The following is a 222,944-nucleotide window of genomic DNA, read 5'->3' as shown; positions in this document are numbered from 1 at the left end:
CTAAAGGAACCTGTTTAAAAGTGTTTAGTCTAGTTGTGTGAATAAGCATACATTTGGTCCTACGCTATCTTACCTACAGTTTTGTCATATTCTCAGATTTCAGTGAGCATCTTCCCTGTAGCCCATAGATAATCCAGGTTGAATGTTGGGGGGGGGGGGGGGGTCCTTTGTGTTTGCCATAATAAGAATATGCTGAATCTTACTCTCAGGACATAAAATATATATGTATTTTGGACATATATCACATCTTTATACTTTCATGAGTACGTGTATGGCTACTAAATACTTTCATTATAATGAGTTTATGCAAGTTTTATTGCCCTCTTACAAAAACAAATTAACTTTAGCCTCTATCCCTTCATGATTAGTCAAAACAAATGTAGAAATAAAATGCATATAGAGGATTAATCTACTGTATTTATTGATGTTCATAAAGTCTTTTTTACTGGAAGTTATTTGTATAGTAAAGGATATAGGCATATTTTCAAAGTGTTATTAACCAGAACTTTTATTCAGTAAATCTGGCAAATGAATTAGCTTTACATTCACCTCATTCTCTGATGTCTCCTCATTGGCAGCATCTCTTTTTAGTATTTACCTATTGAAACCAGTGCGGATTTTATTTCTGGATAGAATGATTTAGTTAAAAGGGCTAGAGGCATGTGGAATTCATATGATACTTTGTCTCATACTCCATGTAATCCTGGTTTGTCACCATCATTTTTTTCCTGGGTTTTCTAGTGGTAAATAAATATATATGCAACTGCCTACTAGGATGGGCGTGTTGTTATATGATTCTGTTAAAATGGAAAAATTATACTCACTTTGAATAGGGTTTCAGAATTTGCTCAAGTTAGGTTTGTGTTGCAAAAATCATCGACTAAAATTTTATCTCCCTTTCATGCTGCTGTGGTGTGGGACTGTTCATTCAGATGGTAAGAAAAACAGAGCATATTTGTGTGCTTGTTTTTATGACTGCTTTTGGTCTCTGGTATTGATTTAGGATAAATCTCATCCATTGCTCCAATCAGATATCAGATTGTACTTAATATATGGCATCTATTTAACAGTAGCATTTTTATGGTAGTTTTGTTGCTTATTTATTATAGAGCTGTAGATGTTAAATGCATGTTATAAATGTATTTTGCACTGTTCCTTCTAATGATGAAATTAGAGAAAAACTGAAGCAGTTGTGAGCCAATGCTAATTTTTTAACTTAGAAAAATTCTGGCCTTCTCTTTGAGATTTGTACATCTGGTATTTTAGACTTTTGAGAGACTTTCAAAGTAAGAAATGATGACGATAAACAGGGAAAAAATGTAGACTAAATACACTTTTACCATAGGTTTGTGTGTGAAGTTTTTCTAACACTAAAATTGAGTTTTATATTTGCTATACTTTCAAGTTTATGAGAGGTGTATGTAAAAAAGAAAACACTGGGTAGCTGGATCTACTGAAAAAAAGCAACAGCCACATTAAATAATTGTGTAGACTTCTAAACATGACTAGTGTTTTGTCATTTTGTACTGAGACCTTGCCCTAAAATGTGCAGCATGATACTCTCTTGGAAAACTTCCTGTGTGGTGTTGATAAACAGATCATAGTTTCCCAGTTGTCTCATCAGCCTGTAGAACTAGATGTGGGGAGCAGGGTATTTGGTAAAGGGAGGATTCATATTGCAGGCAGTGAAACAGAACTGCTCAGGGCTGGCAGCATTTCATTACTGTTGGCAGTATTTCAGAAATGCGCTCTAAAAACAGGGCCAATCAGAAGGTTTTTTTCTCGACAGTTCATAGATTGTCAGTGACAGGTGTTGACTGTTTGCTTCCTTTTAGAAGGAGATCTATTTCCTATTGCTCATTGTCATATGACTGAAAGGACACCTACTGAGGGAGGAGGATATATTTCAAGATGTTCATAGTAACTATTTGATAGAAAACACTTTAAAAGGTAGATGAGGAGAAGGGAGAAAAAGGGACAAGTTATAACATTACATTTTGTTGTGAAAAATGGGTACATACTTACAAATATTGAAATTGTTTATACTGAAAGTTTTACAGATAGTTAAAAAAAAATTTTTTTTTAATGTTTATCTATTTTTGAGAGAGACAGAACGTGAGCAGGGGAGGGACAGAGAGAGAGGGAGACAGAATCTGAAGCAGGCTCCAGGCTCTGAGCTGTCAGCACAGAGCCCAATGTGGGGCTCGATTTCACAAACTGTGAGATCATGACCTGAGCTGAAGTTGGACACTTAACCGACTGAGCCATCCAGGAGCCCCTTACAGATATGATAACTTTGTGGACCAAAGCAATAAAGTTTTCATAATAGTGTGAATGTACTTAATGCCACTGAACTGCACACTTAAAAATGGTAAATTAGGTGTATTTTACCACAGTAAAAATTAAAAACAATTATTTTGATGCAATGAAGTTTTGACTCTATTGAAGAGGATAGGGTAGTCCTTTCTAGTGTTTGGGGATTTTTTTTTTTTAATTTTTTTTTTAACGTTTATCCATTTTTGAGACAGAGAGAGACAGAGCATGAACGGGGGAGGGTCAGAGAGAGGGAGACACAGAATCCAAAACAGGCTCCAGGCTCCGAGCTGTCAGCACAGAGCCCGACACGGGGCTCGAACTCACGGACTGCGAGATCGTGACCTGAGCCAAAGTCGGCCACTCAACCGACTGAGCCACCCAGGCGCCCCTAGTGTTTGGGGATTTTTAAGGACGTTAAAATTAACTAATAGTTTGAAACATATGATAGAGAATGAATAAGCATTTTCAGATCATGGAAGTAAAATGTTCAAGATCTAATATTTTTGTGTTTTTGGTAAAGGAATTTATTTTCAGTAAAGATATTTCTCTTTTATTTTTATTATTTTTTAAATTTATTTTGAGAGAGACCAGGGGCACATGCACTTGAACAGGGGAGGTGCAGAGAGGGCAAGAGAGAATCCCAAGCAGGCTCCATGCTGTCAGCACAGAGCCCGATGTGGGACTTGAACTTAAGAACCTGAGACTATGACTTGAGCCAAAACCAAGAGTCGGATGCTTAACCAACTAAGCCATCCAGGTGCCCCAAGATATTTCTCTTCTAAAAAAGAGAGTTTAAGATTTCCATTTTAGTAAGAGAGTATATTGAACAAGAAATATCAGTAAGAGAGGTGGAATAATGGAAAGATCTGAAACTCGTTAAACTTTAGAAATAGGAAAGAAGGAAAGCAGGAAATAAGTTGTGATAAAAAGTAAACTATATTGGTTTCCGATGCATTGAACACTACTTTCTGAAATGAGTATTTTTTGTTTGATGAGCTGTTTTTAAAGTAATTATTTTTCTTGCTTATCAGGAATTTTCTACTTCTGGTCATGCTTACACTGATACAGGAAAAGCGTCAGGCAACCTAGAGACCAAATATAAGATCTGTAACTATGGACTTACCTTCACTCAGAAATGGAACACAGATAACACTCTTGGAACAGAAATCTCTTTGGAGAATAAGGTAAAAGAAAGCATTAGAAATTACTTTTAGGTTAAATTTATCTTGCAGATAAAATGATCTATAAACCCCAAATACAACATGAATGAGATCTTATAAGCTATATAGTAGCCATATTTTTTTCTCTGCATGTGGCCTTCTCTGGTATATTTTACATTTCTAGAAAGTGAAGCATTGTTTGTGAGTACATAATTATCACATTACATCTTGGTTCTGACCAGTTCTACTTATAACTGAGCCTCTCCTGGTAAACTAGACTATTTATAGTGATTTTGTTTGATTTTATTTTGTAATCATTGCAAAATTGGCTCCGTAGAAAAATCTTTCTAACTTCTGTAATGTTTCTAAAGAGAAAAATTTATCAGCAGATATTTGTCACGTACAAATATTTGCTTTGTACAGGACGCTATTTTTTGAGGTATGTCTATATGAACATCATCATGTATCAGTAATATATATGTATAGCTGAATAAATTACTTAGGTTGGCTTGTTAAATGTCAGGTTATCTCATTACAGTAATTTTAAGAGTGTATCAAGATTATTTGGTTGTATTGGAATTTTTTTTTTTATTGCAATTAATGTTATTGGCTGTAATAGATTTGACCTACAACTTAAACCTGTATTTTGGTGAGAGAATCATGATGAAGCCTGGGAATAAGGGGACAGGGGAAGGAGACAGGGAAGAATAAAGAGGTAATTTATTAAATAATTGAATATTTGGCTTTCTTTAATGACTTTTTTTGTTTGGAAGTTAGAGAAAACTTTAGACTTGTTTTCTTAGGTCAAAAGAAGAATAGAAAATTACTAATTGTTCGTTTTAAATCTTTATTTTTCAGTTGGCTGAAGGGTTGAAACTGACTCTTGATACCATATTTGTACCGAACACAGGGTAATTATCCAAACCCCATTTTCTGTTTTTGTAGTCTGTAGAGATAGAGAGCTTTAGAACAGGGAATTGCAATGAAAAGTTTAGGTGCAGGGAGAACGTAGGAGGTTGCTTTTAGGAACCCCAGAGACCTTGTGTATGTACTAAAGAGAAAGGAGGACTCCCTTGAAGCAGAGTAAAGTTTTGATATGAAAATTGAACAGATGAACAAAAATATAAAGCTGGTCCAAGGAGGCACATAGTAGGAAAAATTTAGGCTATACACGGGCTTGAGACTAGATCTTTTCTTTCTTTTTTTTCTAAAATATTTTATTAAGTAATCTCTCCACCAAACCTGAGGCTCCGACTCATAACCCCAAGACCAAGAATCACATGCTTTACCAATTGAGCCAACCAGGCACCCTGAGACTAGATATTTCTTAAGCTCTTCTAAAGATTCATGGATGTAGTATTTTGCTGAGAAGTTAATTTCCTAAGAATAACTGTAATCTCCCAGCGTTGGAACACTATAAACAGTAGTTCTGCTACTGATGTGCTTTCTTGGCCTTTAAAAATCCCCCAGCTTCTCTGCCCCAGTTTCTTCATCTGAAAAATGGGCATGGTGTTGTTTCCTATGGGCCGCTGCTAGATAAAGGCAGAATGACATTTTTCCTCAGCTGTGACAGCATGTGTGTCATTCCTGCCACACAGTTCAGTTATCTTCCAGATAAATACTCTCAGAAGAAGCCTGCTTAGAAGACGACAGGATTATTAAGAACCAATTTCTTGGGGCGCCTGGGTGGCTCAGTCGGTTAAGTGTCTGACTTCAGCTCAGGTCATGATCTCGCAGTTTGTGAGTTCGAGCCCCGTGTCAGGCTCTGTGCTGACAGCTCAGAGCCTGGAGCCTGCTTCAGATTCTGTGTCTCTCCTTCTCTCTCTGCCCCTTCCCCACTCACGCTCTGTCTCTCTCTGTCTTTCAATAATAAATAAACGTTAAAAAAAAAATTTTTTTTTTTTTTTTAAAAAAGAACCAATTTCTTGTTTTCGGTACTGTCCTTCAAAAATGTATACTTCTCTTCCATCCATCCATCTGATATTTATTGTCCAGGGAGAAAACACTCACCTTAAGGAAAATAAATATGTTTACTAAAGCACTCTACCCTTAAAAAAAATACACTTCTTTTTGAGAAGTTAAGTGTGTCGGGTGTTACGTTTTATAGCATTTGGGCATTTAAAAACATTTAAAGAGGGGCGCCTGGGTGGCGCAGTCGGTTAAGCGTCCGACTTCAGCCAGGTCACGATCTCGCGGTCCGTGAGTTCGAGCCCCGCGTCAGGCTCTGGGCTGATGGCTCGGAGCCTGTTTCCGATTCTGTGTGTCTCCCTCTCTCTCTGCCCCTCCCCCGTTCATGCTCTGTCTCTCTCTGTCCCAAAAATAAAAATAAACGTTGAAAAAAAAAAATTAAAAAAAAAAAAAAATAAATAAAAACATTTAAAGAGATTTGGCTTCTCATGAATACATATGTATTCAGATTACTAATTCGGTACTGAAATATCTTATTCCTTTTTAGACTTTTGTTAATGCCTTTGTGAAATTAATCATGAAATATCCCATCATTTGTACTTACAGTGAAGAATAGATAAAAATAGTATATGTATTTATAATCCTAACAAAATTATATTTGTAGAGCTAAGTCATTTGAAATTTTACTATATGTATACCATCTACCAAAATAATATTTACATTGGGGGAAGGAGGGGATCTTTCTTACTCTAAAGATTTCTAGACAGTAGTAGGAACTCATGTTGTTTTCATTGTATTGTTTTTATTTGTTTACAGAAAGAAGAGTGGAAAATTAAAGGCCTCCTATAAGCGGGAATGTTTCAGTCTCGGCAGCAATGTTGATATAGATTTTTCTGGACCAACCATCTATGGCTGGGCTGTGTTAGCCTTTGAAGGTTGGCTTGCTGGCTATCAGATGAGTTTCGACACAGCCAAATCCAAACTGTCACAGAATAATTTCGCTCTGGGTTACAAGGCCGCAGACTTCCAGCTGCACACTCATGTGTGAGTGTTTATAATTCACTCCTCCTTTAGTACTAGTGCAGTTGCCCAAAAAGATGGTAGCCATTAACATGCTGAGAAAGTTAGAAATGAGGTACCTGCATTTAATGTGCTTTGGTGGACATCCAGCCTCACTGTACTAATTTTCCTAGTCATTGCCAGAGGTTAGGGCACTTGGTGCATTGTGTTGTGCTGCTGATAGTAACTGGCCTCTCAGCCTGTACCGCAAACTTTAGGAAGGTCTAGAATATATACAAGAACCACTAGGTTGGAGAGAGCCCAGGACGTGGTCACCTCCTGATAAAAGGGATCCTTTGGAGACTCTTCTGCTTCCTCTAGTGCCCTACTTAGCTTGTCAGTATCTGGAAGTAGATCTGTTATTTGGATCATGAAGAGCAACCACTCAGTTGACCTGAGCATTCTGGAACATCCCCAGTAATTCTATGGAGGTTTTAGGTACTCACGGTCAGAACCCAGCCACCCCTGTTGCATTCAGAAGAAGCAGAAGTCCTCAAAGCAATCCTGGATTCAATTCTGTAGGCTGCATCCTGTTGGTTAAATGAATTTGAATTTTTAAATTGTATTTAATGTCTTGGCCTACTGGGCACTGTACTATTCCAGGAAGAAAAAGCAAAGGATAAGCTAGGTGTTTTTCAAGTGGTGTAGATTGCCCTTCACTAGATATTCCAGTTCACTGAAATAAAGTGAAGCAATGGTATAGACAGTGGCATTAAAATTGATGAAGCAGTATTATCAGGAAAACCATTGGTTGGGACCAAGTTCTGGGATGCTTTGAAGCAATAATGTAGGCACTTCTCTAGAGAAATACACCCTAGGTGTTGTGTTTGGGGTGCTTTCTGATGCTAGGATTGTGTCTCAGATGAAGTTAAAAATTGGCTTTCTTCTTGTTATTTATTTTGCAGAATCCTTATTGAACTCTACTTTTAGGTCTCTAAATTCTTTGAACATCTCAAAGACTTATAGATCATATTTACTAGAGGCGTCTGCCTTCATAATTGAATTTTGTCTAAAAAATTCGTATGGAGGAGCTGAATAAATGAATCAGATGTTAACTACATTTTAATCAGATGGTTATAAATTACGTAACTGGATTTAGTTCCTTGTTTTGTTTGGTAGTCATTTATACTAGAAGTTTGCTGAAATAGGTAGTTGCAAAGTGAGATCCTTATCCAGATAGTCTTAGATTTTTTTCCATGTCATAAGAGTGGTACTAGCTAGATATTTATGACTTTTTCTTATATCATGAAAATAGGAATGACGGCACTGAATTTGGAGGGTCTATCTACCAGAAGGTTAATGAGAAGATTGAAACATCAATAAACCTTGCTTGGACGGCTGGCAGTAACAATACCCGTTTTGGCATCGCTGCTAAATACAAGCTGGACTGTAGAACTTCTCTATCTGTAAGAATGTGCTATGAGATTGGATCTACTCTTAGGGTTTCATCTGAGTTGTAAATGAATGTTGTGAGATGGTTGTTGTACACATGTTCTCCATTAACTCTAGTGAGACGTTCATTGTGTAGTGAAAAGAGTATCACACCTCACGTCCTAGAATGTGGGTTCTAGTCCTAGTTCCTCCTGTATTTGGCTGTTGTCTGACCTTCTCAAGTCATTTTTATCTCTTTGGCCTCAAAATTTTCCTATCTGTAAATTCATGGGATTTGATTACTATTTCTGTGGCTCTTAGTAATTTTTATTAATACTGACACTAATTGAGCTCTTCAATTTCAGGTACTATACTAAGGGCTTTCTGTGTAGTATCTCATTTAGTCCTCCCAGCTACTCTTGTGGTGAGTAGTATCTTCATGCCCATTTTATAGATGAGAGAACTGAGACTTGGAGAGGTCAGGTAACTTGCCCAAAGTCACACAGTAAGAGGCATTGTCAAGATTTGAACCCAGATCTTCTCTCACCAGAGTTTATGTTCTAACTACTGTCAGAGTAGTTTATGTCTAACTACTGTAAACTGGCATCTCGAAGAATTCAGTACACCAGGGTGTTTGGCTGCACAGTGTTTTATTTATTTATTTTTTTTAAGTTTATTGGGGTGCCTGGGTAGCTCAGTTGGTTAGATGTCCAACTTTGGCTCAGGTCATGATCTCGTGGTTCATGAGTTTGAGCTCCGCATCCGGCTCTGTGTTGACAGCTCAGAGTCTGGAGCCTGCCTCAGGATTCTGTGTCTCCCTCTCTCTGTCCCTTCCCTGCTCACACTCTGTTTCTCTCTCTCTTTCAAAAATAAGTAAACATTAAAAAAAAATTTTTTTTTGAAGTATGGAGCAGAATTTACTTGGAATTGGTTGTGGTACACTGAAAATTTGTATTTGTGTCCAAACAAGCTCTTCTATTCTAACAATCAAAATGGAAGTCATAGGTGCCTCCATTTATGAATGTTTATTTTGGAGGAGGGGCAGAGAGAGAGAGAGAGAGAGAGAGAATCCCAAGCAGGCTCCGTGTTGCCAGTGCAGACTCGATGTGGGGCTCGAACTCAGGAAACTGTGAGATCATGACCTGAGCCGAACAAGAGTCGGATGCTTTTAACCACCTGAGCTACCCAGGCATACCTGGCTGCACAGTGTTTTAAAAAATTTGTTTGAGGCCTTTAAGCATGCATTCTCAAAGTCCCTACTATCTCTCCCAGTCCTATTAACTGAAGAGACTTACATTTTTATTAATTAAATTTTCAGTTCCAGTAATTCTAGATTGACCCGAAGGTGCTTTAGTTTTGGAAATCTGATGCATGAAATGGTGCTTGTACTGGACTTACATATTATGAAGTTGGTTGTTTTCTAACTGTTTCTTTTTCATCTCCTAATTTTTAGGCTAAAGTAAATAATGCCAGCCTGATTGGACTGGGTTATACTCAGACTCTTCGACCAGGTAAGTAAAGGAATTAATAACATTGGATGTGGGGTAGGAGATGATGGAAAAATAATGAAAATAACCTATAAAACTTACAATCAACTGTAGGTTGATTCAGTCCATTGTGTAACAATTGGTTATTCATACAAAGTAAAGCAGATCAAGTGCTTTTGTTTAAAAAATAATTCTATATTTCTAACCAGGTCACTGTGGCTTGTGAGTTTGGTTGGTCATTCATTATTCTTAACCCTGAATTCCAAATAAAGTTTGCTGTGATTGTGCTTTGCTCATTGCAGATCAAATGATTATAGGTAACCCTATTGACTTAGTGGTACCTGAATGCTTGTAACTCTTACACCCAGCTGCAATCCATGCCCTTGATTCCACCCATGTTCGTTGTTTCTAGAAAATGAAAAGCTGATTGTAATATTTGTTACAAGTGATTGTGGTGTTTTCTTCTTCCTAGGAGTCAAACTGACCCTATCAGCTTTAATCGACGGAAAGAACTTCAATGCAGGAGGTCACAAGGTTGGGTTGGGATTTGAGCTAGAAGCTTAATGTGGTTTTGAGTAAAGCATCCGATTTGTCCCTGGAGGTGAAGAGAACCCACTGTGTTTTGGCCTTAAAATTCTTCTGTGAAATTTCAAAAGTGAACTTTTTATTCTTCCAAAGAATTGTAATCCTCCCCACACTGAAGTCTAGAGATCGCAAGTCCATCCTGAGGGAGGTACTTGAAGGCATGCCTGGAAGTTGTCATGTTTGTGCCACATTTCAGTTGAGTTCCACGGTGTTATTTTAAATGTGTTCCTCAGCGACAATGTAGTGTCATGTTACAAAGGAAATGACCCAATCCTCCAGTTTGTACATCACGTCCTGCATGTCCCACACCACTTTTTCATGACCTTTTAATATATTGGTCTCTGTGCTGTAGTGGAATCCTTGGTTTTGCATCAGAGTAAAATAAAATAAACCCATCACATTTGGAACATAATCGCTCATCTGATTTGCTAGTGATGGTTTTCTTATATTTGGTGTGATAGGTTTTGTTTTGAAAAATACTCTCATAGTTGATGGGATTTAGGTCTAAAGTGATATGTCTGGAATGTCTGTGCTATTGCCTGTCCCTTCCATCTGTCTTTACGGCTCTGACTGTTCCTCTGCACTCAGGCTGAGGAGTGAAACAGTGAGTTTTGTTCTGCTGGACGCCTTTGTTGGGGTGCTTGCTTCCTATTGCACTAAAGCAGGACCATGTTGGTAGTTTAGTAAAGCTGCTGAGAAAGAGTGGGGGCGGGGGTGGTGAGTGGGCAGAAAGACGGGCAAAGGGGAGGGTACAGTTGGGGAAATGCTGTCGGGAGGACACTGGTAGGTGGAGGCACATCTGCAGCTCCTCCCAGGGCTTCTGGAAAGTGCTTTGGATTACTGGATCTAGAGAAATGATAACCCAAAAATGGAGATACCAGTTTGGAAAAGAAATGAGTAGGCTCTAATATCTTCAGGGCTTACTGGTAAATATTGTCCTTTCCAAAAATAGAACTCTTTTTGAAATCTTTTTTTAAAAACAGTATATGCTGGTTGCAACAAATTCAGCTTAGACATTAAAAGTGAAAATTTGCATTCCTCTCTCCAGTCCCTCTTTCTTCTATGACTTCTAACAGTTCGATGTATATCTTTGCAGATACTTTTCAGTGTCTTTAGAGATTACATAAATATATGTATATAATATTAAAATCCACATCTTGTTTTGCAATATACTTTATTTATTGTTTATTTATTTTTAAGTAATCTCTGCATGTGATGTGGGGCTTGAACTTAGAACCCTAAGATCGAGAGTCAATATGTTCCAACCAACTGAGCCAGCCAGGCGCCCCACAATATACTTTTAAATTTAACATATCAGAGTTCTTTTTATGTTTGTTCATATAGATCTGTCTTATGTTTTTTATTATACTTGACTATAAATGTGATATTATTGAACTATTCTCCTTTTTACTGTATTGAGTTTTTTGCTTTATAAATAATGCTGCATTGAATATCTTTGTGTCTACTTCTATAAATATTTCCATAGCAGCACTACCCAATAGATCTTTCTGTGATGATGAAAATGATGTGTCTGCCTTGTCTCATATGGTAGTCATTAGACACATGTAGCTGTTGAGCACTTGAAATGTAACTAGGTCAGTGGAAGAACTGAATTTTTTAATTTATTTTTTTAAGGTTTTTTTTTTTTTTTTTTTTTTTTTTTGAGTGAGTGAGCAGGAGAGGGGCAGAGAGAGAAGGAGAGAGAGAATCCCAAGCAGGCTCTGCACTAACAGCATGGAGCCAGACGTGGGGCTTGAACTCAAGAACTGTTGACACCATGACCTGAGCCAAAACCAAGGGTCAGACACTTAACTGGCCAAGCCACCCAAGCACTTCAGAACTCAGTTAGAAAAAAAATAAAAAAATTGTAGGGGGTACCTGGTGGCTCAGTAGTTAAGCATCTGACTTTGGCTCAAGTCTTATCTCACTGTTTGTGAGTTCGAGTCCCACATCAGGTGAGCTCAAGCCCCTCTTCGGGTAAAACACGAACCTCAGGTGAGCCCGGCTTCTTCTCTCTCTCTCTCTCTCTCTCTCTCTCTCTCTCTCTCTCTCTCGCTCTCCCCCCCTCCCTCCCCCCTCTCTCCCTCTCTCTCTCTCTGCCTCTCACACACTTGTGCCCTTTCTCTCTCTGTCAAAAAAAAAATTGTTTTTAAGATTTTTTTTTTTTTTAATTTTAAGACATCTCTTAAAATAGGGCTTAAACTCAACATAGGGCTTAAACTCACAACCCCAAGATCAAGAGTTGTAGGTCTACCAACTGAGCCAGCCAGTTGCCCCAGAAGAACTCAATTTTTAATTCTGTTTCATTTTTATCAAATTTAAATAGCCACCTGTGACTCATGGCTGTTCTTTAGTGCAGTTCTATAGGATAGGTTTCTAGAAGAGAGATTGCTAAGTCATAGGACATGTACATTTGATAAGTAGTACAAAATTGTCCTTCAAAAATTTTATATCAATTTCTGTTTCTACCCTTGGTGGTTAAGAGTGCCCATTTCTCCACATCCTCAGTAGCATTGAATGTCATCAAACTTTAAAATTTTTACCAGTTTTAGAAGTGAAAAATGGTGTCTTAATTTGTATTTCCCTAATTGCCAGTGAGATGGAGCTGTTTTCACGTATTTACTGATCATTTATAATTCTCTGATTTGCCTGTTAGATTTCTTGCTCAGTTTCCAAATGAGTCATCTTAACAACCACTAGACACTGTTGCTTTTTGAAAAATATTAGTGCTACAAGGTATTTTCCCCACCACCACCAAAGATCATCTTTTCTAGCACCCAGATTCCAACCACCACCTCTTATGTTGGAAAATATCTACCAGCCACATGATATAATTTGATTTTCTCATGATCTTTGTGGCTCAAACGACCATTACAGGAAATAAAGTACCACGGGAAAGGAAGAGGGGTACACAAGTTCGTTCTGTCCTATTGACATCTGTCTGACCCTGGCAGGACCTTCCATGCAGTGTGAGTGCTGGTGGGATGCTGAGGTGGGCTGGCCGCTGTTGCACACGGAAACTCCTTTGTGGTACGGAGTGGAGCGGGAGCTAACTGCCGTGGGTTAACGTAGCTCTGGGGGATTTGTCTTCATTCTAGTGTGGTTACGGGTGGGGGATGGAAGTGGGAGGAAGGGGGCATAAGGAGATTCAGGGAAACACTAATGAGATGTACCCCTAATTAATACCTTAGTTATCTGATTTAGTTATATTTATGGCTAGAGTTAGGTGGGAAGGAGATTGCTGTAGGGTTGTGTTTTTCCAATCTTGTGCTATCTGTCCCTTTTAAATGATCCATTATTGCAGAACTAAGGAGCCAAGTTTTGTGTATTGATACATTAATCCAGATATGAACATAGGTGCTTTAAATTTCAGCCTTTATTCAGTAGTTTTACTGAATCCTGTGGTTTGCTAGGCTGTGTTCTAAGTCCCTTCATTGTTGTAAGGGTCATTAACTTGTAGCAGAAAGAAAAGCACCCTTCTCGAGTGTATGTGCCAGGTACTGTGGTGGTTACCTTATATGACTTAATCTTGTTAATCCTCATAACAGTGACTGCAAACATCTTGGGAGTCCAGTAGTCCAGGAGAGAAAGCCATGAGAGGTGTTTCCAGGATGGTGCAGTTCATTGTGGTTTCTCATGGAATTCTTTTTTTATTATTTTTAAAAAAAATTTTTTTTTTCAACGTTTATTTATTTTTGGGACAGAGAGAGACAGAGCATGAACGGGGGAGGGGCAGAGAGAGAGGGAGACACAGAATCGGAAACAGGCTCCAGGCTCTGAGCCATCAGCCCAGAGCCCGACGCGGGGCTCGAACTCACGGACCGCAAGATCGTGACCTGGCTGAAGTCGGACGCTTAACCGACTGCGCCACCCAGGCGCCCCTCATGGTGGGAATTCTCAGTAGCTCTCTCTGTCCCCCGTAAAATGCACACATGCACCTCTTTCCCCTCCCGCCGCCCACCAGCTTTCTCCTCCTCATCTTCCCAGGTCTTCCTCCCCTTTCTCAATTAGCCTGGTACCCCTAAGGCAATCATTTATTTCATTTTATTGAATTTTTAAATTGATTCATTCAGGACACTATGTTGCCTCAGTGTTTCCTTTTGAGCCTTACTCTCAAGGTAACTTATTTTGGCCTTTTCCACAGCCTGTGAGCTTTGTACCTGGGAATAGAGAAGGGACATTCTGGTTTGTATGTATTTAATGTCAGCAGATTCTTTGCTCCAGTGACTCCACTCAGGAATTTGCCTTAAGGAAATCATTAGAGGTACTCATTATCATAGAACAAATGTTCCACATGGGGAACAGTAGGGGAATGATTAAATGATGGTATGTGTATTCATCAAGTGGCACATTATTCAGCCATTAAAAATCATGTTTTTGAAGAATAAGAACCATTGAGGGTTGTTCACAACATATTAAATAGAAAAAAGCAAAGTAAAAAACTAATCTCAATTTTATTTTTTTAAAAGGTATATGTTAATATAGGAGAAAAATACCCCCAAAATATTCATTATCTCAGGGAGGTGGGATCATGAATTTTTTTTTAAATCATGAATAATTTCTATTGATTTTATGCTTTACTGTATTTCTGTTTTTCTAAAGTGAATTTCTTATTTCTGTAATTAGGGAAATACTTCTCTAATTAATACTGTTTGAAAAGGCAGCCGGACCTCGTGGCAGTGTGGCAGGCTGCAGTGTCTGATAGGTGGTCAGTGTGTGTCCAGTGCAGCAGCTGAGGTGCCCCCTAGTCTGAGGGGACAAGGAGCCCCAAGGCATTGGCCAGGGCAAGAAACACCAGGGGCTTCTACCTGCCTTAGGAGAGTTACCTAAATAGATGGGAATATGGGTGTTTCTTGTGGTAAGAAACTAACAAGCATGAGGTTTTTATTACATTTAAAGAGATTAAAGTTTACATATCACATTTTTTTTTTTAATTTTTAAAGATTTTATTTAAAATTTTGAGAGAGAGGGCGAGGGCAAGTGTTCGAGTGGTTAGAGGCAGAGAGAGAGAGAGAGGGAGAGAATCCCAAGCAGGCTCTGCACTGTCAGCACAGAGCCGGGTGCAGGGCTCAAACCCATGAACTGTGAGATCATGACCTGAGCTGGAATCAAGAGTTGGACGCTTAACTAACTGAGCCACCTAGACACCCCTAAAGATTTTACTTTTAAGTAACCTCTACCCGTGGTGTGGGGCTCAAACTCACAACCTTGAGATCAAGGGTAACATGCTCCACTGACTGAGCCAGCCAGGTGCTCCTACACATCACATTTTAAATATTACTTCTGCAAGAGACCAGGAAGACAACACAATGTATTGCTAATGCGTCATCATACTCAGCATCACTGCTTAAGGAACAGAGGAAGACAACAATGTTGCAAAGTTTCATTTAGTTAATGTCCTTGGAAGCTCACCACCAATGTGGGCAAGCCTCAGGTTCTAGAACCTTGGACAGGAGGAGTTCTAAGCTGAAGTGGTTTCTGGCTGCCCTACAGTGCTACCTACCTACCTACACATGCATGAAGATTGCTGTGTTTTCTGCACATGGAGGACCCCCATCCCCCACCCCCTTTAAGACTGTAGCCTCTGATTGATTGTGCATGCTTTGTGTACTCTTGGGTTCAGTTCTCTCTGCCTGTTTTCCTTTAGACTCAAATCCCTCTTTTCGTTTGCTCTCACTTAAATGTTGACACTCAGTTTCTGTCCTCAGCCTTTTCTAACTCTAGAACCTGGTTACGGGTGAGAAACTGTTCCGGGTCCCATCTGCCTGTCCTCGGAGGTTCTGATACACCTCAGGGTACTTCTCAGAATGAAGGTGGTCTGATGACAGCAGCATACCTCCTCACTCAGGTTTCAAATAAATTGTAAATTAGGACAAGGTGTCAACAGATACAAGCCAAAGGCTGTATCTTTAGATGAAGGCTAGTTGACAGGGCAGTCCTCCCCCTCCCCTGCAGTCCTCCCCAGTTGACGGGGCAGTCCTCCTCCAGGTGGAATGGAGGAGGGGGTTCTTGTGCTTCCAAGAGGAAGATGAGAGGAACTAACTCCAACGTGCCCAGTTCATTCTTCCCAAATACACCATCCATATGCACTCCCTTGCCCCTGGCGGAGGGAACATAAGGGTAAAGAGAGGCCAGAGTGTGATGCTAAAGGTGGGCCAGTCCTGTGAAGGAGACACTGAGAAGGGAGCACAGCATTCATGGTATGTGTGCTTTTAATCATAGCCAATCCCCACCTCCTCCCAGAGATTGGGCTTGTCTGCCAAGGAAACACATCCAAACCTTGAGGGGTTGGGGTGAGTGGGGTATGTGCTTTGACACAGCTCCCAGCGATCCTCACACATCCACTGCATTCAGCCCTTGCACGTCACTGGCCCATTTTCCTGACAGCTGCCCTCTAAAGCTCTTCCCAAAGTTAGCGCCATCTAAGAAGGCCCTCCTGCCCACCTCCAAGCCTTTCCTGCAAGCTGCCTGCCAGACCCTCTTCTCAGATAGTCTGCAGGCATCTAAAACTCACCGATTCTCAAACTGAACAATGCTATCACTGTCCACTTTGTACCTGGACTTTCAGCCAAATCGCTGCCTCTTCCATGAAAGCTTCCCCAAGGTTTATACCACACTGTCATGCAGTTTTGTTTTGCCCACCTCCCCTCCTGCCTGTGAACGCTTAGAAGCCTTTTTGTCTTCTGACCTCCAGTGGCCAGGCCAATACCTGGCACGTGATAAACATCCAATGGATGTTTACTGAATGGATGAAAATGAGCCCTTGGGCAGGTGGGCCTGGTTTTGTCTGCCAAGTCATGGGGATTTCTGCATACTGACTGTACAGACTGAGGTTCCCTTTGGCAAATACTCATATTTTTTCTGTGGCCATCAAAGAAATAGATACTGATATTTCTAGCAACTCTTTGAGTTATGATACAATTATTCTGTGAGGTGACTTCACCTGCAATTTTTAAAAGGTTCTGGCAAGATGGTCACTACTGCAATTACACTGGACCCCACTGGGTGTCGCTGTTGCTGCTTAGAGGCGATAATGGCCCAGCTGTGGAGTCCGGGCCTTCTGTCCTGCAGGTCCTTCCTTTTGACCTCACTCCCTTCCTAGCACCATACGGACTCATACTTTGGAATGTCTACATTCAGGGCTTGCTTTAACCAAATGTCAAGGCTTCGGGTAAGGCAAGGGAATTGGCCATCCTACTGTAACCCAAAGCCCTCTTGCTCTGTTAGGTTCTCAATTTGTTCTGGCCTGTCCAGATGGAGACCAGATGATCAATCACACTTGTCAAGTCTGAAACTCCTTACTTTAAATCAGATTGAATTCCTATTTCCTTTATAAAAACAGTCAGAATAAGCCTCTCGCCTTTTCTTCCTAGGCTTCCTTCAAGTTCTTAGTCACCTGGCTGTGTTCCTTCCGGACACCCTCCTCCCAGCCCTACGGCACTATCCTCCTTTTTCTAGAGGCCACAGTTGTGGACACAGTCTGACAGCTGCTCAGAGGAAGAGGCCAGTGGGGAAGCCTGGTCCTCTTACCATTTGGCTGCCTGGACCTTTTCCTCATTCTGTGCCTTAGTTTCTCCAGTGCCTGGCCAGCTCCAGGTGTTCCAAAGACTGGTGTTTCAGTGTCATGGGGTGATGGAGTGTAGGTGACTTTCTCCTTTTTTTCATAGCATGCTTCAGGGTTGTTTTGTTGTCTTCTTAATAATAAAGGGTGAAGCGCTATGAAAATATTTAAGAAGGTGACGAGCCAAGGACAGGACTCCCTGTCTTCATGAGAATTCAACCGTATCCTACAGGTCCCCCCAATCTTTTTCTTCCCTCACCAAGCACGCAGAGAACCCATCGTCCCGTTTCTTTTGGTCTCTGGCTGTTTTGTTCAACTGTGGCTTCTTTGCTATTCATTTTCTCCATCTAATTTAATGTTTTCCTCCAAGCAGCCCACCTGAGGGGAGCCATCCACAAAAAGTGGTCAGTGAATAACCACAAGGGAAGGCAAACACACACACTTGTTCATGGAGCCCTATTCTGAGCCAGGCCTGGAGTGGCCCCCTTCATCACACTGTCCCCCAGAACTCCTTACAGCCCCACAGGAGGCCTTGGGGTCCCCAGGGAGGAAACTGGAACAGGCAGGGCCCGGTGCTCCCTGATGCCAGGAACCACCTTGGCAGGAGCACTTCGAGGTCAACCACAGGGTGAGGCTGAACCTCATCTGAGGACTCAGAACACACTGCATCATCCTTGGGTGCTCTTTGCACGGTAATTGAATATTTGTAATTGAATAAATTCACAGAGGCCTAATTTTACATTCCATTTTCAGAATGATGGATTTTTTTTTTTTCTGCAGCTTATTCTGAGGGGACAGGACTTTTTAAAAAAAATGTTAAAAACGAATGAATGTGTTTACATATTTGCTCAAAAGCTCAGTCCTTTTGGAAAGGCAGAAAATGGAATAAAAAGGCTGTCTGGGGAACTCAAGCTCCCGTGGACAGCCCGCGCTCCGTGCACGCTGTGAACCTCCCAGAGGAGCGGGGACACAGGGAAGCCAGGGTCTCCAAGGGCGCCCCTCTCCGCCCCAGACAGCAGAGGGTGTGATCTGGTGACAAAATCAGTTGCCAGGGTCGTCGGAGTTCCCCTCCTCAGAGAAGTGTTTGCATTTTTAGAGAGAGGCTGATTACGATGACGTCAGAGGAAGGACTCCAGGTGGCCCGGGGCGGGGAAGCCCCTTACCGGCGTCCCTCCCCCTCCGAGGTGACCCATCCTCGGCCGGACCTCGGGTACCCTCGTGGGGAGGGGAGGGAGTGGCCCCCTCTGTCAGGTAACGTGCTGCGCGGGGGTTCGCCGGTGACAGAGCTGCATGCTTAGTCGTTCGGAGGCTCAGTGTGCATGTGACCTTTGTCCCACTTCGTTTCCTGGGCCTCTGTCCCTGCCGCCCTGGCTGCCGGGGCTGCGCTGGGGCCCAGGGCCCTGGACCGCAGCTTGCCAGCTGGCGCTGTTGTGCTGTGACTGTTTCTTCTTTAAATTTAGGAGGAAATAGAACTTCTTCAATCTGATAAAGCTTTATTAGAAGAGGGTAAAATTGAAAGGCCTAGAATGCCATTTGAAAAATCACGGAAAGCAAATTTCTCTGTGGAGATGAACTTTTTACACCTGGTCAGCTTTCCTCGCCTGTTACCTGCCTGGCTCCAGAAGGCGACGGGGCAGGCGGCCCCTGCGCGGAGGCCGGAGTTTGCTTCAGCTCAAAGGTTTGCTTTTGTTTGGGGCTGCTTGAGCCGAGAAGAGGGTGCGCCTTTTTCTGCTAGGTCCTTAGCGCTGAACATGTGAACCCCCGCCCCGCCTCCCCTCAGGAGGCTGGCTGACTCCAGAGTCGAGGGGGCAAGGCTGAACGCAGAAGTGTGATACACCCTTTAATAAAATCCCATCCCGGGACAAACCCTCCCGTCAAATTGCTGAAGGATCAAGGTGTGTGTGTGGGTGGGGGGGGGGGGGGCGGGGTGCGCATGCACACGTGTGTGGAGTGCGTGTGCATGCGTGCTAACAGTGGGCATTTCAGGATGCTGGGTTGTGTGACTCATTTTTTCCTTTTCTTACACACATATATATATTTTAATTTTTTTAAAATGTTTATTTTTGAGAGAGCGTGAGCAGGGGAGGGGCAGAGAGAGGGAGATACAGATCCCAAGCAGGCTCCAGGCTCCCAGGTGTCCCCCAAAACTGTGAGATCATGACCTGAGCAGAAGTCAGATGCTTAGCCTTAAGCTTAACCGACTGAGCCACCCAGGCGCCCAGCACGTATATTTTTTGCACAAACATGTAACAGTCGTAAAATACAGTTATTTGAAAAGTAGAAGTAAAATTACGTAGCTTTTATTTTTGTGGAAACTGAACAAAAAGACATTGAATAATTAGAAAAAGACTTCAGAGGCAACCTTTTGAAGGGCATTTTTTATTATAAATTTAATATGGTTGATTAATGAAAAATCACAATGAAGTACCAAGAAAACGTTTGTCAATATAAAAATTTTAGCAGCATTTCCACGGTTTCAGGCTCCAGCATCACTCACACTCCCTCCCTCCCGCTTTCAGGACAGAATCCAGTGGGACTACAGTAGAGCCTCAAGATGTTCAGCTTAGTAAAGGCCTCAAGGAAATCCTCAAATCCAGTGTATTGTCTGATATTTCAACTCTACCCCCTCCTGAATGTCAACTCACTCGCCTTAGTGTTTTAAGAATTCGCTTTTTCAGGCTGCAGGGGAGAGTACGGGTGAAAATTTAAACTGGACTTGGTGTGTGGTGCTTGATTGGGCAGCCTCACGTATGTACATTCTCTACACGATGACGACGACGACGACGACGGGCCACTGCAGGGCTCACCAGTAACTAGCGAGTGGTGGCAGTGGGGGCAGGGGACAGGAAGTAGGATGCTCGTAACGAGCACGTGACAGGGGGCTGGTGCTTCGGGCCTCCGCCCTGCTAGGGGGCAGGCCGGGGCGAGGCGGTCTCGCTACAGCCTAGGTTAACAGTAGGATTCATGGGAAGGGGAGAAAGACAGTATGAAAATATAATACTGGCAAACTATTCCCCTGCTTCTTTGGTACTTTCCAAAATTCTCTGATCAAAAAAGTATATGGGAAGCACACCATTAAAAAATTACCGTTTTAAGTATTTACAGAGGCAATTATGATATATTACATAATCAATACACAGTATATGAACAAATTCCTCAGTGAAAGCACTTGTGAACTCCTACCCCAGTATTACTCAAGAGCACACCCCCGGACGTACATCTTCCCAAATGTGCATCCAACCCGATTCACACTTATCTTACAGTATATTCAATGGGAAAAATAGCACTTTCCAATCTACACTTTCCTTTTAAAAGGTTCTTAAAATTTGCCACTGAAATTATTCCATACAAAGATTTGTTGAATATTGAATTCTAGACAATATTTCTCCACTCCCATTTCGAGTATGTTTGAAATAATGCTATCTATTCTATGTATACAATATATATTTAACATGTAAGTAACTGCACCACGTTATGTCACCACGATACCAGTTTAATGCACATGATTATGTACAGTAGTTAAGTTAGCTCTGGAGGATGACTCTCTACAGTGTAGGTGAACAGTGTGGTTTGGAACCATATGAAAGGGCCATGGACAAGCTGGCTGGGAGACAGCCCGTGCGCAGGCAGCGTGCGTGTAACACGCCACCCACACATACCCACACCAGACCCTCCCTTGTGTACTGGGCAGAAGAAGACAAATCACACATATGGAAGAATCCCGTACATGAGAAGAGCCATGATAGCAGCACTGAACAACCCGGCCACGGGGACAGTCACAAACCAGGCCACAAAGATGTTCCGGAAGAGGCGCCAGTCCACGGCTTTCCGGGAGCGGATCCAGCCCACGGCCACCACGGACCCCACCTGCCGGAGCACAAAGATTTAACAGTAAAAACAGAGGTCCACAGATCTGAAGGCGAGACACAAAATCTGCGTTCAACCAATGTAAATTGGCTCATCTCAGAAGGAAACTGAATTCTATATAATATTACCAATTCCTTCCCCTCCATTTGTTAAAGCTTTTAAAATAGTTTAGATTTCAGGTACAGTTACTTTAGGATTATTCTATTTAGCATATAGTTCTGGTATACTTTTCCACCTACGTTCTGCTCTGAGTGGAACTTTAGCCAATGACATGTTTTCTATTCTCTCTGCACCTTACAAACTATGAATGTTCTTGTTTTAAATATTCCACAGGTAGGACACTGCTTACTGCAATTTATGAACCTGTTTTAATCACATAATGAAATGGCAATAACGTATCCTTCTCTTAGAATAACAGCATCATAAATGTTGGAGCTGGAGAAGACCTTTGAGAGTAGCTAATCAGCGTCATTTTTTACAGAGGATAACAGATCCCGAGAGGATTCGGGGGCACAAGGAGCTATCGTAAATCACAGCCGACTGAGGACTAGAACTCAGCCCTCTTGATTTTAAACTGGTTTTCTCCTCCATCTCAAACTGCTTGCAGTTTTTGTACTTTAGCTAGTGTGAGGTGCAGGAAAAAAGTAAAAAGTGAAGTGAAATAAAATAAAATGAACATAAATATTATTGGATCTAAACTGTCACTCATGTCTCCCAAATGACACGTACAGATACTTGAAAATCAGAATGTCAACAATGATTTCAAGTATTTTTGTTTTTTTTTTAATCGAGAAATTTTACTTATGAACAAAAGACAAATAGGAAACATACTTGCAATATGTTGTCAAGAAGGGTATAAGAATAAATGGGTTAAAGACAAAGAAAAATGTGGCTTCTGGTTGGCTCAATCAGTACAACATGCTCAACTATTTTTCTAAACACTCACAGTTCATTTTATGGTTTGTTGAAAGTTTAAAGGAAAAAAGACTCAACTTTATCCTAAAAATGAAAATCATAAGAAAGTACAATGCCTGTAATATCTCCTGCCTCATTCAGGCTCTGGTGGGGCTCAGCACTTGACAGAATGCCCTTGACCATTTGTGAGGTGGATTTTTTTTTTTTTTTTTAAATTTTTTTTCAACGTTTATTTATTTTTGGGACAGAGAGAGACAGAGCATGAACGGGCGAGGGGCAGAGAGAGAGGGAGACACAGAATCGGAAACAGGCTCCAGGCTCTGAGCCATCAGCCCAGAGCCCGACGCGGGGCTCGAACCCACGGACCGCGAGATCGTGACCTGGCTGAAGTCGGACGCTTAACCGACTGCGCCACCCAGGCACCCCTGTGAGGTGGATTTTTAAGATCTCTATAAAATAGGCTTTGTCTCTACCGACCCTCAAATACTCCAGAATCAGCAATGACCAATGAGTCAAGTATCAAGCAGGGTCTAACCACAGAAAAAATAAAATCCAACCCTTTAGATTGTTTATGGATGCAAACTGCAGTGCCAAAAACAGCAGCATATTTAAAGGCAGTTAATCTGACATTTTGTCAAAGCCAGGTGGTGATTAACATCTCCAGGACAGCAACTGACTAACCTGAGTAAGGGGCCATCAAAATGACTGATTTTATTTAAACTCTTTGGCCATAATCAGTACCCTGTATGAACCTGATAATCCTGCTTAGCAGTTCCTAGAACATGACAGACAATCGAGAGTTTTCTACTGCATAAGGATCAGCTAGTTTCTGTTGGTTCTCAAATATGGTCAAATCCACACACAGTAGTTCCTGAGATTAAATTCTTCCTGTTGCTCACAGTCTCTCTGGAGCACTGTCCTCTTTAGCACACCTCCTGTTGTTCTGGATTCCCTTTGGGAGGACACCCTCAAGTTTCCATTTTATCTCCACCCTCTTCCTTTCTTAGAACACTTTTTACCTTTTTTTTTTTTTTTTTAATGAGAGAGATCGAGAGAGAGAGAGCGAGCAAGCATGAGTAGGGGAGAGGGGCTGAGGAAAAGAGAGAGAGAGAGAATCTTAAGCAGGCTCCATGCTCAGCCCCGGAGCCTGAAATGGGGCTCGATTCCATGATCATGACCTGAGCCGAAATCAAGAGTCGGATGTTCAGTCAGCTGACTGAGCCACCCAGGTGCCTCTAGAACATTTTTTTTTAAAGCATAAAGTTAGAATAATATATAACAAGTTTATGTACTTGGAGGGATAGACAATTACTCAGACCCCCACTATTGTCCTATTTATATATTCCTTTCTTGTATTTTTTATCAATATACTTTTGTTTGTAATAGGGCATACTGCTCCTTTCTTAAAAAAAAAATTAACATTACAGGCATCTTCCCATAGTGTTCACAGCCTTTATGATTATCATGAAAAATGACACACCCTTAAGGTGGATGTATCTTAATTTATTTAACCGTTTCCAGTTTGCTTCCAACTTTTCCCTACTGGAAATAGTTTCATGATTAATGTATTCATTCATATCACTTATATTTAGGCTTAATAAATAATATTCCCTGAAACAGATTATTAAAGAGGGCATTTAGTTTTAGTTTTTATTTTATTTTTAATACCAATATAGTTAACAATACAGGGTTATATTAATTTCAAGTATACAATATTCAATAATTTAAAGGGTGCATTTAAAAAAAAATACCTTGAAATAATTTGAAACTTAGGGAAAAGTTGTAAAAACTCCACATACCTTTTACCCAAATTCACCTTTTTCTAACCTTTTGTCACAATCTATGAGGAAACATTTTAATACTATTAAGATACCCTGCTCATCAACCTCCCTCTGTCCTCCCGCTAAAGACTCTGCAATCCAGCCTTTATTACAATGGTTGCAACACAGTAATTTACCAGCTCCCCTCCTCATGTGTCAGAGGAAGTGCTGCTCACAGGAAGAAGTCTCCTCTCCTAACGCATTTAGGATCGTAATACATCCTGCCAAATAGTTTTATAAACAGTTGTAAATACACAAGGTTGTCGATAATCTGTGAATTTAGGCACCTGTAAAAACACTACAAATTGTTCTTTTTTGCTAACCAATCATAAAATGTATTACTGTTGCTTTAATTTGCATATTTTAATTACTCCGAAGGTTGAACTTACTTTTATTTATTTATCCAATTTACTCCTTCTAGTCTTTACATATAAAAATTGCCTCTCCATGTATTTTGCCCATTTAAATACTGGAATCTAAGTGTGTCCCTTATTTATTTATGTGTGGTCTTTACTAAATGATATTAACTGTTAATGCAAGTTATTTTCTCAATTCCGTATTTTGCTTTGTTTCACATTCAAATTTCTAATTCCACACAACAAATTACACTGCACTTTTCTCCTGTAATTTACCCTTGAATATTTGATAAATATTTAATTGTATAAGATTCTATTTTATTCTAAGTTTTAAAATGTTTTAAAAATGCTATTTAAGCCATCAGATATGTATTTTCTGAGAGCTGTGTGTCTTTGTTTTTCTAGATTGACAGCCAGCTAGTCAACATCGTTTACCCAACATCATCAAACTGTATGCTCCTCTATAATAGGTGCCCTCTTGGACCTGTCTACTGGTTTTATACAAACTGTGGCAAAATATGTACACAATGAAACATATCATTTTAGCCATTTTTAAGTGTACAATTGAGTGGCATAAAGTTTATTCGCACTGTCCTGCAACCATCATCTCCATACCTTCGTCATCTTCCCCAGCTGAGACTGCGCGGGGCCACACTGCTGCCCAGCCTCCGTGTATTTTTAACTCGTCTCTTGTACTCTCTCGCTCGTAAGGCTGGTCCTTCCTCATCGTTTTTCATTTTAGATCATTTCAGATTCTTACTAACTTAACCTACCAAATTCACTTTAAGTCAGTTTGTGAAGTCAGAAGAAAACTCCTTATAAAATTGAGCTTTCCTGTCGGGTAACAGTGTCTCGTCTGCGGGTGTTCTTTCACCTCTGTGCAGTCTTGTGCCTTCTTCATGTTCCTCACTCCCATTTATTAGGATTATTCTGAAATACCCTTCTTTTTGCTGCAATCCTGGGGGTGGGTGTTCTGGTTTTTATTACATTTTCATTCTGGCTACTGCTGACAGACAAACTCTATAGAGTTCTGTATTTTTATGTGGGCTTGGTCATTTTCACTGAATTCTAGCAGTATTTTAAGAGATACATGCAGAATTTTATCAAATGTCTTTTTGGCATATATCTCAATAGACGATCATATGTTGTTTTTTAATGGATAAGCCCTATTATATTGAAGATGTCAGAGTACCCTTCTTGGGATTCACTCAACACCTATTTTGTTGAGCACTTATGAGGGGCCAGCCCTGTGCAGGTACTGCCGTGTTCAGAGCCTGCTTTCCTGTAACCTGGAAAATTAATTTGATCCTGCTGAAATGTTTTTTCGTAAACTCATTGATGTTATTAGCACCTTACATTTTATACTAGTATTCATATGTAAATATAGCTTTCATTGTCATGTTTACTAAAAATTTTTTTTTTTTTAATATTTTTGAGAGACAGAGTGCAAGTGGGGAGAGGCAGAGAGGGAGGGAGACACAGAATCTGAGGCAGGCTCCAGGCTCCGAGCTGTCAGCACAGAGCCCGACTGGGGCTTGAACTCACGGACCATGAGATCATGACCTGAGCCAAAGTCAGATGTTTAACCGACTGAGCCACCCGGTGGCCCCTATGTTTATTTTTTTTAATGTTTATTTTTGAGAGAGAGAGGGGCAGAGAGAGAGGAGAGAGGAAGACAGAGTATCCGAAGCAGGCTCCACATGGACAGCAGAGAGCCTGATATGGGGCTCAAACTCATCAGCTTCGAGATCATGACCTGAGCCGAAATTAAGAAGCTTAAGACGCTTAACTGAGTCACCCAGGTGCCCCACATTGTCATGTTTTATTAGGTATTAGTCAACGTCATTAGAGTTTTGGTATTGGGGTTATTCAGTATATGCTTTATAGAACAAAATGAGGAGTTTCCTCTTCTATTTTGTTTTTTTTTCTACCTTGTGGAAAGTTTACATAAAGTGAAAATTATTCTTTTAAAATGGAAGAGGTGATCTAATGAATCCATTGAGAAGTGGAGTCAGTTGTGCCCCCTCCTTTTTGGTTTTTCAGGTGAGAAGAATTGTTTTTGGAGAATGTCCTTAATTTCTTCCTCCGGCTCTAGTCAGATTTTCTAAGTTTTCCTACTTCTTTGTTAGTATTTGTCATGTATATTTTTTGCAGAAAATAATGCATTTTACAAAGGTTTCTAAATTCTTCACATTTTGAATAACCACTTTTCTCTCTCCTTCCCCTTCAGGATTTATTTTTATTTTAGAGCAAGCAAGAGCATGAGTGGGGGGAGAGGGGCAGAGGAAGAGAGAATCCTTTTTTTTTTTTTAATGTTTATTTTTGGGAGAGAGAGAGCACGAGTAGGGGAGGAGCAGAGAGAGAGGGAGACACAGAATCCAAAGCAGGCTCCAGACCCTGAGCTGTCAGCACAGAGCCCAATGTGGGGCTTGAACCCATGAACTGTCACATCATGACCTGAGCTTAACTGACTGAGCCACCCAGGAGCCGCAGAGAGAGAGAGAGAGAGAGAGAGAGAGAAACAATCTTAATCAGGCTCCACGCTCAGTGCAGAGCCTGATGCCGGGCTCAATCCACGACCCTGGGATCATGACCTGAGTCAAAATCAAGAGTCGGACGCTGAACTGACTGAGCCACCCAGGTGCCCCAGTACTTTTGGTTTTAAATTTGTTTTGCTTTTATAATTATTATGCCTTTCTTACTGTTTCCTCAGAATTTTTATTGTACTGTACCTTTTATAAACTCCTAATTTAATGTCTAGTTCTTGGGGTGCCTGGGTGACCCAGTTGGTTAAGTGATCGACTTTGGCTCAGGTCATGATCTCGCAGTTTGTGAGTTTGAGCCACACATCAGGCTCTGTGCTGACAGCTCAGAGCCTGGAGCCTACTTCAGATTCTATGTCTCCCCCTCTCTCTACCCCTCCCCTGCTCATGCTCTGTCTCTCTGTCTCTCAATAATAAATAAATGTTAAAAAAAAAAAAATTAATGTCTAGTTCTTTTATCATTCCTTTGCTCAATTAAATCATTTATTAAAGATAGGACTTTTCAATTGAATATAACTTCGGTTCCCAAAGGTTTTTCCATGTATAACTACACACACACACACACACACACACACAGAGCTTTCTTTTTCTTTTTTTTTTTTAAATGTTTATTTATTTTTGAGACAGAGCATGAACGGGGGAGGGTCAGAGAGAGAGGGAGACACAGAATCCGAAGCAGGCTCCAGGCTCCTAGCTGTCAGCACAGAGCCCGACGTGGGGCTCGAACTCACAGACCGTGAGATCATGACTTGAGCCGAAGTCAGACGCTTAACCGACTGAGCCACCCAGGCGCCTCCACGCCTTTCTTTTTAAGAAAGCTATCATTGTAATTTTTTAACTCCCTGATTCAACTGTTAAAAAGAGCATTTAAAATTGTCCAAGGGATTACTTCCCTTTTTCAACACATAATAAATTTATAGTTTAATTTCATTGTGATTGGTCTGTGTAGTACAACTTCTATTCTTATTTTATAAATGTTATTTTTTAAGAATGTTTATTTTTATTTTTGCTAGAGAGTGTGCATGGGAGAGGGGCAGAGAGAGAGAGGGGAACAGAGGATCCAAAGCAGGCTCCACGCTGATCAAGCAGAGAGCCTGATGTGGGGCTCAAACCTGCACACCGTGAGATCATGACCTGAGCTGAAGCAGGATGCTCAACCAACTAAGCCACCCAGGTACCCCTATTTTATAAATTTTAAAGTGACTTTTATCATGGCCTTCTGAATTTATCATTAATATTTATAAATGCTTGATGATACTTGACGAGAAGGCATGTGATCAGTAGGGTAAAACTTTGGTACATATTTATTAATTATAGTGCTCTAAATCTATTGTCCAAATCTTGTATATTCCTAAATACTTTTTGTCTTCTTCATCTGTCACACACTTAGACACACTAATTTTTGAGTTCTAATGGCTTTTGCCTTTTTAGATGTTACATTCATTATTTGGATCACAAGGGACCTAGAGTCTGTCGTCTTCACTACTGATTAGGTCTTCTGTTGGTATTATTCACTGCTGTATTGTAACCTCCCTCTTAATAAGCTAAATGCGTTTCCAGCTTAAGGCCACTGTCAGGCACCAACAGCAACAAAATTATTGGGAAGTGGGCGGGGGGGGGGGGTGGCGGGGGAGTTAAGTAGGGGAACCAAAGAGCAAGAATTAGAAAATTAAATTAGAGATTAGAATACTAAATTTTTACATTTTTAAAATTAAAAAAAATGTTAAATCAGTAGTGTTTCCTATAAGCGGTTTCAAATCCAAAGGCTGGCTGAGTAATCATTTATGTGACCAATATAGATGAACAATGCGGGTAATTCACAAAAGAGTGATCCCAAACCACCCCACCTGGAATTAAGACATTCTGCATTAACACCACTCTGAATCGCTATTGAAAAGTTCACAAATGTGTTCAACAGTGGCCACTGCCTGTTGTACACCAGGGCTGAAGGTTGAAGCTGATCAAGGCGCACAGAAGGCAAAAACAATTAACAAGTTACTGAAACACACCTCTGTGGATACTTGTATTTTCAAGACTCATTTCTATTTTTTTTTAATTAAGGCTTTCAATTTTAACCAGAGTTATCATCCCAGGAAAATATCTAAGGAACTGAGCCCTATGGTGTGAAATACAAAAATACTTAACACTTAAAGATTTATAGAAAGCAAAACTTGTCATCAAAGATGGTCTTACCTCTGCCTTGTGAAATATATGATTATACTATTATACTATTCTGGATACTATGAATTGTCTAATTATTCGTTTCCAAATTATACATTCAACCAACATCTGTATCACTTAATGAAGGTTTATAAATTTTCTTACATAGGGTATAAAATTTAAACTATGCCCTTAGCTATGTACACTGAGAAAAAAGCATGAATAAATAAAATCTACCCAGATAAATTCAAAAGCTTATTTTCAACAATGGTATCCATCTTTTTTTCCTGCCAAGTTCCTAACTTTTGACCTCCTTCTGAGGAAGGCAGCTGTAAGCAAAAAAACCTAACAAGCAGATAGGAGGGGAAGCAGGGAAGCAGGAAAAAATCGAATAGGTAGTATGATTGTTCCTGAAAACATGATGGCGTCCGGTTATGATTTTATGTGGAGGTCAACACACTTTGAATGTTTCCAGAGTCATGGCGTTGCTCACACAGAGCCTTGGTCTTACATTTCAGCCACACCTGCCACATGGGGCCTGCTGCATGCCAAGCCTGTGCTGCAGGAGGGATAAGTGCTCTGCACCAGGGCGGCTGCGAACTCTTCCCAGTGCCCCAACATCCAGGCTTTGTGCTCCAGGTCTGGAGAGCCAGGACTCCGACTTTAGCTACTGCAGTGACTAGCTCTGGGCTTTGTCCACCAGCCCACGATCAATGATACTGGACAGACCGATTAGAATCCGAGTTGAGCTCTGGCTCCAGTCTATTTGATAGCTGACATCCACTGTGGTCTCATGTTATGGAGACTTTTTTTTTTTTTAAGTTTTAAAAAACTTATTTATTTTTTTTATTTTGAGAGAGAGAGAGATAAGAGTGAGTGTGTGTGTGTGTGTGTGTGTGTGTGTGTGTGTGTGGGCACAAGTGGGCAGAGAGAGACGGAGACACAGAATCAGAAACAGGCTCCAGGCTCTGCCCCAGAGCCCACTGTGGGGCTCGAACCCATGAGCCATGAGATCATGACCTGAGCTGAAGTCAGACACTTAACCGACTGAGCCACCCCAGGCACCCCCTGTGTTGCTTTTTCAAGAGGTCTTTCAACTGGTGTGAAAGTTTGCCTTCACTAGGCTTGCTCACATGCGGGGTTAATCATTGAAAAGACAGTAACATTTATTTAAAAGCAGCCCCAAAGACTCTTCATGCCTACAGAAAAGTTCAAAGCCTATTTTCTTTGGGAGAAAAATATATTTAATAAGAGGCAGTTCCTCTCTGCTCCCACACACCAGCAAGCTGAAATTGATGTGGAGTAAGGTGGAAGATGATCACTCTTCATTCCATATAGTTTTACTGTTTGAAATATTTCACTGAACATGTGCTTCTTTTCTAAGTTTTAAATAACAGAAATTAGAACAGTAATGGTAGGAGCACACAGCACTTCTCCTGCGTTCCTTTTCTCTACTGGACAGGCACACAGGGCTGCACCAAGAGCAGGGCTGGGGCCACACTGGCTGTGCTACACCTCAGCTGGGCCAGTGCCTCGTTGGGTGATCTTGCGAGTTACTTAACCTTTCTATCTTCAGTCTCCTCACTGGTGAGACTGAGGTAATGTTAGCACCCACCTCAGAAGGCTCCTGGGAGGATTAAATGAGTTAATATTCACAGCACACTTAAAACACCGCCGGCAGAGAGCACTTGCCCTGCACATCTTAGTTGTGGCTGGTTACCATTACCGTGATCATCATGGTGAAAATCAGGAGGCACAGAGCATGCAGTGAAGGTCTGATGCTAAAAGTATGATCTTGGGAGAGTGACCTAGCTCGGGAGGCCTCAGTTTTCTCATCTGTAAATTGGGAATAACTACTGATTTCACAGGGTTGCTGTGAGTATTAAGCAATACACTGTGCGTGTATAAAGCCCTAAACACAGAGCTTGACTTTCTCCAAGCGCTAAGTGGCAATGATTTTTATAATGAAAATTTGTGCAAATTGAAGGTTTTCTATATACTGTAGCAAAAAAAGGAAAAGAGGAAAAAACAAGGAAACAAAACACCTCTTTCCAATGAGGCTGATTCTCCATGCCACAAGGCTCCAGATTTGCCAGCTGGCCCACTTAAAATATTCCCATAAATGCCACCTGATTTTTTTTTTTTTAATTTTTTTTTTTTCAACGTTTATTTATTTTTAGGACAGAGAGAGACAGAGCATGAACGGGCGAGGGGCAGAGAGAGAGGGAGACACAGAATCAGAAACAGGCTCCAGGCTCTGAGCCATCAGCCCAGAGCCCGACGCGGGGCTCGAACTCACGGACCGCGAGATCGTGACCTGGCTGAAGTCGGACGCTTAACCGACTGCGCCACCCAGGCGCCCCGCCACCTGATATTTTAATATCTGAAGCACGAAGCCATTCACATTTAGTGGCATTTGTTTACAATAAACACATTGGTTGGAGTTTTTTAACTGTGTGTGAACACAGATGGCCATCTTGTCTTGGTTACTGTGGTGCCTGGGTGCCTACAATGGTGCCTCACACAGAGCAGGTACAGAGGAGTTTTTCTTGAATGACATGAACAAATGAACCGAGGACAAATCTGGAAGTGCTTTTGCTTTGTTGGAGTATTTTTGTGTATAGGAGGCCCACTTGAGTATGTTTTAGCACTCTCTCCAGTTGCTGGGCTGACCTGGCTTCCAGTCCTGACTCCTCCCTAGGTGACCTCAGATAACTCCCTGAAACTCACGGAGACCGATTCCTCTTCCTGAATCTTTCAGGTTCCTTGCAGCTCCAGCATTCCCCATTATAAGGAATTCCCTCGTGCACAGCCCTGAGTTTACAGCACTTGGCAGTGATCAATATTCAGCATCACCCCTCACTTAGAATTTACTCTAAGACAATATAGGCAATTTGAGCAATCATACAAAGAAAGAGAACTGACACAACCGAGCCTTACAATTCCATTGAGATGGTTCCTGCTTATGTCTACTTCCACTGTCAACTCCCAGTCCCCTGCACTGGTTGGAACTGAGGGGCATGCCTCCATTTGAGCCTATGAATATGGTTAGTGTACACATGACTTCAATGCAAAATCCACTGTGGAAACGAGAGAGAAACAGGACAAATGGAAAGTGTGAAGCACACGTGGAAGGAGTGAAAGAAAGCTCTTGCCGTACATGCACTGAAAAAGCAAAGTCTGCACCACCGAAGGGGTCCTGCTGCTGAGCACAGAAGGTAGAGAGGGACAATGTGGGAAAAGCGAATGCCCACATCCAACAATACACCAGCAGACCCAGCAGACCTTGGGATGGTTGTTTTCACAAACAACCACACACAAATCACTGCCAGCTTTTCTCAGATGCACTGGGTGGCTGTGGACTGATCCCAGCAGCCCGGTGGCAGGGACCTACCTTGCAGTGTGTGGTGCTGACAGGAAGTCCGATGTTGGAGGCGATCACCACCGTGAACGCGGAGGCCAGCTCAATGGTGAAGCCGCTGCGGGAGGGGGCACAAGAGACACATCACAGGCACTCTTTGTATCAGCCTCACTGACACCCCAGGGGTGCCAGAGTCTCACCAGAACATTCTTTGGGTCGATTGTTGGCTGCTGACTGGGCCAGATGACATTAACAGAAAAGAAACTGCTGCATAATGACAACAATTCACACTAAGACTGTGCATTATACTGTTTACAGCCCTAAATAGGCTTCTCTTTCTGGTATGTTTTCAAAAAGCACACACTGTAGTAACTGGGTCAGAAATTCCTGCTGTGCAAAAAATGCTAAATTAGTCACTTCTAAAGTGGCAGGAAAAAAATCACACTCTCATTTCTAAAATGTGTACTTATTGCAAAAAAAAGTGAATTTTTTTCTCAGATTGCTCATTTTTCTTCAAATCAACCTTACAAAAGAATCATTCATTAAAATGAATTTCAAGGGGGAAAAACTGCTCACAATAAGTAGTTACAAGTCTTAGTAGTTTTCGCAAAGTTCTCCCATAAGTCTGCACTTCACCCCTACTAGATCCGAAGAGGACACCACAGAAGGACCACACAGAGCCCGGACGGGTACTGAGCTACAGGCAGCCTGCACAGCGGAACCGCGAAGCGTGGTAGCCCAGAGCTGCTTCCATCCAGCAGGTGAAGCCCGGGGCGGCAAATTTTCCGGAAACGCAGACCCAGGGCCCAGGGCCGTTGGCATCCCCTGGGTCCTCACCACTCGCCCTCTGGGCCTCCTGTGGGGTGAGACCAGCCGGGGGCATGGCCGGGGCCTGGCCTGGGGGGCTCCCTTCCCTTCTGTTTCCTTGAGCTTCTCTGGCTCCTGCATCCCCAGCGTCTCAAATCCTCTCCCTCACCGCAGTGCCGCCGTGGCCAGCTGAGGTGTGAGGGAAGGAGGGCGAGGACAGACGGTCGGCCCTCTCCTCACTGTGACCCCAGCTGCCCAGTGGCTGCGCTGAGGGGTTGGAGGCAGACGTTCAGGCATAGAAGAGCCGGGAAGGACAACCCTGCCGATCCCGCCCGCGCTCTGGCTTACCTCGATGGTGTGATGGGGGTGAGGTCCTTCCCCATGGTCTGGATCACTCTTCTCCCCCAGACCCACAGACCCGTACAAATTCCAACTCCTCCATAAAACAGCAGCCAGACGGGGGTAACTGCTTCCTGCAGGACTGCACCTTGCTCGTAAATCAGCCACAAAGCTACCAGGGGACCAATGGCATTACTGGGAGGGAAAAGAAGATGAATGACACAGACATTGTATGTACGTGTACACAACATGCAGTGACTTCCCAGGCTTGAGGAAAGCCCACCTGACTGTATTTCTGGCTCCGCATATAATCTTGTGGTGATTAAAATGATTTATTATTTTTTGTTGTGGTGGTGGAAAAAAACCATAAAAATCTACTATTTTAACCATTTTAAGTGTATATAATTCAGTAGTGTTAAGCGTGTTCACACTGTTGTGAAATACATCTCCAGGACTTTCTCATCTGGCAAAACCCATTAAACAGTAAGTCCCTTTGCCCGCCACCCAGCCCCTGCGAACGGCCATTTTACATTTCTATCCATGTGACTACTCTAGGTGCCTCATAGAAGTAGCGTCATTAAGTGTGTGTCTTTTGTGGCAGGCTTATTCCACTTAGCATTATGTCCTCAAGAGTCCTCCATGTTGTAGCCACAGGTCAGAATTTGCTCCCTTCTCAAGGCTGGACATTCCATGGTATGTATAGACCACATCTGCCTACACATTCATCTGACTGTGTACACTTAGGTTGCTCCCACCTCTTGGCTACTGTGAATGATGCTGCAATGAACATGGGTGTACAAATATCCCTTCAAGACCCCGCTTTCGATTCTTCTGGGTACATACTCAGAGGTAAGATTGCTGGATCAGATGGGAGTTCTATTTTTAATGTTCTGAGGAACCTCCAGACTGTCTTCCATAGCAGCTGCACCAATTTACATTCCCACTAACAGCACACAAAGGTTCCAATTTCTCTACATCCTCACCAACACTTGTTATTTTCTGATTTTTTAAATAATTTATTCATTTTTTAATTTACATCCAAGTTAGCATACAGTGCAACAATGATTTCAGGAGTAGATTCCCTAATGCCCCCTACCCATTTAGCCCAGCCCCCCTCCCACAACCCTTCCAGGAACCCTCTGATTGTTCTCCATATTTAAGGGTCTCTTACATTTTGTCCCCCTCCCTGTTTTTATCTTATTTTTGCTTCTCTTCCCTTATGTTCATCTGTTTTGTATCTTAAAGTCCTCATCTGAGTGAAGTCATTCTGTTTTTTTTTATAGTAGCCACCTTAATGGGTGTGTGATGTATTAATTTTTTAAAGAAGCACTGAAACATCATAAGAAGTGGAAACAAATACCAAGTTCTTTTTTCTCTGTTTTTCTCCATTTTCATTACCAGCATTGCTACTAATAGTAGCTACCAGTCTGGGCAGCCATATCAGGTCCCACACGATGGGACCACAAACATGGTCTCTGTTAGTTCTCAAACCCATCCTGCAGTTAGGTATTGTCGCTCCCATTTTATTGATGAGGAAATGGATGCTAAAGTCGTGGCACTAGCAGGAGGCAGGACTCAGGTGCTCATGCCCTTTCTCCTCAACCTGCTCTTGTCACTCAGGCCCTTGGCAGGCACATATGGATGGTTTTAGGGGATGCACAGTTTTTTGAAAAAATTTTTAATTAAGACTTTATTCCTTTAGAGCAGTTTAAGGCACACAGTGAAACTGAGGGGAAGGTAGAGCTTGCCCATTTACCTGCCCCACACATTCACAGCCTCACCATTATCCACATCGCCACCACAGTGGAACATTTGTTGTAAGTGATGAACCTTGGGGCTCCTGGGTGGCTCAGTCAGTTAAGTGTCCGACTCTCGATTTTGGCTCAGGTCATGGTCTCACAGTTCATGAGATCGAGCTTCACAGTGAGCTCTGCACTGATATCGCAGAGCCTGCTTGGGATTCTCTCTCTCTGTCTCTCTCTGCCCCTCTCCTGCTTGTGCCCTGTCTCTCCTTAAAATAAATAAACAAACTTAAAAAAAAAGTGATGAACCTCCAAGGACACATCATTATCATCCAAAGTCCACAGTTTACATTAGAGTTCACCCTTGGTGTTGTACATTCTGTAGGTTTGGACAAATGTATAATGACCCGTAGCCATCTTTATAGCCTCATACAGAGTGTTTTCAGTGCCCTAAAAATCCCCTGTGTGTATTCATCCCTCTTCCCCACCACAACCCCTAATCTTTTCACTGTCTCCATAGTTCTGCCTTTTCCAGAATGTCATATAGTTAGACATTCATACAGAACGTAACTGTTCAGATTGGCTTCTTTCACTTAGTAATATGGTTTACGTTTCCTACATGGCTTGGTAGCTCATTTCCTTACAAGTACTGAAAAAGATTCCATTGGCTGTATCACATTTATTTATCCCTTCATCTACCAAAGAACATCTTGGTTACTTCCAAGTTTTGGTAATTGGGTATAAAGATACTATAAAATCTGTGTGCAGGTTTTTGAATGGACCTCAGTTCTCGACTCCTTTGAGTAAATACCAAGGAGCATGAATTACTGGATCACATGGTAAGAGTATGTTGGGTTTTGTAAGAAGCCTCCAAACTGTCTTCCCAAGTGGCTGTCCCATTTTGCACTCCCTCCAGCAACGAATGAGTTCCTGTTGCTCCACAGCCTTGTCAGCATTTGGTGCTGTCAGGGTTCCGTACTTTGGCCATCCTAACAGTTCATAGTAGTATCTCATTGTTTTAATTTGCATTTCCTTAATGACACGATGTGGAATATCTTTTCATATGTTTGTTTGCCTTCTGTGTCTCTTCTTTGGCAAGGTGTCTGGTAATGTGTTGGGCTCATTTTTTAATTGGGTTGTTTTCTTATTGTTGAGTTTTAAGAGTTCTTTGTATATTACTATTTTATCAGCTACATCTTTTGCAAATATCTTCTGTTTCTGGCTTGTCTTCTCATTCTCTTGACACTTTCATCATGCAGAAATTTCTAATTTTAATGAAGTCCAGTTTATCTAGTAGGATTGTGCCCTTGGTATTGTATCTAAAGAGTCATTTCCATACCCAAGGTCATCTAGGTTTATTCTTGTGTTATCTACCAGGAGTGCTATAGTTTTTCACTTTACATTTAGGGTTGTGATCCATTTTCAGTCACTTTTTGTAAAGAGTGTAAGGTCTGCATGCAGATTGGTTTTTTTGCACATGGATATCTAGTTGTTCCAGCACCATTTGTTGAAAAGACTCTCTGCTCCCCTGTATTTCCTTTGCTCCTTTGTCAAAGATCAGTTGACTATATTTATGGGAGTCTATTTCTGGGCTCTATTCTGTTTTACTGATTAATCTTTTCTCTCAGCAATACCACACTGTCTTGATTACTGTAGTTATATCGTAAGTCTTGATGTTGGGTAGTGTCAGTCCTTCAACTTTGTCCCACTCTTTCAAGGCAGTGTTGGCTACTCCAGGTCTTTTGCCTTTATCAACTTTACAATCAGTTTGCTGATATCCACAAAATAACTTGCTGGGACTGCACTGTATTTATAAATCAAGATAGGAAGAACTGACATCTTGACAATACTGAGTCTTTCTATCCTTGAACATGGAAAATCGATTTATATCATTCTTTAATTTTATTCATCAGCTTCGCAGAAATATTTCACTATGTGGATGGTTTTCTGTTTTTAATTTCAAATGCCACTTGTTCATTACTGGTATGTAGGAAAGCAATGGACTTTTGTATATTAATCTCGTATTCTGCAACCTTGCTCTAACTGCTTATTCATTTCAGGAGTTTGTTGATTCTTTTCAATTTTTTACATAAATGATCATGTCATCTGTAAACAAAGGCAGTTTTCTTTCTTTCTTCCCATTCTGTATATCTTTTATTTCCTTTTCTTCTCCTATGCATTAGCTAGAATGCTATGCATTCAGTATAAGCTGAAAAGGAGTGGTAAAAGAGGACATCCTTGCCTTGCTCCCGATCTCAGTGGGAAAGCTTTGAGTTTTTCACCATTAAGTATAATGTTAGCTGTAGGTCTTTTGTGAATATTCTTTATCAAGTTGAGGAAGTTCCCCTTTATTCCTAGTTTACTGAGAGGTTTTATCATGAATAGGTGGTGAATTCTGTTAACTCCTTTTTAGCCTATTGATGTGATGGATTACATTAACTGATTTTTGAGTGTTGAAGCAGCCTTCTTTATCTGGGATAAATATCACTTGGTCATGGGGCACCTGGATGGCTCAGTCAGTTGAGTGTACGACTTCAGCTCAGGTCATGATCTAATGGTTCGTGGGTTCAAGCCCCACATCTGGCTCGCTGCTGTCAGCATGAAGTCCACTTTGGATCCTCTGTCCAACACCCCCCCCCCCGAAAATAAATAAACATTAAAAATATATATATCATTTGGTCATGGTGACCAAATGGTCATGGTCATTCTTTTTATATATTGCTGGATTCAATTTGCTACTTATTTTGTTGAGGATTTGTACATCCATGTTCATGAAGGATACTGGTCTATAGTTTTCTTTTATGTTAATGTCTTTCTCTGGTTTGGGTAATAAGGTAATACTGGCCTTAGAGAGTAAGTTAGGAAGTATTCCTTCTACTTCTATCCTTTGAAAGACATTGTAGAGAATTGGTATAATTTCTGCCTTAAATATTTGGTAGAATTCACCAGTGAACCCATCTGGGCCTGGTGCTTTCTATTTTGGAAGTTATTAATTACTGATTTGATCTCTTTAATAGGTACGGGTCTATTCAGAGTGTCTATTTCTTCTTTTGTGAGTTTTGGCAAAGTGTGTCATTCAAGGAATTAGTCCTTTTCATCTAGGTTATCAAATGTAAGGGCACAAAATGGTTTATAGCATTATCTTTTTAATGTCCATAGAATATATAGTGAAGACCTGATTTCTGATATTAGTAATTTGTGTTTTTCTTAGTCTGGCTAGAGGCTTATCAACTGATCTTTCAAAAAATTATCCTTTGGTTTCACAGATTTTCTCTTCTGATTTCCTGATTTCAATTTCACTGATTCATGTTCTAATTCTTATTATTTCTTCTGCTTACTTTGGATTTAATTTTCTCCTCTTTTTCTAGTTTCCTTGGGTGGGAATTGAGAATACTGATTTTATGTATTTGTTTTTCCTAATATATGTGTTCAATGGTATAAATTTCCTTTTTAGCACTGCTGCATCCCATAAATTTTGATGAGTTTTCCTTTTTTCATTTTTTAATGTTTTTTCATTTTTTTTTTAGAGAGAGAGAGAGAGACTGTGAGGGAAGGGCAGAGAGAAAGGAAGACACACAATCTGAAGCAGGCTGTAGGCTCTGAGCTGTCAGCACAGACCCTAATGTGGATTCTTTTTTTTTTTTTATGTTTATTTTTGAGAGAGACAGAGAGTATGCAAGGAAAGGGCAGAGAGAGAGGGAGACACAGAATCCAAAGCAGCGTTCAGGCTCTGACACGGGGCTCTAACCCATGAACTCTGAGACCATGACCTGAGCCAAAGTTGGATGCTTAACCGACTGAGCCACCCAAGTACCCCCCAATGCAGATTCTTTTTTTTTAATTAAATTAAATTAAATTAAATTAAATTAAATTTAATTTAATTTAATTTAATTTTTTAATATGAAATTTATTGTCAAATTGGTTTCCATACAACTCATCCCAACTGGTGCCCTCCTCAATGCTCATCATCCCCAATGCGGATTCTTAAAGCCTCTCATAGGGCTCTGAACTGAGAGTGGCGCCTGCTTAAGATAACTCTTTCTCTCTCTCTCCCTCCCTCTCTCTGTCCCCCTCCCTTCCCCTCTCCCCCCCACATGCTGTCTCTCAAATGAAAAAACAAACAAGCAAAAACAAAAGCATTCCTCATTTCTGTTACAGTGTTATCTCTAGTATTTCCTTCTGGTTCTTTCTTACAGTTTCCAAGTCTCTGTTAACATTGCCCCATCTGTTCTTGCATGCAGTCTACTTTATCCATTAGAACCCTTAGCGTATTAATCACGGTTGTTTTAAATTCCTAATATGATCATTCCAACACCCCTTTCCATTTCTGGTTCTGATGCCCGCTCTGTCTCTTCCAATTGGTTTTTTGTTGTTTTTTTTTTTTTGTCTTTTGGTATAACTCGTAATTTTTTCTTGATAGGCAGATACCATGTACCAGGCAAAAGGAACTGCTGTAAGTAGCCTTTAGTAAGGAACATGGTGGTGAAATGCAGGAGGGCGAGGAAGCACTCTAGAGTTCTATGGTTAGATCTCTGTCTTTTCATGAGCCTATGCCTCTGGACTGTGAACTTCACAAGTATTTCTCAGGTTTTCTTCTCCCCCTTTATGTAGGATAGGGTGGCTCAAGTGGGCTGCAGCTGGGTATTTCCCTTCCTCCAGGTTAGCCTGTGATAATAACCCAGCAGGTTAGGCTCCCATTAACTAGTTTCCCCTCGGGGTTAGGCTTGTTAAGAACACAGTGCTCTGGGTATGTCAAAATGGTTACTTTCCCTCTCCCTGTGATGCAAGGGAGGAGGGGAGTTTCTCTGATTTTCACTGAGGATGAGCTAGGGCTCCTAGATATAAAGCTGACAATCTTGTGCGGGCCCCTCCCACTGGCTCTCCCTGGAGTCTCTACTGACTTTAGGAACTCATCCTTACAGTTCAGGTTTTTCTCCCTGGCACTGGTTCCCAGAGCAGTTTCCATTCGAGAGTCTGTCCTCCCTTATTCCCTGTACATGTCTCTCTCTCGTACCTGTCTTGGGGGCAGCAGTTGCCCTGTGTCCCCCTCTCTCTTATGGCTTCAAGGGGAGCTGTTGATTTTTCAGTGTGCCCACTTTTTTACTTGTTGTTAGGATGGACTAACAACAAGTTAGTTAGCTTGGATAGTCCAAGCTCCTACATGCAGAAGCACACACAGGCTTTCAACACCGGGCATCTGCAGCCCTGGTCTCCCCCCCTCAGCCCACCCTACACCAAGCAGACACAGTGGAGGCTGAGCGTCAGGAAGAACTGGCTCTCAAGTCTGCTTCTCACTAGCTGTGTGATCCTGGGCAAGAAACATCACATCTCAGCTTCAGACTCCCTGTCTTTGAAAGATACCACTTATGACCTCAAAGGACCGACTTAAAGTGGATTAGAAGAGGTTATAAATGGTTCAGCACTGAGGCCTGGACTATACTTAATAATCTTTTGTTAAAGGAATAGAAGCCTTATCTTCACGGTTACATTACTTCCAGAACTTGCTTTTATCAGACCAAATCTGTATTCAGAAGCCTCAAAACCAGTCCCTAAACTGCAAGCTTTAAACTCCAGTCACCTGTAGCAGCCACTGCCTGGATCCTCCTTAGGCCTGGAAATACTGTTTTGGGGTGGTTTGTCCATGTGCATGCTTTTTTTAAATCTCCCCAACTGGAATTTAAATTCCAAAGAACAGGGACCCAATTCATAACACTTTGCCAGTACCAGGATCTCAATTTTTGATCAGGGGGCACCTGGGTGCTTGGTCGGTTAAGCGTCTGAGCTCTTGATTTTAGCTCAGGTCATGGTCTCACAGTTTGTGAGCTCGAACCCTATGTTGAGCTCTGTACAGACAGCACAGACCCTGCTTGAGATTCTCTCTCGCTCTCTCTCTGCCCCTCCCCTGCATTTGTGCACACATTCTCTCTCAAAACAAATAAATAAAAACTTAAAAAAAATTTTTTTTGATCAGGAGGAAGAGGAAGTAGGGTGGTGCTGGGTGTGGGGCAGTCAAAAAATCAAGCTAGGACAGAGAATGATGCCTCAAATACAGTAATATGATAACACCTATATAACATTGAGCAGAACCCAAAATGTCCAGACCTCTTGCCTGGTGGCAAGACTTTTTAAAAAGAACAGAAATTGAATTACATGTGGTTAGGTGGTATATGGAAACCCCCAGCTATAACATGGAGAGTCATATATCTGGGCAATAAGAAATACAACAACAGCATGTTTCCCTGATTTGGACAGAAATATCAGGCCTGCATGACAGTTACAATAATAATAATAATGAAAATACACAAATACTGATTATGTGAGAAACACCATCCTAAGCACATTAAATAAAGTATCTCACTTAATCCCCATAGAAACCCCCGAGGTTGGTACTAGTTTTACTCCCATTTTATAGATTGGGACACTGAGGCTTTAGGGCATCAACTGACTTGTGTAGGGCTTCCCAGCTCATAGGAAGAGAGCAGAGACTCTACATATTCCAGGCTTCTGAGACCTGCTGACCTTACAGTCCACATTCTCTCCCTCCGTGGCCTCCTTGCTCTTCCTAGAATACACCAGGCACACTCCTTTCTCAGGCCTTTGCACCTGCTGTCCTGGGAATGCTCTCCTACCGATGCCCACACAGCTGGCTCCCTCAACCCCTTCAGATCTCACTCAGGGAACCCTCACTTGAGCAGCCTAGCCAACACTGCTGTCCTCCAGATGTTCCCATCCCCCCTTCTACCTGATTTTCCCCTGCACATTTACACCTCCTGGCATACTACACACGCCACCTATTTACTTGTTTACTCCTGGTGACAGGGATTTGTGTCTGTTGTTCCTTGCTGCATCCTGATACCCACAGCAGTGCCTGGTGCACGAGCAGACCCTCCGGACATACTTGCTGGATGAAGGGATGGACTTACCTCACGTCATTGCCACCATGAGCAAAGGATCCAAAACAGGCAGTAAGGACTTGCAGGAAATGGAACAGGAGGTGGACCTCGGCTGTGTCCTTCTCCTCCTTCTCCTCTTCTGCAGGGTCGTCTCGGGGCTGGTCAGGATCCGTCAGCTCAGATGCCAGCTTCATTTCCACACCTCCCTCATCGGCCTCTATCTCAGCTTCTGCTACCGCATTGCAGTAGCTTGAGTAGCTGTCATAGCGAAGCCTCTTTTTAGAATAGGACACGGCGTCCCCCACCAGCTTCTCGCTGTCCTCTGGCGCAGATGACGAGTCAGCAGCTTTGAAGGTCGAGTGGACAGGCATTCCACAGATGGCTGCCGTGTAGCATGTGTAACTGTTATTTCGCCGCAGAAATCGGTAGTTGTTCTCCTGTGCGGGCCTCTCCTCGGGGCCCCTGTCTGAGTGAATCCTGTGCAGCAAGTCTTTGTAGAGCCCCGAGTCTTTGTGCACCGTGTGGTACACGTGCCCGTCACTCCTCGTGTGGCCGTCAAAGCCGAAGGTGCCGTTGGAGACGGGTGATTTTGCAGAGCCGTGAGTCATGGAAAGTGCCCTTCCTGAAACGGGTTAAAAGGAGTCTTATTTGCTAGCTTTTGAATATAAATCGTTTCTGTAAGGCAATATCCCTCATCCTTTATGGTGGTGATCTCTGGAAATTTGGGTTATGGATGATTTTCAATCTTTTTCCACATGCTTTATTTTCCAAATTAACTATAAAGAGCATGCAATACAGTTAAAATGAAAAAGGGAACTTGGAACATACAACACATGGGCAAAACTTTGAAAGTGATGTTATTTAAGTTCTCCTAAAAAGCATCTTCCAGGGGCGCCTGGGTGGCTCAGTTGGTTAAGTGTCCGACTTCGGCTCAGGTCATGATCTCACTGCTTGTGAGTTCGAGCCCCGTGTCAGGCTCTGGGGCTCTGTGCTGACAGCTCAGCGCCTGGAGCCTGCTTCGGATACTGTCTCCCTCTCTCTCTGCTCCTTCCCCACTCACACGCTGTCTCTCTCTCTCAAAAATGAATAAACATTTTTTAAAAAGCATCTTCCAGAAATGACTATGGCACTCTTTCCTGTTTCTAGTAACCAATAAAGGAAGAATCTTTATAAGGAACTTATTTGAGGAAAACTTCATGCGTGAGGGACAAAATCCAGTTCGCTATGAGATAGATTTGTAGGTGCTCCTTAAAGGCCAATCATAAATGTCAAAGGCAGTTATCTGTCAGATCAGCGGAGCAAAATTCATTTGCTTTCTTTGGGTCAAGTCTGAGACCGCACCTATGGGAAGTGAAAGCAGGTGCCAAGGCCCCACCTTGCAGGGAGGCGGGAAGCTGTCCCAACAGGCCTGGCAGAGGCTGGTGCTCACCCATCTTTAACCACAAATGTTACGAGACAAAAGAACCCCCAAGACGGCAGGACAGTCTTGACGTTTTTTGAGGTTTCTGTGATGCTACACTAGGCTTTCTCTTTATGTCCTCCATGCGGAAGGCATGCTTAGCAAGCTGGAAAAGCCAATCTTTGGCAACCAGGAAACTGCAACATGGAAGACGCAGGTGCAGTTGACTGAGCTGCAGAGAGGTGGTGTGTGGGCCCTGGTGCCGTTGATGAGACTATAAACATCTCTTGGAAGAAAACCACAGGACCAGAGTGAGCTTGCTCTGTTGACTGCATGGTCTTCTGAGACCTCTTTAGCCCCTGGACTACCCCAAAACATAAAACTGAGGGACACTTTTGTGCATTAAAACCTAACCACCCATGGGGCGCCTGGGTGGCTCAGTTGGTTAAGCCTCCAACTTCAGCTCAGGTCATGATCTCGTGGTTCACAAGTTCAAGCCCCGAGTCAGACTCTGCGCAGACAGCTCAGAGCCTGGAGTCTGTTTCAGATTCTGTGTCTCCCTCTCTCTCTCTGCCCTCCCCCCACCCATACTCTGCCTCTTTCTCCCTCTTTCTCAAAAACAAATAAACATTAAAAAAATTTTTTTAATATATAAATAAAACCTAATCACCCACAGGCAGCCTGGCTGGTGTCCCCTGCTCACTGGCCCCCTAGGAACTGCTCTCTACCACCATGGAAACCCCACACCCTCTGTGCACACCTTACCATAGGAGGCCCGGGGGTGGTTTCCCACTGATGTGCCTTCAGAGGTTCCAGATGGCTCCCCAGCTGAGCCCGTGAGAGGGACAGTGCTGTCGTCATTAGCCTTGGCACCTGGTAGCTCTTTAAATACTGGGGACTCCACTTCCTGAATTTTACTGAGGCTTTCGTCAGAAACTCGCGATAAAGCAGCTTCTTTTTGTAATTTGCCTAAAGAAAATATAGGTATAACTGAAAATTCTGAAATTAGAGATCTTGTTATTGAAAAGCGAATATAAAAGTGAGCATTTATCTTTATACTTTAGTATTTAACTTTGAAAATGAAAAAATAGTTATAGCTAAATAGAAAAAATGAAGAGGAGACTTCAATCAATTATCTGGGAAACTCAAGCCAGAAAATTCAGCTACTGAGGACAAGAGGGGTAGGCTCAGGCCTCAATTATCTCCTTCAAAACCAACAAACTGAGAGGGCTAGATGCGGTCCCCACAGTCCCTTCCACCACTAGTACTCTGTAATCCTACGACCATCTGGACTGGCCTTCTATTTTCTTAAACTAACCTCAAAATCACTGAAATGTTTATCCTTTTTGTCTTCAGAGATATTAGTTATAGTCTGTTTGGTTTTCTTCTGTTCAATAAATTACTGGTCTCTGATTTCTCCAGGTCACCAAATCTTAGAAAACAAGTAAATCATTTTCCAAAAAGGAACAGAGAGATCCTAATTACTTTTAAAAATCTTTAACTTTCAAAAGATAATTTTTTTAAAAAAAGCTGCTTTAAAGCTCTATAGGATTCTTTTTAATCAGATCTTATATGTGGTGCTGATTTAATGATCTTGCTGCTTGTAGATTCTCCTGGGCAAATTTCTAAGCTCTCACCTACAGAACTAAAATGGAAGTATTCTTCTCTGCTGGATATACTCACATAATCCTGTCACCTCCCTGTATCCACGTACACAGTCAGAAATACAGACAGATTTTTTTTTTTTTTTTTTTTTTTAGATCTTGGACCTTAAGGTGCTTATAATCAAAATGAGAGAAGACAATATTTGTAAAGATTACAACAATTAAGCAAAAATTGTTAATGCTTACATGAGACAGGTTTTATTATTTTCTGCTTTTTATTAATGAGCAAACTGAAGTACACAGAGAGATTAAGTCATTTGCCCAGAACCACACAGGTGGTAAAATGCAGGCATTTTAGCTCTATGGTCCATGACCTTAATCACTAGTGTATACTTAAAATATTAGACCAAGAAATATATATTGAACTAACAAAATATGGCATTGATAAAACAAAATCTCCTCAGAAGCCTATTGGGAGCAATACCAGTTTCCTGCTGTTATAGCATTAAGCTGGAAAGCAAAGATTTTATAGTCTATTCGGCAAGAAAGCTATTAGGAAAAGCCTTTAAAAATCAAAACATTTAGTGGGGCGCCTGGGTGGCTCAGTTGGTTAAGCGTCCGACTTTGGCTCAGGTCATGATCTCACAGTTCGTGGGTTTGAGCTCCCTGTCAGGCTCTGTGCTGACCATTCAGAGCCTGGATGGAGCCTTCAGATTCTGTATCTCCTTCTCTCTCTGCCCCTTCCCTGCTCGTGCTTTGTGTCTTTCTCTCTCTCAAAATAATAAGTAAAAACATTTAAAAAAATGTTTAAAAAATCAAAGCACTGAAGTATAGTTGATCATTCCCATGGGTTAAACCAGACAAGCAGTATGTTTGAGGGGCTCATCTTCAGTTAGTAGTCTGTATGAATGGTGGAGGGATAGTTATTTTCAGCAGAGAGCAGGGAGCAGCTACACAGGAGAAGCAGCAGCAATTCATCCAGCCATTATTAAATTTTTTTTTTTAACGTTTATTTATTTTGAGACAGAGAGAGACAGAGCATGAACAGGGGAGGGGCATAGAGAGAGGGAGACACAGAATCTGAAACAGGCTCCGGGCTCTGAGCTGTCAGCACAGAGCCCGACGCGGGGCTCGAACTCACGGACCGTGAGATCATGACCTGAGCTGAAGTCAGACACATAACCAACTGAGCCACCCAGGCGCCCCCATCCAGCCATTATTGATGTGGCTTTACTATTTAGTCTGAAGTTGTATGTATTAATGTGGATCTTTTTAATTTGTGTTTTAAAATTTACATGCAGTGAACTATGTATTTGTGTGCCCATCCTGATTCTAAGACATGTCTAGACTCATGTAACCCTCACCACAATCAGGATACAGAAAAGTTCTATCACCTCCCAAAGCTCTCCTGGTAGTAAGACCCACTGCCCAGCTCCTTGGCAATCACTGACCTGGTCTCTTCCCGTGTTCTGTCTTTTTCAGAATGTCATATAAATGAAACCATAAACTTTGTATTTTTATAAAATTTTTAAAATGGAAAAAACTTCTATGAGTGGGTGAAACAAAGAATTTTTAGATGTGACACCCAAAACACAATTTATAAAAAAAGAAGTTGTGGGGCCCCTGGGTGGCTCAGTTGGTTGAGGGTCCAACTCTCGATTTCGGCTCAGGTCATGATCCCAGGGTTATGGGATCAAGCCCTGTGTTGGGTTCTGTGCTGTGAAGCCTGCTTGAGATTCTCTCTCCTTCTGCCCCTCTCCCCCATTCGTGCTCATCCTCTCTTTATATAAAAAAAATAAATAAAAATTAAAAAAAGTTGATAAATGGCACTTCATCAAAATTAAAACTACTGTTCTGTGAAAAACACTATTAAGGGAATGAAAAGACAATCTACAGATTAGAAGTGTTTACAAATCCCCTGACAAAGGACTTGTATTCAGAATATATAGAGAAATCTTCAAGAATATTGCAGTGAAAAAATGAGCAAAAAATTTGGACACTTCATCAGTAGAGCTATATAAATGGCAAATAAGTCTATGAAAAGGTACTCCACATCGCTAGTCATCACAGAAGTACAAACTGAAATCATGAGATACCATAGACACCAATTTGAATGTCTCCAAAACAATGGGCAAATTTTATGTATTTTATTTTTTTCCCTAAAAGTCTTCTCATTTTCTATTTTTGTTTAAATCTATGCTATGCTTTGAGTTAGTTTTTTTGTTTGTTTTTTTTACAGGTGTAAGGCTTAAGTCAAGGTTCTTTTTTTGGCATACAGATGTCCGAATATTCCAATACCATTTGTTGAAAGATGATTCTTTCTCCACTGAAGTGCCTCTGTACTTTGTTAAAAATCAACGTGCCAGATTTGTGTGGGTCTATTTCTAGACTCGAGTTCTGTTCTATTAATGTGGATGTCCATCTCTTCACTAATACCACACAGTCTGGTCACTTTATATTAATTCTTTGAGTAAAGTAGTATGAATCTTCCAACTCTGTTCTTTTTCAAAAGTGTTTTGGCTATTCTAGTTCCTTTTCCTTTCAATATAGATTTTACTTTTTTTTTTTTTAATGTTTTATTTATTCTTGAGAGAGAGACAGAACATGAATGAGGGAGGGGCACAATGAAAGAGGGAGACACAGAATCCGAAGCAGACTCCAGGCTCTGAGCTGTCAGCACAGAGCCCGACATGGGGTTTGAACTCACGAGCTGTGAGATCATGACCTGAGCCAAAGTCGGATGCTCAACCGACTGAGCCACCCAGGTGCCCCTCAATATAGATTTTAAAAGCAGCTTGTCTAAATCTACAAAATAACCTGCTTGGATTTTAACTTCAACTGTGTTAAATCTAGAGAACAATTTGACAAGAACTGACATCTTAATGATACTGAATCTTCTAATTCGTGAACATGGTATGTCTCATTTGTTCTGTTCTTCTTTGGAATATGGATTTTCAAACTGAGATATGTCCACACTGAAACAGGATCGTAAGGCACACTCTGAGGCTGAAAGTAAATACTTCTTTTCATCTGAGAGCCCTGTAACAGCATGTGGCCTTAAGGCTTAGAACTATGTTGCTAAGGACAGAATAGTAGCTCTTGTAGCTTTCTGATCCATATTCTTCTTTTTGAAAAATTCTGTTGAAATATGATTTATACACAATAAAATTCATACATTTTAAACGTGCAGACAGATGACCTGTGATGGATGAGTACACCCTATAAACACTACCACAGCTGGGACAGAGAACACTTCCATTTCCATGTCCCGGGAACGTTCCCATGTTCCCCTTTGCCATTAGTCTCCTGGAAACCCCCACCATCTCCAGCACCTAGTGCTTTCTATCGCTATAGATTAATTTTCCCTGGAATCATATAGGATGTACTATTTTGTATCTGGCTTCTTTTACTCAACATAATGTCTGTGAAATTCATTATACTGTGGTTAGTTCATTCTCTTTATAGCTATGGAGGCTTGAATTGCATGAATATATCACAATTTGGTTATCCTTTCACCTATTTAGGAACATTTGGGTTGTTTCTAGTTTCTGGTTGTTATGACAAAATGATTATATACAAGTCTTTCTATGAACATATGTATTTTTTATTTCTTTATGTGTATTTATTTTTGAGAGAGAGAGAGAGAGACAGAGACAGAGACAGAGTGCAAGTCCGGGAGGGGCAGACAGAGAGGGAGACACAGAATCTGAAGCAGGCTCCAGGCTCTGAGCTGTCAGCACAGAGCCCGACGTGGAGCTCAAACCCATGAACCATGAGATCATGACCTAGCTGAAGTCACACACAACCAACTGAGCCACCCAGGTGCCCCTATGAATGTACATTTTCATTTCTCTTGGATAAATATCTAGGAGTAGAATTACTGGGTCATGTGGTAAATGTATGTCTAACTTGACAGGAAACTTCAAATTTCCAAGTGGTTGTACCATTTTATATTTCACCATAAACGTCTGAAAATTCTAGTTATTCTTCATCAATATTTTGAAATGTTAGTCTGTTTACTTTTAACCATTCCTGTGGATGTGAATGGATGGATATCTTACTGTGTTATTAATCTGCATTTCCCTGAAGACTAATGCTTTTCATGGGGCTGGTAGAACCTGACCAGTAGTTAACTTCCAGTCATATGAGGCAACCAGGACCTTACTGCTCATTCCAGTCACAAGTTACCAAGAAAAAGTCTGAGCCAGAAAGCAGTTAGGAGCCAAGAGACAAGGATGGGGCACGTATCTCAGTGCTATGTTCTAGGGTTATTCATGCATCCAGTTCCCTCTGTTAGTAAGGGTAATTGTGGATTACACCTGAAGCCCCAGGAACCAGGATTTTTGTACACCAGAAGAATAAAAAAGCCCTTACCTGCTATTTTCCTCCGCATCCATGGACACACAAAGAGCCATACAAAAAGGGCAAACAGCAGTGCAACACCAAAGGAGATGAGTGCTATTGCCCATATGGGAAGGACCAGACCAAGCACTGGAAAGTAAAGAGGACAGTGGTGTTGTCGGTGGATACTTTCTGAAAGGTCATGCTCATATCAACATACTTTACATTCCCCAAATCCAAAACTAATCACCTGGGTTTTGTATTTAATAAAACTTTCAACCAAAACAATGTGCTATAGTTTTTGGGGTAGAAAGCTGTCTCTGGAACGTTCCCATGTGCCCTGTGTTTAAGACACACTATACCTTGTCAATATGTGGTTAAACTGAGTAGTAAGCTAACTATTACAATTTTATCAATGTGGCACAAACAGCATATTAAATTGGAATAAAACCATTTACATATTATTTCAATATCTAAGTTACAGAGTTCCGGAGTGGACCATATATAGCTAAGAAAGGACGCTGTCGTCTTCTGTCCTGACATCAGCCCACTCCCATGGCAGTGAGCAGCTGAGGTCTGGAACCCTGCACCAGGCTGCTGACTGCTGCCTCTTTGGGTTTCTCAGTAGTCAGCAGCTCTGCTTTAAATGGCCATGACACTCTAACCACATACACAAACCTTTTTAAAGTCAGCTTGGAGATAAAAGTTCTATAAAAGGACATTGACCTCCAAATTTAACTGTTCTTTGAATTGTCAACTCATGTAATTATAGAAAAACTTTTCATTAAAATTCAATAATGCATACTAAGTTGCAATTACATTAGCCAATAAAAGGGCAGAAGGGCACATGGTTTAGGAGCATCATATTTTCCTGGCACTGCATTCCAGAACTCATCACTCCGAATTTTGTCCATTTTCTGGCACTGGTGGCAACAGGCACATTTCACACACATTCACAGGTTTACAGCTTAAACATGCATGCTTGCACAGAAACAAAGATATGTGTACAAGAACACTTACTAATGGCTTTATTTGTAACAGTAAGACTGTGCAAGACAACTAATATGTGCATCATTATGGAAATGTGTAATAATTATAGGACAGAGTCACATAAATGAGATAGATCTATATATACTGATAAGGAAAGAGGCCTATGATCTAGTAAGTAAGAAGGGGTGCCTGGAGTACTATACTCCAATTTATGTTGTTGGTTTTTTTTAAGATTTTATTTTTAAGTAATCTCTACACCCAACATGGGGCTTGAATTTACAATCCCACCCCAGATCAAGAGTTGCATGTTCTATCAACTGAGCCAGCCAGGCACCCCCAATTTATGTTTTTTAAAAAAACCCATATTGGGGACACCTGGGTGGCTCAGTCAGTTAAGCCTCCTACTCTGGACTTTGGCTCAGGTCATGATCTCACGGTTCGCGATATGGAGCCCCACATCGGGTTCTGTGCTACCAGTGTGGAGCCTGCTTGGCTCCACAGTGTGGGCAGTGTGGGCAGATTCTCTCTCTCCCTCTCTCTGCCCCTCCCCTGCTCGTGCTCTGTCTCTCTCTCTCTCTCTCTCTCTCAAAATAAATAAATAAAATATATTTCTACTCCTACCATATGAACAAATGTATAGAAAAAGTTCTGGAATGATACAATGGTTAATCCTATAGGGACATAAGAAATCGGAGAGGGCTTTCACTTCTTACTACATACACTTTTGTACTGTTAACTTTGAAAACATAAGCATGTCACTTCTGTAAACTGTTAAACATGTTTTAAAAGTTTTAAAGGAATGAACTAGTTAAAACTTTGCTCTTTGCTCTTAGATTAAATAAATCTTTAATGATGCAGGCTTTATTACACTGTTAACCATTTTATATATACAAACACACTCAAAGCTATTCGATTAAGGGATTATTAAACATTTTGGTAACTGTAAGAGGTAGAACAGATAGGTAATACTATAAGTGAGAGTCAGGATTAGCATATACACATACGAAAAACAAAAAACCTGAATCACCGACCTTAATTATAGCTAAGGTGTTACTGGTGGGAGTACAGATGCTTTAGGGGCTAGATTATCTGAATCACTCGTAACACGCACTCTGACATCAGAAAGCTATGGACACCCTGGGGCTGCACCACGTTAGCCGGCAGCCTGGCTCCAGCCCTGGCTCTGCCTCTAAGTCTGACCCTTGTAAAATCACTCAGGCTCACCCCACCAGGCTGTGCCTGTGGGCCACCGCTTCCTGGCTTCTGCTTTAGAACTTCACATCAGTGTCTTAACACATGTGAGAAGAGCTCACACCAGAGCTGTTTCTTGCCAAACTGAATAGTAACTGCTAATTAGCAACACCAAACTGATCAACTAACATCAATACCAATCACTCTTACAGCTTAAAAGTATATGGTTTCCAGGGCACCTGGGTGGCTCAGTCAGTTCGGCGTCCGACTTCGGCTCAGGTCATGATCTTGCGGTCCGTGATTTCGAGCCCCGCGTTGGGCTCTGTGCAGACAGCTCAGAGCCTGGAGCCTGTTTCAGATTCTGTGTCTCCCTCTCTCTCTGCCCCTCCCCTGCTCATGCTCTGTCTCTCTCTCTGTCTCAGAAATAAATAAACGCTAAAAAAAAAAAAAAAAAAAAAAAAAAAAAAAGTATTTGGTTTCCGAAGAGGTTTCCTTTGTGCTTCCTGGGTTAGTTGATGATAAAACGGTTTAACTGTGCTACTTTTAGTTTCATTGTATTAATCTAAGAGAGGCAAGCCCTGGATACGGTGGGAAGAGAGAAATAATTTGGGATATATATATATATATATATATATATGGAGATATTTAAAATATCTATATATAGATTTAAGATATTTATACATAGATAATAATCTTTCTTTCTATAATGTACCTATCTATCCATAATCTATTTATTTTATTTTTTATTTTTAAAAATTTACATCCAAATTAGTTAGCATATAGTGTAACAATGATTTCAGGAGTAGATTCCTTAATTCCCCTTACCCATTTAGCCCATCCCCCCTCCCATAACCCCTCCAGTAACCCTCAGTTTGCTCTCCATATTTATGAGTCTCTTCTGTTTTGTCTCTTCCCTTCCTTTATGTTCATCTGGTTTGTCTCTTAAAGTCCTCATATAATTGAAGTCATATGATTTTTGTCTTTCTCTGACTAATTTCACTTAGTGTAATACCCTCCAGTTCTATCCACGTGGTTGCAAACGGCAAGATTTCATTCTTTTTGATTGCCGAGTAATACTCCATTGTATATATACCACATCTTCTTTATCCATTCATCCATCGATGGACATTTGGGCTCTTTCCATACTTTGGCTATTGTGGATAGTGCTGCTATAAACATGGGGGTTGCGGGGCGCCTGGGTGGCGCAGTCGGTTAAGCGTCCGACTTCAGCCAGGTCACGATCTCGCCGTCCATGAGTTCGAGCCCCGCGTCGGGCTCTGGGCTGATGGCTCAGAGCCTGGAGCCTGTTTCCGATTCTGTGTCTCCCTCTCTCTCTGCCCCTCCCCCGTTCATGCTCTGTCTCTCTCTGTCCCAAAAATAAATAAACGTTGAAAAAAAAAAAAAAATTTAAACATGGGGGTTGCATGTGTCCCTTTGAAACAGCACACCTGTACCCTGTGGATAAATGCCTAGTAGTGTAATTGCTGGGTCATAGGGTAGTTCTATTTTTAGTTTTTTGAGGAACCTCCATACTATTTTCCAGAGTGGCTGCACCAGCTTGCATTCCCATAATCTATCTATTTTAGATGAGTGAACACGTTTGCTCTAGGACACTATTTTTTTCCATCCATGCTGAGCAGAGCCCAAAATAAAAGCAGACAAGGGTTGCTCTAGATGTTCCTTCCATGCCTATCTCCATGCTTTCTGTTGGGGTCCCTTGGGATTCTCAAGGTGTCAGGACCAACATCCAAGAAAGAGAAACTGAGGTTGGTTATAAGAGTTTGACCCCTGGTGTAGACAATAAGCCACACTATCACTTGCTCTTTGTAATTCTAGCATCACAACCTCTTTTGCCATCAGTTTGGCCTGGGAAGTGGCCAGAAAGCTCTGAAGTCACCCTCCTAAGTCACAAGAAACTGGAAAGGAGAGTAGGGGATAAACCCATCACTGAGGGTGGAAGCTGGGGAGAAAGAGTAAAACATCCAGGAGGAAAAAGAACAAAGGCGTGCAGAAAAATGGGGACAGTTGTTGATGATGAGAGCAGAGGGGAACAGGATGGGGAAAGAATGTGGATCTGACCAAATTATTCCAGCAATTTAGTAATGTGACAGGGCAGCAAAAGAACACAAGGATTCACTTTTAAAACCAGCATATAAGAAATGTGAACTGACAGTTATGTTACACAGCTGTAATTTGTACAAATATATAAAATCAAGTTTCATGGATAAAAAAACAAACACAAAAATTCAGTGTAGAAAGGCAGTTGAATCAATGTGCATCCAAGGCAAAACTTCTGACAAAAATACTCTGCATTGTCTTCCTGTGAGTACCTAAATTATTTTCCAATAATCACACCTTAAGTTGGCAATAAAATATGGCGCGCCTCTTCACTCTGTGGATAGGCAAAGTAGGACACGGCATGAATTGCTCCATTCCCTCAGCCAAAAGTGGCTGCCAGGAGCCGACACCAGGGGCTACGAGTCCCAGCCCTCTGCTCCACACACACAACAGCCTTTCAGCTCAAGCTCCTTCCATTTTCGCAACAGTTAAGACATGATGAACAGTGATTTAGGTCTAACCTCAAACATCTTTAAAATTCTATTTCAAATCCCCCCAAGATCAGACTACGCAAGAGACTTAGGAAGTAAACAGTCTTCCAATGTCATTACTTTGTTACACCTCTCATTTTTCATACATGACAGCATTATTAGAATCTATAAAATGAATAAAACTTCCAAAGGTCATTGACCTATATTTCTTCCCTTATATTCCTACTCCTTAGCTTCTCTCTACAGCCTTTCTTCTCTATTTTAATTTATAAAATTAAAATGACTAAATTTAAATTAAAACATTAAATCATTAAATTATTATTAAATTTATAAAATTAATTTATAAAATAATATGTGCTTATTATTAAAAAAGCAGTACAAAACTGTATGATGTACAGATATGAAAATAGCTCATTACTCTTCCCTCTTGAACCTACTTTCTAGAGAAATACTGTTAACTCCGTGGCATGTTTCCTTCCAGGTATTTTCTAAATATAAACACACAATGTAGAATGTTTTTGAGAATCTCTTTTTTCCTTTAAAAAAAGTTAATGGATGTACAATCATACTGTATATATTCTGTGATTTCATTTCCCACATACAATATATCAATATATTGTGGGTATCTTTCCACAGTCTCACACACATGCACACACACACACGCACACACATACACACACGTGTGCGCGCGTTTACCGTACTTGCAGATGCTGATGCTGCTGCACTTTGACTTAGAAGTTACATATGATCACCAGAGGCTTAATTAGGCTATCAGCTCTGACCACTCAAAGAAGCATGCAACAAATTTCAGTTCTCATTCTTTAAAAACTGAACAAAGCCAGGTCCCACACAACTGAAGACTTTTTCATTAAAAATAAACCTCAGGCTTGTATCCAACCCAAGTGAGCACTTTATTTCCCAAAGTTATTTTTGCTTCTTGCAAATTATTTTTTTAAGGACAAAAATGCAGAGGCAATGTTTTAAAGTGGTCAGTCTTTGAAGTAGAAGAATGACTTTTGAGAAAACTTGTGTCAAATGCAAATAAATCAAACTAAGCCTAAGATATAAACAACTTCAAAATAATTGAGAAGGAGGAGCGAGGAAATCAAAACAAAGCCCTAGAGCTCAACAGCCAATGAGTCCCACTGAAGTCATGTCCATGCATAAATATGCTATTTATCAAAAGCTCTTACAGCTGAAACAGGGTAAGATTAATGTTGCTACTCCTTTTTGTTAGAGATTTTCATTTTTTCCTTTTACCTCTGAGGCACCTATGTGTTGAATGGAAATATTCTAAGGAAGGAAGGAAACAAGGAAGAATAAATTCCAGACTGGCAGGAAGGCAGACCTATTCTGAAAGGAGAGTGACCGAGTCACTGTTGAAGGGACCGTTCTTATCACCAAATATGACACCACAGCTATCAGGCAGCAAGGCCCCACGTGAGGAAGTAGTAGGTAATTACAGTCTAGTTTGAAAGGCAAAAGTTAACTTTTGTTTAACTAAAAATAAGATCTGGACTCATCTACTGGATATTCTAAAAACATGCCCCTGGAGCAAAAATATTAGCAAAATCCTTTTCTGACTTAGTGGGGAAACAAAATGGCTGGTCCTTCAGAGTCATGACTTACTTTTCTTTCCTTCTCCACTAGGCAAGCCCCCCTGGAAAACTTCAAGTAAGCTTTCCAAACCAACATGTGTGGAAAAAATAAAAGGATGACTCAGGATATGCTGGCAACTTAAGGTGGAAAAGATGAGGCTACTTATGATTGATAGCAATGAAATGGCTGCTATCATGGATTAAGATGGTCTATGGGCCAGGCACTGTGTTCAGCATCTGCCCGCATTATCTCACATAACGTGGTGTTGCTTTCACAGAAGTCCTCCTACTGCCCTTACTTTATAATGATGCACAGAGGCTCAGGGAGGTGAGGAGATGTGACATTCCTGATAGCACAGCTGCCAACCGAAGTCCTTAACATTAGCTCTAGCACTGGGAATACTGTTTGTGCTTTCAAATGAGTAATGATCTTCAAAATTCTTGTACAGGTTTTTTAATATTCCTAATGAATGAGGTAGCCACTCTCTTTACACTACCTGCATTAAATATATACAAAACATATATAGCCAGGTTTCCAAATATATTAGAATCCATTTTTTTAAAGCGTTTGTTTGTTTTGAAAGAGAGAGTGCACGAGCAGGGGAGGGCAGAGAGAGAGAGAGAGAGAGAGAGAGAGAGCGAGAGAGGGAGAGAGAGAATCCCAAGCAGGCTCCTTGCTGTCAGTGCAGAACCTGACAGGGGGCTCCAACTCACGAACCAGGAGATCATGACCTGAGCCAAGATCAAGAGTCAAACGCTTAACCAACTGAGCCACCCAGGTACCTCTAGAAGCCATTTTTAAACAGAGTGAAGAGAAGAGAAAGAACATATTAAGGTTGGTGCATTCTGACTGTTATTAACAGTGACATGAGGGACCAGGTACTATATACTAGGTGTCTAACCTGTGCCATGTCATGTGTTGGTCAGTGTACTGTCATCACGCAGAGCCTGGGGCTCAGAACTAGGATTCTCTACCTGACTAGTTATATGCCCTTGGAAATTCAGCATTGCCACGCTTCACTTTCCTGTCTGCATTACCAGTTTCCCGGAGGACTTCAGAGGACCAAAAGGATTCATGTAAAACTCAACTCACTAAAACTTAGCATTTACATTATTTATTTCTTACAACCTCTCTATGAAGTATTGATATTATCTTTAGTGCCTCATCTGTCATATAGTTTAACTTTCTCTAGAATAATTTACCATCCCAGTCAGAATGGTACCATACCAGAATTACCATACCATTTGCAAATCTGCAGTAAAACTGCAGCAAAAGATGAGGAAATGAAAAAAAAGAGATGGAAAAAATGAGGCCAACTACAGAAAAAGGCAAATTTTAATAAAAATCACAGTTGACTTCTGACATTCAGAAGAACCACCAGGAACAAGAAGAACAGAGGGTAGGGGGCGCCTGGGTGGCTCAGTTGGTTGGGTGTTTGACTTCCGCTCAGGTCACGATCTCACTGCTTGTGAGTTCGAGCCCCATGTCAGGCTCTGGGGCTCTGTGCTAACAGCTCAGAGCCTGGAGCCTGCTTCGGATTCTGTGTCTCTGTCTTTCTCTGCCCCTCCCCTCCTCTCGCTTGCTCTCTCTCTCAAATTAAAAAAAAAAAGAAAAAAAAAAAAGAAGAATGTAGGGTAGAAAAAAATAAAATGCAGAAAGAAAAGTAAATCAATAAATCATCCTTATTTGTACCAGTTCCCATTTTCAGGCCTGAGTACTACAAAGGCACCCCCAGCCTTCATTAGCTCTGCGCATTAAATCACCAAGCTTAGAGACAGCTATTGACACTTGCTTATTAGCTTTTTATTCAGCTAACTTGAGCTCTAGGAGCTTATGTAAAATTAAGAACAAGACTCAGGAGGAGCACGAAGTTGCTACACAAAGAATAGCTCTCCTACAGTTTTCTCCCAACTTCGTGCTCCAAGGCCTGCCCAGCCCTGTGTGAATGCTCTGGGAGATTCAGACTTGGGGGTGGGATTAACTCTGTGGTACGGAGCTGTGTTTTCCCTGCCTCCAATTTTTTTAGATATTGAGAAGACAGTCTATGACAAACACACTTCATAGTCCATGACTTATAAAACCTCCAGGGCCACCAGGCTGCTGGTATCTGAGGCTAGGGTTTTGTATCTCTCCAGCTCTCCTCATCCCCATGACCTTCAGCTTTGTGCTTTTCACAGAACTTGAGGCAGCTGTGATGCTCTACCCCCTGGGCTACCACCCAAAGTCTGGAAGTCCTGATCATGAGTATTGAAACCCTGAAGATCAACACTTTGCTGCAGAGATGCCAAAGCAGAAGGTTCTATAATGTTAATATTCATTCAGAAATTTTTTATTTGCAGTACTGAAGTACACAAACATATTATAAATGTCTAATAAAATAAAATCTGAGAAAAAAATGGCCTTGAGGAACCTAGTTTGAGAAATTAGTAAGGATACTCCCCCATTTTGGAAGAGGGCACCTGTCAGCTGTTGTATGATATGCCATTTAGGGAAAATTTTATCTTTTGAACAGGAAGAGGGAGATTTTTGTCAGATATAGCCAATAACTGAATCTTAATCCATAATGTAATCCATAATGACCATAAAGGTCATTAACAAGAAGAAACACAACACAAACTGACATATCTGCTGACTCCAGATATCCCCACAATAATGGGTATACTGAGGATTTAGCTGTAGGAGGCTACCACAAAGAGAAACAGGAGGAATCCTCTCTATTGAAACATGTACAGAAGTATTTCATTAGAATGCTCACCAACACTGAAATGTTTGCAAATAGAAATACCACATATGACTTTCTTTAGCCATCCAAAATGCAAAAGAAAACTTTTAATCCAGCATCCTCCCCCCCAAAAATAACCCTAAACCCATGTAAAAAGATCAAAAGCCATCAGAATGGGAAGGGGTAATTCTGAAAAATCAACATTGGTTTCAGTACCTTAAAAAAAAAAAAAAAAAAAAAAAAAAAAAAGGGTAGCTTCTACTCACTGGATTCATTGGTCAGACAAATTCCAGGGAGGTGGATATTTATGCTATGGGCCACGGCAGAGCTTTCCCCGTGTGTCATGTGTGTGCCATCCCCCTCCCCAAACTCCCCCGCAGCCTGGGGAGGTGCGTGGCATTAGATCCTGTTCTGAGACTCAGCGCGAGAAGGCTGCTAAGGTAACACAGAGGGGCAAACAGGCAGAATGAGGATTTCACATTTCTTTTTTTCACTTGCAAGTGTGTTTCTTGCCTCTGTACTTCACATACCTCTTGAGTATTTAGAACAAGGATGTGTATTTACTCCTCTTTTTACTACTCCATCATGAGCATGAGTGATGCTTTTTACCATCAACCAACAACAGTGCCAGCACCAAATAAACCAATACCGTTAAGTCTAACGCTAATACACTTTGCCTGCCAGATTTAAACTGCCGAGGAATTCTTACCTGGTGCTCCTGTGTACATGATGGAAAATACGTTTATTGCTATTGTAGCAGCATAGAACACTGGAAGTGCCCGGAGGCCATTGGGAACAGGGTCCTCCTGTATGATAATGAGATAAAGTGGAAGGTCAGGATTCAGGAAGCATCTGGAGCCAACAGAGGCAAAATGATATAAAACACTGTTACGAGAAAGTCTTCCAAACTGTGGTGTGGCCAAAACGGCTGGCCATGTCACTGCCGTGTGATCTATTGCACATCAGCTCGGGCTGTCTCTCCTACACAATTACTATTTCAAAGAGCACTATTGTGGCCAGCAGACACGTTGAAGCACTAAAATCACATGAGCTGATGTCAGATTTAGAAACAGAGAAGAGCTGTGAGGTTAGGCCAGTTCCTGGGGACTGAAGCCCGGAGCTCAGCATCTACTTCAAACCCCGTGGTGCTCACCACGCCAGCTAGTTTCAGGTTTGGCCCTGAAAATTCACTTTCAACAAATATTTGAAGACTCAACCCTCGGATGATGCCCCAAGAAAGCCAAATTACTTAAACACCACTGCATTACTACTAGATTTTACATCGCCCTATTGCACAATACATTTTAGCTCTATTAAAATATATAAAGCAAATATATTACCGTATGCTATGGCTTTTTAAGATCTTTCATAAGTTATAGTATTTAACCTTCAACTATTAAGAATTAAAAAGAACTGTGGGTTCTTTATCTAACAAAAAATGTATTTACAATTTTAGGTTTCTGGTACATTCCCTAAATCTAATACTTCAACAAGAAGGGATACTGCATATGTTTTACACTAAATAACATCTGAGAAAATCTTCAAAATTTAGGGTTTTAAGCAGATCTACAGAAGATTTTGAAGCAAAAATACGGACTGGGAACTCGTCAATACAGCACTGGCACATAGATGTCACTTAATTCAAAAAAGGACTCCTTTCTAATAACCATGTAAGACACTGGTACATTTATATAAATCTGCTACCTACCCATGATAAAAGGAAAATTAGATCTAACAACTGCTCTGAGCCCCAGGAGTAAGGATAAATGGAGATGATGAAAGATTCCTAGTGTCAAATGCAAACATGTATGGAAATCAAGTATGTTTGCAGAACAGTACAACCCATTAAGAACCTATTCTGGAATGTCTCAAGTAGCCATCAGCACTTGTCAAGAGGCTTGAGTTGAATGGTAGTGAGAGTAAGGACCAGTAAGAGCAGGGGTAGTAAGTGATTCAATTACATGAGAGTTACAGCCAGCCCAGCAGGGTTGACAAGCACAGAGAACATGATGCCAGGGGCCAGGGCAGGAGCCAGGGATGAGGGGCAGTAGTCTTCTCACCTGTTGTGTATCATGTGACAAGAACCCAGGCTCAACTACAAACAAAATGTGCGGGTGCTCAAATGCCCACTGCCCCTCATTTCCAAAATGTTTTCTCAGGCCAAGAGTTACTAAAGACTCCTGAAAGTGTCTAAGTCCTGAATTTACATTTTATTTTATTTTATTGAATCACCTTATGTTTTTTCAAATAACCTATTCTTAAAACTCAGATGACAACTATCTTCAGACCTCTCTTCTCTCCTCCCTCCTTCCCTCTCTTTCTTTCCTTCCATGCATCCATCTGTCATCTGCCACCTAAGCATTCATCATTCCCTCTTAAATGTTCCATCAGTGTCCTTGAAGTGCCAAGCCCAGTGCTGGGCACTAGAACATGAAAGCAAGCAAGTAAGTCATGGTTCTACTCTCACAGACCTAACAGTCAGAGACAGCAAATAGGCTGCTAAGCAAGAAGTAAAACACCACACAGCACAACAGTGCAATGATGACAAAGCACGGAGCACTGCAGAAGCATGAGAGAGAGGAAAGCAGCCAGAATTGGGTGGGAGATGAAAAGACTTCCAAGGAAATGGCATCTCAAGGCTGAGGAGCAGTAGGAATTTGCCAGGCAAGGGTTCCAGGCAGAGGAAGTAAAAAAAAACTGAAGTGTAGCAGGTAAGAGAGGGTGGCACCTTCCAAGACGTAAATAAATACTAGTATGGAGAGGGGCCAAGAGAAGGAATGGTAGAGCTGTGTACTGATCCAAGAGAAGGAGCCCTTCAACAGACTACTAGACAAAGCCAAGGAAAACCAGACGCATCTCCAAGCAAGGATACACTTGAAGGAAGGCCTGTCCCTGATGGGCTCAATGCGTACCACAACACAACAATCAGAGGCATGCTTTATGGCTTATAAAATATTGCAACAAGCTCTTGACAGTCAAATAAAAAAATACAATCAAGTTTTGTTTTGTCTTTTTATGGAATACAGATCTCAGTAATTTCTAATTTTAATCTCATTTTAATTTTTGATAAAATGTACCCCCCCAAATAGGTATATTACCTTCTTTTTACCCTTTCCTCAGGGATAGGAAAAAGTCAGTGTCTCAGGCTTGCCATCTCCATTAAAATAGAGAAAACACTCGTATTTGGGTAAAGAAATTCTCCAGATGTTTTTAGTGATAGTCTACTTCAAAATCTTAACACTATCACACTCTGTTCTGTTTAACATTCAGGAAATTACTTTGCCTGTTTGGGTTCTGTGCACAATGCTTGGGGGAGCCAAGTAATACACTAAACCACAGGGCAAGAAACACTATTTACAATGCTGCTTTCTGGGGGAGCCCCTGGGTACTCTCCTCTGCCTACTTTAAGATAAAGTCTAGGGGCGCCTGGGTGGCTCAGTCGGTTGAGTGTCCGACTTCGGCTCAGGTCATGATCTCACAGTCTGTGGGTTCAAGCCCCGCATCGGGCTCCGTGCTGACAGCTCAGAGCCTGGAGCCTGTTTCGGATTCTGTGTCTCCCTCTCTCTCTGACCCTCTCCCGTTCATGCTCTGTCTCTCTCTGTCTCAAAAATAAATAAACGTTAATAACAAAAAAAAAAATTAAAAAAAATAAAAATAAAAAATAAAAAGATAAAGTCTAATTCTAACTGCAGGGTGCTATGCCTTAACAGTGTAAAAATATAATCATTCCTCTGACCCCCTCACTGCTAATTTCTATTGAATACAACCAAAATTAGTTCTAAAACTTAATAAAAAAAAATAACAGCTTCACTTACCTTTTTTAAGATGAAAATTCTGATCAGTATAAACAGCACGCCAGACATGAAACCAGACAACAGTGGGGATATAAACCAGGAAGCAACTGAATAATTAAAAAAAAATCATTTTTAATGAATGTTAAAATTCTATATAACTCAAGTCCTATTTATATGATATAATGATAACTAACACATAGTACATACATTAATAAATATTCCCAGAATTATTCACCTTAACTCAGAACCTAACAAACCTACTTTCCAGGCACGGCTGACCTTCGCACATGTGCAGCTGTCCTCAGACAGAGTCCCACGTAAGTGAGCACATTTTCAGCACAGTCAGGTAAGGGACCCTGAGCTCTGGCCTGAAAAGACAGACTCCTTTGATTCCCACTAAGCCCCTTCTGTCTGCTCATCTTCTCCATCCCTATGGAGACCTGATCCTTGCTCCAACAGTAAAGGTTATTTAAAAGGTGAACCACCTTCCGTTTCCTTTTCCTAGTTCAGCCTGGTACTGACATCCTGACACTATAAACCAGTAGTTCCCAACTCTGGCTACACACTGGAAATATCTGGGGAGTTTTCAAACCCTACTTATGCTCTGGTTCCACTCCCCAAATTCTGACTTAAAAGGTTAGGAAAGGGGGCTTGGCACTGATTAAATTGCTTTCCCAGGTAATTCTAAGGTGCAGCCAGAGTTGAGATACACTGTTGAAGAAGCCTCCTGGGATCTGAGGTGATTCTCCCGGCTGTGTCCCTCCCTGCTTGGCAGGTCAGGGGTCTGTTTGACCTAGAGCTCCAGACGCCACTGTGATTCTTATACAGATGAGTAACCCAGAGGATGGAGATGAAGTAGGAGAGTGTTTTTCACAAAGGGCAGGTTTTTACTTATGGGGCTGAATGGATTTCCCTCTTGCTAAAAGCCAGAGCCAGGAAGCAGACTGTCAGACCTGTTAGACCAGTCCCTCCTGGGAAGCCTACAACCCAGGAGGAGCGCTAGAGTGTTTCCCGTGTTTCCTGAGCAGGGGGCAGACTGGGAGACCTCTCCAATGCAGTGAGGTAACTAACACTGAGCTCACCCCAGGGTTCCCCATGACCATGAACTCTGCCTCTTGGACAATGAAGGTATTTTCTTTACTAGGGCCTAGTATTTTTCTGACTACAGTCTGATTTCAGTCAGAAAAATTTCTTTTCTGTCTGGGAACAACAGATAGATACTGATTTTCAAAGCCAGATGACACTGAAAAGAGTAGAGTTCAAACTCATCTAAGACAGGGGCACCTGGGTGGCTCAGCCAGTGAAACATCTGACTTCAGCTCAGGTCATGATCTCACAGTTCATGGGTTCAAGCCCTGTGTCGGGCTCTGTGCTGACAGCTCAGAGCCTGGATGGAGCCTGCTTCAGATTCTGTCTCCCTCTCTCTCTGTCCCTCCCCCACTCATGCTCGGTCTCTCTCTCTTTCTCAAATAAATATTAAAAAAATTAAAATTAAAATTAAAATAATTCATCTAACACATAAAAGTTCACAATCTCTGTGAGGAGAAATCTTACTGGTAAATGGACTACCCATATAGGTCTTCTAAACCCTAACATCCAAAGGGGAAAATATATTATAATGGTGACTTTTAATAAAACTTACTCTAGAGAATGTAAACTTTCCTTCTGATAGGTAAAAGAAAATGGCAATTACCAATCTTGACAAGCTCCATCCACTGCACACCTTGTGTACCAATTGCAACAAGTGAGAATCCTATAGTAGAACCAACGATGCAATGAGTTCCTGAGATTGGAAGTCTCAGGAAGGATGCAATGAGCTGCCAAACAGCTGAGCCTATAGGTGGAAAGATTAAAAAAAAAAAAAAAAAAGTCAGACATAGAATACGGCATCTCAAATAGCCACAAAAGGAAGAAGTCCAAATTACTGTTCTCCATAACACCTCCCTAGGGTTGATTTTTTTTTTTATGGATTATTTCTTTACAGAGTGCTTAAGTCCTAACAAAAATCACTCATTGAACTTTAGTGAAAGGAATATTCTTCAACACTGAAGGGATAATGATGATTTATTGAAGGAAACATATTTTAAAAGTATTTAAAGTTTTTTGATGTCAGTTATTAACTGCTTTTGTCACATTTAGGTGCTGACGATGAACTTGTTTTGATGTGAAGGGTGGCCAAGACCAAGCAAGAAATTACAGACTCTAGAGAACACAGAGCAACATGAAAGGCTGCATACTGGAAAAGATTTCACTGTAGTTATGCCTATCGTCACATAATGAGGAGGGCTAGATACCAGCGATGTCCTGTTTGTCAGAGAGACTGTAATATACAAACAACAAATCATTACATTGTACACCTCAAATTAATATAGTGTTACATGTCAATTACACCTCAATAAAAAAATAAAAATAAAATAAAAGAGATTGTGTAATTCCACATTGTTTTTTGTAGTTGTGCCTCTCATATGAGAAGTCACCATGAAATCTAACCCACAGGTGGGCATCTGCTCTCAGCCCCTACCCAGAATGCCAGGCATCTTCTATGCAACCTCCCTCAAGTCTTCTAATTCTTTATTAAGTTAAGAGGATCCTTAGTTTTGGCTTTGTGTCCTTTTACCTCAATTTCACCTCCTTTTCCAGGCTTAATGTTTTTCTAGGCTACAGTTCACTCCAGATATTTTCATAAGCAGATCAAATTCTGCAGTGCATATTAAAAGCATCAGCTGGGCGAGATCACTTTCAGAAACAGTTGTCAAAAAGCTCATATAGGACTGTAAGGGAACAAAGGGCTTGGCTGATAAGCAGGGCACGTTATTAATCCCAAATGTTAATTCTGGAAATCTGTTGCTTGGCAGCAGCACTTTTAAGCAAATCCCTGGCATTTTCTTCAAAAATATCTGAGTTACAGAGGATCATTAATGGCTGTGCAGGCCCTAATTTGTGAGGCAATGCTGACATCAGCTCCGTGAGTGCCGGGCAGGCCCACCTGTGAGCCAAATTATTGGCTGTGACCCTGTCTACGTCTATCCCTGTCCCTGGAGTGTGTTGGGAGGAGGAGGGGCCAGCCTCCATGGCAGCACCCAGGCCTCCCCGTGGACAATTCCTTAAGCCTCCACATCTAAGCCCTGAGCTCCTGAATGACTGACTAGTTTGTTTTAAAAATAGAGCCAGAATTTGGAGCATGTTACATGGCACAGAACAGTAACTTGAAAAACATACTTATGATTTCTATTCTTATGAAACTAAAATAATCTCATGATGTTAATAGTATAAACTCACCCAAATGAATTTCAGACCATGAGGTTTTCTTTACTGAAAGCTGCTATCCCTCTCTGGCTGACTTTATAACGTATGTCTTGGAGCAGCAGGGTTTGTAAGGAAAGGTCGGGAGGACAGGGCTGCCTTCAATGGAGGTGGGGGGAAGGTGGGAAGGAGGTGAGAAAGGGGGCCAGTGGGCACAAAGGAAAGGGCTGCAGAAAGGAGGGGAAGGTGAAGGTGGGTATTTGCAGGACGCCTGGCAAAGTGAGAGTGGGGCAGCCCTCCTAACCCTCGGGAATTTCTGAAGGCTGATGGGATTAATCTTCTTAATGTTAAGAAAAACAGTGGGAAAAAAGATATTTTAACTTAAGATAACGATATCTTATAAAGAGGAAAGGATTAAGTATGAAACAAGGGTATAAGACAAAACCTAGGGAGAGTGGGGGAAAGGTGAGCACCTCTGAGGCAACAGATTCCCGGGAAGACGGAAGAGTGGCAGCTCAAAGGCGCAGGGTCACCCAGAAGCAGACCAGCAGTGTGAATGAGCCCGAAGAGGCTCCAGGCTCCTGAGAAGGCTCAGTGGTTAGGGAGCATTAAGGGGACAGGGTACTTCTTAGGGTGGTTCCAGGAGATGGCTTGTTCATGCTTTTGTGGGTATTTCCATGAGAAGATGGGGAGTTGTGAATTCCCAGATTTTTGGAACCATTGGTGGTTTTCAAACTAAGTGGACTATTGCTTTAGGGCTGAGCTCAGCGTCCCAAAAGGGAACTTGTTCAGAAAGTTTGGCTGGCACAAATAATTTCTTCCACCCAATGAACCCAACGCTACCACAACTCTATCAGAAAGCACAGAGACCCAAGGGCTTAGGGAAATGTTTCTTAAGAAAAAAAGGAAAAAATAAAAGAACAGAATAAAAGGATGGGGGAGAGAAAGAGAGAAGAAATGGATATTGAGTTTAGAAGAGAAAGATGGGGACAACAGAATCAGCTTTGGTTCTGGCCAATAATAATTATACCATTGTATTAACAAAGCTCTCATTTGCAAGAAATCCAATTTTAAAAATCTAGGTAACTCACACAAATTCCTAACAAAAACAGGCTTTGAGATTCATCTAACCACACACCAAAAAAAAAAAAAAAAAAGAAAAGAAAGAAACCAAAGCAAACAAAATCAAGTTATTCAAGCAAAACCCCAAATTGCTTTGGTTAACCTAAATTCTAGTTGAGGTAAGTATTCTTCATTCTTTCAGTAAAGAGCCAAAGGCCAGGGGTGAGAGAACTGAGAAACTGGACAAGTTATACTGCTCACATGAAAAGTGAGCAGTGACATGAAGCTCGAGGTTCACAAGGCTTTCTGCCTAACCCAGAGCCTCGCTGTGGCCTCACTAACAATCTCTTTAATACATGACCATTCTTCAGAAGTTCTATCCAACGAAAGGAGAAACTGCTGTTAAGATTTAATTTGATCAGTGCTTTTCTTTATTACTCCCTTACTTTCAACATTTCTTGGGGCGCCTGGGTGGCTCAGTTGGTTAAGCATCCGACTCTTGATTTCAGCTGAGGTCATGATCTCACGGTTGTTAAGACTGATCCCTGTATGGGCTCCTCATATGGGGCTCCTCACTGAGCATGGAGCCTGCTTAAGATTCTCTTTCCCTAGGGGCACCTGGGTGACTCAGTTGGTTGAGCGTCCAACTTCAGCTCAGGTCATGATCTCACAGCTTGTGAGTTCGAGCCCCAAGTCGGGCTCTGTGCTGACAGCTCAAAGCCTGGAGCCTGCTTCGGATTCTGTGTGTGTGTGTCTCTCTCTGCCCCTAACCCACTTGCATTCTGTCTCTGTCTCTCTCAAAAAATAAATAAACATTAAAAAAAAAAAGATTCTCTTTCCCTCACCCTCTGCCCCTCCTCCACTCACGTGGGGGGTGGTGTAGACAGGGAGGCACAGGCACTCTCTAAAAAAAAAATTCTCACCCGTAGCATCCTGACTGGAAAAATTTTAACTTCAGTTCGATATGATTAGGTCTTAGATACCTATCGCGACGACCAAGATGATTTTTATAAATAACTGTTAGTTTTCTAAGGGAAATCCCACTTACATATGACTATGATGAGACATAGATGTTCAGTGAGGGTAAGTAAAATTCAATCATTACAACAGCTGCTGGAAATAAAGCAATTGTGAACCTTACATCTTTAAATGTTGAGAAATAGGAACTCCTTGGCACGTATCACCAGCATACTGTGCTTAACAGTATTCAATACCTTAGTACATCTGTATTGGATATGGATCAAATGCCAACAACTTCTCAAACTAACTTGCTGTAACAAAAAGATGGTGTATAATCTTCTATTTGGCAAATAATGCCCACATTCTGGGCCCTTAAGAAATGCCAGTGACAGTACAGAACTAGGGACCTGTGGAGTGTAGCTGTATTCTTGGTACACCAGCATCTTACCTCCTACTGCAGGACTCTTCCTACAAAAGGATATGTCCTGTTGAAAGCAGAAGGTGGTAGGATTCCTCTCTAACCCTCTTCTCCCTAACCAAATTACCCGTATAGATCAGCTGTCTGCTGGGACGTCATCTCTACCTAGAGGCAAGCAGAGAAAGAGTCCTGTCAGCTGCACTTAAGATATTCCTGCCTGAATCTTGTTCTCAGCTGTAGCAAGTGCAGGAAGGGAAGCACCCCACAGTGCTTCAAGTTGATGGTCACCTTGACCAATGGAGAAATCACACTGTTTGATTGGGTCAATCTGCTTATTAACATGCTTCACTGCCCTTGACACTTTTCTTTCATCTAGACAACCGGAAACCACCAGTATAAGGTCATACTGTAAACAGGTGACACACAAATGGTCTTTTGGCCAGAAAACAAAACAAACATCCCAAATGGAGCTTCCAGAGGTAGAAATCAGAAAATCAAAACAAAAGCCACAAAAAGGATTACAAATAACGTAGAAGACTGGAATTTCTTGAAACACAGGCACTTAAGATTCATCTGGTAACTACTCAAGCACACAAACCGAGAACACAAAAGTTAGTAAAAACTGTTTCTTAGCATCCAAGTATTCAAAACAGTGCATCGTAACTGATGAAATATCTATGGAAATATCAAGGCTATTTCCCAAGTAAACCTTACAAACACATTCACTTAGACAAGTTATTTCTTTAAAATCTTTCAAACCACTTGAAAATGACAGCTATTATACAATCTTTGTCTGGACTTCATAAATAAAGTATTCTTAGCCAAAACTATTTTAACAGCAAAGTTTGCTAAGAATTTGAGAAAATGGTTGCTTGACACTTGAACACTAAAAAAAAAAAAAAAAAAAAAAAAGAAAGAAATTAAAGTGCAGAAAGCAAAAATAAGATGCAGTAAATATGAAACATCACACCAGTTTCTGAAGTTAAAGCAAAGATCACATTTATGGACAGGACAGAAGTACTGTAGGGAAGGAAGTAGGCCAGCGGAAACGTTTCTTATTGTCGTAAAGAATAATGCTACTTACCAACCATTGCACTAACTTCCCCAGCCATTAGTGTTTCTACTGTCTCGTTGTATAGGTTCACATCAATGATACCTTTTCGAATGGTCTCTCCTACTTTGGCTCCCAATAACACTGAGCCGGTGGTTTCAAATATTGAAGCCAAAATGCATGCCTGCCTCAAGGTCACCACGCCAGAGCCCACAGCAGTACCAAATGAATTGGCAACATCATTTGCACCAACGGAAAATGCCAAGATAAAAGCTATGATAAAACCCAAAATGACCATCCACAAATACTCATCCATGGCCATTTTGGAAAGTGGGCGCCAGGTACTTTTCTCGTGCGGGAATATTTTAAATAAACAAAGCTTGAGGTTATAAACGTCGTAAGGCCGAGAGTTCTTGTAAACAGTGAGTTTGCTCTGGAAAGTGCTGGACAATGTTAGAGCCTGAACAAACTGCTAACTGCTGGTTTTCAAACTACTGTCAGTACAGTTCATTTGGTTGTGTTCAGTCAGCGGTAAAACACATTCCATATTTTTCCTCCCAATCTGGGAAAGCTGTGATGTCTCCTCCTGTAACAGAAAACAAAAGAAATCAATTACCCTAAGCAACCTGTAACAGTTTGTTCTTTCAGAAATAAATGTTTTAAGCCTACTAATGGAATCTAACTTTGACATGTGACAGATCTAACCATAAAGCAACTCAAGGAAGATTATAATTAGGTTAACTGCCTACCCACCCCCCTCCACCAAAAAAAAAAAAAAAGAAAAAAAGCTGGTCTCTACAGTATCAGTGGTTGAAGAAGCATGCTTTATAATTATAGGCTGCCAATTAAGCCTTAATAGGATATGACTTTATGCAATCTGCAAAATATATTTCAAATGGGCAAAAAAAATGAGGATGCAGTTGTAGAGTTTTTGAAATATGTGGAATGTGCCTAATATCTTGGAACAGCGATTAACAAATGTGATTCTGTGACACCACAGGGTATGGCTAATTATCTACCTGCTCATTTACACATAAGGAATGAGCACTTTATGAATACACCATGCATGTATCTGAAAGAAAGCTTACAGTTTCTAGTATAAAGTGACTAGCCAGAGGGTAACAAAGGTGGAAACCGAAGGCCCTTGCAGGAGGAACAGAGAAAGGTGCAGAATGAAACAATCCTATTGAAACACGATTCAGATGTCATGATTCCATGACTACCCATATCTCATTCAGAGGAAAAGCCAGGTCTCATCACACCTTAGAAGACCCTCCAAGGTCTCCTCAGGGCCCCACCCCAGCCCACTGACCTCAGCTCCGTTCGCTCCTTCCCTCGTAGGCTCCTTGCTTTTCCTTGAAAACACCAAGCACTCTCATCTCTGGGCCTTTGCACCTGCTGATCCCTCTGCCAGACAGAAATCTCCTGACAGCTGTGTAGCTACTCCTCACGCTATTTAGGTCTTTGCTCAAATGACATTGTGAAAGAGCAGCCCCTCCCCCCATGCCATTATCCCGTCCCGCTCACCTTCCTTTTTATCTTTTCTACTTATCACTGCATTCATTCATCCATTCTTGTCTGTCTCCTTTCACTAGGGTCCAGGACACAGAATAGTGCCTGGCACATGGGAAGCCCTAATAAACTTGCTGATTACATGAAAAAAGAAGCTATTAAACATGGAGAAAAGACTTGCAATATTCCTCCACAATAAACAGGCAATGTCACAAAATTAATATATCTATGAAGTAAATGTGTCACCAAAAGCTTTGGAACTATGGTATTCTATTATTATATAGTCAAAGTACCAAATCTGTGGTATCGTTTTCTTTGAATAGTATTAGGCGTACAGAATGGTGCCTAGCACAGTCCAGTTCTTCACAGATGCTTATTGAGTTGAACTGAATGAATTAGGCTCATACATCATAGACACAGACAATATAATGATCAATCAACATTAAGGTTATTTAGTAAGAAAAAAACCAGGATGCTAAATTTTATGTACTTTGTGCTTATGGCAATGTTAAAATACATATAAAAAGACCAGCAGGTAATATACTACAATCAGAACAGTGGCTAAATTTGAGTTGTAGTATTAAGGATGATTTTTTTTTTCTTTCCATCAAAAACTGTAAACTGGGTTATATGCTTTTCAAACTAAAGTAGTATATAATAAATCAATAAGCATCTACTGAGAGCCATCTATGTGTGCAATATTACAGGCATATCATGAAACAAAATATATACTAATAGATTTTATCATTTGCTAAGATTTGAAGGCTATGCAATTCTGGAGATTTAGATCCCACATGAGACAAATGAAAAGACCACTCTAAAGGCAAAAGACAATATTCTACTAAAAGAGTATTTTATTAATACCATGGGCACATTAAGTCTACAAATGAAAATACAAAATAGAAATATTTTGGACCAATATTATCTAATCTTAAAGTAGAATTCTTGATGCAATCTTCTTTGCCAGGTTAGCTTGTCAAGAGGGCAAATGAGAAAGAATAACATCAACAAATACTGATTGATGAGCTCCCCTGTGCCAGTCACCAGGAATATGATGATGAGTAAAAATGGATGTGGGGCTTACGGCCCAGTGAGGGCAACACACGCTAACCAAATAAACATACAAATGTAGGACTGTTAGCTGTCATGAGTGCTACGAAGGCAGGAGGCACACATCACGCAGTGTCGTGACAGCACAGTTCTGGGTCTGAGAGGGCAGGGAAGGCTCAAGGGCGATCTAAGGATGGTGGAGTTAACTCTGGGGTGGGGGAGGCGTTCCAGGCACTGCCCGGACAGGAAGGAGCAGCGTGAGGGAGGACAGGCAGGCCAGCATGAGGAAGCTGCAAGCAAGCTGACAGGAGCCCTACTCAAGACTGTGGCCATCATGCAGACAGTCGGGTGCCACAGAAGGGTTTTAACCAGAGGGAGGCCGACCTGTCAGACGTTCATTTTGGAAAGGTCATTCTGGCTGCCATGCAGACAATGGGCTAGACAGAAGGGTGAATGTGGAGAGGCTCCTCCTTCTGCATGGTTCCGGTATAAGGGGAGGCCCCTGGCCCAGCGTGGTGGTGGCACCGAAGGGAAGAGAAAGGACGTAAAGAGGTTTCAGTGGCTCAAGTCAAGTCAACTTTGTGGTGGCCTATGTGCAGGGGCTGAAAGAGACAGCTGGTTACTGACTCATGGACCTGGGATGAAAAATAGCCAAATAGAGTTTTTATATTTTCTCTTTTACACTGTTTCTAGTTTTGTTTTTATATGTTAGGGAGTGGTTCGAGCCCTGGTTCACTCTGGGACATGCTGCACACACAGGTAAATCATAGGAGCACCAAAGAAGGTATATCCTCAGCCCAGGCTTTTCATTGTCTTCACGATCCCTCAGGCAACATTTCAGACCAGGGATTCCCTCTCCTACTCAGATAATCTTAGACAACTTATTTCTACAATCATGTCTATGTTCTTTGATTCAGCAAAGAACACATCACATTACATCCTATAAACATCTGGTTAAGGAGAAAGATGTTTTTCAGACCAAATGACTACTATTTTGTTTTATATTTATAGGGCCTGTTTTTTTTATGACAAGTACCAACACCCTGATTTTCTCCCTCTTCCATTAATTTTTATCAAACAGGAGCAAAATAAAACAAAGCAGTTAAACAAGTGTGCAACTTGCTGCACAGAAGGTGGTAATGCTGCTGAGACGGGGCCACTGTCAGGGGTGGCCAGGGAACATCGCACACAAGGCCAAGACTGTCGAGAATACAGAAGCCCAAATTCAGAGTGGCTGAGGTCTGGCTGGGTATGACACCTGAGAGTGCTGGGTGTTTGAAAGCAGGATTTTGGAGGTGAGCAATCAAATCAGTGGGGACAGGTCAGCTTAATCAACAAGTGATGTTGGGCCAATGTGCTAATTGCTAATTAACTGGAAGGAAGAAAAAAAGATCCCTACCTCATACCAAAATAAATGGAAGATTTAAATGTGAAAACTGAAACCTGAAGAGAATAAGAAAAAAAAAATATGTAAATATTTACTTAATATTGGGATAAGGAAGGGACACCTGGGTAGCTTAGTCGGTTAAGCGCCTGACTCTTTTTTTTTTTTTTAATTTTTTTTTTACAACGTTTTTATTTATTTTTGGGACAGAGAGAGACAGAGCATGAACGGGGGAGGGGCAGAGAGAGAGGGAGACACAGAATTGGAAACAGGCTCCAGGCTCTGAGCCATCAGCCCAGAGCCCGACACGGGGCTCGAACTCACGGACCGCGAGATCGTGACCTGGCTGAAGTCGGACGCTTAACCGACTGCGCCACCCAGGCGCCCCAGGTGCCTGACTCTTGATTTCCGCTCAGGTCATGATCCCAGTGTGGTGAGCCCCTGCATCAGGCTCTGCGCTGAGTGTGGAGCCTGCTTGAGAGGCAGCCTAGACCTGATACTGAAGAATCAACTCATTTGAGTTCATAGAAATCATGTGGCTGGGAGACAGAGAGGCTTGATGTGTGGAAGCATCACATGTAAATGCCTCTTCTCCTCAGCAATGATTCTCAACAAGGGCGCAATGTTATAACTTCCAGTGAAAGCCTTGGTTCTTTTCTCTCTCCTACAAGAGCTTTTCTGAAAAGGGTCAGAAGATGAAGGAGGGTCAGAACAAGCCCCCTAACTCTCTCTCTCTCTTTCACCCAGTATGAAGCCCCTATATGGCTAAGATATTCTTATAAGGTTACAAGATATTCTTCAATTTTCAAATGCCGCCAACCTCTTGCATTTGAGGAAGAGGGTACATTTGGGAGAGGTACTAGTGGTCTCGTGAGTTCGGTCTCCCAAACCTGTAATGGTAATAAGATCCTCATTCTCTTTCCTCGGTGCCTTCAATGGCTTCTGAGCATGTTTCTCAACTCTGAGTTCTGCTCACCATCACTTCTGTCCCTTGATCTCTGAACCAGCCCTGCTTCCTTCACCAGGCCCAGTGAGCATGCTGGCAGGACTCCCAAGTAAAGTGTTTACAGGTTCTCTCTCTAGAATTTCCTCCATGAGCATCTGCTTCACCTCTACCTCATACCCTCTTATCTACTACACTAGAAATATGAAGGCTGAAGAAAAAGTGAAAACAAACATTCTCAGAATATTTCTAGATGAATTTGTACACTGTCTAAAAACAGGGATGTTGCTGAGTTGTAGCACTTAATAGACATTAATGCAAAAAAAAGCCTGGGTGGGAGGCTCCCTGCTCTGAAATGCTGCTGAAGAGAACATCCAAGATGACCCCTGGTCTTTCCAAGCAAACATACGGAGGGGGTGCCAGTCTTCCATCCACGTTCCTCCTCTCTCAGCATCGCAGCCCAATCAGCTCCTCAGCCGGCATGACCCAACCCAGACAAGCAGGTCTGTGGTGGACTGTGGCTGAGTTATGACTTGTTCCCAGGGATCCTGTGGTTTTAAAGGCCTGGTCCATGACCGACCTCCCTTCCTTGTTAGCTTCTGGCCTGTGGTGAGCTTTTCTCTGAGGTTTCATGGACTGCACCCAGGCCAAGCTCTCCCTCCACCATGTGAATGGAAGGAGCCAGGTCCCCCATGCAGAGGACCTCAGTGCTCTGAAATAATTTTCCAACACCTCTTCTGAAGCCCAAAGTGCCTCACACTCAACTCTGAAAATGTAAAACCTACTTTCCTAGCAGCTAGGATTGGATCTTGAATTCTGACACTTAGGTAGAAATTTGAAGACGGTAATCTCTTCAATAGTATGATGTAAAATCTACGACTCTCTGCTACCTGTGAGTCTGACTACTTAGCCATAAAAATGACCACATTTTCATCAAGAAAATATTAAGTAAATATTTAAGTAAAATGGGAGATACATTTTGGAAATCTTATTTGCAGAATAGTACAGCAGAATCATTTTTTTCTTTCAACATTCAGGATGTAGATCTTATCATAAGGAGTTTGTATTAACACCATCATTCTTTTTAAAAAATTTTTTTTAATTTTTTAAATTTATTTTTGAGAGACAGAGAGAGACAGAGTGTGAGTAGGGGAGAGGCAGAGAGAGAGAGAGAGAGAGAGAGAGAAACATAGAATCCGAAGCAGGCTCCAGGCTCTGAGCTGTCAGCACAGAGCCCAACGTGGGGCCCGAACCCACGAACTGTGAGATCATGACCTGAACTGAAGTTGGCCAACTGAGCCACCCAGGTGCCCCAACACCATCATTCTTGAATAGCTCGTGACAACATCTACTTTATATTTTTACATTTAAAAAATTAATTTAAGGGGTGCCTGGGTTGCCCGGTCAGTTAAGCGTCCTACTATTGATTTCAGCTCAGGTCATGATCTCACGGTTCGTGCGTTTGAGCCCCACATCAGGCTCTGCACTGAGTGTGGAGCCTGCTTGGGATTCTCTCTCTCTCTGTCTCTCCCTCTACCCCTCTCCTCTGCTCATGCTCTCTCAAAATAAACACAAAATTAATTTAAAAAATAATAGTGTATTTATGATGAAAAATACTGAGTTTCATATTTTCACTCTAATGATAAAAAACTGAAACATTACTAGAACGGCTCTGAAACTTGCTTTAACTACCTTTAAATGGCATATTTACAGATATGCAAAGTCTATGGGAACAAAGGAGCCTAAGGAAAGGCAGATGATATTCTGACTGAAGCAGAAGCAAGAAAGACAGCAAGAAAGGGGTAGAGAGGAGGGGTAGAGAAAAGAGAGAGGGAGGGAAATGGGGAAAAATGTCAGAAGGGGAGGCAAAACAGTCAAGCCAATGTTAGACCCAGCTTGGAACTGTATCTATGACACAGATCATAGAAGCAGGAATAAGCAGGTTTATTCTCTGGGGACAAAGAGCATGAGTGTAAAGCCTGATAATAAAGATGTAAGACATTCAAAGTGAAGAGGCTGCAGATTTAAAACCTAGTATCAACTGAAAAAGAAGTGGCAAGACAGTTTGCTAAGACACTGTGGCTCATTCCCAGCACTGCATGCTCTCTAGCTTCTCCTCTTCTCTCTGCCATTAAAAAAAGGAACATTCGTGTCTCCGGCATGAAGAACAGGAAAGAGCACAGGACCTGCGGTCAGAGGTTCTGGGTCCATTCCAATCCAGCTAGCTACTGGCTACACAATCATGGGCAAGTCATTGAAATGACTCATCTGGAAAATGGGAATAATAGTACATAATGTGGAGGCCATGCAGAAGCCCTAGTTCAGTGCCAGGGATCAATACATGGTGACTATTATCATTACTAGCAGATAAAGTCCTGGGGTAATGGTCAGGAAACTCAAGGCCTAATCCTGGCTCTGTTACTAAGTAGCAGTGTGACCTTGGGTAAGTCACATACACTTTCTGAATCCTGTTTCATCATCTGTAAAATGGGGATAGTAATAATACATGTGCTTTATAGAATTATTGTTAGGATCAAATCTAATGTATGCACAAGTGCTTTGTAAGTTGTGGTTAGCTTCAAGCAACCTGAAGGTATCAGTACCACTGTAGGCATAGGAAGAACAACCTGAGGTTCCACTGTAGGCATAGGAAGAACAACCTGAGGTTCCAATAATCCTTCTGGAAGGATCTTTCTCACTCTTATGTCCCCCACCTCTAGTAGTCATGTGGCTATACCCAGTCCATCTTCCTCTAGTCCTGCTCTTCTTCCTCAATGTACAAACTCTGGCCTTGTCTTTGATTCAAGATTGATATGCACTCTAAGGCCCAGGAACAGTTTTGAGGAGTGAAGGGAGTGAAGAGGTAGACAAAGAAACTCCTAAAAGGTGCCAAGAAAAGAACGTCACGCAAAATGATTAAGCCACTTCGGACAACAGGTTGGCAGTTTCTTATAAAGCGTATGCTTACCACACAAGTCAGCAGTCCCGTTCTGAGGTATTTTCACCCAAGGGAAGTGAAAACATATGTCTACGCAGGAAACTTTTCATTCTATATCTTGAGTATCAAAACGTTTTAAACTGTACACTTGCAACTGGTGAATTTTAGTGCATGTAAACTGTACCTGAATAAAACTAACTATAAATAACACCAGCATATATAAATATGTGAGGTGATAGAGGTATTCATTAACTAGATGGGAGGAATCCTTTTGCAATATATATGCATATAAAATCACCGTGGTGTACATTTCAAATATCTTACAATTTTGTCAATTATACCTCAGTAAACCTGAGGAAAAAAACCCATAAAAACCATTCACTTTTGATATTTCTCCTTTCCTATATTGCCAGCATTGCCTCCCCCTGCCCCCCAAGCTCCCCTTTAAATAGTAGAAAGAAAGAAAGAAAGAAAGAAAGAAAGAAAGAAAGAAAGAAAGAAAGAAAGAGTTCTCTTATTCAATGAAAGAAGCAACATTCCACTTAGATGCAATAAAAGCAGCCAGTTCAATCGAGCAAGGCTCAAAGACAGGGTGTCACATCTTGTTAAAACAATGGCAGCAAGAAGCAAAGAGCAAATATAGATCAAGTAGAGGAGGTGGCTGACTTACAACTGCAAATACAGAGTTCCACAGAAAGGGACTCAGATAGAACTCTTTCGAGGCCAGAGATGTAAGAGAAAGGCCTGCTGTGAGGACAAACTAGTGAACTCTCTTCCAACTAGGCACGTACTACTTGCACAGAAAAAGAAAAGCAGGGCATTCCTGTGGAGACAAGTGTTCGATCTCACTTCTCCAGGATCCAAAAGGTGGAAACCCATTTATATGCATTCAGGTTTAGGGCAAATATAAACAGCTGGGCTGAAAATCACTCCTACAGAGGCCCACAGATTGAAGATAGTTTAAATCTGGACTTGTGGACACTTCATACACCTAAAGCTTCAAGGAGGTCAATTAAAATAAGTTAGAGTAGAAGCAAACTATAAAGAAAAGTGTCACCTTGCTCTGCTACTCCAATACCAATTCTAAAATCAGTTCTGAAATGTTCTCTCTCATAAGTATAGTTGGAAATGATTTAAACGGTTCTAAGTAGGACCATTTATTTTTCTTTTTTTTTTTTTTTAATTTTTTTTTTTTCAACGTTTATTTATTTTTGGGACAGAGAGAGACAGAGCATGAACGGGGGAGGGGCAGAGAGAGAGGGAGACACAGAATCGGAAACAGGCTCCAGGCTCTGAGCCATCAGCCCAGAGCCTGACGCGGGGCTCGAACTCACAGACCGCGAGATCGTGACCTGGCTGAAGTCGGACGCTTAACCGACTGCGCCACCCAGGCGCCCCCCATTTATTTTTCATATGGGAAATGGTCCTTATAAACACACCAGGCTGGGTCAGATCCGTGGTGGTCCCAGTACTCTCTCTTGAACAGAGAGTACTCAGGGAGGGGATGGGTGTCTTTATGACATTAACCTCACAAGCTCAAGAAAATAAGCAAATAATGTGAAATGTGAACAAATACTGATGTACAAAAATGTCATTTATTATGATCATGAAAAAAAGAAAACCATTTAATTGTCCCCAGACAGGAGGAAAGGCTGAGGAAATACTGGTGACTTCTAAAGAGGAAATTTAACATATTCACTAACATAATGTAACTTGAGAATTTTTCATGGCATTGGAACACAGTCTGCTATGGAAAAAACCAGCATACAAATGGTGTGTGCCATATGATCAACTATGCTTAAGCACGCATCAGTAACGAGACTTTAAAGAAATAGGGCCAAGGTTCAGCATTCTCTAGGTGCTCTTGACATTTTTTTTATATTATCCAAAACTTCCTATGATGAGCAACTACTAGTTTTTAGCATCGGAAAAACTGTTTAAAACACTACAAAGGAAAGTACATTTTTTTTTTAAAGTTAGGAATGTACCACCAAAATATGCTTTGTTTTTGCTAATAAACAAAATGAATTTACTATCAATCTGTTTTCAACCCAGGCCTCTCAGACAATTCTTCCATCAAGTTTATGACCTATAATTTAAGATATAAATACATCTATATATTTTTATTTATCTTTTTCACTTTCAAGAACATCTCTTTGTCCTGGCACCTGAGCACTGTGTGAAAAGGTCACTGGTTTGGACCAAACCTTTGGACATGGTTTGGAGTCGTCTATCATATTCCCATCTACGGGATTCTAAAGGGCATCCTCAGTCACACCTGGTCCTTCTTTAGAATTCTTCCTTCATCCTTTGTACGCTTCTCTTGAGGACTGGCCAGAAGAACTGAACTTCACCCAGAAAATACAAAAATGTCCTGAGGGTGCCAAGTGCACTGCAAGCCTTTTTACTGGAACAGTATTTGAGGTTAATCCTCACAAGGAACAACCTAAGATTAGTCTCTTATTCCTATTTTGGTTCACAGCATTAGAGAATCAGAGAACATCAGAGTTTGAAAAGTCTTGAGAAGTCATCTGGTCCAATTTTGGTCGTTTTGAAGATGTGACTGTCATAACAAAGTAGAAGTGAGATGGTGGTTCCTACTTACTATATGGAGGTATTCGAATGAAAGCAGTGTAAAGAGGTGATGCTCCTGGTTGGCATTCATCAGTCCTTCTTAATGACACTAGCTCCTCTTTGGGGAATTGAGATTCCTTGGGGTCTTGGCCTGAGCTGGGGATGGTGAGGCAGGAACAATGGGGAAAGAGGAAAGGGTAAAAAAGAGAACCGGCTACAAGGAGCGCTGCAGAGCCATGATCTTTGTAAATTTTCAAGATCAGATGGTATCTTCAAGTCCCATCCAACCCAATTATTCTGTATCAACCAGAGACCACAGGACTAGGAAGAGGCAGTGCAGTCTGCAACTATGAACCGCAGGATTGTGCTGTGGGGAGAGGGGGTGGAAATTCCTGACCCTTTCTCAAACAATGCCATCAACGGCCCTCATGAATTTCTGGAACATGCACAAACTTATTTTGCTCCTCGATATAAAGTTTCCACTGCAGATCCTGTGGGCTCAGCGTCTCCAGACCCTGTTTCTTCTGCAGGCCTCATTCCTGCTGTATCCACTCTCCCTCCTGCATTTTTGTCATTCTGACATTTAAGTTTCTTTTTGGCTCATAAAGCATGTGTTATTTAGATGTTTTCCAAAAGCCTTTTGCTCTGTATAAAGGCGTTATAAGAAATCTGTTAAGTAAATATATTTTTAAAAGGATAAAGAGAAATAAAGAGCAACAATAATGAAAAGGAGATAAAAGGAGTTACTACAAGGATGGCTGGGTGGCTCAGGTCACAATATCACAGGTTCCTGGGTTTGAGACCTGCATCAGTCTCTGTACAGACAGTGAAGAGCCTGCTTGGGATTCTCTCTCTCCCTCTCTCTGTCCCTCCTCCCCTTAAAATAAATGAATGAATGAATGAATGAATGAATGGTTTACGGTGATTTGGCCTGAAGAAGAGAAGACACAGAAGTTTTTAAAAACTGAAAGACTACCCCAGGAGGTGCAAGCGCCATTTCCTTGGAGACGTTCAAATGGAATTTGAATGACTGTATGAGCAGTTATTTTAAAAAAGCTTTAATGTTTCTATTTTATTTTTTATTTTTTATTTTTTAAAAAGATTTTGGTTTTTTAAATTGTTTTTTTTAATGTTTATTTATTTTTGAGAGAAAGAGACAGAGCATGAGCAGGGGAGGTGCAGAGAGAGAGGGAAACACAGAATCGGAAGCAGGTTCCAGGCTCCAAGCTGTCAGCACAGAGCCCAACTCCAGGCTCAAACCCACCAACCGTGAGATCATGACCTGAGCCAAAGTTAGATGCTCAACTAACTGACTGAGCCAAACAGGCACCCTTGTTTTTAAGTAATACTTACACCCAACGTGGGGCTCGAACCCACAATTCCAAGATCAAGAGTCACATGCTCCATTGACTGAGCCAGCTGAGCACCCCAGTTGTTTCTATTTCAAATTTCATGATTCCACAAAGTTACTATAATGAAATACATATTGGCCACTCTATCAAATTTGGAGATATGGCAAACAGTCTTTCATTGTAGTAAGACTGCCCTTGGAGAGGAAGAAAAAATTTATAACTGAATGGCTTGTTGCACACTGCAGTGTGCTCCCATCAGAAATGTGGAATTAGAGGCTCCTGGGGTGGTTCAGTTGGTTTTCTCACAGTTCATGAGTTCAAGCCCAGCATCAGGTGAGCTCGCGCCCCGCTTCAGGTGAGCATGAGTCCTGCATCAGGTGAGCACGAACCGAACCGGCTCAGGGCTCTGCACTCTCCCTCTCTCTCTCTGCCCCTTGCTCACTAGTGCTTTCTCTTTCTCTCTCAAAAAATAATTAATTTGAAAAAAAAAAAAAAAAAAGAAACGTGAAAGCTGCTAAGAGTTTCTTTGTTTTTGTTTTTTTAAGGATTATGACCCCCTTGCTGGAGTGTTGCAGGTACGACACTGCTTGAAAGCAAGGGACAAGGATAGCTGAGCTTTATACATTTACTCCTGTCCTAAGACGGAAATGGCTTCGAACCATTTTTTTCCCTTTCTGTGTACACTGTAGATGGATTCCCCTCAGTTACTCTACATAATTTTTTCTCCACTCATAACTGAAAGTAGAATCATTCTCATGAATAAATCACTTAACATCACTCCTATCAAATGGCAAACCTAGGCGTACTGTTCCAGTTCTGTGCCCTGAAGTGTTGGGCTGTCTGGCTAAGCTCTAGGAGCTGTATTAAGGTAATACTTTCCCTTCAGCTACAGTTTAAAATGGGACTATGTATGGGTATCCTGGTTCCTACATATTTATTTGCTAATTTTGTTCTGATTATAGAAGCTCAACAGAAATATGAATGGTACTTATAAAAACATTGATTCCTGATACTACTACACATTCTTTCTATTAATAGAACATTAACATAAATAGAAGAGTGGATAGATGGAGATTATTATCTCAACTATTTTCCATGCTCAACTTACAGCTCCATAGCTCTTATTTTCATTCCAGAGGTTCTTAAGCAATAGTTCTTAGGCAGCAGAAAAAGCAAGAGGGAACAAATAATTATTAAATTGATTCAGTCAGACTTTTCCTTTTTGCAATTCAAAAACTGGTTGGTTCAGGTCTGAAAGTTGGTTCAGGCCTCTGAAGTGCTTTATCAGAAGTCTGCAAATTTAATTCAATTCCACCCAAATTCACAGTGTAAACAGCCTAAACAAGGCAGTAAGTCTAAAACATTGTTCGTCTGGGCAGGAAGTCAGGTGAAAATTTAGCAGTTCCTCCTATCTCTCATTGAGACAACTGAAATTGAAATCTTTTTACTAACTTAAGAAACCATAAGCATTTGCTTGCTATCACCCTCAAAGAATGATGGAAATAGTAATTTAAAAATATGAGTGAGGGGGCGCCTGGGTGGCGCAGTCGGTTAAGCGTCCGACTTCAGCCAGGTCACGATCTCACGGTCCGTGAGTTCGAGCCCCGCGTCGGGCTCTGGGCTGATGGCTCAGAGCCTGGAGCCTGTTTCTGATTCTGTGTCTCCCTCTCTCTCTGCCTCTCCCCCGTTCATGCTCTGTCTCTCTCTGTCCCAAAAATAAATAAACGTTGGGAAAAAAAAAATTTAAAAATATGAGATAAGACAGTTTATAAGATTTCTTTGAATATTATTTCCTGATTCTGAGTGTGCTCCTGGCACTCAACTCCTTGGTGGATGCTTGAGATAAACTTTCTTGGGCAAGTCACTGACTCCCTTTGGCTCAGTTTTTACTTTAGAAAACTTGAGGCTAGGGAGGATGCTTTGATGTGAACACAGAGCTTTATTACAGTAACTAGAAAGCAACCAGATATAAGCTGCTCTTTAGTGATGTTTGAAATCAGTTATAAGAAGCAGAAATATATAATTATACAGTCTTTTATCATTACCTACTTAATTACCTTTACTGTGTGTGTGTGTGTGTGTGTGTGTGTGTGTGTGTGTGTGTGTCTTCATATTACTGTCAAGTGTCACTTCCTTTAGTATTTCTTGTTAAGGCAGAACTGCTAGCAATGGATTCTGTTTTCAGTTACTTGGGATAAAAATGTTTTTATTTTGCCTTTACTTCTGAAAGATAGTTTTGCAGGGCAGAGGATTCTTTTAACACTTTAATGTGCCCTCTTAACTGCCTTCTGGCCCCCACTGTTTCTCATAAGAAATCAGGTGTTAATATTAGTGAAGTTCCCTTATAATTGAGTTTTTCCTTTCTTGCTGCTATCCACATCACCTTTTTGTCTTTCAAAATTTTGATTACATATCTGGGTGTGGATCTCTTAATGCTTATCCAAATTAGAGTCTGCTAAGCATCTTGAATGTGTACATTAGTGTATTTCATCCACTTGTAAGGCTGTAAATCATGACTTCTTTGAATATTTTTCTACCCCTTTTTCTCTCTCTCTCTTCTACTTCTGATACTTCAATTGGCATACTTAATAGTGACCTATATTCTTCTGAGATTCTGTTCATTCTTTTTCATTCTTTTGTTCTGTTCTTCAGACTGCATTATCTCCATGGCTCTCTCTTCAATTTGCAGATTCTTTCTTCTGACAACTCAAATCTACTGTTGATCCCTCTGGTAAGTTTTTCCTTTTGTTATACTGTTCAATTCCAGAATTTCCATGTTTAAAACATTTTTTTAATTGTGGTAAAATAAGCATAAAACTTACCATTTAACTACTTTTAAGTGTACTGTGGCATTAAGTACATTTGCGTTGTTATGCAAACATCACCACAAAACTCTTTTCATCTTACAAAACTGAAACTCTGTACCTATTAAAGAATAATTTCCCATTCCCTCTCACCCCAGTCCTTGGCAACCACCATTCTACTTTCTGTCTCTATGAGTCTGACTACTTTAAGTACATCCATATAAGTGAGACCATACAGTGTGTTTTTGTGACTGCCCTATTTTACTTAGCATAGTGTCTTCAAAGTTCATCCACACTGTAGCATGTTCAGAATTTCTTTCCTTTTTAAGGCTGAATAATATTCCATTGTACATATAAACCACATTTTTTTTTACTCATTCACCGATGGACATTTCAGTTACTTCCACTTTTTGGATACTGTGAATAATGCTATCAAAAAAAAGGTGTACAAATTTCTCTCCAAGTCTCTGTTTTCAATTCTTTTGGGTGTATATCCAGAAGCAAAATTGCCAGGTGAGGTGGTAATTCTGTTTTTATCTCTTTGAGAAACTACTGTACTGCTTTGCACAGCAGCCACACCATTTTATATTCCCACCAACAAGGTACAAAGGTTCCAATTTCTCCACATCCTCACTAATGCTTGTTTTTTGTTTTGTTTTGTTTTGTTTTTTTTTTTTTTAATTTTTTTTCAACGTTTTTTATTTATTTTTGGGACAGAGAGAGACAGAGCATGAACGGGGGAGGGGCAGAGAGAGAGGGAGACACAGAATCAGAAACCGGCTCCAGGCTCCGAGCCATCAGCCCAGAGCCTGACTTGTTTTGTTTTTTATATATAGTAGCCATTCTAACTGGTGTGAGGTGATATCTCACGGTGGTTTCGATTTGCATTTCGATAATGATTAGTGATGATGAGCATCTTTTCACTGGCTTTTTGGCCATTTGTAGGTCTTCTTTAGTGAAATATCTACTTCAAGTCCTCTGCACATTTTTTGTTTTTTTGTTTCTTTGGTTGGTTTGTTTTGTTTTGTTTTTTGCTGTTGAATTGTAGGAATTCTTTATATATTCTGGATACTAACCCCTTATTAGATATATGATTTATATATTTTTTTCTCCCATTCCAAAGGTTGCCTTTTCACTCTATTGATTGTGTCCTTTGTTGTGCGGAAGCTTTTAATTTTGATGTAGTCCAATTTATCTATTTTTACCTTTGTTGTTTGTGCTTCTGGTATCATGTCTGCATTTTCTATCGCTTTAAAAAGAGTCACTATTTGGTGATTCACTGCCACCATACCTTCATTTTTTTCTTTAAAAATGGTTTCTTTTAGGGGCGCCTGTGTGGCTCAGTTGGTTAAGGTGATGACTTTGGCTCAAGTCATGATCTCACACTTTACAGAGTTCAAGCCCCACATCGGGCTCTGTGCTGACAGCTTGGACCCTGGAGCCCACTTTGGATTCTGTGTCTCCCTCTCTCTCTGCCCCTCCCCCACTCATGCTCTGTCGTTCTCTCCCCAAAATAAATGAACATTAAAAAAAATGTTTTAAATGGTTTCTTTTAATCTTTGAGTATTTATAATAGCTACTTTGAAGTCTTTGTTTTGTTCAGTGTATGGGCCCCTCAAAAGCAGTGTCAATTGTCTAGTTTATTTCTCCTGTGTATGTCACAATTTCTAATTTCTTTACATGTCTCATAAATTTTTATTTAAAACTAGACATATTATAGATATATCTATAACTGTACATAACATAGCAACTCTGGTTACTGATGTTCCCAGACCTTAGAGGTTTTGTTACTGGTATTTGTTTGCTTGTTTATTTGGCTGATCTAATTCTGTGAAGTCTACTTTCCACAGAGTATAGCTGTTGATTTCCCTGCTCAGATTTTTCCTCCTTGTTTTTATATTTTAGTCTGGCTTCTGAAGAATGGCCCATAAGCCACTTAACTGATCAAAGGTTGTGCTTAAGCCCCCTTAACTATGGCTTTTCACCCTTTACTATGGCTGGTGTGGAACTTAGAGACTACTTTCATAGTTCAGGGAGTTTAAGGGATGGGGGGAAGGTCTAAATACAAAGGGGTGGCACAAAGACAACCTCTGGGGAGTTTTAATTTTTATTTATCCTGTCTGTGCTGATGGTCACAAAATCCTCAGCATGTGTAAACACTCACAGAACTATAGTGTCATCAGATTCATAATTTTATAGTAAAATGAATGTTACTATATATAATTTTTGTTGAAGTGGCCATGATTTGCCTTTAAAAAAATTACTTCTGGGGCGCCTGGGTGGCTCAGTTGGTTAAACGTCTGACTCCGGACTTCAGCTCATGATCTCATGGTTTTTGGGATTAGGCCCCACGTTGGGCTCTGTGCTGACAGCATGGAACCTGCTTGGGATTCTCTCTCCCTCCCTCTGTCCCTCCTGTGTGCATGTGCACTCCCTCTCAAAATGAAAGAAAGAAATAAGAAAGAAAGAAAGAAAGAAAGAAAGAAAGAAAGAAAGAAAGAAAGTTCAATATCTGTGTTGCTCTTACATAGTTGGATCCAATTTGATCATTTGAGTTCTTAGAAGTTTGCTGCTTAATATTTAATGGGGAGACAGAAAAAAAAATCTTTCTCATTATATCATTACCAATTGAAGGTAATTTTCCCTTAAAATGCAATAAAAATTAAACTTTAAAAAACGTATCATTGTAATACGTAATAGTATGACAATGTCAAGTTTTTATACCTGATCAAATGAAGCTTTTCTGGATTAAGCTGTTAAGTCATTTTTCTTCAAATAAAAATTCTGGATTATTTAACTGTTACTGACAAGTCTCACAGAGCCTGAAGACACTCAAGGAAAAACCAAACAAACGTGAACAGAAGTAGAGATCGTGAAAATCAGGACTGACAGCAAAAGGTACTTGGCTGGACACTCCTCCACCCTCTAGGTCCTTAGGGATACCGAACTCTGCACAGTAGGCTGAGGCAGAAAGTGACAGAACCTCCCAACAATTCTCTCTTCCTGCACCAGCCACCACTTTAATTTCAAGTCAAGTCTAAAGCAATCACTTTCTTTCTGAAATCTTTGTAACAATACATGAGCCCCCCACCGCCTCACTATGCTAAGCACATTCATATCCCCTTATTTTCACTTTTAGTCTGTAAAAAAGGCAAAAACAAACAAAACCAAGAAATGAATGAGCAAATAAAAAAATAAAAAGGAAGACAATAAACTCAGTCCAAATCTTTAAGCTGAACTCCATTCTCCTCTTGCTCTTACAAAACCCCCCTTTCTCTTGACAGCAACCACAGTTGTTTTTTTTTTTTTACCTTTTCTAATTTAGTCTATAGTCTCAGAATATAGTCTAGACATATTTTTATCCACTCTATCATTTTAAAAAAATGTTCTCTTTCTTCCTTTGAGCCACTCAACTTGAAAAGCATTCTATTAATCAAACTGTAGCCACCTATTTTACTCCATCTTGATAGGGCACGTGGCATTTCATTTTTTTAATGAAAAAAATTTAAAAGTTTATTTATTTTGAGGGAGAGAGAAAGAGAGAGCATGAGCAAGTGAGAGGAGGGCAGAGAGAGAGGGAGAGAGACAGAGAGAATCCCAAGCAGGCTCCATGCTGTCGGCACAGAGCCCAACACAGGGCTCAAACTCACAAACCATGAGATCATGACCTGAGCTCAAATCAAGAGTCAGACGCTTAACCAACTGAATCATCCAGGTGCCCCGTGGCACATGGCACACCATGTATCTGTGCTGACATTGTGTGCAGGAGGGCTGTGACTCATCAGAGTTGAAATCACTTGGCAGCTAGGGCATGCTGATGTGGCTGGCTATCTCTAATCTCACTGGAACAGTACTCTATCCATTGCATTTCTGACTCTTTGGGTTAAATAGCTCACTGACATCTCTTTCTCCCCTCCCCGATCCAGAAAATATGATGATAAACCCATGTGGGATATGTCTTTACTTCCCCAAAGAGGCAACAGTGCAGAGAGGAATTACATGATTATTCCTATCTTACAATTGCAGGAGAAAGAGGCAAGATGATAAAGAAATATAAGAGAGGATGAACAGAAAAGCACTCCTTATAAGGATCAAAAACGGTAAGAAAGAAACTTGAAAAACCAGCTTTCTTAGTTATAAGTATTCCAGGAAAACACTCTTCTATGAGTAACAAAGGTCCTCAAACAAAGGCTAGGCCAAAACATGGTATACTACATACATGCTACTAAATTCCTTTTGGTTTCTCAAGGCACCGTGGCTTTAAATTAAGTTTAAGGTTCTGTTGACAGTGGATTCAATTTAGTTTCAATCTAAACCTCTGTCCCCAAGTAAACCTGGTGACAGATTCTACTCATTTAGGCCCAAACTTAGGAATATACTTTAAAGAGAGACTCTTTAAGTAACTATCAAAAGTACTTATTCTCACATGTTACCACACAAAAATGGGTTGAAAGGGAGGCCTACTGTTTTTGCTCATGATTTTCTTACATCAACTGCCACCAGGACCAAATAGTTACCCGAAATAACCTTCTGATTAAGGCCACAAGAACATCCTAGCAGCATTTGGCAGAAAGAATTGAGAAGGCCAGTACTCTCCTAAAGTGCTATCACTTTTAATAAACACTGGTGAGATACACTTTGATACTACAAAGATAAGTGCTCTGGAAATACGAGCTAGATGACTTATTATTTCCATCATCCCTTGTAACTGTCACTCAAAATATTATCTTTTATAATGGTTTTATAATTCACTACTTTATATTGAAGACCAAGAATGATGGTCCCTTACAAAATTTAAATGAATAATCCTAACACAAAGTATTATTTCAATGACTTAAAAATGTTGGGTTCCCCAGCTCCCATCCTTTATATAATACTGAACCTGAGATCCTACTCAATTTGAGGTCATATTAGAGCTCACCGAACATCCACAGCCATAAGCAGTGAAAGCAAACCCTTGCTGAATACCTGTTACCCTGAAGAATTAACAAAACTAACCTTTATCAATAACTGCCACGCATCACTTTGTATGGGCCTCTTCCCAAGAGCCAAGATCTCAAGTCTCTGCCTTAAAAATAAGTCAAAATCTCCCATAGTAAAAATAATACACACTCATATAAAAAAAAACCTGGTACGTACACAAGAAAGTAAAGCAAGGAAAAGTGCTCTTTGCTCACCACTGAAAAATAACCACTGTTTTGTGTACATTCTGATGTACTACTAGTTTTATTCATCGAAGTATGCATTACTTACGTAAGCCACTGGGAGGCCACTGCCAAATTAAATAAAAAAGTCAAAATCAAAATGAATTATAACAGCCCTGTTTTGAAAAGAAAGTTTTTCATTATTACATAACGCATGCTCATTAGAAAAAAAAAGAAAACAAAAAACCTATAGGTAGCCAAAGAGAAGAGGGAAGACATCACACATCAGCTAATCTCCTTGAGATAACTATTGCTTACATCTGATGCAAAGCATTCGTTTTTCATGTACATATAAGTACCTTCCTTTTTTTTTTTCTTTAACTTTTGAGAGAGAGAGAGAAAGAGAGACAGGGAGGGAGAAAGAGGATCCCAAGCAGGCTCCATGCTCAGTGAGGAGCCTGATGTGGGACTTGATCCTATGACTTGGGATCATAACCTGAGCTGAAAGCAAGAGCTGGACACTCAACTGACTGAGCCATCCAGAAGCCCCTGTGCCTTCCTTTCAAAAAAGAAAATGAAGCCATTAGCCATTAAAAAAATTGCCTTCCATGTAGAAAACGGTTATACATATGTATTTTGTAACCTGCAAGTTTCACTCGTAATAGATAGAACGCCATCACTTTTAAATGGCTGCAGAGAGTTGCATTACATGGTAACACCATATATGATCTAACTAGTACCTTAACAGGTTGTTTCTGGGGATGTTTCTTTGAAGCATTAGGTCAGTAATTCTTCAGTAGTCTATAATAAGCAAAGGGGTTGTTCCTCCTCCTTTTTCATCAAGTTTAATTTTTTTTCGACTGAACAATAATGAGAAAAGGTTTAGCCCAAACCATTTACCCACTCTCGTTTTTAATCAAACATATGTGGACTAGGTATAAGATTGCTTTTAGAAACAAAACTATTTTTGCCAAAGTGAAATACTAAAGGGAATGACTATTAAGCAAATTCTCTTTGTAGAGAAATGAAAATAGCCTTTTGCCTGCTATCAATAAGAATGGTCCAAATGGACCAATTGTTTGAACTTTCTCTTGGATTTATAGTTATTGAGAGTTCGCTGGTTTTAAAGAAAATATTTTATATTCAGACTAACTCAGAATGTTAAAAATCAGCTGTCTCTGTCCTCTGCATTGGTGAGACATAGCTATCTTATCAGTGTGCAACTAACACATTCGGTGGGCTTCATATACTCCGTAAACAGACACAGGTGTAGAAATAGCAGTGCCTGCAGCTTAATGTCTAAGAGCTCAGTTTTTTCAAACACAACCCAGTCTGAAGGTTGTGCAACACTGGTATATACACTTGCCACCTTTACCCCCTGTCTCCCATTACACAGCAAACTGAAGTTTGAGCCAGACGCCCTCACTTGTCATTTCTCACTTCAAGGATCTTTTAATACTCTGCAAATATGTAATTAACTATAGCCATAAAAGCCAAGGGTTCTACCTATCCCATTTTTAAGGGCTAAAATATTAGAGCCATGGTGCCCTGGCCAAGATAAAGCATGTCTTCTTTGGAGACAGCAGTGTGCCACTTGTGTGACAATTTTTAAACGGCACTGGCAAAACATGTCCTCAGAAAACCCTTTCTTCGTTATGATCACAAAAAGCTTTTATTGTACTAAATGCTATACAAAGTATAACAAATAGACGTACTCTCAGTAGTTTGTGTTTTCAACCCAAGAAAATTCCATCAGGCAAAAGCACAATGAGGTGTGTGGCAGGTGGTGAGTAGAGGGACTCACAGGAGGAGTAACTATTTTGATTGGGAAGGGTAAGAACCACCACCTTCCTAACTCTAGATAATTTATTACACTGAAGAAGGCAGAGCACCTGTGGCCTTGACCATTTCAACTGAGCAATTAACTACTTAATTTCATTAAGTGCCGGCATGTGTACCATTGTTTGCTGCAGATATAAAAACGTCAAGATGAAATAGGTCACTATCCTTCACCTCTAGCAGACAGCCTCCAAAACTGACCACATCTGTGCTTACATTTTCTTTAGGTCCTCGCTCTGCCCCTACATCTAGGGTGTCACATGGAATTCCCCATGGCAGGGACGGGGAAGGACATTCCTGCAGGTGATACAACAGCACACCAACAAAGCTCTCCTGTGGGAGTGACAGAGTTGGGAAAATGGGGTAGTCAAACTTCCCCTACTGCCACCGATCTTCTGACATAGGCTTCATGAAGAAAGCGCCCAATCTAGCCAGCAGTCCGTGACACAAAATGATCAATCACCAGCTAACATCAAGAGGCTCCTTGTTTTGACCTCTGCCCAAATTCCCCTTCTGGTGGCTGTGTAAAAGTCACATGGGGAAGAGGGAGTCCACTGAATAACACTGTGATATAATCTGATAGCACATTACTATCACATTTTCTCATTTGCTTCTCATTTGAAATGGGCACTGTCTTTACTGAGTTCAGAAAAGTAATTGCAAAATTTTCCTGGTTAATTATTAATCTTCTCTAAGTGACAGAGAAATCCAGAGCAAAGTCAGGGCTAGAAGGGACTTTGAGAGGTCACTTATCTCCAGACTTTAGAGAGAATATTGAAAACATCACAAATACAAATCCATTTTTAGATAACTTCCAAAAAAAGGTTTACATTTTCCAGGGTTCAAATTCCCCATTTTATAAAACCCTTCTTTATATCTCATCTAGTAGTCCGCCAACCTTAGTGTGCATCAGAATCACTTACGGGGCTTGTCAAAATGCAGATTGCTGGGTCCCATCTCCCCAGGTTCTGAATCAACAGATCTTGGATGAGACTTGAGAAGGTGCATTTCTCACAAGTTCCCACGTGGTGCTGATGCTCAAGGTGCCAGGACTGCAGTGTGAGGGACCATGGTTCTAACCTAACCTTTGTTGGACTGAACTCTTATATTCTCAATGGAAATAGATACTAGTTGGTCAACAGTCCTTGGTTCTGAGGCATCTACTTACTTGCATAACAATTCAAGAATCCCCTGGGCATTTTTTCCCCTCCAGGCTAAATAAGAGAAGTTCCCTAACATCATATTACAGATATCAGTTTTCAACCCTTTAATCATTTTGTGGCGTTCTTGGTTGAGCCTTCTCCAAGTCTCTTTTAGTTGTGGAGCCATGAACTAGACCCAGAACCTTAGTCAGAGAGACTGGCTGAGGTTGCATATGAGGGGAAAAATGACTCACAGATTCATACAGTATATTCCTATTTATTAATCTCCAATACCCGAAGCTTGCCTTATTAGCTCCCTTCTGATTCATGTTCTCTGACTCCTTTATGAGCTGCAGTAATGCTTAGGTGACCTTCGTAATGCCTTTCTTCTGAGAAGCTCAAAGCATTTCTCTAATTCAACAGTTGACTCAACATCCTAAACCAGTGTAGGGTTTTAAGGAACCAGATCTAGTGCACATCAGTTCAGGAGGAGAGAGAAAATCTGGAATGCCAGGTCAGATTTCTATACAAATCTCATTATACTGGGAAAGATGCTTCTTACTTTTATTGGACTTTATGAGACACCAGAAGTTTACGCCCTCCATATAACAACCATTCCAGGTGCAGGGAAACTAGTGAACCTCCTCCCTTTGTGGAGAATTGTAACAGGGAACTGGTGCTGAGGATCTGGTTGCAGGGCTCAGTCCATCTCCATCACTTCCCTAGCTGCTGGAAGAGAAAGGGAAGGAGCACCCCTGGGCGCACAGCAGTTTGTCCTGTTTGGCAAAAGCCCAGATGAACTGAAAGCTATCCTGTGAGCTGACCCCAACTCTCCCCACTCCATTTTGTTTTCCTTTTCTTCCCTTTCACACTATTTTTTCTGCCAGTTTACTTAGTGCGTTATGTCGGGGGCCCAGTCTCTGTCTATTGCCTAATTTTAGCACGTGAGTTCTTTGCGAGTAGGAACTATGCAGTCTTTGTGCATTGTATGTGTTCTGGGGGTGCTTAATACATGCTAAATAATAACAGCAGTCCCAGTATTTCCAGAAGTCAGAATTCCAGCAGAGGGTCCAATCCTATTACCATCTACTTACATACAAGACAAGCAGAGCTCAAGGCATTCCTGTGCACACTGTTCCTTTCATATGAGACAAAACCGTTGAAATTCAATATAACAAAGCCTATTGCTACATAATTTCCTTTTGAAAGAGCACAAGCTAGAGATGTGATCACTGCGCACTTGCATCCAGCTTCAAGCCAAAAGGCAACCTGTTAGATAATGTAAGTTCCCATATAACCACACAGACAAGTTATCTATTACATAAACCCTCAAGTGGATGAAGAGAACCCCCAAAAAGATTCTTCGTTGCTTCCCTAAAAACTCCCTGAAAGCTTCGGAGCAGAAGGCTAATTCTCTAGGAATAAAGAGTAAAATAAACCTACTGCAGTCAGGAGCTACTCTGTCAGAGCCTCTGGGTCTGTAACTATTTTAAGAGGCAGAGGGCTAGGAGGAAAAGGCAGGCTGCCAGGGAAAGCGGTTTAAACAGGACTGGAGGACAGACACACACAGTCAACCGCAGGGAGGGCAACCATGATGGAAGGTACAGGTGTGCACAGCACAGGCGTGGAACCGTGGGCTGCTGGGCTCTTTCCACAGGCCCCAAATCTGCCCTGCTGCTCAGCATCTGGACCCCCATTTGTGACCATGAGCTGAGCTCACTGTGATCTGTCATGCTCAAGGTCATAACTAGTCAACAGAGACTTTACTAACGAGGGAACAATAACCGGTATCACTTCATCAGGCACACAAGATAAGAAGGAGTGAAAGGAATCACCACCCCAGCAAACAGAACAAATTCCCACACTGACGCTTACATCATTAAAATGATCTTCCCTTTCATTCACCTGTATCACTCTCTCACAGCACATAAATCATTAAAACGGACACTCTCAAAGTGTTTATGAGCATTTTAGCAACTCCTCCTAGAAGAACACAAGCTTCCTCTAGTAAAAATACCTATGGAAACTTCTGTTAAATTTTAAAAATGGATACATTTTGAACAGCTTTTCTTTTTCACAGGACTGAGCTACAACTGAGGGAATGAATAACAGCTTGAAAACGATCTAGGATCCAACTACAATGCACCTTTAAAAACACTCCGCGGACATTCAGATGGCGCCTTATTAACAATTAAAAGTAAGAATAAGAGTGGTGACTTCCTTGCAATGAAAGTATGTATTATGAAGCAAATACTGTAACAAAGACCTTTTTACTATTAAAGACGGTATTAGACTTTTCTATTATAATTACAATGAATCTGGACTGCAAATTTCTCTTCTGCTCAACAAAAAAACTTAAGTTTTAATAGGAGTTTCTTTCTAAAAATAGCTCAAGAACGCAGTTCTGTTTTTCCTTCTTACATTCTTTTCCTACTAAATGTACCACTGAAACACTTCCTTTCATTGTTGACACCTTAGGTCATTTGGATTTAAAATCAGACAATATATAATAACAAAGAAGTCTTTGAATAAAGCTTTCAAAATGGAAAATGGCATTTGAGGGAATGCCTCCCTCCTCGCTCACACAGATGACATGGGCACAGATGCCTGGTGAGGAGCTACCACAGCACCTACTAGAACTGCTTCATTAAAGTCAATATTCCTAGAGGGGATAGAATTTATTTGTTAATTAGTTAAAAAAATGTCCAGCCTGGTTCTCTGTTATAAGCATGTTATTTGGCATGAAGTTAGTGTACTCTGAATTAAAACACACCTCAAACTAAGCAAGGTGATGCAGATTTAATTAAAAATATTTGATATTAAAATCTTTAGTTTTCTTCAGTCTAAATTTAAGTTGGCAATGACTTGTTAAATTAAGAGCAGTTAAGATTAAAGAATTTCATGACTTTGGTTAATTGTGGTAATTAACTCAATCTTCCAGAGGATGCTTTCAATTACTTTGTAAAGCCTTCATCCTAAATTTGTTTAAGTGCTTCTCTTTAGAGGTATATGGGTCTATTTTTAAACACGAAATCTTTCTTAAAAAAAAAAAAAACTGTCCATCTGTACATTTTACACAATTACATATGACACTCCCATTATTTCTGCATATAAATTGTAACTCACAGTAAGTACAACAGGAATCTACTTTTAACTTTTTTTTTTCCTGAGAGTTAGGTTACCATAGAAATAAAGCTCAATGAGACAACCATTCCATTAATCAAATATTTTAACAGATAAAATAAGGAATAATCTACAGACTGCTTCTGCAAAGATAAAAACAGTAAGAATCAAATACTTTCTCTTGGGAAAACCAAATGAGGTAGGTTTCTTGCAGTGGGATACACGGTAAAGAAAAACCTTTGCCACCATTCTTAGAATCCCCTGAAGTAGCCACCCCAAAGTTTCCAGTTTTCCCAAGAGATGAAAAGTTACTATGATAGCAACATTAGGAAGATTTAAGGAGAGAAGAACAAAGAGAAATCTTAAAAACCCAGCCACTACTTACAAGCACTTTCAAAGGAAATCTGAGCCGCAATTCTTCAGAAGACTGTTCTCCCGACCATGAACACAATCTGAAGTCTAAAATAGATATCCTATCACCTTAGGCCGAGAAGTCACATTTCAGCTTACTAACTTCTACTTGGGTAAACAGTTTTACAACTCCTAGAACAAACCCCAGCTAAAATTAACCGCACCGGCGCAGCAGGCAGGAACTCGCTGATTTGCATCATGTGTGCTGGGATTTATTCACTAGGACAACATCGGTGTCCTCTTAATGGGAAATTTGGCCAAGGGGCGTGCTCTGCTGAACAATACATAGCATCATGATTATGCTAATTACTGAATTCAGTCCAATAATACTAACTTCTTTTAAGTTGTTTTCGCAAGTACTGACAAAGAAAGAGTAAGCTCTTTTTCACAACAGGCGCTCACTTGATTTTTTAAGCACATTCAAATCAAACAAAACTTTGGCAACAAGGTGGCAGTGCTGTATGCTCCTCACAAGGAAAAGCAAAGTAAAAGGACGTTTTGTCAGATTCTTTACACAGTGTGATTAGATGTGGTACCATGTGAAATTGAATGGGAATCAAATATACAAACTAGTAAGTTTAACAAGTACTCTTCAATGAAAGCTTTTTTCTTGATATAAAACGAACCAATGTCCTTCACTTGCTTTCTAGCTTTGTCTTCTGCACTTCCAAGGAGTTGCTATTAGGACACAGGTTCACTAATAAATTACAAGTGAGAACAAACATCTCAAACATTTGCAAAAGGCATCGTCCTTGGCAAGAAACATTCTGAAGTGCATTTAACTGCGTGGCTAGCTGGAACTGGTAAACTGTCCTCTATAGATGACAGACCATCTATAAATCATGTTGACACTCATGTTAACAGCTGAAGACCCCAAGCACACATCTGATAGTCAAAAGAGAACGAGAAATAGCACAGAATTTCTTTTAAAATATATATACTTCCAAATATATATATGTACTTCCTTAATAAGTACAACTTATTATCAAAGCCACAGAATTGCATAACATCTACTCAAGATGGTTTCGATTAGTTTTAAACATTTGAGTTCTGGGGGCGCCTGGGTGGCGCAGTCGGTTGGGCGTCCGACTTCAGCCAGGTCACGATCTCGCGGTCCGTGAGTTCGAGCCCCGCGTCAGGCTCTGGGCTGATGGCTCAGAGCCTGGACCCTGTTTCCGATTCTGTCTCCCTCTCTCTCTGCCCCTCCCCCGTTCATGCTCTGTCTCTCACTGTCCCAAAAATAAATAAACGTTGAAAAAAAAAAAAAAAAAAAAAAAACATTTGAGTTCTGGTGACATACTCTGGTCTTACTGGACACTTTATGAAAGATCTCAAAACACATTACAAACCTCAAATCCCCAAACACATCAGGGAGATATTATTCCCACCCACCCCCTTTTTTTTAAACACATGGGTAAAACAGGGAAATTCAATGACTTGTCCAAGGCTTCATTCTGAATCAACACTGGATCATTCCATCGCCCTCCTAACCTCTGTATGACATATATGTCTTCCATATTAACCATTTAGCTATAATCCTATAGATCTTTTCTAAGCTGTTTTCCTGATTTTAAAATGTTAGTTTAAGAATGCAAGAGATTTAAAAAAAAAAAAAAGAAGAAGAAGAATGTAAGAGATTTATTCTACTTAACTCCCAAATCCCAGGTCTGTGCTACTGGGTTTCACTCCTTGACTCTCTGTCACAGGTAGGTATCCTATTACATGGATCTTTAAGACAGGACTATGCTCTTATGAAGCACCGTCCACCTATGGCACAAACACCCAAAGTGGTAAACAGGTTGATTCCCATTGGCATGAGCTGGTAACCACCAGCACAAACCTCCTCCAAGTTGTTTACAAAAACTGCTAGCTGCAGGTCTGGGATGCCACCCCCAATGCCCAATGGTAAGCAGGACTCGCTAAAACCCTTGCAAGATGGTAGCTAGAGGTACACTCACCACTACCCCAACCCAAAGTCACTGGAGGTAAGCATTTCCCACTCTATGCCAAAAGGAAAGAAGTTGGCACTATCAAAGATGACTAGCCCTAATCAATATAATTAACTCTTAGCGATCGACAGCAAACTCACTCTAGAATTCTTAATGCCAAAAGAAGATGCTGTGAGGCTATTTTTGACACAATCATCCTTATCCTGTTATCATAGTTTGGAAAAAGAGTTTCTTTTTTTTTTTTTTAATGTTTATTTATTCTTGAGAGAGAGAAATAGAGTATGAGCAAGGGAAGGGCAGAGAGAGGGAGACACAGAACTTGAAGCAGGCTCCAGGCTCTGAGCTGTCAGTACAGAGCCCGTCACAGGACCTGAACCCATGAACCGTGAGATCATGACCTGAGCTAAAGTCCGACGTTCAACCAACTAAGCCACTCAGGCACCCCTGGAAAGAGTTTCTAAGCTAAAACACATTCCTTCCCTAAACCAGAAAGAAAAAGCAAATACACCAACTTTATTTAGGCACTGGAGTTTGCATTGCAGAAGAACACTATGATAAGTCTTATATCCATTATACGGAGGGCAGGGAACACTGAGTTTTCCAGTTCCTCATGTATCAAATATGCTGAGTATGACTCCACTGTTTCTTTCAACACTGGCCACACCTGTTCCAAAATGGAAGAACCAAAACATTCCAAAGAAAATAGTGTATCCTCCAATTTACATTAGTCACTCTGCTGCTTCCTTTTCATTAGTGAAAATAATTTAAGAGTCAACTGTACTTTTGTTCCAGGCATACTTATGACAGTAGAGAAAAACCTATGTGCATCATTAAAAGCAAGGTAAATTCTCCCCATTTGTTCTCAGGAAGTTTTGGTGGTGGGGAGGAAGGCCAGGCAATGCCATGTGAGTGGAAGGAAGATGGTGATCTATGGCTAATCTAGTGCAACAGATCCATGCAATTGAAACAAAAACAAAAACTAGTTTTATGAACTCATATTAATGAATTAAACTGGATATCGACCCTCTAGAGTAGCCACATACATGATTTTAAATTTTCTCGTAGTAAAGTAAAAAAATAATAAAAATAACAGGTAAAATTAATTTGAATAATATATTTGGTTTAACTCAATATATCCAAGATACTATCATTTCAACATGTAATGAATATAAAGATGACTAATGAGTTGGTGGGAGAAATGGAAAGCTGAAGATCAGAAGATCAGGGGCGGGGGGAGGAAAAATGATCTAGGAAGGAGAAAGACAGGACCAAAGGAGGATGGATAGCCCAAAAGGAGGGAGAAGGAAAGAAGGAAAGAATTTCCCCCCAGGCATGGAATTCAGTCATAAAATCATGTACCAGATACTGGAATGCTCCTGTTCGGGGCTAGGTGCTGCCGATACAGGGAGGGCAGACAAGATTCTGGTGCGAAGGGCAGACCCACCCAAACAACGTTCTGGTAAGCACAAAGACACAGTGATGTGCTCTGTGCTCTGGGAGCACAACTAGGGCAGAGTGGGGAAGAGATGTAGTTTATTTTTTAAATGAAGGGTTTTTTTTTTTAATAATTATTTAGTTTTGAGACACACACACAGAGAGAGAGAGAGAGAGAGCGCTAGCGCAAGCGGGGGAGGGGCAGAGAGAGAGAGGAGACAGAATCCAAAACAGGCTCCAGGCTCTGAGCTGTCAGCACAGAGCCCAACTCAGGGCTTGAACCCATGAACCACGAATTGCCACCCAGGTGCCCCTTCTGAAATATTTAAAAATCACATCTGGACCCAGCAGTAAAATTTCCATTCTGAGCTTTTATCATCTTCAAATTAAATCTGGTTATTTGGTCCAACTAGTGAGGGTGGTGGGGTAGGGAAAGAGTAGAAAGGGGGGAAAAAAAAACCCTCATGTATCTCCATGGTTCTCAGTTTTTCAGAGGATGACATAAAATACTCAAAGCCTCCATGCTGGAAAAAATACATGATCAACCCACTAGGTAAGCAACTCTTCTTTGGATGCAGCTGTGGAGTCAGAAAGAGCTGGGTACAAAATGTAGTCTCCCACCTACCAGCTCTATGACTTCAGGGAACTCAGCTAACCTCTATGACTCTGCTTCCTTACCTGTAAAACAAGGGTAATAATGCCAACATCAAGGGCCAGTGTTAAAACTCCCTGAGATGCCATATAGCACCAGCACACATGAGCTCTCAATAAACAGCTGTAGCCATCATGATCACACCCCTTCTGCCATCAACGTAGTCTTTGCTGAAGATCAATTTGGGACATTTACTGAGTGAGGAAGGATTAAAGGTTCCCGACTTTTATAGCTCAAGGCTTCAAAAAAAAAAAAGTTGAAAGGGGCTTCAAATGATTACTAGGTATTTCAGGGGAGCCTAGGGTCTATAAACTATCCCTCTGAAAACTGTGTAGCTTTGACAGCCTGATTTTCTCTATTTGATCACCTCATGTTGCTGGCCTAAGGATCAATCAGAATTTAGGGACACTAAGCACATTCATGAATTCCCTATCTTGGCAGACTATTGCAGTAATGACCCCCTATTTGTTCCTGCTTCCCTATATCCACACCCTTTGGCCTGCAAGACAAGAGCAAAGTTGAAAAGTGCTGACCCATGGGGGCTCGCCCTCTCTTGCTGCACTTTGGACCCCAAGAACACCTCATGAAGAAGCCCTGGCCAGCCCACTGATGATGACCATCTGGGACAAAGATGTGCCACCTGCTGCCAAGGCTCCTGCACCAGCCAGCAGGGCAACTCCGGACATGTGCAAGAGGCCATCATAGACTGTGTGGCCCCAGCAGGGCTGTCAGCCACCTGCAGAGAACAGCCAGGCTAGCCCAAACCAAAAGAACCACCTCAGTGACCTATGTTATTGTGAGGCATCATATGTGTTTGTTTGTCTAAGTCACTAGTATTAGGTGATTTGTTACACAGCAAAATCTAATATACATATCTTCAAAAAATTTGTAACATTCCATCCCTGGATCTCCAAACTAAACCTTTCAAGACTAACTGATGTCTGTTATTCTTAAAATTCACAATTCTGCTTACTATATTTACTTTATCATATCAATTATTATGTTAATCAAACTAAAATGAAACAGTGATATGGTCTGATTATAAAACTGCTACAGTGGTAAGTTCTCCATTTAGTCCATCCTATAATTTGAAACAAAATACACATGGCCTTTAATGCTACAACTACACATATATGCTAAAGAGATGGTTCTTTCATCCTAGGCTTCAGAGGGATTATACTGGCATAGGTCACAGCTATCCAACCTGTTTTAGTACTTCAGAAATGGATTAGAGTACCAATTTACCCACATATGAGCAGAAACCTCTAACTCCAAAAGTGCAAACCATTTCCTCTTCAGCAGTCATTTTTTTGTAAGCTAAAAAAAGAGAGAGAAACATAGCAAACTCTTAAAAACAGTTCTTTTTAAAACTCTGCTAAGTAATTAATTCAGCATGATTTTATAACACAATTTATATCAGTACTGTGAACATAATGGCAGTACTGTTACTGATAGTGTTTGAATACTTATTTTAACATAGCTGATTTTTTAAAGTATCTTAGAATAATACTGGGAAATTTTTACTGTTTGAATACATTCCTAAAAGGTCATCCATTTCACAAACACTTGCTGGGGTGGCTGGGTGGTTCAGTCAGTTGAGCGTCTGACTTCAGCTCAGGTCATGATCTCACAGTTCGCGAGTTCAAGCCCCATGTTGGGGTCTGTGCTGACAGCTCAAAGCCTGGAGCTTGCTTCAGATTCTGTGACTCCCTCTCTCTCTGCCCCTCCCCTGCTCGTACTCTGCCCCCCTCTCTCTCTCTCTCATAAATAAATACACTTAAAAAAAAATTTGTTAAACACTTGGTTTCTGCCATCATGAAACTCCCAAGCATCTGTAAGATTTGTATGAATGGCAGGATGTTCATGATTATAGCAGAAAATAGTGTGAATGAAAGTTCTGCCTTCAGGAGGCTTATAATCTGGTATGAGACATCTCGGTAAATATAAACTGTCTACCATATAAGAGAGTAATCAGTAAGTATCTCAAAGGGTAAAATTTCATTCCATTAGAAATCTAAGAAAAGAAGAGGCTTCTAGTTGGGTTAATCAGGAAAAGGCATCTTGGAAAAAGTGACATTTGAATAGCACCTTTGCATACTGGTGAGCTTTCAAAAGCAAAAGGAGTGGAAAGAACATTATACAGAAGCAATGACGTAAGCAAAGATAGAGAAAAAGGAAAGCTACAATGTATGCCTGGGGAAAGGAATGGATTCAGAATCCATCTGTATTTGCCTGGGTTCAAATTCTAGCTTCATCATCAGTAGTTGTTGACCTTGGGCAATTACTTTTGCTATGCCTAGTTTCTTTATCTTTAAAACGGGGATAGTAATCTACATACTTCATAGGGCTATTATGAAGATTACATGAGTTTATATTTATAAAGCATGCAGAACAGTGCCTGGTGTTTAATATATAAACATTTCATTAAATAAATAAATTCACACATTTACGCATACACAGCAAGGTATGCAGGCAAATGTGCATGAATATAGATATAGAGATAGCTATATCACTGAGGACAGTACCTGGTAGGTAGCAGGCGCTAAATACACTTGTAATTTTTTCCCCTTTGTCTAGAGTTCATAAAGAGTCACACTAGAGTACAGGGTCAGCCATATTTTAAGATGCCCCAACATTAGCCTCCACTCAGTTAGAAGAGTTTCACTCCTTTCTCTTGGGGCAACACTTCTGCATTTGCTGATATAAGATGCTCTGCTTGGAACTGCCACACAGACACAGCCTGGCTGTCAGATTCAAACAAACAAGAACTAGTATCTTATGTAATAAATACACCTTCAATGAAAAAATAAGCATAGGCTTATTATTAAGTACAAACTGAACCTCTACAGTTAATTAGTCAGGCTAACCTAAAATAACAAACAAATGTATCCTGATATTTTAGGGAAAACAGCATTAGATTTAAAGCCATAGTATTTCAAAATGTAGGTTAACAAAATCTTACTAATTCTACTCTAACTTGGCTTCAAGGTAGTCATATATCTACACTGAAAATACTTTCAAATGCAGTCTTATTACTTGAATCTATTAAGAAAATGTTAAACTGAGTTCTGTCCATTTTTAAGGCAAAAGTACTAAAGATAGTTAAACATACTAAAATAAATACTGCTAAAACTACTTGAAAATATTCTAAGTTGAAATAAGTAAAACTGTCCTGCAATCGCATACTATTTATTTGTTTAGAAACCTCTTTCTCACAGATAATGCAAAGGCAAATTTCACCCATCACGAATCAAACTTGGTGGCCAATCCTGGATTCATGAGCTGTGCTTAACTGCTAATCAGAAACACCCATTTCTCAGTTTATGCAATCCAATTATAAGAAAACTATTAGGAATCAGGGAATAAGCTACAGACTTCCAAAACCTTTTGGTACGTTAGCACTAAACATTAATTTTTGTTATCTCAATCTGCACTGCTCCATAAGCAATCAAGCATACTTCAAAAGTATGTACCATCTTTTTTGGATAAGAGCTACTCTACTTTCTAACTTGAGATTTCAGACTTTCAAAGGAAAAGAGGGCTGTAGGAAAGTACTTAACAGAGCCCTATTGCTGGGATCATTCAAATTGAAGTTTACTAGCTTTGCAACCATTGGCAAGTTACTTAACAGAATTCTCTTTGCCCACCTGCAAAATAAGGATAAGAATCCACTTCCAAGGACTGCTGAGAAAACAAGTTAATGCACATATAGTACTCAGAACAATGATTCACACAGATTTCTATACATAAATTTATATATATTTTTATTTGTGTGTGTGTGTGTGTATATATATATATATATATATATATATATATATATATGGAGAGAGAGAGAGAGAGAGAGAGAGAGAGAGAGAGAGAGGGAGCACGCTAGTTAGCTACATAAAAGAACAATGAGTGGGAATTCCAGATTGAACCACCTGTATGTAGTAATGAATCTTTTTTTGGGCTTTTAGGTTCCTTCTCTATCTTATTTTAGATGCACAGGAAACTTACAGGGTAAGAATGAAAGGATCCTCATAATAACAGCCCAAAGCCACCAGTTTTATTATTAATAATTTCAAATATGTTCTCATGGGTCCTCAAGTATTTGTAAGGTTTGTTTGAAAGACAAATAAATGCTCAAGTATGTGGTAGAACACAGCACTTGGTACTTACTAATTTACCAAGAGACATGGGAAATCAAGCATGTATGCTCTAGGGGCACCTGGGTGGCTCAGTCAGTTAAGTGTCCAACTTCAGCTCAGGTCATGATCTCATGGTTCATGGGTTTGAGCCCTGCATCGGGCTCTGTGCTGACAGCTCAGACAGAGCCTGGAGTGAGCTTCGGATTCTGTCTCCCTCTCTGCTCCTCTCTGGCTCATACTCTGTCTCTCAAAAATAAACGTTAAAAAAAATTAAGAAAAAAACAGAACATATGCTCTAATTTTTTATAGCTTTGCTGTAAATGGATGTGGTCTGTTCCCAACCAGATAAACTAAGTGGTCACTTTTAGAGTAGGCTGTTCAAAATCAACCTCAAACTAAAAGAGATGAAATATTCATAAGAGATTCTAATTTCACTTGGCTACAAGAACCCAGTAGGTGGCTAGTTTCTTCAGGGGGGTACAGCCTAGTCTCTTGATGATAAAAGTACATGACTGTATCTCTTAAGCACTAAACATTTCATTTAAAAAAACGCTGCAATAAGTGCTCACTTTTAAAAGCAGCAAAAAACAAGAGGATTGATTAACAACTCAGCTCGAATATTTATAATAGCCAGTAATTATAATCATCCGAAAGGCCATTCTCAGAAACACCAAAGACCAGTTTCTTTCCATAGGCCCTGGCTCACAAAAAGATGGGTGGACAAACAGTACTGGAATATCTGCGGTTGATTGTAGACGGTGAAATAATAAACAATTACCCATTTTAGACCTTAATGTGGTCATTGTAAGAGTTGGTTTCTCCTTTTTCTTGACATTATATTTTCCTCTCTCCAGTTGCCAGGAAAGGGTGCATTTCCCAATTCTTTGACTCACATCTGTTTCTAAAAATGCTCTTAAAAAATGACTAAAAATTATTCTTTTTAGTTTCACCAATTGATATCCTTTTTTTGTAAACATATTTAAAGGAGGGGCTCTTGATCCAGATTTAAGGCTTTTTTTTTTTTTAATTTTTTTTTCAACATTTATTTATTTTTGGGACAGAGAGAGACAGAGCATGAACGGGGGAGGGGCAGAGAGAGAGGGAGACACAGAATCGGAAACAGGCTCCAGGCTCTGAGCCATCAGCCCAGAGCCTGACGCGGGGCTCGAACTCACGGACCGCGAGATCGTGACCTGGCTGAAGTCGGACGCTCAACCGACTGCGCCACCCAGGCGCCCCCAGATTTAAGGCTTTTTAAAAAACTTTTTAAATAAAAGGAATGGAAGTATAACTGGGTAGCAAATTAATAAATTCCAACTAACATTCTGACTTTGAATAAGAAAAATCTTGTCCTTATTATTCAAGCTTATAAGATTATAAAATAATAAGAAACCAGTTAGACAAAGGGTATTCTGGTTGTTCATACACAGCATATCAGAACGATGTACACCCAAATCATGACATCAGACTAGTACTCACTATTCCTTGTGTAAGTGTTAAATAGGCCATCTCTTTGCAAAAGAGTGTAGTGGTGGGTCAGTGTTCAGGAAAAATAATTAAGATAAAAGGCAAATCAACACAAAACATCCCCCAAACAATATTCAAAAGAATCTCTCTCAGATCATTTACTAAAGTAATCTCTTCCAAAAATCACCATTAAATTAATCCTTGCCACTGAAGAAAGAGGACGAATAAATCATATTTAATTTACAATTCTTTAGAATGTTTCGGACAATTCCAAGACACACGGAGGAAAAAAAAGTATTAAAAATAGCCAAGAGAAGGACTAGGCAGCAGCTAAACATAAAGGCCAGGGGTGAGATCAAAATTAGAAACATATAATGTCTGGAGAACTGTCCATATAAGGGTATCTTTAAATCAGTAACTAAGTTAGGATAATCCACTGGGCAAAATAAACCGTTGCCATCATCACAATGGCTGACCCCTCCATCTCTCATTCAGAAATCTTTGGAGTCTCGGGAAACAAATATGATATGTGCGACTTTATGTTGTTATGTTGGATAATACTCAACAGTATTTGGAGATATTTTCAAAGCTGGTCTTAACTTGCCTAGTTCCAGATGAGAAACTTCATATATTATTGATCTTTCACTCTTATAAAAATATAGAAGAGTAACTAACCATAGAGGATAAAACTTCTGCTGAGCATTTCTGACTACATCTAGTGTACCATATTTACTTACTTTCCCCAACACCATGGATTTCCAGATTCCACAGAGCAGGCTGTTGTTTGTTCACTGTCATTTACTCATTCATTAGACTCTTAGGGAGCTTCTTAACCTGGTGCCAACACTAGAGAAATGAAATAAAGAAGGCTCCTACCGGGGTGCCTGGGTGGCTCAGTCGGTTGAGCAGCCGACTTCAGCTCAGGTCATGATCTCACGGTCCGTGGGTTCGAGCCCCGCGTCGGGCTCTGTGCTGACAGCTCAGAGCCTGGAGCCTGTTTCAGATTCTGTGTTGCCCTCTCTCTGACCCTCCCCTGTTCATGCTCTGTCTCTCCCTGTCTCAGAAATAAATAAAACGTTAAAAAATAAAAAAATTAAAAAAAAAAAAAAGAAGGCTCCTACCTTCTAGGAATTCACTGTGTGTGGAAGACAGATCCACAAGTAATTATGACACAGTGTAAGGCCTATAACAGAAGTCTGCACAAGAGTAGGGTTGCAATTCTCTTCAGGGCTTGGGGAAAGGTTTTATGATTTAAATGACCAGGCAGAGAAAGGGTAAAAGGCATTTCAGGCAGAGCAAGCAGTATAGGCAAAAGCTCAGAGGGAGGAAACAGCACAGCATGTTCCAGGAATAGCAGAAGTAGGTATCCAGAGAGCAAATGATGGGATATAAGTGGGAGAGGAGGCAGAAGATCAGGTTGAAAAAGTAGATAAGCACTGGGTTGTTGAGGTCCGTAAGTGCCACACTAACAATCTCATCCGTTATCCTGTAGCCCTGACACTCTCAAGTCTGCCTACACATTAAAATCTCCTGAGAAGCTTTAAAACAAAATATTGATGCCTGGTATTTGTTAGTATCGATTAATTGGTCTAGGATGGGACCCGGGTATTTTTTTAAAAGCTTCCCATGTGTTTCTAGTATGTGGTCGGGAGGAGAACCGCTGCTGTAGGCAACAAGGAGTCAACACAACCATGTAAGCAGGATGGTGATGTAAAAATATTAAAAAACAAAACAAAAAACGAGTTAACTGGCACCAGTGTGAAGAGATCACAGGCATGGAGACTAGGGAAGGAGTCAGTGTACAGGCTACTGGATACAGGCCAGAGATAAGAGTCTAAGACAGGAGCTATTAACATTTCGTGAGTCACTGACCTGTGTGAAAGTTGATGATAAAAGCTAAAGTCGTCTTCTTGAGAAAAACTCTTAGGTTAAAACGTGTACATATAACTTCAAGGAATTATGAACCTCTTTGATTATGATAAATTCAAATTAAGAAACCCTGACCTAAAGGCAGTGATGAGAAAGAGGAGAGAAAGACTTCTGAGGTAGAATCAATAGCACTGAGGACATTTAAGTGAAGGGAAAGAAGAGGAATTAAGGATGACATCACCACTTCTGGCTTGAGTTGTAAATAATAAATGTGTACTGTGCACTCACTTAAGTATCAGCAACCATACTGAGCAGTTAACATGTATGTATCGCACTGAATTTTTCCGATTCTATAAGACAGATTGCTGCCATACTAATTTTATAATTGAACAAACTGAGATTTAGAGACAGACATTAAGTAACTTGTCCAATGCCACGTGGCAAGAGTAGTAGAGCCAGAATTTAATTGGAGACTACATGACTCCAGAGCTTGTGGTGTTAGCCTCTTCCAGGACAACCTCTGGTGAGTTGTACCCCTGGATGAACAAGAGGAGTCGGGAGGATAGAGTACGGCCAGGCAGAGGAAGAGAAGAGGAAGGGGTGGAGGTGGCAATACAAAAAAGTAGTTTTAGATAAGCTATGTCCGAGATAGTACAAGACATGTGGATGACAGTAGCTGTTGAGTCAGAAAAAACAGAAAGATCACAAGGTGAGAGTAAAAGATACAGAAACAGAACTGGTACTGAGTTCTCCTCATGCACCTAGTACCCTGCTTTCTCACAACACTATAAGCACCATCACTATCTTTCCTTTGCAAGTGAGGAATCAGACACGGGACGTCAGGGCCATGTGAGTGGTGGAGCCATCTTAACCCCTGACCTAAACGTCTAGGGCACTACAAAAAGGAATGGAAACCAGGGTGTCCTAAGTGGCAGCAGCCCCCAACCTCTTTTAAAACTGCTAGTGGGAGAGGCGCCTGGGTGGCTCAGTCGGTTGGGCATCCAACTTCCACTCAGGTCATGAACTCATGGTTTGCGGGTTGGAGCCCTGCATCGGGCTCTGTGCTGACAGCTCAGAGCCTGGAGCCTGCTTTGGATTGTCTCCCTCTTTCTCTGCCCCTCCCCCGGTCGCACTGTTCTGTCTCTGTCTTGCTCTCATAAATAAATAAAAACATTAAAAAAATTAAAAATAACTAAATAAAACTGCTAGTGGAAGACACAGGGTTTGTTTTTAAAAATTTTTTTTTTCAACGTTTATTTATTTTTGGGACAGAGAGAGACAGAGCATGAACGGGGGAGGGGCAGAGAGAGAGGGAGACACAGAATCGGAAACAGGCTCCAGGCTCTGAGCCATCAGCCCAGAGCCCGACGCGGGGCTCGAACTCACGGACCACAAGATCGTGACCTGGCTGAAGTCGGACGCTCAACCGACTGCGCCACCCAGGCGCCCCAGGGTTTGTTTTTTAAAAAGCTTTACAATAAAGGGGCGCCTGGGTGGCTCAGTCGGTTAGACATCAGACTTCAGCTCAGGTCATGATATACAGTCTGTGAGTTCAAGCCCCGTGTCGGGCTGTACGTGGACAGCTCAGAGCCTGGAGCCTGCTTCAGACTCTGTCTCCGGCTCTCTCTGCCCCTCCCCCGCTCTCAGTGTCTCTCTCTCTCTCTCTCAAAAATAAAATAAAGACATAAAAAAATTTTTTTAAAGCTTTACATAAAAAAAGCTTTGACAATATTTATCCATTTCCATAACCTAAAGGTGTTTTGATTGAACCATTTAAGGGGTAGTAAGAGGCATCTCTGTATTAACCAACTTAAACAAATACTAAAGATACATTTCCACAGGGCAGTAGGCAAACTGAGGGGCAAACCTATGTAAAAGACACAACAGGACACAAATTCTATATAGTGTGTTACTATAACCTGGGGCAAAATTCAGACAATTAGTCTAATGGAGATAGTGTGCCTGTTTCCTGAGGCCATGGGAAGTGGTGAAATTTCCTTTTTTACTCTTTTTGTAGCTTGGAAAGAATGTGGTTTTTCTTCTCTCTAAAGTAACAAGAATAAAATCTTAAACCACACTCACGCTACAAGTCTAGACTAGCTACTTCAGATTTTAACAGCGGAATAACTTTTACATCAGTTTCAGAAAAAAAAAAACAAAAAACCTGTTACAGTTCAATGTTTCGGCACCTATACCGACAACGGAGTAGTCTTTGAGTCACAAACACTCCTTCTATAAATGTACTTTTAAAGAGCCTACAATATCATCCTAGAACTGTCCTCTATTTAAAATTTAAAAAAAAAAATTTTTTTTTTAAGGTCTATTTTTGAGAGAGAGAAAGAGAGAAAGAAAGAGAGAGGGAGAGCAGGGAAGGGGCAGAAAGAGAGTGGGGCAGAGGATCTGAAGCAGGCTCTGTGCTGACAGTAGACAGCCCAATGTGGGCTCACGTGATCATGACCTGAGCTGAAGTCAGACACTTAACTGACTGAGCCACCCAGGAACGGGGGATTGTCCTCTATTTTAAAATTAAAGTACCTGAGGGGCACCTGGGTGGCTCAGTCGGTTAAGTGTCTGACTGGCTCAGGTCATGATCTCACCGTTCATGAGTTCAAGCCCCGCGTCAGGCTCTGTGATGACGGCTGAGAGCCTGAAGCCTGTTTCGGATTCTGTGTCTCCCCCTCTCTACCCCTCCCCTGCTCATGCTCTGTCTCTCTCTGTCTCTCAAAAATAAACATTGAAAAAAAATTTTTTTAATTAAAGTGCCTGAAATATAAAATTCCAATTAAAAGAGTTTTGAAGTTCTGCTGTACAGCCTTTCATTGAGAACAGCAATACCTTACACAGTACTATTCCAGTCACCCATCACTATGCTTAAAGGGCTCCATTGGGAAGTCAGTGCTTTCTAGAGCAGCTCACCCCATTACTGGAGAACTCTCACCAGAGCTTAGATCAAGCGGGAATCCTTTGCTTTGTTAATTTTCATTCACTCATTCATTCATTCATTCAAACATTCACTAAGCACACTCTGGTCTTTCTATTCCTTAATCTACAAGGGTTGTTGCCATTGCTATTTTATACCCTCTCCTTCAGATCCAGCAACCACAAGCAGTGGTTCCTCATGTGACGTCACGTCTCAGTCCACTGCTGTCCCTTTGCTCGTGTCTCACCTAAAATGTGGTTTTCAGATACAAACACAATTCACCAAATGTGGTCTAACCCGCTCATATTTTTAGCAGTCACATTACAGAGACTGCCAAGACCAGCCTGTGGGCAAATAAACTCCCAGCTCTTTTTCATCTCAGGTGCATCTGAGATTGTCCTCCATGCCCAGGCATTGTTCAGCTCCTACACGTTTATCCTTAGTATCTTTCATCTTTTGGAACATTATTAAAACCTATTGGGGTTATGCTCAGCCTGGATTCTGCTAGGTTTGGTATTAGCCAACTCTCTTAGGCTTATGTCACCTGGAAATTAGAAAAATTTATTTCAATCCAGAACTTTACAAGAAAGAGGACATTGTGATTAAAAATGTGCTATCAATGGCAATTCAAAGTACTCTGCAGGTTCTCTAGACTGAGTACTACTCTCTGATACCCGTATTACCAATTTTTAACCATTTTGAGGGGCAATAAAAACCCCCTTGAAAATCTGATGAAAGCCATAAAGTGCACATTTATATACAATTTTTCAGTCAGTCTCAGGTGGTTCATAGACACCCATGAAGCCCATCTGTTGGCCTCCCATTAAGGTGTCCCACCTTAGGGATTCTAGGACCTATGAAAAACATTTCTGGCCACTAGGATTTATTAATATCCATTACTAAAATAACTGATTCTCCTATCTAACACCCAATTTAATACCCAGGAGCCAAATAACTGGCAATCAGCAGACATTATTAACTCGCTAATAATTCTCAAGATCAGAAAAAGTACCCAGAAACTAAGAAATCTGACCAAAACCAAACCATGGAGTATAAGAATACTTTACAAACAAAAGCACAGGTACCTAAGCTTATATACACAAAGATATGTGTTACACCACTGTTTGTAGTAAATTTTTTAAAAGGTGTGTGTGTGTGTGGGGAGGGGGGGACATTCTAAATGTCCCTTCATAGAGAAATGGCTCAATAAATCATGGCATGTTGAAAATTTAATTTATTTTATGAAAATAAGAGATCTACATTGACTTGGGACATATCAATGGTATATTGAGGGGAAGCTTCAAAATAATATATAGTGTGATCCTATTTTAAAAACAAAAAACTTACAAATCTTATATTGTTAAACATACTTTTGTAAATATAAAAAAAGGTGTGGAAGAATTCACATCTGGCTGTGAAAACTGGTGGGGGATTAATTCTTTTTGTCTGTACTCATCTTTGCATACTTTCACTTGTTACAGTTAAGTATCACTTTTGCCAAGTAAAAATCAAAAGAAAAAAAGAAAAACTAAGTAAGGTTGACAATAGGATCTATCAATAAAAACGGAGACCTCTCACCCCAACACCCCATACACATTTTCTAATGCCCAATTTCCCAAAAACTGTCCCACCCATAATAAGCCCTGGATGAAATCTAATTTCCTTTTGACTTTTCAACAATTTTGATGTCTTTGATTCCAAAGACAAGCACTCTTCTGTTACACGTATTAAAGCTGTTTTATAGTTTAAATATGACCACAATTCACAAGTGTGGCTTTTGCCCCCTTTAGGGAAACAGACATCTCAGCAGAGCCACGTATATAAGGTGTGTGGAACCCACATTAGTCCAATACATAAAAGATGGATGCATGCAGCACAAACACTATCAAATTCTAAGGTGAAGAAATAGGAGCACAGAGGCCATTCCTGGTGGGCCAGTGGTTCTCAACCTTGGCTAAACATTAAAACTACCTGGAAACATGTTTTAAAATATCAGTGCCTGGGCACCACTTTCAGAGTCTAATTTGACTGGCCTGGGAACAGGTGCTTGTTTCAATCTAAAGTTTCTCTAGATTATTCAAATGAGCAGCCACTGCTTTCTACATTTCGTTTCCTTCCCTTCTATCAATTTTTACAGAGCTTTCCCTTTATCAGTTATTTCAGGGCCGTGACTGTATTTGGGAAAGCCAAAACTGATCAACCAGCCAATGCCTGTCCGCTACACATAATTTATATTGTCCTTCTGTTGATTTTTGATGCCCAACTTCAATAACATTACTGAAATCTATGGGTACCATCATGAGGAGCTCTTCACATGTCAACACTACTTGTAGCTTTGCCTTAATAATGACATCATTTATTATTAATCTTGGGGACAATTAGTCTATAAAACATCTTAGGACTCCAAACATTACATTGGAAAACACAAATCCAACATTACTGATTATCTGAAATATTGCTGGACATTTATTAATGGACTGCCTGATTTTCTGTGCTCATCTTTACAGGTATTTTAAAATTTTAACATCCACCACATTGCAAAATATTGATGGAAAGAAAAACCATTACTTGAAATATCTCCTCCCACTCAAATTTAGTATCTGAAAACAGTAAAATACCCAAGAAAAATTTCAATACAATATGCAAGGGGATTCACTAACAAAATGAAATATTTCTTTAGTACATGTTATATTACAACACAAAAAGTCAGGATTCAATACTTTGGACTGGTGCTGCAAATTATACAAAAAGATATTTTAAAACAAAGGACACTGTATGTTGTTTATAATGGCTGGCATTAAAAAATAACTGCCTTTATGTATCTACAAATGGCATTAGCATGTATTTTCAAAGAAACTTACAATGGTCCATTTAAACATCTGATCTAAGAACTGTACTCCCAAGCATTTATCCCAGTGAAATGAAAACTTAGATCTACAAAAAACACCTGTACACAAATGTTCACAGCAGCCTTATTTGTAATAACCCAGAACTGTAAACAACCCAAATGTCCTTCCACTGGACAAGTGGTTAAACTGTGGTACATCTATGGCATGAACAGAACTCAGCAATGAAAGGAACAAACTATTTGGCACACGCAACAATTTGAATGGATCTCACAAGCATCATGCTGAGTAAAACGAGCCAATCTCTAAAGATCACAGGCTGCATGAACATTAGAAAGCTGAAGAACACAATAGTGATCACCAAGGGTTTGAGGAAATTATAAAGGAGAGCAAGAGAAAGCCTTGGGTTGATGGGTGAGGGATACAAAATCCTGCATCTTGATTGTGATGGTGGTTACACAAATACATGTAATCAAACTGCACAGAACCATACAAACACACACACACACACACACACACACACACACACACACAAATGAGTGCATATAAAACTGGAGAAATCTGAATAAGCTCTGGATGGCACCAATGTCAATTTTCTGGTTTTGATCTTGGACTTTGGCTACCTTTGGGGGAAAATGGGTGAAGGGTACATGGGATTGTTCTGTATTTTTGCTATTTCCCATGAATCTGCGATCATTTCAAGATGAAAAGTTTTTTAAAAGTGAGAGGAAAACAAGAAGGTGGTCACTTATTTAAAATACACACACCATGTTTCCTAATCTATGTGAAGGTATAAACAAGTAAAAGGGAAAGATGTAATAAGGGTGGCTGGAAAGAAGCAGATGGCTTAAATAACATTTATGGAGCATTTATTATGTGCCAGACACTACAGCTTATCCCATTTAACTCAAAAATCCAGTGAGGTGACTGCTGATTAATATCCCCACTTTTCAGATGAGGAAACTGAAAGAAGGTAAGAAATTCAATCAGGATCACATGCTGGCAAGAAGCAAAGATGTCAAAAATAAGAGGAGAATTTCAAAGAAAATAGGATTTGGAGAAAAAGTATCATTACTATATCAAGAAAAGATTTAAAAAGTAGCTTAAAATAGGTAGAATGCTACAGAAGTAAATCACAGCACACACTGATGAATACTCTGTCCTCCAAGAACTTAAAATCTGTAATACACATTAGCTTAGGAAACCTGAATGCACTTGACCAGAGATGTATTTGCAACTGGTTATTTTTTATTAATCTTTCAATTTCTGCTTAGAATAGAGAAGAAAAGTAACAACAATTTCTCCTCTTTAAAAGATGTCCACCAAATGAAAACAAGGAGAAAAAGGTGAACCAAAATTCAGAAATAATACAAATAGGGCACTCAAAATGGTAAGAAAACTAAGCTGATTGACTATAACAAAGCCTATTCACGAAAGAAAACAGAAAAGCTGTAACACTGTCAAATGCAAGGCAGAAGTCTAAATTAGGTTAGAATAAAACATGAATCTACATATAATGAACAATATGGGCTAGCAAGATGAATATTTATTTGCAATAAAATAGTTTTAAATTAAATTATGCAGTTAAGATTGGTTTCAGTCTGGCTTAGAATAAGCGGAAGGAAAATTTCAGCCCTCTTTTTCACTCCATCTTCAATTCAGATCATTGAATATTGAATATTTAAACAGCATGCCAAAAAACAGAAGCAATTCTAAGATAAATTCAATGCAAGTAAATGGGTATTTAAGAGGAAGTTTCTTATGCTGGTTGTAAAGCCTCTGAGACAGGGTTGCTTTTCTAGAGGAAAATAACATCTCAATTTTAATTTTAAAGATCCAGTGAAACCCCAAGAAAATACAATATTTAAAATATTGGAAGTATTAACCACTCTTCTAAATTGCAGACACTAAGCAATCCACGTAGTGTGCCGCTTGAAGTAAATCGAGTAACCGCAGTCAGCTCTGCCCTTAGGATCATCTCTGATAGAAAAGGTATTCTTTCCTCTTAAATTATCTTTTTTAAGTTTACTTATTTATTTTGAGAGAGGTAGAGCACAAATGGGGGAGGAACAGAGAGAGAGGAAGAGAGAGAGAATCCCAAGCAGGCTCGATATTGTCAGTGCAGAGCCCAATGTGGGGCTCGAACCCATGAACCATGAGATCATGACCTGAGCCGAAATCAAGAGTCAAATGCGAAAGACTGAGTCACCCAGGTACCCCTTAAATTATCTTCTAAAAGCAAATGAAAATGCAGTGATGATGTCAGCATGTTGGTTCTTAGAAGCTTTGTAAACTTCTAATTCAGGAAGTAACATGCAGGAATTTTACTTGACGTTCAAAAATCTCTCTACAGAAGATCTGGAATAAAATGGCCACACCACAATATTCTCATCTATGGCTTTAATTAATATGATAAAATCTGAAATAGAATTCTTGTCATACATCCTCGGAATTTCTTCCTCATGCACAAATAGAGTAAAGGAGGGCCAAAAAGCAAATGTATCCAGTTGGACGATATCTGTCATACAGTGTTTATGGATTTCTCTGCTCTAAGGAAATCTCATGAGGTTAACTTATTTTTTACGGGTAAAACCCTAACACATTTTTTATAAAAGCCATAACCTAGGCCATTTTGTATGGTGTACAGATATACATTAAAATCTCCCTGTAATTCTTGGGGGATCATACCAAGGAAATGTATTTTCAGTAATGCCAGATTCTAATCAATGGTGAATACAAATTTTTGAAGTTTTTACAACTAAATATCCTTAAATAGAAGTATTTTTAAGGTCTGGAGTGCCTGGGTGGCTTAGTCAGAGCCAGTCAGTGGGAGACTCTTGATCTCAGCTCAGGTCATGATCACACAGTTTGTGAGTTCGAGCCCTGTATCAGGCTCTCTGCTGTCAGCACAGAGCCTGCTTCAGATCCTCTGTCTCTCTCTCTGCCCTCCCCCGTTGTCTCTCTCAAAAATAAACATTAAAAAAATGTGAAAAATATATTTTTAGCGTGTGATAATGATATTGTGGTTGTGTTCTGACAAGGGATTTCTTGAACATACTGAAAATTCACAGATGAATAATTTAATATCTGAGATATGTTTTAAAGTAGTATGGCATTGGGGGCGGGGGGGGTGGTTTAAACAAGACTTGCCACAAATGGAAAGGTAAAGCTGAAGGATGGGGACATACAGATGAATTATCTTGTCTTCTTTGGTACATGTTTGAAATTTTCCAACATAAACTGTGTATATCCATGCATGGGATATAAAATATACTCATGTAAAAGGAATTCTGAGCAGAAATTCAGGTTCTTGAATGCTTCTTTTATGGCAAAAATACCAGGCAAATCATCTCACCCCATGGTACTATAGTTTCCAATTTCTAAAATGCAGGGATGGAACATGATTTCTATGGTTGCTTCCAGTTCTGAAGTTTTTACTCTCTGAGAATGCTGTTTTGTTCTTCCAAATGGAATTTCAATTCATCTCACTGTCTACAGTAACCGAGTCTATACTGAGAAGGCACAGCTGTCTTAAGACAAAGTATGATCTCAAAGCAGCTCTTTAAGACCATCAGTGCCACCCTGTCATCACCTCTCACTTACCACATGAAAAAAAGAAAAAAGGGAGGCAACCACAATGATTTCCATAGGGTAGGTGAAAATTCCCTCCCTTCAGAGATTTGACTAAGGGTCACAAATCACATGATATGTATAAAAGGCACTCCCTTTAACACTGCAAATCTTCCTGAGTAATTATCAAACAATATTTTTATAAATGTATTTTGAAGACTTCTCATCACAGTACTGTTCATAACGGTGAAAAATCTGGTATGTAGATTACAATATATCATGGTATAGTCTTATAATGCAATACCATGCAACTATGTAAAAAATAAAGATATTAGCCCACAATGATCAGGGTATCATAAAGGGACACAGGAACCAACGGAAAGACTCCCAATGGTCAAAGCTGGAAAAATTAGAGCAATAAAGTTGTATTGGATTATAACTCAAAGTATAAATATCATTAGTCTATACTGATATTAAAAAAAATGATTCAATAAATAAATGGGAGAGAAGAGAGAAGTCTCCTGTGTAGAATTCCAAATAACGTATGTAGATACTCTGCTTCTCCCCTCCAGAAGGTGGAGCATAACTCTTAAGTGTGGACTGCCTTCCTTCCAAGGAGCACAAGATGGAAAGTTGAGAAAAAAGAGTAACTTTACAATAGAGAAGTCTGACAAACACTACCTCAGCCAGGATACCAAGGTCAACATCAACAGTAAGGTCACAAAGCTAGGATGCACCCTTGAAATGATGTGATAAAAACAGCCTTTTGCCTCTGTGGCCTCCCTTAGTCTAACCCCACATAACCCCAGTCTAACCATGAGAAAACAACAGACAAGCCCAACTGAGGGGCATTCTACTATCTGACTGGTACACCTCAAAACTGTCAAGTCATAAAAAACAAGGGAAGTCTGAGAAACAGTCATAGCCACGAAGAACCTAAGGAGACATGATGACTGAATGCAGTGTGGACTCGTGGATGGGGTCCTAGAACAGAAAAAGACAGGAGGTAAAAACTCATGAAAGGGAAATCACAATAAAGTATGGACTTCAACCAATTATAATGTTATCAGTTTGGTTCATTAATTATAACATATGTACCACACTAACGTTAAGAGGTTAATGAGAGGGGAAACTGGGAACTCTGTACTATCTTCGCAATTTCTTTATAAATCTAAAACCTTCTATGAGGCGCCTGGGTGGCTCAGTTAAGTGTCTGACTCTTGGTTTCAGCTCAGGTCATGATCTCACAGTTTGTGGGTTCAAGCCTTGCATCGGGCTCTACATCGACAGCATGGAGCCTGCTTGGGATTCTCTCTCTCCCCCTCTTTCTCTGCCCCTCCCCTGCTTGCGCACACACTCTCTCTCTCAAAATAAATGAAAATAAACTTAGAAAAAAAAATCCAAAACTCTTCTAAAATAAAAAGTTTATTTTTAAAAAATGAAAAAACAAGATATAAACTTACAACGATGTGGAATGATGGCCAATATATAATAAACAAAAGAAATGTTACTAAACAATATGCATATTATGAACCTATTTGTATTTTAAAGATATACATATATGTACTTTTTTACCAAATGTCTGGATAATTTACACCAAATGCTAACCTCTGGGAAGTGAATCACTAGTGATTTTCACTTCACCACCCACTTTATATTTTCTGTACTATCTGATTTTGTTCTTTCCACTAAGCATTGATCACTTTAACACTGAGCCTTCTATAATCTTACAAACTATTAACAAAGCTCTTTTACTCTGGGAAAAAAAAAAATTAGGCATACAGCAGAGGATTAATAGCAGTGCTCCTCAGCTCAAAATAATACACATTTATAAAAGAATAAATTTTACTTTTTCAAGGAAAAAATGTTTAATTTTATTAAGTAGGCTTAATGTGGGGCTCAAACTCACGACCCTCAGATCAAGAGCCTCATGCTCTACTGACTGAGCCAGCTGGGCGCCTCTCAAGTAGAGAAATATTTTAAGTTAGTACAGAAAAGTGAATGAAAGCATGGATTTTAATCAGACTTAGCTTAAATTCCTGGTTTCACCATTTACGACTGGTTATGACCTTGGACAGTTCAACAACCTCCCTCAATTTCTTCATTTTTATAGTAGGAAATATGTACAACAACAAACCTATTGCTCAGCAGAAATATCCTAACATTATTTACTCATCAATATAAACATACATTACATACTACATAAGTGTGTAGTATATAAAATATATTTCATAACAAAATTTTATTGGGTTGCCTGGATGGCTCAGTCAGTTAAGCACCCAACTCTTGATTTCAGCTCAGGTCACGATCTCATGGTTCATGAGTTTGAGCCCCACGTCAGGCTCCACACTGACAGTGAGGAGCCTGCTTGGGATTCTCTCTCTCTGCCCTCCCCACCTCAAAATAAATAAACTTAAAAAAAAAAAAAAAACAAATTAAAAAAATTCAAATTTTATTAGAAGGAATTACATTAGTAGTAGCAAAAACTTCAATGTATGCCTGGAGCCTGGCCCTACTGAGGCTCCATAATGGCAAGTGTTTCTTATTGGTATTAACAAAAATCCAAGAAAAAATAAAACACCATCGGGAAAAAATTTAGTTTCTCTAAGAACAGGGAACAGTAAAAGACAAACCCTACCCTCAGCTCATTCTACATCATCTGCAGCAATTTCCCAAACGTCTCTGCTATTTATTATGGTGATTAAAAATGTTATTGTTAACATGCCCACAGACCTGAGATTCGTCCAGAGAATACACATGAAAGCCACTTTTCTAATCATAACCAGCTTAAACTAAGCTTTGGAATACTAATACATCAAGTTCTCCTTCCTATGGAGATAGTTTCCCTATTTATGAATGTCAATACAAATTTATGAATGTCAATACAAATAAACACCAGCCACAAACTAAACTTATTTAAATCTCTTGATTATACATAACGAACTTTAATAAAGAAGCTTTAAATAAGACATATATTTTGATCTGTAACAAATTTCTGGGCTGGCTGATTTATCTCAAAAATGATATTTTCAAATTACCCAAATTCAAACCTTACATTACAAAAAAATCACAACAGACAAGTCTAATCACGCTATGAATTAGGGGACTTTTTAAACAAGGCCAAACAACGCACATCAGAAGAATCAATTTGTTCCATCAAGTGAAAAGTTTACCCAAACTGATTTATCATATAGTCCAGGACATACACCCTTAAAGACCTGTTAATTTAGGAAGAAATTAACTAACCATAAACATAACAATATTATATTATTGTGGCAATTTTTTCTACATTAGAAAATGCAAACTGTTCAGTTTGGTTGTTAAGAGAAGTTAATGTAAACACCTTTTAAAATAACAAAAACATAGATACAATTCAGAAACTATATTCAGGTTGTTATATGTAACCCAGTGTTGGGATTACAACTATACAAAGACGGATTTTATAACATACTCAAAAGTATGTCACTGAGAACTGCACTGGCAAATAGATCAAAGAAACTTCTTTTGGTTAAAAAAAAAAAAGAGACCGACTATAAGGTTTTGAGTTAGTTTAGTTTTCTTAAACACTATAAAAGCAAATTTAAAATGGGAATTCCAAGCATTCTGCATAGCAATATTATATATACAAGGAGAGTATAATCCTTTATCATGTTCTCTAAATTCTAAACAACTGAAGAAGGGACCATACTGGCACCTCCTATATATTATCTCATTTAATTCATATAACAATCCTAGATAATCATCACAATTTCAAGGGGAAGACACTCAAACTGAGTACTTTGACCTGCCCAGATAATAAGGGATACACCAGCAATTACATTACAGTCAGAATTTATATACGATACATACTACACACACCAGTTATATACATATTATATCTGGTATCTAACTTTTTAGGTTTTTAACCTATACAATTAGTCTGTTCCTACGATAACTACTATGTATGTGTATTTCAGCATTTGCCACATTGTACTGTAATCTTTTACTTATCAATATTCCCTATTCAATTATGAGCTTCCAGAGAGAACGGACTATATGATGTTCATCTCTGTAATTGCAGAACATAGTCCTGTACCGAGCACATCTACATAAATTTCTCCTTAGTAGCTTACCCATGGTTGTGATGTTATTTTCACTAGCTGCTCACAGGTGGTGAATATTACAGAAACATTATCACACTATTAGCCATCCCTTCAGCTTCAAGACACCCAACGGTAACCATCACAATAGGAGAAGGCTTGGGCAGAAAGAATGTTCAGTCTGATCAACCCCAGTGTGTAGCATTACTCTTAAAATCCTATTTAAATACATTACGTGCTATACAGGGTTCTTCTTTTTTAAGTTTCATAAAGCTGCATCTGCGCTTACAGTAGTCTACTCCCAGGAATTCATATACATTATAGGAAACTCAATTACAGGATAGCTCCATGTTCATAGTATATATAAGAATTAAGGAAAGACATAAGACGACATAAATCATCAAAGGCATAAAGTAAACACTTGCCAAAAGGCTACCTTTTCATTACAACAGGACTACAGTGTCCACAGGGACAAAACCATACAATTTATATGCTTTCCCATACAAGAAACAGGACTGGATGTTAATGGCATTTTTGAGAATGTTACAGTGTAATTATAAAATGCTATAGGTTAATATAAGGAGACATCAAGTCTCTCAAAACAAAATGAATATTTACAAGATTAAGTTTCTGTTTTGTTAAACATTAAATAATGGTGTTGGAACTTAAATGGAAATGTAAAAATACCAATGACCTAGTACTAAAACTAGTTAACAGAATTACTGATACTTTTCATTCTTTTAGCAGACCTTTTACCTAATAAATGTTAAAGCATGTGGTTTGTGTTTTCAGTTTTCTTCCCAGTTCTAGATATTGACTATGAATCCTTTTCTAGTATTTACCTTTCTGTTCCCACCTTCCACCCAATTCTACCCCCAAACCTGGTAAGGATGTCTTCTTTAATTTTTCAAAACAAGGGAGTGAATTCAAATGTCTGTCATGAACTCTTGAATAAAGAGTTAAAATGACAGCATAAGACTATCCTGACTCTCTTTAAAGTCATATTAGTCTTCTAGAATAGCAATCTAAATCTTAGAAGCAGAAAACACAGGAAGCTCAATGTTCCAAGAAAAGTTAATAATAATTGATTCATCCTGGCTACCCAGGAAATACACAGCAAGGATCCGTGTTCTATGCAAATACTGACAACAAATCCATCTAGCAATACCTGCCATCCTGGGACAAGGAAAATAGAAGAAGAGAGCTCACAAGGCAAATTCACAATGACTAAAAAGTACACAAAGAAAACATCATCAGTTCAGAGGTGAGAAGGGATCAGAACTAAATGAAACACAACAGAGATCAGTGTACTTATACTGACAGAAGTAGACTGAGGTAGTGGAAGAGACAAGATCACCACTGACGGGAGATGTGAGTGGGATGCAAGTGGACAGGACGCGCAGTGGACAGAGGGGAGGGTAAAACAAGCAGGAGCTGGAGGTGACAGGAGCTGCATTACAAGAGATAACAAAAGACTGGAGGCGGCAGACAAGGCAGGAAGCCCACCCAAGGAAATAGAGGGTAAGGAGAACAGAAATCATTTTCAATGGGAGGATGAATCATGGAAAAGGCAGGAAGCAGGCAAAACACAGACACCAAGCAAGAAATTCTAGACAGATGAGAAAAAAAATGTAAAAGTAGTAAGTACATAGGGAAGAAAAGTGAAAAAAGGATGAAGTAAACAGGCCTACTAGGAAAGGAAATATTTATTAAAAAATGGTTTCTGGAATTTTGTTTTATTAATTTAAATTTTAAAATCGCTTCTGCTTATATTTCTTTCTGTTGGGTAAAACTTGATTCATAAGAACAAAGGCTTCCTCAGTTTACAAAGAAGAAAATTATGGCTCAGGTCAACTGACTTAAGTCACAAAAGTAGGAAGGGTTGAAAACAATAAAATTTGCTGTCAGTTAATAATCTTAGTTCTAAGCCACAAACTAATTTTTATATTGACAATGTATGTATACACATTAATGACTTTAATGACCAATTGCTTCATTTGTTAAGTACAAAAGCCTTCTCTTTTGCTTCATTTGTAAAGTACAAAAGCTTTCTCGTTCTCTCATATTCTCTCTATGCTTATCAGCATTTGGAGAAATCCCTGCTTCTTACTGCCTCCCCCAAAAAGGAAAGGGCACAGTATGAAGATAACATTTACATCAATATTGCTAAAAAGAAATCTGACGGAGGTTTAAAACAAAGTTAAAACAGTAATGGTTAAAAGATGTTGTATAAATGTCTACGACCCATGTTATTCTGGTCTCCTAGTTAACTAAAACCACAACACAGAGATCATCCTTCATTTCCACCTAGGAAGAGTAGAGGAAAACAAAACACTGAACAAGAATACAAAAATAGAAAGACGAGCAAACCCAAAAACGAATGGAAATTATTCTATTCTTGATCTTAGAAAACAAGCAAGGGTAGGAGAGAACCATACCAAAGGTCTATTTATGAAGATACAATTCTTATTTTTAAACTGAAAAAATACGGTCATCAGATCTTCAGGCTAAAAAATTGTGCAAGAAAAAAGCAGGCACATACAGAGACTGAGGAGTAGATAAAAGAAGATGAATCTGAAGCCACAAAAACTGTGAACAAGCAGCAGCACATTATGAAGAAGCAATTTGTCAACATCCTGTCCCTTTAGTGATTAGCAGAAGCTGGTTTCTGGAGCCAACAATCCAATGAACTGTTCCCATTTCTCCTACTGTATCTACTATTTCTCTATCCGAACACAATAAAACTCTGATCATGAGGAAACTACCAGCTATTGCAGTGGAGGAAAATAATGCAAATATTACACACAAAAGCAGCTGGGTTAACAATGGTAATGTAAGAAACATATAAAGACTTGTGCTAGAGTCTTGTCACTCATATTTTCAGAACTATCTTCTTTCAACTCCTTAAAAATCCTAAATGATACTGGGGTAGCTTCTTGAAATTTGCCTTTTCTTCACTTTTTTTTTTTTTTTTTTTACCATTCTTCCATGATTATCTTAATGAGTCACTTGACCATATAGTCCATTCACAGGCATCATCGACACACATTTTTATTGACTTCTGGAAGTGGATGCTGCTCCACAGCCTTTAGGAGACTTCTTGAAGGAACAAACCTGGTTCTTTGGTCTCTGAGGACATGCTGAAATTAGGATTCTCTCTCATACTCAAAGATGACATGGATGCAAGCCAAACTGTGCTGTTTCCAAGGTAAGATGCCTTAAAACACAAAGAAAAAAAAAGTTAAAAATCAAACAGATTTTGAAAACACAAAACTCTAATAAAGCAGTACAAATTCTCACAGTATTTACATCTTAGCTAAGACTGAAAAATAACTGATTCAAATAAAAAATTTTTTAATCTTTCACTTTAGCATTAAATACTGTATTTTTCAAAAAAACTTTAACAGAGCATCACAAAATACACAATAAAAATACTGCAAATAATGGACAATTCCTGAAGTTAATACAAAAACATGTTAAAATTATAAAGAAATTCTGGTGATTTACCGTTTAATCTTTATCCTGGCCAGGATAGAAGATAGGCTATGAAAAAATATTATTTCCCTATATTCATATATTACTTGAAAATTATATGAACAAGCATGGTTTATAGTCAGCTATAAAATGAACTGCTGAATTGACTTGGAAAATTTCTTCCAGCCCCAAAATTCTGAAATTACATATCATCTGGTAACACAATCTTGGTACCACTGAACCAGCTCTAGGTAAGGCAAGTCATTTGACTTTGCCCAATTTTCTTATCTATAAAATACACAGCTGGTACCTAAGGGGGAGGTAGGGACTAGAATCACTTGCAGATGATTTAAAACACAGACGCCCAGGCGCAGCTCTAAAGAATCTGAATCTCTAGGGGTCAGCTAAGGTGTCGCTTACTTTCATCATAAACCCTGGGTCATTCTGACGTACACTTCTACTTAAAGAACAATCGCACTGGATCACATTCAGGATCCAGCTCTACAAACCTAAAATTCATAAAATGGGGCAGTAGACATTTTATTAAATTATCCCATATTGATAGAACTAAAATAAATAAATTAAATAAATTCATATTGATAAAACTAAAATAAATTCAATTTCTCTTTCCCTAAAACTCCCCATTCAGAACCTGAAATTAAGATTAAGGCTAACATGCCCATTGGATAGACATTTCGACATAGATTATTTTAACTCCAATTATTTCTTGGGATATTTAAATAGAACACAACTGTGGGACAATGTTCACAGTTATAAACTGCTTCTATGACAGGTCATCCCAAAATATGTGCTGGTATGAAAATGGAAACAGCAGGTCATTTCTTCACTGACTCCTATTACAAAGTACCCCCAAGACAAACAACATGACCTCCTACCCAGCAGAAACAATCTATAACACAGAATACTATACCTGCAGAGCGTGTGTCGTCCCTGGCCGCTAACCAGGTTTGTAGCCCATGCTTCATTCAAGGGCACTTCCTCCTCTGATTCCTGGACAGTGGGTGTGCTGATGTATGTACTCCCCTATCTGTGGAGTCATTTGGATTCAGTGTCTCTTTTGATGCCCAACACCCCCAAAATAATACTGTCAGCTCCTGACAAAAGGGACACAAAAGTGGGTTTTCAGAGAATACCATTTTTTTTTCCATCTTGCTGGATTTTGTTTGCAGCCCCTCTTCTAATTCCACGCAGCTTCAAAATGACTTCACTCCAGGTATGTCACCAAATCAACAGCACAATTTTACATTTTTTTTTCCATCAAAGAAATATTACTAGAAGAGGCCTCCTGGCCAATAGTGTTCTGTACTGCCCAAGACAAGCTGAACAAGTGGATCAAGATTCCACATGAGGCCACAGCAAATGGATATAAGTGCACAGGAAACCTTCAGGAACACTTACGTTCTGGTAAGTTACTACCACTGGGGTTTAAATCTAGTAAGTGTTTAAAAAAGAAAGGTAGTAAGATATCAAGTGTTATTCAATATTATATTTCACGTTTTCTGACACTAAATTAAAAACTTCAACAGTCATTATCCTACGTCCTGGTGAATCACTGTCCTTGAATTCAACACCTACGGAAGAGTTATAATCCTCATTCAGTGTTGAGATTCAAAATTCAGTTTCTCTCCCCTTGCCTTTAGTCATTTCAAAATGTAGTGTCCCCGGAACCACTGATCAACCACTTCCATTTGAAAAATTCAGCACTGTTTCTGCAGCTCAGTCCTTGCAACCTATGCAACTTTGAAATTTGAAAAAGAGAACCTTTTACAGCCAAGAAACTAGTGTCAAGTTTTAGATCTGTCTTCTTTGATCAAGAAAAACTCCCCAGAGAAAGGACAGACTTGGGGGCCAGACTGCCTGGGCTCATATCCAGTCCCCTTACTATATGCATTGTGATCTTGGGTAAGTGATTTAATTACCTTGCTGGGTCTCAGTTTCCTCATTTTAAGAAATGGGATTATAACTGTACCTACTTCGAAAGATTGTTGACATTCCAACAAATTAACACGCAAAGATTCCTGAAACAGTATCTGGCACATTTTAAGCACTACATAAATGTTAGCTATTATTTTCACTTTATTTTATTTAGCTGCAAATTCTCATACTGTTTCACATGTGCACACAATGTCTGCCCACCTAAAATACTACCTACTTGAAGACTGGAATCACATGCTGAATATCTCTGATGTTTACCCTAGGGTATCTAATATTCACTCAATAAGTAAATACAAACCTACTCTGTATATATTATACTGGATGAATAAGGAAAACATAGTACCTTATATATTCTCAGCCCTCAATAGCCTTTATTTTAGGTGGGGAAACAAAACATGCAGAAAAACTTATTTAACAGTATAAAGCCATAAGGGATTAAATGCCAAAGTATGTGGTATAAACAGCTAACATTTATACCAGTATACATTTATACTGGGCTTATCGTGAGCTGCAGATTCTGTGGAGAAGGTAAAGCTGGTGTGGCCCTGCCCCTAAAGTTAAATGGGATCTTTGGTAGTGGAAAGAAGAGAGGACAGGATTCCAGTGTATTTGGGTTCATTCCACAAACAGTCACTGAGTACCTTCCATGGGTCAGGCTCTGTTCTAGGGTCTGGAGATAAGGCAATGAATGACAGAAAAGACCCCTGCACTCTGGAGCTTTAAACGGCACTCCATGTGAGAGCCAAGTTTTGAAGTAAGGAACGAGAAGAGCTTATCTTCCAAAACGATGAAACAACACTGGTTAAATGCCTTACAAACAGGAGCCAATGCCGTCATTATGGTCATTCTGACTCTCCAACAACAAACATACAGAAATGGCTGTGGTGAAAAATTCAGTAACTTTCATGTACTGTATTCTAAATGTTCCACTGTTTATAAAGCACGTTAAAGGGATACTCTCCAGATTCTTGGATACAAATATCATAGAAGAGATTTTAAATACATACGGTCAATACCATTAGAACGATTTTCATTACAGAGGCCACTGGAGGCCTAAATTTTGCCCAAATGGAAAGCCTATTAATGCTCTGCTGTACACCCTTGTGCTTTGTCTCCACCCTCCATCCCATCCCTTTTCATTTCTTTCCTTGATCTACCAGTGGCTGCCCACAGCTATCAAGTATCTACTAGGAAAGTGCCTAAACATGCGAGTGCTGACAGGAATCAGTTAGTCACAATGGGTGGAAACATTAACTCCAAAAGAAACTGTGCATTTTTTTCTTCTTACATCCTTCCATTGATGACAACTCTCCACTCTGCCCCTCCCCCCAAAGAGAAAGCCCACAGGCCCACAGGGGAAAGGAACCCTCTTATAATAGAGACTGGCAAAGCATTCCCAACCTCTCTCTCTCTCCAAGGATGGACCACTAGAATCAGGAGACAGGTTAAGTCCAATATACTCTCATCACAAATGAGACACATTTCCAAGTACGTCCCTCATCCTCTCCAGTCCTTTTCAACCTCTTCTACTCTCAGAAGATGCAAACTGTTAGACCTTACCATCATACTCTCATTGTTATGCCTATACAAATCATTACATGGTATTTTTGGAAACACAAACTTTCAAAAGGGCCATTAAGGTTTCCCCCAAATTTACCTTTTTCCAATGTCTAAGAATAACCTGTTCATTGGATGACCATGATATGTAATCAGAATTTGGATAAATATGAGACACAGGACTTTAGAAACTATTGAATACCCAAATAAAGAGACTAATTGCAGTTTTATGCAATTTTAAAGCCATCTTCCAACTTGAAAAACACATTTTACTGAGTCATTTTATATTGCCAACACCCTTCTTCACAAAAACAGAAACAAGTAATTAATGTACATACTGCACATTTGGATCTATTCAAATCAAACCCATGTATTCACAATTTCTGAGCAAACTATGCCTATGCAAAAGTTATCCCAGAAGATTAAATGATAAAGCACATACCATTTGGCAGAGGCCTGGCAAACAAGTACTCAACATTACCCATTACTACTGTTCCTAATTTTCCAACTTTAGAGTCAAACTAAATGGTTTATATTTATAAATTACTTACATGAATATATAATGTATATATAATACATAAAAGTTAATATGTATTAATACTCTAAATAAAGCTAGTATATTATTGTACCAAGCAATGTTCTTCATCCAAAGATGAGCTTAACTGTAACAGAATGAGCCACAAAAAAGGCAGAGAAAACTTGCAAAGAGATTTGGGTTAAAGGTTAGCTCTTAACCTCTGCTTATTAAGGATACAACCGCTACAAGATCTGGTATGAATTATAATTAGCAGTCAGCTGATCCTAGAGAACTAGCTCAACATAAATAGTTAAGACCTCAAGCGTGTGGACAAGTGGCCATTTATTCCCAAGGTTGCTACCAACCACTGAAATCTGATTACTTGAACACTGATGCTGAAATCCTGCATAAATTCATTAACTCTTATGGTAGAAAATCCATTTTTCAAATCTATTTCCCAAGGAAATCTATTTTACACACAATTTTTTTAATACACAAAAATCACTTCAACTGACAATACTGCGGCATCCTGGGCACATTCAGTTTTTAAAACATCTCAACAATCTCAGCCACGCATCATTTATTAAAAGGGAAAAATGGAAAGATAATTTGGAAAGCCTATACTTTCTTGACTATTAAATACTAAAAGTAACTCTACGCCTTCATTACGAAAGAAGAAAATCTCCGTGTTTCCCAGCTTAATCACGATTCGTGGGACAATCAATGCACATTCCCCCCTCCCACGCTGACAATCACGCCCGGGGCGCGCCGAAGTGGGGCGGGCAGAGGCATGGAACTCCCGGGTAATGACCCGTCCCCGCTACTTCTCGCTCGGTTTTGGCACACAACCGCAACACCCACGTGGACTTCCAGGCGGGGGCGGCGAGACCCGCCGCCAGCACCAGAGCCCGCCACCCCGGCCCGCCCAGCCCTCCCGCGGGGGCTCCGGGCTCCGGGCCGGGGGCTCGCGGAGGGCGGCGCACGGAGGTGACGCGCCACGGGGGAGGGGAAGGGAGCCCGGCTCCACTCACGCGCCCGGGGGCGGCACCGGGGCCGTCGCTGCGTCGCTCCCGTTCAAAAACTGAAAAGGGGGGCGGGGGGGGGGCGGGGGGAAAGACCTGGCTCCTCGTTTCATCCGGAAACCGGCGGGCCGGCAGGAAATGACGAAGGCAGAGGTCGTCCAGGTCCGGTCGGTAACCGGGTCCCGCGCGTCCGGCCCCGACTCTGGGGAAAAGAGCCCCGAGCGGAGCAGCCTGGCCGCGTGCCGCCTCCGGAGCCAGCAGCGTGAGTGGACCCGCGTCCCGGCACCTCCCGGGCCCCGGGCGGGGCCGCGTCACCCGGCCCCGCCCCCCGCCCGCGCGCCGGCCCGCCCCGCCCGAGACTCGCGGGGGAGGGGAAGGGAGGGGTCCGCTGCCGGCTCCGCGCCCCCAGCCCTGGGCACGGAGGCTCCTACGAGTCCCGCCCGCGCTGCGAGCCTCTCTCCGGGTCGTAAGGAATAGTGAGGCTCCGAGGGCCAGAAACGCAGACAAAAAGCCGAAGCAGCCGCGAGGGCCGCGCGAGCAGGGGGCGGCCGAGACGTCCCCGGCGCGGCTGGAGTTTAGCGCCAGCGTTTTAAGATTGAGCCCCGCGCAGCCTTCGAGCGGCGGAAGCGCAAAGGATGTTCCCGGCCGCTCTGGAAGCTGCCTGTGGCCACTTAGTGGGAGAGGATTATATTTTATACCCTCGCGACTGGATTTCCTTCCAGGAGGAGCCGGTGTCAAGGAACCGGGGTCAAGGCTGGAAGGGCTCAGGTTTAGAAGTCAGTTATATGTGACAGTCAGGTTGCCGCTCCACTCCCTACACCCTACTTGCTCCACTCCCTACTTGCAACTTTGGGCAAGTTACATAACCACCACTACCACCTTCCCGGTTTCTTTCTTCTGTGAAATGGAGCGTTAGTGCCTCACTATTGCAAAAACTCAATATGTGGACTGCCCTACATATAAGCCCTCAAATGTTAATTCCCTTCTTCCTCTTGGTTGAAGGCCTGTTACCTTGTACCCTTCTGCTTTGGGAGCCCAAACCTTTAATGTTTCAGAAGACAGAGAAAATTACATTTATGCAGTGGATTGTGTTGTAAGCAACTCTGTAAGTGATGCCAATCTGAATTTTTATCAAGATAGCAAAGCTGTAAGTGAGAGACAAAAATGTAATATTCAAGGCAGAATGACAAATGATACTCCATTTTAGAACCACCTAGACCATGGTATCAGGAAACTGATTTTAAAACTTATGATACAGTCACTTGATCCCTGGAAATTTTCTCCTAGTTCTCAACCTGAAAGTTTATCAAACGAAAACCAAGCTCTAGTTGTCATATTTTGGGAACTCTGTCTCTGGATACTAACGTTTTACTTGGGATTTAACTAAGCTCATCCTAGAATCCCCTTTCTGAAATTGTTCAAGCATCACTGCACAGGAAAAATATGTAAAAATTCAGTTTTCTCACAAGAACCCTGAACGATGATCCAAGCAAGTGGCTAGCCATAATGGTGATCTTGCTGAAACTGTGCATTTTGCTTTAGAAGGCTGTAGTGGTATGTAGTCACCGCTTAGCAAGTATGTATGGGTACACTTTGTTAGACTGTAGTGTGCTGGGAGGTGACGGTCATAGTTCAGGCCACATGTGGGCTGTGGGTCTGTACTATGACTCTGGACAAGGCCATTCCTTCTTCCTGGTAGTCTTGCAAAACCATGCCATTGGTCATGATGGAGGACTGGGCAGGCAAGGCCTACCCTCTGCAAATCTTTCACAACTACAGTGCTAAAAATAACTCAAGTGCCTGTCCCTGGAACTGTGGAGTGGTAGTGTCATTGCATACCAGCGATGTTGTATAATCCATGTTGTTTAATTCATGTTAAAATTTTACCATTCTGGGTCAGTAGTAATTCAGAATCCTTCTCTACATATAATTAAAGACTGGCATATTTGTAGCAGGATGAAGACAAGCTCTGTAGGAATACACCATTTATCAAGGGGCCCATGAACAGAATTTTGTGAGAAATGGAAGCAAGAAACTAACCTGGCTCAGATCCATTCAGGTGTTAGAAAACAGGTAGGAAACACTTCTATGATTTGTCAGACAATGGGCACCTGCAAAATGTTCCAATGGCCGCTGCTGTATGTTCACTGTTTCTTCCCAAATCTGCTAATAGCTCCCAATCCTGAAACCTACCACCCTTGTGGTGCAATCGTCCATGGCTTTCTGCAGCATCTCAAATCAGATATCCAAAGTCATCTCTTTTTGCCAAAAACATGTTTGTTGTTGTTACTTTATATTTTAGCACCAGCAAAATTCTAGATTCCAGAAATCATAAAGACAATTATAGTCTCGTGTCTTCCCAAAGTTTCCATTTCTAAAATAGGCTGATCGCTTTCAGAGAAAGTCTGGAGTTCAGTTTTAAGAAATAAGAGTTAAAACTGTAAATATGCCAAATCTCCCTATATCTCCTACTGCTTAAAAAAAAAAAATCCATTTCCAGGCTTTAATATCAAGGAATTGGGTATGGTATAATGTTTAAGTAATATCTAGATCTTGCATCTACAAATTTTTATAATTTAACGTAAGTTCTGTTTTTATTACTACTTGGCCAATTTTTACAAGATCAATCTTTATATTCATCAGACACCAACAGATATTTTAAAGAGATCACTCTTAACCTCAGTGTCTAGAGTTTAAGTTAAATGAGCACTCATGACACTCACTTTATTGTAAATGAACATAGGATGTCCCCAAACATCTGACAAAAACTTCAGGTGTCAGCAGAGAAAACATGCCACCTGGTTTAGGAGCAGACCTCTGGGGAAATTTTATTCATTTTATACAGAGGTAAGCTATAAGAAAGAAAGACTGCCTTTAATGCACACTTGTTAACACTGAGCCAGATCTACATTGCAGAACATTTTGGAAGCTTACAGGAGATTGGAGGATAGTTTGTGCAAGAATGTCTGCAATGCCTTCATTGTTGTAGGATGTCTAGAAAAAAATTGCAAAACAGTTTCTTGGACATTTCAGATATTCTTTTTCTTGGAATTAGAAAATGGCTGTCTAATTCTTAGAAACTACTGTACATTTATCGCCTATAACTTGTTCAATTTTTCTCCTTTTCATATAATGTCTAAAACAATGCTTTTTGGTTTTCTTTCACATATTAGGTCATTTTATTTAGATTTACCTGTATGTCCAACACAAGGGAGGCACTTTCAACTAACTCTCCAACACCAAGGGGACACCATTACTCTTTTACTTGCTATTTGAAACACTTGCTATTACCACTCTTATTTTCTGTGAGAATGTAGGAAGAATGCATTTCCTTGAATAGAAGTCACAGCTGTGTAAATAGCAAAAAGTAACTTTTACCCCATAGTTTCTTTCAACCACATTTGGCCAGGAGGCCAAAACTAGATAAAGCTTCAAACTTTCCCACTTGAATGGGAGGCAAGTGAAAGAGCATAGAGATTAACTAGAGTTTTAACCTACATGTGGAAGATACAATGTTTCAAAATCAAAAATAAGGGGAAATACATTTCATGCCTTAGTTATCTAGCCCAGGGGTTGGCAAACTTTTTCTTAAAGGGCAAGATTATAAATATTTTAGGCTTTGAGGGCTGGAAAGCAAAAATCAAGGGTACTATACAGGTGCTTACAACCATTTAAAATATATCCACTTAGAAATGTGAAACCATTCTTGGCTCCTGGGCCATCCAAAAGCAGGCAGCAGGCTGGAGTTGGCCAGAAGGCCATATGTTTGCCAGCCTTTCTCCAGATGGTCATACCACCACTAACTAAAAGAACCCCTGTTCTCTTTTCTTTCTTCTAGCCCCATGCCTGGAGGTTATGGAGTGATGGGTGACGATGGCTCTATGGATTACAGTGTTCATGAGGCCTGGAATGAAGCCACCAATGTTTACTTGGTAGTGATCCTTGTTAGCTTTGTTCTCTTCATGTATGCCAAGAGGTAAAGGTTTTAGTATTTCAGGGTTGATAAGAAACTGGGCATTTAAAAGGTTTACACGTTTGTTTGTTCCAAATTAAATGCACAAAAATACTGCATTTATGCATTATTGCAAAATTGAGCATTTTTGTTCTTGCTATGAAAGCACTATCTATTCAGGTCTGTCCTCGAGCTCTGGACACCAAGACTTGGCTTTGAAGAGCCCACTGCATTAAGAGTTGGAAATTTTGGGGTGCCTGGGTGGCTTAGTTGGTTGAGGGTCCAACTCTTGATTCTAGCTCAGGTCATGATCCCAGGGTTGTGGGAGGAAGCCCCACGTGGGGCTTTGTGGCGCTGAGTGTGGAGCCTGCTTAGGATTTTCTCTCTCTCTCCCTCTGCCCTCTCCCCATCTTGTGCTCATGCATGTGTGCTCTCTTGCTCTCTCTCTCTCTCTCTCTCTTTCTCAAAAAAAAAAAAAAAAAAAAAAGTTGGAAATTTAAGTGTAGCTCAGGTACCCTGACTGGCTTCTATCATTTCTAATGTAGCTCAATTTTATCATCCAGCCTGGGCCCTCTGTCACTCTAGGATGAGCATTTTATTTTTGGCCAACATGCCTGAAATGCAGAAACACTAATTCCTATGTATTAAGCAATTCTCTCTTGGCACATGTTAAGTTTTCCCTTCTGATTCTTGTGCATGACCATATCATAGCACTTACTGAATAATGTTGGTATTATCTGGCTACTTGTCTGTCTGTTCCACAAAAACTTCAGTCCCTTCAGGACAAGGGCTTTCCCTTTTAACCTTGTGTCCCTGGTGTGCCACATGGTGTAAATCCTCAATAAATATTTCCTGGTTTAATTCCAGGTGTTGTAGCATAATTTAACTGTTCTTTTTCACACACCATGGCTCCTTTCCTTTAAGTACAATTAAAAAAGAGAGAGAGAGAGATGGGTGCTTTGAAGAGTAAAAGCACTGGACTGAGTTGCTTCTCCTTAGGGCCCCATGCTCTTCGGTATTCTCTATGCAGGTTAAAAAGGCATTAAATATGTTAGAAGATATTTGATAACTGATTTAATTTCTCTGCTGGTTATGGGCCTGTTCAAATTTTCTATTTCTTCCTGTTTGAGTTTCGGTAGTTTGTGAGTGTCTAGGAATTTGTCCATTTCTTCCAGGTTGTCCAGTTTGTTGGCATATCATCTATCATAGTATTCTCTTATAATTGTTTATATTTCTATGGTGTTGGTTGTGATCTTTCCTCCTTCATTCATGATTTTATCTATTTGTGTCCACTCTCTTTTCTTTTTGAGAAGTTTGGCTACGGGTTTATCAATTTTTTTATTCTTTAAAAAAAAACAGCTCTTGGTTTCATTGATCTGACAACAATTAAGAGTCCTGGGTCAGATGGCTTCCCAGAGAAATTCGACCAGACATTGAAGAAGAGTTAATACCTGTTCTTTTCAAACTGTTCCACAAGACAGACATGGAAGGAAAACTTCCAAATTCATTCTATGAAGCCAGCATTACCTTGGTTCCAAAGACCCCACTAATAAGGAGAATTACAGGCCAATATCCCTGATGAACCTGGATGCAGAAATTCTCAATGAGATACTAGCAAATTGAATTCAACAGTACATTAAAAGAATTATTCACCATGATCAAGTGAGATTCATTCTTCAGCTGCAGAGCTGAGTTAATATTTGCAAATCAATCAACGTGATGTACAACATTAAGAGAAGAAAGACTCAGAATCATATTATCCTGTCAATAGATGCAGAAAAGCATTTGACAAAATACAGCACCCTTTCTTGATAAAAACCCTTAAAAAAGTAGGGATAGAAGAAACATACCTCAACATCATAAAAGCCATATATGAAAGGCCCACAGCTAATAGCGTCCTCAATGGGGAAAAACTGAGAACTTCCCTCTAAGGTCAGGAACACAACAGAGATGTCCACTCTCACCACTGTTGTTCAACAAAGTACTGGAAATCCTAGCCTCAGAAGTCAGACAACAAAAAGAAATAAAAGGCATACAAATTGGCAAAGTAGAAGTCAGGCTTTCACTCTTCACAGACAACATGATACTTTACATGGAAAACCCAAAAGACTATAATATGTGAATTCAGCAAAGTCACAGGATAAAAAATCAACATACAGAAGTCAGTTGCATTACTACACACCAATAATGAAGAAGCAGAAAGAGAAATCAAGGAATCAATCCCATTTACAATTGAACCAAAACCCATAAGATGCCTAGGAATAAACCTAGGCAAACAGATAGAAGATCTATATGCTGAAAACTATAGAAAATTTAGGAAGGAAATTGAAGAAGACACAAAGAAATGGAAAAACATTCCATGCTCATGCATTGGAAGAACTGCTATTGTTAAAATGTCAGTATTACCCAAAGCTGTCTACACATTCAATGCAATCCCAATCAAAATAATTCCAGCATTCTTCACAGAGCTAGAACAAACAATCCTAAAATTTGTATGGAACCACAAAAGATCCTGAATAGTCAAAGTAATGGTGAAAAAGAAAAGCAAAAATGGAGGCATCACAATTCTGGACTTCAAGCTGTATTACAAAGCAGTAGTCATCAAGACAGTATGGTACTAGCACAAAAACACATAGATCAATGGAACAGAATAGAGAACCCAGAAATGGACCCACAAACGTATGGCCAACTAATCTTTGACAAAGTAGAAAAGAGTATCCAGTGGAAAAAAAAGACAGTCTCTTCAGCAAATGGTAATGGGAGAACTGGACAGTGACATGCAGAAGAATGAAACTGGACTGCTTTCTTATACCATGGACAAAAATAAACTCAAAATGGATGAAAGACCGAAATGTAAGACAGGAAGCCATCAAAATCCTAGAGGAGAAAGCAGTCAACAACCTTTTTGACCTTGGCCACAGCAACTCCTTACTAGACATGTCTCAGAAGGCAAGGGAAACCAAAGCAAAAATGAACTATTGGGACCTTATTAAAATAAAAAGCTGCTGCACAGTGGAGGAAACAATCAGGAAAACTAAAAGGCAACTGATGGAATGGGAGAAGATGTTTGCAAATGACCTAATCAGATAAAGAGTTAGTATCCAAAATCTATAAAGAACTTATCAAATTCAACACACAAAAACAAATAATCCAGTGAAGAAATGGGCAGAAGACATGAATAGACACTTTTCCAAAGAAGACATGCAGATGATGCTCCACATCACTCATAATCAGGGAAATACAAATCAAAACCACAACGAGATACCACCTCACTCCCATCAGGATGGCTAAAATTAACAACTCAGGCAATAACAGATGTTGGTGAGGATGCAGAGAAAGGGGAACTCTTTTTCACTGCTGGTAGGAATGCAAACTGGTGCAGCCACTCTGGAAAACAGTATGGAGGCTTCTCAAAAAATTAAAAATAGAACTACCCTACCACCCAGCAATTGCGCTACTAGGTATTTATCCAAAGGATACAAAAATGCTGATTCGAAGGGGTATACGCACCCCAATGTTTATAGCAGCATTATCAACAATAACCAAAGTATGGAAAGAGCCCAAATGTCCATCGGCTGATGAATGGATAAAGAAGTGTGGTATATATATACAATGGAATACTACTCAGCGATCAAAAATAATGAAACCTTGCCATTTGCAACAATGTGGATGGAACTAGAGTGTATTATGCTAAGTAGAATAAGTCAGTCAGAAAAAGATAGATATCATATAATTTCACTCATGTAGAATTTAAGAAACATGACAGATGAACATAGGGCAAGGGAAGGAAAAATAAGATAAAAACAGAGGGAGGCAAACCGTATGAGACTTTTAAATACAGAGAACAAACTGGGGGTTGCTAGAGGGAAGGTGAGTGGAGAGATGGGCTAAATGGGTGATAGGCATTAAGGAGGGCACTTGGGATGAGCACTGGGGGTTATATAAGTAATGAATCACTGGGTTCTATTCCTAAAACCAATACTATACTGTATATTAACTAACTTGAATTTAAATAAATAAATGTAAATTTTTTTAAAAGGCATTAGATAGTTCAAATTAATTAGTAATCAAAAAATAATTGATGTTTGGCCTGGGGAGCAGGTCAGAACTCACACTTGTTCTCAGACAGGCAGGTTTGCCTTTCCAGCCACATGACCCCTGGAGCAGCTGGCCCATTGACAGCCTGGACTCCAGGGTGGCTGAGAGAAGGCTCCACACACCATCGCCAGTTTACTTGCAGGTAACAGCTTTCTTCCAAAAATAGCCACCACGTCCCCCCCGACCCTCCTGTTTTAAAAGCAGAGACATACTGTTGTTAGTTTTAAGTAGATGGACCCGCTAAGGCTATGCAATTGTATTTAAGAAATATGGTGATTCATTATTTTCCAAAATTAAGGTCTACTCCCATTCTGTTTATTCGCTAACCCAGTAATTTAGCTTTATTTGGATGACACCAGAGGGAGGAGAAAAATAAGATGTTTTCTTGTTTATGCATTTTCCCGTACAGTATTTGGCTTTTGGTGAGAGGAAGGAGTGGAAGTGCAATGAAGGTACATCTCTTTGTTGTATTACAGGGATGTTTTCAGCTTTCTTTTCTTTCTTAGAGCCCTGTGGCCATACATGTACAGCTTCGTGGTTTTTAGGGAAAGAAAGAACACTTGAGCCAAGGAAGCATCTCACAGATACAAAAGAAATGAGCGCATTGTTACTTAAGTCCTTTTTTTTAAAGTTTATTTATTTTCAGAGAGAGAGAGAGAGAGAACGCAAGTGGATGAGGGGCAGAGAGAGAGAAAGAGAGAGAATCCCAAGTAGACTCTGCACTGTCAGCACAGAGCCCAACGGGGGCTCGAACTCACAATTCACAAGATCATGACCTGGGCCCAGGTCGGACATTTAGCCATCTGAGCCACCCAGGCACCCCTTAAGTCCTTGTGATGTATCTTCTGATTACTATGGTCCTGAGTTCATTACAGTCCAATAGATATTAATACAAATCTCTCTTCTGTATTGGTTTTGTGTTTTAGGAACAAAAGGAAAATTATGAGGATATTCAGCGTGCCACCTACAGCAGAAACTTTATCAGAGCCCAGCTTTTATGACACAATAAGCAAAATTCGTTTAAGACAGCAACTGGAAATGTATTCCATTTGTAAGTATATTCTGTGCTGAACTGTATATATAGACATGTTTCAAATAGATTTTTTTGGAATTGAGTTCAGTTAGCAAAGGTTATCAGAAATAATTGATAGTGCCTTTTTTAGATGATGAGCATGGTATTGGCAAAGGCAGATCTGCCATGTAGTTGATGCTTCAGAGCCCTCTGCTTGTATGGGATCCTTCAGGACCCTGAGAACAGCCCTAGCAATGTGTTCATATGATGATATTTTTATATGTTTTGCAAAAATTAGTTATTTTACCCATCAGCTAAGACTGCTGTCTCTTCCTGCTCTAATTTGCCCTCCTTTGCACATCCCTCATGTGGAGTAGCATTAAGTGGCCAAGAGCATTTGGGGATGTGGCTGAGGGGAAGTTGAGCTGGAGCTGCATTTAGTTTGGGTTTGAATTTTGTATTTATGGAGTTTGCAGTCATTTCTATTATAATTAAATTACTGCAAGCCAAAGCAATATAAGAATTGCTTCTAGGAATGTGGCATGTGATATCAACGTGCAAGGCTAGAAGTCATGTCTCAGTGTGTCATATAGTACTAAACACTGTCGGTATGTATGTCATGGAGAAGAAATAAAGTTTAAAATGTATAGAGTCATAATGAAATGTACATCTAAGCCACAGTCTTTTATGCCACCATTTAAAAGAATGAGTTGTGGATTCCAAGATATATTATTAACTGAGAAGAGCAAGATAAAATAATATATATACTAGGATGCTACTCTTTTAATAAATCAAAGGACCAAAACATCCCTTGTATTTATGTCTAATATAAATGTTCTATATAATTATGCCAGCATGGAGGAAGGCTTGGAAAGATATGCATCAGATTGTTAACATTCATTACCTTGATGGGGACTGTGTGGAATTTAAGGGGAAAAGACTGGACACTTTTTAAAGCAGTTGTCTACAGTAAAAACTTAAGTGTGTGTGCATGTGTGTGTGTATGCATAGAAAGATGCAAGAAAGAATGATCAGCAAGATATCACTACTATGTGTCTCGGGCAAAATGGAATTTCAGGTGAAAATATACATGTTTACGTGCATATACGTGTATATACACGCATAAACACAAGTAGAACCTCTAAAATCTTAAGCATAAATGTTATCCTGAAAACTAGTAACAGCAATTCCTTTAGGGCGCGGAACGGGGTGGGTAGCCACAGGATTGATCAGGTAGGAGGAAGATACACTTTTTACTGTTTGCTCTGTTCCTTTTGCATTTTGTACCATCTGCATATGTTACCAGTTCAAAATAAGAAGTAAAATTGAACATAGCAGCATTACTCACAATAGCCAAAAGGGAGAAACAACCCAAGTGCCCTTGACAGATACACAAAATGTGATATAGAAATCCAATAGGATGTTATTCAGTCTTTAAGAGGAAGGAAATGCTGACATGTGCTACAGCACAGATGAACCTGAGGACGTTATGCTTCATAGTGATTCTTATTATGAAGGGAAATAAGCCAGTCGCAAAAGAATAGATATTTCACTTAAAGGAGGCAAATTCGTAGAGACAGAAAATAGAACGGTGGATATCAGGGACCTGGGGAGGAGGCAGTGGGAAGTTATTGCTTAATGGGTGTGGAGTTCAGTTGGGGATGATCAGAAGAGCTCTGTAGGCAGATGGTGGTGATGGTTGCAGAGCAATATGAATGTACCTAATGCTACTGAACTGTGCCCTTAGAAATAGTTAAGGGGCTCCTGGGTGGCTGAGTCGGTTAAGCATCCGACTTCAGCTCAGGTCATGATCTCACAGTTCCTGAGTTTGAACCCCACATTGGGCTCTGTGCTGACAGCTCAGAGCCTGGAGCCTGCTTCGAATTCTGTGTCTCCCTCTGTCTCAGCCCCTCCCCCTGCTTGCACTCTGTCTGTCTCTCTTTCTCTCTCTCAAAAATAAATAAACATTAAAAAAAAGAAATAGTTAAAATGGCAAAATTCATGTATATTTTACCACAATAAAAAAGTTCTTTTAAAATAAAATACCAACAAAACAAAACACAAAGTAGAGAGCCAGAAGCTCTGTTTGGAAAATTATAAAGAATTAAGTTTCTGTTGACACCCAGTCAAAACAGAAGCTATCTCCTATTAGTAATACATTCAGTAGCATAACATATACTATTATAAACCAAGTATACAGTTTTTTTTTTTCTTTTTTGATGGGAACGCCATAAAATAAAATTTATGTGAATTCCTGTGTTTGTAGGGTGTGTTAGTTTTCTACTGCTGCTGTAACAAATCACTACAAATCCAGTGGCTAAATACAACACAAATGTATGGTCTTACAATTTTGTGGTGTATATGTCCTACATCAGTCTCACTGGGCTGAAATCAGGTGTCAGCAGGGTACTGTTTCTTTCTGGAGGCTCTAGAAGAGAGTCTTTGATAGAAAGCTTCTGGAGGCCACTCAACGTTCCTTGGTTTATGGCCCTATGCCTCTGCATTGGGAGCCAGCAGCATGTAATCTTTCTGATCATTCTTCCATTTTTATATTAGTCCCTCTCTGAACTCAGGAAAGGTTCTCTGATTTTTAAGGTCCATTTGATTAGGTTGGGCCAGATAATCCAGGGTAATCTCCTCATTATAAGGTCCTTACCTTAATCACATCTTCAAAGTCCCTTTTGTCCTGTAAAATAACATATTCACGGATTTAGGGGATTAGGATGTGAACATCTTTAGAAGCCATTTTTCTTATAAATAGTATATGTGTGGATTTACATGTTTAATGAATCCAATCACATTGGCTCAGTCTTAGTGTTCATGACATATCTATTCCTGACAAAGTCAGGCAGTTCAAAAGGAAATAGTAAACAAAGTTCTTTTTCTTAAAGATGACTCCCAAAATTGTATAAACTGTAGGCCACAAACTTTTGGATGCACCTTGAGTAGCATAAATAAATAGTGTCTCTTTCTTGGCTAGTAAAAACTTAAGGAGGTGAGTGAAAGTTTTACCTGTAGGCAGTGAATGACATTTATAAAGATTTTAACCCTGTACTCTCTCCAGTTCCAGGTTAAGACCATTCTTCTTCAATAAACATTTCTCAGAAGTACAAAAAAACCCACAGAATGCTATCTGTTTTTTCTTCTAGTTTATATTAAAAAAATTTTTTTTATTAGTTTTCTTTATTTTTGAGAGGCAGAGAGAGACAGAGTGTGGGGGGGGGGAGGGGCAGAGAGAGAGGGAGACAGAGAATCAGAAGCAGGCTCCAGGCTCTGAGCTGTCAGCACAGAGCCCAATGCGGGGCCCGAACTCACAAACCGTGAGATCCAGACCTGAGCCAAAGTTGGTTGCTCAACCAACAGCCACCCAGGCGCCCCTCTTCTAGTTTATATTGACAATGTTCAGTAATAAGTTTCTTGGACTTACAAGTTAAAATACAGTCAAATTCATTATGATGTGAACAAAAGCATTACTATCAGCTTAAGGTGGAAGTGGGAGATAAGAAAGAAGGAAATTGGGGCACCTGGGTGGCTCAGTCGGTTAAGCATCCGACTTCTGATTTCAGCTCAGGTCATGATCTCATGGTTTGTGAGATCAAGCCCCACATCGGGCTCTGCACTGGCAGCATGGAGCCTGCTTGGGATTCTCTCTTTCCCTTTCTCTCTGCCTGTCCTCTGCTCTCTCTCTCTCTCTCTCTCAAGGTAAATAAATAAACTTAAAAAAAAAGAAAGGAAATTATAAAATGTTAATTTAACTGTAATAGCTTAATTAATGTTTACACTGTTTTTTAAAACTGAATAATCCTGACATACAAATAATAAAATAAACATATAAAAATGAGTATCAGCAGTGCTGGGAAATTACAGGATCAGAAATTAATTCTTACTTAATTCTACTAATTACTTAATTAGTTAATTCTTTACTGAGAATCATGACTTGACTGATTTAATGATGTTAGCTAATATTTTGCTATTTTTATTAATTTTATCACTTTTTTTTGTTTTGTGTTTGCTTTGTTTTTTAATAGCAAGGAAGTATGACTATCAGCAACCACAAAACCAAGCTGACAGTGTGCAACTCTCATTGGAATGAAATGACAGAAAATGAACAACATAAGTAATTGTTCAACAGTCTGGTAGCAAGCTCCTAAATGTACTAAATCATGAACAGCATTTTTTTTTAACCCTATCTCCATAAAATCATTTTACTTGTGACTTTCTTCCAGTTTTTTGTGTTTTGTTTTGCTTTTTAAAATTGCATCACCAAGTCATTTGTTATACAAATTTAAAAAAAAAAAGTCTCAAAGGCGTGGACACAGAGAATCTGTACATCCTTAGGAAGATAGAATATAACCAGAGATGGTGATTTTTACCTTGTGAAGACTTTTGATTTCTTCAGGATATGATCAGTCAGGAATAAAAATACATCTTTGGAGGTGAGCGTATGGAGCTTATGCCACTTTGATTTGAACAGTTTTGCAAAATTAAAAAGTAAAAATCCATTCATTGGAGTAACATCCTCGATTGTATTCTGTGATGAATAGCAATAATGGACGCATTTGTGTTCTCACCGCTGTTATTACCACACTTGAATTGAATTAACTATCTTTGCTTCTTCAGAACTTACACAGGAGACTGTCTTTTCTACTATCCTCATGAAACAAACCCATCTACTAATTGTGGAAGCTTCCTGTGATTGGAATGTTTTCCCTTCATTGTGTTCCCGGCAGTTTGCCTTTTTTTTTTTAATCCCACAGTTTCATTTCCACCAGAAGAGTTTCTTTAGACCATACTGCAACCATGCTGTGGAATAAATGGGCACCTCTCTACTGGTGTTAGCAACTTGCTTTTTTGGTCATGTAACTCTCAAGTTTAATGTAACTGGATACTTACACTTTTTTAGCATAATAAGCTTCCCTGAAGACTCTCATATCTTGTACCATTTTGTACCATACATGGAAATGTTTTTACCAAATTTTTCCTATTTATTTAAATAAAAGTTGGTGGGAGGTAGTTGCAGGGAAATTTCACTGTCCACATCACTGTCCAAGAATTAGTTTTTGAATCAAAGCTATTCTTAATTTTAAGAGTTAGAGTTAATATTTCAAGCACTGTTTCTTTTTCTCTTTATTGTGAAGTAAAGAACATAAATTTTAAATGAAAAGGTTTAGACCAAATAAAATTATTGAGGGAAATTGCATTTGTTTTTAAATTTTAATTATATTATTCAAAAATGTCTATCTTGTTCAAGGTAAATTGTTGACTAAATGGAATAATTCTTGACTCACAAATGAGTTTGAATGCACTGCTGATACAGAGAATAAAAAACTGACTACAGGATTGTAAACAGTTATAATTATGGGCCGGGAATAGCAGAGCAGCAGGGGGATGATCTCCTTAAACTTTGCTTTGCTCTTAGGAAAACCACCGTATATTTCTGTGAGCAGGAAATGTGATCAGGAGCAGGAGCAGTTTACTTGTGTCATTGACATATTGCACAATCTGGACAAATTACAAAAACTGGCTATTTCAGATGATTTGTAAAAATAGTGTACATAAATAAATGTAAATCACAATGAAATTGACTGGTTGTTTTTTATGTGCATCCACTAGATAGAGGCAGTCATAACTTAAAGCTAGTAGATCGTGTGGTGAGCATCAAACCTTGGCAAGGAAAAGGATGAATTCCTCCTCATTTTTTCTCTAAACCCAGCTGATGGGAATCACACCCCCCACTGGCAGGAACAACAACAAGTCTGCCTTTGAAGTTTCTTCGCTGCTTCAACAGCTGAGCTGCTTAAGGGGTAGAAGCCCTGTAGCCACACTTCAAAGCCATGCCAGTTGATCGTCCTGCTTCTGCACGCGCGCGCGCGCGCACACACACACACACACACACACACACACACACACACACCGCCCCCACTGCATCCAAGGTTCAATAGAACTATTTTCTTTGGAAGAAAAATGGAATGACTAATAGACTGGTAACTAACACTTGTGTTCTTTTCCTGTTGCTTCTCTTTTAACTATATAAGATATTCAGCAGTATGCACAGTTCAGCCTCTATTGGTGCACAGCTTCAGTATGTAAAATAATTGGTTGTTTAGCCAGCCAGCTGCACAAAAGGAAGAAGGTAGCCTCTGGAGGGCACAAGTGTTTGCTATTGACCTCACACTGTTTCAGGTGGAGTTATTTATGATTCATCAGAAATGAAATGCAGACTTTATCATAAAATTGTTGTAATGTCAACTATTTTAAGTATGGCATAGAAATAGATAAATTTATCATAATAAAAATAATTTCAGTTCTTAAGAAAAGAATAAATTAAACTTAGAAAATATAATTAAAGGGAGAAGGGACAAAAGTACATTATATGGAGCCAAGTAATTCATTCAACAAACAGTTGTGGAGTATATACTCCGTGCTAGCTGTATGTAATTTTCTGCAGGCTATTCCAGTCTAATAGTAGAATCAGAACAGAAATAGGGGCTGAATCAACTGATAAATTGTTAAAGAAGATGTGGTACATATATACAATGGAATATTAGCCACCAGAAAGAATGAAATCTTGCCATTTGCAATGATGTGGATGGAGCTAGAGTGTGTTATGCTGTGAAATAAGTCTGAGAAAGACAAATACCATATGATTTCACTCGTGGAATTTAAGAAACAAAACAAATGAGCAAAGGGGAAAAAAGAGAGAGGCAAACCATAAGAGACTCTTAACTATAGAGAATAAACTGAGGGTTGATGGAGGGAGGTGGGTGGGGGATGGGCTAAATGGGTGATGAGTCCTAAGGAGGGCACTTGTTATGATGAACACTGGGTGTTGTATGTGAGTGATGAATCATTCAAAAACAAAAACAAAGGAATAGAGTCTGAAAAACTAAATGAAAATAGAAAAGACACTTGGCTTATCTCCAACCTGTATGCAAAATTGTGAGGATCACAGAGTAGGAACTTCAGCTTAGTCTTAAATCTATTTCCCATTGGACCCGCCAATAAAGCCAGCGCCAAACTTACACAAAACTACAAAGCAAGAAAAATTTCCTACCTCTTTTTTTGTCCCTCTTCAGCCTCCTGTAAGTCTATGCATAGGACAGTCTTGAATGAGGACATAAGAGTATTAAGCTCAAGAACCACGATGGTAAACCCTCCTAACTCCTAACGTACACGTGGAAACTCAGCAGCAGCTCACCTTGACCTTGACCTCTCACCCCAAAATAAAGGAGTGGCATTTAGCATTGGATTCCATTCTGATGTATTCTCCACCTTTATTTTATTCAGATACAGTGAAAAATGAAAGTTGACTATGCAGATTAGTAACATTCCACATTCTATCTAGGTAGGAAGGTGAGATAAATGGAAGGGGAGGATGCTCACTGTCCAGGCTCATTGATAGTTGTTTAGCCTCCAGTTTGATGCTGAGGGCCCATTGTGTTGTTCCCTTGTTTTATTAGTTTTAATGTTTATATATTTATTTTGAAAGAGAGAGGGTAAGAGCAGGGAGAGAAGAGAGAGGGCATTTTGTGCTATCAGTGTGGAGCCCAACGAAGGGCTCATACCCACAAACCTTGAGATCATGACCTGAGCCAAAATCAAGAGTCAGATGCTTAACTGAGCCATCCAGATGCCTCTATTTTTGATGTTCCTAGTTCTGGAATTTCTTCTCTTCCAAATAGAGAAACTACAGAGGTTAGGAAGGAATGGCTCCATAACAGGAATTTTTATGAAAAAAATATTTTGACACATTTCTAACTAGCTGAAGACAGTTCGAGCTTTTTAACTGCAACCAACTGTTGTTAAATGAAACTGCAAATCCTTTTGGTCTCAGAAATCTGAATTTCTTTAAAAAAATACACCATATAAAGTATTTAAGACAGAACAAGTAAATGTATGTTTAACATATTCATTTTTGGAGAAGTGATTGCAAGTGTCTCTGAATAACATTTTATTTTGAGATTTAAAAAACTAGGCCCATTCAAGTACACTACTATCCAATATAATTTTTAGATCTCAAATGCATTCTAGCACCTTCTCTTAGCATAGTAACTAGCCCAAAGTAAATGCCTGGTAAAGATTTGTTGAATTAATTTCCTTGTGACAACTTGTAGAATTGATGTTTTATTTTTTACATTTTTAAAAAGTGTAGGTTGTTTCTGGTAATGGAAGAGTAATTGCATCAGGCTAACTTACAGATAATGATTATGAGTTCACAGCAAAACATTAAAAAAGGACTATTTGAAGGTAACCGTAAGCAGACAAACCAGAAGGAAAATGACCCTTGAAAGAAAAAGACTATATTGTTTGAGATTTGTGTTTATATGGTGTTTGCCTGAAGGTATTTCCCAGTCTGCTAGTTGTAAGTAGCTGGAACTCAAATGGAAAGCTACAGAGAAATGGGTTTGAGGAATAGGGCAGAAGTTCAGGGCTTCTGGAAAGACTGGAAAGTGAGGAGGAACATCACAGAAAGAAGGGAACCACAGAAGGGGGTGCCCCCAAATCTGTATATAAATACTGACAAGTCCCTGGCTGATCCCTAAACTACAAATCTACAAGAGAGATTCTGGCAGAAAGGTGCCTGGCAGAAAACAAACAGCTAAAAAGATGTAAGAAATAAGAAGAGCCTTCAGCTGCTGCCCATCATAAGAGATAGAGTTTGAGTTGTGTCAAGATGAATTGCCTGCTGGAACAAAAATAACACTTTTTAGAGAAGGAAAACAGAATCTAGAATCTCTACACCGTATCACCACCCATTGTCTATTATACAACAACAACAAAAAAAATGACAGGAATGAGAAGAACAGGAAAATGAGATCCACAGTCAAGAGAAGAAATGGGACATGTGGTCCATAGTCAAGACAAAAAATAGTCAATATAAACTGACTCCAAGATAACCCAGATGTTGAATTAACAGCAAGGACTTTAAAGTAGCTATTCAAATATGTTTAGATAAATGAAATATCTACAGATAAATGATAATTGAAAGGCTTTATCATCAGATCTGCTGTACAAGAAATACTAAAGAAAATTCTTTGGGCAAAAGAGAAATGATAGCAGATGGAATCTAATCTAAGTAAACTCTAGACATAATGAATGAACAGTTGGGGAGACACAATGATAGTGTAAGTAGGGGCTTTTACCAAATGAAGATAAATATATAGAACTTGAGGGGCACCTGGGTAGCTCAGTCAGTTAAAAGTCCAACTTCGGCTTAGGCCATGATCTCACAGTTCGTGAGTTCCAGCTCCATGTCAGGCTCTGTGCTGACAGCTCGGAGCCTGAAGCCTGCTTCAGATTCTGTGTCTCCCCCTCTCTCTGCCCCTCTCCCACTTGTGCTCTGTCTCTTTCTCTCCCCCCAAAAATAAACATTAAAAACATTAAAAAAAAAGAATATATAGAAGTTTCTTGTGCTATTGTAACTTTTCTATAAGCTTAAAGGTTTTTTTTTAATTATAGAAAAGTATTTATAAATTTTTTTACTGTTTATTTATTTTTGAGACAGAGAGACAGAGCGTGAGCAGGGGAGGGGCAATGGGAGAGGGATACACAGAATCCGAAGCAGGCTCCAGGCTCTGAGCTGTCAGTGCAGAGCCCAGTGTGGGGCTTGAACTCCCGAACAGCGAGATCATGACCTGAACTGAAGTCAGATGCTTAACTGACTGAGCCACCCAGGTGCCCCAAGAAAAAGTATTTATAAATCAATTTCTTAGTAAATCAGATTCTACTTTTTGTGTCGTACCAGTCATTGGCAAAATGAAAAACAGGCAAGGTGTCTAAAGGTGTCTTGGACAACATTATGCTTTTTTTCTTCTCTATTTCATCCCACAGCATTCAATATCCTGTTCTTAATCAAAATCCACTGCCAAGAAAGAATCTAAAACACACTTCCAAAACAGGAATAAATAATAACAATTAAAATGTTACTTCTCACAAGGCACTTGTTTTGTATTTTAACAGAGGCTTCAACTAGAGAGATACGAAGATTTCAGACATTACAGAGCAGTGGTAATTAAAAAAAAAAAATTTAATGTTTATTTTGAGAAAGAGAGAAAGAGAGAGAACAGGGGAGGGGCAGAGAGAGAGGGAGAGAGAGAATCCCAAGCAGGCTCTGCACTGTCAGCGTAGAGCCCAGCGTAGGGCCTAACCCATGAACCATGAGATCATGGCCTGAGCCGAAATCAAGAGTCGGAGGCTTAACCAACTGAGCCACCAGATGCCCCCATCAACTTAGTTTAAACATTAGCAATCAGAATGTCACCTTCTCCCCATCAATATTATTAAATGCATTGGAATTCCTAAAAAAAATTTATATCTGTCAAAACAGGACACTGTCACCTCTGATTTATTGTCTCATCTCTGTGAGGTAGCAAGATAGATGATAACAGATCATGATCTTTTAAGTGCCATTTTACAAGTGAGTAAAAGTGAACAATGTGAATGACTCTCCTAGTCCTGGACCTTTTCAATATTGAGAAATGCAAAGATTAGATGGGAAGAAATATCTCCAGCGGCAAGTAGGGATATGTCCAAAGCCAGGTATATTAAAAAGGCAATTACTGACAAACATATAGTAACATACTGTACTTATTATTGCTTTGTACATTTAGGACTGTGGTTAAAACACACACACATACACACACACACACAAGTAGTAACTGATTAATTTTTTTCTATGGTGTCAATTTTTAAATCTACTATAGTACCTTGCAAATACTAGGTGTTTAACAAACATTTGCTTAGTTAAATCAGATCAAATCCAGTGTTGTGCTATCCCAGAAAGCAATCAGGCCTGGAATAACACTGTTTTGATAGGTTTTTGTATTTTTCTTTCTAATGCAACAGAGAGTAACAGTGATTCTACCATTCTTACAGCTCTTTCTAGAAGTCCAGTGTACTTTGTGAAAGTGGTTGAATCCCAACAACTTATCATGTTTTATCTTTTTTTCATATTTTACCTTAAAAAAAATTTTTTTTTGGTGGCTTAAAATAACAAACATCTCACAGTTGAAGAGCTCTGTAGCTGAGTGGCTCAGGATCTCTCATGAAGTTGCAATGAGGATGGGGTGCATTCAGCTGAGGCTTCAGAAGCTGCCTCCAAGATGGCTCCCTCACATGGCCATTGGCAGGAGACCTTAGTTCTTTGTCATGTGGGCTGTACACATTAACACCTTCCAAAAAGCAAAAGAAGGAAGATGGACTTTTTTTTCTCCAAAATATTCCGGAATAAAATATACTATATATTTTAAGGCATTACAATTTCTTAAAAATACATGATTATTTTTCAAAAAATATTTAGAAATTTTTGGGGGTGGGGGAGAGAGTGAATATGTGTGGGGGAGGGGCAGAGGAAGAGAGAGAAACTTAAGCAGGCTCCATGCTCAGCACAGAGTCCAATGCGAGGTTTGATCTCACAACCCTGGGATCATGACCTGAGCTGAAATCAAGAGTCATTTGCTCAAATGACTGAGCCACCCAGGTGCCCCAATTTCTTAGAAATTAAATCTCAATTCATTACATAAATGAAAGCAGTTACATGGAAAATCCAAAAAAGGAAACAATCCAAAAATGTTAACTTTCGTTTGTCGTACATTTGCTTTTCCAAATTAGTTTTGCTATACCACTATTTTGATTGTTTTGCAGTTTCTTAAGCTCATTATACCTAATGATAATGGCCTGCAAGTACACAGCTATCTGAATTCCAAAGGGAAGGCAGCTGGCCTGGGACTGGGACAAGGTTACAGCTAATCTACAAATTTGCCAGTTGGTATTCAGACAATCTTGAGGGGACCAATTCTGTTCTTTGAAAGTATAGACATGAGTAGGTGGTTGTTTTTACAAATTAATTTCTCCCTTGTTATATTCAGATCTAGCAAATTACCACAGGAGCACATCTTGAATTTACTTAAGGCATCATCTTCCACAATTTATAGTTCTTAAGCAAAGCTGAACATGTGGTTACTGTCTTGTATATCAGTAAAACATCAACAAAATATTGTTGATTGGAAATCAATTACGACAGAGGAACTGCGTCAACAATCCAGAACACGGGGATGCTGGCCCGGCTAATTGCAGACAAATGTTAAGCACTCTTTTCAGACTGTCAGGGCTTTTACCAGCAAATCTTTTTGGGAAAGGAGTTGCTCCCTTTCTTCCTTGAGACTCTTTTCCCTCCATTTTAGGGAGAGAGATAGAGAGAGTGTGTGAGTGGGGGGAAGGGACAGAGGGAAAGAGAGAGAGAAACTTAAGCAGGCTCTACATTCAGTATGGAGCCCAATATGGGGCTTGATCCCACGACCCTGGTATCATGACCTTAGCTGAAACCATGAGTGAGACGCTCAACCCACCGAGCCACTCAGGTGCCCCTCTTCCTTTAGACTTTGCTCATCAGAGTTCAGCTTCCCTTTTCATCTTCAACACCTGTGATGTTTTCTGCAGAGGCCTGGAGATGGGGTTTTAGAAACACCAGTTCGGAGGACAGGTTTTCATTTATCTACAAATTGTAAATGAAGAGGAATGGTTGGAAACGTACTCAAAATTTGCTTATTTAGTTGCATCCTAACTTTGTTTAGGGTTCTGGATGTTTTTGGCTACTTCTTAGGTGCCTTGCTTAATGACCTGTGGCCCGTTGCCGTGGTGAAATAGAATTAATAACAATCTTACTTATGTTAACTTAATACTTGTAAAACATACTCTTTCTTTGTTTTTTTAAAAAAGGACCTAGGCAAATCTCATCTGCTTTAAAAGGATTAAACTAGAAACACTAGTCCTTAGTGGTAGCTGTGGAGAAATTTCAGCTGAATGTGTGAACCAACACATGACAAAGGTAGACACTGTTCAGCAAGCCTACAGCTCTGACTGAAGTTTGACATTTGCTTTTTCAAGTTTGGAGAGTAAACTTAGCTTGATACAATTCTGAATGGAGTGAAGTCACTTGGTGGTCCAAATAATCTTTTTCCTTCTGAACTCTATTGTAACTAGTCATTTTGGGCTAATCAGAAGGGTCTAGTTCATCTTTCTCCCAAGAAGTTACAATAAAATTTGAATTTTATTTAGTTTGAATAAATTTCCATTTAATACAAAGACAACTCTACATTTCTGTATGTTTCCAGACAACTTTCAAAGCACCAATATAGATAGAAAATGAACTAGTTTGGTTAATAGAACTTAGAATTTGAAACCTGAGTTCCAGCCCATTTTGCTCTAAGCTGTATCTATTTGAATTTGAACATATCATTAGCCTCATTAGGCCTCAATTTGTTCATCTATTAAATGGGAATAAGACTGCCTTTACCCCATGGATAAAGGGATTTTTTTTTTTTTTTTTTTTTAGAGAGAGACAGAGAGTGCAAGGAAGGGGCAGAAGGAGAAAGAGAGAGAGAATCCCAAGCAGGCTCTGACTGTCAGCACAGAGGCCGACTCAGGGTTTGATCTTATAAACTGTAAGATTGTGACCTGAGCCAAAACTAAGTGCTGATGCTTAACTGAGTGAGCCACCCAGGTGCCCAGTCATATATATTTTTTTAATTTTTTTAAGTTCATTTATTTATTTTGAGAGAGAGAGAGAGCATGTGCATGAGCAAGGGAGGGGCAGAGAGAGAGAAAGAGAGAGAGAATCCCAAGCAGGCTCTGCACTGTTGATAGTGCAGAGCCCAACGTAGGGCTCAAACTCATAAACGGTGACATCATGACATGAACTGAAACCAAGAGTTGGTCACTTAACCACCCAGGTGCCCCTGGTAATGTTCTTAATGATATGATATCCGGGCCCCTTGGAAGGAAATGTAATGATCCTTGGCAGTGTTGCTCAATATTCTTGTACCGTGTAACTAAATATATTTAAAAGTTTGGAAGAGCAAAATCAGACAAGAATGGAATCCCTGATGCCTCCAGGCCACTACCATGGGTATTTGTTATCTTTCTGTGCAACGCCAGGAAGGCAGCTAGCCAATGAAAACTTATAAAGTACATGAATCAAGTAATCTAAACAAAATAGTCCTCTCTGAACACACAGCTATCGCTTTGACCACACCAAGAACCTTCAGTCTTCTGTGTCATCCTTCCAGTAATGATAACATCTCCATTTTTCAGAGGGCAATACGGGTAACAGGGAGATTAGGGGAGCAGCCCAATGTCAAAAACCAGGATTTTGTTATTTTTTGAGATTCTTTCCACTCTATGTTTCTATGATCCTCATAACAGAAACACAATGGTTTGGAGGGTCAGCATTGTTTCCAGATATTATTGATGGGGAATACTTAGCATGCCTAAGTTATCAGCCTCATTCAAGTCTGTTTGAGATGTAAGTCGAGCAAATGGCAGCAAGTAACTTTTCCTTGCAATAATTTAAAGTATCACTCCCAAACACTCAAATATAGAGGATTCTTTTTTTCTGTGTATTCATTTGACCACCCCATAGTTTATAAATCTGTCTGTTTTGTACACTTTGTACCAGACAAGTCTGGGCATGCAAAGATTGTAGCAAGTTTACAAAAGCCACTTAACATATTTGGTTGTCATTTAAATTATGACTTTGAAAACAAAGAAGACAAGCCCTTTTACAGTGATAGGCAGGTTTACATAAGTCGCTGCACCAACTAAATTCAAAATAACTTCAGTTCATATTGAAAAAGTTATTCTTCTGTTGCCACTCTGCCACAGCAGTCTGATATTTTAAAATATATCCATGGAAATTAGTAAGTATGAAAGGAAGGGTTTCGGTACTTCTCCTGTGTGTCCTTTTTGTGAGTCATGGAAACTGCAGCCACCAGAGCTTTCTCTTGATGATGGGATGCAGTCTATCCTTTCTTTCCAAGAACTTATCCTACACATTATAAATCAGGGAAAGAAAGTCAAGAGACGTGGTCTTAGGAGTACATATAGGACTTGAGGTTGGTTCATTTGCTTCACCTAGTATCTCTTTTAATTGCTGTAGTTTCAGTTGAGTGACTCAAGAATATTTAAGTCAAAAAAAAAAGACCCCGGTATTTTGGGTGCCAACAGTGACCTAGTGAGCATGGAAGTCAGGTGTGTAGCGTAGAGTGGGCATGCATCAGAAAGGCCAGCACTGTGAGCTGTGGCCAGAGAAAGACGTGGGTTGACATTCCGTTCTTACCAGCAGTGCCCTGTACTCCTCTAAGTGGAGATCATAACTCCACCTCCAAGAATTCTTTTCAGGGTTAAATGAAATTCCCAATGTTAACTGCTCAGCACAGTGTCTGACTGAAGATATATTCCATATATACTTATTGTAGTATACTTGTTTTAACCCAGGCTATATACTTGCTTTAACCCAGGCTATATATAAAAAACCACATGAAATAGAATTGATGCTAAGAAGAAAGAGAAGCCACACTAGAATGAATCAAGAAAAAAGACCATTCTCAGGAGAATTCTCAGGTGAAAGATTTGTGTTACATAATTTTAAAAATAATAAAATTTCTTATTTTCAATAACATGCAGTAATGGAACTACATGCATAAACTAAGAGGCAAACCTGTTTAAATGAACAAATAAGGACCACTTAGAATTATCATAGTGGGATATACAGGAAAGGGGTATTAGATCTACTTGATTTCAATTTTATCTTTGTCCTTTGCCTGAATGTCTTTATCTGTGATCTTTGGCTTCTCTGTCTGTTAAAACAACACATTGCAGAGTGTAGTGAGGATAATATATTAAAAGTATATAAGTGTCTATCTATCTAGGATAATATATTAAAACTATATACATGTCTGTCTACCTACCTAGAAAGAGTATGCAATAAACCATGTAGAGTCATGATTATTCCAATACTATAATAAATTTTTACTACAAGTAGGATTTTAAAATTATTTTAAATATGAAAAATTAGTCTGATGTATGTAAACATCCTCTTTGAAATTATTTGCACTATTGCTTCCCTAATTATTTTGTCATTTGTATAATTAAAGATTAACCTCTAGGGGTTATGATTGATGAGGCACAGGAAGTGGCTTCTGGGGTGGATGGCAAAGTTCTAGTTCTTGGCCCGGGTGGTAATTATAAGGGTGTGCCACTTTGTAATTACCCATTGAGCTATATATTTGTTTTGTGTGGATTTTGGTGTCTGTTTCATTATACAATAAAAAAAATTTTTTTAATAAAAAAGTTTACTCAACGCAGTTACTGTATAAACTACTACAAAGGTAAAATCATAGACGGCTGATTTAGTGAGGTCTTATTATGTTTTAAAAACACACTGAAAAGGGGGTACCTGGGTGGCTCAGTCGGTTGAGTGTCCAACTTCGGCTCAGGTCGTGATCTCGCCCTCTGTGAGTTTGAGCCCCACTTTGGGCTCTGTGCCGACAGCTCAGAGCCTGGAGCCTGCTTCAGATTCTGTGTCCCCCTCTCTCTCTCTGCCCCTCCCCCCACTTGTACTCTGTCTCTCTCTGTCTCTAAAAAATGAATAAATGTTAAAAAATTTTTTTTAAAAACCACATGAAATAGAATTAACATATAAGTAAATGAGTGATCTTGATTCCCACCTTTTATTGGGCCCTTCCACCCATGCACGAAATCGCTATCTGAATTTTCCATTTTCATGTGAAAAATTTTGGATGCCGTTGACTGTAAATATAAAGTGGAATTAATGTCATCTTAGATGGTAACAGAGTTTACATGGCAATACAAACAATCAACACTAATCCAAAAAGATGAATCCAATTGTAATGAGGCCTCATGATTTCACACACAGTAAGCATAGTGGTGCCCACTGAAGAATAGAAAATGTAGACAGTAAAAGAGATCAGTGGATGACAAGTTGAACATGAGTCCTCTTTTGTGTGGTTATGCAAAAAATAATAGCTATAGTATGTATTCAACAAGTTACTATTATCTCTGGTGAAAAATGTGAAAATTGCAATTATTCTATTGCTATGTAGAAAATATAGGAACAGGTACCTTTGGGAAACTTTGCTTTTAAAGAGGAACTTACTCAAAAAAAAAAAAAAAGAGGAACTTACTCAAGATTTCTCTTGGTAAAGGAATGTAGAGGTGTCATATGACACCCAAAGCTTCCTGAGGGATCAGAAGCAGAACATTCGCAAGAACCAAGGAAAGGCTGGTCTCTCTCCCCTTGCCCCATGGACTCTTGCTCTCTTCTTTTCTGCAGACCACCTCCCATCCCTTGTTGATCAGCAAACATGCCCCTGAAAAAGTGCCCTATGTTTCCAGATCTCCTGTGGTCAGCATCTGATGCACTCATTCTGTCTGAGCCCCAATCCAAGTAACTGTGGACAAAAGAGACAACGAGAGTGGAAGGCTCTCTGCTGAGGCATTGTAGAAATGGGAGGAAATGACTTATTTGAACTCAACACCAATGATGACACGGCCACTAAAATAGATCATTCATGCATTCCACCAAGATTAAACTACCATGAGTCAGGCTGCTAGGGATTCAAGGATGAATAATGCCCGGCCCCTGTCCTTGAAGAGGTCAGACTTCAGAACACAGAAATTCTAAAGAAATTCTTTAAAAAGGAGAAGATGAAAGAAGTATGAAAACAGTCTTTAAGGATCCTAGAGGAGGTGATGACTAATTTCACAGAGGAAATTATAGTGGAACAATCTTGAACAATGAGTATTGAAGCTTGAAAAGTACATGCAAGCAAAAATGTATTAATTAACTTACATCAAAATTGAGAATTTCTCTTCAATGGAAGACATTATGGATAAAGTCTTGACAGATCCAAGAGAAGACAAAAGTCTAAATATCTAAAACTGATAAGGATCTAAGGCAAATCCACAGGGAAAACCAGATGGGTACTCCAATAGAAGATGGGCAAACATTGTGAACAAGCAATCACCAGAGGAGAAAACCAAAAGCAACAAGTATCATTCGCCCACAGTCATTTTACACCAGTTAAAGCAGCAAAATCAGTAAGATGGATAGCATGCCAACTGTGGGCAGGGCTCTGGGACTCCAGGCTCCAGGATAGGGGTGTTATCAGTGCATCCGTCCTGGAGAGCGTTCTAGCAGTGCTTATCAAATTCTTAATTAATACTCTGCACGCAGGAGGAGGAAGAGGGGGGTACAATAGAGAGATCAGCTTGGAAGGGTTTTCTGTGTCATGAGTTTGGTTTGTTTCTAAAGATAATGGAGGGTTAAGAGAAGATTCTAAGAAGGACAGTGACATGGCCAGGACAAAACTGATGGCAACATGGAGTTAAAAACAGAATAAGGGGGAAATGGCAGCTTAACAAATAAGCTAAGGGGCATGTATATATATAATGACATACAGTGATTAAAGCAGAATACAAAATAGTATGCAGGGGCGCCTGGGTGGCTCAGTTGGTTAAGCATCTGACTTCGACTCAGGTCATGATCTCACAGTTCATGGGTTCAAGCCCCACATTGGGCTCTGTGCTGACAGCTTAGAGCCTGGAGTTGCTTCGGATTCTGTGTCTCCCTCTCTCTGCCCCTCCCAGCTCACGCTCTGTTTCTCTCTCTCTCAAAAATAAAAAATTCAAAATAGTATGCAGACATAAACGACTACTCTAGAAGAATGACAGAGTACATTCAATAAAGATCAGAAGTGAATCTGGAATTAAACATCATATTTAACACTCGCAATCTTCTTTTTTCCCATGCAGCAGTTTGTATATGATTTTTTTATTGTACAGAATATTGATTAGAACTCAGGAGTCTAAATATTAAAAGCATTAATTAAAAAAATTAAAAATGGGGCACCTGGCTGGCAAGAGCGTGCAACTCTTGATCTCAGGGTTGTGAGTTCAAGCCCCACATTGGATGTAGAGATCAGTTAAAAATAAAATCTTTTTTTAAAAAAAGTACATTGAAATTTAAGACTACAGTCATTATTCTTTGGTCCTGTCTAAAAGGTAAAGTCTTGGCAGTGTTTGGTGGTTCAGACAGTTCTCTTTTATATGACTATTGTGAAAATTTAGAGCCTGTTTATACATAAATTACTCTTCAAAGAATGCCACTACTTTGAGTTTATGGGATTATGGATGATTTTTCAAAATACGTTTTATATTTTTTATGGTTTCTGCAATGAGGTTGTACCCCCATAACTTACCATTTTTCCAATTACATTCTGATTTTTAATTTAGATGAATTTAGGATTTATTTTAGGTATAGGTGCAATGGAACTTTAAACCTTAAAACTGAACCTAGTTTCTCCTATGAAATTAATTGGTTGGTCCAGCTGGTAGATGGTGTCACAGCTGCCTTAGCTGGTGGGCAGAGCAGCCTGGCCCTGAGAAGTGGGACAGTCAGACCAGGGACTGGCCTTCTTTGCAGTAATGGAACCTACAGAAAACTTGTAATCTTTTTTTTTTTTTTTTTTTTTTTTGAGAGAGAGAGAGAGGGAGAGAGCGTGCACACAGGGGAGGGGCAGAGGGAGAGAGAGAATCCCAAGCAGGCTTCACGCTAAGTGTGGTGCTTAGTCTCATGACCGTAATCATTACCTGAGCTGAAATCAAGAATGGAGTGCTTAACTGACTGAGCCGCCCAGGCGCCCTGAAAATTTATCATCTTAAAGGCATGAAGCACACCAGTCCAACAAGGTATAGGGCCAATAAGTGCTTGTTAGCTTCTCTTCCGTATGTGCAGAGATTTAATTACCTCTATTCTTAGAAACTGTTCATTTTGGTTGCTGTAACCTGAATATTAATTAGCATCCTTTTCTCTTTCCTGTATGTCTACCCATCTCGGGGCAATGCCAATGCTGAGAATACACAAAGCCCTTTTTCTTGTTTGCTTCTGGTTTTCTAACTTTGCTTTCTCCCTCTGCCTCTCTCCCTGTTCTTTCTCAGCCCTAGTCTGTTGTGTTTTCTTTTATATCCCACCTCCTAACACTTAATGGCTTTTCTCATTAATCCATGAGGAGATGGCATTGAGGCCCAGACACGAACTAGACAGAGACTCCGGTGGAATGTCCGTGTGGTCTTCTCCAACAAGACTTCACAGAGATTAGGTTGGAGTATTTATGCTCATTTGGCAGGGATGTATTCTAAAGCCAAAGAACCATGTAAACGTTATGTTACTTGCTAGAATTTTTTTTAAGAATGATACTTAAGATACAGACTAGCTCTTTATTTTATTGAAAATATTCAACTATTAGGGCGCCTGGGTGGCACAGTCGGTTAAGCGTCCGACTTCAGCCAGATCACAATCTCGCGGTCCGTGAGTTCGAGCCCCGCGTCGGGCTCTGGGCTGATGGTTCGGAGCCTGTTTCCGATTCTGTGTCTCCCTCTCTCTCTGCCCCTCCCCTATTCATGCTCTGTCTCTCTCTGTCCCCCCCCCAAAAAAAAAAGTTGAAAAAAAAAAAAAGAAAATATTCAACTATTAGAAATAGTTGCACCAGGGGTTATGGTATGTGCCATGTTCCATTAGGCTACTGGTCTAAACCTAAGCCCCTTTAAATAATTGCTTTCTACTTTACAGCCATTATGACAGGATTTAATATATTTAAGTAATAGATGAATTAATTATTAATATAGATGCACTCCACTTAATGCAACAGGTGAGCTCCAGGAAAGTAGTATGTAAATACAATTATGAACAGAAAGAATAGAATTCTAAATTACTAGGCCCTGTGAAGAAATTCTATTGTTAATTGCTTAATAATTAAAGAATCCTCTTGTAAATATGATGGCAGCTTTATGAAGTGGAAAAAATAGTGGAATCTGGAGTAATAAGAACAACGTATCAATTCCTCTTCCACAAAGAGCGAGCTGTATTACATCAAAACACTCAGCTGAAGCTTTCATCAGTAGAACAGGATTTATTTCACAACGTTATTGCACGTTGCAAATTAGAAAGTAGTACCCAGGTGTGGGCTGCTGCTGTGATTACCTGCAGGGCCTTTTAATCAGCACGCTCTTGTGGGAGCCTCCTGCAACCTGTGGTTGAGTCAGAGTGGATTTTATTATACTTTTCTATATAGGTGAGGAAACTAAGGGTCAGAAAGTTCTAGAGACTGAGCCAAGGTAATGTTACCAAAGGTGATAGAGGCAAAACGGAAATCTAAATTCTCTGACTCCTAAATTGGTACATTTTTTACTATACCACACATTTTCTACTCTGCCTCTGACTTTGAGAGTAGGGCAGGGGCGGGGGAGGGAAAGAGGAGATGAAGATTTATACATTAGTATGCTTTCTCCCATTACAGTGGAAAGGGAAAGATGATGGGAAGAGTTTTGGCTGAAATTCTGGCTGTGTCTCTTATAAGCTGCGTGAGCTTGAATATCATACTTCCCCATTTAGTCAACTATAAAATAAAGATAATAACATCTGATTTGTAGGTAGGCTAAGATTAAATAAAATGATGTGTGTCTTATACATGGTATATAATGATCATTTGTTAAAGGAAACATTAGTTCCAAATTCAGGTCTACATATGTGTGGGAGAAAAGAAACCAAATACATCTAAAGCAGTTTGGAAAAAGTCAATAGTTCTGCCTGGCCTGGTCCATTTTGGGGACCAGCAGAAGAGAAACATTCTCATCTTCCACGAATTTCCTCAACTCCTGTCATTCTAGCCATCAAAATTGCCTGCAATTCAGGACATCCTTCCCATTTCTTCTTGAGAAGAAATAATGAAGTTACTTCTTGATTACTAAAGGAAATGGAAGATTTTCAGTCTCAGATGGCAAATTTATACACTCTGCATTAAAATGCTAATAAGTAATATTTAAACACTCCAACAATACAGAAAATAGGAGAATGTGCCATCAACAGACAATGGAGTTCAACAAATTTCTGCAAAATTAAAAGTGCACAGAAGTGGCTGACAATGAAGTAGACCCGAGGAAGCCTAGGTTATTGAGAAGGACGGTGCTGCAGACTTCAAGAGTGAATGGGAGCCAACATGGTGGTGCGTGAAAAGTCTTGGGACTCCCATGGCAGGCACGAAGTGGGGCTGAACACAGGGAGATTTGCTGAAGATTAAAGATTAAAGATACATTAAAATCATCTTTGTCCCCCACTTCCCTATGTGTCTCATAGCCAGCTGCTTAACTTCCTAAGAAAAAACAACCTTTCTAAAGACATCAAAAGAACTCTCCAGGGAGAACTACCGTAGTTAGAGTGGTATTGGTGATCTAGGTAAAACTCGCCTCTTTCAGCATTCTGTGGAATGGTGGCCTCCTCCCAGCCTACTTGTCTAGACGAAAGCAAAGCATGTTCAGATGAAAACCCATCACTGTACCCCATACTCCCAGTCAGACTTTGGATTTCCTCATTGTCAATGAGGGCGCCTGGGTGGCTCAGTTGGTTAATCCTCCAGCTTCTGCTCAGGTCATGATCTCACGGTTCATGAGTTTGAGCCCCGAGTTGGGCTCTCTGCTGTCAGCGCAGTCTGCTTTGGATCTTCTGTCTCTCTTTTTCTCTGTCCTTCTCTCTCTCTCTCTTTCTTTTTTTTTTTAATTTTTTTAATGTTTATTTATTTTTGACAGAGGGAGAGAGACAGAGCATGAGCAGGGGAGGGGCAGAGAGAGAGGGAGACACAGAATCTGAAGCAGGCTCCAGGCTCTGAACTGACAGCACAGAGCCCGATGCGGGGCTTGAACTCACTGACCATGAGATCATGACCTGAGCTGAAGTCGGACGCTCAAGCAACTGAGCCACCCAGGTGCCCCTCTCTCTCTCTTTCAAAAATAAATAAACATTAAAAAAAATAAACAGGTACCCACAGTTTATCAAAATTTGAGTCAAACCAGAAAAACAGAAGGGAAAGAACAAGTGAACAAAGAGAAAAACTGTCCCCAGAAAAGAAAGAACTAATTAATGAAACAGAAGGTAACATTTTAAATAATATAGTTAGTATCACCACAGAGATATAATAATATCCGTGAAACAAGGATAGAATGCTGTGAAAAAGAAACAGTAAGAAAATTAGAAAGAGCTCTTGCAAATGAAATTAAAAGAGGAATATTGCTGAAATTACAAATTGAACAGAAGGGTAGGAAGATAAAATCAAAGAAATCTGTCAGAAAGTAAACCAAAATGACACACATACAGAAAACTGAACCAAAAAACAAGAGACAAGGAGGCTTAATATAGGAGGTCCAATATACAACTAATAATTCCAGAAACAGAGAAAAGAAAATAGGGGATGAGTTTATCCAAAAAATAACTTAAGTTCCAGAAGTTTTAGCAAAAGAGACTACAAAGATGTCCAGAAAAAGAAGTGAAAAAAGAGCCACACCTAAAAATTTCACTGTGAAATTTGAGAATGCCAGAGATTGTCACAAAATATTCTAAAAACCTCCAGAGAGCAAATCTTGAAGAAAAAGTCCATAAGACCCTTATTACACCAGAATAGCGGCAGAGTAAAGGTCCATCATGGATGGTGCCATGATGACAGCTGGGTAGCACTTCCAGAAAATGACCAGGTCCAGATCAGGGCATGCGGGTCCTGGAAGGGAGCTCCCTGGGAGAAAAATAGAATGACCATTTACTGAGATCAAGTAGAATGATTGTGCACTCAGAAAAAAATAATTGAAGATATAATAAAGGTGTTGGATCCAAAAAGGTAACCAGAAACTCCAGGAAAAACAAAAATCAATATAAGAAAATTGCAGTCTATAAATAAGAAAAAAACTGGAATTTCAAAAAGAAAAATGGTATAGTTTCCAAGCAATGGATAACATGAATAAGAACCTTAAAAGAGAGCCAGGAGAAGGTCAAGAGGACATATGTTAACCCATATGTTCCTTCTTACAACAATGAAAGAGTAATTAGAAACTCAAGAGATAAAGTATAAGAAAGACATCTTCCAAATAAAAGGCAAACTAAAATGTGCATGATTGAATTTTATGTTAGGACCATTCTCATTTGAGTGTTCACAAGTGCTGGTGAGAAAGCATTGTGCTCCTAGGCACTATTTGATTGTTGAGTGAACAATTTTTACAGTCATAATAATGTACATGCTGTTAACTGTTTTTCATATTTAGAATCAACTTATAGACAAAGAGCAGAAAAGTTCATTATGGTTGCAAACAAGCTATAAATGTAACCAACTTTGATATTTTAAAACAAAAATCAAATTTCAGCTGACAAAGGTTGAGATAGAGAGGAAGAGCGGGTGGCTAATATTCATAACACGAACTGGGGAGTGGGGGGAACAGTCCATTGTATGGATCAAGAAATGGAAGTTTAAGTGTGCTGTGAGGGTTGCAATGGTGCCAGGGAGCTAGATCTGTGACAGTCATAGCAAGGAGTGAATAGATAGCATTTAAGTTGGTAAATCAATAGTGTTGGTAAAACAACCTACTGAATGGGAGAAGATATTTGCACATGACATATCCAATAAAGGGTTAGTATCCAAAATATATAAAGAACATGTGCCACTCAATACCAAAAAAACAAATAATCCAATTAAAAATGGACAGAAGACATGAACAGACATTTCTTCAAAGAAAACATCCAGATGGCCAACAGACACATGAAAAGATGCTCATGATCACTTATCATCAGGGAAGTAAAAATCAAAACCACAATGAGACATCACCTCACACCTGTCAGAATGGCTAAAATCAGAAACACAAGAAACAAGTGTTGGTGAGGAGGTGGAGAGAAAGGAACCCTTGTACATCATTGGTGGGAATGCAAACTGGTGAGGCCACTGTAGAAAACTGTATGGATGTTTCTCAAAAAATTAAAAATAGAAGTACTATGTGATCTAGTAATTCTGCTACTGTTACCCAAAGAATACTAAAGCACTAATTCGAAAAGATATATGCACCCCTATGTTTATTGCAGCATTATTTACATTAGCCAAATTATGGAAGCAGCCCAAGTGTCCATTAACAGATGAATGAATAAAGAAGATGTGGTATATATACACAATGGAATATTATTCAGCCATAAAAAAGAATGAAATCTTGCCATTTGCAATGACATGGATGGATCTGGAGGGTATAACATTAAGTGAAATAGTCAGAGAAAGACAAATACTACATGATTTCACCCATATGTGGAATTTAAGAAACAAATGAACAAGGAAAAAAAGAGACAAAACAAAAAACAGACTCAGTATAGAAAACAAACTGATGGTTACCAGAGGGGAGGTCAGTTGGTGTGGGGGGATGGGTGAAACAGGTGAGAGGATTAAGAGTAAACTTATGATGAGCACTAAATAATGCATAGAATTGTCAAATCACTATATCATAAACCTGAAACGAATATAGCACTGTATATTAACATTACTGGGGTTTTAAAAGAAAAGAAAAAGAAAAGAAATGAGCTATCAAGTGATGAAAAGACATGGAGAAACTTTACATAAATAAAGAAAATAGTAGTGGAATATTTACAAACATGGTGTTAACTATTAGAATAAATGAAAATAGGACAAGGCTTAAAATAATAACTAGGGTAGGAGGAAAGAAAGCAAAGAGAAAGTGGGCAAGGGACTGTTGGCTTTCATTATAATCCCCTTACAATTAGATTTTTTTATCTGACAAATAAAAATTATAATATTTTTCACCTTAAATTAAAGTCAGGTATGCACTGCATATTATGTTAACATTTTTTATATGCTTCCGTGTTGACATGTTGAGGACTTAGATAAGTGGTAGTATTATTCCCATTCTGCAGATAGTACACTAAGGCTTACAGGTGTCAAATACGTCACTTGCTGCACAGCTCATAGGAGTAGAACCAAAATTACAGCCCAGGTCAAAGGAGCTTTTATTCACATATGATATCACCATTTAAGACATTTTCAGCCTGATTGGCCAGGGCTCAGGTGAACAGTGCAAATTTACCTGAGAGTAGGGAGAGTGCTAGAAACGGTGCAGATAGAAGGGTTTTCTCCATAGGTCTGAGCGTTATGTGTCTACAGATTACACATCACAGACTCAGAAGATGCAAACCAAGCTGACTATTTATGAGATGGTTTTAAAGAAGGTGATATCTGTGACAAGATGAATTTTTTAAGAGTTCTCCCTGTGGACTCACAGAATTTCTAGAAAAATGATTTATATAAACCCCTTTAATTTTGCTCTGAGGTGGTCTCCACTCCAGTCCCCGCACATGCACTCACATGCACCCATGCTCAAGTAGTAGCATTAAAACCATCAGGTTTGGGACCTTGAACTTCCTGTTTGTAACTAAGTCAATATGGCTTCAGCACAGCTCTTCTGCCCCAATCTTTAATTTTCTTTGAAGAAGCACACAACATATTGCCTAATTGTGAAAAGATCTTTTTTTTCCTGCAAAAATTTTTAATGGATAGAAAAAAAAAAAGCAACGCCTAACAAAAACACTGTTAAAAAAAACAAACAAACAGGTACCTCTTGTCTTAATTTCAATTTTTCTACCATCATCCGGCTCTTGACAACTTCCTCCTCCTGTTTCAGCAGATGGTTTCTTTGATGCATCAAAGCATGATGCCCATTTCTAAGGCTATCTGAATGAAAGTGCATATCTTATTATCTCTGATTTATTTTTTTTTTTAACGTTTATTCATTTTTGAGACAGAGAGAGACAGAGCATGAACGGGGGAGGGGCAGAGAGAGAGGGAGACACAGAATCTGAAACAGGCTCCAGGCTCTGAGCGGTCAGCACAGAGCCCGACGCGGGGCTCGAACTCACGGACCGCGAGATCATGACCTGAGCTGAAGTAGGACGCTCAACCGACTGAGCCACCCAGGCGCCTCCTATTATCTCTGATTTAAATAACTTATTTTTCAAGTCATATTCAGGATCCAGGTGGTCCAGGTCCTAACTCCTGATGATGACACTGTAGTCCATTTTTCAACCTGAATTAGCTGCAGTTTGAGTTCTGATGGTTTGAACTGTAGATACACAGGCAATTTGACAAATGCATCTGTATTTGTAATTTTACTGTGTCCTGGATCCTTCAGGATCTTCCTCTTTCAGATTTTCCCATTCTCTCCATCCTAATATCCACCAGCTTCTTGAATGACTAGCCTTTACTTCCTGTCTCTACTTTCTTACTTTCCTACTCCTCCTCAATCTCCTGAAATCCAACTTCTTGCCCCTCCCCGACAAAAATCCTGTTGTGCCTGTAGGGCACACACTGGGTCTCTTCCAGTCATGTACCAGAGCTTAAGACGACGTCTGTTCCATCATATGTTAGGAATTTAATTTTTTTTTCTTTTGAGAGAGAGAGAAAGAGAGAGCATGCACAGGAGTAGGGGAGAGGGGTGGGGGGGGGGGGAGAGAAAATCTCAAGCAAGCTCTATGCCTAGTGCAGAACCAACGTGGAGCTTGATCTCACAACCTGACCTGAGCTGAAATCAAAAGTTAGACACTCAACCAGCTGTGTGCCACCCAGGCACCCCCATATGTCAGGGGAATTTTAAAAATAGGCTTTGTTGGGGAAATTTACATAGGTCACAGGTAATTAAGAGATTAGGCACGGATCTCCTGATCCTTCAATCATCCCACAGACAGGTGCAGTGGAGTCTGCCTCCCAGGTGAGGGATTCTCCTTCCATCGGTCTTCCCTTTGAGGGCAAGCAAGAGAAAACGGTCTTGTTTGAGGGATTTGGGTACCTGCTGTTTAAGGTGTTATCTGGGAACTCCAGATATCCAGCCTGGGGAGACTTGATGGCTCATAAAATGTTGCAATTCCCCATGATAGGGGAAGGAAGCTGCAGATGTGGTGGGAAGCTAAGCAAGAGTGTCAGATGCTAGGTTTCAGACTCCACCTGTGCCTTCCCCTCTCCACATCCCAGCTGGCTTATTGTCTAGACAACCCAGAATTAGTTCCCTTCCCCACTTTCAAACAGTTCTGTACATTTCACAACAGATTCTTAGCTCCCCTGAAGCTGTTACAACTGAAAGTGCAAGTCAACGCTTATGTAGCCAAATACAGTGGAAACTATTCAGTCCTTACTTTCTTATCTGCCTCAGAGCGCTTGACACTGTTGACTACTTCCTTTTCTTGAACCACAAACTTCTCTTGACTTTCCCAATATTACACTTTCTTCTTTCTTCTATAGGTCTGACCTCCAACTCATTCACTAGCTTCTTTTATGTTATCTAAATGTGGAAGTTGTAAAAACTGATCAGATGTTGTTTAAAAAGGAAAAAAAGTCCAAGAATTTTCATAATATAGAAATATGATACATAGAAATATATGAAAACAACTAAAAGAGCTGAATGTAGTTTCTCCTAGGAAAATTAGGAATTAGGAGCAAGAAGAACTATTGTCTTTGTAATAATCCATATACTCTATTTGAATTTTAAAACTAAGTATACCTATTTATTTGATTAAAATAGAAAATGTACTTTAAAAATCTCAAAAGAAAGGCTGGAAGATAAATAAATCTCTATGTGTAGTGACATATGGAAATGCTTCTAAGATTTGTTAAGTAAAAATCACAAAGGAAAACAGTGGTTAGTATGTGGTGATGTGTGTGTATATATGGGTGTACACAATGCTCAGGTATGTACAGGATATCTCTGGGAACATGTAAGATAATTTCACAGGACAGCTGACTCTGGGAAGGGAAACTGAATCATCAGAGGACTGGGCTAGCTCTGAGATTTTTCATGGCATAATCTTTTCAGCTTTTGAATTTTATATACATGCATTTTTTTACTTATGAAAAATAAAATTTTCATACAAATCTTGTTTAAGGTAAGCTTTAGCAAGCAGCTCTTGATTGTGGTCTCTCTGAAGCTTTTATCTTTTATTAAAAAGGTAAGAGTTCACACCATTACCAAAATCTAAGACTGATGGACAACAATAAATAAGATTCTGGAAGGATCCATTCCTAACTCTAAGTCAACTGAAGGCAGGTTGAAAACACGTGCCCCCATTCATTCTAGTGGCATGCTATCTTCACAAAACAGAGACTATCTTCATAATGGTGGAAAATACTTTAAAACCTACTCCCTACTCACAGCTCAGAGGTTTAGAGTTCATTTATTTGTTCATTCTCATGACTAAGTGTGTATTGTGTGAGATACTTTCCTGGTGCCCCGGCTAAAACTGTGCAAGACCAGTGCAAGGCGTGGCTGTGATGCAATTGTAAACCTCACCGAAAAACTGGGAAAGCAGTCTCCTTCAAGCTGGGACTGAGTTTTTGTTTTTGTTTTTGTTTTGAGAATGCCAGAGCACAGTTGCTACCACCACCCACTCTCCAACCTACACACACCCTTTGTTGTCCGTCTACACACATTAAGAGACAGGAACTCCCAGATGGTGACTGGAGGTGGTGAAGAATATTCCTCACAAGTCAAGAATAGCTGGTGGGGGCAGGCAGGAAGAACGCTGGTAGTTCTACATGCCCAAATTGTATTGTCTTTGTTTAGAATATTACAGAATTAGGCAGAGGGAACAGGATATTATGTCATTTCCACAGAGCACAAATGCACTGGTGAGTATAGGCTAGAAACGCTAATGAGGACTTGCGGCTGGATTCACCCACCTCCTCTCCACTGGTGGATCCATGATGAGATTTTTTACTGTCACTCAAATAGACCCAGAGTGAACCCAAAAGCAACCCATATATATCCCATATATCAAAAAAATGTTGCCTTAGTGTTTATTCAAAAGACATCAAATGAGGCGACAAAAATATATCACAATGAAGAAAAGGGAACAGCATAATGAAAACTTTGAGGAGATCCGCAAGAACTTTAAAAAAGTTTTTGAACTTTAAAAAAAAAGACAAAACTTTTAAAAACTGTGCTCTCCCTAATAGAATACAAGAAAATATGGTCAATATGAAATACAACAGAAAAGTCATAAAGAATAAATAGGAAAGGCATTTAAAGGGTCATGAAATTTAAAGGGTCATGGATATGATTTTTAAAAAAAGAAGAAGAATGAGCACTGGGTGTTGTATGGAAACCAATTTGACAATAAATTTCATATATTGAATAAATAAATAAATAAATAAATAAATAAATAAATAAATAAATAAAATAAAAAAAGAAGAAGAGCATGGAAACTAAAAACAAAATAGCAAAATATAATCTATAAATCAGAACTGATTCTACAGGAAATCAAGTAAGTAATATAAAAGAAGAATGTGGTAGACAGATCACATTAATGGCCCTAATGTATAGTTTTCCTCCATCCATACCCTTTGCTCTATACCTTTGAAGTCCCTTTTACTTTGACTTAGGGCTCAGCCATGTGGCTTGTGAAAGAAATGGTGGTACAGAGGCTTGAAAAGAGCTTGACCATTTTAGCTCTCTATCTCCTTGCTCTACCGCCTTTGCCATGAGATTGTGCCTAAGCTAGCTTTTGGGATGAGTGATCTCAAGGAGCAGAACCAAGCCATGCCAGCAAGAGACCCTACACAGCCCATCTTCAGTCATCCAGCTGACCATAGACACATAGGCAAGCCAAGCTATCAGCTGAGTCCAGCTCAGACTGGCAGAAATACCCAGATGAGTTATAAATTTGTGAGAAATAATACATGTTATTATTTAAAGCCATTATGTTTTGAGATTGTTTGTCACACAGCAGTAGCTAACTTATAACACAAGCTTGAGAAAGCATCCCAGAATTTAGGGGAAATCACAAAGAAACAAAGAAAGAATGTGAGTATAAAGGATAGAGAAAGGAAATCTAACATGTAGATAACACGTAGATATCCCTGCAGAAGACATCAGAATAAACCAAACAGAAGTTAATTATCAAAAGCAAAGTAAACAAAAAACAAAAAACAACAAATTCCTGGGCTGAGGAAAACCTGTGTAATCAGATAAAAGTATTGGGGTGCCTGTGTGGCTCACTTGGTTAAGCGTCTGACTTTGGCTTAGGTCATGATCTTGCAGTTCTCAAATTCGAGCTCCGCATTGGGCTCTGTGCTGACAGTTCAGAACCTGGAGCCTACTTCAGATTCTGTGTCTCCCTCTCTCTCTGCACCCTCTCCCACTTGCGTTCTGTCTCTCTCTCTCAAAAACAATTTTAAAAAAAATTTTTTTTTATTTGACGTTTATTTATTTTTGAGACATAGAGAGACAGAGCATGAACGGGGGAGGGTCAGAGAGAGAGGGAGACACAGAATCTGAAACAGGCTCCAGGCTCCGAGCTGTCAGCACAGAGCCCGATGCGGGGCTCGAACTCACGGACTGTGAGATCATGACCTGAGCCAAAGTCGGTCGCCCAACCGACTGAGCCACCCAGGTGCCCCAACAAACACATTTTTTAAAAATTAAAAAAAAAGTGTTCATTAAGAGGGGCACCTGACTGGTTCAGTCCTTAGAGCATGCAACCCTTGATCTTGGGGTTGTGGGTTCAAACCCCATGTTGGGTGTGGAGATTCCATAACATTAAAATCTTAAAAAAAAAAAAAAAAGTGTTCATCAAGTTTAAAGACAAACTTTATTCAAAAAGACTTGTATCAGGGCACATGGGTGGCTCAGTTGGTTGAGCATCCAACTCTTGATTTCAGTTCCGGTCATGATCCCAGGGTCCTGGGATTGAGCCCTGCACTGAAAGTGCAGAGCCTGCTTGGGATTCTCTCTTTCTCTCTCTCTGCCTCTCCCTTGGTCATGCTGTCTCTCTTTCTCAAAATAAGTAAACATTAAAAAAAAAAAAACACTGAAAGGACTTATACCAAGACATAATCTAGCAAATTTTGAACCATACAAATATTTTCTTCGTTAGTCTATTAATTTGGTAAATTACATTGATTCAATTTCAAATGTTGAAACTGCTTTGCATTTTTGGAATAAACCTCACTTGCATGTATTATCATTTTTATATATTTCTGGGCTCAATTTGCTAATTTTTTGTTGGGAATTTTATATGTTCATGAGGCATATTTATCTATAGTTTTCTTGTAATATCTTTGTCTAGTTTTAGCATAAGAGTAATGCTGGTCTTATAAAATGAGTTCGGATGTATCCCTCCCTCTTCTATTTTCCAGAAGAGAATATATAAAATTGGTATTATCTTGTCCTTACGTTTTTGGTAGACCCATTTGAGTCTGAAGTTTTCTTCACAAGATAGTTTTTGTTTCATTTTATTTTACTACAAATTTGATGTATTCGATAGATATAAGACTATTTCAGGTCATCCATTTTTTTCTTGAGTGAGTTTTTGTTTTTGTCTTTCGAGGACTTTGTTGATTCTAAGTTGTCAAATATACGGATGGAGAATTTTTTGTAGCATTTCCTATTTATTCTTTTAATGTCTGTATGTTCTGTAGTGATAATGGTAATTTGTGGCTTCTCTCCTTTTTTGGTCAGTGTGGCTGGACGTTTTTCAAGTTTTTTTTTTTTTTTTTAATCTTACCAAAAAAACCAGCATTTGGTTTCATTGATTTTCTCTATTGTTTTTGTTTCTAATTTTATTCAGCTTCATCTGATCTTTTTCAGTTCCTTTTTTCTGCTTGCATTGGGTTTAGCTTGCTCTTCTTTTTCTAGGTTTATAAGGTGGAAGCTTAGATTTTTGGGGTACAATGGACTGAATTCCCTGTTTGTATTCCCTGTCAATTTCAATTCATATGTTGAAATCGAACCCCCAAAGTGATAGTTTTCAGAGGTGGAGCTTTGGGGAGGTAATTAGGGTTAGTTGAGGTCATGAGGGTGAGGCCCTCATGATGGAATTAGTGCTTTTATATAAAGAGGAGACACAGGGTCTCTCTCAGAGTCATCTCTAAGAACCTGCTCATGTTGCTGTCCTGTTCTCAGACTTCTGAGCTGAGAAAAAAAAAACCTGTTAGAAATAAATGTTCGTTGTTGAAGCCACCTGTCTGTGATTTATTAGAGCAATCCAAGCCAACTGAGACAGTGTGACACCTTTCTTCTTTTCTAATTTAAGCATTTAGTACGATAAATTTCCCCTAAGCTGCTTTAGGTGCATTCTACAAATGCACAAATCTATATTGACTTTTTATTTTCATTCAGTTCAAAATATTTTCTTATTACCTATAGACTTCCTCTTTGATCCATGGGTTATATACATATATTTTTTCAGATTTTTAAGGTATCTGTTATTGACCTTTTTCTTTACGATTTTTATTTTTAAGCAATCTCTGCACTTAATGTGGGGCTTGAACCCACAACCCCATAGGTTGCTCAGTGAGCCAGCCAGGATCCCCTGTTGTCGACATTTATTTTATTTTGTTATGGCCAAGAAACATTCAATATGATTTCAATTTTTAAAAATGGGTGGAAGTTTATTTTATGGCCCAGAACATGCACATATTGATGAGATTATAACTTTTCTGGTTGTTTAAGAAAGAGTAGGTTATCACTTGCAAGTGAGGGCATCCTAGCTGATACACCTTTTCACTTTTAACCTTGACTGTGATAGGATAATGGAAGTGACCCCAAATTATCGCAATACATTCACATGCTTTAATCTCTATTATAGTTTTTCTCATAAACCAAAGATTTTCAGATTCAGCAAAAAACAAGATAGATGTATATTTTCGTTCTGAGAAGGAGCTTAAAACAATGTGACTGAAAAAATTTAAAATAAAGGATGGGCAAATATATAAGGCTATATATAACAAATATATATATATCTGGGGTGCCTGAGTGGCTCAGTTGGTTAAGCCTCCAACTTCAGCTCAGGTCATGACCTCACGGTTCGTGGGTACAAGCCCCCAGTCAGGTTCTGGGAGACAGCTCAGGGCCTGGAGCCTGCTTTGGATTCTGTATCTCCCTCTCTCTGCCCCTCCCCTGCTCATGCTCTGTCCCTCTCTGTTTCCCAAAAATAAATAAATGTTAAAAAAAAAAAACAATTAAAAAAACTACACATATACATAACAAAAAAATGTTGCAAGAATTACAATACGTTATTATATAAAATGGATCCAAGATGAATGCATTTAATGGGAGGCATACTTTAATAATGAATTACAGTATACCTCAAATTTTGTATCTTACACATTTTTTCTGTGCTTATACAGTGAGAGCTGTTTGGGTGGCAAGTTGAGGAATCCTCTGGATTAGCTTAGGTGGGGAAGGAGTCATAGCTGGGAGGCACAGAGTTCTCTCGCCAAAGCTATAATCCAGCTGGTTCCCACCCGGGTCCAAGTGGCTATGACTACGGGAACAGGTCCCACCCCCACGAATGGGAAAAGGCATTATCAGAAAAGGGGGTCATCAGCTAAGTAGATTCTCAGACCCTGTCTGTGACATAATGGCCTTTAGAGAACAAGCTTGTGTGTGCACACAACTGCTCATTTCTCCGAGGATGGCACCTCCTAGTGTGATCCCTTTTCTCTACTGTTCTTCAAATTATGGGTTACAACCTAGTCATGGGAATAAAATCAATTGAGTGTGTTGCCCAGCATTGTAAGAAGTAAAATAGAATTGGGAAACCTGGGTGGCTCAGTTGGTTGATCGTCTGACTTCGGCTCAGGTCATGATCTCACTGTCCGCGAGTTCAAGACCCGCATTGGGCTGTGTGCTGACAGCTCAGAGCCTGGAGCCCGTTTTGGATTCTGTCTCCCTCTCTCTCTGCCTCTCCCCCACTCGTGGTCTGACTCTCTCCCCCTCTCTCTGTCAAAAATAAATAAAACATTTTTTAAAAAGTGAAATAGAATATAACATAAAAAATATCAGAATGTCTTACCTGTACTATTAAGTATTGGTTTGAGACTTTTTATTTGTTTTATACAGAAATAAATATTAGTCATTTACAAAACACTCAATTCCTGGGTGCAGCCATAACTGCATTCAGCCCTCAATCCCAAAGGAGGGCGCCCCAGATCCCTTCTAGCTATGATAAGAGCCACCCATCCCTTTTCTCAGTCAAACTTGATTTGATGCAGTTGTACCTCCCTAACTTCCTACAGCGTATGGACTAAATGATCAATTTACCCACCTTCCCACCACTGCAGGCATGAAAACGTGACACTAGGCTTTAATTGTCTAACTGTATGAAGTTTTGGCATTAAAGTTATGCTACCTTGGGAGTCACTAAAGGAGAGATCAGTCATCTCTTTCTGTGTGCTGCACCGTTTTAAATAACTTTAGTGATGTCTACTCTTTGAAAATATTTGGCTACAGAGCTGAATATATATGAAGAATATGTACCGGTTCGATTGGCAATTTTTTAAAAATGACAATTTCGACTCTTCCAAGGTTATGGTTCTGCTCAGTTTTGCTGGTTCTTTTTACATTAATTTTGGTCATTTATGTAAAATCATTTACTTTACCCAAATTTTCAAATATATTAATAGTAATTTGTAGAAGACCTTTTCTTATACTTAGTAAATCTTTTCTGTATCTGTCTCGTTTCAAATATTTAATGTTATATATTTATTTTCCTAATTACACTTGTCAGAGGTGTGTCTATTTTACTGTTGATTGCTGTTTTTAGAGAACTAGCTCTTGAATTTATTTAATTCTATTGTTTTTACATGTTTTAAAAATGTTTATTTATTTTGAGAGAGAGAGATTTTGTGTGGAGGGGCATGCATGCGTGCACATAAGCAGGAGAGGGGCAGAGAGAGAGCTGGGGGGGAGGGAAGGAGGGAGAGAGAATCCCAAGCAGGTTCTGTGCTGTCAGCACAGAGCCCGTCATGGGGCTTGATCTCATGAACTCTGAGATCATAACCTGAGCCAAAATCAAAAGTTGGGATACTTAAGCCACTGAGCTGCCCAGGCACCCCTCTATATATTAAAATTCACTTATTTTAGCTCTTTCTCAAATTCTTCCTTCTGCTTTCTTTAAATTAAAAAAAAATTTTTTTTTGTTTGGCTATTTCCTTATCAATTTCTTGAGAATTCTTGATTGATTTATTTTAACTTTTCCCAAACTAATAATGAAATCATTTCAAGCAATTAATTTTCTTGAATGCAGGTTTGGTCTCATTTCATAATTGGAATGTTTTAAATGTTTATTGACTATCTTTAATTGAAATTTCTATTTTTAATTTCTAAAATTATTGTATTGTGATAATGGAACGTGACCTATATCATGTTGGCTTTTTGAAATTAAATTATGTTCCTATTTCTGATTAATACACGATTGAGTTTAGTAGGTATTTTAGTAGACTCCTGCAGATATCTGGGCAGCTTGAACCCCTTTCTTTGAGAATTGTCTTTTCTCTCCCAAGGGCAGGTTTTGGTAGTATGTGACATTGCTACACTACACCTCCCCTACCTCTCTCCAGGAGCTAAAATAAACATGACCCAAGTTGAGCCAACCAAATGTTTTCTTCAGGAATTGGGAATTGAGGCTCTGTGATGATACAGACCTTTGCTGGTTGTTCTAACTGTGGGGAACTCATCCTCCACCCTGTGTGGGGAATAATACATTTGGGGGGTGGGGGGCAGCTGAGTGAATTATGGGCTCTTATCAGCTTTCTAGCTTCCTGCTTCCTGTTTTATTTTCTTCTTGAAGCCTGGCTGTATTTCAACCTTTGCGTTGCAAGACATACTCTGGACTCTGTAGTAAACTCCTTTTCTTGGCTTCAGGTAGTTTGAGTAGATTTCTATTACCTGTGTAATCAAGGTCTGAAGGTTTGCTCTGTTTGGATGTAAAACTAAACTTGGTTTCTCTTTGTTCCATTAGAAATGATTTGTCCCACTCTGGGGGAGAGCTGCTCCTTGGAGAAGAAAATACTTGCACTTCCTTTCAGGCAGCAGAGACCAGAGAACTGTGATATCTAAATACTGAGTTCTCTTTGTCCATGAGGAAGGAAAACTGCTCAATTCTTCCTGACATTCAGGGCTTTTCCTAATCTAGAGTCAAGGGCTAATATGAAAGAAAAAAAAAAAATGGGACTTTTTGGTGTGGAAAGGAGTTTGGCCTCAAAACTGGAGGGTTTTGAGGCTGGGTAAGAAGAGCTAATGAGGATTCTGGAAATGGGACCATTTTCCAGGGAGCACAAGGCAAGCGGTCAAGAAGAGACTTTGCAGGAAGCAGCCTTTGGTGCTCTGACGCTATGTTGGAGCAGAGTCGTTACTGAGCACAAACCTATGTTTTTAATCATCGGCGTGCACAAAGCTTTACTCTCATATTTATTTTTGCTTCCATTTTTACTCTTGCTTTCCTAACCTCCATAGGTAGGCATTCTGATGTGTTTGAGATGTTAAGTATTCTTTTATTTGTCCTTGTGAAAACATTTATTGTGGCTTTATTGTGCACGTATTTTTTTTATTGAGATGTAATTCACATTCTGCACAGTCATCATTTTGAAAGAGTGCCCAGCTGTGCCCTAACATGCCTCCATTTTGACCTCGGTCTATACTTCTTAATTGATTAAGTTTTTTCCAGCTTATCTCTTAACTCAGGCAAAAGACCTGGCGGGCAAAGCGTCCTGTGATGGGAAATGAAACTACCCCCTAAGCAATAACAACTATCCTGACCCCAGCGAGACCCAGCATGATTGACCCGAAGACAATCTTCGACCTGTCCTTTACTACCCACCTGCTTGTACCCGCTGACATTCGTGACACATTTTCCTTACATAAACCTAGAAGTATTTTTGCATTTCGGAGTCAGTTTTTGAGAGGTGAGTCCATTGTCTTCCTGGTGTTGGTCTCACTGAAATAAACTCCTTTCTGGCTTCACCACGCCTCATCTCTCTGCCTTTGCATTTTGTCAGCAGCAAGTGGCTGAACCTGGTCATTTTGGGATCGCTGGTTACAATTTTAAGTACGCAATTAGTGGTTTTTAGCATATTCACTACACTGTGCAACCATCACCACTATTGTGCATGTATTGTTAATTTCCATAAAGGCATGGTTCTGTATTGTCATTCTGTTTCTTACTATTTTTGTCAGTTTCCGTTTTGTTTTGTTTTGTTTTGTTTTAATCCATCCAGGCTTCTGCACGCACTTCTGGTTCGTTGCTTCTCCCTGCTGTGGTGTATCCCATAGTGTACACCTACCACATTTTTCTCATCCATTCCCTTAATCTTATCCATTAATCTTAAAAATAAAACTGCCAATTATTTTACCAGTAAAAGATGGCTTTATTTGGGAACTGCAGAGAATTGCAATCTGGGACAAGCCGACTATGCCAAAACCATAGGCAAGTCCACAGAACAAAATAGGGGACCGCTCTTTTATAGAAGAAAGGGGGATGTTGGGAAGGCTGTTGTAAACAAAAAGCCCATTGGAGTAAACTGCAAGTTGGAAGTATAGTGGTTTCTCATTGGCTGAGTTGCAACTGTCTCTCATTGGCTGGGCTATTGCCAGGGGAGGAGGGAAAGCCTTCCTTCCTCCTGCTGCGTCGTAAAGTAGTATCCAGTTGCAAGGTCTGTCTCCTCTTGTTGGATTTGCAATTGATAAGGAGTGGTAGGGCATGAAGCCTCCCACTGCCCAAACTCCTGATTCCATTTTAGTGGTTTCCCTTTATTAACTTTCATACCTAACAGACGTCTAGGTTATCTTCAAATCCTTACCATAACAACCAATACTGCAGCCAGCATCGTCATACAGGTGCCCTTGTGGACCAGTGTGAGAATTGCTCTTTTGGAGGGTACTGCCGGGTACAGGCTAGGAGGCTGTCTGATTTGACCAAGTGCCACCAGATGGTTCTCTGGAATGGCTGCTCCCATCCACACTCCTGCCACAGTGCCCACATCTCCATTGGCTTTCAGCATTATCAGCTTTCTACTTTATGCCAGTCTAGCAAGTATAAAGGGATATATTCTTATTTGTTTTGCCTCATTTCTGTCATTACCACAGAGACTGCACATAGCTTCACGTGCATTTTGGCCTTTTGGGCTTTCTCTTCTCGAATTGCCTGTTTTGTTGTTGTTGCTCTTGTTTGGGTTTGTACCTCCCCTTTTCTCCATTGGAGTTCCTGTATTTTTTTTCTCTCTCCCTGCATACTCTAAATATTTGACCATGTTTGGTTTAAGATACTGTAAATATCCTTTCCCAATCTGATCTCACTGTTTTTTCCATGGTCTCTCATTTTCCATGGGGTTAGAAAATTCGAGTGACCTGTACCCAGAGCCAATGCCAGTCAACTGCCCAGGGTTCACATGAGTGGAAATCTGACTCTGCCACTCACACCCTCACCAGCCAGTAACTACAAGGTGGGAGAGATGCCTGGCCCCTGCCTCTGGTATCTGCTCCGTTGCCATCTGGCCTCACTATGACAACTTCTAGTACTACTCCCACACCCCTGCACCTTCCAACAACTGTAAAACCAAGGTGACTTGGACACCCAATGAATATTGAGAGAGGAGTGTGTGAGAGTGGGGGGTGGGGAAAGGGCGGAGAGCTAAAGCCGAGGGAGAATTTTGAAATGGTACAGTGGGCACGAACACTCTACTAGACTTTGAAATACAAAAGACTGCTCCTCAAGCAGTAACAACCATCCTGACACCAGCAAGACCCTGTGAAGGTAGAAACTGGTATAAGGAGTAGGTTTATAAGTAAAAGATCCTCAGAAAACATGTGGAATTGGAGGCTCCCAAGGATTTACCCACCCCAGGAAGGGAAGATGGTAATCTACAGTAAGTCAGCAAAGGAGACCCTTGGGCCTCAGTCAATAGGCCCCTGAAGTTAAGGCTTCAAATTAGACTCAAGGCCTTAAGTAAAAAGTACCAGCAAAGTGACAGATTCCAAGACCAAGGTGGCTTGGCTGGAAACAACAACACTACCAACAAAAAAACAAAACCAAATATTTGAGAATGCTGAGCTCCAGTCTAATGAGCATGCCAAATTACAGTAATGAAATTCTGTACTTTGCTTCCACCTCTATTGTGAAGCTTTAATCCCTGAGAATTGGAGTCTCATGATTGCCATGGCAGCATATATGGTAGGAACCTGAAACATAAGGAAACCCAAGCCCCTAGGCCTTGCTGAGGCATTCTGCCCATGCACCACTGCTGGACAAATGTGGAGAGGCTTCCCTTTCGAAAATTTTTGCATGAAAGGGTTGAAATGCAGCATAAGTGGATGTTTGCAAAAAGGAAAGACCACTTCTGCAAGCTCCCCAGTCTATTTTTTCTATCCATAGCCTGAGACTAAGAAGTTTTAGTGGGAAACAAAGCTTAGCTTACTCTGGCTGTCAAAAAACAAACAAACAAAAACTAGATAAGAAGGTGTGATCCAACCCCAACTATTTACATAACTGATAAAGTTATTCATAGAGCTGCCTGGCCCAGCATGACAAGATCACATCCCCTGTACTGGCTTTTGGCCAATAAGTTGAGCAAAAATAACATGGACAGGCAACTTACTAAAGCTCCATGGAGTTATACTGCCAAGACAAAAATGTCTGTTAAGTGGGGCCTGTGTTTAACTTAACCTCTAGTCTCTGTTTACAGTATACCTATCTGAAAATGAGAACCACACTGAAAGAAGCAGAGCCAAGGAACAGAGAGACAAATTATTTAAGATATCATAATGAATCCTTGAATTCAACCATGATGGAAGCAACTTCCATCCATCCTGGTTACTTTCATTTCCTGCTTTTGACAGTTTAAGCTGGATTTCTACTGCGGGTAACCAAAATGTTCTGATTAGATTAAGAGGTGTAAATATTGGAGAGTAAAATATTCACTAGTTACATTCTTAACCTAACCCCCCCCCCCCCCCCCCACTAACCCAGAGAATCAGCTGAAAACTTATTCAGACGAATATGAGAAATGATTTTTTTTTCCAATAAATGGTGTTGGAATATTAGATCCCTAACTCACACCAAATCAATTTCAGAAAGATAAATATTTGGAGCACTTGGGTGGCTCAGTCGGTTAAGCATCTGACTTCGGCTCAGGTCATGATCTCGTGGTCTGTGAGTTCGAGCCCTGTATCGGGCTCTGTGCTGACAGCTCAGAGCCTGGAGCCTGCTTTGGGTTCTGTGTCTCCTTCTCTCTCTGCCCCTCCCCCCACTCATGCTCTGTCTTTCTCTTTCTCTTTCTCAAAAATAAATAAACATTAAAAAAAGAAAGATAAATATTTAATTAACTGATAAAAGAAAAAGAAGAAAATATACACAAATTTTTATCTGATTTGGGAGTAGGAAAAGCCTTTTTAGCATTCAAGCAAAAGCAGAAAACAAGCAGACAAAAAAAGACAGACTTGTAAAAATTAACACTTCTGTTTTAATAATAGCAAACAACAATAAAGCACAGAATGAAAACTCTAAAGATAGGAAATTCGAGAGGAAAAACAGGTTTGGGTGTTCCAGAGGGCATCTCTGGGTGTAGGGAAGATGTTGACATGTTGGTTGACATATTAGACATGTTGGTACTTGTAGAACCTGCTCTCTCTGTCCTAGTGAACGAGAAACAGATGACAGATGGGTAAAACTGAGGGGTGACCACAAGTTTGGAGACATATGTTTGAGACCAGTCAGCATAGTGATGATAGTTAAATCTACTAGAGTGGATGGGATCACCTAAGAATGAGAAAAGAAGTGGTCCAGAACCTTGTAGAACACTGACATTTAAGGAACATGGAGAAAGAAAAATCCAGAAAGACTCTTAATTCCTTCAGGACAGGAGATATACCTAACCTGATTTGTCTTGTGGTCTAGATAATACTTAGCACTGTCCAGATTATGTATTGTATATTCAGTGCACACCCTCTTGATTGTTCCTATGTTTCTTAAACTTAATTAAAAAATATGTCAGTTCATATGAGTCAAAATTCAATAGGTGTGAGTGTATTTCTTGGTACCCCTGTCCCTTAGCCACTATTTTCCCTCCCTGGAATCAATGGATTTCAACACTTTCTTATGTATCGTTTCAGAGATATTTTATGCATATATACAAACAAATGAGAATATATTTTCTTTCTTTTTTTAAATCCTCTGGTTTCAACTCCCTTTTTTTTAACAGACACAATATTTTAGAGATTGTGTCATGTCAGTAAATAAAGACCTTTTCTGTTCTTCTATGACTGTATAGTATTTCAACTTATAGATTACCATAATTTGCTTAACCAGACGCTTTGTGATGGCTATATAAGTCATTTACAATTGTTTGCTTTAACTAATAATGCTGAAATACAAACGTCGCATGCTATTTGATGGTGGTGGTTTTGAAATGTATCAACTCGATTAGGCTGACCCATGGGCTTCCCAATTCCTTTTTCTGTATGTTTCCTATAAGGTGGGCCACAAGAGACATTTTTGTCACATGAGATTGGAAGGCAGAAGTGAAAATACTGCCATAATATTTTTACCATGGTAGATTAGGGCACATTGCTCTCAAGAACAATTGCTTAGGTGCTGGCTCACCTCCTCAGAGTGGAGCAGCCAGCCATACTCATCCTAAGTTCAGAAAGAAGTCTGCTATTGTTTCCTGTCTGCTCTTACATCCTGCTTCTCTAGATTTAAATGTGTAGCCCCTTTGGAATTTGTCTATGTGTTTAACCAGTACTTCCAAGACCATTTATCAAATACTGTTTTTCCCCCACTGATTTTAATGACATCTTCATCATATTATACATTCCTATATGTATTTAGATCTATTTCTGGACTTCCTCATTCTTTCTACTGATTTGTGGGTAACACATTATTTTGTTTATAGAAATATATGACATTTAAACATTTATGGTTGGTCCAAGCCATTTCAATTACTCTTTTCAGAATTTTACTGGCAAATCTTAATTCATTTTTTATACAAAGTTCAGACTTAACTTCTCTAATTTAAATATCCATTTAACATTTTTATTGGAATTAAAATAAATTTGTAGATCAACTTAGAAAGACTTGATATCTCTATGATATTGAGTCTTACCAGTTAAGAACACAGTATACTTTCCACTTAATCAGTTTTTCTTATGTGTCCAAAAGTAAATTAAAAAAAAGTTTTAGAAACTGCACATGCATTAGTAAGTTTATATCTAGATATTTTACCTTTTGTAAAACCATTGAAATATGTGTTTTCTTCCATTATATTTTCTAATTGGTTATAATTTATACTTCTTTTTTTTCCATTGGGCTCTAAAGTGGAACACACCTAAACTGTTGCAGGCTGGCTATTGTTGCCTCTATTTTTTCTCTCTCTCTTTCCCAGTAAGTTTTCTAGGCAGTCTTAAAAACAGTAAATTAAATACTGCATCTCTCTTGCAAATTTCTCTTTTAGCCACTCAGTTCCAAAATTCCTTAGTTAGGTCACAGATGGTGTCCCTCTCTGCTGGTATTTTAGTCAAATCAAGGTTTTTGTTTATGCTTTTTTTTCCCTGCAGGCCAAATAGTGGAGATATTTTTGGTTAAAACTGGAGTTTGATCTCATCAAGTCTCCAAACTGAGCACTCAGGATGCTGGCCAGCAGTGCTGTTATCTGTTCTGAGGACCCCTCTGGTGTGGATAATTGTGCAAGTTTGTAGAAATTGCTAAAGCCATGTTTTCATACCCTCTTATAAACTGGTACTACTTTGCAGTGCTGAGAATATAAGAATCATTCTGCTTTCATCATGTGAATTAATTAGAAATGTTTAGAACAGCAAGAGATGTTTTAGATCATACATCTAGTTTAAAGCTTTCATTTTACAAACGAAGAAGACCATGGAAAACAGACTATAGTTAAAAAGTGATTAAAACTGATGACTTCAAATGCCAGGGCTGATACTATCTCTTATAACTTAAACTGTCCTTTCCTCTTTAACTTAAAATGTCTCCACATTTCAAAGGAGTCTTCTCCACAAGTCATTGTTCTCCACTGTATGCCCCAGAGTGAAAAACACCTGGTCAACTATATAACACACTCCCTGATAAGTCAGGCCAAGTGACTGTGTTTGACTTCTGTTTGTCTATCTCTGGACCTTTTTGCTAATTGAGCCATTCTCAAAATGTGGTCTGGGGACCCCTGTGAGATTGCAACTCCCTTTCAGGAAGTTTGCAACGTCAAACTATTTCTATAATAATAATAAAACATCATTTGCCTTTTGTGCTCTCATTTGCTCAGGAATATTTTCTAGAATTTTCCAAGAAAGTAGACTTAAGATATAAATATATGCATTTTCAGAGATTAAATAAATTTGTTCTCAGCACTTCCACCGAGCTCTCACTACCTTCAGTTATACTTGCTATAATGTCGTTAACCTCATTATTGTCCAATAAGTTATTTTGAAATCCTGAAGTTTGCCTCAAATGTATGTGGAAACCCAAGAAATAAGTACACTTTGTCATCTTGATTGGCAATCATTATTTTTAAAAATTTAAAAACTTTACTAAAATTTAAAACTGTATGTGAAATGTACTGTTTTAAAATTTAATAATATTTTATTCTAAAATAAAATTTATTTCTATATTTCTTACTTTTAAAAGTTTAATTTATTTATTTTTGAGAGAAAAAGCAAGAGTGGGTTGGGGCAGAGAGACTGGGAGCCAGAGAATCCCAAGCAAGTGTCACGCCATCAGTGCAGAGCCAAACAAGGGCTCGATTCCACCAACTGGGAGATCATAACCTGAGCCAAAATCTACAGTTGGACACTTAACTGACTGAGCCACCCAGGTGCCACTATATCTTTTTTTTTTAATTTTTTAAATTTATTATTTTTGAGAAAGAGAGAGACAGAGTTCAAACATAGGAGGGACAGAAAGAGAGGGAAACACAGAATCTGAAGCAGGCTCCAGGCTCTGAGCTGTCAGCAGTCTGATGTGGGGCTTGAACTCACAAACTGTGAGATCATGACCTAAGCCAAAGTCAGCCACTTAACTGAGCCACCCAGGTGACCCATCTTTCTTATTTTTAAGTGTGGTTCACCATCCACATATAAAGATGTTTCTCTGACTCAGAAGGGAGGAGCCTTCAGAGGAACAAGGTGAAAATGTGAATAAGAAATAAAAATATTGTGGGGCACCTGGGTGGCTCAGTTGGTTGAGCAGCCAACTCTTGGTTTTGGGTTAGGTCATGATCTCAGGGTTTATGGGTTCGAGCCCTACATCAGACTCCACACTGACAGTATGGAGCCTGCTGGAGATCCTCTCTCCCTCTCTCTCTCTGCCCCTGAGCATTCTCTCTCTCTCTCAAAATAAAAACTAAAAAAAAAAAACCTTAAAAAAATAGTAAAAATGTGGTGACTGTTATCTTTTCTTTGGCTATATACATGTTAATGATTAACTTTATTGTTATTTCTTAGATTATTATGGTGGATGACTTCCAGTTTCTGGTCCAGTATGTACAGAGCTTAAGAGTCATGACTCAATCCTAACAATAAGTAAAAAGCTGAGCAAACTGAAAAATCAACTCTTCTTAGACCCATTGTCAGAAAAGTGAAGTCACAGGGCAAACCACTGTCCAAAAAAATTGAAGAGACAGACAAGTAGATAGAGACAATCACAATTTACCACTCCTGAAACCTGTAGCAGAAAATCCCGTGAGAACCAATGCTAGGGAAGAAAAATTTGAACTATAATTAATGAATCGCTGGAGGCTCACAGAGAGCAATCTGAGAGTTAAAAACTCCAGGGAGACCCAGTTTGGGGGAGTCCTTATGATTTTGTGAGTTTTACCTAGGGCCTAACAGTGAATATTAGAAAGAAAAAAAAATGTTGTGCTTCCAACAGGGGGAGGGAAAAAGTAACCATTTTGATATACCCAGAGAATTCTGTTCTTCTTAACAAGGTCTGCCCTCAGGAGAAGCTATATATATACCCAGAGCCTAACCTGCTAAGGTTTTATTAGAACCTAACTGATCTTGGGGAAAGGAAATACCTAACCCCCAGTTCCCTCCAGCTTTCCACATGGAAGAAGAGAAACATCCAACTCTAACCCCCTCTAGCCATCCTGTCCCACCAAAGGAGAAGAGAGAACTGAGAAGCACTGGGGAGGTTCACATTTCAGTGGTACAGGCTCAAAAGACTGAGACCTACTCATGTGACTGCAGAATGCTACCCTTCTTCCCATACTTTACCATTATATAACCATCAACCTATTTACTCAGTTTGTCATGCTCACCTTTCAACAAAAAACAGCAAGGCATGTTAAAAGGCAAAACTTTGAAGTGACAAAGTCACTTTGAAGTGACTGAGAAAACACGGGAACCAGAGTCAGTTATGTCAAGAATGTTGGAATTATCAGACCAGGAATTTTTTAAACTGTGATTAAAATGCTAGGAGCTTTAATGGAAAAAGCAGACAACATGCAAGAATGGATGGATAATGTAAAAAGAAGGATGTTAATTCTAAGAAAATATAAAAAAAAATGCCAGAGATAAACAAACACTGAAACAGAAATGAAGAATGCCACTGATGCGCTCATCAGTAGAGTAGACACAGGAAGAATCTCTATGCTTGAGGATATTACAATAAAAACTTCCAAAACTGAAAAAGAGAGAGAGAGAGAAGACCAGAAAAAAAGACCGAACAGGGACACCTGGGTGGCTCAGTCAGTTAAATGTCTGTCTATTGATTTCAACTCAGGTCATGATCTAACGGTTTATGGAAACAAGCCACACATCAGGATCCACACTGAGCATGGAGCCGGCTTAGGACTCTCTCTCTCCCTCTCTCTCTGTCCCTCCCTTGCTGTCTCTCTGTCTCTCTCTCTCTCTCTCTCTCTAAAAAAAAAAAAAAAAAGGGAAGAAAGAAAAAGAAAAAAGAAGACACAACAAAATATCCAAGAACTGTGAGACAACTACAAAAGATGTGACCTATATGCAATGGGAAAACCATAAGGTGAGGCACCTGGCTAGCTCAGTCAGTAGAACATGTGATTCGTTCTATACTAGCAATGAACAAGCGGAACTTTTTTTTTTAATGTTTATTTATTAATTTGAGAGAGAGAGAGCGAGCGAGTGAGAGAGGGACAGAGAGAGAGGAAGGGAGAGAATCCCAAGCAGGCTCTATGCTGTCAGCACGGAGCCAAACAAGGGGCTCAAAACCACAAACCATGAGACCATGACCTGAGCCGAAATCAAGAGTCAGAAGCTTAACCAACTGAGCCACCCAGGCACCCCCTAAGTGGAACCTGAAATAAAAAACATAATACTATTTACATTAGCACCCTCAAAATGAAATAGTTAGGTATAAGCCTAACAAAATATAATCAAGATCTCTATGAGGCAAGCTACAAAACTCTAATGAAAGATATTAAAGATGGACTAAATAAGGGAGAGAGAGATTCTGTATTCATGGGTAGGAAAACTCAATATTGTCATGATGTCTGTTCTTTCCAATTTGATCTATAGTTTCAGTGCAATCCCAATCAGAATTCCAGGATGTTGTCTTGTGGATACCAACAAACTGACTCTAAAGTTTATGTAAAGAGGCAAAAGACCCAGAATAACCAACTCAATATTAAAAGAGAACAAAGTTGGAGGACTGACATTACCTGATCTCAAGACTTACTATAAGTAAGTATATATATATAGTATATATATATATATATATATATATATATATATATAGTATATATACTATATATAGTATATATATATATAGTATAAAATATATATATATATATATATACTATATATAGTATATATATATATAGTATATAGTATATATATATATATATATAGTATATATATATAGTATATAGTATATATATATAGTATATAGTATATATATATACTATATATATATAGTATATATATATATATATAGTATATAGTATATATATATAGTATATAGTGTATATATATATATAGTATATAGTATATATACTATATAGTATATATATATATAGTATAGTATATATACTATATATATATATAGTATATAGTATATATACTATAGTATATATATATACTATAGTATAGAGTATATATATATAGTATATATATATATAGTATATATATATATAGTATATAGTATATATATATATAGTATATATATATAGTATATAGTATATATATATATATATAGTATATAGTATATATATATAGTATATATATGTATATATATATAGTATATAGTATATATATATAGTATATAGTATATATATATATATATAGTATATATATATAGTATATAGTATATATATATATATATAGTATATATATAGTATATAGTATATATATATATATATATACTATATACTATATATATATACTATAGTATATAGTATATATATATAGTATATAGTATATATATATAGTATATAGTATATATATATAGTATATAGTATATATATATATATAGTATATAGTATATATATATAGTATATAGTATATATATGTATATATATATAGTATATAGTATATATATATAGTATATAGTATATATATATATAGTATATATATATAGTATATAGTATATATATATATATATATAGTATATATATAGTATATAGTATATATATATATATATACTATATATATATACTATAGTATATAGTATATATATATAGTATATATATATATAGTATATAGTATATAATATATATATAGTATATATATATATATAGTATATAGTATATATATATAGTATATAGTATATATACTATAGTATATATATATATAGTATATAGTATATATATATAGTATATAGTATATATATATAGTATATAGTATACTAGTATATAGTATACTATATACTATATATAGTAATAGTATATAGTATATATACTATAGTATATATATAATATATAGTATATATATACTATAGTATATATATACTATATATTATATATATACTATATATATATAGTATATATATAGTATATATATAATATATAGTATATATATACTGTATATATATATAGTATATATATATATAGTATATATATATAGTATATATATATATAGTATATATAGTATATATATATAGACTTACTATAAGTAAGTCTATATATATATAGTATATATACTATATATATATATATATATATACTATATATAGTATATAGTATATATAGTAATCGGGACAGTGTGATATTGGTGAAAGAATAAACAAATAGATCAATGGCATACAACAGAGACCCCAGAAATAGACTTGCACAAAGATAGTAAATTGATCTTTGACAGAAGGAGTAAAGGCAATACAACAAAGCAAAAATAGTCTCTTCAAAAAGTGGTACTGGAGCAACTGGACAACCGTATGCAAATAAATGAATCTAGACACAGACCTTCACAAAAATCAACTCAAAAGGGATCATGGGCCTAAACATGTATTTAAAAATTGACAAAATTCCTGGAAGATAACAAAAGAGAAAACCTATATGACCCCGGGTTTGGTGATGACCTGTAGGCACAAGCCATGGAAGAAATAGTTGTTGAGCTGGACTTCATTGAAGTTAAAAACTTCCACTCTGTGAAGAACAATGTCAAGACAATGAGAACATAGGCCACAAACTGATAGAAAATATTTGCAAAAGAAACATCTGATAAAGAACTGTTATTCAAAATATACAAAGAACGCTTGAAACTCAACAATAAGAAAATGAACAACCCAATTAAGAAATGGACAAAAAATCTGACCATACACCTCAACAAAGAACATATACAGATGGGAAGTAAGCATATGAAAAGATGTTCAACATGATATGTCATTTAAAAATTATAAACTAAAATAATAATGAAATACCAGTACCTGCTTATTAGAATACTCATTCCTTGCTGGTGGGAATGCAAAATAGTACATTTTGGAAAACAGTTTGGCACTTTCTTACAAAATTAACCGTGCTCTTCCCACATAATCCAGCAGTGGCATTCCTTGGTATTTATACTTAATGAATTGAAAACTTGTGTCTATAGGAAAACCTGTATGCAGATATTTATAACAGCTTTATTCATAAATGCCCAAACTTGAAAGCAATCAAGATATCCTTTGGTTGGTAAATGCATGAACTGTGGTACATCTAGACAATGGAATATTATTCAGTGCTAAAAAGAGATAAGCTATCAAGCCATGACAAGACATGCAGGAAACTTAGATGCATATTACAATGTGAAAGAAGTCAATCTGAAAAGGCTACATACTGTATAATTCCAAATACATGAAATTCTGGAAAAGGCAAAACCATGGAGACAGTAAAAAGATTAGTGGTTGCCCAAGTAAAGAGGACAGGGAAAGCAAAGAGGATTTTTAGGGCAGTGAAACTATTCTGTATGATACTGAAATAGTGGGTACATGTCACTATACATTTGTCAAAACCCAAGAATGTACAACACCAAGAGTGAACCCCCATGTAAACTACAGACTTTGGATGATAATGATGTGTCAAGGTAAATTTAACAATTGTAACAAATATACTACTGTGGTGCAAGATACCACAGAGGGATAGCCGGGGAGGATGTGTGTTGCAGGGAGAGACAGGGAGGATTTGGGAACTCTGTACTCTCTGCTCAGCTTTGCTGTGAACTCAAAACTGCTCTAAAAATTAAGTTTATTAATTTAAAAAAGGAAAGTATTATGGTGCCAATTAAGTTGTGGTATCACTTGGAAACCAGCCACTCAACATTGAAAGAAAAAATAAATAAAATATTTTCTTAAAATTTTTTTTTAAGTTTATTTACTTATTTTGAGAAAGAGATAGAGCAGAGGAGGGGCAGAGAAAGAGGGAGAGAGGGAGAGAGAATCAGCATCATTAGCACAGAGCCCAACGCAGGGCTCGAACTCAAGAACTGTGAGATCATGACCTGAGTCGTAACTGACTGAGCCACCCAGGCACCCCAGGAACTGAAATATTTTAAGCGTAGATGTGATAAATTCTTTAAAAACTAAAAATTATCCTTTACAGCTTTTCATATTAGAAATGAGAAAACCTCCAAAGCACCTTACAGAGTAAATTATCTTATTACATTGGCTGGAGAAGTACACCCAGTAGTTGAAAGACTTAAAAAGTCTTTGCAGTTGACATTGCTGAATGCCTTCTGAATAAAAGCTCAGAAAAGGGAATGATGATAGTGCTGCTTTCCAATGACACAGTCACTTGTAGCAGTATTGATTTGGCTCCCAATATGATAACTAAGTTAATATCTCATTTGCAGAAATTGTACTTTTGCTTTACCAATGGGATAAACCTACAGATGTGGCTAGGCTTGCTGTTTTTCATGTATTCATCCATTGTCAGCCCCAACTAAAAATCATCAACGATCTTTTATGGGAACACTTGGCAACCAACACAAAGAGTTGAATAACTTTTTTGACAAAAAAACTTGTTGCTTGGCAAGAAACACGAAGTGCTGAGTAACTTTTTTGAATTCCATGGTTTATCCTGGAACAAGTCTGTTGACATTTGCGTGGATGATACAAAAGCCAAGGTGAATAGAACTGCTGGCACTTTAGCATGACTCAAGGCAGTGGTGTTAAATTGTTCAGTATTCTTCACTGTGCAGTTAAGAAACAAAACAAAACAAAACAAAAACCAGTTTCACTTAGGAATGTCTTTAATGAAGCTAGAAACGTTGTTAATTTCATGAAAACTCAACTCCTTGACTGCATATCTTTGCAATATTTCTGCGTGGCAAAATGGTGTTTGTGCTGCAGGTGGAACCATTATGGTCCCTCAAAGAAGAGCATCTGTGCAACTGTTTCAGTTGTGAACTAAACAACATACTTTTGTTATGGAACACCATGATGTTATTTACTTGAAAGAATGGCAGATAGACAAGTTATGATTGTTCAGGATTGGGCATTTGGCAGACATCATACTGAAAATGAACAAAATAAACCTTTTATTTTAAGAAAATAATTGATCATTTTTCTTACCAATCATTAAAGTGAACTTTCAGGGGAAAATTAGAATACTTATAAAACTTGAATTCACCACCGTGAGTTTGACAGCTTCCTAATATATTCCTTTTTTTTTTTTTTAAGTTTATTTATTTTGAGAGAGAGAGTGTAAGAGGGGAAGGGACAGAGAGATGGAGAGACAATCCCAAGCAGGTTCCACGCTGTCAGCACGGAGCTTGACATGGGGCTCGACCCCATGAACTGTGAGGTAATGACGTGAATAGAGATCAAGAGTTGAATGCTTAACCAACTGAGTCACCAAAGCACCCCCAATACATTCCTTTTGGATGGGTGGTGATATTCATTTATTATTTTGTATTGTATGAAATAATCAACATTTAGAAGATCTGTATAACTCATTAAATAAATATTTTTCAAATGAAAACTGTATGATGTTATAGAAACATTCATGAATAAGTTATCCATTCAAAGTGTCAAATAGACCAATGGATTTTAATGTAACAAAGTATGGAAGTTCATTATTGTGGTTTCTGATTCCACACTGCAGCTAACCATTAAATACTATCTCTTGTCAAGTTTTAGTGTAGTATCAAAGTATATCCACAATTCTCTAAAATAGCTACCAAAATACTTCTCCCTTTTCTAACTATCTATCCCTGTGAGGCTGGATTTTTTTTCACATTCATCCACCAAAATAACAATCATAACATATTGAATGCAAAAGCAGATATGGGAGCTATCTCTTATTAACTCAGATATTAAGGAGAAATAAAATACATTAAAATGTAAAACAAGGCTGCTCTTTATTAAGTAGAAAATATAGTTTCAAATATAGTCTAAGAAATGTCATTTGTGTTACTAGGTAATGGGTTTATTATTGTTAATTTTAAATGAATAAATACATAGCCAAATTTCAGAACTACTGTGCTAATCTTCTCCTCTGCATACCACTTACCAATTGTTATCAGCCCAATAAAATCAGGTCATAAGTATTTCAGGCTGTTTGAATTGCCAAAGCATTCCTCATTTATTCACAGGAATTTTCATTCTGGCCCCACCTCTGGCCAGTTCCAAATGTTTAACTCCATTTTCTACAGCCCAGCTCTGAGCTTATCTGTGGCAGCTATCCCTTACCTTCTTCCCTGCAAACAAAACTGGAGTTTTGTTTCCCTCTCCTCTGCATGTCCCTGACCTTCAGAGCAGTCTAGGACCCAGTACAGGCCCAAAGGAGAATTTTGGTTTTGTCTAATCCAGTCATGGTGATTTCCTTTCCTTTGTCAAGTTTGTGGACCTCAACCTCATCCCCTTTTTTCTAGTGATGTTTGTTAAAACTGTAAATATTAAATATTTATCAATTAGTGTCAAGAACTGCTAAAGATCTAAGATATTTTACCCTATTTGTAAGCCAATAAACTTGCCATAGTTTCATGGGTTTATGCATCGTCTTACAACCGGCATAAACCCATGTCTGAACCATGAGATGTGAGAAGGCTATTGAGGAGCCTCAAGAAGGGAAGGTTTTCCTCAGTCTTAAAGAGAGACATAAGACAGGGCTGATTCCCTTTTTCTGCCTGGATATTGTTCTTGGCGTATGAAGCCTGGAACCACTGCAACCATTTGGACCCAAGAAGAGAACCAGCCTAGTGAACAAAGCAATGTGTGGAGGATGGCAGAAAGTAAACATGGAGGCAATTTGGCCCTTGATGAATATTGCTTTTATAGAAAAATAAAACAGTATTCTAGAGAACATTGCTGTTCTACAAAACTAGTCCTGTCACTGCCCAATCTCTAGATGTCTTATTAGGTAGCTGATACATTTCCTATGGCGTCAGCCATTTTAGTGAGGGTTTACCTTTCCTTTAATTGACAATATGCAAACTCCTGCAGACATTCATACAAATTATTTTTCCTCTCCCTGGTCCACTCCCATCTGGTTCTTCATTCTCTGGTTTCCTTAGGTGAGAAGACAATGAGGCAGAGCGAAAAGCCCAGGCGTCAGACCCAGGCCCAAAGCAGGTCTCAGGCACATCTTCACTGGTGAGGTGAGGGTGAAGTATTAAATCTTGCTTGGCCTTGGTTTCCCTATCAGGTGGCTAATGAGAAGGGTAAATTCTATGAGGTTATGGTGAGGATTAAAGGAACTAACACATTTTTTTTTTTTAATTTTTTTTTCAACGTTTATTTATTTTTGGGACAGAGAGAGACAGAGCATGAACGGGGGAGGGGCAGAGAGAGAGGGAGACACAGAATTGGAAACAGGCTCCAGGCTCTGAGCCATCAGCCCAGAGCCCAACGCGGGGCTCGAACTCACGGACCGCGAGATCGTGACCTGGCTGAAGTCCGACGCTTAACCGACTGTGCCACCCAGGCGCCCCAGGAACTAACACATTTAAAGCATTTGGAACAGTTTCCACCTTCTTGCAATCCATAAAAGGAAGATTCAGACAAGGCAGACTTTTAGTGAACCCATCTTTGTTCTCAAACTTTGTTTAGACTAAAATATTGAGTTGCCCCATATGAAGTTACCAACAAGCCAACATTTCTGACTTATGAAAACCGTGATTTCATGTAGTTCAATCTACCCTTGGAAGTTGTGCTTCAGATCAGTGAAAGAAAGCTTTCTTTTCTTTTAGAAAAGACGAACAGCTCAGGAGCATCTGTGCCAAGCACGGGACGTTGGAGATTAAACAGGGGCCACCACTGAGTCGACTTCTGCACAGACAGAAGCAGGCAGCAAGAACCAAACATCCAAACAAGCAAATGAGATTATGTGCATATGACTTGAAACAGTAAAGTGCTGTCAAAATATTATAAAAAGTATTGTTCGTCATGTAAGCATTCTTTAATGCCTCATCCATGAAAAAGAAAAGATACATGTCAATAGTAATTTATTTGAAATTTCAGTTTTTCACTTGCAAAGACCAAAATGTAAAGGAATTAATTGGCAACACTATAGACATTGTGAATTTTATTCATTTCATGATCTTGGGCGGGTCACTTGGGCTAGAATAAAATACATTTTCTTAAGCTTTTGAGAGTCTGGTAACTTGGGTGTCTTTTTCATTACATTGGTTTAAATTTAAATTAGACGATAATTCCATAGTAAGAAATCTGGGCTTCGGACACCCTCTCTGTGGTGCCATCCAGAATGAACCACTCAGAACAATGCTCAGTGAGGATCCAGGGCTGGAGCTCCCCCTCCACCCCCCAGTCACCGCTCTGCCCTATTTCAGAAGCAGAGGTGTCACAAATTGGAGCTAGACACGATGGCCCAGAAGAAGAATGTGGTGGCCTCACATTCCCCTCACAGCGTTTCCTGTAAGGACGGGACAGGGAGCTACCCGGTTTCCAGGGGCAACACTCTGCCTTGTTGATGCTTACAAGGGAAGAAGGCCCAGCTCCCACCTCCCTGAGAGGTGTGGCCTCTCATCCACTGAGCAAACCCCAAGGGTGCTGAGGGGGTTAAGGAGGGGCTCCTGAGTGTGGGCTGGGGAAGGGAGAAAACACTGAATGCTCCAGGTTCATTCTCTGTTCAGAGAGTCACTTTCTGTTTGGAACCCGAGTCCGTGCCCTGGAATTTGATGTAGGCCTATTGATGCCCATGGAAACCTCCCTGCAGAGTCCTGGCATGGGGCCACCGTGTGAGCTACACTTGCACCAGGAAGGAGCCAGATCGGGAGCTTCCTGGTGGTCTGAGTTCCAACCCAAATCTCCCTTTTGTTTCCCAAATGGCTTTTATCCCAAGCTCTGGGAAACTAGTATAAGCAATGTTCAGTGAGAAATGATCATGAGGTCTGTAGGGACCCCACACTTTGACTCAAAGCCTGGCCTTCAGGACTGGCCCCCTAAGCTTGGTGTCAAGATACTTTGGCTCCTTTTGGAGAAGTGCTGGGCTGAGCATCAGGCGATGGGACTGCCTGACGCTTGGCCTTCTTATTGGCTGTGTATGTTTCAGACTCCTGTGCTAACTTCCTTCTCTGTCCTCCTCTTACCTCATCCTCCCCCCAGGATTCAGTTACCACTGGCCAGGGGAGGGAGCAGGACTCGGGAAGAAAAAAGGTGACCTCAGCTTTATATGCAATGTTCCATTTCTTTTATAAAATAAAAGGTCTTTGCCAGCCTTTTAAGACAAAATAGTAACGTGGTTCTGTGAGGGGTGATTTAATTACTCTCTATTTTTCTGCATTTTTAAACTGAACACAGTACTTCAGATGTTAATAGTGGTAAAATTAGTAGCCATACCTTATTTCTCCTTTTATGTGTTTCTCATATGTCTTCTAAAGAGCACATTTTTCTTTTAGAATGGGAGAAAATCTTTCTAAAGCATGTGTGTGTGTGTGTGTGTATATATATATATATATATATATATATTTAAGTTTATCTATTTATTTTGAGAGCTGTCTCTCAAAATAGTGAGTAGACAGTGTGAGTGGGGGAAGGGGGAAGGACAGTGAGACAGGGAGAGAGAGAGAGAATCCTAAGCAGGCTCCACATCATCAGCGCAGAGTCCAATGCAGGGTTGGAATCCACGAAGCTGTGAGATCACGACCTGAGCCAAAATCAATAGTCAGATGCTTAACCCACTGAGCCACCCAGGCGCCCCTTTCTAAAGCATGTATTATGCAATTATTCACACAAGGTGCAATGAAACAGGTGCTCTATGGAGAGCTGTTTGCACACAGCCGTGCTTTATGCAGAGATGACACTGGAGGACACAAACTGTAGGCAGAGTTATTTGGGAAGCAGAATAAAAACATTTAACACCAAAGCACAGAATAAAACCATAATGTGTTGAACTCTGACTAGGTCAAATGTGAGTACATAAGTGGCACCGGGAACGGGGATGGGGTGGGGGGGCACCATGTTCAGCTTCCTCTTCAATCAGGAAGTTAGTCCATTGTGCAAAAGGAGGTTTTAAGAGCCCTCCAGTAGGCCTGCTGGGAGGAAGCAGTGCGTTGATATTGAACAGAGGGAGAAACCATTCCCAGGAGAGGTGGGAAAGGAGGTACTCAGGATATATCAGCAGCAGATAGATGATACAAGAAGCTGAGGATCAGATTAAATTGGAACCAAGATTTTTGCTTAATGACTAAGGCTCTCATCACTCAGCCAGTGAGGAGCCTGCAGGGTTGTGGCAAAGCTTCATGGTAAATTTTTTTATCTTGTATATTAGAATACCTAAATGGTGTCCAGGGAAATCCACGCCGTTCATTAGATCTCAGAGTGTAAGTTCACTCTCAGCAAATCCTGCTGTTGCTTTAGACAGTCTCAGGTTAAGGAAATCTGTCCAGATATTGTCAGAGGTTTTGACTTTCCCTGTCAAAATTCCCTGACTTTGCCCCTGTCCCTTCTAGGGGCACCTGGGTGGCTCAGTCGGTAAAGTGTCAGCTGGCCTACGCTGCAGATTTTGGACTTTTACTTCCATACTTGTGTGAGCCAATTCCTCAAAATAAATCTCTCTTTCTCCTTCTCGTATATACTCTCTCTATATAATCTCCTATTCATTCTGTTTCTCTGGAGAACCCCCATACACATGCATGCTCATAAAACCTCATGTAACACCCACTAAAAACAGTGAGATAGGGGGGTGAGTGGGAATGGGAGAGGGTCCACAGCTACCACTGTCAGGTTTTAGTTGTGAAAGCTGAAAGGATTGTTAGAAATAATCTAGATTCTGGGAGTGCAAACTGGTGCGGCCACTCTGGAAAACAGTATGGAGGTTCCTCAAAAAACTAAAAATAGAACTACCCTACAACCCAGCAATTGCACTACTAGGCATTTATCCAAGGGATACAGGTGTGCTGTTTCGAAGGGACACATGCACCCCCATGTTTACAGCAGCACTATCAACAGTAGCCAAAGTAGGGAAAGAGCCCAAATGTCCACTGATGGATGAATGGATTAAAGAAGATGTGGTTTGTATATACAATGGAGTATTACTCGGCAATCAAAGAGAATGAAATCTTGCCATTTGCAACTACATGAATGGAACTGGAAGGTATTATGCTAAGTGAAATTAGTCAGTCAGAGAAAGACAAATATCATATGACTTCACTCATATGAGGACTTTAAGATACAAAACAGATGAACATAAGGGAAGGGAAGCAAAAATAATATAAAAACAAGGAGGGGGACAAAACATAAAAGACTCAAATATAGGGAACAGAGGGTCGCTAGAGGGGTTCTGGGAGGGGGGATGGGCTAAATGGATAAGAGGCTTAAGGAATCTACTCCTGAAATCATTGTTACACCATAAGCTAACTAACTTGGATGTAAATTATAAAAAATAAATAAATTATAGAAAGTAAAAAAATAAATACAAATAAAAATAAAAGGTAACATTATAACAAAGCCTTGAAAGAGATAAGCCAGGCTGATATCTCTGGGGAGAACATTCCAGGTAGAGAGACGAGCCAGTTATAAGGGCCTAAAACAGGAAATTAATTGATAAGTTCAAAGAACAGCAGGAATATTAGTGGAGTTAGCTAGAGGGAAAGCAGTGGCGGCAGGGAACAGGGAGGAGAAGGTTAAATCATATTGAACCTTATCAACCAAATGGACTGTGGCTTTTATTCTGAGTGATATGGAATGGCATCAGAAAGTTCTGGGCAGAAAGGGCTGTAATCTGATGTACATCTTAAAAGGATTCTTCCAGTTGCACTATTGAGAAGACAGTAACAGAAATCATAATGGGCAGCAGCAAAAGCTGGGAAACCAGTTGAGGCCTAATGCAGAAAATCTGGAGAGAGATTATTATGGTTCAGACAGAGTTGAAATCAGATTATATAGGGAGAGGTAGTTGAATTCTTTATATATTTTGAGTATAGAGTCAATACCAATATCATTTAGGTTCAATGTTGGGTATAGAGAATAAGTATTTTTTTTTTTTTTACGTTTATTTATTTTTTTGGGACAGAGAGAGACAGAGCATGAACGGGGGAGGGGCAGAGAGAGAGGGAGACACAGAATCAGAAACAGGCTCCAGGCTCTGAGCCATCAGCCCAGAGCCCGACGCGGGGCTCGAACTCACGGACCGCGAGATCGTGACCTGGCTGAAGTCGGACGCTTAACCGACTGCGCCACCCAGGCGCCCCGAGAATAAGTATTAATAACACCTCTTTTACTTTCAAAAAAGTTCTGATTTTGACAACAAATTATATGATCTTCTTTGTTAAATTAGAATGAACCTCCTTCGGTGTGTTATTGTTTTTGCACACTGCTTGATTCTGAGTTATAATTATATAGGATCTTTTCATCAATATTCATAAGAGTGACTTGTCTTTCTTAGTGCTTTAGAAAAGTTTAAACACCATAGAAATGAGTTAGTCAATACAGATTTAAAGAATCCATCCTTGAATTTGTTTTGGTCTGGTATTTTTAAAGAAGTAGCTTTCTCAGTTTATAGGGCGTGGTCAATTTTCTCAATATCTTTGGCTCATTTTAATAACTTGGAAAGGACATAGTCTGTTTTGCATTCCATTTGGGGTTTAACTTTTTAATTTTCACTAATATGCTCACACTTACATTTTCCGGTTTATCGACTCAGAAATGAAACTGTGTCTATTGAAATTATCCCCCTGAAAGTATTTCTCTCAACAGCTTCCGGCCACCCATGGACTTTGTTGGAGTTGTTGTTGTTGTTATTATTTATTTTATTACAAGGGTATTTTCTTTTCAATCATTCTATAGTTATATATAGAAATACATAATAGTTTTATAACTATAATTACATATTTAATCTTATGTTCAAATGGTTTAAGTGCTTTATTCAGTAATAGATTTATTCAGTCAACTAATACTTATGGAGAGCTTGCCATGTGCTAGGCATTGTGCTGAGCAGTGGGGATATACAATAGTCTGACTGTGCATGCCTCCCCACTCCAAATTCATATGATGAAGTCTTAATCCCTAGTGTGATCGTGTTAGGAAGTAGGCCTTTGGAGGTAGTTAGGTCATGACAGTGGAGCTTCTCACAAATGGGATTGATGTCTTTATAAAAAGAGCCCAAGAGAGCTCTCTCACCCCTTCTGTCATGTAAAGGGTACACAAGAATTCTGCAATCCAGAAGAAGGCCCTCACTGGAACCCAACGATGCTGGCATCCTGATCTTAGAATTCCAGTCTCCAGAATGGCGATAAATAAATTTCTATTGTTTATAAGTTACCCAGTTTGTGGTACTTTGTTATAGAAGTCCAAACTGGCCAAGACAGGATACAATGGAGAATATGAAGATAGTCTCAGATTTCACCATGAAAGACAATAATAAACAGGTAGATGTATAAAGCAATACAGTAATCATAGTCCATGGAAATAAGCAAGAAGCTTTATGAAGAATAAGGGAAATGAGACCATTTTAGAGAGAAAAACGGTCACAGAAGAATTTTCAGAGAAGGTGCCACTGAGGTTGAAGGATGAGATGAAGCCTACCATGGTAAAGAGGAAGGGTCATAACATTTTAGGCAGGAACAGCTTGTGTGGTGGCCTTGGGAGTGCAAAAGAGCTCAGCATGTTTAAGAAAGTGAAAACTAACCAGTGTGACTAAAATGGAGTTAGATGCCTCAAATGAAGCTAAGGCACAACTTTCTTCCCTCATTTTCACTTTCTTGTTTCTCTTAACTTCTGGAAAATGCTCAGCTATTAATCTTATCATTTATTGCATCTTGCCCATTCTCTCCATTATCTCCTTTAGGTAATCCAATCAGTCTCTTTAGTTAGTTAGAAATTCACTTAGTATAAATAGTATAAATGTAAATAGTGTAAATTCAGACTCCACAGTGGGGCATGGTGCACTGATTTTCTTCTTCCGTCAGTACACAGCAAGCTTCCTTATAGCTTCCAAGGGTTGTGATTCCTAAGTCCCCTCTCAGTAGTCAGGGAACATAGTATCTGCTTTCTGCATAAAACAGGACCTCAACCTCATCCCCTTTTCTAGTGATGTTTGTTAAAACTGTAAATATTGGATATTTATCAATTAGTATTAAGAACTGCTAAAGATCTAAGATTTTTTACCCTATTTGTAAGCTAATAAACTTGCCATAGTTGCATGGGTGCTAACAGAAGACATGAGACTGCTTGGTCAGAGACAAAGGACTTTATTACTCACAACACAGAAAGTAGTATGAGCTTCTTCCCAAGTCCCACGGGGGTGATGTTGTATGCAGTAAATTTTATTTCATCTCTGAAAAACCCTGAACTTAAGTAACTTGAATCTTTTATAATGGACAGTAAGGAAACCTGCCTGATGTTTGTTCCAGAAGAAGAAACTATTATATTGAAAAGTAGACAAATCTGCCCATTTCCAGAGACATCTTTAACTTACAGGGCTGTTTTCTGTGCAAACGTTCATGGAACATTTATTCAAAACAAAAGGGCATTTAGTGACCCAGCTCTTTAGACATACATGAATTCAGAGACTCTGAGTTGTGTCCCAACAATTGATTCCTACCAGGAACTTTGCTTTCCTATTAGGTAGTATGTGAATTCTGTTTTGCATATAACCTTCCGGAAGGGCTGTTCACTGCTGAAAACTCTATGTGTGCTTTTCTCTTGGCAGCGATACCAGCATTCTCCATGGATGGTTACTTCATGTTTAATATCATGCGAATTACTATAGAATTTGAGTTTAATAAATATTTGCCTAATAAAAAAAATCTAAATTTGTGGTATTCAACCTCCTGTTTTCTGAACAAAATCTTACACAGAATTCCAATATGCCAAAATGGGGTAAAGGAATTTACTTATTTCAACTGTCTTAATCTCCTTCCCACTCCTCTGTCCAAGGCACGCCTGGAGACACATGTCCTGAACTTGAATGTTCTGGCTCACTGTTTACAAACAGGATTCACATATGTGCTCCCCAGTAATGCATTCTGGCATGCCCCTGGTTTTCTTTTTACTGCCGTGCCACTCAAGTCTGCACCAACATTCTTCTGGATATAAATTCTTTAGGCTCTTGAACAATTATAATAAAACAGATTTATAAATTCTATAAAAGCATTACTCCCAAACCAATGCAGTTTAACTTCATAACATTAATTTAATTTGCCAAATGATACTGTTTTGCTCAAACTAAATCGCTACTGATGATATCAATATAATAATGAGGTCCATGGGGAAGGTTTTCTTCTTATGTTTGACATGCCTGTTCTTTTCTTTGTTAAAATTACCAGACAACCTTCATTCATATCGGGTCCCATGGTACCATTTGGCCTTCACTTTATGTGAATAATTGTGAATATTCAGTTCTTTTCTGGTATCCCATTGATGAGGGAGCATAAGGCGGCTGACACCCCACAACCAACGCCCCCATCCACATGTGTGACATTCCTCAGGCACTCCTGGCTGCCCAAGGACAAAGGAAAGGGAAAGAAAACAAATGGTTAAACTGATAGAGTCTCCATCAGTTTACAAATGTCTTGGTTAAATTACAAGAAAAGGACAATCTTATCAATAGCCTCATCTCTAGGAACTCCCTACTGTCTTATTAATGTTATTGCTTTGCTGGAGGGAAAAACAACCTCAGCTTGACAATAGCAAGGCATCCAGTATCCTAGGAGTCTTCTTTAGCACATGGAAATCGCTTTAAGAAACTTCCTCTTGACTTTACCTCCCCCAACTCCATAGCATATAACCAGTCACTCTTCACAACCCCAGTGTGGCTCTTTCTGCTCATGGGTCCTGTCCCCGTGCTTTAATAAAATCACCTTTTTGCACCAAAGATGTCTTCAAGAATTCCTTCTTGCTCATCAGCTCCAAACCCCACCATCACTCCACAACCCTATCACCATGAAAATTAAAGCGGTACTGCCTAATGCCAAAGGGACAATACATGTGAACGGACACTCGAGCTTTGGCGGTGGGCAGTAGCCCTTGGTTATAAGGGGACAGCTGAGGGATTCAGATAAAGTGCATATGAATTCTCATTAATGTGAAATCCAATAAAAGAGAAAAGGCTCAAAATTAGTGAGTCTAAGTGAAGGGTGTGCAGATGTACTTGTCTCATTCTTGTGACTTTTCTGTAGGTTGGGAATTTTTTAAATCAAAAAGTTGAGAAACAACTTTTCATAGAGAACCTATAGCTCCCAAGAATATGTCCATACCCGCCCTCCACAACCATGAGAAACCTCTATCTACGTCAACACTTTATCTTTTAGATTGAAAAGTTGAGGCTCAGACAGCAGAAATGACTTATGGGGATATTTTGAACTGAATAGGGAAGAATTAAGAATTGAATCTCAGTCTCCTTCCCCAGACTGACAATGAGTTATAGGACCCTCTAGGTCTCAGAGGGTTATGTTCTGCTGAAAGAAACTGGGGAGGATTTCACAAAAGAACTGTGTTTCCAGACCGTCACCAAGCTGACCTTTGGGAAGCTACCAGTTTGTATACCTCACACACATCATAGGTACAATCAAGAGTCCATGGGGCGCCTAGGTGGCTCAGTCAGTTAAGGGTCCAACTCTTGATTTTGGCGCAGGTCATGATCTCACGGTCATAAATTGAGCCCTCTGTGTTGGTCATGAAGCCTGCTTAAGATTCTCTCTCTGAGCTTCCCCTGTACACATGTACCAGAGCACAGGCTCTCTCTCTCTCTCTCTCTCTCTCTGAAAAAAAAAAAAAAAAAAAAGAGTCCAACATGCATGGAGAAGGAGCTGAGACTTCATTCCGTTATACAGTATCTCATTCTTAAACAGGAGGAAAAAATCTTTGTTCTTACACTTTAAGGACCACTGACTGAATCTTCCTCTACTCCACAACACCTATGGCTGGGTGGGGCCAGGAGACACGATCTGAAGCCATGCCCACACCTGCACCCACTTTCTGGGCTGCCTGCATCCCTATACTTTTATTTTTCATCAGTAAAAAGAGATCCTATAAAGTTTAGGGGAAAAAGCCAAAATGACTCTCCATGAAAGCACTTTGAAAATGAGCATATGAAATAAAACACGAAGTGTTTTAGGAAATGCTTCTCATTTAAACCATCATCTTCGAGGGGCGCCTGGGTGGCGCAGTCGGTTGAGCGTCCGACTTCAGCCAGGTCACGATCTCGCGGTCCGTGAGTTCGAGCCCCGCGTCAGGCTCTGGGCTGATGGCTCGGAGCCTGGAGCCTGTTTCTGATTCTGTGTCTCCCTCTCTCTCTGCCCCTCCCCCGTTCATGCTCTGTCTCTCTCTGTCCCAAAAATAAATAAACGTTGAAAAAAAAAAATTTAAACCATCATCTTCGGGGTACCTGGGTGGCTCAGTCAACTGAGGGTCTGACTCTTGATTTTGGCTCAGGTCATGATCTCAGGGTCGTGGGATTGAGCCCTGCTCCTGGCTCCATGCTGAATTTGGAGCCTGCTTGGGATTCTCTCTCTTTCTCTCTCTCTCTCTCTTTCTCTCTCTCTCTGTCTCTCTCTCCCTCTGCCCCTCTCCCCACTCACTCTCTCTCTCTCTCTCTAAAAAAATAAGTAAAGTTAAAAAGAATTTTTAAACTATCATCTTTCCCAAGGAACAGGAATCTAATTCTGGGGTTAAATAGCTGAATGACCAAAAGACGTGATTGCTGCCAAAAGGGTTGAAATGACTAAGGAGTTGAAAAGAATTTGTGAAGGGTTTGAGCAAGTAACATTATCTCTAATGTACAAAGAGGGTCAAGTTCATGAGAAAAAGCTGGGGGAAAAGTCAAGTTATGTTTAATGTGAAACACAGAAACTATAGGTATTCATCAGAGGAAATTACATGCGGAGAGGGCTCTTCAAAGAAAACCTTATTCCCCCTACTGCAAATATACAGAACTGCAAATATATGACCAACGTGAACTCTCCTTTGGTTTTCAATAAACAGTCAACAACCTCTGTAAGCTATAATCTAGTTCTTAAGGGTCTACACTTACAATTAAGTTGCGGATAAATGCATTTGACCACAAACCTTAGAAGTTGCACAATGTTTTCCACAAATGCTAGGTTCACAGTTCATTAGAACTGGCTCCTGGGCCAGAGTGCCAGCTAGCATTCTGGTGTATTTGGGAGAGTCTGGCGATGGGAAATAAAAGTCTGTAAGCTGTCTGGGCAACTGGGAAACAACAGTTTATAAGCTGCCTGGGCAACTCTGCTTATTGCTCATCTCACCTCCCTTTGAAGCGCAAAGGAAACCAACGTGGGCTGCTCCACCAGAGGTCGAAAGTCTTAAAATGCCTCTCAATGGAATGGTTGGACTGACCAAGAAGGTGGTTTCTGGAGAGAGGTGTTTCTTATAGATTTGCAGTTCCTGCAGTCATTCCTCATCCCCCTCCCCTCCCTGGGTGACACCAGCCAGTTCTGTGCTTGTATCCACCATCCACCTGTTCCCAGTGCACTTTCCAACCCAGATCTTCTGGATCTATCCCCCCATAGACATACTGGATAACCCCACTTGGAGCCCCATGGGTACCTCAGGCCCATGTTCCAAAGATGGCTCAGCAGCTTCCCAGCCCTCACCGCTCCTTCTCTTTCCGTGTTTGCTGTCTCATTGGAAAGCAGTACTAGACAGCAGAGAGTCATTCTTAACTGTTCCTGACATCCTCATAAATATTTCTGGACCCATCTTCTGTGCCCCCAGCCAACTGTTTTGTCCCCTCTTCCCACACTGCTGCGCCATCCTGACTTGTGCTTGTGCCTTGCATTTATTCTCCTTGACTCTATCTTCAGTGGTGCCCCATTGCCTACAGGAATGAATTCAAGTTCTTCAGCAGAGCGGTGAAGGCCTTTCAATCTGATTTTTACCTCTCCTCATCTCTTACATCTCACCAAGGCCAGAACATTGGCGTCTGCCCACTGTGCATTGTTTCTAGGCCATGTGCTTCTTCCTTGCTTCCCCTCATACCTGAAATGCTCTTGTCCGGCCTTACTTCCTTACTCTGTTTGGCTAACTGCTCACACTCCCTTGTAGAAGGGGTTCAGGGGCCTGCTCTTCCCGGAAGTGTTTCTTGCCTGCCTTTGTAGGGTTACGTGTGCCCCTCCACACAGCTTCAGCACCCACAATGTGCCTGTTCTTTTTCATGTGTTATAATGATCTCTTTATGTCTCGCTTGTACACTCATCTCCATAATGAGCAGAGACTTTACATCCTTAGAATTCAACAAAAACACTTTAGAAACGTTTGCTGGATGAATGAATATGTGATCTAAGTTTACTTTTCTGGTCCTTAATGAACTATTTTCAAAACAAATACCCACAGTATAGATACACCCATCCCTAGCAGGCGCATGTTGGGCACCCCTTCGGGGAAGGTGAGCTCAAAGCTGAACTACTTGCAACAAGCAGCCAGTAGCCCTGGGAAGGCTGGATGATTGATGCAATAAGCCACAGATCTGAATGGCAGTGTAATGAAAGTGTTGAAGGACTCAAGAAGTGGGATTGTAATCATGGTTTACTGGTCCTGAGAAATGAACTCCCTTCTGGGCCTTAATCCCTAAAGGGGAGACTTGACTTAGATCAACTCTAAATTCTCTTCAGATTTCAAGACATATAGGGGCGCCTGGGTGGCGCAGTCGGTTAAGCGTCCGACTTCAGCCAGGTCACGATCTCGCGGTCCGTGGGTTCGAGCCCCGCGTCGGGCTCTGGGCTGATGGCTCAGAGCCTGGAGCCTGTTTCCGATTCTGTGTCTCCCTCTCTCTCTGCCCCTCCCCCGTTCATGCTGTGTCTCTCTCTGTCCCAAAAATAAATAAATGTTGAAAAAAAAAATTAAAAAAAAAAAAAAGACATATCATCAGCTGAAACAAAGCGGCTTCACCCAAGGATTAAAAAGTGGTGGATGATGAGAAGGGGGCAGACACATGGGCTAGGGACACCCCACTGTGACACTTTAATGTGGGATTCCATTCCCTAGAGCAGTGGGAAACATTTGGCAATGCTAGAGACAGTGTTGCTTGCTCTGACTGAGGTACTGGGGAGAAGAGATGCTACTAGCATGTGGTGGGCAGAAGCCAGGACGCTGATAAACACCCTACAATGCACAGGACAACCTTCCACAACAAAGAATAATCTGGCCACAAATGCCAGTGTCAAGGGGGAGAAACCCTGCCTGCAAGTTTAGCCCTTCACCTTTGCCTCTTAATTTACCAATGGACCCAAGGCTCAGGTACAGTAGTTCCATACAAAACAGATAAGCCAACACACTCGTGTCTTCTGCAGACCCTAGGAAAGGTCACCATCATTGGACCAGCAAAAAGAATTTAAAGTTGTGTGTGTGTGTGTGTGTGTGTGTGTGTGTGTGTGTGTTTGAGGGAAAAAGTTTAGGGTACTTACTGGTTCAGGATTCATTCAGGCAAATTGTCCAGATTATCACATTCCAGTGTCTTAACTAAATTAGGTGGAGGTAGGCAAGTTCGGTTCTGGACAAAATCATGCTGTAATCACACTCATAATATCCCACCTATTCCCAGCAAACCATCCATTTTCATATTGGTTCTTGCCCTCCAGTCTAGTAGAGGATGTGACACTTCAGTGACCACTTCCTTCTTTCATCTTGGAAACATTTCCATGAAGCCTTGCCAGGATACTGGGGAACCCTCTTTGATCCCATTCTCTCTGATTCCATAGTTCTTGTGGTTTTTGTTGCACAGCTTAGTGATTAATTATATATGGTTTGGTGTCATCCATTGACATCTTTAACCATAGTTATATCCCCAAATGGACTGCAAGCCCTTTCAGGGGTTTCTGTGGCCCCATAGTGCCTCCACACCATTGAGTCTGTAGCAGAAATTCAACAAACATTCGTAGGATTGATTTCTATCTTCTAAGGAGACAGCTAATTATAATAAACTAACTTCTGCTAATGGGGAGACTCTGTCCCTGTTAGGTTTACTCTTCATGATTACCTTTCTCTGCACATCCCCTTTCCCCTGGCAACCGTGCCATATTGTAGCAACTCTGACGGTAGAAGTTTCAGACTGGGTAGAAGGAAATGGTATTGCAAAAAAATGTTTAGGCCATCAAAAGTCAGAAGGCTCCTTTCCTTCAGAACTGGCAGAGATGGCAAGTTACAGAGGAGCCCTTTCCTGACTCCCCGCCCTGGCCCATGGGAAGTGGCTGGGGTTTTGCTCTTTTTTACCTCCTTTCCATACCTGTAGCTGAAATACAAGCCAAAAGTATATGTAGACAGGGAGAAGTAATGGCAGACCCAACTGATTTGTGGATTCTCCCTCTCCTTTCTGTGTCTCTTTATCCCATCCTGTCTTTGCAAGTTGATGTTCAAGTTATTACTCGTATATGCTTAGGTTAAGATTCAAGACTGTAACAACTGGGTATTTTCATGGTTCTAACACACAATGCTCCTATATTTGTGATGGTACTGACAACACCTGTTGCCATCAGATACTCTTGCATCAGCAGAATACATAAAATTTTCAGGACCACTACCTACATTCCAGGACTGTGAACAGAATGGGAAATGCTTTTAGAAACAATGTGGTTAGAGTTTTAGGATTAATTTAGTCAAGGTACGCACATTAAAAGACTATTTTCTATAATTTCTTGTATTAGGTAGCTGCTTTTGAATACTGGCTCATAATGAAGGGAGTAGCAATTCATGTCAGATTCCCTATCTTCAAATCTTCATTAACTCATATGTGCTAATTAAGATGCTTTGTAATTCTAAGTCTTGATGGAACAAATCCTTGTCTAAGAGTCAGGAGACTTGGAGCCTGATCCCTACCTTGCCACTGACTTTCAGTAAGTTGCTTCACGTCTCCGGTGCCTTGTTCTAAAATGTGGATAATCACACCTGCTCTGCCTGCCTTCCAGGTTTGCTGTGAGCATGAGCGGAGCATATGGTAGTGCTCCCTCTCCTCCATTAGAAAGACTTCTTAGAATCCTCTGGCTATTTTCATCTTGTGAATGGAGCCCCTCGCCTTAACGTGTTCTGTATCATTACCACAAGAACAGCTAGAAGTGTGAAGGTGGGCTCACTAGGAATAGGAGGCCAGACATCAGGCTGCACACTTCACACCCCTCCAGTCTGATTGCCTTCCATTTGCAGGCTTCCTTTTCCAGTCACGCTTGCCTCAACTCTTCTGAAGAGATGGAGACTTAGCTAGCACTGTACAGATGTTGTCTGTTAGCGGCCAGCAGCCCGTGTTGTCAGGGTAGCAGAGCAAGGCGGGGTGATGGCCATCCTGAGTATCTCCTGAGCACCCTCCCTGTCAACTAGGTTCTTCCATTTTACTTTGGGCAGCTGGGCCAGTGCACATGGGCTCCCAGGCTCCCCCAGAGGCCAAGCCATCTTCCTGGTCCCACGTTCTCCCACGGCACTGCCTGCCAGCCTGGCTGGGATCCTGCATTGTGCAGAGAGCAGGGAGCTAAGTGTTGGTGGGAAATATTATGCAATTCCTAGGGATTATGGTAATATGCATTCACCTAAATTTAATCATAAGTATAGACTAGATTATAGCCATCAGAAGTTGTTGATTGTTTACTAAAAACTAAGAGGGCAGTCCAATGTGATCCAACCGTACATATTCATTAAGGGAGAAAAAGGAAGTGCTTTTAAACATCCCCACTGCATATAATTTACTCTGATGAATACCCACAGAGTATGTGTTTCATGTCAAATACAAGTTAATTCTCCCTCTGGCTTTTTCCCATGAGCTTGCCACTAGGCCATAACTACTTAATCTCACTAGCATTGGAGTTCCAGGAAACTCTTACTAAATTATAGTACTGGAATAGTTCCCTCTCGCCCTATCCCTTATCTCATTCTGTCAGCTCTAGATGAATGTACTTTTGGCTCTGTTAGCTCCACCACCTTTTATTACGTCTTTCCTGGGGCCTCACACATGGGACATCTTCAGAGTCTCCTCTCTGTTCTGTTACCTCCTCTACAAATATCCTCCATGAGTCCTCTGGCCTCCAGAAAACTCAGTCACATTTTGATATCCTAGAAGTGCAGGAAAAAACAGCCAGCAATAGACACAGATATGTTTGCTTAAATGCTTTAACACAGAATTTTGGGGACTACCATCAAACCTTTTTCTTCAACATTTTCCTATTGCATGGGATCCCTCTGATTTACATCTTAAACAAGGATCACCACTTTTCAGTTGGGGATTCTAAGTCTCTTCAACAGGGCCATGATGTTGACTCTGAAAGAGTACAGAACTGCTCCTTTTAGGAATTAAAATTCAGGATGTCTAGGGTACCTGGCTGCTTCAGTCGGTAGAGCATGCAACTCTCAGGGTTGTGAGTTCAAGCCCCATGTTGGGCATGGGGCCTACTTGAAAAAAGTAAGCATGTTTAACTGACTTATTAAAATATAAGAGATGACATTGGTCCTGGGAAACCGTTATCTGATGATACAATTGAGTGGTATCAATTGTACTGCTCCATCAATGCCCCTCCCTCTACCCCCTCCAACATGTACACGGATTCCTCTTGCCTTCTCAACATTTGTGGTCTTGCAGCTTCCCCTCTCTATTTTGCAACATTATTTTCTCTCCCTATATTGGAACAACAAACATTCTCTAATATTTCTCATCCTTAAAATTTTTTTTAACAATTTATTCATTTTTGAGAGAGAGAGACAGAGCATGAGTGGGCAGAGAGAGGGAGACACAGAATCTGAAGCAGGCTCCTGGCTCTAAGCTGTCAGCACAGAGCCCAACGAAGGGATCGAACTCACGAACTGCGAGATCATGCCCTGAGCCGAAGTCAGACGCTCAACCGACTGAGCCACCCAGGTGCCCCTAATGTTTCTCATCTTTAAAAAAGCAAAACTGGGGGCGCCTGGGTGGCGCAGTCGGTTAAGCGTCCGACTTCAGCCAGGTCATGATCTCGCGGTCTGTGAGTTCGAGCCCCGCATCAGGCTCTGGGCTGATGGCTCGGAGCCTGGAGCCTGTTTCCGATTCTGTGTCTCCCTCTCTCTCTGCCCCTCCCCCGTTCATGCTCTGTCTCTCTCTGTCCCCAAAATAAATAAACGTTGAAAAAAAAATTAAAAAAAAAAAAAAAAAAGCAAAACTGTCCCTTCATTCCTGGTCTCTCCTAGCTATTGCCTCCTATTTCTTCTTGATGGTTCACCTTTAATCACTTCCCATTCTGTCCTTAACCTGCTCCAGCTGGGTGATGGAAAATGTAGTCTGTAGCTGGGTGGTAGGGGTTTCTGTTACTAGAAAGAAGAAAGGAAGGCCACATGGTGGAACAGAGTTAGCAGCCTGCCACATTAGGCTTTTCCAGAATGTTACAAAGAACTTGGAATGCTTTACCTTAATTAAATTAGGGTAAACTTGTTCCCCCCCCCCCCCTTTAGTTTGAAAATATCTTTTTTCTGCCCTTGTTTTTGAATGAAAAGCTGTCCAGGTTATTGTAGGCTGACAGTTATTTTTTCATACTTGAAACACATTATTCCTCAGTCTCATGTTGCAGTTGAGAAGTTGGCTGACAGTATACTTGTTATTCCTTTATACATAAAACTGTCTTTCCTCCCTGGCTGTTTTTAAGATCTCTTTGTCTTTGGCGATCTGCAGTTTCACAATGATGTGGCATAGCATTGGTTTCTTGCTATTTAGCTTGGGATTCATTTAATTCCTAAATCTGAAGATTTGTATCATTCATCAGTTCCAGAAAAACAAATACTGTATGATCTTATACTATATATGGAACCTAAAAACAAAACAAAACACCACACTCATAGAAAAAGAGATTGGATTTGTGATTACCAGAGGCGAGAGGTGGAGGGTGGGGGAATCAGATGAAGGTGGTCAAAAGGAACAAACTTCCAGTTGCAAGATAAATAAGAACTCGGATGGATGTAATGTATAACATGATGACTAGTGGCTAACACTGCTGTATGACATACAGGAAAGTTGTTAAAAAGAAATCTAAAAGTTCTCATCACAAAGAAAACCCCTTTTTTTTTCTTTTTTTTTTTTCTTGTAACTATATGAGGAGGTGGATGTTATCATGGTAATCAATCCACAATATATATAAATCAAATCATTATGCTGTACACTTTAAATTTCTACAGTGCTATATGCCAATTTATCTTAATAAAGCTGAAAGAAAAAAATCTGCATAACATTTTTTTTAGAAAGTGCAGTCACATATTTAAAAGAAAAACTTAAAAAATTATTACATCCATTATTTTTAGTTGTTTTATTTCACATTATTTTTGTGGGCTATCTATTCTACCATAGTTCTGGAAAAGGAAGTTTCCTTTCATATTCCTTCCAAATCAGTTTTCTCTTAGGAAAAAAGATCTTTGGTAGAATAAGAAACATTATCCAGAAAAAAAAAAAAAAAAAAAAAGCCTAGCAGTCAATGTACCTAGATAGAAGAATATTGTTTACATCTTGGATTGAGCTATAAACCCAGACACGGTGACAAGGGAATGCCTAAATTAGGCTGCACTCTAGTTAGGCCATTTATCTTCTATAATTTCATTTAAAAAGATTATATATCCTTGCTGCCCTAACATGAATTCCAATCCAGCATTAGAGTAATTATATGAGCCAAATGCAAGACCGGTTAAGAAATATACAGGATCATAGAGGAAAAATGATGTTTCTAAGTAAGAGAATGACGGGTCTTGGGTACCCCAGAAATCCCTGGTGTGTTTAATGTCACTATTATGTGTGCAATGGCACCTTTTACTGGATGCAAACCAGGTCAGACCCGCTCTTAGCCAAATGTAATTGTCTCCTAGAAGAATGATTTGCATGGTGGCTCTTGCAGTTGCTGGTGCATGATTGTCCCCAAACAACTAAGACACTGTGGTTGCCTGGGCATAGATAGGTACCTGGTGAACACGCCTCTTAATTTCCATAGTACACATTTACTTAGACAGCTAGATCCCCAAACCTGACCCATTGACCTTGCCCAACAGAAACTGCTTCAATTGTAGGAGCAACAATTGAATTGTTCTTTAGAACAGCTCTAAATTATCTGATGGAAAACTTCATCTTGGCTGGGGACAGCATGTGTTTAGATGCTGTTGCAGGTCCTTGGGGCCACGTTTTCAACACACGTGGTTCATTGGATCTGCTCCCTTCAATCCTAAGTAGTTCAACCTGTGTGTGTGTGTGTGTGTGTGTGTGTGTGTGTGTGTGCGCGCGCATGTGTGTGTGTGTGTGTGTTTCTCATCTTCACACCACCTTTCCTCTGTTGGCATTGGCAATAACTTTGGGAGGCAGTAGAAAGTAATAGATTTGCTTCGATGACATACAGTCTGAGTAAAAATCCCAGTGCTGACTCTTACCAGTTATGTGGCCTTAGAAAATTATTTAACCTCTCTAGGTCAGCTCCCTTAAATGAAAAATGTGGATAATAATGGTCTATATCTCAGGGCGCCTGGGTGGCTCAGTTGGTTAAGTGTCCAACTTCGGCTCAGCCATTCCCGAGTTCCAGCCCCATGTCAGGCTCTGTACTGACAGTTCAGAGCCTGTAGCCTGTTTCAGATTTTGTGTCTCCCTCTCTCTCTGCCCCTCCCCTGCTCGCACTCTGTCTCTCTCTCTCTCAAAAATAAATTAACATTAAAAACTTAAAAAAAAAATAATGGTCTATATCTCATATGAGGACTGAGTAAGATAAAACAAAGCCTTTAACACATTTCTTGGCACATGTTAAGCACTCAAGAAATGTAAGCTCCTACTTTTATGGATGGTGATGTGAGTAAGGGTAGAACAGCTGTGGAAAAAATGAGCAAGATAAAATGCTCCAGGCTCTGGTTTCACTTGACCTAGCACTGTCTGTTTTTCTTCTTCCTCCTAATTAATTTCTTGTGCCTAGTACAGGACATGGCACTGTCCTGTATCCTGCTTATATCCTGGTCCTGCCATTCATTTACTGTTAAGTGGCCTTAGAAAAGCATCGCTTAGAATGGGTCGTGAAGCAGCACATTTCTTGGCTTGACATACAAAAGTGTATTCTTCACCTAGGCCAAGTTGGCTGTGGGTCCAAGGAAGCCACCTTCCTGACAGTAGCCATACAGGCTGCTCACAGTCAGTGCCTCCCAACTGGAAGTGTCCTTGGCAGAGACGGAGGGTGCCCAGGAAGCCGTGCCCTGTCCTGTGTGTGCAGCCAGGGCTTCTTCAGGCAGCCCACAGGCCAGGACGAGTCCCCCTAGCCCTTCCTACTGCTGGGCACCGGGATGGAAATTTGGGAGCATTATAATTGACGAGCATTGCTGTTTCTGCCACCGCTAGTCCTTTAGCCTCTGTGTGCCTCAACTTCCTTATCTACAAAATGGGCTGTCATGAGGATTATCAGCACACAGAGGGGTCCTGGCAGGACACACATGGGACACTAACAAGAATCATTTGGTCCTAGAAGACAGTCAGTGGTGGGACCAGGTGCAGAGTGAAGACGGAGTTAAGAGAACCATTAAGGGATGGTGTCTGAGGCTCAATTCCTTAGAAGCAGGTCAAGCCCAACTTTAAAGCAGAAGGAAGGGAAGCTGGAGATGCAGCCATCCTGAAGACTGAGCAGGGCACATCTGAGAGGGGCTGCAGAGTGGCAAATCGAGACTAACCAGCACAGTACATCATAAACACTCATGAAATCGAAAACACTACATCACCATTCAGCTGGGCTTATAGAGTGGTGGTAAGTGAGCCCACCCCACATTGTCTGGCTTCATTCTCTGGTCTTCCTCTCCCCCTTCATTGAGGCATCTAGTAGAAAAGGTTGTGGGAGGCCCTAGGCTGTAGCACAAATCCGCAGGAACATGTATCTGTGACAACTGCCATAGTCACCACACGTGTGTCTCTCGGATGGTGCTTGGGTCCGGCACTTCTCTTGGCATGGACAGAGCCATTGTATCTCCACTCTACCTCTCTTGGCTCCCTGAGACTCACCTGAGAAGAGTGAGGAATGAACAGGAACCCTAGGAATTCAATCCCCATGGTTTAGAACCTCATCTGCTCTCTCCTGGACTCTTGTAACAGCCTCCTAACTGGCCTCCCTGCTCCGTGCTCCATGCACTCATTCGAATAGTGTTACTCACACTTCAAAAAACACTCAAAGTGGGGCATCTGGTGCCTCAGTTGTGTTAAGCAACCAACTTCAGCTCGGGTCTGATCTCATGGTTTGTGAGTTCGAGCCCCACATCAGGCTCTGTGCTGACAGTAAGGAGCCTGCTTGAGATTCTCTCTCTCCCCTGCCCTCTCATACTTTCTCTCTCTTTCAAAATAAATAAATAAACTTTAAAAAACAAAAATTAAAAACAAACAAAACACTCAGTGTTCCCTCATTCACAAAGAAATAAGCCCAAACCCTTTATCCCGTATGTATGTATGTATTTTTTATTTAGAGAGAGCAAGAGACAGAGCAAGAGTGAACAGGGAAGGGTAGAGGGAGAGAGAGAGAGAGAGAGAATCTTAAAGATTTTTTTTTCCATGTTTATCTCAGATAGAGAGAGAGCAGAGGAGGACTGAGGATCTGAAGCAAGCTACATGCTGACAGCAACTAACCCCGACATGGGGCTCAAACTCACGAACTGAGAGATCATGACCTGAGCCAAAGTCAGATACTCAATGGACTGAACCCCCCAGGTGCCCCGAGAGAGAGACAATCTTAAGTAGGCTCAATGCTCAGTGCGGAGCCCAAACCTCAGTGTGGAGTGCAATTCCATGACCTTGGGATCGTGACCTGAGCCAAAATCAAGAGTCGACTGAGCCACCGAGGCACCCTGAACCCTTCAGCCTATTATCCGAAGCTACCATTCATAGCTACCTCCCACCACAGCTTCCCCTTAGGACTACTGCAATCACACCTACATATTCACAATTTCCTACATATTCCCTTTTGGGGTCTTGGCCCCGGATGGCCCTTCCACGCCCACAGTCACTTGCTGAAGCACAATTCTTCCTCTAAGGGCCACAGCAATACCAACCTACATCAAAGTCCCTCTCTTGATCCTCCTTAGAGAAAAAGTCCATTTTTATCCTCCATGTTCTTGTATGACCGTTGTCCGCCAGATGCTTGTAATTTGTTATGTTTGTCTCCTTTACTAGATTACAAGCATCACCAAAATCATCTCCATTCTGCAGCCTTCTCATGATGCCTGGTGTGGTGTTTTGTGTGCAGTAGATCCTCAATAAGCACTGGTGGACAGGAGGAAATCCGTTTTGAATCTTTTCCGAAAGTAACTCCCACAAAAGCCGGGGAAAGAGAAGTCTCCATTGATAGCCCTTAATTTATTTTTTATTTTATTTTTTTTAATAATGGGGTTTGTTTCTTAAATTTTTAATGTTTTTTGTTTTTTTTTTTTAATTTTTGAGAGAGAGAGCAAGCCAGGGAGGGGCAGAGGGAGAGAGGGAGCGAGAGATACCATGCAGGCTCCACGCCGTCAGCGCAGACTCCCCACGCAGGGCTGGAAGCCACGAACTGGGAGATCATGACCTGAGCCAAAACGAAGAGTTGGGTACTCAGCCCACTGAGCCACCCAGGTGCCCCGATAGAACCTTAATTTAGATAAATCTCTCGCTTAAAAAAATTTCCAAAACCTCAACCTGCTACAACCTGAGGGATATGGAGCCCTAGAAGACATAACTTGTGGGGGAGGGGGTGTTGGTTAATGAGGAGGGGGGTGGGTCTTTGCCCTGCGCCCAGGAGAACTGTTAAAAGAATTTGAAGAGGGCCTGTGTGCTGTTTTTGCTTTAGATTCAAAGTTCTGGAAGGTGGGCAACACAGTGTAGTTCTCTGGGTGACTTGTGACCTCGCATGTCAAAATCAGCGTGGGCAGGGAGACAGAAGGTCTGGCTTTCCCTTTGACGCCTGTCAAGATGGCCTCAGGAAGTTTGCGTGCACAGGACTCGCAGCAGGAGAGGGTGCGCTGCCAGGATCCCTGCTTACCTCTTGCAAGCCTTCTAGCCAACAAATTTATTTGCAAAAATGCCTTCATCTTTATAACTGAGTTGCCAAGGAGGCTTTGCTTCCCTCCAATGCAGTCTGGGAAGCGTGGGCGGCTCCTTGACCTAGAGGGTTCGAAGCCTCAGCCCTTCACTGCTGGGCTCTCTCCTGCGCTCTGGGAAGTTGCGGGTCATTTCCTGCTCGCCTGCCCGCCCCCGCTGGGAGCCAGAACCCGGGGCGAGCACTCCTCCCGCCTCTCCCTTCTGCAAGCAGCAGTTCAGAGGTAATATCCTGTGTTTGTGTAGCCTGTTCCAGCCACGACTTTCCAAAGCCCTTTGCAAACATCAGCTCGTTACTGGGCTTCTCCCTTTTCTCACCATGTCAGGGCAAAGGAGACTGGAAAGGGCACACTGTTTTGTGGAATGGGAAAATTCAAAAATCCGTTTTGAATACAAAATAGAGGATTAAAAGATGGGAAAGGTCAGAAAACCTAAGCTCCTGGTTTCAGAATAAACTTCACTCTGGTTCGAAATCAAAAATTTCCCTTCTTTTAGATTCCAGCCACCTGGCTGCTTTCTTGGGGACATTTCAGTAGGGTGCAATCATGTGAAAACACTGTTACGGGGGCTGTTGCACTGTGTTTGCTAGCCTGTTGATATCACCAGAGACATGACTTGATTTTGTATAGAACAGACTTCATGCATTTATAAGGCTGTTATAATTCTGACTCAGCAGGTAGGAATGAAGCATCAACTACTTTTATATACTTTAACTCACTGATCTTCCTAATAAACTCTCCATTTTACGGATGAAAAACCAAGGCCTCACAGATGATCCAGATCCCTGAATCCACCCACAACTCTTTCCAGAGGGCCATAGGTCTGTATTCTGCTGAATCTGATGGGACACGTGGAAGTCTTTGCAGACCGGACAGGTTCCCGTCTGCTTCTCCTCCTCAATCACTTGTTTCTGGGCTTGGGAACACATAAGTGAACTTCTCCAGCTTCTGGATGCCCTGCCTTGTTCCTTGGCCCTGCCACGTTGAGTGTCTCTAAGATCAAGTCTAGACTTTCATTCTCTCCCTTCAGCCTTTACTCCCTCTGGGCTCTTCCTAACTCAGAAATTCACCTGGCCCTTATCTCAGACTCCATCTGTCCTGCCCAGCACCACCTGCTAAGGCCAAGCTCGGATTACTACACAGACCTACTTGGAGCAGGGACCTGGGGCCCTTCTACAACCTACCAAAACAAGGAAACTCTTCACCATCTGCATTCCCTAATATAACTTCCATCTACCCAAAGCTTAATTCCCACCGTTCCTTTATACACAGCTCACATAACAGCTAGGCTTCTTGCTAGTAGGAGAGACGCTCCAAACCTTGCTAGTCTGTGAGATAATATCCACTTGCACTGTTTCCTCTCCCTGGAATGCCGTTCCCAGCCCCTGTTTCCACCAGTCAAGTCCTAGTCTTTCTTCAAAGCTGATTTCGAATGCTACTTCCCTCATGCAGCCTCCCCTGGTGCCCCGTCCTACATGTCTCCTTTGAATCCCCAAACACTGTTATTTCTCTTAGACTGTTCACCTTATGCTGTCCTGTAGCATAATCCTTGTTTTATCCAAATGCTGCTTGTATTGCAAATTCCTGAAAACAAGTCTGTGTCTCCGTTCTTTCTGGTTCTTCCGCAGTACATAGTGTGGTACTTGACATATAATAGATGTCAAGTAAATGTTTGTTGATTATTACATGGATGAATGTTTGCATTACTAGCCACTCAAATATCTGTTGAAACTGGTTTGCTAACGATCCCCGATCCACGTTCTACTTCTGCAGCTGTAACTTCATCTAAACTGCAGGCTTATATTCCAGATGCCGTGAAGAATGTATATGGTAGTGCCTTACCCTTACCTGGAACACAGCATGTCAAAAACTGAACTGACCATTTCCATCTCCTTTCCTCATCCCCGGGCCCCAGTTTCAATTACTTTTGTCTTTTGCATCTCAAATCCTCCCGGCTTGTACTTTTATGAGAATTACTTCATGTGGGGTTTGATGAGCATCAGAAACTTGATCTGGTAGCCCAGTTCCCAGCACCTAACAGCCACGGATTAATTGGTATCACAAAATTATAGGATGTGAGAGCTCAAAGCAACCTTAGTCCAACCCCTTCATCACAGATGAAGAAACCAAACCCCCAAAGGGATTTGCAAGAACTAGAAGCAGGATTACCACAAGACTCAAATCTTCTCGCTTTTGGCCTAGGTCTCTGTGCTCATTAGATATGACATGACCTTCCTGAGCTCTTTTGTTTCTCCAGGTGCTTCAGGTGGCTATTTTTCAAGTGACTGCATGTTTCAGCAGCTCATTGTCTCTGACTCCCACAGAGCGATATCTGACAGCACAGGCCTTTAGAATCTGTGGCACAGGGCTTAGACAAAGCTGTGCCTTTCCCAGCACAGTCTGCTATACTGCAAAGCTCATTAACTCCGCTCCAGTGTCTGATGAGCCTATTTCTCCAGAAACTTCCTAGCAGTTAGCTGGTAGGAACTTTCCATTACTAACCCAGTGGCAAATTCAGATTCTCTTCATTTTATCTAACATCCCCATACAAAGCTAAAGATAACCCAGGATACTTTAGGGCTTTAAATAGTCAATCAATTCAAAAAAGAGTTATTTAGAACATGATTCGAAATGGCCAAACGTCCATGGAACACAGTTTGCACCTGATGATATGCCCTTGGACTGAATCATCTCAGCTCACAGGCAGTCTCAGAGTGACACTGATTAGAAATTACTCATGTACATCTGCTTTGCTGAGCTAACAGGGGCCAGAGAGCTCTTCCAGCTGGTCTTTCTCTCCCAGGCAGGAAGATGGGAGAGAAATACCATATTGGAGCACCAGCTTCCCACTTTACATATGCGATCTCATTGGATTTCACCCTCTCAGTAACCCCATGGTAGTGTCCTCATTTTACAAATAAAAGAACTGACACATTAAAAGGTATAGTCATTTCTTAGCTGATGTAACCAGAAACAGAGCCAGCCTTCAAGCCCAGCTCTGTCTTGCCTCCAAAGACTAAGCTTTTTCTATTTCACTGGTGGCTTCCTTCCTCCCTCCCTCCCTTCCTTTTTTTCCCCTCCTCCAAAGGAGGAAAAAGCCATATGTTTTTTTCAACTGAAATGGTACACAAACCTGAATACATAAAGTATGTAAAAGCAGAGATGCCTTGCTTTATTTATAACTGCCAAAAACTGGAAACACCCCAAATGACCATCAACAGGTGAATAAAGAAGCAAACTGTGGTACATCCATTCAATGGAATATAACTCAGCAATAAAAAGTAAATGAAGTACTGATACACACAGATCAATGGTGAATCTCAAAATAATTATGCTGAGTGAAAGAAGCCAGAAACAAAAGAGTCTATACTGTATGATTCCACTTACATGGAAATTTAGAAAAGGCAGAATGGATCTATAAAGACAGAAAGCAGATCAGTGGTTGCCTGGGGCAGGGGCCAGAGTGCTTACTGCAAAGTGGCTGAGGGAACCTTGGTTCATTTTGGGGATAATGGAAATGGTTCTGTATGTTGATTGTGGTGGTGATATACATATTTGTTAAAACTCATCAGACTTTACACTTAAAATGGTACAATTTATCATGTGTAAATTATACTCCAATGACACTGATTTGTCTTTCCTTTTATCTTTTTAAAAAATCTTTTTTAATGTTTATTTATTTCAGAGAGGGAGAGAGAGAGAGAGAGAGAGAGAGAGAGAGAGAGAGAGAGAGAGAACGTGAGCAGGGGAGGGGCAGAGAGAAAGGGAGACACAGAAAATGAAGCAGGCTCCAGGCTCTGAGCTGTCTGCACAGAGCCTGATATGGGACTTGAACTGTGAGATCATGACCTGAGCCAAAGTCAGATGCTTAACTGAGGCACCCAGGCTCCCCTCATTTATCTTCTTAAAAGCAGAATTGCTGGGGCACCTGGGTGGCTCATTTGGTTGTTAGATTCTCGGTTTTGGTTCAGGTCATGATCTCACAGTTCATGAGGCTTCGAGCATCGCATTGGGCTCTGTGTTGACAGTGCAGAACCTGCTTGGGATTCTCTCTCTTTCCTCTGCCCTCCCCGACTTGCACGGTCTCTTTCAAAATAAATAAATAAACTTAAAAAAAAAATTAAAAATAAAAGCAGAATTGTTTTAGTCAATTGAGCAATGAATGGATTTAATTGCTTTAATTGCTCAATCTACCTCACCCCTCCACCCCTTCAGTGACCCTGTGACCTTCCAAAGGGACCCTGGGAGTACCCTGTGGAAATTTACACCTTCAGGAAGCTGTTTGACCACATTAAGCTGCCTCACACAGTCACAAATATTGCCAGGCCATCCTGGCTTTGTAAATGGCATAAGATCAGCTCATTTTCAAGAAAACCACCTCAGCATTCTTACTGAGGACTGGCTGCATAGTTCAACTAATTAATCACGAGACATCTTTGGCAAGAAAAGGCTTCCAGACCAGTTATATTCTCTGTGCTTTGAAAAGAATAATGCAGAATTAGGAGTCAATAGATGAAACTGAGGAATGTTACCAGCATGAATGAGTGTGTATATGTGTGTGGTGTGTGTGTGATAGAGATAAATTTGCTTCATACCACCTAGATGCAGAAAACGTTGTTTTATTTTCCTAAATCAAACTACATCCACTCCCAGTCTCCACTGACTAGAATGATAGGATACACTGTGTCTATTTTTATTGTCTCAAGGCCATGCAGGAGTCCTGGGGTGTTTATCAATCCAGAGGATTTGAGGAAGTAGCTCTGTCCTTGAGTCCACCCAGCCAGGTGTCCAGTGCCCAGCCTCTAGCTGTCTATTTCAAAGGTCGGTGGCTCTGATGCCCAGCCGGGCACGGGGACCTTGTACCAAGCCTCCAAATGGACACATCTAGTATTCTGCCATCTTGAAATCAGGCCCCCAAGGAGTGCTGGGTGCAGGAGGTCTTGGTCACTGCTACCTCCAGTGGCCTCAATGCCCCTTCCTTCTCTCAGAGTGGAGAACTCTCCCTTCCCCACCTCCTACCCTTCCTACCTCCCTCCCCCAGCCAGGCTCTCTCTTCTGGTCCCTGGAAACTTCCTCCTCCATAAGGAGCAGATAAAGGAGGCTTTTTTGCTCCTCCTCAGTCAATCCACAGCAGGAAAAGAAAGCCAAGACAGGAATTAGTTTCTTTATTAATAACTGTGTATGCGAGATTGTATTTATATTTATGTCAGATAAGTTAAAAAACAAAATTCAGCCGAGTGCCTTTGAAGATCTAATTGGCTTTTTCAAGCCATTCATGGGTGGGGCAGCATCCTACCTGCAAGTAGAAGGGAGCTCCGGAGACGGTATATGACGCGGAAGGTTTTTATAGGAAGGAGGGTGGGGTGAGGGGGTCATCAGCTACAGAAAAGAAAGTTTCAGGCAAGCTCACTTTCTTCTAGGGGAAACAACAGGGGGAGCTATCACACACCTCATCTCCTTTTGGGGGATGGAGGAGGCCTATGTGACAGATTACCTCACTGATGCCGACCAGAAAATTCCTGACTACATTCCTGGAAGAGTTTAAAAGTGCAATTAGGTTGGGTAGGAAGCTCTGGTTTGGTGACTTGGTCTAAGTGATGCTGAGAGAGGACTTTAACTGCCTCCATCTTGACCTCAGTCTGTTCTTTGTAACTGATTAAGTTCTTTCCAGCTTATCTCTTAAGTCAGGCAAAGGACCCAGCGGGCAAAGCATCCCGTGATGGGGACGAAACTACCCCTCAAGCAATCAGGACTGCCTGAGCCATCAAGACCCCACGTGATTGACTCCAAGACAAGGATCAACAGACATGATCTTCACTGCCCACCTGCACGTACCCACCGACATTTGTCCCACATTTTCCTTATATAAACCTGGAAGTATTTTCAGCACTTGGGAGAAGTCTTTGAGACGCTAGTCCACTGTCTTTCCAGTGTTGAGCTCATGGAAATACATTCCCTTCTGGCTTCACCACCAATTGTCTCTTTGACTTTGGTGAGTGAGTGGCTGAATCTTCTGTTTGGGACCACCCCCCCCCCCCTCCCTGAGCCAGGTGTTCTTGTACCGTTAGGCCCTGGTTATGCCATCTGGGGCCTGTGATCTTCTTTCTCACAGATCCATGAGGTAAAAAATCATGTTGGTCTCATTCACAGTTGTATCCCCTGCACTCAGCCTGAGACAGTATAGGTGATTGGATATTCATGAGTGAATGAGTGAATAGTGTTGAAAAAACAAAGACTACAGGACAAGATGGAGTCACTTGCCCCCAAGACAGCAAACCAAGACTTAACCACACTGTCAACTTCAGCTTCTCCAGGAATGGAATTTTAAACCAATCAACCTGGAATTTTTCTGGTCAGTACCAATGAGGTAATCTGTCACGTGGGCTCCTTTCATCACCCCCAAAGGAAAATGAGGTATGCTACCTAAGACCCCCCTCTTCCCTTCCCTTAAGAGAAGATGACTTTGCCTGAAACAATCCTTTCTTTTATTTTGCTGTTAACACTTTGCCCCACCTTCTTTCCCATAAAAACCTTCTATTTTGTACAACGCCTTGGGAGCTCCCCTCTGCTTGCTAGATGGGATGCACCCGATTTGTGAATCACTGGAAAAAGCCAATTAAATCTTCACATGTACTTGGTTGAGTTTTGTTTTTAAACAATAGGAAATGGCCGGAAGGACACACTCCGCACTAGAATTGTTTGGTTAGGAAATGGAGTTCTGCGGAGCACTATCATTCCTATTTATACTTCCTGTATTGTTTGCATTGCATAAAATTGTGTTGAGTGACTGTCATGTTTACATAGTTTGTATTAGTAAGCTTTTCAGAGCAAATAAGAAGCACACGTAAAGGTTTTCTTTTGATGCTGTTAATAAGAGGGCAGCTGTTTGGCACCGTAGTTCGCATGTGGTAGGGTTACACTTTGGGGTGAGAAAATGTTGATGATTATATTAGGCCAGATTCGGAAAGGTCAGAGTTTGGTTAAACATCACTAGACATGTGACTCTCAGCTGAGCGGGTGACTGGTTTCTCAGAACATGACTTCATCTTTTCTGAATTTAATGAGACAACTTCTTAAGCATTTTGTCAGGAATAAATGATATCCCCAGGAGATGTGAATTCTATCAATAGGGACTATCCTTCTTCCAGACCAGGTTGAGAACAATTCTTCCTTTACATTCGTGAGGCTTTAGATGCCCTGTGGGAGTTGGGAGGAAAAAGAAAAAGAATATGGGAACTAAAATCCAAGGAGCCTCCCGGGAGGCTAAGGTACTTAGTCATGAAGCATTTTATTTCCTCTTCACTCCGGAGACTACAGTTAGGGAAGATCTTTGGTTTCTCTGAACCGCGCCTCCCCCCCCCCCCCCAAGAAAAACACTGCTGGAGAACCAGGAACAGAGATGCAACTAATCAGACCTGGAAGGACACAGAAGTAGCTCCCCACCTTCCACCCCAGTATTCACTGGAATTACCCGAGGAACTTTCCTCAGAGTATCAGGACTTTAGCTCAGACCAGTAAAATCAGAATCTCTGGGTGAGTCCAACAGTCTATATATTTTTAACATCAGTGGTTCTCCAACTCCAGCATGTGCCAAAATCATCTATAGGGCTTTTCAAACACGGGGGTTACCTGGGTGGCTCAGTCAGTTAAGCATCTGACTTGGGCTCAGGTCATGATCTCACGGTTCGTGAGCTCAAGCCCTGCGTGGGGCTCTGTGCTGACAGCTCGGAGACTGGAGCCTGCTTTGGATTCTGTGTCTCCTCTCTCTCTGCCCTTCCCCTGTTCACACTCTCTTTAAAAAATAAATAAACATGAAAAAAACAAAAACACAGGTTGCTAGGCCACTCCCAGGGTCTCTGATTCATAGGTCCAGGGTGGGCCCTGAGAATTGACATTGCAATAATGTTCGCAGGTGACGCTGATTAGAAGATTCTAACAGTCACTCAAAGTCAAGAACTGGCATCGAGCATCCTTCTCTACTTGGGCTTCCACATCAAGTGTCATCTTGACACTTGTTAAAACTATAGACCCTGACATAACTAAATTGACATGGGTCAGGAAATTATTTGCTTATACCATGAGGAATCTTTACTGACATTGGACTGGACTGCTCCAAGAACAAAAAAGAAAAGCTTACCCCATGGTTGCTCATGACTGCACATTGCGCATAGGATGCTCACTGAGAGACAAAGGCACACACAGGGGAGGAGAGTGCAGTCCAGACAGAATTAGGGGAGTCTAGGGCAAGTGGGTGTGTTCGTGGGCCACAGGCCATATGGCCAGCCCAAAAGGAAACATGAAGCTTTGGTAAATTTACTGAGTGAGATGAGATTCTTTGTTGATGTTCCCCATCATTCTGAGAGCAGTGGTTATGGCAGAGCAAGCAGGGCCAGGACAAGAGGAGGCAGGCAAGGCACCTGTCTTAGGCACAACACTGAGCTGAATGCCAAAAAAAATAGTTTATACAAATAATTCATATTTAAATTTTTAATTCTTAAATAATTATGGATTCACATGAAGTTCCAAACAATGGTATTCCCCCAAAGTGGACATATAGCTATAGTACAATAACAAAACCAGGAAAATGACACCAAAGTGATGGTGTTTTGGGGTGATGGCAGGATTCAGAGCCAAAGGCCAAGAAAGAAATTTTTAAAGATGTCTTTGGTGCAAAAAGATGATTTTATTAAAGCACAGGGACAGGACCTGTGGGCAGAAAGAGCTCCACTGGGGTTATGAAGAGTGACTGCTTATATACTG

General features: G+C 40.1%; 3 protein-coding genes and 2 long non-coding RNA genes across 13 annotated transcripts in view; 3 read left to right on the top strand and 2 right to left on the bottom strand.

Moving 5' to 3' along the window:
- VDAC3 (voltage dependent anion channel 3) overlaps nucleotides 1–10,298 on the top strand; it is a 15,362-nt gene extending 5,064 nt beyond the window's left edge. For both annotated transcript variants that reach the window (XM_025922055.2, XM_086703592.1), the window contains exons 4-9: nucleotides 3,348–3,500; nucleotides 4,335–4,387; nucleotides 6,201–6,428; nucleotides 7,699–7,849; nucleotides 9,268–9,325; nucleotides 9,774–10,298. In XM_025922055.2, the coding sequence (XP_025777840.1) occupies nucleotides 3,348–3,500; nucleotides 4,335–4,387; nucleotides 6,201–6,428; nucleotides 7,699–7,849; nucleotides 9,268–9,325; nucleotides 9,774–9,865 (735 nt within the window). In that variant the 3' untranslated portion in view covers nucleotides 9,866–10,298. The remainder of the gene's footprint in view (nucleotides 1–3,347; nucleotides 3,501–4,334; nucleotides 4,388–6,200; nucleotides 6,429–7,698; nucleotides 7,850–9,267; nucleotides 9,326–9,773) is intronic.
- Nucleotides 10,299–19,806: 9,508 nt separating this feature from the next.
- On the bottom strand, nucleotides 19,807–129,064 carry SLC20A2 (solute carrier family 20 member 2). 5 transcript variants are annotated; one of them, XM_086703587.1, is made up of 13 exons: nucleotides 128,925–129,064; nucleotides 124,708–124,824; nucleotides 123,417–123,519; nucleotides 69,207–69,759; nucleotides 64,133–64,273; nucleotides 62,461–62,546; nucleotides 59,355–59,451; nucleotides 49,628–49,744; nucleotides 44,415–44,618; nucleotides 42,281–42,872; nucleotides 33,625–33,810; nucleotides 32,503–32,587; nucleotides 19,807–21,314 (listed from the first exon to the last, which is right to left on the bottom strand). In XM_086703587.1, the coding sequence occupies exons 4-13, from the start codon at nucleotides 69,493–69,495 to the stop codon at nucleotides 21,150–21,152; spliced, it is 1,962 nt and encodes a 653-aa protein (XP_086559713.1). In that variant the 5' UTR covers nucleotides 69,496–69,759; nucleotides 123,417–123,519; nucleotides 124,708–124,824; nucleotides 128,925–129,064; the 3' UTR covers nucleotides 19,807–21,149. The 5 variants fall into 5 exon arrangements, with proteins under 5 accessions (XP_086559713.1, XP_086559712.1, XP_086559714.1 ...); XM_086703586.1 differs by having other exon boundaries at nucleotides 124,708–124,891; nucleotides 128,925–129,063; XM_086703588.1 differs by lacking the exon at nucleotides 124,708–124,824 and having other exon boundaries at nucleotides 128,925–129,063.
- Nucleotides 128,957–155,077, top strand: SMIM19 (small integral membrane protein 19). 4 transcript variants are annotated; one of them, XM_025921416.2, is made up of 5 exons: nucleotides 128,961–129,090; nucleotides 130,784–130,901; nucleotides 132,667–132,804; nucleotides 137,805–137,929; nucleotides 141,919–143,471. In XM_025921416.2, exons 3-5 carry the CDS (start codon nucleotides 132,671–132,673, stop codon nucleotides 141,981–141,983), a joined length of 324 nt encoding a protein of 107 aa, XP_025777201.1. In that variant the 5' UTR covers nucleotides 128,961–129,090; nucleotides 130,784–130,901; nucleotides 132,667–132,670; the 3' UTR covers nucleotides 141,984–143,471. The 4 variants fall into 4 exon arrangements, with proteins under 4 accessions (XP_086559717.1, XP_086559716.1, XP_025777201.1 ...); XM_025921417.2 differs by having other exon boundaries at nucleotides 128,971–129,090; nucleotides 130,781–130,901; XM_086703591.1 differs by lacking the exons at nucleotides 130,784–130,901; nucleotides 141,919–143,471 and adding an exon at nucleotides 155,022–155,077 and having other exon boundaries at nucleotides 128,957–129,090.
- LOC147581592 (uncharacterized) lies at nucleotides 148,538–154,527 on the bottom strand. The gene is made up of 3 exons (XR_015250064.1): nucleotides 154,125–154,527; nucleotides 150,238–150,383; nucleotides 148,538–149,061 (listed from the first exon to the last, which is right to left on the bottom strand). It is a non-coding gene; the product is annotated as an uncharacterized LOC147581592 (long non-coding RNA).
- Nucleotides 155,078–191,178: 36,101 nt separating the features above from the next.
- On the top strand, nucleotides 191,179–192,358 carry LOC147581591 (uncharacterized). Its single transcript, XR_015249711.1, has 2 exons — nucleotides 191,179–191,374; nucleotides 191,960–192,358. It is a non-coding gene; the product is annotated as an uncharacterized LOC147581591 (long non-coding RNA).
- Nucleotides 192,359–222,944: the final 30,586 nt, after the last annotated feature.

The sequence above is a fragment of the Puma concolor genome, chromosome B1 (genome assembly GCF_028749965.1).
Source record: "Puma concolor isolate L17-30 chromosome B1, mPumCon1.1.hap2, whole genome shotgun sequence".
In the NCBI taxonomy this organism is placed as follows: Eukaryota; Metazoa; Chordata; class Mammalia; order Carnivora; family Felidae; genus Puma; species Puma concolor.
The sequence above is the reverse complement of the archived record's forward strand: the minus strand, read 5'-3'. Positions and strand labels throughout refer to the sequence as shown.

Bases quoted from the DNA above. Each gene is read 5' to 3' on its own strand.
- SLC20A2 (XM_086703587.1), bottom strand. From the start codon at position 69,495: ATGGCCATGGATGAGTATTTGTGGATGGTCATTTTGGGTTTTATCATA. The intron at 49,745-59,354 runs GTAAGAATTCCT...TTTACTTTCCAG, and splicing joins CATGTACACAGGAGCACCAG to TGCTTGGTCTGGTCCTTCCC. The intron at 42,873-44,414 runs GTAAGGTGTGCA...AACCCGTTTCAG, and splicing joins CCACCCCCGGGCCTCCTATG to GAAGGGCACTTTCCATGACT.
- SMIM19 (XM_086703590.1), top strand. From the start codon at position 132,671: ATGCCTGGAGGTTATGGAGTGATGGGTGACGATGGCTCTATGGATTAC. The intron at 132,805-137,804 runs GTAAAGGTTTTA...TTTGTGTTTTAG, and splicing joins CTCTTCATGTATGCCAAGAG to GAACAAAAGGAAAATTATGA. The intron at 137,930-141,918 runs GTAAGTATATTC...GTTTTTTAATAG, and splicing joins ACTGGAAATGTATTCCATTT to CAAGGAAGTATGACTATCAG.